We start from the raw sequence: 288,358 nt of genomic DNA on the forward strand, positions 1-288,358 counted from the left end.
GTGCCCAGACATATGAGGGGTGGGTGCCCAACACTCCCAGCAGTGCCCAGACACAGGAGGGGTGGGTGCAGAGTCCTCCCACCAGTGCCCAGACACAGGAGGGGTGGGTGCAGAGTCCTCCCAGCAGTGCCCAGACACAGGAGGGGTGGATGCAAAGTCCTCCAAGCAGTGCCCAGACATATGAGGGGTGGGTGCCTAACACTCCCAGCAGTGCCCAGACACAGTAGGGGTGGGTGCAGAGTCCTCCCAGCAGCGCCCAGACACAGGAGGGGTGGCTGCAGAGTCCTCCCAGCAGTGCCCAGACACAGGAGGGGTGGGTGCAGAGTCCTCCCAGCAGTGCCCAGACATATGAGGGGTGGGTGCCTATCACTCCCAGCAGTGCCCAGACACAGGAGGGGTGGGTGCAGAAACCTCCCAGCAGTGCCCAGACACAGGAGGGGTGGATGCAGAGCCCTCCCAGCAGTGCCCAGACACAGGAGGGGTGGATGCAGAGTCCTCCCAGCAGTGCCCAGACATATGAGGGGTGGGTGCCTAACACTCCCAGCAGTGCCCAGACAAAGTAGGGGTGGGTGCAGAGTCCTCCCAGCAGTGCCAATCAACAGGAGGGGTGAATGCAGAGTCCTCCCAGCAGTGCCCAGACACAGGAGGGGTGGGTGCAGAGTCCTCCCAGCAGTGCCCAGACATAGGAGGGGTGGGTGCAGAGTCCTCCCAGCAGTGCCCAGACATATGAGGGGTGGGTGCCTAACACTCCCAGCAGTGCCCAGACACAGTAGGGGTGGGTGCAGAGTCCTCCCAGCAGTGCCCAGACACAGGAGGGGTGGATGCAGAGTCCTCCCAGCAGTGCCCAGACACAGGAGGAGTGGCTGCAGAGTCCTCCCAGCAGTTTCCAGACATATGAGGGGTGGGTGCCTATCACTCCCAGCAGTGCCCAGACACAGTAGGGGTGGGTGCAGAATCCTCCCAGCAGTGCCCAGACACAGGAGGGGTGGGTGCAGAGTCTTCCCAGCAGTGCCCAGACACAGTAGGGGTGGGTGCAGAGTCCTCCCAGCAGTGCCTGTTGGACAGGCCTCACAAACGGCTCGCTCCCTCCCCGCTCGACGGGGCCCGAACCCAGGCCCACCGGCTTCCCGGCAGGGTCAAGCCGCCATCTTGGGCCCTGCACCACGCGGCCGCACGGCCTCCCCTCGACCCTAACCCCGGGCCTGGCCGGCCCCGACATCCCGGCACCACCATCCACCCAGGAGGTGAGCGGACCACTTGGCAGGTCAATGGGAGAACGAAGTGTCAAGGGCTCTCCCCCGCCAGGTGCCGATCGCCCCCAGCTCCCCCAGGCACTGGCTCCACCCCCTGCTGGGTGTCTGGACACCTTCATCCCGGACCCTCCGACCTCCAAGTGCGAGGGTCCGGACATCAAAGGGCACCAGCCCTATAACTGGGGCAGCTCCGGAGCAGGAAGGCAGTTGTATCCTGGAGTCGAGAGACACCGAGTGAACTCAACCCTGACGGTCTACTGGCGCTGCCGTAGCCCGCTCTTGTGAACCATCGTCCTGCCTGCTGGCGCTGCCGCGGCCTTCTGCAACCTTCACCTTCCTGGGACCTGCTGGCGCTGCCGCGGCCCGTTGTAACGACCATCCTCACCGGGACCTGCTGGCGCTGCCGCGGCCTTCTGCAACAGTCATCTTCCTGGGACCTGCTGGCGCTGCCGCGGCCCGTTGTAACGACCATCCACACTGGGACCTGCTGGCGCTGCCGCGGCCCATACCACCTAATCACCAAGCTCGAGGATTGTGAGCTCATCATCATCTCATCCGAACTACCTGATTGGTAAATAGACTGTCCCGCTACCCCCTTCCCTACCTTGCGAGACTCTAATCGAGGGGACCCCTGAGTCCAGACCTCCTTGTACCATTTAACCGTACCTTAAATAAGTGCTTATAAAGAACACTGAACCTTATCCGTGTGTGATATCTGTCTGTGGGGGGGAAGTTACTTGTCTGTACGATCGCTGGAGACGGCTCTCCCCGGAGACCTCTCCTCCTGACCCCGGCCGACCCTCCCGGTCCATCTACCTTTTCTAACATTGGTGGCCAGCGGCGCGATCCGAATCAACGCGTAATCGTACAGAGAGTAGCTCACCCCACGACAAAGCACGATGTCGACCAAAGATAGCAGCTCCACCGAGAAGTTCCAAATGGAGAAATTAGAAGAATACAACCACCGCGAACTGAGACAATTTTGCATAGAACTTGGCATTGCTACCACCGGCCTGAGTACCAAGGATGATCTAAAGCGCGCTCTTGAGTCATGGACAGAAACTGGGGTCGCAGGACCCTCCAACCAAAACAGCGTCACAACAGACCAAACCAGCATCACACCAGAGGGGAACGCCACGGCTCCCGAGGAGCGGGGAACGGGCCTCTCACAGGAGGAGATACGAGAAAGAGACAGAGTCAGATTACACGAATTAGAGATGGCACGACTCAAGATGGATGGGGAACTTAAGTTGGCTGAACAGAAAATCAACCTCGAGCATATGCGGCTTCGAGAGGAACGAGAAGAAAAGCAGAGACAAAGAGAGCTGGAAGAGAAAAAAATAACGCTCGAGCACGAGCGCCGACTGGCGGAAATAGAACTGCGCAAACAGAATAAGGAACTGGGGGTGCCTGAGCGACCACACACCCCGGGGCCTATTGAGAAAAAAGTTCACATCCCCAAGGATGTGGTCCGCGAGTATGTCCGAGAAGACGACATACAACAGTGGTTTAAAGCCTATGAGATCGCAATGACCTCCCACCGGATCGACCGGAGTGATTGGGGAGCCGGACTTTGGGGGAGATTCATCAACGAGGGTCGCGATGCCCTGCTGCAGCTCCCCGATCACCAAATGTCGTCCTACGACCACATGAAGGCTGCCCTCCTCACCCGCTACGGCCTCACGCCCGAGATGTACCGCCAGAGGTTCAGAGATTGCACCCGGATCCCAGGTACAACTTGGGTGGAATACGTGAACTATTTCAGCCGGGCCTTCGAGGGTTGGATCAAGGGAAATCAGGTCACCACCTACGAACAACTCTTCAACCTTATGGTATGGGAGCACCTATCAAACAACTGTTTCGTCGAGCTCAGGCAGCACCTACTCGACAGTAAGCTGACTGACCCACGGCAGCTCGCCGCCGAAGCTGACCGGTGGGAAAGCACCCGAGTGGGCCGGAGAGGGCCCCACGACCAGAACAGAAGCAACCAAGGCCAGCACCGTCCTCGGGGAGGAGGAGGGGGCCAGGGGCGAGGGAGAGACACCTTACCAGCAACACCCGTGGCCAGCACCCCACCTCCGGCCGGCCGGGGCAACCCCCCATTGCGGCCTGGGTACCGAGCCCACGTCACGTGCCACCGGTGCCAGCGACTAGGCCACTACGCCAACGATCCGAACTGCCCGCTAAACCAACCACCCAAGCCCCGCCAGGTAGCTGCCGCTGCCCTGGGGGAAGAGCAATCATCGGAGGGACCCGAGGAGTATGAGCCGGACCAGCAAGGGTGGGAACCGGCCGCCATGGTCCTGGCATGCTTAGGGGGAAGGGACATGGTTCCGCGGGCTCCCCTACCCGCCAACACCAGAAAATATGGTCAGTGGGTGACCATTAATGGACAGAGAGCCGAGGCCTTGCGTGACACCGGCGCCAGCGTGACGGCCGTCCGCTGTCACCTGGTGAAGCCCGAGCAGATCCTGCCGAACATTCTCTGCCCCGTCCGCTCGGCAGATAACTCTGAGAGCATGTGTAAGATGGCCTGCGTCCCGTTTGAATGGGGAGGGGTCTCCGGCCTACTGAAGGTGACGGTCCGGGACGATGCCCCCGTGGACTGCCTCCTGGGGAATGACCTCGAGAGTTCCCCGTGGGCCACCGTCGAGAGAAGAGAGCACTTGGGGATGCTGGGCCTCCCGGACTGGGCCTGCATAACCACCCGATCCATGGCCGCCCGTGCCGCCCCCCGATCAGAAGAAACCGAATGGCCAGCACCTCCGCCCCCGGTTGCCCTCGCAGAGGACAACGGCGAGACCGACCTCCCGGACCCGACTACCGAGGAAGACGCGCAACACCAGGACCTCCCGGATCTGGCTCAGTGGCGGCAAGAAGGGGGGCCCACCCAAGAACAGTTCCGCCAGGAACAAAAGACCTGTCCCTCCCTCGAGGGACTCCGCCAACAAGCCAGCACCCAAACCGCCGGGGACACCACAGGAACCCACTGGGTCTACTGGGATAACGACCTGCTCTACAGCGAGCAAAGAATCGCCGAACTGGGGGCCGGTCGAGTTCTGGTGGTACCGCTCCGCTTCCGAGACTTTCTGCTCAACCTAGCCCACGATGTCCCCCTGGCTGGACACCTGGGCCAGGACAAAACGTACAGTCGCCTGGTGACCCACTTTTTTTGGCCGAAAATGAGGAATGACGTCCTGAACCACTGCCGATCGTGCCCCACATGCCAAGCCAGCGGGAAGAGTGGCCGGAAGCTGAAGGCCCCCCTACAACCCTTCCCGGTGGTCACCACCCCGTTCGAGAGGGTGGGGATAGACATTGTGGGACCTCTGGACCCCCGCACGGCACAAGGACACAGGTTCATCTTGGTACTAGTGGACCATGCCACCCGCTACCCCGAGGCGGTGCCTCTACGGACAGTGACCGCTCCAGTGGTTGGCCGGGCCCTGATGGGGATCTTCTCCCGGGTAGGCTTCCCCCGAGAAGTCGTCAGCGACCGAGGCACGAATTTCATATCAAAGTACATGAAGTCCCTCTGGCAACAATGCGGGGTCACCTACAGATTCACGACCCCCTATCACCCCCAAGGGAACGGACTAGTGGAGCGTTTTAACCGCACTCTCAAAGGGATGATTGGGGGATTGGAAGAACCTCTCCGTCGCCAGTGGGATGTACTGCTCCCGTGCCTCCTCTTCGCCTACCGGGAAGTGCCCCAGAAGTCCCTCGGTTTTAGCCCCTTTGAACTCCTATACGGACACCCTGTGCGAGGGCCCCTCAGCCTAGTCAAGGAAGGTTGGGAGATGGCCCCCCTAACGACCCCTCCAGACGTCTTCAAATACATCCTGGCCTTACGAAACCAGACCCGGCGCTTCAGGGAGATGGCCAAGGCGAACCTCGAGGCCAGCCAGGAGGACATGAAGAGGTGGTATGATCACAATGCCTCCTCCGTTGAATTCGAGCCGGGGCAGCAAGTATGGGTGATGTCCCCCACCGAACCATGCGCCCTGCAAGATAAGTGGACGGGGCCCTTCAAAGTGGTCGAGCGCAAAAGCCCCGTCACTTACCTCATCGACATGGGGTCCTCCCGGAACCCCCTTCGGGTCCTCCACACCAACCGGCTCAAACCGCACTTTGTGCGCTCCGAACTAAGCCTCTTGATGGCTACAGACAGTGGCACAGAAGAAGACTCCGAGCCCCTCCCGGACCTCCTGAGGACTCAGGAGAAGGACGGCTCCGTGGACGGGGTCCGGCTCTCGGACGCCCTCACTTCAGAGCAACGCCAGGACTGCCGGAACCTCCTGCTGCAGTTCGCTGCCCTGTTCTCCCTCACCCCCGGGGTCACCCCCTGGTGTTTGCACGACGTAGACACCGGGGACAGTCCCCCTGTCCGGCACCGGGCCTACCGCGTACCAGATCGGGTACGGGCCTGCATCCAGGAGGAAGTGGCCAAGATGCTCACGATCGGGGTCATCGAGCCCTCGGACAGTCCCTGGGCCAGTCCGGTCGTATTAGTTCCCAAGGCCGCTGCCCCCGGCTCCGCCCCTGAACTAAGATTCTGCGTCGACTACCGGGGCTTGAACGCTGTCACCCGGACCGACGCTCATCCCATCCCCCGAGCAGACGAGCTGATCGACCGGCTGGGGGCCGCCCGCTACCTTAGTATCTTCGACCTAACGGCGGGCTACTGGCAGATCGGCCTCACACCCAGGGCTCAGGAACGGTCAGCCTTCTCTACCCCCGATGGCCACTATCAATTTAAGGTCATGCCCTTTGGCATGAAGAATGCCCCCGCCACGTTCCAACGCCTTGTGAACCAGGTCTTGGCAGGGCTTGAAGAATTCAGCGCTGCCTACCTGGACGATATCGCTGTATACAGCCGCCACTGGTCCGACCACCTCCGCCACCTCCAAGAGGTCCTGCAAGCCCTCCAGCGGGCCGGCCTCACCATTAAGGCCGGCAAGTGCCAGATTGGCCAAGGGTCTGTGACCTACCTTGGGCACCAAGTGGGGAGCGGGCTGGTGGCCCCACTACAACTTAAGATTGCTGCCATCCAGTCCTGGCAGCCCCCCGTCACCCAGACCGAGGTCCGAGCCTTCTTGGGGCTCACCGGCTACTACCGGCGGTTCGTGAAGGACTACGGCAGCATCGTGGGGCCCCTCACGGGTCTCACATCCAAGAACCAGCCGAAGCGGGTCAACTGGACTCCTGATTGTCAAGCGGCCTTCGAGGAACTGAAGGCCGCCCTGTGCACCGCCCCGGTGCTCCAGGCCCCCGATTACAGTCGGGAATTTGTGGTGCAGACCGACGCCTCCGACCACGGCATCGGGGCCGTCCTCTCTCAGCTGAACCCCGAAGGTCATGACCAGCCGGTGGCCTTCATCAGCCGACGTCTCCTGGCCCGAGAACAGCGTTGGAGCACCATCGAGAGGGAGGCATTTGCAGTAGTGTGGGCCCTCAAAAAGCTCCGACCCTATCTCTTCGGTACCCACTTCCGGGTACAAACCGACCATCGACCCCTGCAATGGCTGATGCAGATGCGGGGGGAGAACCCAAAACTCTTGCGCTGGTCCATTTCCCTGCAGGGAATGGACTTCACCGTGGAGCACCGACCAGGCCAAGATCACGCCAACGCAGATGGCCTGTCCCGCTTTTTCCACCTCGACGAAGAGAGTCCCCAAGGAGATGGGTGACTCTCCCCGCCTTCAGCTGGGGGGGACGCATGTTGGACAGGCCTCACAAACGGCTCGCTCCCTCCCCGCTCGACGGGGCCCGAACCCAGGCCCACCGGCTTCCCGGCAGGGTCAAGCCGCCATCTTGGGCCCTGCACCACGCGGCCGCACGGCCTCCCCTCGACCCTAACCCCGGGCCTGGCCGGCCCCGACATCCCGGCACCACCATCCACCCAGGAGGTGAGCGGACCACTTGGCAGGTCAATGGGAGAACGAAGTGTCAAGGGCTCTCCCCCGCCAGGTGCCGATCGCCCCCAGCTCCCCCAGGCACTGGCTCCACCCCCTGCTGGGTGTCTGGACACCTTCATCCCGGACCCTCCGACCTCCAAGTGCGAGGGTCCGGACATCAAAGGGCACCAGCCCTATAACTGGGGCAGCTCCGGAGCAGGAAGGCAGTTGTATCCTGGAGTCGAGAGACACCGAGTGAACTCAACCCTGACGGTCTACTGGCGCTGCCGTAGCCCGCTCTTGTGAACCATCGTCCTGCCTGCTGGCGCTGCCGCGGCCTTCTGCAACCTTCACCTTCCTGGGACCTGCTGGCGCTGCCGCGGCCCGTTGTAACGACCATCCTCACCGGGACCTGCTGGCGCTGCCGCGGCCTTCTGCAACAGTCATCTTCCTGGGACCTGCTGGCGCTGCCGCGGCCCGTTGTAACGACCATCCACACCGGGTCCTGCTGGCGCTGCCGCGGCCCATACCACCTAATCACCAAGCTCGAGGATTGTGAGCTCATCATCATCTCATCCGAACTACCTGATTGGTAAATAGACTGTCCCGCTACCCCCTTCCCTACCTTGCGAGACTCTAATCGAGGGGACCCCTGAGTCCAGACCTCCTTGTACCATTTAACCGTACCTTAAATAAGTGCTTATAAAGAACACTGAACCTTATCCGTGTGTGATATCTGTCTGTGGGGGGGAAGTTACTTGTCTGTACGATCGCTGGAGACGGCTCTCCCCGGAGACCTCTCCTCCTGACCCCGGCCGACCCTCCCGGTCCATCTACCTTTTCTAACAGTGCCCAGACACAGGAGGGGTGGATGCAGAGTCCTCCCAGCAGTGCCCAGACATAGGAGGGGTGGGTGCAGAGTCCTCCCAGCAGTGGACAGAGACATGGTGGTGTGTACACCATCCCACAAGTAGCAAGACTCCATGGGTGCATGAAGGCATACACCAAGTGCGACTATATTGAGAGTGGCATGCCAACACATCACTGACAGCAGTCTCCTACTCCCATGAGGGTGGATGTCCATCCCCCACTGCATGACACACCACATGTGGGTGTGATGACATATGACACATGCTTACCCACCCCTGGCACTGGCAGCACAATACACACACTGAGAGCATGCAACAAGACTGTATATTCATGTGCCACCCTACTAAACTAAGAGACCCAAAGGGAACACACACTGTCACGCACATTCCAGGACTGATAGGAATGTACAGGTGCTGGGGCAGCCAACAAGTTGGTGCCTCTCATGGAAGGAAAAGGGTGGAGTACCCACAGATACAAAGCCCACAATTGTCAGACAGGTGCCCAAAGACCCTGCAGAACACGTAACACATGTGTGCGAGGCTTGGAGTACACACATGCATAGTGCGTAAAGGGAACATGTCCACATGAAGTCATGTCAACATACTCCATACACAGGTACAGTGACCACCAAGGATGCCACAAATGATGCAGGTGGAGACATTGCCGAGCATGCATGTCCAAAGTTGAAGGGATCCGTCACACACCCAGGCAATGTAGACAGAGCTCAGCACAACAATTGGGAAACACCCTGCAGGGAAGATTTCAGGGTCCACACAGAAAGGAACACACCTTGGGACAATGTCACCATACAGTAAGAGCTTACATGACCAAAGATTTTTTGCAGATACCTTGTGATGGCACACAGATACCAGGGTACACCCCATGAGCAGCACACTACAACATTTCCCAGACACCTAACACATTATCACCACCCCAAATCAAGGAGCAGCACCACCAACAGCAAGACCAGAAAAGCATTCGTGTGCAAATGAAAAACAAAATGCTTTATTCAGCATGAAAAATCATAGCTAAAGAAATGTCAACTATATACAGGGCCCATAGGCCAGGCCATGTTTGAAGTCCTGGTGGGGGACACTTGGGGACACGTCTCCCCTAGCTTGCCTGCACAGTTCACACTTCCTTACCATCCACAGAAGGGGGGCATCATGTGGGGGGGAAGGACCAGGCACCGCAGGGACAGGAGGGGCAAGGGTAGGTGTCGTGGGTGCAGGGACGGACGACTCCACCACAGGGGGTGGGGCAGCGCCAAAGGTGGTGGTTAGGATGGCGCTGCACACGGTCGCAAGGTCTTCCAGCGTCTCCCCTGCACCCGAATGAACCACAGGCCCCAAGGAGGGGGGAGGGGTCGGAGGGATGGGTTGCAGCGCTACTGGGGGATGGTGTGGACAGGGGGGGACTCAACTACCCTGGCCGGGCACTGCCTCCACCGCTTGCGGGGTGATGCCACACTGGGACTGAGGGACACACTGGCCATGAAGGACTCCTTATCTGACAGTTGGCCAGGAGAGCTAAGGGGAGTGGTTTTGGAGGAAGTGGGTTGTGAGGACTGCGCACTCCCACTGTGGCTGCGTGGCTGCCGTTTGCCCCCCGACCCAGTGGCTGTGCCTACTTCCCCCTGTGTGTGCGTGACAGGAGGTGTGCGCTTGGCCTTCCCTGGTGGTGTGCTGCCTGTGTCTGGTGGGGTGCGTGCATGGGGACGTCTGGGTGTGCGTGGGACAGGCATGGGAGTGGGAAGTGTGGATGGTGCAGGGGTGGGGGGGACAGAGCGCTGCTGGAGATCCACTGCTGCAGCCAGTGACGAGTCTATGGACCTCAGCAACATCCGTTGGTCTGACATCGCTGCTGACATGCCCTCCATGTACGACACCATCTGTGTCAGCAGTGTGGTGTGGCCATGGAGGACATTAAGCAGCGATGTCTGACCAACCTGCAACTGCCGCAGAATGTCCACAGACTCGGCATTGACGGCAGCAGGGGAGACAGGGGCAGGGGGTGCGGTGCCTGGCACGAAGGAGACATGTTGTCGCCTAGCACGGAGGGAAGGGACCCGAGCAAGTGGGAGGCCGGTGATGGGAATGGAGGGGACGGCGAGAGATGGAGTGCTGCCTTCAGCTCTGGGAGCAGCCTCCGCCCCCTCTGGGAGCTCAGCGTCGGACCCGTCAGCGTCATAGTCGGTGGTGGGACTGGACAGGTCCTCCGCCTCACTCCCCTCGGCCTCCGTGCCACTTGCTGCGCCAGACTCGCCAGCACTGGTGGCACCGGTGCTGGATCCCTCCTCAAGGTCCGTGCCAGTGTCTCCCTCGGTTTCCCCCGACGATGCTGTGGGCAAGGTGAAGAGACAGGAATAATCAGACACCTGTATAGATATGACACATGATTCAAAACTACATAGCTCACAGTGCATAGCATGAAAAACAACATGAGTAACATCTACAATACTACGCACATATGTAGGCTCTGCACCACACAGTTGGTTGACCCACCATGCCACTGGGAAACAATGGAGAGCATGACACAACAGCAAATGACTTGATATCAAATTAGACAGAGGAGCCAGTCTCTGGGGACAGTCCAGCACAGCATCTGGACCACACACCGTTGCCAAAAAAAGGATGAGCAGGAACCATGTCTCCTAACTTTTGGCACATGCTGCTTAGCAAATACATTAAACCATGCCCAACATGACTGGGTCACTGCATGTTGAGTGTATGTTCAGACAATCATCACACACAGGCCAGACCTGGCAAGGAGACATAAGGTTTGGACATGTAGGCCTTCCCTGCACAAACCCCACCCTACCTGAGACAATGTGATTGAGACAGTGGAAGTACTTACACCTCCTACTCGGGGATTACAAACATGCCCTTCAATAAATCCTGAGTGTACACAAAGTATCCCCCGTGCGCCTGTCCACACATATAACTGACAAACAACCATCATCAGATAGTTGTACCAAGACACACAAGCACTGGCCACTGTGAGTATGCACAAGCCAAATTGGGTCACCCTGTACAGTGGACACATGTAGCACACTTTACGTAAATACAAATTAGGCCAGGGTACAATGCCATAGAGCCCAACCTATGCTGAAGACACAGAGAATGTCCACAGTGTTGGATGACACACATGATACCTAGGAAAAGGTGCCCCAGGCGACTGTAGTGGCCACACTCCTCCATGGTACTGTATGGATATGACTGCAACAGAAGCGACCGTCCCTGCACTATGCATATCTCACACTCATGCACATCATGTCTGAGGGCACAACATTGGTCATGCATGCTGTAAGGCAGTACACTTAAAAGACACACTCCTATGTCGGGACTCAGCAGCAGTGCCAACTAACATGGACCCCACAATGACTGAACTGGCCAGGGCACAGGCAAGCTCACAACACATGTAACACACCACCCCCACACATGATGTAGCAAGCATTGGGCACTTGGATTAACTGCCAGCCTAGATAACCTTGTGCAAGAGTGACTACCCACTGCCCCGGGAACACATGTCAAGGAGGGGAAGGGAGGAAGAACAGCACGGGTTGACTTTGTGGAACAGGATATGCACTGCACATTTAAACCCTGGCAGTGTATCCATGCGACTGCGCACTTCCAAAAGCTGGTGACACACAACAAACACACATGTACCTACCCCCTTCCTGCTGCTGCTTCTCCAGTAGGCGCCTATCCATCTCTGGGAAGACCACCGCCAGGACACGCTTCATTAGGTGGGTCAGTCAGCGATGCCCGCCGTGGGGGCATGGTGGTGAGTCCCCCAGCAGGACCCGGGCGATCCTCCTGGCCCAGCACCGGATATCCTGCCAGCGTTTCCTCACCTGGGCCAGGTGCCGCTTCTGACCCTCCACCGACCTCACGGCCCTGACGGCCGCCTTCCAGATCTCCCCCTTGGCATGGGTGCCTACCTGTGAGGATGACAAAGTGAGACAACATCAATACACCTGCTACATGTCACAAAGACACACATTTTAACAATTTGGCAGGTGTGAACTGGGCATAGTATGCAGCCAACTCATTGCACCTTTGTCATAGGGACATTATCCTCTGGGGAAGGCAAAATGCACTACGTGGCTTTTAAAGTACACAGGTGGCATGAGGGGTGCGACAGAATCAATGATCATGGCTCACACTGTGCATCACAAGCTACACCAGGATTATGTGCAGCACCTCAAAGCAGTCACATGCCCCAGGCCACTGACGCAACCTCAGCAGAGTACACAGACACACACGCCATTGGCAACTGAGGGTACAAACCTCACTCTGCACATGTGCCACTTGACTGGGGGGTGTCACAGGTGTTGGGCTAGCCCAGCAGGTCAGACACACAGCACTGCTCCCTGCGCACATCACATGGGTAGTGTATGCATCCCTCATGCATCTGGGCGGTAACACTCCACATGGACACTCACCCACATGACGTAAGCCTACGGCAACACAAACATAGCGATGCAGACCCTACACACGCGTGTATGGACCGTATCCCTATGGCGTATGCCTACGGCTACACAACCATGGTGATACGGACCCTACACACGCCTGTACGGACCGTATCCCTATGGCGTACGCCTACGGCTACACAACCATGGTGATACAGACCCTACACACGCCTGTACGGACCGTATCCCTATGGCGTAAGCCTACGGCTACACAACCATGGTGATACGGACCCTACACACGCCTGTACGGACCGTATCCCTATGGCGTACACCTACGGAAACACAACCATAGTGGTGCGGACCCTACACACGCGTGTACAGACCGTATCCCTATGGCGTACGCCTACGGCTACACAACCATGGTGATACGGACCCTACACACGCCTGTACGGACGGTATCCCTATGGCGTACGCCTACGGCAACACAACCATAGTGATGCGGACCCTACACACGCGTGTACGGACCGTATCCCTATGGCGTACGCCTACGGCTACACAACCATGGTGATACTGACCCTACACACGCCTGTACGGACCGTATCCCTATGGCGTACGCCTACGGCTACACAACCATGGTGATACGGACCCTACACAAGCGTGTACGGACCGTATCCCTATGGCGTAGGCCTACGGCAACACAACCATAGTGATGCGGACCCTACACATGCGTGTACGGACCGTATCCCTACGGCATACGCCTACGGCAACACAACCATAGTGATGCGGACCCTACACACGCGTGTACAGACCGTATCCCTATGGCGTACGCCTACGGCTACACAACCATGGTGATACTGACCCTACACACGCCTGTACGGACCGTATCCCTATGGCGTACGCCTACGGCTACACAACCATGGTGATACGGACCCTACACACGCGTGTACGGACCGTATCCCTATGGCGTAGGCCTACGGCAACACAACCATAGTGATGTGGACCCTACACACGCGTGTACGGACCGTATCCCTACGGCGTACGCCTACGGCTGCACAACCATGGTGATACGGACCCTACACATGCCTCTACGGACCGTATCCCTACGGCGTACGCCTACGGCTACACAACAATGGTGATACGGACCCTACACACGCCTGTACGGACCGTATCCCTATGGCATACACCTGCGGCAACACAACCATAGTGATGCAGACCCTACACACGCATGAATGGACTGTATCCCTATGGCGTACGTCTACGGCTACACAACCATGGTGATACGGACCCTACACACGCGTGTACGGACCGTATCCCTATGGCGTACGCCTACGGCTACACAACCATGGTGATACGGACCCTACACACGCCTGTACGGACCGTATCCCTATGGCGTACGCCTACGACAACACAACCATAGTGATGCGGACCCTACACACGCGTGTACAGACCGTATCCCTATGGCGTACGCCTACGGCTACACAACCATGGTGATACGGACCCTACACACGCCTGTACGAACCATATCCCTATGGCGTACGCCTACGGCAACACAACCATAGTGATGCGGACCCTACACATGGGTGTACAGACCGTATCCCTATGGCGTACGCCTACGGCTACACAACCATGGTGATACGGACCCTACACACGCCCTCAGAGCGTGTTTACGGTGCGTTTCACACCTTACACTGGTGACAGGCGGCACACAGAAAGGAATTGAGCTGTCATATTTGGCCAAGGCTGGACATCAAGTCATTGTCAGTGCAGTCCTACATGTCTCGGGCCTAGGTGTGTCAGGCTGTGATGTGGCACAAATCTCCTCATGTTTGAACCCAATAGATGTGTGATGAGCTGTGTACACATGTCATGTGTCAAGGTGCACTATGTGCCACACATCCCCTTCACACCTTTGACATGAGTGCATAGAGTACAGACTTGTTGAGCACTGCGTCACTGGCATGGCACAGTCACCAACACCTGCAACTGTCCCCTGATGCCAGGTACACGGATAATAACACCTGACATGTGATTACCGGCGTTGCACGATGTGAGTATGTCATGTGTGTGTCATGTGTTCCCATAAGCTTGCTGTTGGTGTTCCGTCAAATGCATCTGCAGTTGCTGCATCCAACATGTGCATGTGTGTGGATGGGCATGGCACACTATTATGCACACCAGGACACATGTGGAATCAGACGTAACTTGTGTATGTATGCATCGAACATGGACTTGCGAGACAAGGACATATCTGCGTAGTATCAATGTATGTGTGATCAGTTTTGACATGTACCCCTTCATGGCAAGGTGTGTGGTCTGTCCTTTTTTCAGGGACATGTGACCTGTGCCTCTAGTGTTCCGCAACCTGTCTGTATGATAAACATCCTTCTTCTGCACACATGTGGATGTCTGTCACTCCTGTAATGCGTCTGCCTGTTCACTTACACTGGCCCACAGCTAGTTTCATGCCATGTCATGTTGAGCTTGTGAATCTACGTTTGTAGCTGGCTCTTGGTAGGAGTGTCACCTGCCTGGCATACGTGTCCAGGATGTATTGCACAGACCTGACTCTGCATGTAGCATATGTGTATTGGCTGTTCAACATGTGCTCAGTACATTGACAGTGTTGTTGTACTGTACTCACTCTTCGTTGTCCCTTCCAATTTACTGCAGGGCTCCGCCTCTCCCCTGACCAATCCCAGACTTGGCTGCCCTGAGGGAACGTGACTGTATACGCCGCTACCGCTTCACCCAACGGTTGATTCTGAACTTGACAGCAAGGCTGGCACCACACCTCCAACCGCTACACAGGTATCCTACTGCACTGACACCCAAGATGAAGGTGATGGCAGCCCTACATTTCTTTGCCACGGGTACGTTTCAAGAGACCATAGCTCATGTTGATGGCATGTCCCAGACCATGTTCAGCCGTGTCCTGCATGATTTTTTAGAGGCCATGTTGGTTCACCTGGATGAGTTTATTCATTTCCCAACTCCTGAGCAGTTGACAGGTGTCAAGGGTGAATTCTATGCCCTGGGAGGGATGCCCCATGTCATTGAGTCTATTGATGGGACACATGTGGCTTTGGTACCAACACAGGCACAGGAGGTAGCCTATAGAAACAGGAAACATTACCACTCCATTAATGCCCTTGTGGTGTGTCTTGCTAACATGGTGATTTCCCATGTCTGTGCTCGTTTTCCAGGATCAGCACACGATGCCTACATCATGAGGCGTAGCAGGGTGCCTGAAATGATGCTGCAGCTGCGCAACGAACTAGCATGTCTTGTTGGTGGGTATACTCTGTTACTCCTGTATTTAGCGTCATCTTTCTGTCTTACTGCTTCTCCTGACCCACTTCTGTCCATGATGTTTCCATGTAGGGGACTCTGGCTATCCCAACATGCCATGGCTGATCACGCCTCTCCGCAACCCCAGAACGGCTGCCGATCACCGGTACAACAACGCTCATGGGCAGACCAGGCGAGTGATAGAGAGGACCTTTGGCCTCCTGAAGAGCCGATTCCGGTGCCTCCACAAGACCGGCGGCGCACTCCCATATGCACCGGTGAAGGTCTGCAAAATCTTCCTCGTGTGCTGCATGCTGCACAACATGGCAGTGGAGAAAGCTGTGCCACTCATCCTGGATCCGGATGAGCAGGAACATCCACCCGTGGAGGACGAAGGGCTTGGTGACGAGGCAAGTGATGTTGAGGAGAAGGAGGAAGAGGACATCCGGAGTCGGCTCATACGCAACTTCTTTGCTTAGTGGTGAGTTGCAGTGTCTGAGTGTGCACGCATTGAGCCTTGTGTGGCATGTGGTGCAATGTGTGGGTCCATCTGCATGTATGGCAAGTGAGTCAGAGGTGTGTTTGGATGTGTCACTCGAGTGATGGTGTAATAAAAGTATGTCTTACCTGAGACACTATTTTCACCTAGCATGTTGACAACCTTATACGTGTCGAGTACATGCCCATGCATGCGGATGTGCTTCTTTTGGCTCACTTCTTGTGTGTCTCTCATCCCCAGGTATTTGCGCATGCTGTCTTCTGGTGGCATTGTAGTGCTCCTGCTATTCCTCATGAATACAGCAACGTGTGCTGAATCAGCGTAACATGCACGGACATGTTGAAAATTCACCTTAGGGTAAGGGATGCACCACGGCTTTTTGGGTGTGCTATTTGTTTGGAATGTGTGTGCACTGCTCCTGTTCATGTTTGGTTACTTAGCATACATGTAGAATCACCATGGGGCACATGACATGGAGCTGGATTCACCTGAATTGATAGTCACACTTGGTGACAGTCATCTGTAATGTGATGGTGGATTGGGATGAAGGCATCAATGTGTGTAACACTGCCCTTGGAAACATACGGGATGCACCGGGTTGACATAGTGTGGGACATCCCCATTAGTGGCTCAATGGTGAATTGCAGCCTCTCCGTGAGCAGCACGGGGTGTTTGCCTCAAACCCATCACTTGTGTGCCAGTTCTATGGGTTTCCTGCATCTGTGGTGCAAAGGGGGGTGCCAGTGTAGGTTCCACATGTTCATCCACATGACCTGTGCATCTGTTAATATAGATGCATTTGCCTTCCGGCAAACATGACTAATAAAGGTGTCCCTCAGCCTCCAAGGTGGCTCATCTCTGTCAATGCAGGTCTCTTGCCACTGTGCATGCGGCATGTCTGGCATAGTTGTCACAGATTGTGCATATGAGTCTATGTGTAGAGTAGCAAGATGCAAGCTGTTTGTCAGGGATTATGATATGTATTGTGCATGATGTACATTGCTGTGTAGGTATTTTGGCATCTCAGTCCCCACAACGGCCACTTTGCTGCATGTGTATCCATTGTCTGTGTGTGTGCCATGTTGAACCAGACACTCCTCCCTTCTCATACACCTTTCGCAGTAGTCCTTTCTGACATGCTTTTGTTAGTGTGCAACTTGTGGCATGGTTTTCAGGACATGGCGCCTGCTGCTGCAGGCCCTGCAGCAAGGGCACACAGAGTTTCGATATTTGCCCTCACACACACGCCTCTAAGACGCACCCCCCTTCCTCCCTCCACCCATTCATTTTGGTGTAATCTGCTTGTGTGTGACACAGTTGCGGTGGGAAAGGCTGGACCGTGTGCACATGCTATGTGCACATTGCACGTGCCTCATGTCCTTGCATGTGCCACATCACGCTACACCATGATGTTGAGGCCACCCACCAAGCAATGTCCATCCAATACATCTGTTGCATGCACTCAGGCATGCACTCATCGCCCACACAACACCTTTGCATAATGAGTGTGCAACTCCAACTGCCTACACAGCGCTTGCACGCCTTCCAGGCCCTGTCACACCGACCAGGTCATGTCCCTCCTTCTCCCCACCGGCTCTGTACCCCAACATGGCCATGTGAGTGGTACTCCAGGCCTCTGCATGTAGTATGGTGTCGTTGTGGGACACATGGCACAGGTATCATGTCTCAGCGTGTCAGTCTACAATGTGTCCAGGATCCCCCTCAACACCATGACATGTGCACTGCATCTCATCATCATCTGGTGTCCCATTGACAGGCAGGTGCTCCTCACCCTCCCCAAAGATGCAGTCCTTGCCAGTTCTCATATTGAATAATGCATGGTATGCATTGGCAGATGGCTGCACGTTGGCCACCTGATGCTGGACTTGTACACGCCTGAGGTGTTCATCTGCGGATTGTCCCCTTACAGCTGGGTCAACTGCTTGTGTCCCACCCGCAAGGGCCCTGCACAGGCACACAGTGTCCACGCACGCGAGCTGGTGTGCATCATGGATTGCTTGCTCACATGTGCTATGCTGATCACCAGCATCTGTACCTCAGGCTTCAGCACACTCTGCATTATGCACAAGATCCACAGTTCGATCCACCTCAAGGCAAGACAGACCATCCCCCAGGTCAACTACAACATCCGTGTCTAATCCTACCCTGCACTCTAGGGAGAAGTACGTTACAACTCCCATGAGACTTGTCCACATCCAGGGTGCATCTGCACAGCTCTGCTTCAACATCCGGCGACCCAGCCACATCACCGTCCAACAGAGATAGCTGCAATGGATCACTGTCAGCTGCAGGATGACCTTTACAATCCACGCCCACACTCAGGATGCAGCCCACGATCACGCCCCCAACACAACCTTGTGGCACTGTCATCCAAGACCCCATTGTGCCATCTCCATGCATCCAACCTTGGCCTGGCCACCATTCTCCACATCCACCTGACTCCTGCTTGCAGGACATAGTTCTCCCACCTGGCTACACATTCCTGGGACTCCCACCACAGGACACTCCACATGATCCCTGACCTCTGCGCATGACTGTTGCTCTTCGAAATAGGTCTGTCCGCATAGTTGTGCAGGCACCCCCTCAGCTGGTTGGGCCCATCACGGGTGAGTATGGTGCTCCATGTCTGTATTGGATGATACATTGTGACCCATGTGTGTCCTGTGCCAGACTCGGACCCCAGGGTATGCATGGTTGGAGTTACTTCAAAACTCAGGCATGGTTTGACTTTCCAACACACACATGTAATGGAATAATGCTAAATGACGGCATCATCTCGTGATTTCTAAGATTTTTATTAGTGGTGGGGTACGTGTTTGGGGGGATGTAAAGTGGTGCTCGCCGGGTGTCTGTAATCCAAAGTTCACAGGGGGAGTTGGGATCCTTGCCATTGGAAGTCATCAGAGTCCATGCCACAGTCTTTGTCAACATTGGTCAGACAGTGACCAGCAAGTCCATGTGGCAGAGAATGTCATTGGATGAGGTGCTGCTGTTGCGCCAGAGGGCCAGGTGCCAGGCCAGGTGACCTGGGAGATGGTGATGGTCCGCTGACTCTCACGGTCTTTTGCGTGGACGACGCACCTTCCTCCGGGGACCCTCAGAAGCAGGCCGTGACGATGTCTGTGATGCTCCGTCGGACGAATCCTCCTCCTCCTGACCCCTCCCTGTGGCTGGTGGTGATCTACGCCTGGTGGCCCAGGGAGGGTTGCCCATGTTTTGGGCAATCCGACGGAGTACACGGGTCATGTCCGTTTGCACCGCCATGTGCTCAGCCAGTCTTGCCTCCATCCGTCCTTGGTGTTGCTGTTGACTGGCATATTGCTCGGCCTGCAGGTTCTTTATCTCATTGAGGGCCTCCACGGCCTGGCTGATGCCCCTGGTGTCACGCCGGTATGTGTCCAGGATGTTGCGGACGTGTGACATAACCGGTTCCTCAGCTGTCTGGTCAGGTTCGCGCCTCCGCCGTCCTCCACTCCCACCACCCCTGCCCACTTGAGCCTGGCCTGCTGTTGTGGGCACATCGGGTCTCCGGGACCCCTGAGGGATGGCATTTGCGGGGTCGCCTGCCTCCTCCTGGGTGCCCGGGGTACCTTGTCCCTCCTGGTCAGACTGGCTGCATTGTGTGCGAGCAGGGCTCCTGTGTGTATCCTGGGATGTGGCAGGAATGGGGGTGGTGGTTGGCACAGTTGTACCTGACGCAGGTGCTGCAGGTGCTTGGGCACCAGAGGGGCCAGGTTGGTCGGGGTCATCCACGGTGTGGTGAGAGTCGTCGCTGCCGGTGGGATCATCGTCACGCCAAGCCTGGTCCTGTGATTCTTCCCCCCCAGTGTTGGGGGGAGATCGACAACGTTGCCCTGTGTGTGAGAGAGAGACGATGTTAATGGTGTTACATGCATCATCCATGTTTCATACATATTCAAGTTGGCACAGTTCCTCTGGGTAGTTGGATATGTCTAACATTCCTCTCACAGTGCACTTGTGGATGGGTATGTTGCGGGGGACAGATTGATATGTACTCCCGGTTATTTGGCCTGTCTAATGAGTGTTGGGATGCTTATTTGGCTATGGATTGGTCTTGTTGTGTCACATGTCCATTGTGGGAGTGCCAATTTGCGTTGCCTGCGTGTGTGCTTGTGTAAGGGGGGGTGTGTGTGACCGGGCATGCGGTTGGGTGTGGTGTGATTTGTCATTGGGTCTACCAGGTGATGTGTTTATCCCCTCATGGTGCCTGCTGGCATGACAGTGAATGTGAGTTCCTGTGGTAGGTAGGTGGCATGTGGAGTTGGTGTTTGAGTGTACAGTGGTCACAGGTTTGCCTTGTGCTGTCTACAGCAGGGCCAAGTGTCATCTACCTTGTCTGTACTTGGCAAGTCCCTGTGCATTGTGCATGGTGCATGGGCATGTCCCTTGGCCACAGCTGTCAACACTTTTCCTATGTGTGACACACTCTTTGTTGTTGCATCAGTTTTGAACGCAGTGAGCAGTGTAGCAAGCGTGCGTAGCGAGCGCTGCAGAACTGACTTACGTGTTGCACTGTACGTGGCCAAATGTTGCTTTGTCATGTCTATTGGAGAATGCAGGTAGGTAACTTATGCATTTGTGACTGGGTTCTAACAAACACAGTGAGTGGGTTCGCACTGCCAGACCTTGTCAACATGCACACAGTCCACCTGCTGATGAGCGGACATGCCCACACCACCCAAGGGTGATTTTGTCTCCCTCTGTCTCCCTCTCTCCCTCCCTCTGTCACCCTCCTCCCTCTGTCTGTCTCCCTCTGTTGCCCTCTGTCTCCCTCCCTCTCTCTCCCTCTCCCTCCCTCTGTCTTTCTCCCTCTGTCGCCCTCTGTCTCCCTCCCTCTCTCTCCCTCCTGCTCCGTCTGTCTGTCTCCCTCTGTCGCCCTCTGTCTCCCTCCCTCTCTCTCCCTCTCCCTCCCTCCGTCTGTCTGTCTCCCTCTGTCGTCCTCTGTCTCCCTCCCTCTCTCTCCCTCTCCCTCCCTCTGTCTGTCTCCCTCTGTCGCCCTCTGTCTCCCTCCCTCTCTCTCCCTCTCCCTCCCTCTGTCTGTCTCCCTCTGTCGTCCTCTGTCTCCCTCCCTCTCTCTCCCTCTCCCTCCCTCTGTCTGTCTCCCTCTGTCGCCCTCTGTCTGTCTCCCTCTGTCACCCTCTGTCTCCCTCCCTCTCTCTCCCTCTCCCTCCCTCCGTCTGTCTGTCTCCCTCTGTCGCCCTCTGTCGCCCTCTGTCTCCCTCCCTCTCTCTCCCTCTCCCTCCCTCTGTCTGTCTCCCTCTGACGCCCTCTGTCTCCCTCCCTCTCTCCCCCTCTCCCTCCCTCCGACTGTCTGTCTCCCTCTGTCGCCCTCTGTCTCCCTCCCTCTCTCTCTCTCTCCCTCCCTCTGTCTGTCTCCCTCTGTCTCCCTCCCTCTCTCTCCCTCCGTCTGTCTGTCTCCCTCTGTCGCCCTCTGTTGCCCTCTGTCTCCCTCCCTCTCTCTCTCCCTCTCCCTCCCTCTGTCTCCCTCCCTCTCTCTCCCTCTCCCTCCCTCTGTCTGCCTCTCTCTCCCTCTCCCTCCATCTGTCTGTCTCCCTCTGTCGCCCTCTGTCTCCCTCCCTCTCTCTCCCTCTCCCTCCCTCCGTCTGTCTGTCTCCCTCTGTCACCCTCTGTCTCCCTCCCTCTCTCTCCCTCTCCCTCCCTCTGTCTCCCTCCCTCTGTCGCCCTCTGTCTCCCTCCCTCTCTCTCCCTCTCCCTCCCTCTGTCTGTCTCCCTCTGTCGCCCTCTGTCTCCCTCCCTCTCTCTCCCTCTCCCTCCCTCTGTCTGTCTCCCTCTGTCGCCCTCTGTCTGTCTCCCTCTGTCGCCCTCTCTCTCCCTCCCTCTCTCTCCCTCTCCCTCCCTCCATCTGTCTGTCTCCCTCTGTCGCCCTCTGTTGCCCTCTGTCTCCCTCCCTCTCTCTCCCTCTCCCTCCCTCTGTCTGTTTCCCTCTGTCGCCCTCTGTCTCCCTCCCTCTCTCTCCCTCTGCCTCCCTCTGTCTGTCTCCCTCTGTCGCCCTCTGTCTCCCTCCCTCTCTCTCCCTCTCCCTCCCTCCGTCTGTCTGTCTCCTTCTGTCTCCCTCTGTCGCCCTCTGTCTCCCTCCCTCTCTCTCCCTCCCTCTGTCTGTCTCCCTCTGTCGCCCTCTGTCTCCCTCCCTATCTCTCCCTCTCCCTCCCTCTGTCTCCCTCCCTCTGTCGCCCTCTGTCTCCCTCCCTCTCTCTCCCTCTCCCTCCCTCTGTCTCCCTCCCTCTGTCGCCCTCTGTCTCCCTCCCTCTCTCTCCCGCTCCCTCCCTCTGTCTGTCTCCCTCTGTCGCCCTCTGTCTCCCTCCCTCTCTCTCCCTCTCCCTCCCTCTGTCTGTCTCCCTCTGTCGCCCTCTGTCTGTCTCCCTCTGTCGCCCTCTGTCTCCCTCCCTCTCTCTCCCTCTCCCTCCCTCCATCTGTCTGTCTCCCTCTGTCGCCCTCTGTCGCCCTCTGTCTCCCTCCCTCTCTCTCCCTCTCCCTCCCTCTGTCTGTCTCCCTCTGTCGCCCTCTGTCTCCCTCCCTCTCTCTCCCTCTGCCTCCCTCTGTCTGTCTCCCTCTGTTGCCCTCTGTCTCCCTCCCTCTCTCTCCCTCTCCCTCCCTCTGTCTGTCTCCCTCTGTCACCCTCTGTCTCCCTCCCTCTCTCTCCCTCTCCCTTCCTCCATCTGTCTGTCTCCCTCTGTCTCCCTCTGTCGCCCCCTGTCTCCCTCCCTCTCTCTCCCTCTCCCTCCCTCTGTCTGTCTCCCTCTGTCGCCCTCTGTCTCCCTCACCTCTCTCCCTCTCCCTCCCTCTGTCTGTCTCCCTCTGTCGCCCTCTGTCTCCCTCCCTCTCTCTCCCTCTCCCTCCCTCTGTCTGTCTCGCTCTGTCGCCCTCTGTCTCCCTCCCTCTCTCCCACTCTCCCTCCCTCCGTCGGTCTGTCTCCCTCTGTTGCCCTCTGTCGCCCTCTGTCTCCCTCCCTCTCTCTCTCTCTCCCTCCCTCTGTCTGTCTCCCTCTGTCGCCCTCTGTCTCCCTCCCTCTCTCTCCCTCTCCCTCCATCTGTCTGTCTCCCTCTGTCGCCCTCTGTCGCCCTCTGTCTCCCTCCCTCTCTCTCTCCCTCTACCTCCCTCTGTCTGCCTCTCTCTCCCTCTCCCTCCATCTGTCTGTCTCCCTCTGTCGCCCTCTGTCTCCCTCCCTCTCTCTCCCTCTCCCTCCCTCCGTTTGTCTGTCTCCCTCTGTCACCCTCTGTCTCCCTCCCTCTCTCTCCCTCTCCCTCCCTCTGTCTCCCTCCCTCTGTCGCCCTCTGTCTCCCTCCCTCTCTCTCCCTCTCCCTCCCTCTGTCTGTCTCCCTCTGTCGCCCTCTGTCTCCCTCCCTCTCTCTCCGTCTCCCTCCCTCTGTCTGTCTCCCTCTGTCGCCCTCTGTCTGTCTCCCTCTGTCGCCCTCTCTCTCCCTCCCTCTCTCTCCCTCCCTCCATCTGTCTGTCTCCCTCTGTCGCCCTCTGTTGCCCTCTGTCTCCCTCCCTCTCTCTCCCTCTCCCTCCCTCTGTCTGTCTCCCTCTGTCGCCCTCTGTCTCCCTCCCTCTCTCTCCCTCTCCCTCCCTCCGTCTGTCTGTCTCCTTCTGTCTCCCTCTGTCGCCCTCTGTCTCCCTCCCTCTCTCTCCCTCCCTCTGTCTGTCTCCCTCTGTCGCCCTCTGTCTCCCTCCCTATCTCTCCCTCTCCCTCCCTCTGTCTCCCTCCCTCTGTCGCCCTCTGTCTCCCTCCCTCTCTCTCCCTCTCCCTCCCTCTGTCTCCCTCCCTCTGTCGCCCTCTGTCTCCCTCCCTCTCTCTCCCGCTCCCTCCCTCTGTCTGTCTCCCTCTGTCGCCCTCTGTCTCCCTCCCTCTCTCTCCCTCTCCCTCCCTCTGTCTGTCTCCCTCTGTTGCCCTCTGTCTGTCTCCCTCTGTCGCCCTCTGTCTCCCTCCCTCTCTCTCCCTCTCCCTCCCTCCATCTGTCTGTCTCCCTCTGTCGCCCTCTGTTGCCCTCTGTCTCCCTCCCTCTCTCTCCCTCTCCCTCCCTCTGTCTGTCTCCCTCTGTCGCCCTCTGTCTCCCTCCCTCTCTCTCCCTCTGCCTCCCTCTGTCTGTCTCCCTCTGTTGCCCTCTGTCTCCCTCCCTCTCTCTCCCTCTCCCTCCCTCTGTCTGTCTCCCTCTGTCACCCTCTGTCTCCCTCCCTCTCTCTCCCTCTCCCTTCCTCCATCTGTCTGTCTCCCTCTGTCTCCCTCTGTTGCCCCCTGTCTCCCTCCCTCTCTCTCCCTATCCCTCCCTCTGTCTGTCTCCCTCTGTCGCCCTCTGTCTCCCTCACCTCTCTCCCTCTCCCTCCCTCTGTCTGTCTCCCTCTGTCGCCCTCTGTCTCCCTCCCTCTCTCTCCCTCTCCCTCCCTCTGTCTGTCTCGCTCTGTCGCCCTCTGTCTCCCTCCCTCTCTCCCACTCTCCCTCCCTCCGTCGGTCTGTCTCCCTCTGTTGCCCTCTGTCGCCCTCTGTCTCCCTCCCTCTCTCTCCCTCTCCCTCCCTCTGTCTGTCTCCCTCTGTCGCCCTCTGTCTCCCTCCCTCTCTCTCCCTCTCCCTCCATCTGTCTGTCTCCCTCTGTCGCCCTCTGTCGCCCTCTGTCTCCCTCCCTCTCTCTCTCCCTCTCCCTCCCTCTGTCTGTCTCCCTCTATCGCCCTCTGTCTCCCTCCCTCTCTCTCCCTCTCCCTCCCTCTGAATGTCTCCCTCTGTCGCCCTCTGTCTCCCTCCCTCTCTCTCCCTCCATCTGTCTGTCTCCCTCTGTCGCCCTCTGTCGCCCTCTGTCTCCCTCCCTCTCTCTCTCCCTCTCCCTCCCTCTGTCTGTCTCCCTCTGTCGCCCTCTGTCTCCCTCCCTCTCTCTCCCTCTCCCTCCCTCTGTCTGTCTCCCTCTGTCGCCCTCTGTCTCCCTCCCTCTCTCTCCCTCTCCCTCCCTCTGTCTGTCTCCCTCTGTCGCCCTCTGTCTCCCTCCCTCTCTCTCCCTCTCCCTCACTCTGTCTGTCTCCCTCTGTCGCCCTCTGTCGCCCTCTGTCTCCCTCCCTCTCTCTCCCTCCGTCTGTCTGTCACCCTCTGTCACCTCAGCCCAGCTTCCTGGGCACACACACTTTGCAGGTCTTTCAATGGCCATTGGCTTGTTCATGTGGCTTTGTTTAGAATCTCCCGGCCCCCATTGGGCAGAGTGTCTCTGAGTCTGCACTGCAGCGGCGGTGTGTGCTGACACTCTTTCACAGTGATGCCTCTTCATTAGCTGCTGTTATGTGCAAAATGGGCCTTCATACCCATGTCATCCTGCGACGCGGCCGCCATTTGCAGGCGACACAGTACAGTGTCGGGACACACTGTTTGTATAGCTCTGCCCTAGGTCATATGGGCTGAGGGAATTAGTGTCAGCTTCTGAATTGCACAATGTGATTTTGGAGGCCCCCCTACCGGCATCACGGACATCCTGTCTTGTGTTGGTGTTTTGTGTGACCTGTGACTTGGCATGGCCTTGCTTGGTGCATGGGGCATGGAGCCGCTAGTGGCATGTGTGTGTTTTTGGAGTGTGGTTGTGTCCGGTGATGGCTTTGGGGTAGTTGCGTGCATTATTGTGAGTTGGGTTGTTGATGCGGTTCCCCCCATGTGGGGTGAGTTGCTTGTGTACTCACCAGGCCTCGGCGACTCCTCCTACTCCGTGTACTCCCACCGGCGGCAGCGTGCGCATCACCTTCTCCTCCCACGGATGGTAGTGTACCGGTCTGCAGTGCGGGCCACCTCCAGTGATGTTCTCCTGGTTGTATTCGTCTGTCATTTTGCGGCGGACCGTCCTCCGCAGATCTTACCACCTGGCTTGGCATTCATGCCTGGTCCTTCTGATGGGTGCAACAGCATTCACCCTCTCGATGATCCTCTACCACATGGCTGATTTAGCTGCTACGCTGGTCTGTCTGACCAATGTTCCAAAGAGCTGTGGCTCGACTCTGATGATTTCGTTGACAAGGATCTCCAGCTCTGCTGTTGTGAACTTTGGATTCCTGTCTGTGGGCATGGTGTGGGGTGTGGGTGTGGATGGTTGTGGGTGTGTGTGTGTGGTTGTGAAGGTGTGTGTGTGAATGTGATGAGGGGGTGTTTGTGAAGGTGGTTGTGTGAAGGTGTGCAAGTGTAATGTGTAGTAAAGGTTGAAGTATGATGCTGTGGGTTGTCTGTGGGGTCTGGCAGCAGTGGGTCTGTTGCAAAGGCTCATGGTTTGTGTGTGTGGGCCCTTTTTATTGGTCCATTTGTGGGTGTGGCTGTGTTTGAACTTTGGGTGGGTGTGTTATAAGGAGTGGTTGTGTTTTGGGCCTCTGTTTACCTGTTTGGCTGTTGCAGGTCAGTGTATTGGATGTATTTGGGCTTGTTGGACGTGTTTTTTGGTGTTGTGCGATTCCAATTGACTCTCCTTGTGGTGTTTTGCAGTGTCCTGGTTCAGTACGTGTGTTTTTCGCGTCTGTGAGGTGCGTACATCGGCCATGTTGTTGTACAGTGCTCACATTTGCTATGGCTTGGTACGACTCGTACATGTGCAAGGCTGGGTGAGGGTGCTGGTGTAGGGGCCTCGGGTAGGGTGCGTACAGGCACGGGCAGGGAGTAGGGGCCTGGGGGTACATGCCGTACATACGTGAACCGAGGGTACGGCGCATACATGGGGGCTGGGGGTACGGCGCGTACATGCAGGGTGCTGGGGGAACCGTGTGTGCCCCCACCCCTGTATAGACGGTGCGTACCCCCACCTCCGTATGGACGGTGCGTACCCCCACCTCCGTATGGACGTTGCGTACCCCCAGCCCCCATATGTAAGCACCGTCCCCCAGCACATACCCCCAGCCCCCGTATGTACGCGCAGTACCCCCAGCCCCCGTATGTACACGCCGTACACCCGCCCCCCGTATGTACACACCATACCCCCAGCCCCCCCATGGACGGTGAATACCCCCACCCCGTGGGTACGGAGCGTACCACCACCCCACCCCGTAGGTACGGAGCATACCCCCACCCCCCCTAGGTACGGAGCGCTGGGGGTCCGCACCATACATACGGGGGGTGTGGGTACGCTCCGTACCTACGGGGTGGGGGTACGCTCCGTACCTACGGGGGTGGTGGTACGCTCCGTACCTGGGGGGGGTACGCTCCGTACCTACGGGGTGGGGTGGGGGTACGGCGCGGGCATGGGGGGGTGTTGGGGTACGGCGCGTACGTGGGGGGGTGTGCTTGGGGGGTGTTCGGCGCGTATGCAGGCACATATTTGGACTTCTCTATAGTTGCAATGGGAGTTCGCACCGTACGGTGTTTTTTCCATACGGTTGTGCATTCGGACGGACGGGACGGATCGTACTTGCGCGCTCGGACTTCAGTTTCCCGATTCGTAGGTAAAACTGTCCGGGGACGTGTCGGACACTTTTTCCGACCCGAGGACGTGTGGGGGAATTCTCCAAATGCGATTCGTATGGATTTTTTCACATACGAATCGTACTTGCCAGTTTGTACGGGACATGTACGATTCGTACGGAAAAAAATCCGGATACGAATTGTATGGGGAATATTTTTACCGGATCGGAATCGGCACCATAATGTTATATTCCAACTCCAAACAACATTAACCGATGGAAAGTGGAGAACAGTGAACTCATAAAATGTAATATTCCCAATAAAAACTACATAACCACATACAAATATAATACACACTATACATATATATTAACATATTCCCACTTCAAAAACATATCCAGGAGAAAGTTATGAAAACTTGTATACATTTTTTATATTTAAGTTTTTTATTTATAAATTATATTATAATAAAAATGTAAATAAAATAACCTTAATTACACATTTTTTAAAAGAAATAATAAACATAACAAAAGAACTAAACCCAAACATTAAACATCCTCAAAATGTTGCAAAAATATTTTTTAAATAAACATTTTAACTTTTTAAACTATTATTACACATTTTTACAAATAAAAAAGCACACTAATCCCATCTCAAAACAACACAACTCTACCTAAAATATATATATTTTTCATTATTTTATTTCTTCACTATTGTTATCCCATATACAAACAACAAATAATAATATATTTTCTTTAATTTTAATTCAACTTTTAACTTGTTAATTTTAAACATTACTCCACAAAAATATCTGCAATAACCACAAAATCACACTATTAATATAATTTGCTAATTAATATTTCTAAAAAACAGAATGTAATTTTTTTTAATTTTCTTTTTTTTTAAACACTCCCCATCCCCTATAAACCCAACATCCCACTCCTAAAAAACATCTTTACATTTATTTTTTATGATTTAAAGATTTTTCAACTATTTTTAAAAATATTTAAATTACATTTTTTTTAAATACTTCCCACCCTTATCCCCTATGAACCCAACGTTGTGCACTTAAAAAACATTTTTAGAATTGTTTATTATTATTTAACTTTTTTTAAATAATTAAAAAAAAATCAAAACACTTCCCACCCTTATCCCCTATAATCCCAACATCCTGCTCCTAAAAAACAATTTTAAATTTCTTTAATATTACTTAAAAAATGTACATTTAAAACTTTTTCTAAAAAATCCTCCCCACCCTTATCCCCTATAAACCCAACATCCCGCTCCTAAAACTATTTTTCAATAAAACATATCCAATGTATTAAAAATTATTATCATATTTACAATTATGTACTATAAAAAGTAAACTACATTTACAAATCAATATTTTATTATAACGATATTTTCAAAATCAATATTTTTAACAACAATATTTTATACAACACACTAAATCGATAATCTTGCCATCGATATAATAAACCACGATATTTTTGACTATTGACATTAAAAACTTAATATTATGATACAACGATATTTTAAAATCACTATTATGTCTACTTACCATGGTGTATGCCACGTAGTGCGGGGATATGTGCGGAGTTCTGTTTTGGCTTGCAGTGGATGCTGCAGAGCACAGCACCCTCCACAATGCAAAACATGGGCAATACGACCACCACGGTGGCGGTCGCATTCTAATTTGCCCTCTGGGACCGCTGCCTCGTAGGTGGGTGGTCCCAAATACAATTGGATGGCGGACGGACAAAAGATTGTCCGCCAACCTAATGACCCCCATAATGTGGGGATTGGTTCAGGGACTTGAAGGGCAATCAGAGGTTACTGGGTACTCAGGGGCTCATTTATGAGCCCCTGCGTCACTTTTGCGCCGCCGGTTCGTCACTTTTTGAGACGCACCAGTGTCAGAAAACATGCGCCATGTTGCGCCATATTTACAAAGTGACGCATCTAGGTAGCTGCGTCACTTTGTAAACCCCTGCGCCACATTATACCTGCGCCAGGTATAATGTATGCAAGGGGGGCGTTTTGACGCAACAAAGGGTCGTAGAAGTGACGCAGTGAAATCTACGAGATTTCACTGCGCCACTTCTAGTGTGCGAATGCGTCAATTTCTTGCGCCTGCCTCACAGCAGGCGTAAGACTGACGCAGGCCCTTTCACATGGGGCTTGCCCCATGTGAAAGGACACATTGCTGGACTTGCGTCACTTTTGTGACACACTCCAGCGATGCGTCACTTTTGCGCCTACAGATACGTCAGAAATACTGAGGTATCTGTGACTCCTTGCGACATGATGCGTCATACTGTAAATATGACGCATCACTGGAGTCGCAGGGAGGGCACAGTGAAAAGTGGCGCATCACTGTTTTCACGCAGTGATGCGTCACTTTTCATAAATGAGGCCCTAATTGTTTACTGAGGCAGCTTACTATTTGGCACTTAATTGTTTTAAAGAACCATAATTTACAAACAACCAAATGCATACTAAAACATAAATTTACTAATTACACAGTGCAAGCAAGGCCTCTATACCACATCTTGACGTAAAGTCCTAAAAACTGTGAAAGTGTGAAGTCATTCGGCTAAAGACATAGATATAACACCTGATGCATCATCTGTCTGGGACAAGTGTCTACTTATCACCATGTGAAGGTTAAATAAGAACAAATACAGACATATTGCCAAAATAGTGTAGTATGAATTGATGTCCTTTCATCTTTTACGTTCATATGGAAACATCTGGGACACACACTTTGAAGCACATAATCCACGTCAGACATTTCTAAACTTATGTCAGTGTTAGTTTCTAAGGATTGCTACTCGTCCACTTGTCAGGAGAGGTTGTTTGCCCGGATTATCTCACAAGATTCTGCTAGAAAAGGTTTCACCTACTTCCAGTGCACTTCCAAGATGCTGCATCTCACCTGCTGCAGATAAAGCTGAGTCCCAGAGAAAGGCTGCTACTGCAGCATGTGTTTGCCCTTAGCAGTGAGCAATGCCTTCACACCTTTGCTGATAATGACAGCTCTTGCTCTCAACAAGGTATGCAGTTCATCGCGTCTCCCTCTGAAATGCTACACAGCAAGTTACTCTACTTGTTATGCTCTTTTAGTGTAGCACATAGAAGCAGGTTTTCGGGTGTTAAGTTTTAGACGACATTTTATCCATGTTAGAAATGTTAATTTTATTCTCATTGTTCACAAAGTGCCTTCTTGCTGTTTTGATGATATCCTGTGTATTTATTTTAGATGTACTGAGAAACATATTCAACCTGTTGTAATAAATGCTTTTTAATAAAAGTGTATATTATTCTTAGTGCAAGGTGTGAGTGATATTGTGAATAATGAAATAGGTTTGTTTCTGTTACCAAGGTGCCCCTGATCCCATTGCTGGGATTGTTAATAAGCCAAAAGCAATAACTCTACTTCAACAACGAATTGGGTAGGGTTCCATGGAGGTACAATCAGCATAGGTGCATTGAACCAAGTTCACATGTGTCACATAGGGGTGGGAAAACAAAGCTTGACAACTACGCCAAAGTCGTAGTATATGAAATATCCTAAAGTAGATATCTGTGCAAACGATATCTCATTGTTAATGTAAAGCCCTTTTCTGTGGTATTTTTTACAGGATTCACAATGTAAATCTCATTTCTATAACGTAAAACTCCTTACTGCATTTGCCATAGAGTTCACATTGTAACATCATTTCCAATGTAAGGGGCCGATTCCGATTCGGGTCGGAAGGGCACCGAACGCGATCCAGCCGGAAAAACTACAAGCCGTACGCGTGTTTTCCGGCCGACTCGCACAGCTGTACGAGTGAGTAAGTACGAGGCGAGCTACGTGAGATTCACCGACCGAGTCGTTTCCGGGTCCGAACCGCTCCGTACGTCTCAGTCGGAAGCTAACCGTGGCATGCAATGGATGCGATTTACAACCGAGCCAGTACGATGCACGCGTCAGGCAGCCTGTGTGAGCTGGAGTGTCCGGCTTGCAAAAGCTCCCGGAGTCGGACTTCAGGGGTCCGCGTCAGACCCCCTAACACCCGCAGCCATACGACTCGGACACAGGGGGAGACCTATGGGTCTCCCCAACACAGGCATGTACGGTGCAGATGGCCCCGACGCGTACCCGCTGTAGGGGGCGCACTTGTTCGAGACGTACCCATTCAGTCAATGGGAGCGCATGTACGCGTCGTACAACTGGCTCCCATTGACTTCTATGGGAGTCCGGCCGAACCGAGTTTGACAGCATACGCTGCGCATCGTACTCGCTCGGTCGGACTGTAGAGGTCCGGCTCGGTCGGAAAACACTCCGGATCCGACTCGGTTGGAGTGCTTTCCGACCTGGATCGGAATCGGCCCCTAAATGTTAAAGAGTTGACAATGTAAACTCCTTCCTAGTGTATTTGTCACAGAGCTACAGATTGCATTGCCCTTTGCTGCTGTATTTGACACATATCAGTACTGAGCAATGGAATCTCTTATATGGGCTAACAAGTCTTCTGCACAATCAAAAACTAGTGGATATATGAAGGAACTTGCATCCATTTACCACGCATGCCTTCACAACGCAGTCTCTACTCTGACCGCGACATTACTACATGTTCCTTTACCATGCAAGTCGTTACAACGACTTACTTTAGGGAGGGTCTGGGCTCTGGTATAGTATAACGTACTATTCCAACTCCAGTCTATGCAAAAGTAGGGTAGATTTTCACTTAAAAACCAACACCGGTCCAACAATGCACCCCCTAAAGCAAATCATTTAACCAACTTGGGTGCTAAAGGAACGCACGGTAACGTCACAGTTGGGGTAGTGACTGCCTTGTAAAGGCAGATCATGGTAATGACTGCATGATAAAAGATGTTTCTCAAAACGAGTATAGAAAATTAAAAAAAAATATGATTACACAAGCAATGTCAGGCAAGAACACTGGATCAGGTTGCTATGCGAACACTGTTAGCACTTATATTCCTATTGTGCACAGTACTGGTTATCAACATTGAGTTACCTGTACTACAGGACAATGTAGCTTTAGTGCAACTATATATATTACATTATTTCCCAGAATTGATGAAAAAGGGTCCAAAAATAATAAATAACTTGCTGAATAGCAGGAAGGCTAACAGTGATATATTGTGCAGGTGAGCTCCTTTTCCAGCATTGCTCTAGCTGTATGCAAGTCCTTATGTAATGACAAAACATGAATTCAAAAGCAGTATATAAAGAGGAGCTTTGGCAACGCCTCTTGGTTCATCTTCTTTAGGGTATTTCATTGGACAGCACTTGTGTTAAGGTGCCCCTAACTTATCTAATTGTGACCTAAAATGGCACATCTCTTAGTTTGCCTATGAGACATGATGACACTGGGAGCTACATTACATTAACAGCATTCCAAGGAAGCTCGAATGGATGCAGTCTTTAAAAGCACCTTCTTCCACCCATTCCGTTAAAGTAAAGTCATTCCAGCCCCACATAAATCCTTGTGTTGTGGGTACGCGAATACGTTTCAAGTTGGACTATGTGAATGTGATGTAGGAACTTGATCAATAAGCATTAGCTCACTCAGAATGCTGAGATTAAGATAATGAGTGGTCCTGGGAAATGAGACCAGACATCCAATATTGAAAGTGGAGAGCAGGATTGAGTGTAGAATATGTTGGCTGTTATATAGGCATGTTTACAAATGAGCCCATCCTATTTAAGAGTTTAGATGCAAGAATTGATGAAAAAAGGTTTCAATCATGGCAGCCCCTTTCTGATATTCAAGCACCATGTTTGTTCTGAGAATTTTATGTTAGATATCCTCACAAATCAGGAACTCCACCGCAAAGACAGTGGCCTCTGAGTCGGGGATTTGTGGTCAGTGTTTGGGAGCATGTCAGGAGATATAGCTTATTGCTTAGGACTCAGCAGACGCAGGGGTGGGAGACCCCAAACTCAGTCACACTGAGAGAAGCAAAAGTAAAGGGGTCCTTGCAGAGTGTTGGTGCAGTATGGTTCAATGCTTTACTGGTGTGGAAAACACACTACATTACGATGATACGGCGATTAACTGCATTTCCCAGCATAACTTCAACTCTCACTTAAAGCCTGATTTAGATCTTGGGGGATAGGCTACTCCATCACATAAGTGACGATATCTCATCCACCATATTACAAATGCATTATATCCTATGGAACTTGTAATACAGCGGACGGGATATCTGTCACATTTGTGACGGAATATCCTATTCGTCAAGATCTAAATCAGGCCCTTAGGGAACGATTACGGTGGCAGACGCATCGTGGTGGTGACTGGGACTGCCCACAATACATGCTGCAGTTCCGCACACCAAATTAGGATGCGACCGCCACCATGGTGGTCCCATCTTGCATTTTAACATTGCAGCGGGTGCTGCAGACAGCAGCACCCGCCGCCATGTTAAAAGTGCATGTTGTGCATTTCACTGCACTACATGGCAGGCACCACACAGTGCCCGCCACTTGGTGCAGTGAAATGTAGGGGGGCTACCATTGGTACCCCCAGTGCACCCACACCTCTCCCGGACACCTGGGGGGCCCGCAACAGGCCCCCAAAACCAATCTTTGATAGCCTTTCCTTTCAATGGCGGTTTACCCACCACGGAAAGGCTGGCTGAAGCCCCCATTGTAACTTGGCGGACAGAGCCTGCTAGGCACCGCCACCATTTTACCAAATGTGGACCATCTGCCAGGCAATCAGATCGATTGCCCCCGCAATCCTAATTAGGCGGGGGAGAAATTGCAGTCCGATGGCATAAGGACCGCCACCGCATGGCTGGCGGTGGCGGTCCTTCCGCCATCGTAATTGGCTCCTTAGTTTGCAGATGTTGCAGCAATCTTAGATATCTGAATTTAACTTTCCCTGTGGTTTGTGACATAGTTGATAGGCAATTGTGATACAATATTGCTCATCTATGGTTCACTGCTAGAATATCGGTAACAAAAACATCGATGTTAAAAATATGGAAAAACAATTATAGACTACAAAAATATCGACTCCCATACCTACACATGTAAGGAAAAAATATTGAATCAAAAATATTGTTACAAAAAATGTAGACTGCAAAAATATTGATTTAAATATATATAAATAAAAGAATATATATTAAATATATTACATATTAATATTAATTCTAACAAAATACATTATATTTAATATACATTTTAACAAAATATAACAAACTTAATTAAAAAAAGATAAACACACAAACATAATTTATACACATATATATTTAGTTTAAAATAATAAACTATTATCTTTCATTAATTTTAAAACTTTAAAATTATGTGAATGAACAAATATGTATCAATAATTTAAAATATAAAATAAACATTATATAATAAATTAAAGCATTAAACTATTAAAAAATATTTAAACTTATATTTCCCAATATTGGATAGCAAAATAATTAAGTGTACTATTCCAACTCCAGTGAGTGCAACAGTAGGGAAAGTGTTGGATAGCGGAGGGGTAAAAATTGCTATTCCCACTGCAGTGAGAGCAACAGTAGGGAAAGTGTTGGATAGCGGAGGGGAAAGAATTACTATTCCCACTGCAAAGATTGCAAAAGTAGGGATAGTGTTGGATAGCGGAGGAGTAAAAATTACTATTCCCACTCCTAAGAGTGCAACAGTAGGGAAAGTGTTGGATAGCGGAGGGGTAAGAATTACTACTCCAAACAGTGCAACAGAAGTGAAAGTGTTGGATAGCGGGGCGGTAAAAATTACTATTCCCACTCCAGTGAGAGCAACGGGGGGGGGGGAATATATCTATTTCCACTCCACAGAGTGCAACAGTATAGGGAAAGTGTTGGATAGTGGAGTGGTAAAAATTACTATTCCCACTCCAGTGAGAGGAACAGGAGGGGAAAAAATAACTATTCCCACTCCAAAGAGTGCAACAGTAGAATACCTGTTGGATAGCGGAGGGGTAAAAAAATTACTATTCCAACTCCAGTGAGTGCAACAGTAGGGAAAGAATTGGATAGCGAAGGGGCAAAAATTATTATTCCCACTACAATCAGTACAACAGTAGGGAAAGTGTTGGATAGCAGAGGGTAAAACTTACAATTCCCACTCCACAGAATGCAACAGTAGAATAACTGTTGGATAGTGGAGGGTTAAAAAATGTATCCCCACTGCAATCAGTGCAACAGTAGGCAAAGTGTAGGATAGCAGAGGGGTAAAAATGTACTATACCCACTCCAGTGAGTGCAACAGTAGAGCAAGTGTTGGATACTGGAGGTGTAAAAATTACTATTCCAACTCCAGTGAGTTCAACAGGAGACTTGGGTGCCGATCACGATCCGGTAAAAACAGGGTACGAACCGTCGGACGGAGCATAATCTCCGTCCGTCGCGTACCCGGTCGTCAATTTTTACAAACAAGGAATCACGATTCGCACGGGTACACCATTACCGTACGAATCGTAAAAAAGCCCGACCGAACAAAAAAACACCTACCAATGCGATCCGGGAAAGCGCCGACCTGACGTCGGGACGCTCGCAGCCAGCCATTCACGACCCAGGAATCACGATTCGCACCGACGTCACCCCGCGCGGTGAATATTTTGCGGCAGCCAAAAACTGCCGGGAAATCAGGACGACGCGAACAAGGACCACCAGTACGCGACGGACAGACGACGACGCGAACAAGGAGGACCAGTACGTGACGGACACACAGGACGACGCCACCAAGGAGGACCCGTACGCGACAGGACGACGCGATCAAGGAGGACCCGTACGCGACAGGACGACGCGAGCAAGGAGTACCAGTACGCGACGGACAGACATGGACCCGAACCTACGAGTCATCCCTGCCCTCATAGCAGTCCACCTCCTCTACAGGTTACGACGCAGACGCCGCAGAAGGTCAGAATAACTACGGGAGGGGGGAAAGTGGGGTGGGGTGGGGGTGGCAGGACCAGGGCAGGCCACAAAACAACCACATAAGTCACACACCACACATGGCCTGGACATACCTGACTCCCATGCCCTGGTCACCACGAGGGGGTGGGGGCGTGTCCTGATAAGCCAGCGACCGCCACAACGGAAGTCCGTCACCACGCGAACCGGCAACACAACCAGACAGGTACGTCCCGTACCCACGCCTGAAGAGCGTGGGTACGAGTCGGACCACGCCCACACACGTCACCCCAACAATGGCGGGACGGATCGCACCCACGTGGCAAAGGCCTGGGTACGGGCCGCACAAACATCACATAGCGTGGGGACGGATATGTACGGACCCTACCCCCACCCCGTATGCAAGGAGCGTACCCCCCACCCCAACAGTGAAAGTACGACCCGTACCCCCACCCGCGTATGCATGGAGCGTACCCCCCACCCCAACAGTGTAAGTACGACTCGAACCCTCACCCGCGTATGCAAGGAGCGTACCCCCCAGCCCAACAGTGTAAGTACGACCCGTACCCCCACCCGCGTATGCATGGAGCGCACCCCCCATGCCAACAGTGTAAGTACGACTCGAACCCTCACCCGCGTATGCAAGGAGCGTACCCCCAGCCCAACAGTGTAAGTACGACCCGTACCCCCACCCGCGTATGCATGGAGCGTACCCCCCAGCCCAACAGTGTAAGTACGACCCGTACCCCCACCCGCGTATGCATGGAGCGTACCCCCCACCCCAACAGTGTAAGTACGACCCGTACCCCCACCCGCGTATGCAAGGAGCGTACCCCCCAGCCCAACAGTGTAAGTACGACCCGTACCCCCACCCGCGTATGCAAGTAGCGTACCCCCCAGCCCAACAGTGAAAGTACGACCCGTACCCCCACCCGCGTATGCAGGGAGCGTACCCCCCAGCCCAACAGTGTAAGTACGACCCGTACCTCCACCCGCGTATGCAAGGAGCGTACCCCCCAGCCCAACAGTGTAAGTACGACCCGTACCCCCACCCGCGTATGCATGGAGCGTACCCCCCAGCCCAACAGTGTAAGTACGACTCGAACCCTCACCCGCGTATGCAAGGAGCGTACCCCCCACCCCAACAGTGTAAGTACGACCCGTACCCCCACCCTCGTATGCAAGGAGCGTACCCCCCAGCCCAACAGTGTAAGTACGACCCGTACCCCCACCCGCATATGCAAGGAGCGTACCCCCCGGACCAACAGTGTAAGTTCGACCCGTACCCTCACCCGCGTATGCATGGAGCGTACCCCCACCACACCAGTGTAAGTAGACTCGTACCCTCACCTCGAATGCATTGAGCGTACCCCCACCGTGTATGTTCCAAGCGTACATATCCTGAAATCGGAGGTGTGTGTGCAGAGTCCACCCAGCAGTGCCCTGAGACAGGAGGGGTGGGTGCCTATCACTCCCAGCATTGCCCTGAGACAGGAGGGGTGTGTGCAGAGTCCTCCCAGCAGTGCCCTGAGACAGGAGGGGTGGGTGCCTACCACTCCCAGCAGTGCCCTGAGACAGGAGGGGTGTGTGCAGAGTCCTCCCAGCAGTGCCCTGAGACAGGAGGGGTGGGTGCAGAGTCCTCCCAGCAGTGCCCTGAGACAGGAGGGGTGGGTGCCTATCACTCACAGCAGTGCCCTGAGACAGGAGGGGTGGGTGCCTATCACTCACAGCAGTGCCCTGCGACAGGAGGGGTGGGTGTGGAGTCCTCCCAGCAGTGCCCTGAGACAGGAGGGGTGGGTGCCTACCACTCCCAGCAGTGCCCTGAGACAGGAGGGGTGTGTGCAGAGTCCTCCCAGCAGTGCCCTGAGACAGGAGGGGTGGGTGCAGAGTCCTCCCAGCAGTGCCCTGAGACAGGAGGGGTGGGTGCAGAGTCCTCCCAGCAGTGCCCTGAGACAGGAGGGGTGGGTGCCTATCACTCACAGCAGTGCCCTGAGACAGGAGGGGTGGGTGCCTATCACTCACAGCAGTGCCCTGCGACAGGAGGGGTGGGTGTGGAGTCCTCCCAGCAGTGCCCTGAGATAGGAGGGGTGGGTGCAGAGTCCTCCCAGCAGTGCCCTGAGACAGGAGGGGTGGGTGCAGAGTCCTCCCAGCAGTGCCCTGAGACAGGAGGGGTGGGTGCAGAGTCCTCCCAGCAGTGCCCTGAGACAGGAGGGGTGGGTGCAGAGTCCTCCCAGCAGTGCCCTGAGACAGGAGGGGTGGGTGCCTATCACTAACAGCAGTGCCCTGAGACAGGAGGGGTGTAACACATGTGTGTGAGGCCAGAATTATCCACATGCATACTGGCTACAAGGGAACATGTCCCCATGAACTCATGTCAACAGACTCCACACACAAGTACAGTGATCACCAAGGATGCCACGATTGTTGCAGGTGGAGACATGGCCCTGCATGCATGGCCAAAGTAGAAGGGCTCCGTCACACACACAGCTCATGTAGACACAGCTCTGCGCTAAACATTGGGAACACCCTGCAGGGAAGAAAGCTGGGTACACAGAGGAAGGAATACACCCTGGGACAAGTGCACCATGCAGTAACTGCTTACATGAACAAAGAAAGTTAGCCAACACCTTGTGATGGCACACAGATCACAGGGTCCCACCAATGAGCAGTACACTACTACATATCCCACACACCCAAACCCTTACACACCACCCAAAACCATGTAGCAGCCCCACCAACACCAATACCAGCATAGCAGTAGTGTGATAATGAAACCACAATTAAGCTTTATTCAGCATGAGCACAATGTCCGTGGATCGCAGGCAGTTCAATCTTCACAAAGCCCATAGGGCAGTCAATGATTCTCAGCTGGATGGGGGACACAGTGGGATGCGTGTCCCCTACCTTGCCTGCACAGTCAAATGGCATCGTCTTCCACACTGGTGAGGGCATCAGGGGGGGGGGAAGCAACAGGCACCGCAGGGACATCAGGGCAAAGGGGTGGCGTTGTGGGTGCAGGGATGGAGGACTCTACCACAGGGGGTGGGTCAGTGCCAAAGGCGGAGGCCAGGATGGCACTACACACCTTTGCACGGTCCTCCAGGGAGTCCCCTGCACCCGAAGGGACCTCAGGCCCCAAGGAGGGGGGGGGGGTCAGAGGGATGGGTCGCAGCGCCACCGGGGGAGGGTGGAGACAGGGGGGGAGACTCAACCACCCTGACCGGGGACCTCCTTGACTGCTTGCGTGATGGTGTAACTCTGGGGCTCAGGGACAGAGCGGCCATGAAGGAGTCCTTGGGGGAGATGTGGCCAGGAGAGCTGAGGGGAGGGGATTTGGAGGGAGTGGACTGGGTGGAATGCGGACTCCCACTATGGCTGCGTGTCACACGTTTGCCCCCCGACCCAGTGGGTGTGCCTACCTCACCCTGTGTGTGCGTGTCAGGAGGAGTGCGGTGGACCTTCCCTGCTGGTGTGGTGCCCGTGTCCGTTGATGTGGGTGCATGCCGACGTCTGGGTGTACGTGGGACAGGCATGGGAGTGGGAAGTGTGGATGGGGCAGGGGTAGGTGGGGGGAGGTCGCGCTGCAGGAGACCCACTGCTGCAGTCAGTGTGGAGTCTATGGACCTCAGCAAGTTGCGTTGGTCAGCCTGCGATGAATGAATGCCCTCCAAGAAAGCCTCGATGTTGGTGAGGGTTTTGCCGTGGGCATGGAGGACATTAAGGATCGCAGCCTGACCAACCTGCAGTTGCCGCTGGATGTCCACAGACTCTGCATTGGCGGCAGCAGTGGAGACAGGGGCAGGGGGTGCGGTGCCTGGCAGGAACGAATGAATGAAACATTATTTATATTGCGCAGCTATGCCCAATGGGCGTCAAGGCGCCTAATCCAAATAAAGACTGTGAGCGAAAAGAAACAGAGCCTACTGGTAAGCATTGATAAAGAGCCAAGTTTTCAATGACTTCCTAAAGAGGTCAAGGGAGGGCAGTGTTTTGATTTCCAGGGGGAGTGAATTCCACATCAGAGGAGCCAGTATGGAAAAAGCTTTGCTCCCCCATCTAGCCTTCTTGGCTCTGGGAATTACCAGTTGATTAAGCTCACTGGATCGGAGACATCTACTCGGAACGTATCTAGAGAGAAGTGATCCAAGGGCATCAGCCGGGCCTGCAGTTAAAGCCTTATATGTAAGGCAGAGGAGTTTAAAAGTGATCCTTGAGGGGATGGGGAGCCAGTGGAGGTTCTTCCTCGCTAAGATCATCGAGGCCAGCCAGGGCAAAGCGAGAGCAAACCGTGCTGCCGCGTTTTGTATGACCTGCAAACGCTGAAGCAGGCCCTTGTTGGCCCCGGCGTACACTGAGTTGCAGTAATCAAGCCTTGAGCCAACAAGGGCGATCACCACCTGTTTCCGTGCCTGAGGGGACAAGTAGTGTACGATTCTTTTCAAGGTCTTGATGACTCCCCAACAGGTAGCCACCGTTCTGTTGACCTGAAGCTCCATGGAGAGCTGGGTGTCGAAGATGACGCCTAGGTTCCTGGCAGATTGTGTTGGTGTTGGGCAGCTACCTAAAGAAGGAGGCCACCAATCATCTGACCATATGCCCTGGTCCTTGCCAAAGACCAGGACCTCTGTCTTGTCCCCGTTCAACTTTAGGGAGTTGGCAATCATCCACTCTGCAACAAGTTGCATGCAGGCCCTAAAGTTAGAAGCGGTTTCACCCACAGAGTGAGTCAGGGATACCATAATCTGCGTGTCGTCGGCATACGACACTACCTCCATCCCCTGAGATCTTACTAGTCTTGCAAGTGGGGCCACGTAGATGTTAAACAGGGTCGGACTCAATGCCGACCCCTGTGGCACCCCACATTGCAAAGACTTAGCGGGGGAGAGGTATTCACCTAGCATGATGTGACCGGGCACGCTGGGAAGGGACACAAGCAAGTGGGAGGCGGCTGGTGGAAACTGAGGGGGCGGTGCGAGGTGTTGTTCCGCTGTCAGCTGCTGGTGCAGCCTCCGCCCACTCGGAGACATCCTCCTCGGACCTGTCAGCTTCGTAGTCTGATGTGCCAGTCGACAGGTCCTCGGCCACACTCTCCTCCGCCTCTGTCCCACTCGATGTGCCAGACCCGATGTCACGGCTGGCACTGGTGCTCGGTCCCTCCGCCTGGTCTGTGTCCATGTCTCCCTCTGTGTCCCCCGACGATGCTGTGGGCAGGGTGGAGAGACAGAAATTAATCAGACAGCTGTACACATCTGTCACATGAGTCCAATCTACATAGGTAACATTGCATGGCCTGAAAAGGAAGATCCCTAACATCTACTGAACAGGGTACCGATGTAGGGCATGAAACACACAGTTGGTTGAGCCACCATGCCACTGAAATACCATGGAGAGCATGAGACAATAGCTAAACACAGGAAACGGAGTCTGACATAGCACCCAGGCCCTGGGGACAATCCAGCACTGCATCTGCACCACACAGCGTTGGGGAAAATACCGATGACCAGGGACCATATCCATGAACTTGAGACACATGCTGCATCGGTAATGCTGAAAACATGCACAACATGACTCGGTCACTGCACATTGCGTGTGTGTCCAGACACATCACACACTGCCCAGACCCAGCAAGTGGAAATCAGGAGTTAACACATAGGCATTGCCCGCCCCAACAAGACCCTACACGAGGCAAATTGTTGAGACACAGGTGGCACCAACATCTCATAGTCTGGGTGATACACACAGGGGCAGGCAAAAAGCAAGATTGGACGCCAAACAGCCAAGGTGCGCCTGTACAAATAATGAGGTATCAGTGCCCATCCTCAGATGAGTATAAAAAGACACACAGGCACTGGCAACTGTGAGTATGAAGAAGGACAATCAGGTCAGGCTGCACAGTGGACACCTGTACAAAATAGCACGTCTATATACATGGTGACAGGGGACAATGGCACAGAGCACAACCTACGCTGTAGACACTGAGATTGGCCACGTTTATGATGACATACACCACTGAGGAAAAGGTGCCCCAGGGGACAGTAGTGGGCACGCAACTACATGCTACTGAATGGTAATGACTGCAACACACGTCACCATCCCTGCACTATGTGTATCGCACACTCATGCACATCATGTCACAGGCCACTACATAGGACATGCGCGCTGTAAGGCATGACACATGAGAGACCAACTCCCATGTCTGGAGTCAGCATCAGTGCCAACTGACATGGAACCCACATGCAGTGAACTTGACAGTGCACAGGCAAGGTCCCACAACCTGTTACACACCACCCCCACACATGATGCTACAGTCATTGTTCTCGTGGACAAAGCGCCAGCCTACATTACCTTGTGAAGGAGTGACTACACACAGACCAGGGAACACATTGCAAGGAGGGGAAGGGTAGCAGGGGCACAGCGCTATACTGGGGCAAACAGGATCTGCACAGCACCTTTAAACCCTGCCAGTGAATTCATGCTACTGTGCCCTTACAAATGCCGGTGACACACAACAAACACACATGTACCTACCCCCTTCCGGCTGCTGCATCGCCTGTAAGCGCCTCTCCAGGTCTGGAAAGACCACCGGCAGCACACGCCTGTGGAGGTGGCTCAGACGGCGGCGGCCGCGGTTCTTGTGGCTCTCAGGTGAGTCCCCCAGCAGGAGCCGTGCAATCCTCCGCGTCCAGCACCGGATATCCTGCCAGCGTTTCCTCACCTGGGGCAGGCTCCGCCTCCGACCATCCACACCCCTCACGGCACTGACGGCGGTCAGCCAGATCTGCTCCTTGGCAGTGGCGCCTACCTGTGAGGAGGAACAAGTGACACCACATCAATACACCAGCCACATGTCACAGAGAGACATATGGGTACAAATTAGCTGGTTACAACAAGGCATGTCATGCAGCCAACGCATTGCACCTTTGTCATAGGGACATCATCCCCTGGTGAGGGAAAAAGCAGTACGTGCCACAGTGGGTACACAGGTGGAATGATGGCAATGTCACAATCAATGATCAAGGCTCACACTGTGCATCACACCCACCCCTCCTGTCTCAGGGCACTGCTGTGAGTGATAGGCCCCCACCCCTCCTGTCTCAGGGCACTGCTGTGAGTGATAGGCCCCCACCCCTCCTGTCTCAGGGCACTGCTGTGAGTGATAGGCCCCCACCCCTCCTGTCTCAGGGCACTGCTGTGAGTGATAGGCCCCCACCCCTCCTGTCTCAGGGCACTGCTGTGAGTGATAGGCCCCCACCCCTCCTGTCTCAGGGCACTGCTGGGAGGACTCTGCACACACCCCTCCTGTCTCAGGGCACTGCTGGGAGACATCAGGCACCCCCCCCTGGGACCCCCCCGACAGTACATGGCATGTGTGTTACACCTGGACGCAATGGCAGAAGTCACAGTCACAACATAGGGACAGTCTGTGGCAGTGGCCTATGCACTCACCTGATACCCTGGTCGCCCATACAGCATGGAGTACTGTGGGAGGATCACATCCAGCAGAGCCATGTTCTCCTCCAGGGTGAATGGCTGTGTCCTCTCCACAGCCCTTGACATGGTTCCAGGGAATCAGTAGCAGCAGCTGGGTCGACGAATGCAAAGATGTGCAGGCAAGTGCTCCCTCATGGGACCTGGCTGCCTTATATGGGCCCTTCTGCCCAGTCTCATGCACAGGAGTACAGAGTGATTGGTCACTCACATTTGCATCCTATGTTTCCACCAATCCCTTCAAACCTAGCAGTCTGTGGGTTCTCTATCGGTTTCATTCTCCTGCATGATGTCAGCCCCACAAACACATTGCAACAAAGTAGAAGAATTCCAACTGACTTCTGCTGTGCACCTTCCAGAACAATTTTGAAATTTGAACTTGGTCTCCATGACAACCAGCATGCATGTAGGCCTTAATACTTGTCCCCTATGTAATTTGGAGCATCACACACAGGTACGGTGCGTTTCGTGGCCCTAGGGCACCCCAAATGCATGGCAACGGCCCGTACATGCATGCCTACGTTCACTATCACTATGGGTCTGCACGCGTATGCGTACTCGTAGTGGTACGGACCGTACACACGCATCTACGCTCACTATCACTATGGGTCTGCACGCGTATGCGTACCCGTAGTGGTACGGACCGTACACTCGCATCTACGCTCACTATCACTACGAGTACGCATACGCGTGCCGACCCATAGTGATAGTGAGCGTACATGCGAGTGTACGGTCCGTACCACTACGGGTACGCATACGCGTGCAGACCCATAGTGATAGTGAGCGTACATGCGAGTGTACGGTCCGTAGCACTACGGGTACGCATACGCGTGCAGACCCATAGTGATAGTGAGCGTAGATGCGTGTGTACGGTCCGTACCACTACGGGTACGCATACGCGTGCAGACCCATAGTGATAGTGAGCGTACATGCGTGTGTACGGCCCTATCACTATGGGTCTGCACGCGTATGCGTACTCGTAGTGCTACGGACCGTACAAATGCCTGTACGCTCGCCATCACGATGGGTACACATACGGCAGCACTCCCACAGTGATTTGGGAACATGCACAGGCCCTCTCAGCAGCAGTACGGCGGTTTTTACACATCACTGTGGTGATAGGCGACACACAGGTAGGAATAGGGCGGACATACTTGTCCATGGATGGACATACTTGTCCAGGAATGGACATCAAGGCATCGTCTGTGCATTACTACATGTGTGGGGCACAGGTGTCACAGGCTGTGATGTGGAACATGCCTCCTGAGTGGAGAAGGCACCAGATGTATGATGAGATGTGTACAGGTGTACTGTGTGAGGGTGCAATGTGTGCCAGGCATGCCCTTGACTCCTTTGACATGTGTGCATGTGGGACTGCGCACTTGGGGTGAGCGTCACTGGCATGGCACGGACACCAACACACGGAAGTGTCCCATGATGCCCGGTACAGGGGTCATGACACATGACTTGTCACTACCCACAGTGCACAATGTGACTATGTCATATATGTGTCCGGGATTTACATCAGGTTGATGTTGTAGCACCCTCAAAAGCTGCAGCCGTTGCAGCAACCAACATGTGGCTGTGTGTAGATTGTCATTGCACACTGTTCCGCACACCATGCCACATGTGTTATCGGATGTGAGGTGCACATGTATGCATGGGACACGGAGTAGCGTGACAAGGCCATGTCAGCATCCTCACAAGGAATGTGTGGTGAGTCATGACATGTGCACCTTCATGGCAAGGTGTGTGGGCTGGACTAGTGTAATGTCATGTGACCTGTGGCTCCAGTGTTCCGCTACCAGTCTCTGCAATCGGCATCCCACTTCTGCTGATGTGTGGGTGTATGTCACTCCTGTCTTGCGTCGGGCTGTGCACTTGCACTGGGACACAGCTATTTCCATGGCGTGGCATGGGGAGGTTCTCAATCACCGTGTGTAGCTGGGTCTTGGAAGGAGTGTCACCTTGCATCCATACGTGTCCTGGGCATGTAGCACATACCTGACTCCCTATGTAGCATGTGTGTATTGCCAGATTTACATGTGCTCAGTAGACATGAGTTGTTCTCGTAGTGCACTCACTCTTCCTTGTCACTTCCAAATTACTGCAGAGCGCCGCCTCTTGCCCGAAGAATTCCAGACTTGGCTACCATGCAGGAGAATGACAGGATCCGGCTCTACCGCTTCACCCAACCGTTGATTCTGGAGCTGACGGCGAGACTGGCACCACACCTGCAACCGCAGCACAGGTATCCTACGGCACTGACACCCCAGCTGAAGGTAATGGCTGCCCTACATTTTCTTGCCACGGGTACCTTCCAAAATACCATAGCTCATGTTGGTGGCATGTCCCAGAGCATGTTCAGCGGTGTGCTGCATGATTTCTTGGAGGCCATGTTGATTCACCTGGATGACTTCATCAAGTTCCCAACCCCTGAACAGATGACTGAGGTCAAGCGTGGATTCTATGCCCTGGGAGGGATGCCCCATGTCATTGGGTCCATAGATGGGACACATGTAGGTTTGGTACCACCACACGCACGGGAGGTGGCGTACCGCAATCGGAAGCACTACCACTCCATCAATGCCCTTGTGGTGTGTCTGTCCAATATGGTGATTTCACATGTCTGTGCTCGTTTCCCAGGGTCAGCACACGATGCCTACATCATGAGGCGTAGCGGGATGCCTGATATGATGATGCAGCTGCGCAACGAACGGGCATGTGTTGTTGGTGGGTACAGTCTGTCTGGCCTGTATTCTGTATAGCCGACCAGCACGACCGCTTCACCAGTTCTAACGATGTCCATGTGCTTCCCATGTAGGGGACGCTGGCTATCCGAACATGCCTTGGCTGCTGACACCTCTCCGCAACCCCATCACGCCGGCCCAGCTCCGCTATAACACCGCCCATGGCCGGACAAGGCGAGTGATAGAGAGGACGTTTGGCATGCTGAAGAGCCGATTCCGGTGCCTCCACAAGACCGGCGGTGCACTCCCTTATGCCCCGGCGAAGGTCTGCAAGATCTTCATGGTCTGCTGCATGCTGCACAACATGGCAGATGAAAGAGCTGTGCCACTCATCCTGAATCAACATGACGAGGACCATCCACCCGTGGAGGACGAAGGGCTTGGCAATGGGGCTAGTGATGTGGAGGATGTGGAGCCGCAAGAGGACATCCGGACTCGGCTCATACGCGACTTCTTTGCTTAGTGGTGAGTACCAGGGTCTGAGTGTGCACGCATTGGTCCCCGTGTGGCATGCGTTGTGATGTGTGTCTCCACCTGCATGTATGGCACGTGGGTCAGAGGTGTGTGTGGGTGTGTCACTGGAGTGATGGTGGCAGTGATGGTAGTATTTCCCCAGTCATAATTGTGACCTAGCATGTTGTCATCCATACATGTGTCGAGTAAATGCACATGCAAGTGGCTGTGCTTTTCGTGGCTGACTTCTCGTGTGTCTCTCTTCCCCAGGTACCTGCGCATGCCGTTTGCTGGTTGCATTGTTGTGGCACTGCTATTCCTCATGGACATGACATCGTGGGCTGACTCAGCGTTACAGGCACGGACACGTTTGGAAGTCTCCATGGGGTAAGGGATGCATCTGGGGTGTATTGGGTGTGGCAGTTGTTCACGATGTGTGCACACTGCCCCGGTCGGGGTTTGGTTCCTCTGCAGTCATGTGGCATCCCCATGCGACACGACATGCAGCTGGGTACCCCTGAATAGATGGGCTGCCTGGTTGTCAGTCATCAGTGATGGGATAGTGGATTGTGATGATGGCATCAATGTGTGTGACACTGCCCTCGGACACATACGGTTGACATTGTCTTGACATGGCGTGGGACTTCCACATCAGCGGATCTATGGTGTATGTCAGGCTCTCCGTGTGCAGCTGTGGGTTTTAGCTGTTAGCCGACACTTGTGTGCCAGTTTCATGGCTATCACGCATTTGTGCTGCAGAAGGGGGGTGCCAGTGTTGGACCCACATGTTACTCCACATGATGTGTTCATGTGTACTTCAAGTTGCCTCTGCAATCCCAAAAACATGACTAATAAAGGTGTCCCTATGCCTCCAAGGTGCCTCTTCTCAGTCAATGCTGGTGTGTTGGCACGGTGCATCCTGCATGTCTGGCATGGTATTCCCTGATTGTGGCTATGTGTCAATGTGTCGAGTGGCAAGATGCAAGCTGTGTGTGTGTGCTGAGACTGTGTATTGGGCATGATGTCCATGACTGTGTGGGTATTGTGACATGTGCCATCCCCATGCATCCAACGTTGTCCATGACCCCATTCTCTGCATCCACCGGACTCAAGCTTGCAGGACATGGTTCTGCCACCTGTCTACACATACCTGGGTGCCCCCCAGGACACTGGCCAGGATCCCTGACCTCTGCGCATGACTGTTGCTGTACTCAATGTGTCTGTCAGCACGGTTGTTCGGCCACCCCCTCAGCTGGTTCTGCCCATCACGGGTGTGTATGGTGCTCCATGTCTGTCTTGCCTAAGAAACTGTGACCCATGTGTCCTGTGCCAGACTCAGGCCCCAGGGTGTGGATGGTTGAAGTGAACAGATGACTCAGGCATGTTTAGACTGTACAAGACACATGTTAGGTAATAATGCTACCAGCAGGCATCTACTCTTAATAGTGTGATTTATTATTGGGGGGGGGGGGACAAAGTGAGGGGCTTTCCGGGATTAGGGAATCCAAAGTTCAGTAGGGGAGTTGGTGTCCTTGCCATTGGAAATCCTCAGAGTCCATGCCACAGTCTTTGTCAACATTGGTCAGCCAGTGACCAGCAGGGCCATGTGGCAGAGAATGTCTCTTGATGCTGTGATGCTGTTGCTCCAGTGGGCCAGGTGCCAGGCCAGGTGTCCTGGGAGATGGTGATGTAGCAGCCACCCTCACGGTCCTTTACGTGGACGACCCGGCTTCCTGCGGGGAACCTCAGCAGCAGGCCGTGACGACGTCTGGGATGCTCCGTCGGATGTTTCCTCCTCCTCCTCCTGATCCCTCCCTGTGGGTGGTGATGTTCTCCGCCTTCTGGCACAGGGAGGGTCGGCCATGGTGTCGGCCATCCGACGGAGTGTAGCGTGAATCCCCTGGAACGCCGTCACTTGCTCAGCCTGTCTGTCCTCCATCCTCCGTTGGTGTACCAGTAGACAGGCTATTAGCTCCGCATGTTGCTGGGCCTGCTGGACCTTGATCCCCTCGAGGACGGACACAACCTGGGCCATGCCCGTGGTGTCCTGCCGGTATGAGTCCAGGATGTTACGGACATGGGAAAATACCGGATCCCCAGCCAACTGGTCAGGCTCGCGCCTCCGCCGTCCTCCACTCCCACCACCCCTGCCCACTTGCGTCTGGCCTGCACTTGTGGGCACATCGGGTCTCTGGGACCCCTGAGGGGTGGCATTGGCGTTGTCGCCTGCCTCCTCCTGGGTGCCCGGGACACCGTGTCCCTCCTGGCGAGCCTGGCTGCATTGTGGTGTTGGGGCAGGGATCCTGGGTGTCTCCTGGGATGTGGCAGGAGTGGGGGTGGTGGTTGGCACGGTTGTACCTGACGCAGGTGCTGCAGGTGGTTGGACACCAGAGGGGCCAGGTCGGTCGGGGTCGTCCGCAGAGTGGTGAGAGTGGTCGCTGCCGGAGGGATCGGTCTCCTGCAGATCCGGGTCCTGTGAGTGTTCCCCCCCAGTGTTGGGGGGTGCAGCACGACGTTGACCTGTGTGTGAGAGAGAAAATGTTAATTTTGGTCCATGCAACATCCATGTTTCATCCGTTTCAAAGTTGGCACATTTCCTCTTGGAATTTGGATCTGTCTTGCCTTCCACTCACAGTGCACTTGTGCATGGGTGTGTCCCTTGGGCACCAATTTGGCCCCTTTAACTATGTGTGGCACAGTCTTACTTGCTGCGTCAAGTGTGACTGCAGTCAGCAGTGGAGTGTGCAGGTGTGGCGAGCCATGCATTTGCGCCTTCCTTGTAGCACTGTACATGTGCACATGGAGTGGATCCACACACTTATATGATGCAGGTGGCTGTCCTTGTGCTCGTGTACAGGTTGTGACATGGCCCTGCGTTTTGCCATGATGAAGAGGGGGGGTTCTGGCACTGGCCACCCTTGTCTACATGCACGCAGTCCACCTGCTGACGAGCAGACATTCCCACACACCAAAGGACTGATTTGCTATCCCTGTGTCTCCCTCCTTCTCTGTCCCCCTCTCCCTCCCTCTCTGTCCCCCTCTCCCTCCCTCTCTGTCCCCCTCTCCCTCCCTCTGTGTGTCAGCCTCCTCCCTCTGTCCGTCTTCCTGTGTCTCCCTCCCTCTCTGTCCCCCTCTCCCTCCCTCTCTGTCCCCCTCTCCCTCCCTCTGTGTGTCAGCCTCCTCCCTCCCTCCGTGTGTCAGCCTCCTCCCTCTGTCCGTCTCCCTCCCTCTCAGTCCCCCTCTCCCTCCCTCTGTGTCCCCCTCTCCCTCCCTCCGTGTGTCACCCTCTGTCACCTTGGCCCAGCTTCCTGGGCACACACTGTCAGCAGATCTTTGAGTGGCCCTTGGCCTGTTGATGTGAGTTTGTTTCTGATCTCCAGGCACCCATTTTGTCTGCTGTGTGTCTGTGCGCTGCTGCTGTGGTGGTGTGTGCTGCCACTCTTTCACAATGTTGGCTGTTCATTAGCTGCTGTCATGTGCAAAACAGTGCCTTCACCCCCATGTGTTGATGCAAGGCGTCCGCCATTTGCTGGCAAGTCATTCCTGTGTTGGGACACAGTGTTTGTCTGGCTGTGACCTAGGCCATATGGGCAGAGGGCATTGTTGTCTGCTTTGGAGTCGCACTATGTGATTTTTGGTGCCCAGCCTCCTGCCATCCGGGTTACCGTGTCATGTGTTGTTGTCTTCTGTGGCCTGTGACTTGACATTGTCCAGCTGGGTGCATGGGGCATGGTGGCAGCAGTGGCATGTGCCTGCTCATGGAGTGTGGTTGAGTCATGCGATGGCTTGTGGTGGTTGCGTGCCTGTTAGTAATTTTGGTTGTGGTTGCAGTTCCCCCCATGTGAGGTGCGTTGTTTGTGTACTCACCCGGGTCTCGGAGTCCTTCTACTCCTTCAACTGCCTCCACCGGCAGTATGGCCATCACCCTCTCCTCCCAGGGATGGTACTGTACGGCTCTGCGGGAGGGCCCTCCTCTGGTGGCGTTGGCCTGGTCGTGTTCCTCCTGCCTCTTGGCTCTGACCCTCCTCCGCAGATCGTACCACCTGTTCTGGCAATCCTGCTTGGTCCTCCTGGTGTCCGCAACGGCATTCACAGCATCGACGATGGTCTGCCACATGGCTGTTTTGGCTGCCTGGCTGGTGCTTCTGACCAATGTTCCAAAGATCTGTGGCTCGACTCTGAGGATTTGATCAACAAGGACCTCCAACTCTCGGTGACTGAACTTTGGATTCTTGGTAGTGGGCATGGTGAGGGGTGTGGGTGGGGATGGTGTGGGTGTGGGGGGTGTGTGGATGTTGGGGGGGGTGTGGATGGTTGTGTGTGTGTGTGTGAATGTGATGAGAGGGTGTTTGTGAGGGTGGTCGTGTGAAGGTGTGCAAGTGTAAGGTGTGGTGTAGCTTGTAGTCTGGTTCTGTGGTGTCTGGCAGCAGTGAGTCTGTTGCAAAGGCTCATGGTTTGTGTGTGTGGGCCCTTTTTATTGGTCCATGGGTGGGTGTGGCAGTTTTTGAATTTTGGGTGGGTGTGTTATAAGGAGTGGTGGTGTATTGGGCCTCTGTTTGTTTTTGGCAGTTGCAGGTCAGTGATTGTGGTATTTTAGTGGTTGTTGGCCATGTTTAGTGGCTGTGTGCCTTTCGAATGGTGTATTCTTGTGTTGTTTTATTTTGTCCTGGTTGTGTACGTGCGTTTTGAGCGTGTGTACGGTGTGTACATGGGCCATTTGGTTGTACGAATATGTCCTTGTGTGTGGCTTTGTACGACTCGTACATGCGGTTGTGATGTTGGGGCATGGGGTGCGCTCCGTACTTAGGAGGTTGTGTTGGGGGTGCGCCAGGAACTACTGGGGTGTAGGTTCACGGTGGTACGACACGTACTGGGGTGGGGGTATGACTGGAACGTACTGGGGTGTAGGTACACGGGGGGTATGACACGTACTGTGGTGGGGGTGGGGCTCGAACGTACTGGGGTGTACATAGACGGTGGTACGACATGTACAGGGGTGGGGGGGTGTACATTGACGGTGGTACGACACGTACAGGGGTGGGGGGGTGTACATTGACGTTGGTACGATACGTACTGGGGTGGGGGTACGACTGGAACGTACTGGGGTGTAGGTACACGGGGGGTATGACACGTACTGGGGTGGGGGTGGGGCTCGAACGTACTGGGGTGTACATAGACGGTGGTACGACACGTACAGGGGTGGGGGGTGTACATTGACGGTGGTACGACACGTACAGGGGTGGGGGGGTGTACATTGACGTTGGTACGACACGTACTGGGGTGGGGGTACGACTGGAACGTACTGGGGTGTAGGTACACGGGGGGTATGACACGTACTGGGGTGGGGGTGGGGCTCGAACGTACTGGGGTGTACATAGACGGTGGTACGACACGTACAGGGGTGGGGGGGGTGTACATTGACGGTGGTACGACACGTACAGGGGTGGGGGGGTGTACATTGATGGTGGTACGACAGGTACAGGGGGGTGTACATTGACGGTGGTACGACACGTACTGGGGTGGGGGTACGACTGGAACGTACTGGGGTGTAGGTACACGGGGGTATGACACGTACTGGGGTGGGGGTACGACTGGAACGTACTGGGGTGTACATAGACGGTGGTACGACACGTACTGGGGTGGGGGTACGACTGGAACGTACTGGGGTGTAGGTACACGGGGGGGTATGACATGTACTGGGGTGGGGGTGGGGCTCGAACGTACTGGGGTGTAGGTACACGGGGGGTACGACACGTACTGGGGTGGTGGTGCGACTGGAACATACTGGGGTGTTCATTGACGTTGGTACGACACGTACTGGGGTGGGGGTACGACTGGAACGTACTGGGGTGTAGGTTCACGGTGGTACGACACGTACTGGGGTGGGGGTACGACTGGAACGTACTGGGGTGTACATAGACGGTGGTACGACATGTACAGGGGTGGGGGGGTGTACATTGACGGTGGTACGACACGTACTGGGGTGGGGGTACGACTGGAACGTACTGGGGTGTACCTAGACGGGTGGGGGTATACATATACGGGGGGTACGTGTCGGACGTACGGGGGCTGGGGGGAGTGTTGGGCGCGTATGCGGGCACATGTCTCCATGGTTGCTGTAGGTGTTCGGTGCGGACGGTGTTTTTTCCATACGGTTGTAGGCTCGGACGCACGGGATGGATCGTGATTCCTCGGTCGGACTTGGATTTTTACGTTTGTAAGGTAAATCGGCCGAGGACGTGTCGGACACATTTTCCGACCCGAGGACGTGTGGGGAATGATTCCCAGTGCGGTTCGTATGGACTTTTTACCATGCGAATCGTGATTGCCAGTTCGTACGGCACTTGTACGATTCGTACGGTAAAAAGACCCGATACGAGTCGTACGGGGACATTTTTTACCGGATCGTGATCGGCACCAAAGTGTTGGATAGCGAAGGGGTAAAAATGTACTACTTCCACTCCAGTGAGTGCAACAGTAGAGAAAGTGTTGGATAGTGGAGGGGTAAAAATTACTATTCCAACTACAGTGAGTGCAACAGTAGGCAAAGTGTTGGATAGCGAAGGGGTAAAAATGTACTACTCCCACTCCAGTGAGTGCAACAGTACAGAAAGTGGTGGACAGCAGAGGGGTAAAAATTACTACTCCCACTCCAGTGAGTGCAACGGTAGGGAAAGTGTTGGATAGCGGAGAGGTAAAAATAACTATGCACACACAAATGGATAAAGCAAAAATAAAAAACATTAAAATTATTAAAAAATCATAAAAATAAATATTTAGAAATGAAAAATCTAATATATTAGAAATATAAAAAGAAAAAATATTATAATATTAATTACATATAAGAAACCTACAAATAATGTATAATATAAAATACTAAATAAATGTACAAAATAAAATTCTTTTAAACTAGAAGATATTTACAAACAAATAAATTAATTAATACATAAATGTATTTATTGTATTTCCTACCCTATAACACTGCACCAATAACAAAACACTTCAACATTTAAAATAAATTCTTCAAAATTAACATCATTAATAATCAATTTAAAAAATATTATTAATAAAAAACTAATAAACATTATTTGACTACACACACTTTAACACTATGATATCCACAACACACACCTAAATTAAACTCTAAAATAATAAAACACAATTAGAACTTATTTATTATTTAAAAACTATTACTATTAACAACTAATAATAAAGTAATTAAGATGTATTTAATACCCATCCTTTACCCCTTTAAAAGTAAAAACAACAGACAAAAGATTAAACAATTACCCAAACTACATATCAAATAATTAACATTACTTAACAACTATATATTAATTAATTAAATACAAAATACTGCCCACCGTTCACTCCCATAAACACCAAAACACACACTTAAAATTAATTGCACAGTTACCATAATTAATTACCAATTAATTAATTAAAATTAATTAACATCCAATTATTAATTCATCAATTAAAAATAAATTACTTCGCACCCTTAACACCTATAAACACCACAACACACACCTAAAATTAATTACACAATACCATAATTAATTACCAATTCATTAATTTAAATTTGCAAACCAATTATTAATTAATTAATAATAAATTACTTTACACATTTACCACTATGACATCTCAATTAAACAAATATTAATGAATAAAAAATAATCAATAAATTTAATATAATTGAATTACTTCCCACCTCATACCCCTATAAACCCACAACGGAACTAAAACCGCAAAATTCAAACAAAAAAAAAATTGATAACTACTGAAAATGTAACACATATATTAAAAATACAAACAATTCTTATACAATAAAACATACGACACATACATATAAAATATATACTAAAATACATAACATTAATAAACAAACAATATTTTTAACAACTATATTTTTGCACACGATATTAAACACTTTGATATTTTTAACATCGATATTACCTATCTAAAATCGATATTCTTGACCATGAGAATCTAACTGACGATATTTCTGACCCACGATGTGTGCAACTTGATATTTGTGCAATTTGTTATTTTAGATTCGATATTCTGTCTCTGCACCATCATATAGTGGGCAACCACAGTGTTGCCACCCTGTATTTGTTGCCCCTATATTTAATGTTTTAAAAAATATATATATTTTTCCGGCCATGCAGCAGCTGTTATTTCAGTTGGTGCTTTCGCCTGTGCAAGGAGTCGGGGAGAGCGGGGCTGGGGCTTGTCAGCAGGCAGACTTGGGCTCACCCAGGTCACTCACCCTTAAAGTGAAGTGTGCATGTCAAGTTGGCTGAGTGCCTTTCTCTGACCAACCTGACATGCGTACTTGAGGTCTCTCCCTACTTGCGCAATTTGTGAGCCCTGGGACCTCAGCTTCTTCCCACCGGTCTCCTATGGAGCACTGTGTTCACCTGCCAGAGCCATTCCTGGTGCTACTCTCATCCTGTTTTCTGACTTAAATTGCGAGGGATGAGCATCTGGATGGGCTTAGGAGATATGAGTAGGCCTCCACTATTCACACCTCCTTACCTTGCACGCATTCCTTCTGCAGTGGATATTACCTGGCAGTCCCGAAAGTACTCGTGGAGTTGTGGAAAATAAGAGGGAAAAATCATGACCTCCGGCTGCTCAAGGGAACACAGATTTCATTCCAAACATGTGTTTTTCCTTAGAAAAACTTTCTGGATGTTGATTATCTCTTGATTTCAGATGTTGTCTCAATTGTTTTTCTCATATTGCAAGCTCCTACACAAGTTTCTGATTTCATCTTTCCATGTGTACCTGTCTATTATGCTTGCCTGCTCTGCATACGTTTGCATGCTGTTTGCTTTTATGGGGCGTTAGTATGGCATATATGTTATTGCACAATACATGCATTTGTGCCTGACGGTTTGTCGTTTTCTGAATGTATATTTGCATGTGGCTTTGTGTATCTTTGCACTTTGTATGTGGGATTTAACTGATTTCCTATTTGGGGGTCCAAGGACCCAGGTGGCCTATCACTCGAGTGAATGCAACAGCCAGTTTGCTGTGTGGTGCCTGCAAACGCCAACAAGACATAAGAAGTCCACTAAAGTCTCCCCACAAATTGGACCAGCTGTACTCTCCAATGCCTGGCAAGTACCGCCTGGGGAAGATATCCAGGGTGCAAATTTTACCCAACCTGCACTAATCAAGTTCTTGATAAGGAGAGAAAAAGAGAGAGAGAGAGAGAGAGAGAGAGAGAGAGAGAGAGAGAGAGAGAGAGAGAGAGAGTGTGTGTCAGCAGGCAAACTTAGGGGTCCATTACGATACCATAACGGTAAACTGGACAGCCCGCCAGAGGTGCGGCGGTCCCGCTGTGCCCATTAGGATGCGACTGCCACCCTGGCGGTCGCATCCTTCATATTTAACATTGTGGTGGGCGGTGCTTTGTGCAGCACCCGCCACAATGTCAAATTTGCATGTTGTGCATTGGCCTGCCACCTTGTGCATGCCAATGAAGGGGGGTACCATAGTTACCCCCCAAGTGCAGCCCCTCACCCCCTCGGGCCTGTAACAGGCCCCAACAGTGAATTCCCGCATGCCTTTCCACCATGGAAAGCCATCCATCCACAGCCATAGTAATATGGATGGCGGTGACTGCAAGGCACCATATTGGGGCTGATTCCGATCCGGGTCGGAAAGCACTCCGACCGAGTCGGATCCGGAGTGTTTTCCGACCAAGCCGGACCCCTACAGTCCGACCGAGAGACTACGATGCGCACGTATGCTGTCGGACTCGGTTCAGTCGGACTCCCATAGAAGTCAATGGAAGCCGGTCGTACGACGTGTACATGGGCTCCCATTGACTAAATGGGTACATCTCGAACAAGTGTGCCCCCTACAGTGGGTATGCATCGGTGCCATCCGCACCGTGCATGCCTGTGTTGGGGAGACCCATAGGTCTCCCCCTGTGTCCGAGTCGTAGGACTGCAGGTATTAGGGGGTCTGACGCGGACCCCCGAATTCCGACTCCGGGAGCGTTTGCGAGCGGGACACTCCGGCTCGCACAGGCTGTCTGACGCGTGCATCGTACTGGCTCGGTCGTGAATCGCATCCATTGCACGCCACGATTAGCTTACGACGAGACGTACGGAGCGGTTCAGACCCGGAAACGAGTCGGTCGGTGAATTTCATATAGCTCGCATCGTACTTGCTCGCTCGTACAGCTGTACGAGTCAGACGGAAAACATGCGTACGGTTCATAGTTTTTACAACCGGATCGCGTTCGGTGCCCTTCCAACCCGGATCGGAATCGGCCCCTTAGTGTCTCTTTTCCGCCCGGCCGGGAATCCGACCGGCAGAAAAGCAGCGGACAGTGTTTCCGTGCACCGCGGTGCCCCCGTCATACTAATATGGCGGGGGTGAACCAGGGACATTTGGCGGGCGGATCGCCACCGCCGTGCCAGCGGTGGCCACAGCCAGCCCGGCGGCAGTGATCCGCCCAATTTACTAATGACAGTGTATGTGTGTGTGTGTGTGTGTGTGTGTGCGTGCGCGTGCGTGCATGCATGTGTGTGTGTGTGTGTGTGTGTGTGCGTGTGTGTGTGTGTGTGTGTGTGTGTGTGTGTGAATCACAACAACGAACAACAGATTTTAAATGCTTGGGCTGTTAACGTGCCTGATTTAAAGAATTGAAAAGACACATACTGGGTGTGGGTGTTTAAAAGGAGGCCACAGTTACTGTGCTTCCTATGATTTATGTTAGTCAAACTAAAGAAAAATCATGATTTCAAAATGTAACTGAAATTTCCTCTCAGATGTTAAAATAAACATATTCACATGTGATAACTGGTAAGCAGACATTGGGTCTGAGTCAGGTATAGAAATGTGAGGGAGAATCCTTTTAATTCCTTTTATTATGTAGTTTTCTTGGACCTTTCAACATGTGCAGATAAGAAAACTGAGGTACAGGATCACATGACGTGCCCACATGACTGAGCCGGGATTCCATGCAAAAAGATAGCTATATATGATGTTTACAGGGTCCATAAATTACAGGGTCTTGTATGGATGTATTTATATACCTGCTTTTAGTTAAAAGCTGCCCCAACTGTTGATATGTTGTCTTCTTTATAGAAAACACACGCCCAGAGCTTTGTCCAGTAATAGAGTCCCTCCCTGATGAGATGAATCTGCAGACTAATCCTTTACATTGGGAGATTTAATTACAAAAGAAATGTTTAGGGGAGTGGATTCCACTCTTGAAAAGTCGATTTTTCATCACAATTGCAGAAGTCTACTGTCACGTGGAACACCTCCAGGAACACCTGGCTTTTAAGTCAGTGACATTTTGCATCCTCGGAATTTCAAGTCAATGTTTGGACAAAGTCCAAGTGGCAACGTGCTGCGGGTGGGAAAGTCAGGACTTGCTGAAGGTGTCACACCTAACATGTGGCCACTTTGCACCTGTGCATGATGAGCTTACACAGTGACACCAGTAACTGGATCACCATGGTTTGCATTTTGACAAGTGGCTCTGGGACGAATGATAGGAACTTGTGATCTAATATCAATGAATCAATATATAACTTTATTTGGTGGCAGTTAGCCATCCATAAAAAGCAATATATAAAACAGTACAATTTTAAAAAGTATAAAAAAATGCAATTCAGAGCAACAAGTCAAAGTATGTTCCCAATTGGACAGGAGAAACACATAAATAAAAGAAATTTAAAATCAAATAACAATATCACAATATTGAGCCATCTGGAATCCGGCCTAGTGCCTCCCGCAGGACTAAGATAGCAATGGAGGCAGCACCCGCGAGAGGCTGGCAGAGAGAGTGAGCTCAGGGGCTGGCCGCGACGCCCAGAGGGAAAGTGGAGTACCAGCAAACACTTGGCAGGCATGGACCAGCAGAAGAGGTGAGCCTGGTGGGGTTTCCTTCCCGGCGGCGCCGCTCTCAATCTGCTGCGGGGTCTCCTGGCTCTGGAGCGAGGACCTGGCGCTGAAGGAGTGCCTGTCCAGCTCCTTGAGGCAGCAGAGGAAGGCAGGGCCCATGAGACTGGCAGTACAGGATGCAGGGGCAAACCGGGAGGGGGCCCCCCAATGGACTATCACATAGCGGGGCGCAGACTTCCGGAAGCCTCGATGGAGCGGAGGGGGCCTTTCTGACTCTAAGATGGAGCCTGAAAGTGACTGAATGGCAGTAGTAGGGGCAGTGAGCTGTTTGAAAGAAACACAGCAACTTGACCAGGGGACTAGTGGAGGTGCGCTGACTTCCTACCCTCAACAATAAAAGCGATGACCGAGGCAAAATGAATACAGAGCCACTTCATTTGCTTGACACAAGGATGGCGCCTGCACAATAAATGTTTGTAAACAACGGAGGCCATGGTATAAAGGTTGGAGTCACAGAACCATGCTGCAGGAATTAGTGGTGACACCCTGACTCCCTACTTTGCTGAGCAAAAGCGTTGTCTATGAAGAAGTGATCGAAGTGCCACTTCATATGCCTGATATTAAGATGGCTGCCACAGACTACAGTTAATGCAAGATCCTATCGATCTGGCTCCCACACAAGAGTAGTTCAGTAATACAGATTGCCTCCCTACAAAGAAGCCATGTACCGAAGGGGATCAATCCGCTTTAGCAAGGAGGGCTCTCTGAGCTGCCCACATGCCACCAAAAAAAGCAGCAAACAAGGTCTCCACATATTTTGCTGTAACAGAATAGAGACAAGAACAAGACGAAAGTGGACAGACAAGCACGATGGCACTCACCAGAGAGGACCTGCTGGCCTCTCTCAGACATTTCAAGTCCGAATTGTGCACAGAAATCAAACAAGATCTGAGGACCTCAACGGAGCAGCTGAAGACGGACCTCTCCGATCGCATGTCAACCCTTCAGCAAGATATGGATGCTGTGGGGGCCCGAGACCTTAATATGGAGGAACACATGCAAGTCCTGGACACTCGCACCAGCAGGGTGCAGGAAAAACAAAAAGAGCTCCAGATGCAATTTCAACAGGCCATCCTGAAGGCGGAAGACCTAGAAAACAGGCCTCGGAGAGAGAACATTCATATAAGAACCTGGAGGAGGGTACAGAGGGGCCGGACTTGAAGGCCTTTGTGGAGGAGCTCTTTGCAGAAATCGTAAGTCCGCACCAGTTGAAGATTAAAATAGATAGGGTACACCACGTTGGAAACCATCAGATGCGCCCGCCGTCGCACAAGGGATGTCCTCCTCAAGCTACATTTGTTTAAAACAAAAGAAACGATACTGGAAGCCACAAGGAAAAAAGAGGAGACCTTGTTCTAGGGGTACAAATGTCTACTGTTTCAAGACCTGGTGCCCTCCACACTGACACGTAGGCAACAACTAAGGCCGATCACAACCAAACTTAGAGAGGACAATATACACTGCAAATGGACATTTCCATTTGGCCTCGCCTTTGAATTCAACTGTAGGAAAGTAGTATCTGCTTCTTATGGTTACCCCCACTTTTTGCTGATGTCACACTGTTTTTGGTCTAGTATGACTGGGATCCTGCTATCCAAGACCCCAGTCTATCTGCTTTCTCCTGTAAATTGTTATGCATGTACTTTAGGTACACTCCAGATTGGATTCTAGGGTCCCCTTATCAGTCCCTAGTGTATGGTACACCATGTACCCAGGGCATAGGTACCCCAGAGGCCTCCCATGGGCTGAAGCATGTTGTGTGCCACCCCTGAGAGGCCATCCAAATTGACACAACCAGCCTGATACAGCAGACTGTGTTAGTTTGTGCTTGCACCACTTACTTAACATATAGGTTCACTATATCTATCTAAATCACTACACTTAAAAACCTATCAGTCACCCCTATAGCATGCCTTCACAATCCTGAAGGCAGGGTGCTGGGTTTTACGTGAGAGGGTGCCCCTGCATGAGCAGAGCCCCTCTGCAGCAGTCGGAGACCATTTTCCGGGGTTGTCTGTGATACAGCCAGACATATATGTTTAAGTGCATTATAACCTCGCTGTAAATGCTAACTTTAAAACGGCTGTTTAGAAACATGTCGTGTTTGGTGTCAAACACCTTGGAATCATACCTCCCTGCCAGCAACTGGCATGGGAGGTATGATTCCACCCTTCTGAAGGGACATATGTGGGTCACCGGTATACCCGGTACCAGCTTTCTCGACCTGGGCAGCACAAAATGGATGCTGCCAGCTACAGACATGATTCTGCTCTCCTGCTGCTGAGCCACGCTCGAGCAGAGGAAGGCATGACAATAGGCATCCTGTCACAGGGAGGTGTAGCCACCTCCCATACAGAATTTAGTGTATTGGGTATGGGTGGGTGCGCTCTTAGAGTGCCAGAAAGTCTGCACTGGGGCACATTTGGTGTCCCCATGCATAGTCCTGCTCAAACCAGTTCCTGGAACCATTTGCTCTTGCTCCGGTGCGTAACTGGACAAAGGACATGGGTGTAGCCACCCCTCTGTCCTGTCCCTCCCCTAGGAGGGTCCACGGAATCTTTCCAACCACTTCCCATGGGTATAAAGTGGGTTACCTGATCACAGGACTTTAGATTTTACCTGGATAAGATTCTGCTAAGAAGAAACCAAGTACTTCGACTGCCTGCACGATGCTGGATGACTGAAGAATCTCCCTTGGAGTAAAGGAGTTACTCCCCTGCAAAAGCGGGCACCTAAACAAATCTGACCGGTTTGCTTCTCCCAAGCTCCTGAGGACTCCGAAGATTTCAGCAACACAGGAGGTGGGTTCCCGAAAGTCCATGAGGTCGATCAGCCCTCTCAGCGATTCTGAGAGCAGTATCATTTGTGGGGACCGTGCAACCCAAACCCCTGTGCACCGCATATTTTTGCAAGTGCATGTGCTTAGTGACGATTCCTGAGCCTGTACTTTAGACTCCATATAGTCCCGACCCCGAGCAGTACTTGCACCAAAGATTTCTGGCCTCCACTCCATGAGTGTCCTGTGGGCTTGTGCTTTGCAGACTTGCTTGAGGTCTCGCGATCCCTGGTCCTTTGGCTTGTGGGTCCTGGCGAGGGTCACCTTGTTAATTCTTGGGCTTACCTGGTTGCTCCAGATGTTCCCTGACTCTCCATTGCTTGGAGAGTCCCCTGGACCTTGCTGGTCCACACCATAACCTGTTTCCTCTGACCTTGTGGGTCGTAGTTGCCAAGGCTTGTTGGTGCTCCAGCCGGACATCGACCCCTCAGCTCTTGATATCCTTTGTGGAACAGCTCACCTCCAGACTTTAGTCATCCACGATGTCTCCTGGTCCCCGTGGCTGCAGAGTCAAGCAACCCTTCTTCATGCCTGAAGCACTTGACATGGGTGGGCATTCGACTACCGAGCCCCTGGTCACCTGAAGTGACCCATACTCTGTCCCCTTTGCTTTCAGGTTCTTCTCACCTTGAATCCAGGCTTGGATTCAACCGAACACTCTTCGCCCTCCAGGCAGCAGGACTTCTTTGCAGCTCTCCATTGAAAACGACAAAGGTTTCCGACACCACTTGACCCCTATGCACCCAGCATCTCTGGGATAGGTAGCATGGGTACTTTGGTACTCACTGGTGTGTTGGCCTTAGAACCTTCTAAGTTCCAAAGGGTTTGCTCGAAGTCCTCTTAGAAGTGTCCTTAACTAGTCATTTTCCAACCGTGACTTTCCCATAGAGTTGTACGGAGCACGCTTCTGTGTTTCCTCACTGCACCCGTCCTCCGTGGGCTCTCTGTGTCACTCCTCTGGGTGGTTCCTTGGGGTCCCAGGGATTTTACGTGCTCTAGGCACTGTGTCTATTGAAGTCGTTGTTGTTATACCATTTTTTTAGTATATGGTTCGGTCTCCCCCTGGAGCCCGCTGTGTATTTCGCTATTTATGAATGTTCTATTGATTTAGTATTGTGTGCTTTGTGCCCTAGTCTTGTGTAGAGACTAGTAGAGAGTGTTATATTAATAAATAGATATTTTTATATAAACACTGTGTGGTTCTCCTTTCATTTAATCATTTAGGAGGTGATATTCTGGTAAAACAAGCTGCTTTACATTCCTTCTACATTAAGCCTGACAGCTGCTCTCCACAGCTACCACTAGGATAGCTTTCAATAAGGCTATGGGTCGTGTGGCCTGGTACAAGGTGCCTACTTTAACTAGTGGACAGCATATACCAACCCACATTCTCACATCAACAACAAACCTCACCATGTCTCAGGTCTAGAAGAGGGCCTTCGCATTTTGGGAAGCCCTGTCTCCATAGATGAAAACATCCAAGGCCCTTGGAAAAGAATAGGATGCGACGACAAGACCAAGACAACAATGGCGCACAATCCAAAAAAGGGAAACCCAGTGTAAAATGAGGACTAAGAACTGTCACACAACGGATGGAAGAAATTTCGCGCCCCGCTCTAGGGGACGGAGCTACAAAGAGAGGAAAGCTGGAACCAGGCTTAATCCTGCCGAATAGAACCTGCGCACTGTCGTCATAAATGATTGATTGTACTGGACCTGAATACTAAGGATTTCTCGACAAATGGAACTCTATGCAGAAATCATATGGCGGTTGGGGCTCTGGGCGCTGTCCATGTTCCGGTTACCATACCATTTCCTATCAATACTGAACTGGCTGGAAGCCCGTTGGCTGTCCAGCGTAGGGTTTGTGGGCCGTCTAGTTTTCTTTTTCTGAATTGGGGGGGGGGAATACCTGATGGTGGGATCGAGGGACAGTTGGACAATCTCTACAAGCGGGGAGTGCAGGATCACTCTGCACTGTAGGAAGGGGTGAATGTAAACAACAATCAGACGAGGACTGTTAGAACTGAGGGTCTCTAGTTGGCAGAGGTAGGTACCTTTGGCCAAATAGGGACCCTTGCTTCTAAGTCAGGGAAAGGGGATTACACTACTGGATAACCCCTGCTCATCCCCTTGGTAGCTTGGCACGAGCAGACAGGCTTATCTCAGAGGCAGCGTGTTAAGCATTTGTGAACACATACAGTAATACAGTGAAAACACACAGGTTTTATAAAAATAAGTATTCTTTATATAGACTTAACACAAGACCACAAACGACAAAACTTCACAATAGTGTACTCAAAATTGACTTAAAGATGGTAGAAGTAACTTAGTTCAAGTTGATGGTAAATGCGACACAGTTCTCACAAAAGTACCTGGATGTGTAACGCAAAATAAACAACAGGCTCGCAGAGTTGGAGATGCGTTGGTTCCTTGCTTCGGGGGAGATGATGCGTCGCGCCTCAATGCTTGCTCAGAGTAGGGGATGCGTCTTGATCCTTACCGGAGAGGTGGTGATGCGTAGATTCTCGTACTGCGGCCTGGTTGCGATGTGGTAAGATGGCGCCTTGATGCGATGCGACAATCCGGTGCGATGCAATAAGATGGCGCCCTTGATGCAATGTGTAGACGATGCATGCACGCCCTGGCAGCCTTGCGGCGACTCTGTACATTGGAGCTGCGACAGGCCCTGCTACACGCTTCTCTGGTGATGCGACGTGACCCTCACAGTGGCATCATGCTTCTCCGGCGATGCGACAGCAGACAGCTGCGACGAAGACATGCTTCTGGGGAGATGCGGCAGCGGCACGCTTCTCAGGCGATGCGACGACTACAACTGCGGCAGCGACACGCTTCTTCTCGTTGCATCGTGCTTCCATCTCCCAGCGACACGCAGGCTTCTGCAGATAAAATTCCCAGCAAGGAAATTCAGAGGGGAACTGGTGGTGAAGTCTTTTCTCCCTGACACTTCAGCAGGAGGCAAGCACAAGTTCAAGCCCTTGGAGTAATATTCTGCAAGATGATGAAAGTCCTTTGATAGTTCCTTCTCCTCTCCTTGGCACTGAAGACATCACTGTAGACCAACCCAGCAACACAGCACACTGGCAGGGGGGCAGTCCAACTCCTACCGCTTCCTTTGGTTCTTCTCCTTGGCAGAGGTTTGTCTTGTTGCTCCAGAAGTGATCTAAAGTCTTGGGGTCTGGGTCCCCATATTTATACTACTTTTCTCTTTGTTCTGTGAAGGCAGAGAGGCCTCTGCCTAGTCCAAACCAGTTTTGGTCAGTCCTGGAGCGCTTTGTTGACAAGACTCTTTCTTTCCTTTCTCAGTGTAGGCCAGGGACATCAGGCACACCACAGGTGGTGGAGCCAGCATTGTGGTGGAAAGGCACATCCCTATTCAGGTCCCAGGTGCAACTACTCCAACCCATCTACATGCAGATCTCTCCAATCAGCCTTGTGCTGACTCACACTATCTCCTGGAATCCCCCAGCCCCTGTCACTCAAACTCCAGACAAGGAATACATAACCTAGCAGAGGCAGGCTTGGATAGTTAGGCAAGAAAATACCTACCTTCTAAAAGTGGTATTTTCAAACACAGAGGTGCCGATTCCGATCCGTTAAAAAAATTTACCGTCCGACTCGTATCCGTATTTTTTTACGTACGAATCGTACAAGTACCGTACAAACTGCGAAGTACGATTCGTATGTGAAAAATACATCCGAATTGCGTCGGGAAAATGGTCCGAGAGGGAGCCGTAAAAGTTTACGTCCGAATAGCGTCGGGAAAAGTGTCCGATAGGGAGTCGGACATTTTTAAGTGCAAATCGTAAAACAGAAGTCCGAGTGCGCTAGTACGATCCGTACCGCCCGTCCGAATACACAACCGCATGTAAAAGGCCCCGTGCGGAGCAAACGCTGTAGCCTACATGTACACGGGTAAACTTGTGCCCGAATACGAGTCGTACAGCCCCCCTCACCCCGCACATGTAGGGCACCGTACGCGCCGCACCCCAACACTGTAGCACAGCCCCACACCTGTACGCACCGTACCCCAACACCGTAGCACTGCCCGCACCTGTACGCGCCGCACCCCAACACCGTAGCACAGCCCTGCACCTGTACGTGCCGCACCCCAATACCATAGCACAGCCCGCACCTGTACGCACCGCACCCCAACACCCTAGCACAGCCCGCACCTGTACGCGCCGTACCCCAACACCGTACCCCAGCACCCTCACCCAGCATCGCATATGTACGGACCGTACCTACGCAAAAAAGACTCGTACAGAACCAGGACACAGTAAAACAGCACAAGGAGGGTCAATTCGACTCGCACAACACCACAAAACACGTCAACATGACAAAATACATCTCTATGACTGACCTGCCACATCCAAACTGCCAAACAGAGGACCAAATCACAACCACCTCTTATAACACACCCACCACAAATTCAAACACTGCCACACCCAAAAATTGGACCAATAAAAAGGGCCCAAACACACAACCCATGAGCCATTGCAACAGACCCACTGCTCACAGACACCACAGACAAACAACTGCACCTTACTCGCATCTTACTCACACCTAAACTACACCTTCAGTTACACACCTTCACACAACCTCCTTCACAAACACCCCCTCTTCACCTTCACACACACACCCTCACATTCACACCCACAACCATCCACACCCACACCATGCCCAGTGACAAGAATCCAAAGTTCACTACGGCGGAGCTGGAGCTCCTTGTCAACGAAGTCATCAGAGTCGAGCCACAGCTGTTTGGAACATTGGTCAGACAGACCAGCATAGCCCAAAAAACAAGCCTGTGGCAGAGGATCGTCGATAAGGTGAATGCTGTTGCGCCCATCCGAAGGACCAGGCATGAATGCCAAGCCAGGTGGTACGATCTGCGCAGGGCAGTCAAGAGGAAGATGAATGAGGAATACGCCCAGAGTAACATCACTGGAGGCGGGCTGCCCCGCAGACCCGTACATTACCATCCCTGGGAGGAGAAGGTGATGGCCACGCTTCCGCCGGTGGGAGTACACGGAGTCGAAGGAGTCGCAGAGCCTGGTGAGTACACAAACAACTCACGTAACATGGGGGGAATGGCATCCACACCCCAACTACAACTAATGCACGCACCTACCCCAAAGCCCTCACCGCACACAACCATACCCTAAAAACCATGCTCATGCCACTAACGTCTCCATGCCCCATTCACAAATAAAGGCAATGCCATGTCCCAGGCCACACCAACCACAAACCCAAAACTGGATGTCCGGGATGCTGGGAGGGTGGGGCTCACACAACACATTGTGCAACTCAGAACCAGACACCAATGGCCCTCCTGTGACCACTGTACACTCAAACAACAACTCCACTAGCTCACATACCCAGCACAGGAACTCACACACACTGTCATGCCAGCATGCACCATGAGGGGACAGACACATCACCTGGGAGACCCAATGACAAATCACACTACACAAAACAACAGGCCTGGTCACACACCCCCCTCACACAAGCACACACCCCCGGGGCAGCCAACGGATTTACCCACTCTCACAATTGACATGTGACACAACAAGACCAATCCATAGCCAAATAAGCATCCCAGCAAAAAAACTACTGGCAAACACTCAGGAGCACATACCAATCTGTCCCCCGCAACATACCCATCCCCAAGTGTACATTGAGAGGAATGCTAGGCACATCTAACCACCTGGAGGAACTGTGACTACTTGAATATGTATGAAACATGGATGTGGCATGAAACAGCATTAACATTGTCTCTCTCTCACACACAGGGCAACGTCATCGACCTCCCCCCAACAATGGGGGGGAACAATCACAGTCCCAGGCTCAGCGTGAAGATGACCCCACCGGCAGCGACGACTCTCACCACTCCGAGGATGACCCCGACCAACCTGGCCCCTTTGGTGCCCAAGCCCCTGCAGCACCTGCGTCAGGTACATCTGTGCCAACCACCACCCCCATTCATGCCACATCCCAGGAGACACACAGGAGCCCTGCTCGCACCGAACACAGCCAGTCTGACCAGGAGGGACAAGGTTCTCCGGGCACCCAGGAGGAGGCAGAGGACCACGCTAATGCCATCCCTCAGGGGTCCCGTAGACCCGATGTGCCCACAACGGCAGGCCCGGCTCGTGTGGGCAGGGGTGGTGAGAGTGGAGGCAGGCGGAGGCGAGAACCTGACCAGCCAGCTGAGGGAACCGGTATAGCACACATGCGCCACATCCTGGACACATACCGGCGTGACACCAGTGGCATCAGCCAGATAGTAGGGCCGAGCCTCAACGAGATTAAGAACCTGCAGGCCGAGCAACATGCCAGTCAACAACAACACCAAGGACGGATGGAGGCAAGACTGGCTGAGCTCCTGGCGGTGCAAACGGACATGAGCCGTTCACTCCGTCGGATTGCCGACAACATGGGCAACCCTCCCTGTGACACCAGGCGAAGACCAGCACCAGCCACAGGGAGGGAGGAGGAGGAGGAGGATTCCTCCGACGGAGCATCACAGACATCGTCAAGGCCTGCATCTGAGGGTCCCCGGAGGAAGGTGGGTCGTCCACGGAAAAGACCGTGAGAGTCAGCGGACCATCCACATCTCCCAGGTCACCTGGCCTGACACCTGGCCCTCTGGCGCAACAGCACCACCTCACCCAATGACATTCTCTGCCACATGTACTGGCTGATCACAGTCTGACCAATGATGACCAACACTGTGGTCTGGACTCTGATGACTCCAACTGACAAGGATGCCATCTCCCCCTGTGAACTTTGGATTCTATGCACCCGGTAGAGCACCTTACTTCATACACCAAAAGACTTACCCCACCAAAAATAAATACTTAAGTTTGTCATGAGATGTTGCTGTCATTTGGCATTATTCACCAACATATGTGTGTGTAAATGTCTAACTATGCCTGAGTGTTGAACTAACTCCACACATCCATACCCTGGGAACGGAGTCTGGTACAGGACACACATGGGTCACAATGTATCATTCAATGCAGACATGGAGCACAATACTCACCTGTGATGGCCTCAAGCTGCTGAGGGGGTGCTAGGGAAACTGTGAGGACACACCTATTTGGAAGAGTAACATTAAGGCGTAGAGGTCATGCCTCATTTGGTGGTTCCCGGGGAGGGAGTCCCAGGTATGTGTACCCAGGTGGGAGAACTATGTCCTGCATGCAGGAGTGCGGTGGATCAGAAGAATGGTGGCCAGGTCAAGGTTGGATGCACGGAGATGGCACTACGGGGTCTCGGATGACAGTGGTACAAGGTTGGTTTTGGGTCAGGGTTGTGGCCTGCCTCCTGAGTGTGGGTGAGGAGTCTGAAGGTCATCCTACAGCACACAGTGATCCATTGTAGCTATCTCTGCTGGACGGTGATGTGGCTGGGGCACGGGATGTTGACGCTGAGGTGTGCAGATGCAGCCTGGATGTGGACAAGTGTCCCTGGATTTTGGATGTGGCTGCTCCGTAGAGGGCAGGGCAGTATTTGACACAGATGTTGTCATGGACCTGGGGGATGGTCCGTCTTACCTTGGAGTGGATCTATCTGGGGATTATGTGCATAATGCTGAGGGTGTTGCAGTGTGAGGTACAGATGCTGGTGATTACCATGGCAAATTAGAGCAAGCAATCCATGATGCACAACATCTTGTGTGCGTGGACACTGGGTGCCTGTGCGGGGCCTCTGTGGGTGGGACACAAGCAGTTGAGCCAGCTGTAAGGGGACAATCCTCAGATGTTGACCTCAGTCCTGTACAAGTCCAGCCTCAGGTGGCTGCTGTTCTGCCATTCATCTATGGATCCCATGCAATCTTGAATATTGGAACTGGCAATGTCTGCGTCCATGGTGAGGGTGAGGAGCGCCTGGCTGTCAATGGCCTACGAGTTGATGATGAGGGCGTGTGCGCATGTGATGGTGGATAGGGGGGTCCTGGACACATTGTAGATTGACACGCTGAAAGATGATACCTGTGCCATGTGCCTCACGACGAAAGCATACTACATGCAGAAGCCTTGAGTCCCACTCCCATGGCCTTGCAGGGGTACAGATCCGGTGGGGAGTAGGAGGGACATGACCTGGTGGGTGTGACAGGTCCTGGAAGGCGTGGCAGCGCTGTGTAGGCAGTCGGAGTTGCACACTCATCATGCAAAGGTGTTGTGTGTGCGCTCAGCGCATGCCTGAGAGCAGGCGGGAGATGTGTGGATGGACCTTGCTTGGAGGGTGGCTGCAACATCACACTGTAGTGTGATGTGGGTCATGAAAGGACATGAGGGTCGTGCAATGTGCACGTTGCATGGGCAGACGGTCCAGCCTTTGGTACTGCATGGCCGCAACTGTGGCACAGACAAGCTGAAGACAGCCAAATGAATGTGTTGAGGGAGGAAGGGAGGAGCACCTTCGATGTGTGTGTGTTGCTAAATCTGGAAACTACGTGTGCCCTTGCTGCAGTGGCTATAACAGCAGGCGGCATGTCCTGGGAATTATGCCACAATATCCACACAAAGACTAGGATGTCAGAAAGGACTACTGCAACAGGTGTATGTCAAGGAAGGAGTTATCGGTTTGCAATGGCACACACAGAGACAAAGGATGCACAATCACCAAAGATGACTGACACCGGATCATGAAACTGAAGGCCGAGCTGCGCACAGGAAACACACCCCAGAAGGTGTTGACGGCCTGTGGGGGGGACTAACATGCCAAAACACATACACAGGCATGGACATCATGCACAATAGAGAATCAAATACATGAAGAACAGCATGCAGGTTGCTAATCTACACATAGACTCATATGCACAATCCTTGACAACCATGCCAGAGATGCCGCATGCACAGTGGCAAGAGACCTGCATTGACAGAGATGAGGCACCTTGGAGGCTGAGGAACACCTTTATTACTCATGCTCACACCTATACAAAAGCATCAACATTAACAGACTCACAGGTCTATTGGATTAACATGTGGGACCTACACCGGACACCCCCTTTGCACCACAGATGCTGTAAATCCATTGTACTGGCACACAAGTGAAGGGGTTAAGCCAAACATCCCCTGCTGCACACGGAGAGGCTGCAATTCCCCATTGAGCATCATATGGGCATGTCCCGCAATATGTCCACCCGTAGCCTCCCGTATGTTTCAGAGGGAAGTTGTACACACATTGATGCCTTCATCACAAACCACAATCCCATAACAGATGACTGTCACGAAGTGTGACTATCAATTCATGTGAGTCATGCCACATGTAATGTCCCCATGGTGAGTCGACATGTATGCATAGTAAAATAACCTGCACAGGAGCAGTGCCCACACATTACAAACAACTACCACACCCAAAAAGCCTTGCTGCAATCCTTACCCAAAGGAGAATTTTCAACATGTCCGTGCATGTAACGCTGATTCAGCACACGTTGCATTACTCAGGAGGAATAGCAGGAGCACAAAGATGCCACGAGCAGACAGCATGCGCAACTACCTGGGGATGAGAGACACACAAGAAGTCAGGAAAAACATAGTCATCCGCATGCATGGTCATGTACTCTACATGAATAAGGTTGACACCATGCCAGTTGTCAATTGAGTGTGTCCGCTAAAATGTGTGGAATGACATCAGCACTCGAGTGACACATCAGCACACACCTCAAAGTCACTTAGCATACAGTCAGCTGGACACACACATTGCAACACATGCCACACAAGGCTCAAAGCGTGCACACTCAGACCCAGGGACTCACCATTATGAGAAGAAGTTGTGTATGAGCTGACTCCGGATGTCCTCCTCCTCCTCCTCCTCCTCCTCACTTGCCTCATGACCAAGGCCGTCATCCTCCACGGGTGGATGTTCCTGCTCATCGGGATCCAGGATGAGTGGCACAGCTTTCTCCACTGCCATGTTGTGCAGCATACAGCACACGAGGAAGATTTTGCAGACCTTCACCAGTGCATATGGGAGGGACCTGCCGGTCTTGTTGAGGCACCGGAATCGGCTCTTCAGGAGGCCAAACGTCCTCTCAATCACTCGCCTGGTCTGCCCATAGGCGTTGTTGAAACGGTGATCTGCAGCTGTTCTCGGGTTGCGGAGAGGCGTCACCAGCCATGGCATGTTGGGATAGCCAGAGTCCCCTACATGGAAACATCATGTAAAGAAGTGGATCAGGAGATGCCGTCACATACTAAGATAACGCTGAATACTGGACAAACAGAGTCTACTCACCAACAAGACATGCTCGTTCGTTGTGCAGCTGCAGCATCATTTCTGGCACCCTGCTACGCCTCATGATGTAGGTATCGTGTGCTGACCCTGGGAAACGTGCACAGACATGGGAAATCACCATGTTAGCAAGACACACCACAAGGGCATTAATGGAGTGGTAATGTTTACGGTTACGGAAGGCTACCTCCTGTGCCTGTGGTAGTACCAAAGCCACATGTGTCCCATCAATGGACCCAATTACATGGGGCATCCCTCCCAGGGCATAGAACTCACCCTTGATACCGGTCGACTGTTCACGAGTTGGAAAATGGATGAATTCATCCAGGTGCTCCAACATGGCTTCCAAAACATCATGCAGGACACGGCTGAACATGGTCTGAGACATGCCACCCACATCAGCAATGGTCAATTGAAATGTACCGGTGGCAAAGAAATGTAGGGCTGCCATCACCTTCATCTTGGGGGTCAGCGCAGTCGGATAACTGTGTCGCGGTTGGAGGTGTGGTGCCAGCCTGTTTGTCAGGTCCACAATTAACCTTTGGGGGAATCGGTAGCGGCGTATGCAGTCACGTTCCCTCATGGCAGCCAAGTCTGGCATTGGTCGGGGGAGAGGCAGTGCCCTGCAGAAAATAGGAAGGAATAACGAGGATCGAGTACATTACTACACCAATGTCAATGAACTGAGCACATGTTCAACAGCTAATACACATATGCCACATACAGAGTCTGGTCTGTGCAATACATCCTGCACACGTATGCCAGCCAGGTGCTACTCCTACCAAGAGCCAGCTACAAACATGGATTGTCAAGGTCTACCTGACATGCCATGAAAGTAGCTGTGGGCCAGTGTGAGTGAACAGCCAGACACTTTACAGGAGTGACATATTCCACATATGTGCATTTGAAGGATGTCATCTCATACAGACAGCTGCCGGCAAGCTAGATGCACAGGTCACATGTAATGGAAAAAGGACAGACCACACACCTTGCCATGAAGGGGTACATGTCAAATATGATCACACGGACATTGAGACTACACAGATATGTCCTAAGCTCGCAAGTCCCTGTTAGATGCATACAGACACACGTCACGTGTTATTCCACATGTGTCCTGGTGTGCGTAATAGTGTGACATGGGCATCTACACACAGACACATGTTGGATGCAGCTACAGCAGATGCCGTTGACGGAACACCAACAACAAGATCATGGGAACACATGACACACACATGACATAGTCACATCGTGGCACGCTGGTAGTGAGATGTCAGGTGTCATCATCCGTGTACCTGGCATCAGGGGACATTTGCGGGTGTTGGGGACTGTGCCATCCAAGTGATGCAGTGCTTGACAGGTTGAAAAACATGCACACATGTAAAAGGTGTGATGGGGAAGTGTGCCACATGGTGCCCCATCACACATGACTTGTGTACACAGGTCATCACACAACTATTGGGTTAAAACATGAGGAGACATGTGCCAGCTCACTGCCTGACACACCTAGGCCCTACACATGATGCACTGCACTGACAATGACTTGATGTCCATCCTTGTGTGAGTCATACACCTCCATTCCTTTCCTGTGCGCCTCCTATCACCAGTGTAAGCTGTGAAACGCACCGTACACACGCTCTGAGGGCGTGTGTACGGTCGTATCACAATATGGGGTTTGGGTAGGAGTACGCGTGTGTGCAAGGACCGTACACACGTATGTGTACACACTGGTCCTATCCCCATGGTAGTGTTGGCGTAGGCGTATGCCATAGAGATACGGGCCATACCCGCGTATGTACGTCCCGTAGCACTATGGCGTAAGCCTACGGCAACACTACCCTAGTGCTACGGGCCCTACACACGCGGGTACGGCCCGTAACACTAGGGTAGTGTTGCCGTAGGCGTACACCATAGAGATACGGCTCGTACCCGTGTATGTACGGCCCGTAGCACTATGGTGTATGCCTACGGCAAACCTACCCTAGTGCTACGGGCCGTATCCGCATGTGTAGGGCCCGTAGCACTAGGGTAGAGTTGCCGTAGGCATACGCCATAGAGATACGGGCCATACCCGCGTATGTACGTCCCTTAGCACTATGGCGTACGCCTATGGCAACACTACCATAGTGCTACGGGCCCTACTCACACGGGTACGGGCCGTAGCACTAGGGTAGTGTTGCCGTAGGCGTACGCCATAGAGATACGGCTCGTACCCGCGTATGTACGGCCCGTAGCACTATGGCGTACGCCTACGGCAACACCACCCTAGTGCTACGGGCCCTACACATGCGGGTACGGCCCGTAGCACTAGGGTAGTGTTGCCGTAGGCGTACGCCATAGTGCTACGGGCCGTACATATGTGGGTACGAGCCGTATCTCTATGGCGTACGCCTACGGCAACACTACCCTAGTGCTACGGGCGGTACCCGCGTGTGTAGGGCCCATAGCACTAGGGTAGTGTTGCCGTAGGCGTACGCCATAGAGATACGGGCCGTACCTGCGTATCTACGTCCCGTAGCACTATGGCGTACGCCTACGGCAACACTACCATAGTGCTACGGGCCCTACACACGCGGGTACGGCCCGTAGCACTAGGGTAGTGTTGCCGTAGGCGTACGCCATAGAGATATGGCTCGTACCCACGTATGTACGGCCCGTAGCACTATGGCGTACGCCTACGGCAACACTACCCTAGTGCTACGGGCTGTACCCGCGTGTGTAGGGCCCGTAGCACTAGGGTAGTGTTGCCGTAGGCATACGCCACAGAGATACGGGCCGTACATACGGGGGTATGAGCCCTATCTCCATGGCGTACGCCTACGGCAACACTACCGAAGTGATACGGACCCTACACACGCGGGTACGGACCGTATCACTGGAGTAGTGGTGCCCTAGGGGTACGTGTGGAACGCACCGTACCTGTGTGTGGATAGTGAAATTACATAGGGGACACATGAGGGACAAGTATAAGGGCCTAAATGCATGCTGGTTGTCATGGAGACCGAGTTTCCAGTTCAAATTTTTGCATCAGGTGGCCAGCAAAAGTCGGTTGGAGACAATATACTATGTTGCAAAGTGGTTGTTGACTTGACATCATGCTCAAATTTTGAACCATGCAAAGGCCCTCACACTGGTCCTATCCCCATGGTAGTGTTGGCGTAGGCGTATGCCATAGAGATACGGGCCATACCCGCGTATGTACGTCCCGTAGCACTATGGCGTAAGCCTACGGCAACACTACCCTAGTGCTACGGGCCCTACACACGCGGGTACGGCCCGTAACACTAGGGTAGTGTTGCCGTAGGCGTACACCATAGAGATACGGCTCATACCCGTGTATGTACGGCCCGTAGCACTATGGTGTATGCCTACGGCAAACCTACCCTAGTGCTACGGGCCGTATCCGCATGTGTAGGGCCCGTAGCACTAGGGTAGAGTTGCCGTAGGCATACGCCATAGAGATACGGGCCATACCCGCGTATGTACGTCCCTTAGCACTATGGCGTACGCCTATGGCAACACTACCATAGTGCTACGGGCCCTACTCACACGGGTACGGGCCGTAGCACTAGGGTAGTGTTGCCGTAGGCGTACGCCATAGAGATACGGCTCGTACCCGCGTATGTACGGCCCGTAGCACTATGGCGTACGCCTACGGCAACACCACCCTAGTGCTACGGGCCCTACACATGCGGGTACGGCCCGTAGCACTAGGGTAGTGTTGCCGTAGGCGTACGCCATAGTGCTACGGGCCGTACATATGTGGGTACGAGCCGTATCTCTATGGCGTACGCCTACGGCAACACTACCCTAGTGCTACGGGCGGTACCCGCGTGTGTAGGGCCCATAGCACTAGGGTAGTGTTGCCGTAGGCGTACGCCATAGAGATACGGGCCGTACCTGCGTATCTACGTCCCGTAGCACTATGGCGTACGCCTACGGCAACACTACCATAGTGCTACGGGCCCTACACACGCGGGTACGGCCCGTAGCACTAGGGTAGTGTTGCCGTAGGCGTACGCCATAGAGATATGGCTCGTACCCACGTATGTACGGCCCGTAGCACTATGGCGTACGCCTACGGCAACACTACCCTAGTGCTACGGGCTGTACCCGCGTGTGTAGGGCCCGTAGCACTAGGGTAGTGTTGCCGTAGGCATACGCCACAGAGATACGGGCCGTACATACGGGGGTATGAGCCCTATCTCCATGGCGTACGCCTACGGCAACACTACCGAAGTGATACGGACCCTACACACGCGGGTACGGACCGTATCACTGGAGTAGTGGTGCCCTAGGGGTACGTGTGGAACGCACCGTACCTGTGTGTGGATAGTGAAATTACATAGGGGACACATGAGGGACAAGTATAAGGGCCTAAATGCATGCTGGTTGTCATGGAGACCGAGTTTCCAGTTCAAATTTTTGCATCAGGTGGCCAGCAAAAGTCGGTTGGAGACAATATACTATGTTGCAAAGTGGTTGTTGACTTGACATCATGCTCAAATTTTGAACCATGCAAAGGCCCTCACTGGGGTAGGTTTAAAGGGATTGGAGTAAACGTAGGATGCAAATGAGATTGACCAATCACTCTGTACTCCTGTAAATGAAACAGCCCAGCAAGGGAGATATAAGGCAGCCAGGACCCATGAGAGAGCACTTGCCTGCACAACCTTTCATTCCACACCACTGCTGCTGCTCGTGATTCCTCTGGCACCATGTCCAGGTCTGTGGAGAGGGCCCAGCCATTCACCCAAGAGGAGAATGAGTCGTTGCTGGACGTCATCCTCCCACAGTACCCCTGCCTATATGGGAGACAAGGGGAGCAGGTGAGGGCTGACTCCACTAGCTGTGACTGTGCCCCTTTTTGTGTCTGTCACTTCTGGCATTGTGTCCAGGTGTGACAGACATGCAATGTTGTTCATGGTGGGTCCCAGGGGGGGAATGCCTTATGTCTCCCATGCAGAGCCTGATGTAGTTCATATCTGCACTCCTCACTTGCATTGTGCTTACTGTGACAATCACTGCATGGTGCATGCCACATTCTGCTTGGCTAATCCCCTTGGGAATGTTGTTTCCATAGTCCTGATGTGATTATGTGGTCCCCCCAGTGTGACAGGTGATTAAAACTACAGATGTGTGTGAGTTGAGTGTACCTGTGTTGATAGTGTCCAAATGATGTGTACGGCCCCTGGACATTGGTGTGTGTATGTAAGTCCCCTGTCATGTGGGTGAGTGTCTATGTGGAGTGTTGCACCCCAGCTGCATGGAGGATGCATATGCCCTACCCATCTGATGTGAGCAGGGAGCCGTGCTGTGTGTCTGACGTGCTGAGCTAGGGCCACACCTGTGACTCCCCCAGTCAAGTGGCACATGTGCAGAGTGATGTTTGTACCCGCAGTTGCCAATGGCAGGTGATTGTCCTGTGCCTGTGAGTGTCTGTGTACTCCGCTGAGGTTGCGTCAGTGGCCTGGGGCATGTGACTGCTTTGAGGTGCTGTCCATTATCCTGGTGTTGCTTGTGATGCACAGTGTGAGCCATGATCATTGATTCTCTCTCACCCCTCATGCCACCTGTGTACTTTAAATGCCACATAGTGCATTTGGCCTTCCCCAGAGGATAATGTCCCTATGACAAAGGTGCAATGAGTTTGCTGCATACTATGCCCTGTTCAAACAAGCCCAATTGTTCTAATGTGTGTCTCTGTGACATGGAGCAGGTGTATTGATGTTGTCTCACTTTGTCATCCTCACAGGTAGCCACCTACGCCAAGGGGGAGATTTGGAAGCGGGCCGTCAGGGCCGTGAGGTCGGTGGAGGGTCGCAGTCGGCGCCTGGCCCAGGTGAGGAAACGCTGGCAGGATATCCAGTGCTGGACCAGGAGGATCGCCCGGGTCCTGCTGGGGGACTCACCAGAGGGCAAGAACCGCGGGCGCCTGAGCCACCAAATGAAGCGTGTCCTGGCGGTGGTCTTCCCTGACATGGATAGGCGGCTACAGGAGAAGCAGCAGCAGGAAGGGGGTAGGTACATGTGTGTTTGTTGTGTGTCACCAGCATTTGGAAGTGCTCAGTCGCCTGGATACACTGCCAGGGTGTATATGTGCAGTGCATATCCTGTTCCCCAAAGTCAACCGGTCCTGTTCTTCCTCCCTTCCCCTCCTTGACATGTGTTCCCTGGTCTGTGTGTAGTCACTCTTGCACAAGGTAATCTAGGCTGGCAGTTAATCCAAGTGCCCAATGCCTGCAGCATCATGTGTGGGGGTGGTCTGTGACATGTGTTGGGACCTTGCCTGTGCCCTGTCCAGTTCAGTCATTTGGGGGTCCATGATTGTTGGCACTGATGCAGAGTCTCAACATAGGAGTGTGAGGCTTAAAATGAACTGCCTTGCAGCATGCATGACCGATGTTGTGGCCTCAGACATGATGTGCATGAGGGGGAGATATGCATAGTGCGGGGACGGTTGCTCCTCTTGCAGTCAGATCTATCCAGGACCATGGAGCAGTGTGGCCACTACAGTCCCCTGAGACACCTTTTCCTAGGAATCATGTGTGTCATCCAACACTGTGGACATTCTCAGTGTCTTCAGCATAGGTTGGCCTCTGTGGCATTGTACCCTGGCCTCATTTGTATTTACGTAAAGTGTGCTACATGTGTACACTGTACAGAGTGACCCAATGTGGCTTGTGCATCCTCACACTGGCCAGTGCCTGTGTGTCTGTGTACAACTATCTGATGATGGTTGTTTGTCAATAATATGTGTGGTCAGCCCCACGAGGGGTAGCTAGAGTGCAATTAAGCTTTAATGGAGCCCATTAATGTGATCCCTGATTAAGAGGTGTAAGTCCTTCCTCTGTCTCAATCACATTGTCTCAGGTAGGGGGGGGTTTGTGCGGGCAAGGCCTACATGTCCAAAGCATATGTCTCCTTGCCAGGTCTGGCCTGTGTGTGATGATAGTCGGAACAGACACTCAACAAGTGTTGACCCAGTCAGTGCAGGGTTTAATGTTTGTGCTTTGCAGCATGTGTCAAAAGTTAAAAGACATGGTTCCTGCTCATCCATTTTTGCCAACGGTGTGTGGTCCAGATGCTGTGCTCGACTGTCCACAGACACTAGCTTCTCTGTATAATTCGATATCAAGTTCTTTGCTTTTGTGTCATGCTCGCCATTGTTTCAAAGTGGCATGGTGGCTCAACCAACTGTGTAGTGCATGGCCTACATATGGGCGTAGTATTGTAGATGTTACTCATGATGCTTTTCATGCTATGCACTGTGACCTATGTAGTTTGGACTCATGTGTCATATGTATACAGGTGTCTGATTATTTCCTGTCTCTTCACCTTGCCCACAGCATCTTTGGGGGACACCGAGGGAGACACCGGCACGGACGTGGAGGAGGGATCCAGCACCGGTGCCACCAGTGCTGGGGAGTCTGGCGCAGCAAGTGGCACGGAGGGCGAGGGGAGTCTGGCGGAGGACCTGTCCAGTCCCAACACCGACTATGACGCTGACGGGTCCGAGGCTGAGCTCCCAGAGGGGGCGAAGGCTGCTCCCACAGCTGAAAGCAGCAGTACATCTCTCGCCGCCCCCTCCATTCCCATCACAGCCCTCCCAGGGGAGACAGGGGCAGGGGGTGCGGTGCCTGGCACGAAGGAGACATGTGGTCGCCTAGCACGGACAGAAGGGACCTGAGCAAGTGGGAGGGCTGTGATGGGAATGGAGGGGGCGACGACAGATGTACTGCTGCTTTCAGCTGTGGGAGCAGCCTCCGCCCCCTCTGGGAGCTCAGCCTCGGACCCGTCAGCGTCATAGTCGCTGCTGCCGTCAATGCCGAGTCTGTGGACATCCTGCGGCAGTTGCAGGTTGGTCAGACATCGCTGCTTAATGTCCTCCATGGCCACACCAGACTGCTGACACAGATGGTGTCGTACATGGAGGGCATGTCATCAGCGATGTCTGACCAACGGATGTTGCTGAGGTCCATGGACTCGTCACTGACGGCAGCAGTGGGTCTCCTGCAGCACTCTATCCCCCCCTACCCCTGCCCCTTCCACACTTCCCACTCCTATGCCTGTCCCAAGCACACCCAGACATCCCCATGCACGCACCCCACCAGACACAGGCAGCACACCAACAGGGAAGGCCAAGCGCACTCCTCCAGTCACGCACACACAGGGGCAAGTAGGCACACCCACTGGGTCGGGGGGCAAACGGCAGCCACGCAGCCACAGTGGGAGTCCGCAGTCCTCACGACCCACTTCCTCCAAAACCACTCCCCTTGGCTCCCCTGCCCAACAGTCGGACAAAGAGTCCTTCATGGCCAGTCTGTCCCTCAGCCCCAGTGTGACACCACCCCGCAAGCGGTCGAGGAAGTCCCCAGGCAGGGGAGTTGAGTCCCCCCCCTGTCCACACCCTCCCCCAGTAGCGCTGCAACCCATCCCTCCGATCCCCCCCTACTTGGGGCCTGTGGTTCCTTCGGGTGCAGGGGAGATGCTGGTAGACCTTGCGACCGTGTGCAGCGCCATCCTAACCGCCACCTTTGGCGCTGCCCACCCCCTGTGGTGGAGTCGTCCGTCCCTGCACCCACAACACCTACCCTTGCCCCTCCTGTCCCTGCGGTGCCTGGTCCTTCCCCCCACATGATGCCCCCCCCTGTGGATGGAAAGGAACTGTGAACTGTGCAGGCAAGCTAGGGGAGACGCGTCCCAATGTGTCCCCCCCGGAATTCGCATATGGACTGGCCTATGGGCCTTGTATATAGTGTACATTTCAAATCCAATTTTTTTATGCTGAATAAAGCATTTTGTTTTTCATTTGCACACAAATGCTTTTCTGGTATTGCTGTTGGTGCTGCTGCTCCCTGAGTTGGGGTGGTGATAATGTGTTAGGTGTCTGGGAAATGTTGTAGTGTGCTGCTCATGGGGAGCACCCTGGTATCTGCGTGCCATCACAAGGTCTCTGCAAATATTCTTTAGTCATGTAAGCTCTTACTGTATGGTGACATTGTCCCAAGGAGTGTTCCTTCCTCTGTGGCACCTGACTTCTTCCCTGCAGGGTGTTTCCCAATTGTTGTGCTGACCTGTGTCTACAGTTCCTTGCTGTGTGAGGGATCCCTTCAACTTTACCCATGCCTGCTCAGCAATGTCTACGCCTGCATCGTCTGTGCCATCCTTGGTAGTCACTGTACTTGTGTATGGAGTATGTTGACATGGCTTAATGTGGACATGGTCTCTTTTCCGCACTATGCATGTGTGTACTCCCAGCCTAGCACACATGTGTTACTTGTTCTGCAGGGTATTTGGGCACCTGACTGACAATTGTGGGCATTGTATCTGTGGGTACTCCACCCTTTTCCTTCCATGGGAGGCAACAACTTGCTGGCTGCCCCAGCACCTGTACATTCCTATCAGTCCTGGAATGTGGGTGAAAGTGTGTGTTCCCTTAGGCTCTCTTAGTTTAGTGGGGTTTCACATGAGTATACAGTCTTGTTGCATGATCTCAGTGTGTGTATTGTGCTGCCACCGCCAGGGGTGGGTACGTGTCGCACCACGCGTACCCCTACGTCACCCCAACAATGGTGGTACGGCCCATACCCACGCTCTTCAGGCCTGGGTACGGGACGTACCACCATTGTTGGGGTGATGTAGGGGTATGCGTGGTGCGACCCGTACCCACGCTCTTCAGGCCTGGGTACGGGCCGTACCACCATTGTTGGGGTGCGGTAGGGGTACGGCCCGTACCCAGGCCTACAGAGCGTGGGTACGGGTCGTACCATGCCTACCCCTACGTCACCCCAACAATGGTGGTACGGCCCGTACCCAGGCCTGAACAGCGTGGGTACGGGTCGCACCACCATTGTTGGGGTGACATAGGGGTACGTGTGGTGCGACCCGTACCCACGCTCTTCAGGCCTGGGTACGGGCCGTACCACCATTGTTGGGGTGACATAGGGGTACGCGTGGTGCGACCCGTACCCACGCTCTTCAGGCCTGGGTACGGGCCGTACCACCATTGTTGGTGTGACGTAGGGGTACGCGTGGTGCGACCCGTACCCACGCTCTTCAGGCCTGGGTAAGGGCCGTACCACCATTGTAGGGGTAGGCGTGGTATGACCCGTACCCACGCTGTTCAGGCCTGGGTACGGGCCGTACCCCCAATGTTGGGGTGATGTAGGGGTAGGCATGGTATGACCCGTACCCACGCTCTTAAGGCCTGAGTACGGTGCGTACCACAATTGTTGTGGTGACGGGACGCGTCCACGTCCACTTCCGATGTGGTGGGACGCAGGCCTTGGTGGACACGCCCCCCCCCCGAGTGACCAGTCCCTGGAGGTACGGTATGTACAGGGCATGTATACATTTTGCCTTGGGTGGGGGTTATGTTTCCTGCCCCTGCCCCCCACCTTTGCCCCTGGGTGTTGTTCTGACCTTCTGCGACATCTGCGTCGGTTCCTGTGCACCAGGTCGTAGGCTACGAAGGCCGAGATGACAGGTAGGATGGGGTCCATGGCTGTCCGTCGTGTACAGGTGCAGTTTTTGGCTCCCGTAAAAAATGCTACGTGCGGAGTGACGTAGGCACGAATCGTACTTGCTGGTTCGTAAAACGCTGCCTGACTCCATCCGGACGTCATGTACGCGGTATCCCGGATCGGAATTGTGGGTATACTATAGCTGGTCGGTGTTTTGTACGAATCGTACGGAAATGGTATTTCTGTACGAATCGTACTTGCGGGTTTGTAAGGTGGTTTTCCCGGGTACAAGTCGGACGGAGAAAACGCTCCGTACGACGGTTCGTACCCGGGTTTTACAGGATCGGAATCGGCACCAGAATGTTAAAACCAAGTTTACTAAAAGATGTATTTTATCATCCTGAGTTCAGGCATACTAAATTCAAATTTCTACCATGTTACCTGAGTCAGTTAGGATTATAAGATGTAATAATCAAACTGCCCATTCTGAGCTATGGCGAACAGGTAGCCTTGCATTAGAGAAAAACGAAAATGGCTGTAATTCACTATTAGGACATGCCACCCACACCAGGGCATGTCCTACCTTATACTTACAATGCACCCTGCCCTTAGGCCTACCATAGGGGTGTCTGATATGAAGAAAAGGGAAGGTTTAGTGAGTGGCAAGTGGGTGCACTTGCCCAGTCAGCATGGCAGTACCAGACTGCACATAGGCTCTGCAAAAGCAGGCCTGCGACACACTTTACAAGCTGCTTCTGTGGGTGGCACAACCAGTGCTGCAAGCCCACCAGCAGCATTTGATTTACAATCCCTGGGCACACATGGTGCGCTCTAATAGGGTCTGACAGGTAAATCAAATAACCCAATCATGAAGTCACTAATCAATACATCAATTTAACATAGGGAGCACTTGCACTGTGGCACTGAATAACAGTGGCACAGTGCCTAAAGCATCTAAACCAGCAAAACATATACAAAACAGAGGAGACACTGAGAAAAAAATGGAAGGGAGACTCACGCCAATGGTACCAGGTCTAACACGAGTCCCCTCCAGCTGAAATGTGGGGAGAACTACCCTTCCCCATGGGAGTTCTCATGACTAAGGCAGAAAACTCTGGACAGACCATCAGCATTGGTGTGTTCTGTACCAGGGCGGTGCTCCATCATAAAGTCCATCCCCTGTAGGGAAATGGACCACATCAACAACTTTGGGTTCTCACCCATCATCTGCATCAACTATCTGAGGGGACTGTGGTCTGTCAGAACCCGGATGTGAGTCTCAAACAGGTATAGTCTCAACTTATTCAGTGCCCAGACCACAGCAAATGCCTCACGCTCAATTGCACTCCACCTCTGTTCCCGTGGAAGTAACTTCGTACTGATGAAGGATACGGGTTGGTCTAGGCCCTCTTCATTAATCTGTGATAGAACAGCCCCCACACCATGCTCTGAAGCGTCTGTTTGAACAATGAATTCTTTTGAGAAGTTGGGCGCCTGAAGCACGGGTGCTGTGCACATGGCAGTCTTCAGGGCGTCAAAAGCCTTCTGACAGATGTCAGTCCAGTTCACTTTCTTGGGCTACTTCCTGGAAGTCAGCTCAGTCAAGGGTACAAAAATGTTGCCATATCCCTTGACAAACCTCCTGTAGTACCCCGTGAGTCCTAAAAAAGGCTCTCACCTGTGTCTGAGTCTTTGGGGGTTCCCATGCCAGGATAGTATCAATCTTGGGTTGCAGGGGCGCCACCTGGCCGCTCCCTACCTGGTGCCCCAAGTACACCACGGAACCCTGCCCTATCTGGAACTTACTCACCTTGATCGTGAGGCCTGCCTTGTGCAGTGCCATCAACACTTCCCAGAGGTGGCGCAGATGTTCTTCCCAACTGGCACTGAACACTGAACTGTCATCCAGGTAGGCGGCACTGAAATCTTCCAGTTCAGCCAACACCTGGTTGACCAACCTCTGAAAGGTGGCAGGGGCATTCTTCATCCCAAAAGGCATAACCCGGAATTGGTAGTGCCCATCTGGTGTAGAGAATGCTGACCTCTCTTTGGCCTCATCAGTTAAGGCGATCTGCCAGCACCCAGACGTCAAATCAAACGTGCTGAGGTACCATGCAGCCCCTAACCGATCAATGAGCTCATCAGCTCTGGGGATGGGGTGCACGTCAGTCCTGGTGACTGAATTGAGTCCTCGGTTGTCCACACAGAACCGGAGTTCGGGTGTGGCACCAGGCATGGCAGCCTTTGGGGCTAAGACCACTGGGCTGGCCCAAGGACTGTTGGAGGACTCAATCACCCCTAAGGCAAACATTTTGGAGACTTCCTCCTTGTCAGTCACTCTGTAAGCCTTGTGCTTCACAGGAGGACTGTCCCCAGTGTCCACATCAAGGACGCACCACTCAGTGACACCAGGAATCAAGGAAAGCAAATCAGAGAATTATCCCAACAGTTGGCGACAATCTTGCTGCTGATCAGGGGTCAGTGTGGCAGAGAGGCTGACACCATCCACTGACCCATCTTGCTCTGTTTCAGACAGGAGGTCAGGAAGAGGCTCTGTCTCCTCCTACATTCCATCATCTGTCGCTAGGAGCATGCCCACTTCGGACCTTTCTAAGTGGGGCTTCAGGCGGTTAACATGTAGGACCCGCAAAGGGTTCCTTGGAGACCGCAAGTTCACCAGGTAGGTGACATCACTCTTGGGCTCCACCACCTCAAATGGACCAGTCCACCTTTCCTGGAGCGCACAAGGCTCTACAGGGGCCATGACCCAAACTTTCTGTCCAGGTTGAAGCTCAATCAGAGTGGCATTCTGATCGTACCACGGCTTCATTTCTTCCTGGCTGGCTTCCAGATTCGCCTGAGCGAGCGCTCTGACTCGCCGAGTCTGGTTCCTGAAGACCAGCATGTACCTGTATACATCCTGGGGAGGTTTCCTGGGAGATTGCTCCCAGCCTTCCTTGACCAGACTCAAAGGTCCTCTTACCGGGTGTCCATACAACAGTTCAATGGGGCTGAACCCTAGGTACTTTTGTGGCACCTCACGGTAAGCAAAAAAAAGGCATGGCAAGAGAACGTCCCACTTATGCCTCATAGGTTCCTCAAGACCCATAATCATGCCTTTAAGGGACTGGTTGAATCTTTCAACCAGCCCATTACCTTGAGGGTGGTAAGGAGTGGTGAACTTGTAGGTAACACCACACTCCTTCCACAGGGACTTCATATAACTGTAAATGAAGTTGGTATCTCTGTCAGACACCACCTTTTCTGGGGAACCCCACACGGGAGAAAATCCCCATCAGTGCACGTCCCACCACGGGGGCCGTCACTGTCCTGAGCGGGATGGCTTCCGAGTACCGGGTAGCATGGTCAGCCAAGACCAGGATAAACCTGTTGCCCATGGCTGTCTTGGGGTCCAGTGGCCCCACAATGTCAATGCCCACCTATTCAAAGAGGGTACTGACTACCGGGAAAGGTTGGAGGGGAGCCTTTTGCTTCCTTCCACTTTTCCCACTTGCCTGGCAAGTTTGACAGGTCCTACAAAGAGTGTCTGAAATCTTCCGCATCTGGGGCCAATAAAAGTGGGTGACAAGCCTCTCAAAGGTCTTGTCCTGCCCCAGATGTCCAGCTAAAGGTACAGCATGAGCCAACCCCAGTAGGAAGGCTCTGAAGCGCTGGGGTACCACCAGCACACGGGCTGACCCAGGCTCAGCAACCTTAGGCTCTGTATACAGGAGGTTGTTCTCCCAGTATATCCAATGGGATCTAGACTGATCACCTGCTGCCTGGTTTGTGGCCTGTTGCCGCAAACCCACAAGTTCAGGGCACTTCTTCTGTTCTGCACAAAATTTCTCCCAGGAGGGTCCTCCTTCTTGCTGCCAATGGGTCAGCTCAGGCAAGTCCCCGAGTTCAGCAACTTGCACCCCTGTAGGTTCCAGGGATCCCCCTCATGGTCTGCCTCCTCCTGGACCATGGGAACACTGGGGGCTGATTACCCGCGCTCCCTACCTCTTCTCTTTAAGGCAGGTCCCTGGGCCATTCTTTCAGGCTCTAGGACCTCTTCAACACCCTTACTGGCTGCCATAGACCAAGTGGTCACACACACCCACTCAGGCCGACCCAACACCTCCAAATGAGCCTTCTTCTCCACCTTAGCCCAAGGGGAGCTTTCCAAATCATTGCCCAACAGACAATCCACAGGCATGGCTGGCCTCACAGCTACTTGAAGAGTACCAGAGACCCCACCTCCACTCAAAGGGAACCTAAACCACCTTGCAGTGGCTCTCTGTGTTGTCAGCAGCAACAACTGGGTGAAAGCCATTGGGGACAACCTGCTCTTGAGACACCAGGTGACACTTGACAGCAGTCACACTGGCTCCTGTGTCACTAAGAGCCTCCACTCTATGGCCATTGATGGTCACCCACTGCCTGTATTTTTTAGTGTTATCAGGCAGCTGAGTATTAGGGACCATCTCAAAGTCTCCTAAGGAGACAAGGGACATTTCTGTGGAACCCCACCCACCTTGGGCACCCTTCTCCTCCCCTCCCAGGGCTACACTCGCCATCTGACGGGGTGGTGCACGTGGTTGCACTCTGGAATCCTTCATGGGACACTGTGCATTAAACCAACGGTGGCCCACTTGACCACACGTAAAGCACTTGTAGAGGCCCCTCTGAACAGGTTTACCTGTCTGGGCCTCTTGTTTCTTTTTAGGGGAAGGCTGGGAACCCTCCCCTTGGGTCCCTTGGGAATTACTTTGGGGTCCTTTCTGGAACTCCCTCTGTTTACCCTTGTCCCCCCCCCCCAACTCTTCTGCTGGGGACCCTGCCCACCTTTGGTGGAATTTCCCACATGACCCTTGTGGACCCTGGTACTGAGCCAGCGGTCCACCTCCTTAGCAAGCTTCCTAGGGTTAGTTAACTTGCTATCAATAAGGTGCTGGCGTAGCTCTGGAAAACAGTTAGCAGACAAGTGCTCCCATGCAAACAAATCATAGAGCTCTTCAAACGTATCCACAGTGCTACCCTTTACCCAACCATCCATAGCTCTGCAACAGAAAGACACATATAACACCCAAGTGGTTCCCTCCAGCTTCTTGCAACTCCTAAACCTTTGTCTATAGAGTTCTGGAGTCAAACCATACCTTGTTGTCAGGGCTTCCTTCATGTGAGCATAAGACATCCTATTCTCACTGGGCAGGTCTAACAAAGTATCCCTCCCCTCACTCACAAAGCGGCCCCACAACCCAGCTCCCTAATCCTTCTCAGGGACCCAGTGGGCCAACATTGCTATCTCATAGGCTGCAAACCACTGCCCAATATCCTCATGCTTGTGGAAATCTTTGATGACATCCTTGGGAATATACACTCTGCTTTCTGAAGGCACAGATGGTGCGCTGCCACCAGAGGGACCGATCTCTAAGTCCTTTGCATTGATCTCTAACTCCCTCAACATCCTCTCATGGTCCATTCTCATTCTCTCTCTCTCTCTCCAAGGACAACTTGTTATTCTCTATTTCCCTCTGACCCTCCATCTTAAGCTTAGCCATCTCCAGCTTGTGTGCCCTATTTCTCTCCCTGTCTTCTAACTCTCTGGGGGACAGGTCTTTGGAAGAGACACTACTGCCAGGTGGGGACGCCATCCCTTCCCTGCCTGGAAATACTGGCCTATCCAGTTGCCCATCTGAATCCCCAGCTGCATCCCCAGCTGGCTCCACCACTGACTCAGGGGCATTTCTTGCTTCTACCCAGGCCCTCAGAGCCTTTTGGTAGTTATCCTTTTTAGAAATGCCTGGTGTAGCAACTTTCAATTTCTTGCAGAGATGCTTGAGCTGTTTCAAAGTGTAGGTTTCCAACCTCTCTTCCTCAAAATCTAGATCCATAGATGCAACAGATGGTGGTCTACTCATGGCAGTAAGAACTGGCAGTTCTCAGGAAAAAATAGCAGTCCAAGGAAAAAAACATTCTACCAAAATGTATGTGGTTGTGTTTGGTCTGCACTCACTAGTAGTGTACACCAATTACTGCATATGAGTCACAAATGCAGGTCCAAATCCTCGCTGTTCGCACTGATTGCACAGTGCTGGATGCTTGTCCGCACTGTGCATTCATTGCAAACGGCATCTTGCACAGTGCAAGCGGTCATTTTCTGCCGCTCAAGTAGATTTGTACTCGAGCTGCAGCTTTCTCGATGCGGACTGGTAGCTTCTCTTCACGAGCGGTCGCGAGCATACGCAACCACTCGCAATGAGAAACCTGACCTCCCCGTGTTGAGAATCTCGCCGGGAGGTGTATTTGCCACGCTCGCGATCAGCAACTTGAAGTTGCTGATCGCGAACGAGGAAAAAGTCTTGCCGGGATGTTGATTTTGCTCGCTCGCTGTAGCCACCTTGACGTTGAGGACCTCAAGCAAGCAAAAAATGCCCGCTACGCTATGCGTTTTTGCACTGTGCTACGTGCAATTTGCGTAGTGCATAGTAGCGCAAACTACACAAGCTCCGTGAGCGTAGCTTGGTACTATGCCCAGGTTTAGTAGCTTGGCACGGGAAGACAGGCTTATCTCAGAGGCAGTGTGTTAAGCATTTGTGAACACATACAGTAATACAGTGAAAACACTACAGATGGACACCACACAGGTTTTACAAAAACAAGTATTCTTTATATAGACTTAACACAAGACCACAAACGACAAAAATCCACAATACTGTACTTAAAATTGACTTAAAGATGGTAGAAGTAACTTAGTTCTAGCTCATGGTAAATGCAACAAAGTTCTCACAAAAGTACCTGGATGCGTAACGCAAAATAAACAAAATGCTCACAGCGTTGGAGGTGCGTCGGTTTCTTGCTTCGGGGAGACGATTCGTTGCGCCTCAATGCTTGCGCAGAGTAGGGGATGCGTCTTGATCCTTACCGGAGAGGAGGTGATGCATAGATTCTTGTACTGTGGCTCAGTTGCGATGCGGAAAGATGGCGCCGCGATGCGACAATCCGGTGCGATGCGATAAGATGGTGCCCTTGATGCGACTATGTGAAGACGATGCGTGCATGCCCTGGCAGCCTTGCGGCGACTCTGTACTTTGGAGCCGCGACAGGCTCTGCAACAAGCTTCTCCGGTGATGCGATGGCGTCCCTCACGGTGGCGTCACGCTCCTCCGGGGATGCGACTGCAGACAGTTGCGACGATGACACGCTTCTTGGAAGATGCGGCGGCATCACGCTTCTCTGGCGATGCGACGACTACAGCTGCAGCGGCGACACACTTCTTCTCGTTGCGTCGCACTTCCAGCTCCCAGCGACAAGCAGGCTTCTGAAGATAGAATTCCCAGCAAGGAAATTCAGAGGGGAGCTGGTGGTGAAGTCTTTTGTCCCTGAGACTTCAGCAGGAGGCAAGCACAAGTTCGAGCCCTTGGAATAATATTCTGCAAGATGATGAAAGTCCTTTGAAAGTTCCTTCTCCTCTCCTTGGCACTGAAGACACCACTGTAGGCCAACCCAGCAACACAGCACACTGGCAGGGGGGCAGTCCAACTCCTACAGCTTCCTTAGGTTCTTCTCCTTTGCAGAGGTTTGTCTTGTTGTCCCAGAAGTGATCTAAAGTCTTGGGGTCTGGGTCCCCATATTTATACTACTTTTGTCTTTGTTCTCTGAAGGCAGAGAGTCCAAACCAGTTCTGGTCAGTCCTGGAGCACTTTGTTGACAAGACTGCTTATTTCCTTTCACAGTGTAGGCCAAGGACATCAGACACACCACAGGAGGTGGAGCCAGCATTGTGGAGGGAAGGCACAGCCCTATTCAGGTCCCAGGTGCAACTCCTCCCACCCATCTACATGCAGATCTCTCTATTCAGCCTTGTGCTGACTCACCCTGTCTCCTGGAATCCCCCAGCCACTGTCACTCAAACTCCAGACAAGGAATACACAACCTAGCAGAGGCAGGCTTGGATAGTTAGGCAAGAAAATACCTACCTTCTAAAAGTGGTATTTTCAAACACAGAATGTTAAAACCAACTTCACTAAAAGATGTAATTTATCATTCTGAGTTCAGGCACACTAAATTCGAATTTCTACCATGTTCCCTGAGTCAGTTAGGATTATAAAATGTAATAATCAAACTGCCCATTCTGGCATTCTGGCCTATAGGGAGCAGGTAGCCTTGCAATAGTGAAAAACGAAAATGGCTGTAATTCACTATTAGGACATGCCACCCACACCAAGGCATGTCATACCTTAAACTTACAATGCACCTTGCCCTTGGGCCTACCATAGGGTTGTCTGATATGAAGAAAAGGGAATGTTTAGGGACTGGCAAGTGGGTGCACTTGCCCAGTCAGCATGGCAGTACCACACTGCACATAGGCTCTGCAATGGCAGGCCTGTGACACACTTTACAAGCTGCTTCTGTGGGTGACACAACCAGTGCTGCAAGCCCACCAGTAGCATTTGATTTACAAGCCCTGGGCACACATGGTGCACTCTACTAGGGTCTCACAGGTAAATCAAATAATCCAATCATGGAGTCCCTAATCAATACATCAATTTAACATAGGGAGCACTTGCACTGTGGCACTGAATAGCAGTGGCACAGTGCATCTAAACCAGAAAAGCATATCAAAAACAGAGGAGGCAAACAGAAAAAAATGGAAGGGAGACTCACACCAATGGTACCAGGTCTAACAAGGACAATGGGAGTTCGGTGGTCTGCAGGGGAGGACATGGGAGGGACAGTGCTCGGAGGTTTATAAAATGGTCTCAATAGCCTCATGGAACATAAAAGGCATGAATTCGCCCCTTAAAAGGCAAAAAATCTGGAAATACCTTACAGGCCACCAGTTCGAGGTGGTCGCGTTGCAGGAAACGCACCTTGAAAAAACCGAAGAGATGCGACTCTGCTATAAAAACTGTCCCCTAATCTATAGATTGCCTGCTAATTCCAAACAAAAGGGAGTTGCCCTGGTGTTTCACAGCTCGACAAAATACAAAACTGAAGCTATTAAGACAGATCAGGAGGGCAGAATAATCATGGTAAAGGGGAAACTAAGAGGCAGACTTTGCACATTTATCTCCGTATACGTTCCCTATATGGGGCAAACTGTATTCTTGGCCTCACTCCTAGACCAGATAGGCGAGTTTGTGGAGGGTTCAACAATCCTCATCGGCAACTTTAATTTGACATAGCAAGCCAAAATGGATAGTACACACCCTCAGAGGGCGGTCACAAACATCTTTTCCAAGGGAACCAAGCAGAAAATACAGGCCTTGGGCTTACGGGACGCATAACGAACTCTCTATCCAACCACCAAAGATTATACCTTCTTTTCACATGTACACTCGACATACTCTAGGCTAGATCACATTTTTATAAGCCAATCCCATCTAAGTCTTAGAAGCAACAAAGACACTCCCAATCACGATCTCAGATCACAGCTTAGTAACTATCAGTCTGTCTTGGAGGGCACAACGTGGCAAACACGCGCAGATGCTACTTCCCTGTTCCAAAGACCAGGGACAGACATATGAGAGACAAGCTGAAGAAATCCATTTCAGAATTCTTTGAGCTCAATCACCCTCAGGCCACTTCATCCCAGATTAACTGGGATGCATTCAATGCAGTCCTCAGAGGTAAATGAATAGACCTGAAGTCCATTCTAAACAAGCGGAGGGCTAAGGAACGATTAGCACTGAAGGAGGAATTGGAGAAAGTAGAAAGGGACCATAAGAAAATACCATCACAAAAACTGAACGACAACTCATCGCTTTGAAGGGGAAAATCAAAGTGATTTACACAAACAGGGCGGAATACGCGCTGTTAAGGCTCCGGCAAATATCCTATGTGCAGGGACGCAAAGTATGGACTCATCTAGCTAGACAGCTACACGAGAAAAGGGAGCATGAATCCATAGGGGGCATACAGGATAGGGGCGCACCCTAGCTCATAAAGACGACGTCAAAGCCCGCATTTTCGGTGGGTTCTATAGAGATCTCTACACAGGTACACAGCCAGATACTATCCTGCAACAACAATACTTAGATTCACTAGAGCTCCCCCAGATACCACCAGCAGAGAATGATCGGTTATATGGGGCTTTCACTGAAGATGAAGTGAGGAAAGCTATTTCAAAACTCAAACTGCACAAATCACTAGGGCCTGATGGGCTTACGGCTCAATTTTATAAACTATTTGCGTTGGAACTTACACCACACCTCGCCTCGTTCTTTAATACAATAGTGGAAGACTCTATAGGCTCAAACTCTATGGCTGAGGCTGTGGTCACTGTGATTCACAAACCAGGGAAAAATCCACATAAATGTGTGTCTTATCGACCCATTGCACTGTTAAACCTAGATGCCAAACTCTTCTCTGCCATATTAGCCGGAGACTAGACACCTTAATGCCCTTCCTAATCCACCCTGATCAATCGGGCTTCATAAAAGGTAGACAAACACTCGATAACATTTAAAGGACTATTCATTTGATAGAAAAAGTCACTAAATTCAATATTCCGGCGCTATTGGTGGGCGTAGACGCTGAGAAGGCCTTTGACAGGGTGGATTGGTGTTTCCTATTTCTGACCATGCAAAAATTTGGATTCAGTCAAAGCTTCATTAATATGGTCCGGGCTAACTATGAACATCCACAATCAAGAGTACAGGTCAATGGGTCACAGTCGCCCCCATTCACCCTGAGAAGGGGTACAAGGCAGAGGGTGCCTGCTGTCCCCTCTGATGTTCACTCTTAGCATTGAGCCCCTGGTAGTTCAGTTCAGAGCAAACCCAGAGAACAGAGGCATACAATTCAGGGGTACGGAATACAAGGCCTTGCTGATGATATTTTAATGACGCTTACAGACCCAGGCCCCTCACTGCAAGCATTGCAGATAGACTTAGATAAATTTGGAGCAGTAGTGGGCTTCAAGGTAAATAATTCGAAATACTGAACCTTATTATCCCGGAGTGAGAAACCCTGCATCTTTAGGGCCAGTCCACCTTTCCGTGGGCCAAACGCTCCATCCAGTACTTAGGTATTCAACTCACTCCGAGGGTAGCAGATCTTTACAAGGCCAACTATCCCCCAATGTTGACCCAAATGCAACAGGATCTCAAACGTTGGAAGCCACTATAAAGCTCCTGGTTAGGGCGAATAAACGCAGTAAAAATGACATTGCTCCCAAAACTGCTTTATTTGTTCCAGGCACTCCCGGTTGACTAAGACCCTGCTACGTTCTCTAATCACCAAATTCATATGGCAAGGGGGAAGAGCACGTTTACAGTTCCATGTTTTTAGACGCCCGAAGAAGGAGGGGAGAGTGGCGTTACCAGACTTCTCACTATATTTCAAAGCAGCCCAATTGAGGGTGTTGGGGGAGTGGTCCATGAGAGAATCCGATAAGCATTGGCTACACATGGATAGGGCTAAAATGGGTAGGACGATTTGGGATATTCCCTGGAGATCAAAAACAGAGAGACCAGCCAATGCATACATTAGCAACCCGACACAAACCACAATCAGGGTCTGGGATGAAGTCATGAGGGAGGGGGGGGTTGACATCCTGTCCTTCACTGTATACCCCAATCCATTTCAGCCCCTACTTCCCACCAGCTATGCGAGAAGGTCCATTCGATGTGTGGCTGGAGGGGGGATGCCTGATGGTTTCAGAAATGTTCCACAACTTCAATGTGCTTAGATTGGAAAGTTGTCAAAGAAAATTCCAGGTCCCAAGCAGTCAGCATTTTCATTACCTCCAATTCAAACATTGGGTATCCCAACCCCAGGTGAAGGAAGCCGCCACAAGAGAAGGCACCCTGATAGAATGATGGGTTCAGAAGACGAGCACCATAAAGGGAGCGATCTCCTTTCTCTATGGTCTATTGCTGTCAGCAGTATATGTACCAAGGGCTCGCTTCATGTCTTTCTGGGAACAAATAATTGGGAGAGACATCTCAGAAGAGGAGAGGAAGCATCTGTGATCGGATATAACCAAGAGCAATCACTCAGTGAGTCTAAGAGAGGCCCACTACAAGACCCTTTTTGATTGGTACCTCTACCCCACTAAACTCAAAAAGATGTTTCCTAGCTCTTCCGATCTCTGCTGGCGCGGATGTGGCCTTCTTGGGGACTCTCGCCATATATGGTTGGACGACCCGACTATTCGCCCTTTCTGGGAGCCGATTCTCACTCATATTAAGGAAATGCTAGGCTATCTCATACCAACCTCTATCGAGGAAGTTCTTCTAGGCATCAGGGACCCGGGGTTAGTGCATCAGACAATACAGATAGAGCAATTCTGGGGGCCTGTCTAGGGGCAGCCAAAACAACGATAACGGCAGCTTGGAAAAAGAGAGAGGCTCCAGCTTTGTCATTATGGCACTCACAGCTCTGGAGAATACTCACGATGGAAAGACTAGCAGACATTTTTAGAGATGATTATAAAAACTTTGAGTATCGATGGGGCCCGCTGGTTTCCTTTCTCTCAAGCGGCCTCCCATCAGCGGTATGCCCACCCTCCATAAGAGCCTTACACCTTTTCCAGCTTTAAGATGGTTTCTCACCCTTGTTCGAACACCTCCAGTTACTTGTCTAGTCCCTCTTGACCCTGCAAGGCTAAAATAGGGCACGGTCCTCTGTTCTGACGCAAATCCGACTACCCAATGGCATTCCGAAAGATGATTTACCACCACCAGGGGAGGGGGTTCTGTTTTCAACAATGTTGAGGCAGTTTTCTTTCTTTTCTCTTCAGGGTTGCTTTGTTAAAAACGGTCATGACTCGAAGCGAGAGAGGGAGACAGAAGGGCCTCGCATAAAGAGAAAATGAACACTGGTTAGATGTAATTGAGTAACAGATGTCCTATATTTGTTTCATGCTCTCACCAAAATGTAATTTGTTGATTTTAAGTCATGCTGAATAAATAAAGCTTTGAAAGAAAAAGACAGGTTTACGACAGTAAAAAGGACAAAATATAAAAAACATTCACATCTAAATGGATTGTTTCCCCGCATTCAAACAGAGTTCCCACAGCACAGTCGGCTAAAATTCAGCAAAACTAGGGTGGAGAAGGACAAAAACCTCATAATGCGTCCGGCATGCAATCCCCATCTGCCCCAGCAAACGGACTTAAATATTTTCAATTGTAGGAGCATAGAATAACAGTGGATAAACGATAGATAGAAATACACTTGGCGCACACAACACCATCCAGGGTAACTGCATAAAAATACACCCTATATCTTGTTACTGTGAAAGAGGTAAAGAAATTGTCTTTCTGGCATAAAAGACAGCCCACAGAAAAGACGCCATACTACAAAAAACCTCAAGAGTGGGCAGAGATTGTAGGTATCAATACGCAGGTCGACATTGCGTAAAATGTGCCCATCTTATAATATGCATAATGTTCTAATATTTATTACTACAATAATTCATCTTGGGGAAATAAATCCCAGCCTTGCCTTTGATGTGCACGCTGCTCTTGTGACCACGGAATTAGCAGATGTGCAGCTTCCATTCTGGGGTTATGGGTGCTGTTGGAAACTGCAGCACTTACGACCAGCGCTCTGAGGCCCAGAATGGAGGTGCGTGGTGTCTATCCAGGGCCTAGTTTGGCCGGTAAAAATGGGGGAAGGGGGTGAGCTTCAGATTTTACAACAATCACGCTGGCATATCATGTTAAAATAATTTATATGAGAAGTGGGGCATGAGGGTGGCATGAGGGGCAATGGAAAGGGAAAGGAGTGGGTATTGTTAGGGGTACTTAAAGCTTACTATTCTGTGAAATAGCCAACATGTTTTAAGATCTGCGAAACAGAGATGAGATTGTGTGTTCTTTTGTCTGTGTGTGTATGTAAAAATCCCAGGTGAAATCCGGCAGACACCTCACCATACCCGACTAAAAGCCCCTGTACCCAACTACTTATTAGAGAATACATTTAATAGGGGTAGTAACACCTCAAGCACCCCCCTTGGGCTACTACGTCCCCAGGTCTATTAATCTGGCATGAAATGGAGACTGCAGTTGTACTGGAACATTTTTCGAGGTCGGGGTGTTGACATCAATGTTTGTTTGAAAGCAAAGGGTTTGTGAAACATCCAAAGGTAGCACAAAGAACATGTGTTGCAAGTGAGCTATAGTACACTCAATTGATCCATAGATAATGGATCATGAGAAACTAGCCTAAGTCAACAGACAGTGGGTTCACCAAATTGGTGAGCCTCACCAATTTAGAAAAGAAAAATGCTTTTCTAGAGTCCCCTATCTCACCCAGGGTTGCCCCTAGGTGACATGCTTCATCATTGGGGCCATCCCAAGCATCTACTGCTTGGGGCGTGCTACGACTTGCGAGATTTACGTAGGAGCACTTTTTTGTGTGAAACTATGTGTTGTGCACTGTTGGGGGAGTGGTGTTTGTGTTAGTTAAAAATACCTAACTAGTGAGTTAACAATTTATTCCTACTCCTAGCTGGTAAGATAAAAAAGGGGTTAATAACAGGAAAAATATAGCTGTTATGTGGTTATATTGCCAATTATTTTGTCAACATGTTTCGAGGTATCCCCTAACCTCTTCTTCAGGTCAGCATGGGATCCAGCCCCACGTGTACCACTCCGTGCAGAAACCTAAATTAAGGTGAAAAATTAGACTAATAACGTGCGCCTATTGAGCGCACTTGGTTATATACATACGGTTATTGAACACGTAGTATCAGTATTAGAGAAAAAGAAATGCAGGTTAGAAAAATACATCCTGCCTCAATGGGCAGGTGCTGGTATTCGCGTTTTGGCACACTCATCTTGTTAGTGCCTTTCAAAATAAAATAAGAAAGTGATCTAATGTTATTAAAAAGGAACAGTTAGTAGTGCTTGTTTTCATGTTGTTATCACACAATTCTCCAGTCTAGAGAAAACGGAACTGGTTACAAAACACCACCTTTGAATGATATAGGAGGACGAACCAAGCCTGAACCTCCTTCTCCCTCTTATTCTGGCAAGTGAGCTATACCCATTCATCAGGAAAGTGGTACATTTGTAATGTCATATGTAGTTGGTGAAAAACACATTGGGCCACACTGTCACAAATATATTACTAAAGTGTGGTGCCAAAACGATTGTTATTTACAGATATGTTGTTGTTTATAATGTGTGCAAATATTCCAAGACTACACGTTCACAATTGCTATTAAACCTTCTTGCTTTCTTAATCTTGCTTTAAAATGAACCCTTTAACCTCTCTTTTTCTGAAAACTGAACCCCCATCCCAAACCCCTTTTACATTGCTCAGGGTCGCTCACTTCACTTGCTTGCAAAGTAACACTGATCCCCAACTTCTACGCCCCTCCACTTTGAAATGTCACCAGCCGCCATTTGAACATGGCTTGGGGAAGAACTTCAAAAATGTCTGGACTCACACTGAAATCGGCAGGCTTTTCCCACATTGCAGGTTCTTTTTTCAGTCTCACTTCGATAGTTTATGCACTGGGAAAAAAAATCCAGAGAAAACCCCAAAAGTGAAAGTTGCAATCCAGATTCAACTAGAAACTTGTAATATGTGGCTAGGATTTTTTGACCGATCTCACAAAAACCCTTATGAGTACTGGAAGTCATATTATAGGAGTACTCTTTTACATGTCTTTGTGAATCGACTGGACAAGTCCAATTCCCAATTAATAAAAGCGCCACGTGGGCACAGTCCTTTCTATTTGTATTTTATTTTGCATGTATATGACCCAATAATTCCTTTTTTTATTCCCGTTATAGACGTTTTGGAGCCGAGCCAAAAAGCAGCATACTGCTGGGGGCTGGGGCGTTCTTTTACATACCCTTCCAGGCCTCTGTGTGTCTGCCCTCTGTGTGTTGATGGTCAGTTGATAGCAGTGACCGGCGAGTCTCTTGAAGCTGACGAATGCACAAATCAGTGACCACCGGTAAACACCAGTCTCTAATCATTTACACTAAAAGTTGCAGAGGGTCAGGCGTTATAAAAACCGAAGGGGTGAGCTGGGCTTTACCTTTCTTCGTCGCTTTGTTTTCAAGTCTGCTGCCTGCTCTAGCGCTGAGCGGCTCCCGGGGGTCCAGCCCTGTCGAGGGCGCTACGAACATGAAGCAGGTTACCGCAGCGCTGTGCTTCACGCTGCTGCTGTCCCTCGGCAGCGCCCTCAGCCCTCAGCCTCTGGTGCCGGAAGACTGCAACGCCACAGACGTCCAGGCGGGCCTGGTCCTTGACGAGATAAACAAAGACCGAGACGAGGGTTACATCCTCAGCCTGTACCGCGTGGCCGACGCTCACAGCCAACCTGTGGTAAGAGAGTGAGGGTCGCTCCATGCCCTGTCTGGAAGCGTGGAGTTGGGGGAAATGGGTACGTGCCCTAAACTTGGAGAGGAGGTGGCGTAATGGCCAGAGCTGCCGATGTTGGAATTGGAGAACAACCAGGTTCGAGTCTCGGGGTCGGCTCAAAGCCCTGTGATTCTGGGTAAATCACTTAATCTCCCACGTGCCTACCAAAAATGAATGTGGCCTTGTTTAATGTAACTGGTACTCATGTAAAGCGCTTCAATAACTTCGGGTCGAGTTCCCTCAGTACAAAAAAAATTCCTCTTCATTCCTACACATAGAAAATACTCATCCATATGAAGAATTATCTCCCCACAGACTCCCCAAGAAACCCTTGGTGGCGGTAAGGACACACTGCACCAACTTCTTGCAATGTATTTAGCTGCCCGTCTAGAAGGGCAGGATGGACGTGCAAATAAGTGTAAAGGCTTAGAATGTTGCGACATTGTGGGTGTTCACTAGATATCTTGCACATCCTATTTAGGCCCTGCTGGCTCCAATATATGGCGGATTTTCTGCGGCCTTCAGTGCACTCGGCACAAGTAGAGATCCGCATTGGTATTTTGTGAATCGGGATCTGGGATTTGTGAGCAGGAGAATCACTTTTTGTGCACACTGGGTACACTTAGGTGTGCACAAGTTTTATGACTAAAGTATATAATCACTTTGATTTATGTCACGAATCTCTCTACTGGTTTGAATCCGGATCTTCAAGGCATTGCTCCTTTGACAAATGCTGCTAATTCTGTAATTGAAAGGATCTCTGTAGATAGATGGACGAGCAGTGCAGCAATCATCCTTCAGCGGTTCCAATCCTTCTGGGCCGGCCTTTCATCCTCACCAGGTTGGTAAAATGTGCATTACACAGCTCAGACTACCTAGCTATGCAGTGAGAAGAGTTGTGTCATCTACAGAGTTCTCAAGAATGTGAAACTTTGGGGCATATTATCAAGAAACTGCGTTAAAATTATCGCCGCTTTAGCGGCGGAAAACTGCTGCTAAAGCGGTGATAATGGGCTTGATAATATGCCCTTGAGAATTCCAATAGAAGCCCATGTTGACACCAGAACATGGGCTTCTATGGGAATTCTCAAGGACATATTATCAAGCCCATTATCGCCGCTTTAGCGGCAGTTGTCTGTCGCTAAAGCGGCGATAATTTTAACGCAGTTTCTTGATAATATGCCCCATAGATAGCAATTTTGCAGATATTGATAAAAAACGTCGTAAGCTGATATTTCGTTCTGGCCTCGTTAGCAACATATATTTCAGGAGGTGCGATGCTTAGTGGTGCGTCTGCTGCCTTACAGGGAATTAATACTTAGTTATATGAACAGTTCGTAGAAAAATATGCTGACAATTCCGATTCAGAACTGAGTCAGGGAGAATAAAAAAATTCGTACCGGCCCCACCCCGCAAAAAACACAAAGCGCCTGAGCCCCAAGCTGCCCTTTGTAGTATGTTCTGCAGTACTACAGCAACACTACAACACTTACTACCACGTGCTATTCTCAAACTGCACTTTTGTAAGTGTACTACATTTCAGGACTTATAAACTGCGCTTATTTATTTACGTACACTTTTGTAGTAACTTACCCTTTTATAGTAAGTCTTTAACTCCATTATTTTTTATGGGAAGGTGTTGCAGTACAAGAGGTTGGCCATGTGTAGTGCTGAGCTAACTCAAAAGCGTAAATTACCTTTGTGATTTAGGACCCAAGGGATTAAATATTTATTTGCACATCCATGTGTGAGCTAGGCTAAATAAGGTTGTCCAGGCCCACAGTGGGCAGAAGGATTTTGTCTGTCTCAGTGGCCTCAGTGTAGAGTCACTTGTTACTTGTAGAGTCAATGCAGGTTTCACTTCTCAAGGGCCTTCAGTGCCCCTGAGTCTGAAGTGTTGCTGATCTGCCCAACCAGGCACTGGAGAAGGAAATCTAGTACATAAACTTGTTCCTCCAGGGAAGGTCTCAAGAGGTAGGTGAATAGGTTAAGGGCCCTTCTGCCTTCGGATACCTTTGATGCCTCAAACCCAAAATAGCCCATGTTCAGTTGATCAAACAGTTACTGTGTTTCCGCTAATTTAAGAAAGTTAACAAAAACCCATGGTCCTGATTCACAAAGGTAAACTTACACTTTTGTGTAAAGTCACTGGTTTTTTTGGTATTTACAAACTAGGGGGTAGATTTACAAGAAACTGGCGCATCTCTGGAGATGTGTCAGTTTCCCTGTGCCTCCATGCGAAACCTTTACAGTACGGCGCATCATTGCGCAAGGATTGACTGATGCATCACCTGTTGGCGCAAAAGTCACGCATTGCTGGAGTCGTGTCGCAAGCACGACTCAACTCCAGCAATGCATGGGGAGGCCTATATTTATTGTGCTGGGTCACTTCTTACGCCTGCTCCAAGCAGGCGTAAGGTTTTGAAGCAGTGGCGTCCTAGAAATGGCACAGTGAAATCTTGCAAATTTCACTGCGTCACTTCTACAAGGCTTTAGTGCGTGGGGACACCCACCCTGCATACATTATACCTGATGCAGGTATAATGTGGTGCCGGGCTTTACAAGGTGATGCATCTCCCTAGACGCATCACATAAATGGGGCGCAACGAGGCACATTGTTTACGCCGCTGCCGCGTCACAAAAAGTGACGCAAGGGGCTTGTAAATCTGCCGCTATGAGTTTAATTTTACCAATAGCAATTTTTGACTGCTGAGACTTCGCATTTGGGGCGGGGAACTCAGTCCACAAAAAGATAGGACCGGACTATCTTTTCATGCCGGGAGTCTATGCAACTAGAGTGGAGTCTCTGCAGTCGTAAAATTACAATTAGTAAAATTAAACTTGTAGTTTGTGAATACCAAAAATATAGTAAACTTAAACACATGTGTCAGTTTACCTTTGTGAATCAGCCCTCTATGTAAGCAACAGTAAATGCCTTTCCCATAATTCATCCGGGCATCACAATGTGTATGATTGAAATCAAAGAGGAGGCTCAGAGCAATTTTCTCATTTAAGACAGGTGTCATGTAAAGGAAGTCATTTCTCATAAATGTATAAGGCCAAAGACAGCCCAACCAGTATTTTTCTGACGTAAAATGGGTAATTCATCAATTAGCAGGTAGAAGGTTCGAAACATGACAATTGTTTTGTGCAGCACCTTTGCCTATAGAGTTTACTAAGGGGCCTATTTACAAACTTGTCACGCAGTGCAGCGCAGTAAGTCACCTTGCTGCGCTGCATTGTGCAGCAGAAAAAGGGCAGGAATGTGCTGTATTTAAGCGACACATAGACAGAGGAAGTAACGATGAGAAATAAAGATATGTATCCTTGTTACACTTCTCCTGTGAAGGCGTATCTTTTTTGTGCATTTCCAGGTTTACCAGTTCTGGTAAATCTGGGAATGAATCAAAAACTGTGGGAGTTGCGTGAGAACACCCACACAACGCCCATGGAATGCCGTCCCAGGGCAGAGTAAGGCAATGCAGCGATTTCCACTGTGTTGCCTTACTCCAGATCTATGAAGCCACTCGGGCCATGCAAAGTGGTCTTGCGTGGCTTCATAAATCTCAGTTGGGACTTACGTCACTCTTGCACCACCGTGTAACTTTGCTCATAAATAGGTCCCTTAGAGTTTGCATCGGTTAAAACTGTTCAGATCCATAGAGCAAAGCAGTGAAGAGTGGAAAAAGGAATAGTACAAAACATTAGATGGCCAAAAGAATGATCGGGTACCCACATTTGCATAAATATACATAATTCAGCCTCTAAAGCACAAAATAAGTGTCCAGAAAACAGAGGAGAATTGGCATGGTTTTTATCAGAAAAAAAACTGAGGAGTGGTGTAAGCTTGAGTGAGACACTCATTAACCAAAAACAGTATAAAGAACGTGAATCAGCACAATTCAGTGGGTAACAATTCATGTCAATAGGAGATGATTTTTCCAAGTAGTACAAACTTGAATGGTTCAGTTCTCAAAGCTTATGAGAAATGGAATACTGTATGCTGCATATCACAAGGATTAAAAAAAATGATCACCACCTATTCTTAATTGTGACTGATACTATGCACACATTTATAGAACATTTTTAGTCAAAAGTATTCTCTTGAAGGCAAAGAAGTGACTATTGTCTAGTTCATACCAGTGACTTTAAGGCAAAATGTTAAAACTCTTGAAAATGTAGTTGAAGGGTTCCAAGAATGTCACTCCAGTTGGCCACATTGCGGATGTACTAATTCCAGATTTGTACAAGAACACTGATGCCACACCTTCTTATAAGTCTACCACTGATGATAAACAGGGGAAGAAGTTACCTTTATTGTAATGTCAAGTCTCATAAGCCATCTAGAGTCCCTGGACCTAATGGACTACCAATGAATGTCTTCAAACAAGAACTAGTACGATGGGCAAAGTTACAAATTTCACTGTTCAACAACATAATGGACCACTGCCTTTTCCGTCTTCATGGAAGGGGCACCCTTGCAGTTCGTGTTTAAAAATGGCTCAATTGGTGATCCAAAAGATTTGATTTCATATCCAAGCTACAACCAAAGTGAAAGAGTTGTCCGGCAAAAACTTGTGTCTTTGCCAGAGGTTAATAACTGTTTGCGTTTTACCTAAAATTTGGGTTGAAAGAGGAAACTTAACATTATACGTTATAATCCCTTCAGTGTTAGCAAATAAGGGCCTTCGGGGCAACTCAACTGGTCTTCTTATATGCTATGCTACTTACAGTGTAACTTGTGATGAAGGTGACTTCCCACATCTATGGAATAAACCTGGTGCAGGGGGGATAGAGGCTACGTTTTAAAGTCAAACTCCAACTCCTGGGCAAAGGTCTAATAATCAAGTAGAGGAGGACTTGTATTTCCGTTGTATATATCCGATCTTCTGGCCAAGTTTAATTTGCATTAGTTGTTTCTCAAAAGGTGGGTGGTGTGAAAATCAGTAGTCTTTCATATTCTGACAATCTACTGTTAATTGCCTCTGTTCCAGGTAGGTTGCTAAGATTACTGACGCATCTGCAAGAAATTAAGCCTTAACCATCTTGCAATAAATATAAAGAAAACTACAATTATTGTTTTCTTGAGAAACAAGTCTGGCCTTACTTGGTCCGTAAATAATACTATGATAAGTCAAGCTTCTATATAGCCACACCAATGTATTACTTTTTTCCTACTCTGAAATGTGCAGGAAATTTAGGTAATTTGAGAAACCGTGCTACATTGTGATATTTGGCTTAAAGAAATGTTTAATATATTATACAGGTTGATCTACTGGGGCTCCTAATATCAGTATTTGAGACTAAACTTGAACTTGATATACTGTATGGTTCACCTGCCTTTATGGGAAAGGTAAATGGAGCTATGAATACAATAACAATAAACTGTATTAGACACTCTTGAATCTTCGTCAGTCAAGGCCAAAATGCTAGATATGTCTAGAGATTGTGTTCTTGCCTATCTATATATGAGCATTTGGATAGTTTTCAAAGTACACAGCAGATTGAAACAGGGCCAACATTAGGGCCTTAAAACACGCTTTAGTGTTAGACTTACAGTCATTTATTTGCGAGTTTATACCGCGCTGGAATCGACTCCCGAAGGAGTATCTCCGCGCCTTTGGCCAACCATAATACAAGAAAAGAGTCCAAGCAGTATATCATGTTAATTTTGAAATAGGTAAGTTTTTAATTGTTTCCTGAAAGGGAGGTGATCATCACAGAGTCTCAAAGATATTGGGAGGCTATTCCATAGAATTGGGCCAGCAACTGAAAGGGCTCTAGCTCCCTGTCTTGCTTTTTTTGCTCTGGGTACACACAGCAAGGCCTGTTCACTGGATCTCAGAGAGCGCGTGGGTACATAGGGGGAGAATTTGTTGGACAGGTAAGCAGGGCCTCTCCCATGTAAACATTTGTGTATAATACAACAGGTTTTAAACTTCACCCTCTGTTTGATGGATAGCCAATGAAGCTTGGTCAGCAGAGGTTTGGAGGGAGTGCGAGGGGGCCGGTTTAAGACAAGACGAGCAGCGGTATTCTGGACCACCTGGAGTCTGGAAATTACTCCTTCATTTGCCGACAGTAATAGTCCATTACAGTAATCCAATCGACTCAATACTAGAGCCTGCACCAAGGTTTTTCTAGTAGGGTCTGGCAGCAAAGGAAACACTTTCTGCAACAAACCGATGATGTGGAAACAAGAGCCCACCACTTGGTTTCCATGATGTTTTAGGGAAAGCTCCTGGTCCAGTCGGACCCCTAGATTTTTCACTACCTGCTTGGGCTCAGGGACTGGGCCAAGATCTTGAGGCCACCAGTCAGGAGTCCACAGGAGTTTGGCCTCACCGAACAGCATCACTTCCGTCTTGGCAACATTACATTGCAGGAAGTTAGATGCCATCCAGTGAGCCACTGCTTTCATCCCCTGGGCACAGGAGTTCCTAACCTCAGCAGTGAGGATTTTAAAAGGAAAGAGGAGTTAGGTGTCATCCGCATATGACACTGGGATGAAACCATGGGACCTCATGATGTTAGCTAGGGGGGCCACATAGATGTTGAAAAGAGTAGGGCTCAAACAGGAGCCCTGTGGCACCCCCTTAGAGATCCCCAACTCCTCTGACCGATATGCACCCAAGGTGACCCTTTGGGTGCGGTCTGTTAGGAAGCTCCTCAACCAAGCCAAAGCCTTGTCTTCCAGGCCGATGTTAACTAGCCTGGTGGTCATGATGTTGTGTGACACGGTGTCAAACGCCGCAGACAGATCCAACAAAACCAGGATAACAGAGTGACCTTTATCCTGGAACATGTGTAGATCGTCTGCGACTGACAACAAGGTGGTCTCGGTACTGTGTCTTGGCCTAAAACCTGACTGGGAAGAATCCAGCCCACCTGCCTTTTCGATGTGATTCGACAGGTGCCGATTTACAAATTTCTCAGTTATTTTACCCAAAAAGGGGAGAAGCGAGATGGGTCTTAGGTTAGACAATTCCGTCCAGGGGATAGCAGTATTTTTCCTCAGTGGTCTTACCAGCGCCCTTTTCCAGTCTAGAGGAACCTCTCCTGTGCTAAGGGAGAGGTTGACTAAATTCTGAATTCCTGGCCCCAGAACATCTGCCAACATAGGCATGATACGTGCAGGGATGGTGTCCAAAGGGCTACCACTCTTGATTTGAGTGATTAATGAGGTTACCTCCTCTAAGGAAATGGGGGGAAAGCTTGTAAGGCACTGAGTATATTGCACTTGCTGTGCAGTATTCTGAGAAGTGTTATTTTCTCCTGCAGCAGTTGCGTTTGAGACCATAATCTTGTCATAGATCCCATCTATCTTCTTCATGAAGAATAGGGAGATCTCATCAAAAAGATCCTGGGATGCAACCTCTGCAGTCTCACAAGCTACTGGCTTGGTAAAAGTTTGTAAGATTTTATACAGTACTTTTGAATCTTTCCCAGCCGCTGTTAATTGTGCTGCAATATGATTTTTTCGTGCCGCCCTAATGGCCTTATAATACATCTTAAGGGACGTTCTATGATGTTCTTTATCTTCAGGCCTCTGAGACTGTCTCCATAACTTTTCCAGTTTTCTGGTTATTTGTTTCAGAGATCTTAGATCCTCAGAGAACCAGACTTCTTGCCTATTTGCCGAGCGAGGTTTATATACTTTCTGCGGGATAATGGTGTTTATTGCTTCTCTAACCTTCTCTTCAAACCTATTAAGAGCAGTTATTACATCATCTGTAGAGTTCTTAGACAGGGGAGCTTTATACTTCTCTCTGAAGGCTTCCGTGGTAAGTTTATGCCAAGGTCTCCTTTTACTAGCCAAGGCGATCTGTATTCGTGGCTTATCAATGGCAGCAGTATGGAATTTTAGGATAAAATGATCTGTCCATTCTACCTGAGTAGGTGCCATGCATTTGATTGAGGATGAGTTGGACAGAACTAGATCCAAGGTATGGCCTGCCTCATGAGTGGGTCCATAATTGATCTTTTTGAGTCCCAGAGAGTCCAGATCCATTAGGAGAGTTCTTACCTCCATGCACTTCTCTGACTCACTATGGACATTAAAATCCCCCACCAAGAGGAAGTCCCGATTTTCTTGCACATACGGTGCTAAGGCCTCTATGAGTACAACAGAGAAATTCCCACTCGGGCCCGGTGGACGATACACCAATGCTCCCTTCCTTTGTTCCCTAGATGTTGAGTTGATTTTAAAAATTAATAATTCCATCTGGGGTGTACATATTTCCTCGAGAATGATGATATTCAATTCCTCCTTATAGACGATTGCCACCCCCCCCCCCTCCTATTTTATTGGGACGGTCCAGCCTGACTATTTTGTATCCCAACGGAATACCCAATGTAATGGCTGGGACTGAGTGAGGCTTAAGCCATGTTTCTGTTAAGAAACAAAGGTCGGGTTCCTCAGTTGATATAGGATCCCAAACCTGGGTGGCATGCTTCGCTAGTGAGCGAGTATTACAAAGCAGGTTTTTGCTCCCCAGGGGGAGACTATCCATTGTATTATTTGTCGGGACAGTATCTTGCGCTTTAAGTTGCAGGGCAACTGGATCCCTCAATTGGTTTCTTTCCTCCGTAGAGAGGTGGAACTGTGTATGGCATGCCTGACAAGTAAACGGGCCTTCTAAGGTAGTTCCTATATTTTTATCGCATACAATCGGGAGGTGATTGCGTAACTCTAACAATACCTGTGAGGTGTATGTTCTCCGGTTGCTGGAAGGGGTCTCTGGGGTATTTGTGAGAATCGCCATAGCCCCCTGCCCCTAGCCCCGTCCTGTCGCGGACGGGCGCAGACGGGCTGGTCTTCGGCTCGTCTTAGGCGCAGGAGTAGGCGCCACACTGCGCGCCAACGCTGCGCGCTGGAGCCGACGAGGGGCTAAATAGCCCTGAAATGAAGAAGGGCTAGAGTGCTAACCACTCGTCTTCCTGTGTGGCCTGTCTCTGCCCCGCCCTCCGCACACCGGGATTGGCTGCCGAGCGTGCAGGCACGGTTCAGGGCTCAGGAGACAGTGAGTCTAATACAACACCTAGCAACCTCAGTGTTTGCGAGTATGTGGTAAAATTCACAGCGTGCCACTAAATTTAGAACAACATATAATGAGCTGCAATTAAAATAGAAAGCAAGATGGTGACAGTTTCAATTTTAAAATTCTATCTCGAAGCTGCCTTCAATATTAAAATGAACACAGCGTAGCCGCGTTAGTTGCAATAATGGGAGCCAAGCGGGGTCAGGAGAAGCTGCCACCGTCTCCCTACCGCAAAAGTCGGTGCCTCCTCGTCGCCTAAATAGCCCTGAAATGAAGAAGGGCTAGAGCGCTAACCGCTCGTCTTCCTGTGTGGCCTGTCTCTGCCCCGCCCTCCGCACACCGGGATTGGCTGCCGAACGTGCAGGCACGGTTCAGGGCTCAGGGGACAGTGAGTCTAATACAACACCTAGCAACCTCAGTGTTTGCGAGTATGTGGTAAAATTCACAGCGTGCCACTAAATTTAGAACAACATATAATGAGCTGCAATTAAAATAGAAAACAAAATGGTGACAGTTTCAATTTTAAAATTCTATCTCGAAGCTGCCTTCAATATTAAAATGAACACAGCGTAGCCGCGTTAGTTGCAATAATGGGCGCCAAGCGGGGACAGGAGAAGCTGCCACCGTCTCCCTACCGCAAAAGTCGGTGCCTCCTCGTCGCCTAAATAGCCCTGAAATGAAGAAGGGCTAGAGCGCTAACCGCTCGTCTTCCTGTGTGGCCTGTCTCTGCCCCGCCCTCCGCACACCGGGATTGGCTGCCGAGCGTGCAGGCACGGTTCAGGGCTCAGGAGACAGTGAGTCTAATACAACACCTAGCAATCTCAGTGTTTGCGAGTATGTGGTAAAATTCACAGCGTGCCACAAAATTTAGAACAACATATAATGAGCTGCAATTAAAATAGAAAGCAAAATGGTGACAGTTTCAATTTTAAAATTCTATCTCGAAGCTGCCTTCAATATTAAAATGAACACAGCGTAGCCGCGTTAGTTGCAATAATGGGCGCCAAGCGGGGTCAGGAGAAGCTGCCACCGTCTCCCTCATTGTCAAAAGAAAGAAAATTAGTGATCCCATTCCTTAGCCTTATTTGTTGGAACTCTATATAAACTTGACTCTTAGGAAACATTATGTGCTGAGGGTATATATTGTATGAAATTCTGATTGGGTAAAAAAATATAAACTCATGAATTTATTTGGGATTGGTATTTACTTAACTGGAAACAGCATTCACATTAAGGCTCTTATTACGAGTTCGGCTCTCCATTGGATCGCAGAACCTGTGGTTGCACGGACCGCCAGACTAGCGGTCCGCCCCCGCATTAGGACTGTGGCAGTTGGACCACCACGGGACCGCTGCTGTCACCAGAGATCCACAATCCCTGGCGGAGGTGCAGCGGTCTCTGAGGCCCCTAATATGCTGGCTGTGCTGCTGTGGCACCACCAAGCATATTAGGAGAAAAATCTGCGCAATGGGGTGCATGTACAGGGGCACATGTTGTGCCCTGCTGTGTGCATGCACCCTTTGTTCCTGCAGGGCATGGACTTGACTGTCCATGCCTTGCAGGAACTGCCTTTGACGCTCAAATTTTCAGAGGCACCTCAGTGGCACCACTAAAGAACCGCCCACCAGAGTACTCTGGTGGGCGGTCTCTAATGGCTTTGGCAGTCTCGAAGTGAGACCGCCAAAGTCATAATAAGGCCCTATGTAGGCTTACCTCCAAACAACAAGCCTACATAGACTCTGGTGTTAAAATCAAATTACTCTATCTTAGAATGTTTTATTTATCATTATGACACTATAAGAATCCTTGGAAGTCATCTGGGCACGGTCATTTAAATTTGTTTTTCATTATTTTAGTAAGGGAGGACTATTAACCACATTTTATGTATCTATCCAGCAGTCCGTGGTTTACAAATTAAGGGCCTGATTTAGAATTTGTTGGGCAGATAGTCAGTAAAAAATGTGACCAAATAACTTGTCCGCACAATTAAAAGTGCCATAGGAAATAATACACTTGTAATAAAGTGAATGCCAAATCCATCATGTTCTTGACAAGAGTAACCCATGGGCCAAACTCTAAATCAGGACCTACGCATTCAAAATCAACCATTACAAATAGTATTAGTGGGTGTTCGAAACGTTTGATTAGTAGGGTCACTAATGTCATGTGCTCAGTCAAACACAGGTTCCTAGTCATTGCAAACAGTGTACTAATCCTTGATCTGTTTCAATTCATGTGGGGTAGACTGTGATTGATTCTTTTAACTTTTTGTATTGAAAAGGGCTAGCCATTTTTAATTATATAATAAATTGTTTATTAATATTACTTATTATTATCATTTATTGCTAGAGGCACAGAGATTGGCATTAGGCTCCTGGTTCAAATGGTTTCTTCTTGTTTGAAAAATATGCATTTGTTGTTCTTCTAGGGTCCGGGTAGAATATTTTACTTAACTATTGATGTGGTGGAAACAACATGTTCTGTCCTCAGTGGGAAGAGCTGGAAAGACTGTGAAATCAACCCCTCCCATCAAACGGCAAGTACTATGATAACAAGTAGATTGACATTAAATATTACTTGTTTTTCCTAATGTTAATTTAACTAAAAAAGGGTGCACTTTTTAGTTCTGGCAGTAGCCGAGACCTTTTGATTTTATTCAAAATATCTATATAATAAACTTAATTACAATGCCTTTCAGCCAGCCCTGTTCATCCATTGAATAAGAAACAAACAATGGTTCCCTCACAAGTAGTAGAAAGCCTTTACTTCTAAGATAAAGAAAAAGTGTGAAAAAAAAATAGAACTCAAAAACCTTTCAGTGGTTAAAACAAGCACCTGTATATTTAGATGCACAAGCCTGTGCAAGATTCAGTTACATGCATTGCATAAACATAACAATACAGAACTTGTACATCCAAGCTTCAACAAAATAACAGTAGGGGCTCCTAGCGAACGGCGCAGTGTTTAAGTGAGTGGTGCAGGACAGTGAGCAATAGTACGCAGTGTTTTTGTAAAAACATCAAGTTGACTTTAAAAATGCTTGTGTTTTACATCAGAAAACCCTGGTCCCCAATGACCCAATGGGTTCTTCTTCTAGCAAGTGTTCATTTAAAGCCAACACATTTACGTCAACGTATTGACCCCTAAGCATCAATTTGTTGTGGAGTCATCGTCAGGACCCCAAAAAGGTAGACACCTCATAGGTAATCACAATCATGTAAGCGTCACTCATGTATGGGAAGTAAAATCGAATCCGTCATCACCTATGCAATAAATCCAAAATTGTTTACTCAAGATATAGGATGCACCACAGCTGTCAGTCGCTCCTCATCTAGAAAGCATCCATTGTGCTGTTGTCTGTTGTTGTATCATACACTTTTATTTTACAGGTATAATATAAGGATATTGCAAGTCACCAAGGGGTTATGTAGAGGAAGGAGGCTGAATTGGTGCTATAGTGACTAGTCTTCCAAGCAAAGCAACATAGTGTGGATTGGGACTTGGAACTCTTCAGATGCCTGTATAGCTCGTGCATGATGGGGTGATATGGTCATTGATCACGGATACAGATTAGCATGTGTCATGGCTGATAAGCTGTAGTGCCACTTAAAGTCTCAGCATTTTATTTTGTACTTTACCATGCTCTTATTAAAAGGAATTTTAAACTGAATATTTCTTACTCATGTGAAGTAAAGATAGGACATGGCAAAGCATTCTGTTGTATGAAGAATGCCAAGGCATTGTACCATGCTTAAATTCGGATTGAAAAGGGGGAAGAGTGAGGATGGAAGGTCCTGTAGAGCAGGTTGTAAGGGCAGAGGAATTTGGAATTAACAAATGTGTGTTGCCATAAAAGCACAGATGAAAGCATCATGAATCTTACATGGGTCTTGCCAATGATCACTCAATCTTTCAAGTGGTTATCACTAATATATGACACATGCTGGTATGATGTGAGACTTGTGGCAGGCAATGGGGGAAAGAAATGTTCAGTAGGATTTATTAAGAAATATACAAGTTGAGTATTGAGGAAAAGATTGGAAGTACTGTATGCACTCACATCCAATGGAGTTCTCGGTTCAGTTTAGCGGCAGAACAGCATCAGTTAACATGAATATCATGTCAAAAATATAATTTGCAAACATTTTGTGTTTTTGGGACTCACAGTGTAAAGTAGACAATTATTGTGTCAAAAATATTGTGGAAGAGAATATCACCTAAAAAGGTAAAATATTGTATTTGATAAAAACCAATGTGTATTTCATGCATTTACATATTAAGTAGGTAAAAAACGAATATCATGTACAATAATGGTTTTAATAGGTTACGATAAAATGTTCATCATATACATATATATATATATATATATATATATATATATATATATATATATATATATATATATATATATATATATAAAGACATTAATTTGTCGAAACGCGTAGCGAGTAATAAAGAGTTTTCTTTGGAGCACCATATACTTTGAGAGTGCGTTTATCTGGAGAAAAGTGTTGCAATTTAATAGCTGGGTTGGGCATACCGGCTCCACGCACCACCTGACCACGGGCTCAATCCTGGAATGACCCTGTTTGTGGATGTAATATATGTTCAAAATATTATAAGTTATGCAAAATGGAAATTTACAAATATATATATCTATAGCAAATGAAAATAGAAAATATATAACCTAAAGTAAATATTAAAATGGACATATTAAATAGTTTTATTTAATAACTTAAATTGAATATACAAATCTATAAATAGTTCATCAAAATATTTAAACAATTAAAAATTACAAAAATAAATGTAACAATCAAAAATAACATTTAAAAAACATAAAATATAGTTAACATATCGTAAAAATATGTAGCAAATAATTAAACTAATGAAATTAATATATAAAATAATTTCAAATGAAGAATATTTTTTAAAATAATATAACCATTCAAAAAACAAAGTATTGAAAAATTGAAACAAGTCAAATTAAACAATAGAGAACATAATTAATATGATTCAATTTTTAAAAACTTGAAAAAGTGTTACATCTTGCATGCACCTCAGTCTAAACAACATTTGGCAAGGAGTTAGACTTTGGGCGCATTAGGGGGCATATTCTCAAGGACTAATCGCAAGAGTTAGCGGCACTTTATCGCAGCCAAAGTGGCGATAAATGTAATGCCCTATTCACAAGCTGGTGCTAACAGCCGATTTCACCAGTTTTCCTGTGATAGCAGCTGCAAAATACATCACCACGGATGACACCAGCAACTAACGCTAATGATAAGCAGAGAAGGTGTTCCCGTGCAAAAAGCCGCGACAACACCACTTCGCAACATTCTCAACGACCAGCCAGATCGCCAATAAGATCATAAAACATGCAATAAGGCACGTTAGCAGCAGGGATTTAACCCCAGCTCCTACCTGGTATTAAGTCGGACGACTACCTGCAGCATGAAAGGGAGCCCAGCCCAGAGCCACACCTGAAGAAAAACAGATGCCATGGTGCTACTGATCATGCAGCTCGGACACCCAAGAGGGCCACAACACCTACCGCCACCACCCCCAGGACCCCCACCCTGGGCCGTACCCCACTCCCCCCGGACAACGATATTTTACATCAACTTTACGAAATCATGAACAAAACAATTAACCTAATGTCACACAATTATAATTAACATTCTTGTGTGGTCAAAAAAAGGAGAATCATTCATTCATTCATCTTTGAATTTCCAAACAAATGTTTATTAAAATTAAACTCAAAACAACTATTCGGTAGAGTCATGGCGGGTCTTTTCTGGACAATCTGTAAGTCACAGCCTGCAAGACAAAATTCAAGATAAGAAGGTGTGTCATGTGTTCATCGAAGGACAGAGAGAGAAAGAGAGAGAGCAAGAAAGGGGGAGATAGAGAAAAAGATAGAAAAAGAGAGATAGAGAGATAAAGAGAGGGAGAGAGAGAGAGATAGAGAGAGAAAGATCGAGAGAGAGAGGAAGAGAGAGAAAGAGAAAGAGAGAGAAAGAGAGGGAGACAGTGAAAGGAAGAGAGGGAGGGAGAGTGCCAACACTGTGCACCCAGGCCTCACTGCTCACCTGCTGTCACCGGTGTGTCTCCAACCAAGTGCCGGTATACACTGCAGTCCACCAGGTCCCTTATCTGAAAAAGAGTTCAGATTTATGAATGGCAGAGTTCATATTATTGCACACTCCATCATCGCTTGCCTGCCCCTGCGCACACAAGCTGCTTCACCCCAGCCCACCCGCCGCCCAGCGATGATTGCCCGCCCCTGCGCACCCAGGCCTCACTGCTCACCTTCAGCCACTGGCGTGTCTCCAAGAGGGTCCACCATGTGCCGGTGCAAGCTCCAAGCCCGGGGCCTGCGACCTTGGCAGCCTCCACATCATGCAGCCCCGCACCACGGGCCACAAGGTCACACACATGATTCTGGGTCCTGATTTCGCAATGGCAGAGATCATATCAGTGCACACAACATCATCGCAGGCTGCACACCCACCCAGCTCTGTAGGTGCCACTAACTCTGTAAACCGCGAGGCAACGCCACATGGCGGTAGGCCCGCGCTGCCCGCTGGCTCAGGCCTACACTGCGGTCCAGCAGGGCTCACATAAATCCTTACCAGTCCGGCCCGCCAGGACGGTGCATCATTCCAGGCTGCACACCCGCTCAGCACTTAAGGTGCCCCTACCTCAGTGCAACGAAAGTCACTGTCCCGTGGCGGTAGGCCTGTGCCAGCCGTAGTGTATCCGATGCCACCAAGTCTGTGCAAAGCAAGTCATGGACCCTCTATGATTGAGTCTCGTGATATGCCAGGCGGACACAGCCATATCACCTTCGGCAGTGGGGAAGAACTGGGACATGTATTGTCGTCGTCCCCCTTTATACGTAAGCCGAGTGGGCTGGGTCGGCGTACGCCAGGCCAGCGTAGAGGTGTGAATAATTATCCCTGGGCTCTGGGCGTCGTGGTTCATTTCTGGGTTCAACAGGAAACCAACTGATGCGTGTGTCCCTGTCACAGTGTCGGTGCCACGCAGCCCACAATCGACAATGTTGCAATGTCGCATGCACCCGGAGGGCGGCCGCGCACGAAGGGACTGTACAAGGAGCGCAAGACCTCTCAGGCTCTTGGCTCAAACATGCCAACTGTGGCGTGTGTATCGTTATTGTGGCACCATAAGCCTAAGACCTAGCCTCAATTGCAGCATGAAAGCCACATCACATTTCCAGAATGCAAGCAGTAGTCAGACTAACATTAGGGATGAAAGCACCTTTGTCTCAATACACAAAGTGGAAGGACATCTGCAGCTCCAACCTTGGTCTTGCATGCGGCAGGCACTCCCTGAGAGAGATACCATGGCAGATGATGATGAATCCCACACTTCGCACAGCGCTAATGAAAGACCAATGTATCCACACCCCACACACCGAAGTCCTTGCTCGAGGTACTCTTGCATGGAATGCCCTTGACACTTATGTACACAACAACCCATATGTACAAACGTTGCACACACATACGACACATTGGTCCGAGCTGTGGCATATCATCCACATAACTGCCGCAGGTCAGAAGAGTGCCGGTCCTATGTGAGCCACCAACGCAAGGACAGAACATCCTGGGCACATGCACAGCGCCTGTCACGTGGAACTCTACCGTGTCCGAATGCTGCCAGTTAGTGTCTGATGCATTGGTTTGCATGTTATGGCCCTTGTCTTGCCCGTACTGACACACACATGCTAATTAAGTCTACGCAACTTCACTAGTGTTCAACTGTGATGAGTGTTGATTAGAATTACAAATTGTCCGTACACAGTGAGGGACTGACTGATGCATGTCACTTAGGGGAGAGTCCCTATTGCCAGCTCCACCTCTGTGAGCCAGACATTGTGGTTGGGATAGTTGCTGATAGACCTGTGCTCTTACGTATCTTCAGCAATGTGAGTATGGTGTCCAACTTCTTGCCATGTGGATCAATGTGGTCCCTCACTACAGGCTGTGTCCACCAAGTTGAGTGTAAGTAGGTATGCGAAGAGATGTTCTGTTGTCAAATGTGATGGGGGACACAACTTTAGGCCTGCCAACTACTTTGACATTTCACACACAGCCCTATTTCTAACATTGCGTGGGGCAAAGTTGTGAAATTGCGCGATTGTTGTTTCAGAGCAATGAGGCCACAGCTAGTGCACACATTCCCAGTCATCTCACTGCCTCTGTGTGTCACAGTCACACATGCGCACTGCTTTCATTTTCCAGGGTGTACCTTTTTTTTGCAACCAATGTCCTTACATTCAGCCGTACTTTCATACTTGATCAATTATGGACATGACACATCTGGGTGATTATGAATGATTTATTCACATTCGGTGGAGTGTCGGAGCTGGAGCAGTACATGTGTATGCAAAACCCACTTTACATTGTAGCCCAGTGGAAGGCCAGCCAGAGTCATTTAGGGAATGACAAGTACATCGGAAGAGGAAGAGTACAGTCCACAATCTGACTGCTGTGTCATTGTTAAGCAGACAAAATATGGCAGTCCATGTCGAGGTCCAAGGTGAGTGTCGCAGAGTGTTTTGGGTGACAGTGGGAGGTGTTGTTACAGGGCATGATGCAGAGGGCAGAACCAAGCTGAAACAGGGCATTTGACGGAGAAAATTGCTACTGGGTCCTTCTTAATACACAGGTGGAATCACCCGCATCTCCGTCCTCTATGTCATCTGTCTGACATGTGGGTGCTGATGTTTGGTCTGCAGCAGTGTGTGCCACTGACACATCAGGGGCCGGAGATGTGTGTGTGGAAGTACCAGCAGCATTCATCAGCGACTGCCTTAGTGGCAGCAATGAGATGATGAGGATTTGCAGGGTATGGAAGATACCAACAACTTTTTGGTGGTGTGCATCCGTGGCAGCCATTCTTTCTGCATGCATCCACTCCTTGTTCTCCATTATCCTCATCATCTGTTCCAACTCTTAGCTGACATCGCTGAGGCCACTCTGACTAGACAGTTGTTCTCCACTCAGAGGCATGACTCCAGAGGTGCCGGGCATGGATTGTTGGACATCATGGAGCGAACTGTGGGTGTCCTTTAGGGAGTGTAAGTGGACCCTGATGTGACTTAGACACCCATGTATGTCATCTAGTTTGGCTGCCATGTGGTCGAAGCCCACCCGCACATGTTCAGCCACCTCCTTCTGGCAGTCTAACACCTGGCCTTGGAATGCGATGTGTTCTTCGGTGAGGTGCTGGGAGCCAGCCGTGGAGGTGGGTGCTTCCTGCTGTGTGGTCTGTGCAGGGAGTGGGGCCTCCTCGATGCAGCTGGGCTGCCCTGCTTCTGGAGGTGGTTTGCCATAGCTGTCTATGAGCTGTTGGAGGGCGTCGGTGTCGAAGGTGGGGAGGTCCTCTTTGTCATCAATGAAGAGTTGTTGGGTCTGCTCTGCAGGAGGTGTTGATTATCCCTCTGCAATGTGAATGGGAGATGTAGTTTAACATTGTGTTGACATGTATGTTGACGCATTGTTCAAGTTTACATACAGACTGCATGACAATGTGCATTGTGACTGTTTGGGAGGAGCTGACAATTTGATGTGGGACAGTGGACATTTGAACTACATAACGGATGTGAGGTTGTACACGTACATTATCATCTCACAGTTTCTTGCTATGCCAGATGTGATTGGCCAGTTTCTACGCACAAGCGGAACCAGTTGTGTACTCTGTTCTGTGGTGAGAGTGCTACACTTTGTACCACATTGTCGTCAATGTTGATGTGCTGTTATTGCTATGTGTGTGTGCTGCATTATGGGAGAGTCGCCCCTGCAGCTGAGATTTTGCTGCCCCTTATCCCTTTCATGCGGTGTGCCTTTGACTTCTGTGCTTCTACAGTGCGGAGATGTTGCAGACTTGGCTAATTTTGACTCTTTTTTGGATCTTGGACTCTTGGGCATGGTTTATCCACAGATGTGTTGTTGACGTCAGGGGTTGTTTGTGCACGTGGATGTGTCAGAGTGTGACCTGCTCCTTTCCGGATGTGTTCCACACTCAGCCACCTCAGTGTTGTGGCGTGCACCATGTCATGATAATTGGACTGCAGCCATGCTATTCGTCATGCAGTGTCACTTGCATTGTCAGTGTGGCTCACAGACACGCAGCTTTGCTGGTTTTAACACGTGTGCATGGGTTGGTTGTGAGATTGGTGCTGTGTGGGGAGGGACCCCTTTGTGCCCATAGTGGACGTGGGCCTACTTGCTGTTTGTATGTGTGCTGCAGTGTGCCAAGTGGATCAGGGACATGATCCAGAGTCATTGTGGGTGTGCAGTGTGCTCTACTTAATTGTGCATGTGTGCCATTGTTCCCATCTCCCCCTGTCCCCCCAGGCCCTGTTTGGTACTCACCCTGGAGCTGTTGTGTCAGGTCATGTCCAGCAGTGCCCGGACACCCAACTCCTGCCACCGTCTCCCCACTGATGCCTGTGGACACCATTTCCTTCATCTCATCCAGCTCCTGGTGTTCTGCTGGACTGACACATCCAGTCTGCATTGCTGCCTGATGGTTCTCAGCGAGTTTCTTCTTGGTTTTGCGCTTCGCGTCATTCCAGCGCCTCCTGACCTCTCCAATTGTCCTCCTCGTCACTCCAACTGCATTCACCTTGTCCAGGATGGCCTGCCATATTGTATTTTTATTTGCCAATGACACGTTGGAGGTGACGAACAGTTGTTGGTGGTTTTCTATCACCTCCGTGATGATGATTCTGTTTTCGTGTGGACTGAACCTCGTCTTCCTCATCTTCTTCTCCTTGCCCTTCCGTGACCCCGAGGTCGCAGGCTGGTCCTCCTGGAGGCTTGTGGGTTCTGGTTGTCCTCTGTACTTGCTCCGGCTTCCTCCATGGTGCTATGCAGTTGAAATATATATATATTTTTTTCGGTGCTTTTATAGTGCATTTTCCCGCATGATGTGTGGGAATTGCAGGTCTGTCGCTGGTTATCGCTGATTTTTATAGCGTGATTGGCCACATCGGAACTTTTTTCACGTTCGTGTTTTACATTTTTTCGGCCTCGCGTTAATTTTAACACTGTCATTTGACGCGTTGTCGTGAGGCTACCGCATGGTACCGCCGTGTTGAGAATACAACGTTAACACAGCGTTATTTTCCCGAGATAGACTGCGATATGCAAAGTTGCGTTCAGCTAATTTTGCGATAATTATCACACGTTCTTGAGAATATTGCCCTAGATGTACTAGTCCCACTACAGTCTAAATAACAGTAGGGAAGGTTTTGGATTTCGGAGTGGTTAGATTTAGTATTCTCACTCCAGTCTAAGCAATAGTAGGGAAAGTGTTGGAATTTGGAGAGGTTAGATTTACTATTCCAACTTCCATCTAAGTAACAGCAGGGAAAGCTTTAGACTTTGGTGAGGTAAGATGTACTATTCCCTCCCCAGTCTAAGCAACAGCGGTTACATATACCATTCTGATCTATAATTGCTTTATAAAACATTTCAAGACCTAACAACAGAACATTATTAAAACAAATTGTTTTAAAAAACAAGATATATGAAAAACAATTTTAATTTAGGAATAACAAAAAATGATCATATTAAAAAACAAAAATTCATTTTACAAATATTATTAAATACACTTAAAAATATTTGATGTAAAATAAAAAACGCACATAATGCAAACCAATTAAGATTTGCCTAATTAATTGTCAATTAAATATTAAAATATTAAAAAAATAATGAAATAAGCAATTTCAATTTAAATAACTTCCCACCATATTCAACTACAAACCCAACATCCCACTTCTAAAATGTAAAATACTAATTCAATTATAATACATAGAAAATATAATAATATTAACAAAATAAACGTAAATTAAATAACAATTAAGCAATAAACGGTTAACATAATTAATAACCAATTGAATATTTAATGTACAATTTAAAGTTAACTGACGTTCAACATCAATAAACTATAATTTAACTAACTTACCACCCTATTCCCCTAGAAATCCAACAACCCACTACTGCATTATAAATGACTAATTAAATGAAAAACATAAATTACACATTCAAAATTACTATTTATATTTAAAGAACTATAGCAATCACACTAAAAACTAACACCTAAAATAAATTAGCAACTAATATATAGTACATTAATTAAAACAATATTTATTACAACTATATTAAAGTAAACAATGTTAAATAGAACAACATTAAAAAAAATATTGTGTACAAAAAAACACAATATTCTTACCATTGCTATTCTGTTCCACAATAGTTTTGTTGTGACAATATTTTTGGCATGATATTAATTCCACGTGATATTCTGGAATCAATATTTGTGACAGTCACCTTCTGTTCAGTGCTGAACTAAAAAAACATAACCAAAAAAACTAGTTAGCTTTCATCCACACCAATGAGCCGCCGCCTCTTTGTAGAGGTACTGTTTTTTCCACTAAGACAGCTTATTAACCCATTCATCAAACTCCCCTCTCTTATTGATGTCAGGCAACATAACCTGAATATCTCATTTCTCTCTAAAGTAAAGCAACACGTGCTGTTTATTTTTATTATTAAAAGCCTAATTCACGAATTATGCTGGCTTGCAAGGTTTGTTAAAGGTTTCTAGAACTACCTTTTCAGAGTGCTCACCACTCATTTTTTTACTGAAGGTACTTTGTCACTGACCCACATGTTGGCAATGGGCTTCCTTTGCACTGTGTTCCATTCTAGAGTTCTAATGGCAAGAGGTTTGTCTGTTAACAACATTAAATGGAGTACATCAAACACAAGGCACACATGCTGCAATGCCGGATATATAGATTACAACATTAAAAAAATGGAATGATAAATCAATGACAGATGAATATAGGGCATTTTGACCACACAGAATTATGTAACATAGCAAATGAATGCTATTCCATGCATAATGTGACCTGTTTCTGCACCTAGGTGTTTGGACAATGCAAAGCTGTGCTATATCTCAATTTGCCCTGGAGGAAAGTGAAACTTTACAGTTACAATTGTACCCTAAGCACAGGTAAAGTATCACTTCAATAAATCAAAATAATGCATGAGTAACGTATTAACACACAAAGGCTAGGTGGGGAGTAGAGTGAGTAAAAATGTAAAAGAAATAGCAAAATAGCATTACATAATAAACAAGTGAACTACAAAGTTAATGTTCCTTATGTACGCTAGAGTCTTAGCCATATTGATTGCCTGGTCATCTTTGAGTACAGTCTGATTTTTATAAAACAAATATGTATACATAATTTTCTGCATCTCAGTACAACATAACATAAAAATATCAGTGTATTGAAGAATGTAATAATTTTTTTACATTCACAGTTCCACCACGAATGATTGCTGATATGTGCCCAGATTGCCCACTTTTAGCTCGAATCACACCTAAATATGTAGAGAAAGCAGAAGCACTTGTTGAAAAATACAACGAGGAAAGTAACAACACCAACTACTTCATGCTTGATAAGGTCGAAAAGGCATCGATGCAGGTAACTACCAACTTCCCACTAGCAAGACTCAAAAAGTAGCTTCTGAAGTTGTCTGAAGAAATTGTTGAACTTCTGAGGTTGTCTTGTTTTTGACAGATATTCCATAAAATTTGTACATGTACTTTAGAAAATGGGGATGGGTAAATGTTTAAAGGTTATTACATATTAAGGACATATAAAATTGGTTTTATTAGAATATGTCAGAAGGTGTATCAATGTTGAGCAAACAATCATGTTCCATGCAAATTGAGAAGTGTTGGAGTCGGCGTTCATTAGCAAAAAATCATCAATTATGCATGAAACTACAATCAATCCTCAGCTATCGCCCCAATAGCATAAATTCCCGTGGTTAGTATGTTGCTTGTAATCACAAATTTAAAGTGATATATATGGCATCTTTTAGTTCCAGTTATCATGCACGGTAATATCTAAAGCATTAAACATGCATTACAGTTATGCAGAATATCTGATGTTAAGACTGGTCTTAATAATATCTTGTATGTCCATGTATTATAAATATTAACATTTACTGGCATATTTTTCATAATGGTATCTTTCATCTTTCAGTGGATGGATGGAGCATCATATTTTGTCGAATTCAGTATTAGAGAGACCAATTGTTCCAGATTAGTAGAAAATACTTCTGATTGCGAGGTTCTAGAAGATGATAAAGCAGTAAGTACATCGCTAAAAACATACTTCATCATAACCTGCACAAACGCTGTTCAGAGGCAGCAGTGCATCATGTTCTGATATTAAATGCGGTATAATTAAAAACATTGTAGAAAGTTTAAAGATTCACTTCAATTAACATTTTAAAATTTTATGGAAGATGGCCCTATTTCATGGCATTTTGTAAAATGTGTATTCATTTTAATTGCAGGAGAGGGGGTCAGAATAAGTAGCGATTGTAGGTGAGAAAAACAATCAAACTGACTTATTGCAATTTCTTTTAGAACACGTTCAAATGAAAAACAAACTGTGCAAATTCTCCAAAAGCATAATGGAAAGAAATGCAAACTTTAACAATGTAATGAAATTGCAAAACAGTTGATGCTAAACAATTTATCTGGCAGTATTACAATTTTACATTCATCTACTTTGAACGCCTTTGCATCCATATTTTATTACTAAGGAATTGAGCACTTTATATCTTATCATAGTCCTCACTGCAAGTCTAGGGCCCAAAGTAGTAATTATTGGTTGCAAAAACCGAGTTGCCATTTGTGACCAGTACTGTTGGACCAGTAAATAATTTAATGAACTGACATGTGTACTAAGTGGTCAGTTATGTAAATTTTAATTCGGAGTTAGTCGCAATATGACCTATGTCATGATTATTAATGAGGTATATTGCAAATTGAGATTTACTTAAGTCGGTGGCCATCACAGAGCTGGTTGCCAGCTAGGGTCAGCAGGCCACCATATCTGTGAATATCTTTCAATAAAGCAAACTTAAAGAAAACAAAGCTACGCCTAAAAATATATATTTGCATTTTTTTTTTACATTTGTCTGACAGTCGGGAGTGGTGGCCTACTTCCTCAACAAACTTTTTTCCATTCACAAAGGGGAAGTGTTTGCAAAGGAATATATTTCCACCCAGCTGCAAAAGTTGGTGATTTTACAATGTTTTGTGACATTATTTCAATCGCAAAACATTGACACATTGCATACTGCTTCAGAGTTTGAAAAGAATGCCTACAGCATCTCCAAATCAGAGTGGGTAGTACTTCCACCCACCTCATTATAATGAGGTAGGTCGCAAATTGCTAAATACTCTAATTAATGGCTGTCACTTTGATGGTGGCCCGCTAGGGTCAGACGCCAACCATGTCTGGGATCGGTTTCAACAAAGTACATTTTTGTAAAAATTATTCTCAGAGAAGCAATAATTCAATTAAACCAGAAGAGACAAAACATAGTATTACATAGTAAAACGCCCGTAGCACAAGCTCCCAGAGAGAAATGGGAGTGTCTGGTAATCTCTACACCATGTGTGCCGCACGGTGCAGTGATTAACAGGGGGGCACTATAGGTCCCCCCTCGGCCCCCAAGCAGAGGCCGCAGAGAGAAGGGGGCCCTCCTAGGGGCCCCCAAAGTTGCTTTCTGACATGGTTTTCATTTCAGAAGGCCCGACATGGAAAGTCTGTTGGAAACCGACATCGTAATCCCAACGGCAAAAACGGCGGTTATAGGGATTACAGTGGGGCCTCCGACTGGCCACTGGGCTCCTTGAGCCCTTCGGAATCCAGACGGAATGACCGGCCGGTTTAACTTTCGACCTCCTGCATTGTCAGAATTGAAACCTGCGATGTGACTCCGAAATCACATTGTAATGAGGCCCTTAATGTCTGGAGACCAGTCTTGAAAAAAGGCATCCACAGTAGATGAAAGGAGATCTGCCCTTCACATTTAAAAGGGAAGACAACAGGCAAAGAAATCTATGTGAGGAGACCTCACTTCAAACAGGTGTTCCTGAACAGGAAAAGATGCAGGTGCTAATGATTGAGTTCTTGAAGATGTCTTGAATAACAGCCTGCTAAGATATTTACATTTCCCAAAGTGTACTCTTCCTCAACTGAGATTTCATTGGAGAGAAGACTCCCTAAATCCTTTTTCCAACTCTGCAAGGGGCTTGAATTCCACCTAAATGATTGTGTTTTTACTGCCATTAGATTGTCCATTCTCAATTTGCCTGTAAAAACTACTTTGGGGCTGTCAGTGGCGGTTGCTCTGCCGTCGTAATGCGGGTTACCGCTTGCCCTATTACAATGGCGGGCGAGAGTGTAGCGGTCGGAAAGATCGACTGCCACGGTACAGGTGGGCGGATTCAATCCGACAGCCCATCGGAACAACCACTAGTCCCTGCATTGCAGGCACCTCTGTAGGAGTTATGATATCCGTTTCCATCTGTCGTTTTGCAGCAGTCAACCTGCCGTGAAACAGCAGGTGGAAACAGATTTGGGTCCTCCGTTATCCCTGGGGCTGGGATATGTGGTGCCCCCCTACATATCCTAGCACCATGTGTCAGGCACCACAAGATGCCTGAACGTAGTGCAGGGATATGTAACCTGTCTTTGTTTTGTACTGCGGCAATGCGACCGCATTGGTGGCGGTTGCATCGTAATGCGTACTGTGGGACTGCCGCCTCGTAGGCGGTACCAAATACGAAACAATGGCAGATGGACTGAAGTCCATCCGCCATCGTAATCATCCCCTTTGGTTTTTCAATATATCGGATGGCAAAGGAACCAGCAATCATCTCTGAAAAATCTATGTTCAGAGAAGACTCTTGATTGGACCATGGGCCTCCAGTAGAGAACTGACCAAATCTTGGCCCAGCCTATTAGTGTTGAATCTGATTCTAATACTAGATCTGAAATGGTAGCGTACACATCCTTTTTTTTCAAGCCATAGAGCAGTGCTTCCTAAGCTTTTTAGAACCTCGTCCCACATATTTCAATTTGTTTTTCTATTTCTGACTGCAAAGTGAGAGAAGTTAGCAAACACAGATCCCCATATTAAAAAAAAAGCAGTAATTTTTCAGAAGACATAGCCTGACATTTGACCTCTGTCTTTGAAGGGCAGCAAATGTGACAAGATAAATGTAGAATTTAAAGGCATCTTTATTTATTACTTAGACTTTCGCAAACCACCAAAGTTTGGATCGCGACCGCTAGAATAATTGTATCTGTTTCGCAAATGTCAAGTTGTTAGGTTTTGCAATGCTTGATAATGAAGAGGTCCTGGAAAACTGAGTGAATGGAGGAGGCCAAAATACAAGATATCCGAGGAGCCAAAGATATGAGGAAAATCAGTGTTATGCACATAATTGGCTTCATTTCATTCAGATTTGTTCATAATATGATTTGTGATAACTGAAGAATAGACTTTTGCAAGTCTATTATAATTCTCAAAAACTCAGGGTTTTTTTGAGGAAATAGATTGGACTTCTCATAGTTAAATTACAAAGCCAAAACTTTGTAATAAATGAGTGGTAATTGAAAGAGCTTGGTGAAGAGAGAACTGGTTTTGTGATATGAACATAATGTTGTCTAGGTAAACTATTAGTCTTATCTCTTCAGCTCTAAAAAAAAAAACTACTAGTTTCATTAGTTTTGTAAAGCAGTAAGGTGTCGATCCCAGGCCAAAAGAGAAACAACTGATGTAATAAACCTGATTGTCCCATTGAAACTGCAGGTACTTTTTTTCAAATCTTTGTAAATAGGAACCATCTGAAATGCATCTTGGAGATCTAAACAATCCATCTAATCTACCTGTAAAAGAGAATCTCTGAAAAGGAGAATAGTTTCCATCTAGAAATGATGGTACACTACATAGCATCGGAATTGTTTCAGGTTTATCACGTTTGATTTTTTTCTGAACTAGAAAGATATTGCTGAGGAAACCCAAAAGGAAAAGAAAAGTTGGCTGAATCTCATCTTCCAGGATTTGAGAATCTACTTCTCATGATACCTAATTAATGAGATCATCCGAAACATGGAGAGTTTCAGGAGGGACATTTTGCAAAGGCTGTGAATGAAGTTCTATAATATAAAACTGAACTGTGGCTAAAACCCAATGATCTAAATGTAGTTATTGTCAGCCTGAAAAACAACTTTCCAAACATATCCTATTATCAGAGGGTCAGAATGTCCTCTTTGCACTCTGCAACCTCTGCGTCTAAAGCACTGTTCCCTCTTTGTGGGAAGAATTGAGGTCTAAGGGGCTCCTTATGATGGCGGCGGACTTGGTCCCCCCGCCCCAAAAATGGTGTTTGGGACCGCCCGCCAGACATGCGGCAGTCCCACCACTGGTATTAGGATACGCCCGCCAGTATGGGCCTTTATCATTGCGAGCGGTGCTGCTGGCTGCAGCACCGTCCGCAATAATAAAGATGCATGCACAGCATTGCCCTGCACTACGTGGCAGGCACCACACGGTGCCTGCCACTTGGTGCATGGAACTGCAGCAGTGCACCCCCCCACACACAGAGGGGGCCCGCAATAGACCCCAAAGCCAGTCTGCGCCTGTCTTCTTGTAGCAGGATATCCACCACAAAAAGACAGGCAGAAAGGGATACCCTAATCCCTATGGCGGTGCCTGCACGGCACCGCTGCAATGTTGCCCTGGTTCCCGGTTCCGTAAGGCGGGTGGAAGAGGACCCACTTGTGGAACTATGGCGGACGGAACCATTGTGATTCCCACCGCCATCCTAATTTGGTGGCGGGAATTTTCAGTATGATGGTGGAAGGACCGGCGGTGGCGGTCCTTCCGCCATCATAATGAGCCCCTAAATTCCTGGTTTGAAAAAGCAGAACCTCTGTAGTTCGCATTAGAGTTGATACAAAGTAACAAATGCCTCTGTCGGCCCTACCAAAAATAAGGTGGCTGAAAACTATCTTGAGCAAAAACTGAGCTTGAGCCTAAAGGTAAATGTTGTCACATACTTGGTTTAATATTTAATATAAGAGTAGACAAAAAACATTTTTCCTGAGGACTTTCCTTGGTGGCCGCCATCGCTCTTTTTATATAGCCACTTTTTAAGAGAAGACCTTTCCAATGTGCATATGCAATTGCAACTTTGGTGTTGCCTAAAAGGTATCTTGCCCTTTAAATCCATTTGACGATTCAACAGAATATATTGAATTCTAACCGTGCCTCTTCAGAATGTCCAAAATCATTGGTAGAGGACCTGTTGCATTTAACAGCTTATCTTGACAATCAGACCAAGCGAAATCAGTCAATTTTTAGAGTCTTTCAAACCGAAAAAAAAAAACAATATACTGGTATAGCTGTGATATTACCTAGAGCTAGTTTGGCAATCCAATGCCACTCTAAGACTATTTGATATATACTGACCCACAGGATCATCAGGGACCAGTTCTATTGAATGTGGATGATGGATAGGTGTGGGGTTAAACGTGGGAGAATTCTTTTTTTTCTGCATTAACCAAAAGATCAGGGTCTATTGTAAATGATTTATTAATGTCATTACTATCATCAGTATCTTAGTTACCAAAATCTTTTAACACATCAATTACAATTGATGACTGGATGTTCTGCAATTGATCAATTCCCCTTACAATTGAAGGGATTATACCTTCAGTCACATACGAACAGCTGTTGCCATCTACATTCCTAGAAAACTGAGAAAACATTTAATTTTGTCTGCTAAGAGACACCCCAGCCATATTATTAGAAAACTCTTGAATAGATCTCTTGGAGTCCGAAGATGAGAGAATGACCTAGTTTTGTGCAATAGTCGTAGATTTGATTTTTCTGTTTTACCCCACAAGAGGGGCAAAAGCAGAAGGGTTTTCAAACATTTGAGACACTTTTCAAATTTTTGGCCAGTCTCCTCGAGGCTATAAAGATTGAGGATTCTTCTACATTCGTATAAGAGTGAAGCAATAAAATACTCAATATAAATAAAGATATATATATTGAATGTATTTTTAAACAAATACGAAGAGGGTGAAGGCTATATTACTGCACCTGACAAATGAATAGTGTCCTTAGCATATATTTCAATAGTGCAACGAACCGAGGAACACTTCCCTCTGAGCTCCTCAATCAGGAAAAATTCCCGTTAAGAACATACATGCAAATGGGTTCAGCACTATTTAGAAAGAGTCTGTTGTATTTAAGGAATGTCCAAGACGTCAAATTGATTTTCAAACGAATTATTTTCTTTATTGGATTTTTTCACAGGCATAGAATATCACAGCCTTAACAGCATAAGAAAGCCATAGCCGACGCGTTTCGTCTCCTGCAAGGAGACTTCTTCAGGGCTATAGAAAAATATATACAAAGTATAATTTAATACCCAAAACACCAACATATATATACATCCAAATAGAAACATTCTACAAAATCGAATTTATACAAAGAACTTTTTTTAACTATACGACATATCTGATAATAAAATGTCAATGATAAGTTAACGCTAAAAGAAGAGGGGCCTATATAACAGAAAACAATATATAGTAATATATAATCGCTGTTATATGAAGTTTAAATACATATCACTCTAGGATTTCCTTACCATGTATATAGAAAATGCAATGTTCAGAATAAGCTCATAATATGGACATATTATCTCATTGATAATTCATGTCATGTCAGAAGTAATAAAGGAACCCAAGCTGATGTCAGTTTGCACAAATGTGGTCCTAGCCACTTAAATCACAATACCAAAAAAGTATAAAGACATTTTTTTGTGTATATAAGGTAAAGAGAGCAAAACCTATAGACCAACATATTAGAAGATACAAGTTTCAGGCAATACCGCTCCTGTCAATTTTTGCCTGATTAATTGCTACTACATTTATACACCAAATTGGATTGAAACGTTTTAGCTGATCCCTGAGATCATGTTCACGAACCATATTGCTCATAATAGACAGATGCTTTTAGTATCACAAGCACCAAATATTCTGAAGCAAGTGAGATGTGCAAAAAACCTAGTTTATAATAGATGCATGTTACTAACTTCAATGTGCGTTGAAAGGGAATATTGTTCGCCATATACCACTTACCAAACAAATGACCTATTTCGTGAAGTTTCTTCAATAAAGGTGCAAAATCCTTTGTATAGATAAGGGCATGTGTAGACCTTCAATCAGTAATGATCAATACCTATCGAAACTTTTTAATATAAAAGCCAATATTTTAATATCAGAGATGAATATTCAGTTAAAAAAACACACAATGGATGTTCTCAAGTGTATTTGTTTCATCAAATAGGAAAGGCTGCCCTGCAGAGATGAGATATGAACAAAATATTGGAGTTTCAAGAATAATAAATTAATCAGACAGCCAAAATAATCAAAAGTTATTAAAACAGACCAAAGTAACACTCATAGAGTCAAGTACTATAGATCAATGCTCTTAAAAGTTTATGTCAAGGGGGAGTAGAGCACCAAATCATTCTCTACAAAATCAAGAAGAAACAGCATGTCAATTTGAAGAGATGAAGATTAATGTATCCAAAATGGACTCACCCAAATAAAATATTATCTCTAGCTCTTTCCTGGTCGCAATTGTAGATAAGTCAAATACTCGAGCAAAAACTCCTTTAAATCTCCCGCTCCATGGTATTCAATACCTGGCGAAGGATATGAGTAAAAATCAGCGAAGCAATGTATCGGGCGGCCATCTTGAGATGACAGAATATTAGCCAATATTGAGTAGGTGACTATAGTGATGCCATTACATGGTGAAGTATATCACTATTATCTAAGCAAAAAAAACAAGGTAAAAATACTAATAGCGTGTAGGCTTCAGAATTCAAGAATCTAGCGATAAAATTGCGTGTCAACATTAGCGCGTTGCATATAGAACATCCCCTGCATAATAAACACCCTATTTTCGGCAAAAACATCAAATCTACATGTCCTTACCTAGCTCTTTCCTGGTTGCAATTGTAGTTAAGTCAAATACTCGAGCGAAAACTCCTTTAAATCTCCCGCTCCATGGTATTCAATACCTGACGAGGGATATGAGTAAAAATCAACGAAGCAAAGAATCGGGCGGCCATCTTGAGATGACAGAATATTAGCCAATATTGAGTAGGTGACTATAGTGATGCCATTACATGGTAAAGTATATCACTATTATCTAAGCAAAAAAACAAGGTAAAAATACTAATAGCGTGTAGGCTTCAGAATTCAAGAATCTGGGGATAAAATTGCGTGTCAACATTAGCGCATTGCATATAGAACATCCCCTGCATAATAAACACCCTATTTTCGGCAAAACCGTTAAATCTACATATCCTTACCTAGACGGCATGGTAACCCGTATCCCCGTCTCTGCAGTCTCGAGTAATCAACAGAACACCAAAACTTGAGCGTTTTTAAACCGTCCCAGTTCCGTAATGACCAACACCTGACAAATATTGGAAATGGATGACGTCCATAAACCCAAAGAGCGCTAGTTAGCGCGGCGGCCATCTTAAAACAACAGGGTATATATTTATCTCCACGTTGTTGTGCACACTAATAATACGAAACAAAGCGCCTTAGGCAAATACAATTTAAGAATATATGGATTCTATATGGAATTAAAAATATTATATTTACGGAAGAAAAAAGAGAAGAAAAATCTAAGTCGTGAAGTTTCACGAGTTCAATGTAAAAGTGCCAGTAAACGTTCTAATGAAAAACAAGCACCAGACCGTTTACATATATAGAACCACAATGATCAGCAGTAGGCGGCACTTAATGATCGAAATGAAGACCACCGAGTGCACGGAAGACACAGAAAAACAGCGGCCATTTTAAGACTACGTGCATGTTGAAAAGCCTGCTGATAAATCAAAGAAATAATCAAATGATACTCAATGTGGATTCAATATGAACAAAGAAGTTCTCATCTAGAAAGATGTACATGGCCACTATGTGATAAAGGTTTACAAAATGGTTCGTGAGTCCATGAACAACTAGGACATTAAAAAGCCTATTAATATATTGTGTGAAAAAAATATAATAATTCACAACGTGGATCAAAAGGCATTTTGAATTCCACCTCATAATTAGCTTCAGTGTAGTGTAATCCAAAAGAAGTGGCTCATAAACATTCAGCCTAATATGACAAGGCAACAAGACGTTAGACACCCTTATTGGTCTCAAACTTCTTATGTATAAATGTATCAATAATACCTGCAAACATAAATTTTAGTGCGACCAATCATGTTGTCAACCAAATACGATGTTCCTTAATTTTGGTTAGATTTATAAAAAATATGACCTCTCATAATAAATAAGGTGTGCAAAGATTGTTTCTAAAGCACAGATTATATGAAGAAGAGGGACATAAGAGTAACCAAAGTCCCACTAATCATCCAGGGGGAACAGTGTAAATAATATGTCAAGATGGTAATACCAAAGTTATAAATAAACCATATTTTTTTATGTTCACGAACAGCATTGAATATATCCAATAAAAAATATCCAAACAATCTCACAAAATGTGGTACAGTCTATATGTTATTCCTCAATCGTGTGACATCAACACCATATTGATGGCTTAATTTCATCACAGAAAATGGTGTAATTCATCATTAACATTGAGACCAAACTTATTTGACCTGAGACGGCAAATCCAGGATGCCTCACGCTGCCTGAGTAGCAACTTTCTATTGCCTCCTCTCTCTGGCATTTTAACATGATCAATGCCACAGAAGGTAATATTCTTGTCGTTAGGATGGTCATGATATATGTGTAAGGCAATAGGATATTTGGAGTCACAGTTTCTTATTGCTAGTACGTGTTCCTGAATTCGCAGTTTCAAACTACGAATACTGCTACCAACGTATACCTTGTCACAGGAGCATGTTATCATATATACCGTGAACGTCATATTACAGCTGATAAAGCAGTTTATTGTAAACTCCCTCGATTGTCCACTCCTAAATTTTTTACATTTGTTTAGACCATGTTTGCATATAGAGCAACTTTCACATGTATAAAAACCTAATGGTTTTTCTGGTAACCATGCGAGATTAATGTTTTGTACACCTTTGATATAACTAGGGCTGAGTATATCTTTGAAAGTTCTATTTTTGCGATACACTACTCTGGGTTTATTTGATACTATATTAGCTGGAAAATTTTCCAATTTTTGCAAATTCATTGTACCATGTAACATGGTCTAAACAAATGTAAAATATTTAGGAGTGGACAATCGAGGGAGTTTACAATAAACTGCTTTATCAACTGTAATACGACGTTCACGGTATATATGATAACATGCTCCTGTGACAAGGTATACATTGGTAGCAGTATTCGTAGTTTGAAACTGCGAATTCAGGAACACGTACGAGCAATAAGAAACTTTGACTCCAAATATCCTATTGCCTTACACATATATCATGACCATCCTAACGACAAGAATATTACCTTCTGTGGCATTGATCATGTTAAAATGCCAGAGAGAGGAGGAAATAGAGAACTGCTACTCAGGCAGCGTGAGGCATCCTGGATTTGCCGTCTGAGGTCAAATAAGTTTGGTCTCAATGTTAATGATGAATTATACCATTTTCTGTGATGAAATTAAGCCATCAATATGGTGTTGATGTCACACCATTGAGGAATAACATATAGACTGTACCACACTTTGTGAGATTGTTTGGATATTTTTTATTGGATATATTCAATGCTGTTCGTGAACATAAAAAAATATGGTTTTTTTATAACTTTGGTATTACCATCTTGACATATTATTTACACTGTTCCCCCTGGATGATTAGTGGGACTTTGGTTACTCTTATGTCCCTCTTCTTCATATAATCTGTGCTTTAAAAACAATCTTTGCACACCTTATTTATTATGAGAGGTCATATTTTTTATAAATCTAACCAAAATTAAGGAACATCGTATTTGGTTGACAACATGATTGGTCGCACTAAAATGTATGTTTGCAGGTATTATTGATACATTTATACATAAGAAGTTTGAGACCAATAAGGGTGTCTATCGTCTTGTTGCCTTGTCATATTAGGCTGAATGTTTATGAGCCACTTCTTTTGAATTACACTACACTTATACTAATTATGAGGTGGAATTCTAAATGCCTTTTGATCCACATTGTGAATTATTATATTTTTTTCACACAATATATTAATAGGCTTTTTAATGTCCTAGTTGTTCATGGACTCAGGAACCATTTTGTAAACCTTTATCACATAGTGGCCATGTACATCTTTCTAGATGAGAACTTCTTTGTTCATATTGAATCCACATTGAGTATCATTTGATTATTTCTTTGATTTATCAGCAGGCTTTTCAACATGCACGTGGTCTTAAGATGGCCGCCGTTTTTCTGTGTCTTCCGTGCACTCGGTGGTCTTCATTTCGCTCATTAAGCGCCGCCTACTGCTGATCATTGTGGTTCTATATATGTAAACGGTCTGGTGCTTTTTTTCATTAGAACGTTTACTGGCACTTTTACATTGAACTCGTGAAACTTCACGACTTAGATTTTTCTTCTCTTTTTTCTTCCGTAAATATAATATTTTTAATTCCATATAGAATCCATATATTCTTAAATTGTATTTGCCTAAGGCGCTTTGTTTCGTATTATTAGTGTGCACAACAACGTGGAGATAAATATATACCCTGTTGTTTTAAGATGGCCGCCGCGCTAACTAGCGCTCTTTGGGTTTATGGACGTCATCCATTTCCAATATTTGTCAGGTGTTGGTCATTACGGAACTGGGAAGGTTTAAAAACGCTCAAGTTTTGGTGTTCTGTTGATTACTCGAGACTGCAGAGACGGGGATACGGGTTACCATGCCGTCTAGGTAAGGATATGTAGATTTAACGGTTTTGCCGAAAATAGGGTGTTTATTATGCAGGGGATGTTCTATATGCAATGCACTAATGTTGACACGCAATTTTATCGCCAGATTCTTGAATTCTGAAGCCTACACGCTATTAGTATTTTTACCTTGTTTTTTTGCTTAGATAATAGTGATATACTTTACCATGTAATGGCATCACTATAGTCACCTACTCAATATTGGCTAATATTCTGTCATCTCAAGATGGCCGCCCGATTCTTTGCTTCGTTGATTTTTACTCATATCCCTCGTCAGGTATTGAATACCATGGAGCGGGAGATTTAATGGAGTTCTCGCTCGAGTATTTGACTTAACTACAATTGCGACCAGGAAAGAGCTAGGTAAGGACATGTAGATTTAACGTTTTTGCCGAAAATAGGGTGTTTATTATGCAGGGGATGTTCTATATGCAACGCGCTAATGTTGACACGCAATTTTATCGCTAGATTCTTGAATTCTGAAGCCTACACGCCATTAGTATTTTTACCTTGTTTTTTTGCTTAGATAATAGTGATATACTTCACCATGTAATGGCATCACTATAGTCACCTACTCAATATTGGCTAATATTCTGTCATCTCAAGATGGCCGCCCGATTCATTGCTTCGCTGATTTTTACTCATATCCTTCGCCAGGTATTGAATACCATGGACCGGGAGATTTAAAGGAGTTTTCGCTTGAGTATTTGACTTATCTACAATTGCGACCAGGAAAGAGCTAGAGATATTATTTTATTTGGGTGAGTCCATTGTGGATACATTAATCTTCATCTCTTCAAATTGACATGCTGTTTCTTCTTGATTTTGTAGAGAATGATTTGGTGCTCTACTCCCCCTGGACATAAACTTTTAAGAGCATTGATCTATAGTACTTGACTCTATGAGTGTTACTTTGGTCTGTTTTAATAACTTTTGATTATTGTGGCTGTCTGATTAATTTATTATTCTTGAAACTCCAATATTTTGTTCATATCTCATCTCTGCAGGGCAGCCTTTCCTATTTGATGAAACAAATACACTTGAGAACATCCGTTGTGTGTTTTTTTAACTGAATATTCATCTGTGATATTAAAATATTGGCTTTTATATAAAAAAATTTGGATAGGTATTGATCATTACTGATTGAAGGTCTACACATGCCCTTATCTATACAAAGGATTTTGCACCTTTATTGAAGAAACTTCACGAAATAGGTCATTTGTTTGGTAAGTGGTATATGGCGAACAATATTCCCTTTCAACGCACATTGAAGTTAGTAACATGCATCTATTATAAACTAGGTTTTTTGCACATCTCACTTGCTTCAGAATATTTGGTGCTTGTGATACTGAAAGCATCTGTCTATTATGTGCAATATGGTTCATGAACATGATCTCAGGGATCAGCTAAAATGTTTCAATCCAATTTGGTGTATAAATGTAGTAGCAATTAATCAGGCAAAAATTGACAGGAGCGGTATTGCCTGAAACTTGTATCTTCTAATATGTTGGTCTATAGGTTTTGCTCTCTTTACCTTATATACACAAAAAAAATTCTTTATACTTTTTTGGTATTGTGATTTAAGTGGCTAGGAACACATTTGTGCAAACTGACATCAGCTTGGGTTCCTTTATTACTTCTGACATGACATGAATTATCAATGAGATAATATGTCCATATTATGAGCTTATTCTGAACATTGCATTTTCCATATACATGGTAATGAAATCCTAGAGTGATATGTATTTAAACTTCATATAACAGCGATTATATATTACTATATATTGTTTTCTGTTATATAGGCCCCTCTTCTTTTAGCGTTAACTTATCATTGCCATTTTATTATCAGATATCTCGTATAGTTAAAAAAAGTTCTTTGTATAAATTCGATTTTGTAGAATGTTTCTATTTGGATGTATATATATGGTGGTGTTTTGGGTATTAAATTATACTTTGTATATATTTTTCTATAGCCCTGAAGAAGTCTCCTTGCAGGAGACGAAACGCGTCGGCTATGGCTTTCTTATGCTGTTAAGGCTGTGATATTCTATGCCTGTGAAAAGATCCAATAAAGAAAATAATTCGTTTGAAAATCAATTTGACGTCTTGGACATTCCTTAAACACAACGGACTCTTTCTAAATAGTGCTGAACCCATTTGCATGTATATATTGAATGTATGTAATTGCACTGGTTTCAAATCACCAACAAGCAGACACAATCAATGAAGAAGCAGGCCAATTTGGGACAATTGTTTCAAAGAATAGTTTGAAAATTCAAACTGGAAAGGATTAACTGTGGAAAGCTGTGACGAAAGATGTGAAAAGCAGGGAGGAAAACTGAGAGTAAAGGAAAGAAAGTACAAACTAGACCCTTCCAGAGCCATGATTGGAAGATGAGCTATGTGCCAGTTACAGAAATGAACTAACTTCTGTAGAAGCAAGTTTGCTGGTTGAATACCTACTTTAAAGAGAGGAGAAACAGAGGCAGGAAGCAAAATGGGGAGCTAGGCTCTTGAGATGGCAGACCGGATGAAATGGCATTGCCAACCCAAACAAAGATGTTGGGCACGCAGAGCAGCGGCGTGGGGACTACACAGATAACACAGGAGGAGATAAACAACACTGTGCGCAATTTCTTATATACCACAATTGACATATACTATTATAATCAGGCAAAATATGCTCAAGAGAAATGTTAAATACGAAGGAGCATAAAAAGAGCAGCAGGAAAAGAAGACATGTTGGTCATAGCCAATGATAGGCTAGGCTCAGTTGGGTGTTGATTTGTTTCTCAAACCTGATGGGAACTGTAGATTTGTTTCTTTTTTATCTTGGCTGCTATTAAATAAAGCAAGAAAGGATCGCGGAAAAAATAAGCATTTATTCTTGCCCTGAAATCCAGAGCCACATTTTCACCAGTAGGACTTTGCAAGCTGTCAGTGCACTGGCTTTGTTGACCTTGTCAGCCCCATTCTACAGTGTTAAGGTAAATTTGAGAGGCACAGCACCCTTATCCACATTTTCAGAAGGACAGCAACAGGATCAGTCTGTTAATCAATAGAATCATTAGTTTACAACTTGACGGAATATGCTTTCTTTCTTTTTCAGCATGTTGGGTTTTGCGATGGTAGCTCACTTACCCCTTCATCACCCTTTGAGTCTGGCCTGTTTGTCTCCTGTAAGATCTATGATCCCAAGGTAAGTTGTGTATGTTAAGACACTTGAGCAGTAGCCGGGTAAGAATGCATGGTGCTGAATTCTGTAGGTAAAATCAGTTCTTGTTTGCCTTTGCATGGCTTTCAAGCTGCATCGTGCTATGTACTTAGCACACTGGATGAAATGGGAATTTGAGAGGGAGGCGAACAAAGTGCAGCATGATGTTGTAGGGCCTGTCCCTATCAATCACCATTTCTTAGGGCCCTAATTTTAAGGTGGTCATAGTGATGCCTGTTTCATAAACCATTGCGTTTGTGGTGTGACCCATAATTACAATGACAGAGATTTTAGTGATCTGTAGGGGAATTAAATAAAATTAATGAAACAAGAATTTATAGAGTGCAATACCAAAGTAGTAAGGTAAACCAATGTAAGGTATATCCAAATTCACACTCATTTTGCAACACACCTGTGTATCGTCTTAATGTAATGGTTCACTGACTTAATGCTAACCCTCATTAAACTGAAGCATAATCTTCTTCATCATATTCAATACAGGACACGTCTGAGCCACATTTACAACCAGAAAAACACACTATCCCTTTCAATTTAACTGAAATTCAACAGCTTCACTTTTCATTGGAGACATAATAACTGCCTTTTCACCAAAGAGTCTTTTTTGTAATAACCATGCACTACACAATTGTCAAAAGCAGAGACCGCTCCAGCGGCGGCTCTTCCGCTAAGGTGGAGGAGCGTCGCCTCACTGCTCAAAAGGAAAAATTATCATTTCATTTTTCCTATTGAAGTCAGAGGCTCTCAGGGTGGGGTGGGGTTGGCCAGAGCATGGAGAGGAGTGGTTTGCACTCCTTAAGTGCACATGACTGCTTGGCCGGCCCTCTAAGGCCGGCCAAACAGTCCTGCACACTTTGCATCTTTCCCACTAGGCTTGTTTTACACAGCCTGATGAGTAACATATAAAGCCTCCCAGTTCCCCTCTCAATCACAACGCTGTATTGCAGCATTGTGATTGGCAATAGAGGACCCTGGGAACCCAGGTGCTTCCTGCTGTCTCCTGCTGTCGGCAGAGACCGTAAAAAGAAGATGGAGGAGAGGCTGCGGCCAGCCAGCCCAGGTAAGCATTTTCTTTATATTTCCTTGGGGTTTTATTTTACACAATGCTGTCTAACAGAAAGGCTTCCCCAGATGCCAATAGCACAACATTCAAATACACAAAGATATATATATATGTTTATATGCATGCAATAATAATGCACTTGGTAAATGCAACAGTTAAATGCATGAATAATACCATGAATAAGCAAGCAGCAAATAATATGAGGTAAGACTCAAGCAAATGTAATATGGGACGTCCTGCAAGAGATCAGAAATATATATACACTGAATACATCAAATTATTACTTTGGGTGTGCACCTCACTCAGTCACACATCACAAAGAAAACACCTCAAATAGTCAATGGCCACACATCACAATGGCAATAATCAAAGCTCAAACACCTCTAAAGACCACAGCCACTGGAACCACACATCACAATGGCACTAGTCAGAAACAAATCACCTTACCTGATCGTTCACTCAACTTCTTTGCCAATTCTCGCTGAGAGGCCAGTTCACAGCTGGCTTGGATTCTTGACCGGAACTCAAGTTCTGTTTGTCTTACAGCAGTACGTCTTCTCTGTAAGTGAGCACCCAACCCAACTGTCAACAAACACCGGCTTTATAGCCTCAAAACACACTAGAAGGTTCGAGAAACCTCTCCCCCGCACCAGAGGAATCTTACCAGGACTAGCCAGCTTCCAAGCAGGCATGCCATGGCAGGAAGGAGTTCCCACGTTCCCTCTACAGTCTCGAATCTTCCGCCTTTGTCTTGTCGAAGCTAATGAAAGCCTTCCAGGGTACATTAAACAATCTCTCACAAAAACAATCCTTGACCGTCATTAACCCAAACAACTTGCATGCGTGGCTGTGCACGCAGATAAACCTCAAGCGAGGCAGAGTCAGAAAACAGGATGAGGCCATGTCAAAGCCAATAGTAAGAACTTCATAATACTTTTCAATGTACGACACAATGCACATTTGTGCACCACTGCTTATAGCATCACATGCTTCATCTCTCAATGTAAAACACAGAGCACATTTGTGCACCACAGCTTATAGCATCCATACTTCATCTCTCAATGTACAACACAGTGCACATGTGTGCACCACTGCTCACAACACTGCGCTTCAAGACCAAAAAGTACATTCCACACCTCACTCACTCTCTCATTCTTTCGAATGCACATCCCACAGTTCTGTTGTGGGCATGGCTGTTCTACTCTGTGACAGCTCCCACTGAAAGACTGCAAGTTTACAAGAAATAAACCTTTAAGAGAAGCAAGGCATGTGCAGGACATTGTACATTCAGTCTACGGATAAAATAACACACCAAAGTCAATTAAAATAATGGTAGTCACAGGGTGTCAGACCACAAGAGTGCCTCTAGTACTACATTCCATCCCATGACCGTTGACTATCATTACATTCATATATAAACAAACTGAACTTCTTAACTGAAAGCACAACTATGATTGAAGCACATGTCAAAACAGTAACATTATAGACTCATGTGCTGAACTGAAAGCACAAGTATAATTGAAACACACATTAAAACAGTGAAATCATAAAAGCATGTAATAATCATTTCAAAGCATGTAAAAATAGCTCATGCAAATCTGGATACTCAGCAAGAATAAATGTTTGATGGATACACAAAATGAATGCACAAAGAAGAATCAAGCATATGACCTCAGTAATTATCCTAATGTCACAAATGGCTAATTCTGGAACTTCTACTGCTGAAGCAGCCAAACTTATGTATTTTGTGCTTGAAAATAAAGGCGACATCAACACCTTTAAACCGAAAAACCATCTTCTTCAATTTCACAACATTTTTTATTGTTCTTTTTTTCTTCAAATGAACAAATAATGTCCTTCTGTGTGAAAGGATAACATAACACACCAAAGTCAACTAAAATATTGGTAGTCAAAGGTCATCACAGGGTGTCGGACCACAAGAGTGCCTCTAGCACTACACACTCTCACAATTTTTTTACTTTGACATAGTACAAGTACTTATCCTTAAACATCAAAGTTGGGGGCATTTTCTGCAGATAGCAGACAGAGACAGTAGGTAAGTAGCATGGTCAGTAAGATTGGGGATGGGGGTGAGCTCAAGATTTCCAAACACTCACGCTGGCATGTAATGGTAAAATACATTATTTGAGAAGCAGAGCATGAGGGTCTTTTGAGACAATCGGAAGGGATAGCAGTGCGGATTGTTAGGGTTACTTAAAAAACAATATGTTGTTAAATAACCAACAGTTTTAAGAACTGCAAAAGAGAGAGGAGAAAAAAAGAGAGAGATTGTGTGTATGCTTTTGTGTGTGTGTGCATGTAAAAATCCCAGGTGAAATCAGACAGTGACCTCACCATACCCGACTGGAAGCATCTGTACCCAACAATTTTCTAAAGAATTAATTTATTAGAGTGGGTGTAACACCGAAGCATCCCCTTCCGCCGCCCCCAAAGCTACGCCTCTGATCACAAGCGGAGAACTATACAACCTGACAGCACATCGGACATCTGTCTAATGAGAACCATAGACATTTATCACACTGGTCCAGAAATGTGTTCCAAAAATATCTAGAATGAGTGATGCTAGCAAATGAAGCCACACAGACTCCAACTCGCAGGGCAGTCTCATCACATAAAACCACCACCCACACCACAAAAGAAGTTGTATTCTCAATAAAACAAGGTCTCAGCTCTCTTTCTGTTAAAGCACAGCACACAGTCTTGCAGGTTTATATATTATACAGTGGATTTGTCGCTTAGCTTCCCATAAGCTACATCTCTCATTGGCCCGAAAAAGGGACATTTTTAATAAATGAGACTGTGGAGGAGAAGGGAAAGGCAGGCAAATTATATTGCAGAACCGCTGATGTTCTGTACAGAAATTCTATATCTGTAAGGTGTTCTGGAGAGACCCAATGACAAGTTGGTAAAACATCTAGCATTAAATGGGGCATGAAATAACTAAACATGCCTCAGGAGGGGATATTTACCTATCCACTATTAGCTCCAGCAGGATCACACATCATGAGTTCTTTACAAAGCACACCTCAAAATAGTACGAAAAAATGCAAAAGCACAAGCATTAGGGCAATAAATGTTGTAGGCAATGGATAAACAAGTGTACACCTATTTCTTGCATAGGTAATATTCATATACTGGAACCTCCAATCATAGGTAGTCCACCATAAACAATGCCATAAATCTAAGCATGGAAAAACACTGAGAGATCAATTCAACATCCACCTTCATTTGAACCCTGACAGAGGCTTATCATGGCAATGTCAAACAGCCCAATACCATGATTTAAGACAAGACTGTGTCATGGTGATAGTGGCATCCTCTGATGTGCATGAAGCACACTGAACCAAATGTAGAAAACAAAAAAATGATAAATGTATGCCTGATACATGAGAATACATTCATATTATTTATTTGATTTTTAAGGTGATTGTCAAACTAAAAATGTAATTCCACTAAGAACTGCACAGATTCATAGAAGCACCATGCAATAAAATCTATATTTTGTATAACATGCTTTTTATGTGTTTTTTCGTAGCCTGATCCTCATCATCGGCACCGTGGATGTGGGCGTAGATCTCATAGGCATGGTCACAGACATGGCCATAAACATGGACCAGGCCATAAGCATGATCATCATCATCATCACCACCATCATCATCATCATCCTCATGGGCACAACCATACCCATTCAGAAGACAGAAACCATCAGGAGGAACGCCCAGCTCACAGCCATGGGCGCAAAAATGGGAAAAGGCATAGTGAACCTCACGGGCATGGGCATGGGCATAGACATGGAGAAAGACACAGCGAAAAGCATGGAAGAGGGCATGGAAAAGGGCATGGGCAAGAGCATGGGCGTGGGCGTGGTCCACCCAATGGTGGACACAAACATCACGGCAGCTCATCAGAAGAACATACTGGATCAAAGCCAATGCCTCCCCCACCTGCAGGGCCTGTTGGGTCAGTGCAGCTCATTTATATGGAGAATGAGTCTGATGTTTTTCCTGTTCCAACTATTCCTGACCCCTCTCCCAGTGCTACCACTGGTTTTCCTGCAGTTCCAGGTCGATTTAAGGATCCAGAGCCTCAGCCTTTCCCTTTGGTCCCTTCAAATTCACCAGGATGCCCAGCAGAGCCCAAGCATCAGATACCCTACATTGCATCCTTATTGCCACTGCCTAAGTAAAAGTTAAATGAAATAATGCAACATGAATAAATGCACTTCTAATTAACAACACTGGACCACAATATCTAACTTTTTGATATATAGAGTGTGGATGTTTTAATTAGCAGCGTGTGTTTTATGAGCTCTTTCTATTTCCTCTTGAATGCAAATTTCCAGGCCTACAATGCTGCTGCAAAACCTTGCAAGAGGCAGTATTGAGTAGATAAACCATCACTGGTATATATATATATAATGGTTAGAGGAGTACTTTCTATGATTTTTTCTAACCTACTTTATCTGGAATATCACTCATTCATTTACTTCCTCCCTATTTCACTAAAATAACATTAAAATGATTAGTTAATGCATGTTTCGTGTATGAACCTCAACTTTTCAAAACTGTAGTTGAGACCATTTAAAGGGCGCCCAACTTTTACGCCCCTCGTTTTACAATATTTCTTCAAAGGAATGAAACAGCGCCATTCACCACTTGTCTAATTCCTCTTGACTGGAACTTCCCCAATACATACTATTGATATTTTACCCAAACTAACTCAGACAGTTCATTAGGGATGCTTCTTCCCACATGTTCACATTTATGCCTTTGCTTGAGCGGGTGGGAGCATGTACTATCTAAAATGCTCCTGCCAAACTACTATTAGAAAATATGCAGGCATATTTTAGGCGTATGTCACCCAAATGTAGCTCTATATGGTGTATATGTAGACCTTTACCTACACTATGTAGAACTGCGGATAGAAGAGAGTAGAGAAAAAAGTACTACCTAACGAACATAACACAAATACTACTCCTGGAAGCATGAAAATAGAGACCTTTTCTCTTTGCATTGGAATATGTTTTGGAACCTAACATTACCTACATTTGTGTTGTTTGTCGTTGTGTGAAGTGCATTTAGGAGATGCAATTCTTACGATGTGTCTTTCATTGTGGGAAGATTTGTTTTAAAAGTGGGATGGGCCATCTGTTTTTGAAATTCACTTTTTATAATGTGATTTGTATGGGTGTCTACAATATTTACATTTGAATGATCAATTTTTACATTATTGTTTATGTTTTTTACATACACATGTATGTCTGTAATTATTTATTGTTTTATTGTTTTAAAACCTAATAATAAAAACTTAAACATTTAAACTAGGGGTGGGTGGACCTCACGGAGTTTCACTCTGTGAAACTCTGCTGAGTTACATAAAAACACCTGAAAATTCCACAGAGTTCCGCGAGTGGGCAGAATTCGAAATGTTGCACTGCTCGCACAGATTTGTAGCACTGGGAGCATGTTCCACGCTGTAAAATCAGCACAAACTGCACCATACGGCACGCCAGAGGTCGCTGCTTCTTTCTGCAGCTAGAGTAGACATTTTACCTGAGCCGCACCTTTCTCAACACTAACGGTAGCTATCTGCGGCAACTGCGCACGTTGAGAAATCTTGCTGGGAGCTGTTCTAGTGCTCAAAATTCATGCTAGCGCCGCAAATTCTCGCTTGCCAACTTAAGGTTGCTGAGCCACATGCAAGAAAAAACTCTGCCGCAAGGCGTTTGCCAGAATTTTGACGGAACTCTGCACATAGGCAAACCTCTGCGAACTCCGCTGGCGGAGTGGAATCTTTCACCCATCCCTAATTTGAAACTGTTATTTAAAAATGAAAAAGAGTTAAATCAATTTGACAAATAACCTTTATCAAACTTTACTACATATAAAATACAAATGTTAGTGAGGGTAGCATTTTTTTTCAATGTTTAAAATATTATTTACAAGTACCTTGAATATACTGAAATTAATACATTTTTTAATACGCATTTCATTTATTTGCACCTAAGTCTGAAAATTGACCAGTAGATTTGTATCTTTACAGCCATAAACCTGTGAGAAGCTCCACCCCCTGAGTTTAGGGGGTGAAGACATGTAAGTCTACACGTACATGGAAATCAACACTCGGAAATGAAGGTCTGTTGCATGTCTTCACAGAGAATGTTATCCTAACCAAACCATAGAGAACAAGAGCATTTCAGCATTCATATGATTTACTGTCATAATGAGGTCAAACAAATGCCATGACACTCATTAAAAATAAACTAATTGAATTAATCACACATATCTAACATACACTTGCCTTCCTGGTGTAGAGGTGATTTTGGGAGAAGGGTGCATAAGGTTGGTAAAAGGCATCAGAAGAACAAAGTCATGCAATTGGAGAAGCAAGAAACAAGTGCCAAGGTGGAGTTAGATAAGAAGAGAAAAGAGATACAAGGAATCATTGGATCTTTGCACAGCTCTCCACTGTGACCTCACCAGTTCTTTGAGTCCATGCGCAATCAACCGCAGATAAGCCACCATCTTAATGTTCAAGAGGTGGAACTCAGATACTAAATAGACATGTGAAGAATAGCAAACCTCGTCTCACTATTTACTTCTTCCTAGATTTAACCACATCATTGCTGGTCATCTTCTTCCCCAACTTAATTTCTTGCTTCTTAGCTTTGCTCTTTTCTACTAGTCACTTCTCATGTAGCTTAGCTCCACTCTGTCTTCCCTCGTCTTCTACAGCTCTATCTCTAACTCGCACCTACAAAACACCAGCGCAGCACTATCTAAGGGATAATGTTTAACCACAGCATCAGGAATGTGGCTAGTAGACAAAATAAAATAGATTTAAAAACTTAACAGCAGGGAACTCATGGGATAATCTTCTGATGGATTTATTTCCATAGAAGTCTCTGGCATGGTCTCATGATAGGTGTGTTTGATCTCATTTGTACAGCCACTAATTATCGCTAATGCAAATCAGAACACTTGACCCTTGTGACGTATACTCAACTCGTCTGTGGTCATACTCTCCAACTTAACTTCGATAAAGGTTTGCTTTGCATGATCTAGGGTGCAGAGCACTGTATTTACTCCATCAGAGTGATGCATTTAGAGACCCTTTGGACATCTCTAATCATTTGCAAAAACGCTGTCATGGTTCCTGTGAATGTATTAAAAGTTTGATCCACATCTCCATCAAAGAAGATGCCCTCCCATCAAACTTTTAACAAGTTTTGGCTTTTTTTTAAACAAAATTTCAAAGCCAAAAAATAAATGACCCCTACACCTTGGAAGATGTCACCTATGGTGTGGGCGGGTCATTATTATAATCGTTTTTGACTGACCCTCACCTGGAGGTGACAGTCCGTACTCCATCAGGCCACTGGAAGAGTATGTCAGCAATGGAGGCAGAGTATGCTTCTTCGATGTCATACGTAAGGGTTTATTGTAGCGGGTACTGCGCTGCCATTGCGAAGGAATACCTTCTCCACCAAACTCTAAATCAGGCCCTAAGTACTTAAAAACAATTAATTTAACTGCCGCGCTGCCTCCACCGAACGGCCCAGCGCAGTGAAGCCACCTGAGTCCTTTGCCTTACACTCGAAACAACGCTCGGCTCTGGGACGGGGGGACCGCCCTCAGCTCGCCACTACAAATTGCTTGGCCCTAGAGATTCCGGATGAGCCCGATTCATCAGAGCTGCCACGTCGTCCCGCTAGAAGAACGTGGGAACATCCAGAGGCCAACGCCTCATCTACTGAGAGGTTAAACAGAGTCAGGGTGCTGGTCCAAGAAAAGGGGCTACATGCTGGAAATGTGGCTTCACAGCAGAGGACCTGAGAGGGACTTTTAGGTAAGTCTTTTAGAAGAGGTTTTTCGAGGCTGTCATAGCTAGTGGTATGGCAAAATTGTTACACCAGCCATTTTGAAAGCAGTGTTTCTCCTCTGTAATGAGCACATTGCATCTCTCCCTCTCACTACAAAATGGCAGCCATATGATCACCTGTTAACAAATGTCAAGGGAAAGAGGACTAAACAATGGAAACTAACAAAGGACTACATCTGCTAGATGAGCTAGCCCAGACCAAATGATGGCCACCTTGGAATGGCTTTGACCAACTTTAGTTCTCACTGAAGGATTTGTGGGCTGGGAACAAATACAGGAAACCTACTATTTACCTAAATATATTTATATTATATATATTATTTATATTACCAATAATATACCAAAGACTAGGCTACTTTCCCACCAAAACTATATTAAGACCCAACCTTCTCTAAAGCCCTTTCAGGGACAGCCATCCTGAACTGGTCTATGTGACTACACTCCTACACTTTCAACCCCCCCAATGAGCTCAGACCCAGACCTGAAAACGCCCTCTGTCACTCACCCTACCTAAACCTAGGAGCCACCTGACCCCCTCACCTCTCCTCCCTCCCGAACAACCCTCAACCCTAGGTTTATCCCATACCCAACCTCGCTTGTGTCCCCCTTCCCCTCAGTTACCCATCAACCTAGAATTCCCACCACCCTTAAACCCCACGGCCCCCACTCTTTCTCCATCATCTTCCCACCCAACCTCTTAGCTAACGCTGCCAAAATCTTGTAACACAGACTACTCAAACAACACCCTGACACACGCATAGCTGACCTCATAACTCCTCCAAAGGTAAGACAAAAACAGATCTCATCTTCTACACCACCCACCAGGCCAAATGGAGAAATAACCTAGCCAACCACCTGTGAGTTACCAAAACCACCAACATCCGCCACGGCCAAATACTGATTATCTCCAAGTCTTCTCCCTTCAGAATCAACGCCACCACAACAGTATACAGAAATGGCAAAGTCATGGTCCAAGTCAACAACTTCAACCTGCGCCAATTTGATCTTGCCTTCCCCAAGCTGCAAAACTCCATCTCTACCTCGTCCAACTACCCCACCCCTTCCCAACACACCCCTAAGATCCCGACCCAAGAAAGAACGGCCATGAAACATAACGCAAGCCCTCAACTACTGAACTCCTCAGACCTACACCCCACCCCCACGCCAGATCCCTCGGTAACCCTCCACTCCCATCCCCCCAACCCCACCTCCCACCTCGAGACATCACGCCCTGTCCCACCCCCTCACCCCACCCAATGCATCTACCCCAATATCCCTCCCCGCGTTAACTCGAACACCCGCCTAACCAACGCTCAACCCTCAGACAAAACAACACCAATACACTTGTGATGCACCCTCCACAATCCCCCCACCATCGCCAATCGGAAGACGCATGTCTCTCCATTTCCCCTAATCCTACCAACCCTCGACCCTCCTGTCCCATCCCACACCCTCAGCCGAATCTGCCCCCAACCCGTCCCCTCCCCTAATCCTACCTTCCCTCGACCCTCCTGTTCCAACATACACCCTCAGCCTAATCTGCCCCCAACCCCTCCACTCCCCCTAATCCTACCATCCCTCGACCCTCCTGTCCCAACCTTCACCCTCAGCCAAATCTGCCCCAACCCCTCCCCTCCCCCTTATCCTACCATCCCTCGACCCTCCTGTCCCAACCTACACCCTCAGTCGGATCTGCCCCAACCCCTCCCCTCCCCCTAATCCTACCATCCCTCGACCCTCCTGTCCCAACATACACCCTCAGTCTAATCTGCCCCCAACCCCTCCGCTCACCCTTATCCTACCATCCCTCGACCCTCCTGTCCCAACCTACAATCTCAGTTGGATCTGCCCCAACCCCTCCCCTCCCCCTACCCCTAAGCTAGAGCTAGAGTCTATGGCAGAACTAACTGAACACCTCACACGTATAGAAAAAAACTCAACACCCTCTCACCAATGACCCCTACACACCTCATAACCATAACTGAAAACCTATCCCTTCTCCATAGCCAAATCAACAAAATCACACAGGGCATAAACAGATCCTTCTCAACACCAAAGCCCCCCCTTCCCCGCCCAGCACTCAACACTCCCCTCCCCCCTAAACATCAGTGAGCCACCTCAACTGCCCAATCACCAGACGACCAGCTGGCGCTCCACCTCTAGCAGCACCCAATCTCTCAGACCAAGAAGAGCGAATCCTGAGATGTCTCTGAGAGAGGCAACCACTCTCGCTAAAACCTACGACCCCAGAACAACCCCCCCCAAACCCCACCTCCAACATACAAGTAATCACCGGAATAGGTAGAGCCAACAACCAACCTAGATCTACAAGACTTCCCTCCCAACGCACAACCATTCCCCAAGCTCCCCACTCCTTCCAAAACCATTCCAACAGCGACATGGTAAACTGCATTCTTATAAACTGCAGATCCGCAGTCAAGCACACAATAGAGCTGGCTGATGCCATACTGAATCACGACATTGACATCGCGTTTCTACCGAAACTTGGTTCAATGAAACATCCTATCTGCTCCTTGACCTTCTAGTCCCCCTTTATTTCTCCATCATTAAAAAAGACAGAATACACCAACGTGGTGGCGGCATTGCCATCTATCATAAGAACAAGATCAATACAGTTGAAATCAAAACCCACTCCTTCCCTACCTTCGGATACCTCAGCACCAACATAACATGTCAAAACAACAAAGTAACAAAATGCCATCTCATCTACCAGCCCAAGGAAATTCTCCTGCATTCGGAGAACAAATATCAGACCTACTTACACATTGCTCCCTAGCCAACACCGACAACATCATCCTGGCTGACTTCAACCTCCCCTGGAATAACAAAAAGGACACTGTTATACAGTCACTAAATGAACTCCTTCTCACAATTGAGCTCACCCAACACTGCAAGGGTCAAACCCACAACAAAGGCTCTACCCTACATGCAATCATAGCCAAAAATGAAACAATAATTGTTAGCACTGGGGGTCTCTAGTTGGCAATGGTATACACCTTTGTCCAAATAGGGACCCTTGCTTCTAAGTCAGGGAAAGGGGATTACACTCCTGGATAACCCCTGCTCACCCCCTTGGTAGCTTGGCACGAGCAGACAGGCTTATCTCAGAAGCAGTGTGTTAAGCATTTGTGAACACATTCAGTAATACAGTGAAAACAGATGGACACCACACAGGTTTTATAAAAATAAGTATTCTTTACATAGACTTAACACAAGACCACAAATGACAATAATCTACAATACTGTACTCAAAATAGACTTAAAGATGGTAGAAGTAACTTAGTTCAAGTTGATGTTAAATGCGACACATTTCTCACAAATGTACCTTGGATGCCTAACGCAAAATAAAAAAAGGGTCGCAGAGAGGGGAGGCGATGCATCACGCCTCAATGCTTGCGCAGAGTAGGGGATGTGTATGTTCCTTACCGGAGAGGAGGTGATGCGTTGATTCTTGTACTGGTTACAATGCGCTTTGGTTGAGATGCGATGGCGCCCTATATGCGATGCGACAACGTGAAGACGATGCGTGCACAACCGATGGCCGTGTGGCGACTCGACAACTTCTGAGCCGGGACAGGCCCTGCGACACGCTTCTCTGGTGATGCAGCGGCGACCCTTGCAGTGGCGACATGCTTCTCCGGTGATGCGACGGCAAACAACTGCGACAAAGACACGCTTCTCTGGTGATGCAGCGGCGGCCTCTGCAGCAGCGACATGCTTCTCCGGCAATGGGACGGCAACAGCTGCGACATGCTTCTTCTCGTTGAGTCGCGCTTCCAGCTCCCAGCGACACGCAGGCTTCTGCAGACAGAATTCCCATCAAGAAAATTCAGGGGGGAGCTGGTGGTGAAGTCTTGTAGCCCTGAGACTTCAGCAGGAGGCAAGCACAAATTCAAGCCCTTGGAGAAAAATTCTGCAAGATGATGAAAGTTCCTTAAAAGTTCCTTCTCCTTTCCTCGGCAATAAAGAAACCACTGCAGGCCAACCCAGCAAACAGCCCACTGGCAGAAGGGCTGTCCAAATTCCTGCAGCTTCCTTGGTTCTTCTCCTTGGCAAAGGTTCATCTTAATTTCCCAGAAGTGATCTAAAGTTCTACTGTCTGGGCCCCACTATTTATACAAGTAAATCCTTTGTCCTCTGAAGGCAGAGGGTCCTGTACCTAGTCCAAACCAGTTATGGGTGCATTCTGCCAGTGCACACCTTCCTTCTTTGTCAGTGTGGGCCAGGGACATCAGACGCACCACAGGAGGAGGAGCCAGCATTGTGGAAGGCAGGCACAGCTCTATTCAGGCCCAGGTGCTACTCCTCCCACCACTTCCAATGCAAATACGTCTATTCAGCCTAGGCTGAATCACCCTGTCTCCTTGAGCCACCCCCAGCCCCTGTCACTCACAAACCAGACATGCAATTCACAACCTAGCAGAGGCAGGCTGGATGGTTGGGTAAGAAAATACCTAATTTCTAAAAGTGGTATTTTCAAACAGAGAATGTTAAAATCAACTTCACTAAAAGATGTATTTTATCATTCTGAGTTCGGGCATACTAAACTAAAATTTCTACCATGTTCCCTGGGTCAATTAGAATTATAAGATGTTATAATCAAATTGCCCATTCTGGCCTATGGGGACAGATAGCCTTGCAATAGTGAAAAACGGAAATGGCTGTAATTCACTATCAGGACATGCCACACACATCAGGGCATGTCCTACCTTTCACATAAAATGCACCCTGCCCTTCGGGGTACCTTGGGCCTACCTTAGGGGTGACTAACATGTAGAAAAGGGAATGTTTAGGGACTGGCAAGTGGGTGCACTTGCCAAGTCAACATGGCAGTCCCAGACTGCAGACAGGCTCTGCAATGGCAGGCCTGAGCCATGTTTTACAAGCTGCTTCTGTGGGTTGCACAATAAAGGCTGCAAGCCTACCAAGCAGTATTTGATTTACAGGCCCTGGGCACATATGGTACTAGGGTCTGACAAGTAAATTAAATAAGCCACTCATGGAGTCACATTACAACAATTTACAATAGGGAGAGCATATGCACTTTAGCACTGATCAGCAATGGTAAAGTGCCCAGTCATAAAACCAACAAAAACAGGTCAGAGGGAAAACAGGAGGAAAGAAAGCAAAAGGTTCAGGGATGACCCTGCAAAAAGGGTCAAGTCCAACAATAACCATAAATAACATCCTCCTAATCGACTGGTCAGACCACAACATCATATTCAACATCAATCAAACCACAGCTCCACCAGTCAAAACACAAATTACCCATCAAAGGAGCAGAAACCTCAATGCCATCCTCCTCCCTGTCCTCAAAGAAACCATACATCACTTCTCCCACCCTCCATAGACAACCTCAACATAGTTGAGCTCACTATACTGTACAAAAGGACCATGACAACTGCTCTTGACCAACTAGCCCACTGAAACTGAAAAGAGTCAGAGACGTCCCCTCCATAGCCTGGTTCAACAAAGACCTCAACTCCGAAAGCAGCAAAGTAAGAGCTGCTGAGAGACTCTGGAGAAGAAACCAATCCACAACCAACCTCTTCCAGCTCAGAAAAGAACACAGCAATTACAAAAAACATATAATCAAGGAAAAAGCCTCCTTCTTCTGGAGTGCACTAGACAAAGCCAAAAACCACCCCAAAGAACTTTTCAACATCATCCAGAAACAGACCTCCAAGCCAACAAAAAGAAAACCCCCTGCCTCCAAACTTCAGTGTAACAACCTGGCCCAATTCTTCAATTATAAAATCCCCAATATTGAGCTCTCCCTAGACCAGCACCCTCAAGCCCAACACAGCAAATCCTCACCCATAACGATACCTAACCCAACCCCAGGTCACGACATGCTCCCCGAAGCCGAGACCCCTCTTCTGTCAACCACTAAAATAAGCCTACACCCTAGACCCCCATCTTCCCCCAATGTTGGAAGAACTTCAAACCTCTCTCTGAAGAGGACATTTCCAATGTGATTACCAACTCCAAACCCTCCAACCACTATGCAGACCCGCTACCCGCCTCCCTGGCTAAGAACCTCAACCTCACCCTAACCCCACTGTGGAAAAAGATCATCAACAGCTCCCTAAACAACGGACTGATGCCTGACTGCCTCAAACAAGGCCAAGTCACCCCCATTCTAAAAAAAAACAGATGCTGACCCGAATGACCTCAAAAACTTCAGGCCCATCACCAACCTTCCTTTCCTAGATAAAATCCTGGAGAAATGTGTTCTCGCCCAAATGAACCAACACCTGGAATCTACAACCTACTTGACTCACACCAATCTGGGTTCAGGAACGGATGCAGCACAGAAACCGCTATACTGAGCATAACCAATGATATTCACAACTCCCTTGACTCTAACAGATGCTGCCTACTTGTCCTCCTCGACCTATCAGCTGCTTTTGACACAGTAGATCACAAGCTACTCTTAGACGCCCTACAAAAGCGTATTGGAGCAGATGGCAATGTCTTAAAAAGGTTCTCCTAATTTCTACATAACCGCTCTCAATTCATAAAAATCAATAACTCGATGTCCGACACCTCCCCCTCAACTCGAAGTGTCCCCCAAGGCTCAGTCCTCTCCCCCACACTCTTCAACATTTACATGGAACCGCTCACTACCATTCTAAAACAAGCAAACATCGCCTACCACCTCTATGCTGACGTCACCCAGCTGTACCTCGAGATATCCTCCCTCAATGGCATCCTGCAACTCAACTCCACATTTTCAAAAGTAGAAAATTGGCTAACACTCAACCACCTCAAACTCAACCAAGAAAAAAATGAAATCCATGTTTTCTCCAATCACGAAAAACCCCCCTCAAATCCAAGAATGGATAAACAACCTTGACCCTCTAAACGGCAAACTTACTCAAGCAATCTCAGCTAACTCACTAGGGATCTCTCTAGACTCAAGTCTCAACATGCACTCCCACATAAACTCCACAGCAAAAGGCGCCATCTACAACCTAAAACTCCTCAACAAAATCAAACATTTCAAACCCCCCAATGACCGAAAAATCGCAACCTAATTTCTAGTTCTGTCCAGACATGACTATGGAAACGCCACTCTAACTGGGGCAGCTAAAACACACATATCCCCCATGAAAACGACCCTAAATGCAGCAGCACGAATGGTCACAGGTACCAAAAAATACGACCTCATCACCCCTGCATTACAGGACCTAAAATGGCTACCCATCAAAGCACGCTGAGCTTTCAAAACTGCCTGTCTCACCCATAAAGTCTGACACACAGGCAAACCGGACTACCTCGCAGCCAAACTCACAAAAGCTGGACAATCAAGAAACCTAAAAAGCTCCAACTCGCTCCTCTTAATCCCCGCAAAAAGACATAAACAAAAAGCCATCTCCCGCTCTTTCTCAGGGAATGCCCCAAAAATCTGGAACTCTTTCCCCACCCACATCAGGACTAATCCCTCCTTCATGAACTTCAAGAGACAACTAAAAGAATTTCTCCTCAAGCGTCATCTCTATGCATCTGGTCAATGACCTCGATCTATGTGACCTCCAATACTCTAGCTGCTAGTTCACTGTATTCTAATGTTTCTATACATGTATGCTGCTGTGAAGCGCTCTGATACACCTCGGGCCATGTAAGCGCTATATAAAACTCCAAAAATAAAAATACATAAATAAATGGTTTATATGTTATGCAGAGCTATTAGATCTTGTTTGAGGTTCTTCACTGCCTTCCAAAAGTGTTGCCAGTTCATCAGGGCCTACTTACCTCAAGAGCAGTTAGGCAATGCTTGTAAACATTATTACTACAGTCCTTCAAACCACAGGAACCAGGTGCAACTGCAAGCTCACTGAAATTACAAGTACTATCTTTAGGCTTGGACTTTCAGATGGTATCACTGTTTAACTGTGAATGCTTGCTCTTGGATTGTGCTTTGGTGCAGAACACCTAGCCTACAGAACATGTGTAGTTCATAATAAGTATAATGCCCAAACCTTGATATTCGTTTGTAGAATATATGACTTTTAATATTATTATTAAGTTGACTTGCTCAGTAGCCTTCAGATGTTTCCTTCCAGAAGCATTTGTTTCTGAAAGCTTATCAACAGTTCTCTTGTACTTGCTGTTCAGATCTAGGTTTATTATAAAGGGTCTGCTCTATGCTTTATAGCCAAGCAAAGCGTATTCTGGAAAAGTTAACATGGGTACAGTTTGATACCTGATTCAGTTCTTTAAAGTCTTTTTGGGCACCTTCAAGTAGCCTCACTTGAGTGCGGACCTTGCGCATTGCCAGCAGTTGCACAGTCCCAGGACCACGGATGATGGGCCATGTGAGGATCATAGTCCAGGCCAGATGTGAGAACAAACAGCAGGAAAGGTGATTAAACTGGCCCACTCCTCAGAGCTGGCTAATAGGGGGAGAATGGGAGCATGGTTCTGCAGAAGCAGGTCTGAAGAGCAGTTCACAGGCTAGCTTGTATCTAGGTTGTGGACGGGCAATTGGAGGCTTTAGCACACAGCTCACATGATGGTCCGTTGCAGAGGGAGGTGTGCCATAACACACAGTGAATAATATAGGCTATACTTATTACTGGGGCACCAGCAGAGGAGCAGGAAAAGAGTTGAAGAAATGTAAGGTGTAACAAAGTCTCATATGGACATTGACTACTGATAACCGAATGACAAATGTAAGACACAGTGCACAGGCTGACAAAATGGTTAGTCACAATAGTGGGAATTTGCTGAATGAAGGTTGCAGGCATTCCAGAATCACCTTCTCATCAAGCAAGGAAGAAGTGCCATGAATGCAGGCAGCACAGCCCCACATGATCACCCTGCTCAAAAGGCTGCTCCAGTAGCCTTTGCCAGATGAAGCTCACCGGTTTCTGGAACCGGTTGTATGAGGAATGTAAGTTAAGCTGGGTGCCAATATAGGTCTTGACAAGCTTGCCACATTTGACCATCTCACAGTAACTTGCTGGCTGCTTAACTTAGGCTCTGGCTGAAAATGGAAGCTTCTATGCATGTTCACTGGTACCTTCAGCAGCAGAGCTTCTTCCTAAGTTGCCGGGGAATAGTCCTTCTCATTGCAGGGGAGGCAGGCTATATTTTTGTCTCTGCGACCCATCTTTCTCTACACAATTGTTTGGATCTTTTGAAGTAAAAAAGTCACCAAAGGAGAATATGCAGATGTAGGGTTGGGAATCCTTCTTCGCTTTAATATGTCTGCAGCAGTGGTGTAACGAAACTTGAGGTGGCCCCCCTGCAAAGTACATGGACGGGCCCCACATGCTCCGGACCCAGTCAGGAGCTCTCATGCCAAGGGCCCGCTACCTGTGCACAGTGCCCAAGGGGGCCCCCTGTAGCTCAGACACCCATTGCACCATGGGGTCTGGGGGGGCTATTCTTAAGCCACTGGTCTGCAGATTGGCTTTTTCTTTGTGTTGGTGCTACCCATGGGAGTTCACACACGGTAGGAGCCTGTTTGAACTGGTCTACATAGGTATTTCCTTCTCCTTCTTCCAACCAGATGGCTGTACTTGGCGTTACAAAGGGTTCTGGAGAGAGGCGGAATGATAGCAGCAGGGCGAGCATGCAAGGAGATGGGAGAGGGCAAGCACTGACTGCCACCAACCCCTGAAGCATCCTACAACCTTCGGTGTTTCCTAAGCACTCTCATACATGCTACATATAACAATCTGGACGAATGAGGGGGGTAAAACCATGATAAATATATAATGTTGGACCTGGCCCTCTCTGCAGGATCATCCCCAAACTTTGTCATTTTTTTCTCCACTTTTTGCTGGATTTGTTTTTGTTGGCCATAGGACTTTAGGCACTTTACCACTGCTAAACAGTGCTAAAGTGTTTAAGCTCACTTCCCTAAAATATGGCTAAATAAGCTTATACACAATTGGCATATTTCATTTACTTATAAGTCTCTTACAAGTGGTATACCATATAAACAGGGCCTGTAAATTAAATGGTACTAGTGGACCTTCAGCACTTATTGTGCTACCCATTTAAGTAGCCCTTTAAAGCTTGTCCAAGGCCTGCCATTGAAGCTGTTTTAAACTGTCATTTCACCTTGGCATTAAAACTTTCTTCCCAAGCCCTAAACTCCCTTTTTATTACATATAAATCACTGTAAGATAGGCCCTAGGTAGGCCATAGGGCAAGGTACGGTGTAAATAAAAGGTTGGACCTGTACTCTTAAGTTTTACACGTCCTAGTAGGGAAAAACTCCTAAATCCATTTTGTCAACACAGTGATATCTACCCCTCCTGTAGGATAACATTGGTAATTTCTGATTACATTTAATAAGCTGTAATTTCCAATTGGGAGCAGGTAGCCATTCATGTTTGAAGTCTTTTGAATTGTAATGAAAAACCCTTTTTAATAATAAAGTTGTTTTATTATTGCAATTGTAGGGATGTCACTTTTAGAAAGTTGGCATTTTTCCGCTTTAACCCTTTTGTGCGTGTAGCCTGGCCAGGGTCACATGTCCTGGGTGTAACTGACAGTTATACATTGTGAACTCCTCCCAGACATTCACACAATAGAGGAATTAGGTGTGCCTGAATGGGCCATCTGCTGGCAGGATGGGGGCGGAGCTGAGCACAGCCTAACTTGCAACTGAATAGCCTATGCTCTGCTTAATGACCTCACATTGACACTGAAGCCAGCTTGGAGCCACAGCAGGAGAATCAGGAAGTTCCATGCACTTCAAAGCCACTGTCTAGAACCTTCCCCCACCTTCCAGAAGGAAGGAAGGCACCAGGGCATAAAAAGGGGACCTCAGACACCAACTCTTAAGTACACTTCTGGATCAGTGGATACTCTGTCAGGAAGAAGGATTGCAGTGCTGCTGGAAGAACTGCCACTCTGCTGGACTGCTCCTCAGAAGAACTGGTGCACTGCTGGATTGCTGCCCTGCTGTACTGCTGCTCTGCTACCTTCTGCCTGGGTACAAGGACTGAATCTGTATCTGTCCCAGGACCTCCAGAGTGACTCACAAGGGCTAATTTGCTGGCCTGCTGTTCAGAGCCACAGGGACGCAAAAGGCTTCCTTCATCTTGCACCTGCACCTGGACCCAACCTGAGTGAGTCCTGACCCTCCAAGTGGTGCCGCTTCAGTCCTAGTCTCTTGCTTAAGGTACCCAGATAGCCAAAATCCAAAAGTGGGGACTTAAGTTTTGACTAAAAACTGCTCTGAGAAACAGGAGACTGGGACCAACCTGCTTGCATATCCGCCTGAGATGCATTCCCAGTCAGCTTCTCCCACTAAGGGTTTCTCTGCAGCAGCAAATCCATTTCAGTGGTCCTTCGCCAAAGCGGTATTCAGCCTCGTGGAACTGTCTTCCATATTTTCGACATCCATTTCAGAGTCTAAGCCTGAACATAGTACTCTTTACCGCGGCTTCGACCCAAAGGTATCTGACGATGACAGTTCCTCTTTGGACACCTCCTGCAGCCTTGTCCCGCTGTTTACTATCTCAGAACATTTTCTCAGAAATTCTTCAAAGACCAAAGGTAACCTCAGACTGCCCCCAATCCACTTGTTGTATCTGAACCGCACTCCATTATCGTAGGCCATATTTTTCGACTTTGACCTGGCCTTTCAAGACATTTATACAGTCATAACTCTGGTCTAATGATTTGATTTTTGTCATTTTGGAGTCACATCATTTATTAAAATGTATTCTATGTTTCTAGATTGGTTTGGGTTTCTTCTTGTATTGGGTTTTCACTTTATTACTGTTTGTGTGCTGCATAAATTCTTTACACATTGCTTCAAAGTTAAGTCTTACTGCTTTTTTGTGCCAAATTACCCAGGGTTAAGCACAGGTTAACTGGTGACTTTTGTGGTTCACTGTGCGGATTGTGGCTGTTGCTTAAACAAGGTTTAGACCCAAGTCAACCATCAACCCAATTTCTCACCTATAGATTTAACATAAATTTAAAAGGGAAACTCAACACACAGATTCCCTACAGTGGTTCAGGTAAGAAAGCTGTCTCCCACTACTGTAAGAGAACTACATTGGGTCGACTCCAACCACCCAATAGGGTTCAGCTCTCTTTTGGTGAGCAACATGCCATAATCATGAAGCACGCTTGTCAGGAGACTTGTGGCATAAGTCTTCCACACAAGAAAATATATGGGGTCTGTGAGAATGTGATAGGTTGTCACATTGGCACTGAGCCAGGGTCTTTTGAATCTACACATTTCTGTAATACATCTCTCTTGTAAACCCTTGAAGAGCCTTTGATTTTGATGCCTGAAACCCCAACTCTGATTCTTGATGTAAGGGGAGTCTGGTGTGTGCCTATGTCTGTGTATGCACCCGCTGCTTCATCTTGTGTACAAAGCATGCACATTTGAGTAGGATCCCGCTTATCAATAAAATGTTACATTTCTGCAACCATAGTTCTCAAAAATTGATGTAATGTGCAGTTTCCTATTAACCCACCAGTCATCACTTGTTGTTCAAGATAGGGGACAAAGTGAGTTGGGCAAATGCTCATGCATATTTCACAATATAAACCAAAAATATACTCTTGTAACAGAACGGCCCAATATCCCATGGCCCAGGCCCTCACTATAATCGCTTGCCCAATACCCTGGAGCAGGAATGTAGTAATGTGTGAATGACATTATGATGTCATTAGTTCCAAAAGAATGTTAAGGCTTAAGAAATGCACAAGGGGCATTCAACTGATTGATTGATTGATTGATGTACTTATAGAGCGCAGCTATCACCCTACGGGCATCTTGGTGCTTGCATTGGGAACCCGTCCTGGTTTTTCCCTGTAAGATAACCCGTACTGGGCATCCCCAAGGTGAAAGCCAGGCATCCCGCCGCGGGGGGCCGTTGTGGAGATTAAGCATGTACTAGGATGGGCATGGAAGCTGATTTACAAGCTCCATTAAAATATACCTTTAAACTATATTTATTGTGTCTGGAGGACTCTTTTACAATGGCGACGAGCGGGATGAAGACACATATGAAGAGTGAAGGTTCCTCTGCTAAAAGAAATGCAATATAGGAATTTTCTTTTTACAATTGACTGTGCCTAAGCGTTGGCAGTTTGGAGATTCAAGAGTCCTGCAAGATGAATTATATGATTTGAAGAATTACTTGGACTGCACAGGACCTGCGCAAGAGGCAGATTACTGAGTGACCTCCATTTTTTTTATGAACTGTAAGTAATTTACAAACTAGCTTTAATAAGGCTTATTTAAATTACAAGAGGCAAGTGAGATTTTTCTTTGAAAAGAAAAAGAGAGAAGTCAGTTTGCTGTCGTTTAAATAAATACAAAGTTAGAAGTTATTTGAAATTACAGACTGGCCATGCACGTGTGAGGCTCTATGTTAGTTAACTTTGAAAGCAAAATTAGTGCATGTGGATTCAAGGGTAGACAACATAGAGTTAAATGCCTTAGAAATATACGAAAATGTCCAATTGTCTTTCAAAAATAAACAAAACCTACAGCGCATGTAAATAAGCGTATGTTAGTTAGAAACGGAGGCTAAACAAAAGTTCAAATCAAAAATAAACATTGCTGTGCAGCCAAGTGTGAAGAAACCGAGCTACAGCGCGTGCAGCTCAATGTGAGTCGATTGAAAGCGAAGGCTAAGTGCAGCTGTTAATTAAAAAAAACAATTATCCTTGACGCGTGAAGGGAACCAAGCTCACAATTGAAAAGTAAACACTTAGCGCGTATACTTCAAACGTGCTGGAAACTAAGCTCATAATTGAAAAGTAAACACTTTTAAGATTATCCATAAACAAGGAAAAGAACATAATCCTGCAGATTATTTATCTATCCAGGCATCCATCTAAAGCAATAGATAAGCATCAGCTAGAAGTGGAAGAATACATACATTTTATAGTAAGAACAGCAGTTCCAGGAGTTGTTAAGGAAAATGAACTAATTGAAGAAACAGAAAAAGACAGTACTCTCCAAGAAGTAAAAAAAAATCTTGCATGAAAACAAATGGAGATTGATAACTAATGGAAGTCAATTTCAAAGAAATGTGAAAAAAAATGATATACTAGCATTCAAAAATATAAATTCGGAGCTATCTGTAACTTCATCTAGAATACTACTCAGAGGAACCAAAATAATAATACCAGAAAGTCTTCAACGTCGTGTGATTGATTTAGCTCACGAAAGCCATCGAGGTGTCTCAGCAACGAAAACATTTCTAAGAGAGAAACTATGGTTTCCAAGGCTAGACAAACAGGTAGAAGAACTTATTCAATCTTGTCATGTCTGTCAGTGCACAGTAAAAGAAAAAGGAGTTGAAGAATTACATATGTCAGATCTACCAGATGCTGTGTGGTCAAATTTAGCAGCAGATTTTTATGGGCTATTAGACTCTGGACATTATTTGCTAGCAATAGTAGATGAATATTCTCGTTTTCCAATTGTAAAATTAATATCTTCCACTTCCACTTCAACGGTACTTCTAGTACTAGATTAAATATTCTCAACATGGAGAATACCTAATATATTGAAGTCAGACAATGGGCCACCGTTTAGCGGAGAAGAATTTGGAAAATGTATGAATTATTTAGGAATAATACACAGAAAAGTAACTCCAATGTGGCCTAGAGCAAATGGAATGGTAGAAAGATTGATGGCAACTATTAAAAAAGCGGTTCAAAGAACAAAACGTTCACAAATTTCTATAAATCAAGCATTATGCCAAATCTTAAGAGATTATAGGAATACTCCGCATCCATCAACTGGAAAATGCCCGTCAGATTTAATGTTTGGGCAAACAAGACGAACACGTTTACCACAGTTACCCTCAATTCCTCCAAACGTACACAATGAAGTCCTGGAAAAGGACAAAGAAGCAAAACAAAAAAGAAATACTATGCAGAAAAAGGGAAAAAATGTCAAAGTCAGGATTATCAAGTTGGTGACCTGGTATTAGTTCGACAACAACAAGTTAAAAAATCACAAACCAGATTTCACCCTACGCCTTTGGAAATTACAAGAATACATGGTACAGCAATGACTGCAGAAAATGATAATAGAACAATAACAAGAAATAAATCTTTCTTTAGAAAAACTACACCAAATGTTGAACAAGAAATTACACACCAAAATGACCAACAAGATGAATGGATAAAGAGAAAATCAGAAAGAATTTCAAAAAGACCGAAAAGACTAATTGAACAATGCTGATCTATTTACTTTATCTATGTTGTTTATTTTTCTTTCTTTCTTTTTTTTTTGTTTTAGGGGGAGGGGGGGAGAATGTAGTAATGTGTGAATGACATTATGATGTCATTAGTTCCAAAATAATGTTAAGGCTTAAGAAATGCACAAGGGGCATTCAACTGATGTACTAGGATGGGCATGGAAGCTGATTTAAAAGCTCCATTAAAATATACCTTTAAACTATATTTATTGTGTCTGGAGGACTCTTTTACAATGGCAATGAGCGGGATGAAGACACATATGAAGAGTGAAGATTCCTCTGCTAAAAGAAATGCAATATAGGATTATTTTTTTTACAATTGACTGTGCCTAAGCATTGGCAGTTTGGAGATTCCAGAGTCCTGCAAGATGAATTATATGATGATATACTAGGATGGGCATGGACGCTGATTTACAAGCTCCATTAAAAGATACCTTTAAACTATATTTATTGTGTCTGGAGGACTCTTTTACAAGGACCACAATAGACCCTGAAGCCCTTGTGTTATGTTGTGTAATGCTACCTTTTAGTGGGTATATAGTTCCAAGATTTTAAATCTGGGCATCTGGAGATCTTTGTTTCAAGATTTTGTGCATTCTTCACAATTCTCCGCATGTCAACATATTTATCCAGTCATTTTCAAAAGAAAACCTTTCATGAATTGTCAATTTTGCAGTAGAAACATAGGAGAGAATGTTAAGTACAGGACTTGTTCTTTTCAGGGTTTTAAAACAAACATGAGCCTCAGAGGGATTACCTAGAAAATCTTATATGACAAACAAAATTTGGCAAGCTTTACACTAGATTCAACCATTTACTTTAAGACTTTTGGTAAGGAATGCGCACATAGCTTGGACCAGGTTAAGCGCAGATGAAGGTCGTTAAGGTAAGTCAATCCTAGGATGTGCTCTTAACTGAAATTAGAATTAGGGCCTCATTTAGGGGATATCATATGTCGTGAACCCTTTATAGGTACTTTCAGTCAAGCAAGCTTTGCCAAGCTCAAGAAAACTGCAAAACTCTTCTGAGCACCCATTCATTCACATAAGAAACTATAAAAGTCTTTATTTGGATCTATCTTGCAGGTATGTTGGTCTGTGTTTGCATTTGTACAGAGTGAAACCAGTACAAGAGCAAAGGAGAGATAAACAGGGGGCATGCCTCTCTGGAAGATACAACTACTGGGGAAAGGTAAAGGGTAGACTGTCAGCTCAGAGGTAGTGCTCTTTGAAGAGGTGTCTCTTTAGCATGATTATATTTGTAGGAGAATTGGTGCTTATCTGATGTTGTAGCGTCAGTGTTCTAAATCCTGTGAGAGAAGACTCAATTTCTTATTTTTGTTCCTTCCTGCCATTTATCTGTCTCAAGTCTGGTGATATCCAGGCTCCTCATCTGCCAGTGTCTCCCAAATGTGGCTAGTTTATTTGCCGGGTAAGCTGTGGTTTTCTTCTTGAGGGCTTTATAAGTGTTGCAGCTCATCTTGAGGATGATCCCGGCAGAAAGGAAAAGTAAGTGTAGATCTTTTAATGTGAAGTTTATGCGGTTGAATTTCTTCAAGCTTTTGATGGGCTGTATGTATGTAGGACTCATTTTAGGGGTGCTAGGGTGGTATCGGGGAAACATCTGCGCAGTGCGGTGCATCCCTCCAAATAGGAGAGGACTAATGCTTATACAGTTGCACTGAAATAATCTCCCAGGAGAAACAATTTCAGGTGCTCTTTAAGTGCACCTCATAGGTGTGGTGTGGATGTGCCGGAAAGCAAGTAATAGGGAACATACCAAACACAGCCATTCTCACGCACTAGATAAATGAATGATAGTGCAACAGACACCTTCCACTACTGTTATTGCCCTTTGGGAAAGAGAAGTAGATGTTCTGGGGTAAACCTGGCAGTAGACATGATAAATAACACAACAGAGATGGGGAAAAGGAAGGAAAGACACCACACTGACTCAGCCTGTTCTTTAATTACTACAACATGCACCACCCACCAGCTTACTCAAAAACCTGTTCTTTATTATGTTTGGGCATGGCATCTATCTTAGGAGTAGGCAATCTACAGTGTAAATGAATAGACTGTTTAGCTTTATAATCATGTCTTTGTAACAGATAAGCAGATAAAAGCCTCGATTGAAAATGTTTTGCAAATTATAATATTGGATATGTAATAATAATACAATATGGTAATACAATATGGTTGTGATACTTTTTCCCAGTTAGTATTGTTTATGGCATTTTGGATTTTTAGGCCAATGAATTTAGGTTTATTTAAGAAATGAAGATGTTTAATCACCATGTTTTTAAACTGTAATTTTGAATTTTTCAGGTAAACAATCCTGAAGAAGTTCTGAGTAGAGGAACAAAATACGTTGACTGCCCTTGTCTGTCTTTTTATGCATAGATCATTTGGAAAAAATAAATAAAACATTTTTTAAACAAACCTGCATGTGTTCCAAGAAACTGAACAAACAACTTCAAATTTGAAGAAATCACCAAAGGGTGGGCATCAAATAATTACTGACTATATTCACCTGATTACATTGTTTGCTTGTTCCTCTCCCATGAAAGGCGTAATCACAGTGTGTCATGTCATATTGTACAAGCTTTACAGCTGCTTGCATGTTTGGAATAGTGTGCTATTGCTGCTTTTTCAGTAGCATCCAGCTCTGCCGTTGTTGAAGCTTGTGCTGGGACAGGAAGGGGTCATGGGGAGATGGTCACTAGTAGAGCTGGTTCCTTCTGGAGCAGAGGGCAATAACGATGCACCTCCACTGTAATTCATATCATTGGGCTTCATTACGATGGCCGAAGGCCCGCCGTCGACAGGTCAGTGGCGGTCTTTCGACCAGCTTACCAGGGATCTCCGTCCGCCATATAACAATGTCATTTGGACTGGTGGCGGTCAGAAACACCGACTGCCACGGTCCCGACAGGTGGTCTGTATCCAACCGCCTGTAGATCATCCCTGTAATCCCAGATTTGCGGCATTACAATATCCCTTTACGCTGTTCATTCTGCGACAGTCAACTCCCAGCAAAACAACAGGCAGAAATGTATTTGGAGGCCTGTAGTGGGCCTCACCAAACCCCCTGGACCAGGAACATAGGGCTTTGGGGGCATCTATGGTGTGTGGGGTTTCTGTTTTGGTTTGCAGTGGGTGCTGCAGAGCGCATCACTCGCCACAATGCAAAACATGGGAAATGCTACCACCACGGTGGCGGTTGCATCCTAGTTTGCCCTGTGGGTCCGCCGCCTAGTAGGTTGGTGGTCCCAAATACAATTGGATGACGGACGGATGAAAGATTGTCCGCCATCCTAATGACCCCCATAATGTGAGGATTGGTTCAGGGATTTCAAGGACAATCAGAAGTTACTGGGTTCTAATTGTTTACTGAGGCCGCCTACTATAGGGTCCAAACTGAGCTTCAAGTACACCACTTTAGCACATGGCCATCAGGATGTGAGACGCATAGAAATCCAAGTCTTACTCAGGGAGGTGGTGTGGATTAAAACCAAAGAACCCTGCTCAGCACACATAACCCCTTAAATAAACTAATGTTCAGCCACTGATTGTTTTTTAAAGAACCATAATTTACAAACAACTAAATGCATACTAAAACATAAATTCACTAATTAAACAGTGCAAGCAAGGCCTCTATAGCCACTTCTTGACGTAAAGTCCTAAAAACTGTGAAAGTGTGAAGTCATTCGGCTAAAGACATAGATATAACACCTGATGCAACATCTGTCAGGGACATGTGTCTACTTATCACCATGTGAAGGTTAAATAAGAACAAATACAGACATATTGCCAAAATAGTGTAGTATGAATTGATGTCCTTTCACCTTATACCTTCATATGGAAACATCTCGGACACACACTTTGAAGCACATAATCTATGTCAGAGATTTCTAAACTTAGGTCAGAAAATTGAATCTCTGATAAATTTTTAGTGTACAAGGATTGCCACTTGTCCACTTGTCAGGAGAGGTCCTTTGCCCAGATTATCACATAAGATTCTGCTAGAAAAAGTTTCACCTACTGCCAGTGCACTTCCAAGAAGCGACATCTCACCTGCTGCAGATAAAGCTGAGTCCCAGACGAAGGCCACAACTGCAGCATATGTTTGCCCTAAGCAGTGAGCAATGCCTTCACAACTTTACTGATGACAGTTCTTGCTGTCAACAACGTATGCAGTTTTTTTCTTCTCCCTATGAAATGCTACACCGCAAGTTACTCTGCTTTCCGTGCTCTTTTAGTATAGCACATAAAAGTAGGGTTTTTAGTGTTAGATTTTAGAGGACATTTTATCCATGTTAGAAATGTTCAATTTATTTTCATTGTTCACAAAGTGCCTTCTTGCTGTTTTTATGATATCCTGTGTATTTATTTTAGATGTACTGAGAAACATATTCATCCCATTGTAATAAATGTTTTTTAATAAAGGTGTATATTATTCTTAGTCCAAGATGTGTGTGATATTGTGAATAACGAAATAGGTTTGTTTCTGTTGTTTCTGTTACCAAGGTGCTCCTGATCTCATTGCTGGGATAGTTAGTAACCCAAAAGCAATAACTCTACTTCAACAACGAATTGGGTAGGGTTCCGTGGAGCTACAAAAACCTATCTTTCACAATCAGCATTGGTGCATAGAACCGAGTTCACCTGTGTCACATATGGGTGGGAAAACAAAACTTGTACAACTACGCCAAAGTCGTAGTATATGAAATATCCTGAAGTAGATATTTGTGCAAAAAGATATCTCATTGTTAACGTAAAGCCTTTTTCTGTGGCATTTTTCACAGGATTCACAATGTGAAACTAATTCCCATAATATTTGTCATAGATTTCACAATATAAAATCCCTTCCTACTGTATTTGTCCTTGTCGGTACGTAAACCTCCTTCTTATTGCATTTGTCATAAAGTTCACTTGGTAACATCCTTTCCAGTGTAAATGTCAAAGAGTTCACAATGTAAACTCCTTCCTAGTGTATTTGTCACAGAGCTAAACAATGCAATGCCCTTTGCTCCTGTATTTGACACATATCAGTAATGAGCAATGCAATCTCTTATACGGGCTAACACAACTGCAGCACAATAAAAAACTAGTGAATATATTAAGGAACTCACATGCATTTACCACACATGCCTTAACAACGCAGTCGCGACCCTAACTGCGATGTTACCACGTGTTCCTTTACCACACAAGTCATTACAATGACTTACCTTAGGGGGCGTGGACTCTGGTATTGTATAACTTACTATTTCAACTCCAGTCTTTGCAACAGTAGGGAAGAATTGGACTAAAAATCCAGCACCAGTCCAACAATGCACCCCCTAAAGTAAGTCACTGTACCGACTTGTGTGGTAAAGGAACGCATGGTTACGTCACAGTCGGAGTAGTGACTGCATTGTAAAGGCAGATCGTGGTAATGGATGTATGACGTTACAACGCATACTTTTACAACGCATGCACTTACAACGCAATTTTTACAACGCAACATCCACTACAACGCATTCCATTACATCGCATGACACTACAACGCATTTTTAAAAACTACCTTTACAACGCATTCCATTACATCGCATACCACCTTTACAACGCATACAATTACAACGCATAATATTACATTGCATTTAAGGTAAGTATTGGATAGTATAGGGGTAAAAATTACTATTGTAACTCCAGGGGGTGCAACAGTAGAGTAAGTGTTGGATAGTATAGGGGTAAAAATTACTATTCTTACTCCAGGGGGTACAACAGTAGGGTAAGTGTTGGATAGTATAGGGGTAAAAATTACTATTCTAACTCCAGGGGGTGCAATAGTAGGGTAAGTGTTGGATAGTATAGGGGTAAAAATTACTATTCTAACTCCAGGGGGTGCAACAGTAGGGTAAGTGTTAGATAGTATAGGGGTAAAAATTACTATTCTAACTCCAGGGGGTGCAACAGTAGGGTAAATGTTGGATAGTATAGGGGTAAAAATGACTATTCTAACTCCAGGGGGTGCAACAGTAGGGTAAATGTTGGATAGTATAGCGGTAAAAATTACTATTCTAACTCCAGGGGGTGCAACAGTAGGGTAAGTGTTGGATAGTATAGGGGTAAAAATTAATATTCTAACTCCAGGGGGTGCAACAGTAGGGTAAATGTTGGATAGTATAGGAGTAAAAATGACTATTCTAACTCCAGGGGGTGCAACAGTAGGGTAAATGTTGGATAGTATAGGGGTAAAAATTACTATTCTAACTCCAGGGGGTGCAACAGTAGGGTAAGTGTTGGATAGTATAGGGGTAAAAATTACTATTCTAATTCCAGGGGGTGCAACAGTAGGGTAAGTGTTGGATAGTATAGGGGTAAAAATTACTATTCTAACTCCAGGGGGTGCAACAGTAGGGTAAGTGTTGGATAGTATAGGGGTAAAAATTACTATTCTAACTCCAGGGGGTGCAACAGTAGGGTAAGTGTTGGATAGTGTAGTGAAATATTATGCGTTGTAATGGTATGCGTTGTAAAGGTAGTATGCGATGTAATGGAATGCGTTGTAAAGGTAGTTTTTAAACATGCGTTGTAGTGTCATGCGATGTAATGGAATGCGTTGTAGTGGATGCTGCGTTGTAAAAATTGCATTGTAAGTGTAGTGCGTTGTAAAAGTTGCGTTGTAAAGGTTGTTCCCCTGTGGTAATGATTGCGTGATAAAGGATATTTCCCAAAACGAGTTTAGAAAATCAACATTTTTTTTATGATTACACAAGCAATGTCAGGCAAAAGTACTGGATCAGGTGCTATGCGAACACTGTTAGCACTTATATTCCTAATGTGCACAGTACTGGTTATCAACACTAAGTTACCTGTACTATAAGACAATGCAGCTTTATTGCAACTAAATACATTAAATTCTTTCCCAGATTTGATGAAGAAGGGTCTAAAAATAATAAATACCTTGCTAATAGCAGGAAGGCTAACAGTACAGGTGATCTCCTTTTCCAGCACAGCTCTAGGTGTATGCAAGTCCTTATGTTATGACAAAACATGAATTCAAAAGCAGTATTGGTTCATCTTCTTTAGGGTATGTAATTGTGTTAAGATGCCTATGGTGGCCCTAACTTACCTAATTGTGGCCTAGAATGAAATATCTCTTAGACTGCTAATGAGAAATGATGCCCCCAGGAGCTATATTACATTAACAGCATTCCATGGAAGCTCAAATGGATGCTGTCTTTAAAAGCATTTTCCTCCACCCATCATGTTAAAGGAAAGTCATTCCAGCCCCATATAAATCCTTGTGTTGTGGGTACGCCAACACGTTTCAAGTTGGACTATGTGAATGTGCTGTAGGAACTTGATCAATAAGGTTCAGCTCACTCACAATGCTGAGGTTCAGATAATGAGTGGTCCTGGGAAATGAGACCAGACATCTAAGGTTGAAAGTGGAGAGCAGGATTCGGTTAAAAATCCGTTGCCTGGTATATAGGCATGTTTATAAATGAGCCCATACTGTTTAAAATTTTAAACACATGAATTGCCGAAAAAGGTTTCAATCACGGCATCCCTTTTTCTGATATTCAAGCGCCATGTTTGTTCTGAGAATTTTATGTTAGATATCCTCACAAATCAGGAGCTCCACAGCAAAGACAGTGGACTCTGAGTCGGGGATTAGTGGTCAGTGTTTGGGAGCATGTTAAGCGCAACTACTGACCCGTAAGGGTCTCAAGGCGCTGGGGGGGGGGGGGGGGTGCAGGTTCCAGTCCATCAAGGAGGGGGGCTGTCAAAGAGCCAGGTTTTTAGGTTTCTCACGAAGATGGAGAGCGATGTTGTCTGTCCGAGGTGGAGCGATAGGACGTTCCAGGCTCTGGCCACGAGGAAGGAGAAGGAGCGGCCTCCCGATCTGGTCTTTCTGGTGCAGGGGACCACGGCATAGGAGAGCTGGGCTGATCGTAGGGTCCTTTGAGATGCGTGGAATTTGAGTCCGCTGTTCAGGTATGCTGGTCCGGTGTTGTGGAGGGCCTTGTGGGTGTGGGTGAGACTCTTGAAGGTGATTCTAGCCTCGGTGGCGAGCCAGTGGAGTGTGCGCAGGTGCTGGGAGATGTGGCAGTATCTTGGCAACTTGAGGACCAGTCTTACGGTGGCGTTCTGGATGTTTTGTAGCTTGCAGGTGAGGTTTTTGTTTATTCCAGAGACGCCAAACTCACTCACACTAAGAGAAGCAAAATTTAGGGTTTCTTTCAGAGTGTTGGGGCTGTCTGGTTCGATGCTTTACTGGTGTGGAAAACACACTACATTCCGATGATCTGGCGATTAACTGCATTTCCCAGCAAAACATCAACTTTCACTTAGGGCCTGATTTAGATCTTGGCAGATAGGCTACTCTGTCACAAAAATGACGCTATCTCATCTGCCATAATACAAATGTATCATATCCTCTGGCACTTCTAATACACCGGACGGGATATCCATCAGGTTTGTGGCAGAGTATCCTATCCGCCAAGATATAAATAAGGCCCTTAGTTTGAAGATGTTGCAGCAATCTTAGATATCTGAATTTAAGTTTCCCTGTGGTTTGTGACATAAGTGATAGGCAATTGTGATACAATATTGCTCCTCTGCTGGGCAGCCAGGGCATTGCCCCTCCTGTATTTGTTGCCCTTGTATTAAATGTTTAAAAATATATATATTTTCCCAGCCATGCAGAAGCTGTTATTTCAGTTGGTGCTTTCTCCTGTGCAAAAAGTAGGGGATGACGGAGTTGTGGCTTGTCAGCAAGCAGACTTAGCCTCACCCAGGTCACTCTTAAAGTGAAGTGCGCATGCCGAGTTGGTCGAGTGCCTTTCTCTGACCAGTCTGACATGCTCGCTTGAGGTCTCTCCCTGATTGCACAATTAGAGAGCCCGGGGAGCTTCTTCCCACTGGTCTCCTATGGAGCGCTATGTTTGCCTGCCAGAGCCAATCCTGGTGCTCCCCTCATGCTGTTGTCTGACTTAAATAGCAAGGGAGGAGCATCTGGATGGGCTCAGGAGATGTGCGTAGGACTCCACTAGTCTCACCTCCTGACCTTGTATGCATTCCTCCTCTAGTGGCTATTACCTGGCTGTCCCAAAGGCACTTGTGGAGTTGTGGAAATTAAGAGGGGAAAATCTTGACCTCTGGCTGTTCAGGGGAAAACAGATTCCATTGCAAAAATGTGTCAAAGATTTCCTTACAAAAACTTTCTAGATGTTAAAAGAGGGGCTAAAATAACTCAGAGATACATATCTCTTGATTTCAGATGTTATCTCAATTGTTTTTCTAATGTCGCAAGCTCCAATATGCAGTGTCTGATTTAATCTGTCCATGTGCACCTGTCTATTATGCTTGCCTACTCTGCATACGTTTGCTTGCTGTGTGCTTTTATGGGGTGTTAGTATGGCGTGTATGTTATTGCACAATACCTGCATTTGTGCCTGACGGTTAGCCATTTTTTGAATGTATATTTGCAAGTGACTTTGAGTATCTTTGCATTTTAAATGTGTGATTTAAATGATTTCAAATTTGTGGGTCCACGGACCCAGGAGGTCTATCACTCAAGTGAATGCAACAGCCAGTTTGCTGTGTGGACAAAGCAAACACAAGGAGATGATGAATGGAGCGTTGAAACTTTTCAGACACTCACCCAGAGTCACAGGCCTATGTTGAATCCATCATCATTCTTTAGCTCATTTCGCCACCCCAGTTCAGACCCAGCTATATGCAAATCAGTCTTGACCCTGCTCCTTATGGGAACAGTCCAGCCCTAACTGCCAAGCCTGGTCTCCCTGGACCGGAAACAAGCATCCAGGTACTGGTTTCTGGCTAACACCCCTCATCAGCCACGCTGGCTTGAATCCAGTGGCAATGTGAGGAAACGACCCATGTCTGGGCATACCCTACCCACTAAGGGTGAACAAAGCAAAGACAAGGAGATGATGAACAGAGCGCTGAAACTTTGCAGACACTCACCCCCAGTGACAGATCTGGGTTGAATCCATCATCATTCTTTAGCTCAATTTGCCAACCCAGTTCAGACCCAGCTATATTCAAACCAGTCTTGGCTCTGTTCCTTATGGGAACAGTCCAACCCGAACTGCCAAGCCAGGTCTTTCCTGGACCAGAACCAAGCATCCTGGGACTAATTTTGGGGGTAACAGGCTAGCTTGATTCCAGTGCAAAGTGAGGAAGGGACCCACGTTTGGGCATACGCTGCCAACTTAGGACGTACAAAGCATCAAAAGGAGATGATGAACAGAGCGCTGATAATTTTCAGACACTCACCCTCAGTCACAGATCTGGGTTGAATCCATCATCATTCTTTAGCTCACCTCACCACCCCAGTTCAGACCAAGCTATATGCTAATCAGTCTTGACCCTGTTCCTTATGGGAAGATACCAGCCCAAACTTCCAAGCCAGCTCTTACCTGGACCAGAACCAAGCATCCTGGGACCCATTTTGGGGTAGCACCCCCCCATCAGCCAGGCTAGATTGATTCCAGTGCAAAGTAAGGAAGGGTCCCACGTCTAGGCATACCCTGCCAACTTAGGGCGCAAAAAGCAAACACAAGGAGATGATGACCGGAGCGCTGACATTTTTCAGACACTCACCCCCAGTCACCCCCATCATCAATCTTTAGCTCACTTCGCCACCCCAGTTCAGACCCAGCTATATGCAAATCAGACTTGACCCTGTTCCTTATGGGAACAGTCCAGCCCAAACTGCCAAGCAAGGTCTTCCATGACTTGAAACAAGCATACTGGGAACCTGTTACGGGGTAACCCCTTAGTAAGCCAGGCTAGTTTGAATCTAGTAGCAAAGTGAGCAAGAAACCCTTGTCTGGGCATACCCTGCCAACTTAGGGCGAACAAAGCAAACACAGGGAGATGATGAACTGAGCGCTGAAACTTTGAAGACACTCAACCCAGTCTCAGAACTGGATTGAATCCATCATTATTCTTTAGCTCACTGCGCCACCCCATTTCAGACCCAGCTATTTGCACAACAGTCTTGACCCTGCTCCTTATGGGAACAGTCCAGCGGAACAGCCAAGCCAGGTCTTCCCTGGACCAGAAACAAGCATCCTGGGACCGGTTTCGGGGTAAAACCCCTCATCAGCCACGGGACTCACGTCTTGGCATACCCTGCCAACTTAGGGTGAACAAAGCATCAAAAGGAGATGATGAATGGGGCACTGACATTTTCAGAAACTCACCCTCAGTCACAGATCTGGGTTGAATCCATCATTATTCTTTAGCTCACTTCCCCACCTCAGTTCAGACCCAGCTATATGCAAATCAGTCTTGACCCTGTTCCTTATGGGAACATTCCAGCTCGAACTGCCCAGCCAGGTTTTCCCTAGACCGGAAAATGCATCCTGGGACTGGTTTTGGGGTAACACCCCTCATGAGCCAGGTTAGTTTGACTCCAGTGGCAAAGTCACCAAGGGACCCACGTCTTGGCATACCCTGCCAACTTATGGCGAACAAAGCATCAAAAGGAGATGATGAACGGAGCGCTGAAAATATTCAGACACTCACCCTGTCAGAATCGGTGTACTCCTCGGGGTCCGGGTGACGCAATAAGGGATCCACCCTTTGACATCCCCAAACTCCAACTGAAAAGTTACGGAGCAGTAGGGCGATCAAGTGAGGGCAAGGAAAGGATGGGAACAGCAGGGAGGAGAACCTGTAATACAAAGGCAACACAAAGTAAATACACATATATTATGCTACTCTCAAAAAGTCCTGCTAGGAAAGTACATAGATACCTTATCCACCATCGTATTTAGCAAGCAGATATAGCCAAGTGAGAACAACCAGTCTCCAGTGGTGGATAAGTCTACAAAACAGAACACAAGTACATGAGACCACACACATATCAGTTTCATTCTCCTTTTGGAACTTTACACCCAAACCCGGGATCCCTCATGCTCACCTAAACTAAGAAAAAATGCAAAAAGAAATACAAGTCTTGTACTCATGGAAGTCCACTTGATCACTCTATCTCCAGATGCAAGAATGAGAAATTTGTGAGCGCTCTGTACATTCACCAGAAAAGGACTCAAATAAACTGCACATGAACTGCTCCACACACGAAGAACACTACAAAGTTTTTAGTCTGTAAATGAAGCCTTTCCTCAAATTCCTGATATGCAATAGCTTCAAACCAGCAATGCACTGTTCTACTTCAGAAAAGAAACCTCACGGGTAACTCACCGCGGTCTCAAGCCACAATACAAGTTCCATAGCACTTCGCGGTTAACTCACTGCCGCCGAACCCAAATCCTCAGTGTTGAGCTGCGCGTTGCCAAAAATGTTGCGGTACCTCACCGCTCTTTATGAGGGATCCTGTCAGCCTTCAAACGACGATTTCCTGATGCCGTTTTAATGCCTTTTCCCGCGAACCTTCAAGAACGCGGTCTGACATCCTGTTGAGCCGAGAACTAATCCGGAACCAAAAACAGTATTACGCACGTTAGCTGAACGTGCGCCGCGTCTTCTTGTAGACGCTGGTTCTGCCCCTCCTGCCTCTGGGAAATGTTTTTTATGGAGGCTAGGTAGACGCAGACCCCGAAATTCCTGACACACCCTCAGTCACAGATCGGGGTTGAATCCATCATCATTCTTTAGCTCACCTCACCACCCCACTTCAGACCCAGCTATATGCTAATCAGTCTTGACCCTGTTCCTTATGGGAAGAGTCCAGCTCGAACTGCCAAGCCAGGTCTTACCGGGACCAGAACCTAGCATCGTGGGACCCATCCCCTTCACATCAAGACCATTCCCACTCTGTGTTCCTTCCGGAAGCAACTAAAAGCCTGGCTTTTCAACCGATAAATCACCCGCTCCCAGTCCTTCCTCTGCTCAGCAGTCCATAGCGCCAAGACACCCAAGGGTATTTGCGCGCTCTACAAATTGCTTAAATAAATAAATCAGCCAGGCTAGCTTGATTCCAGTGCAAAGTGAGGAAGGGACCCACATCTGGGCATACCCTGACAACTTAGGGCGAAAAAAGCAAACACAAGGAGATGATGACCTGAGCGCTAAAACTTTTCAGACACTCACCCCCAGTCACCCCATCATCATTCTTTAGCTCACTTCGCCACCCCAGTTCAGACCCAGCTATATGCAAATCAGTCTTGACCCTGTTCCTTATGGGAACAGTCCAGCCCAAACTGCCAAGCTAGATCTTCCCTGACCAGAAACAAGCATCCTGGGACCGGTTTCAGGTAACACCCCTCATCAGCCAGGCTAGTTGGACTCCAGTGGCAAAGTGAGCAAGGGTCCCATGTCTAAGCATACCCTGCCAACTTAGGGCGAACAAAGCATCAAAAGGAGATGATGAACAGAGCGCTGAAAATTTTCAGACACTCACCCTCAGTCACAAATCTGGGTTGAATCCATCATCATTCTTTAGCTCACCTCGCCACCCCAGTTCAGACCCAGCCGTCCATAGCGCCGAGACACCCAAGGGTATTTGCGCGCTCTACAAATTGCTTAAATAAATAAATCAGCCAGGCTAGCTTGATTCCAGTGTAAAGTGAGAAAGGGACCCTTGTCTGGGCATACCCTGACAACTTAGGGTGAACAGAGCAAACACAAGGAAATAATGAACAGAGCACTGAAACTTTTCAGACTCTAACCCCAGTCAGAGATCTGGATTGAATCCATCATCATTCTTTAGCTCACTTCGCCACCCCATTTCAGACCCAGCTGTATGCAAATCAGTCTTGACCCTGTTCCTTATGGGAATAGTCCAGCTGAACTGCCAAGCCAGGTCTTCCCTGGACCAGAAACAAACATCCTGGGACCAGTTTCGGGGTAACACCCATCATCAGCCAGGATACCTTGAATCCAGAGGCATAGTGAGAAAGGGACTCACGTCTGGGCATACCCTTGCCAACTTAAGGCGAACAAAGTAAACACAAGGAGATGATGAACGGAGAGCTGAAAATTTTCAGACACTCACTCCACTCACAGATCTGGGTTGAATCCATCATTATTCTTTAGCTCACTTCGCCACCTCAGTTCAGACCCAGCTATATGCATATCAGTCTTGACCCTTTTCCTTATGGGAACAGTCTAGCTCAAACTGCACAGCCCGGTTTTCCCTGGACCGGAAACATGCACCCTGGGAGTGGTTTCGGGGTAACACCCCTCATGAGCCAGACTAGTTTGACTCCAGTGGCAAAGTGAGCAAGGGACCCACATCTGGGCACACCCTGCCAACTTACGGCGAACAAAGCAAACACAAGGAGATGATGAACCGAGCACTGAAACTCTTCACACACTCACCCTCAGTCACAGATCTGGGTTGAATCCATCATCATTCTTTAGCTCACCTCGCCACCCCAGTTCAGACCCAGCTATATACTAATCAGTCTTGACCCTGTTCCTTATGGGAAGAGTCCAGCCCGAACTGCCAAGCCAGGTCTTCCCTGGCCGGAAATAAGCATCCTGGGAATCGGTTACAGGGTAACACCCCTAATAAGCCAGGCTAGTTTGAATCCAGTAACAAAGTGAGCAAGGAACCCTTGTCTGGGCATACCCTGCCAACTTAGGGCAGACAAAGCAAACACGAGGAGATGATAAACGGCGCGCTGAAACTTTTCAGTCACTCACCCCAGTCACAGATCTGGATTGAATCCATCATCATTCTTTAGCTCACCTCGCCACCCCAGTTCAGACCAAGCTATCTGCAAATCAGTCTTGATCCTGTTCCTTTTGGGAACAGTCCAGCCAGAACTGCCAAGCCAGGTCTTCCCTGGACCGGAAGCGAGCATCCTGGGACTGGTTTCGGGGTAACACCCCTCATGAGCCAGGCTAGTTTGACTCCAGTTTCAAAGTGAGCAAGGAACCCACGTCTGGGCATACCTTGCCAACTTAGGGCAAACAAAGCATCAAAAGGAGATGATAAACAGGGCGCAGACAATTTTCAGACAATTACCTTCAGTCACAGATCTGGGTTGAATCCATCATTATTCTTTAGCTCACCTCGCCACCCCAGTTCAGACCCAGCTATATGCTAATCAGTCTTGACCCTCCAGCCCAAACTGCCAAGCCAGGTCTTCCCTGGACCAGAAACAAGCATCCTGGGACCGGTTTCGAGGTAACACCCCTCATCAGCCAGGCTAGCTTGAATCCAGTTTCAAAGTGAGCAAGGGACCCATGTCTGGGAATACCCTGACAACTTTGGGTGAACAGAGCAATCACATGGAGATAATGAAAGTAGCACTGAAACTTTGCAGACACTCACCCCAGTCACATATCTGGACTGAATCCATCATCATTCTTTAGCTCACTTCCCCACCCCAGTTCATACCCAGGTATATGCAAATCAGTCTTGGCCCTCTTCCTTATGGGAACAGTCTAGCCGAACTGCCATGCCAGGTCTGCCCTGGACCAGAAACAAGCATCCTGGGACCAGTTTCAGGGTAACACCCCTCAACAGCCAGGCTAGCGTGAATACAGAGGCAAAGTGAGAAAGGGAGTCAGGACCCACGTCTGGGCATACCCTTGCCAACTTAGGGCGGACAAAGCAAACACAAAGATATGATGAACGGAGAACTGAAACTTTTTAGACACTCACCCCCAGTCACAGATCTGGGTTGAATCCATAATCATTCTTAAGCTAACTTTGCCACCCCAGTTACAACCCAGCTATATGCAAATCAGTCAAACTGGTATGGCATAGGGAGAAAAAAAAGATGGATTTAGGCCCAGATCACTGTACTGGGGTGAATGTATAACAGTGTTCTTCATTCTGTCAAACAATTGTTCTTTTTGCATTTGTCAACCCGAGTGGGACGGGTATGACCAGAAGTGGGTCCCGTGCTCTCCATGCCACTGGAGTTAAGCTAGCCTGGCTGATGTGGGGTCAAACCGCGAAACTAGTTCTAAGATGCTTGTTTCCAGTCCAGGGAGGACCTGGCCTGGCAGTTCGGGATTAACTGTTCTCATAGGAATCAGGGTCGAGACTGATTTGCATATGGCTGGGTTCAAACTGGAATGGCATGGGGAGCAAAAAAACGATGGATTTAGGCCCAGATCTCTGTACTGGGGTGAATGTATGACATTGTTCTGCATTCTGTCCATCAATTGTTCTTTTTCCAGTTTGCTGTTTGGTGCCTACAAATGCCAACAAGACATAAGAACTCCACTAAAGTCTCCCCACTTCCCACACATTGGACAAGCTTTACTCTCCAATGCCTGGCAAGTACCGCATGGGGAAGAGGCCCAACTGAGATCCAGGGTGCAAAATTCCAGGGCCATTATTCACCCAACCTGCACTAATCAAGCAGTTGATAAGGTGCCAAATACTTGTGTGTGTGTGTGTGACAGCAACAACAAACAGATTGTAAATGCTTGGAGTGTTAACGAGCCTGATTTGAAGAATTTAAAAGACATATACAGGGTGTGGGTGTTTAAAAGGAGTCCACAGTTACTGTGCTCCTATGATTTATGTTAGTTAAATGAAAGAAAAATCATGATTTCAAAATGTTACCAAAATTTCTTCTCAGTTGCAAAAATAAACATATTCACATGTGGTAACTGCTAAGCGGCCATTGCGTCTGAGTCATGTATGGAAATGTGAGTGAGTGCCCTTTTCATTCATTTTATTATGTAGATTTCTTAGACCTTCCAATATGTGCAGATAAGGGAACTGAGGTACAGGATCACATGACGTGCCCAGGTGACGGACCCGGGATTCCATGCAAAAAGATAGATATATATGATATTTACAGGATCCATAAACTACCAAGTCTTGTATGGATTTATTTATATACCTGTTTTTAGTTAAATGCTGCCCACACTGTTAATATGTTGTCTTCTTTAAAGAAAACACATGACCAGAGCATTGTAGAGTAATAGTGTCCCTCCCTGACGAAATGAAGTCGTTTGATAACCCTTCTCACTCTGCAAACTAATCCTTTACATTGGGAGATTTAGGGCCTGATCACGAGTCTGGAGGTCTTCCGTCCACCAGACTCGCAGTGGCTCAGCAGTGGCAGTCCACCGTCCGCTGCATTATGACTTACAAAGTCGATGCGGTGGTGGACCGTCGACGGCACCATTCCCTGGCGGTGGCGCAGGTGCACCACAATGCAATATGCTGAGTGGGGACTGGCGCAGTCCCACTCAGCATAGTGTGAGTTTCCAAACCTCCAGCCTTTTCATGGTGGAGCCCCGCCATGAAACGGCTGGTGGTGCAGGAACAAAGAGGGTCCTACATGGCACCCATGCCATGGGAATACATTCCGGTCCCTGTCTCTACCCCTACAAATTTCTAGCACGGCATGGACATCCATGTCGTACTGGAACTTTTTTACTGTTCCCATTGTGGTGCCTGTTTTCAGGGCACCGCCATGGGAATTGCAAAGAAATGCTGACCGTATTACGAGTTGTGCATTTCCAACTCGTAATACGGTTGGCGGTCCTTGGGCGGTCCTGCACGGGTTTGGGAATTGTTAGGGGTACTTATAACTCATTATTCTGTCAAATAACCAACATGTTTTAAGACCTGCAAAACAAACACGAGTGTGTGTGTTTGTGTGTGTATGCGTGTGTGTGTGTGTGCATGTGTGTGTGTGTTTGTGTGTGTAAAATTCCCAGGTGAAATCTGGTAGACACCTCACCATACACGACTGATAGCACCTGCACCCAACTACTTATTAGAGAATACATTTAATAGGGGATGTAACACCTCAAACACCTCCTTGGGCTACTACGCCCCTGGGTACCGGAACAATTTTCAAGGTTGGGGTGTTGATATCAATGTTTAATGTGTGAAAGCAAAGGGATTGTGAAAAATCCAAAGGTAACACAAAGAACAAGCGTCGCAAGTGAGCTACACCCATTCATCAGGAAAGTGGTAAGTGTGTGACGTCACATGTAGCTGATGTAGTACATATAGGGGCACACTGTCACAAAGATACTACTAAAGTGTGGTGCCATAACGACTGGTATTTACAGATAGCATAACATATGGTGTTGTTTATAATGTGTGCAAATATTTCAAGACCCCACGTTCACAATTGCTTTTAAAACTTCTTGCTTTCTTAAACTTGCTTTTAAATAAACCCTTTAACCACTATTTTTCTGAAAACTTTCTCGGGGTAGAACCCCTATCCCAAACCCCTTTTACATTGGTCAGGGTTGCGCGCTTAACTTGCTTGCAAAGTAACACTAAACAAAACTTTTACGCCTCACCACTTTGAAATGTCACCAGCCGCCATTGACCATTTGGAACATGGATTGGGGAAGAACTTCAAAAATGTATGGACACACACTGAATTCGGCAGATTTTTCCCACATTGCAGGTTTTTTTTTAGGTCTCGCCTAGGCAGCGCATATGCGCCGTCTCTCCGGGACATCAAGCAATCTATATGAGGGGTGAAACTCCGCCTATTGCGGGGTAATTTGTCCTGCCGCTTGGCATTAGTTAACTCAGGTATTTCCTTTGTTATTGGGCTTATTATTGGCTGTTGATCCCATATGTAACTTCCGTTTGTTCTGGAAGCAGCACTGCCTAACTACAGTCTCCTTAAGCTTACACAACGTAATTGTTATTCGGAGAACTCTTTGTTGATTAATGCTTGTGTCAGTGCTCACTGTTCCATGCATGACTGTGTGGTCCCACCGCCACCCACCTTCGGTGTCGTCACACCCCATTTGCGCTAGGATGACAGAGTAAACCCATGAACAGAGTATGTAATGTACTCGTATGTTTTTTTATAAGAGTGGTGGTTATATCTTTTTTTTTTTAAATGTGAATTGAATATACAATATACATCCGCGTTAACAATTTCTTTGATGTATATATTCATAATGACTCTGGCCTACGTGCTCTCTGTGGCCGCCCGTATGTTTCCAAACAATCAAGCCTCGTTCTTTCACTAGAGGGCTAAACAGACTGCATGTTCACCGCAGAAAAAAAATTTCACCGCGTCACGAAGTTACCAAATGGGCCAAACGCACAGGCGGCTTCTCTCTGCATGGAATCCAGAGCGCTGCGAGTGTTTATTACAACAACACAGGAGGTTGTCACGATCAGAGATAAGGTGTGTGTGTGAGGGGGGTATAGCAAAGGGGCGTTAACATGAGATACACAGGTCCCGTACACGGTTTATATTTTTGTACGCATGTGAGGGGAGGTTTCCACAGTATGCCCGAATGAGAAGTGAGCATATTGTATGTGCACAGCTGTCCCCGCACTTCAAGACGGGAGGGGTCATTGTCCACACGAAGCCCGAGAAACACATGGACCGACCCAAGTATGTATGTTCATAGCGCAAAAAAGGCAATTTCTTCAGCCCGAAGCGATAGAGAAGTAAAGATTGCACGCTTTCTTTTTTTTTTATGCAAGAAAACATTTGCTACCATTGTTACAGAATTAGCATATGTTGAGTCAATTACAGTTTATACATCGGAGTTTTGTTTGTTTGTTTAGCTAACCCCACGTGGCATTATTTGTTGAAGAAGAGAGAAAGGCAGACAGAAAAGAGTAGGAAAGCAAGGGGTGAGAAAAAAAGAGGTAGGTGACAGGTACTGAGAGAGATACGTTCTTTATTAATAATAACATCTGACATTCTGTGGCGATGTTGGAGCATGCATATAGGCCCGACAGGGTTATATTGGTTGATACCCGTTGAAACCAGTTCGATTCAATTGTCCTGGTGGTACAACCCTAGGGTTCTCATGGAGGCTCGTAAGAGTCTAGGTAAGTGTCACGAGACTTCCACATCCCTCTGGAAGCCAGTTTCCAGGGTGAATTCTGTGGTACAATATTGTCCGCTCCTCTAAGATGCGTGATCCAGTTGACCCAGCCCTTGTAAGTTGTCCTACTTGTGTCTTTCCAGTTGGCTAGAACCAGTTTCCCTGCTGCTGTCAGTAACAGGTCTAGTAGGTCCTTGTCGTGTTCTGTCCTCAATTACGTGCTCATAAATGCCGTGGTGAGGGTGCAAAATTCTTTTATTAGCATACATTCAAACAAACCATTTATGAAACCAAAGATGTTTTCCCAGAATGCTTTGAGTATTGGGCATTGGAAGATAAGATGAACTAGATATAAATAAATACGAAAATAACAAAATCTTGAGTGAGCGAGCGGGACTGTGGTTTAATAAATACAAAGCCCTTAACCTATGCGGAGCCAATAAAGCGGGAAAACTTCTTGCTTCCTACCTAAAACATAAATGCAACCAGTTTGCCGTCCCAGCCATCACAGATTCAAACAACAAAACCCATACAAGGCACAAAGACATCCTCAAGACATTCCAAGAGTTCTATCGAACTTTACAAAAACGATCAGAGCCTTAACCTAGAGGAATGTACAAAATACCTTGACAGATTCGTGCTACCGACGTTAAGCACCGAGGATACAATTAGGCTAGGTCAAGAAATTAACTACACTGAAATTGTAATGGCGGTCAAATCACTGAAAGAAAATAAAGCCCCCGGGCCGGACGGGTATACAGCCGCTTTTTATAAGACCTTCTTAAAACAGCTCAAACCAACCATGAAAAAGCTATTTAACTACTCTGCATCTAGGGGGGCAGTGTCCCAATCCATGTCAGACGCTAACATAATAGTCATCCCAAAAGAGGGTAAAGACCATCTATCACCATAAAACTACAGACCCATATCCCTTATTAACGTGGACTGCAAAATATATGCTAAGATACTGGCAGTTAGACTCAACGCTGCTCTCCCCAAACTAATAAGCAACTCCCAAGTTGGCTTCCTATGCACTCATATGTCTAATGACAACACCCAACTTCTCTGCCATATATTGGAACATGCGACGACTAAAGCAGAACCGGCTGTAGCTATCGCATTAGATGCAGAGAAGGCCTTTGATAAAGTCTCCTTGGCCTTCCTGGAACGCTGCATGCAATCCTTCAACTTAGGGAAGGGATTTATACGGATGGTTATGGCCCTGTATGGAGATCCTTCAACACGTATCGTAGTCAATGGATCACTCTCTGAACCCTTTACATTGCAACAAGGTACTAGACAGGGATGTCCACTGTCCCCTCCGTTATTCTTATGGGCCTTAGAACCCCTTATCCAGGATATAAAGTTAAAACACTAACATAAAAGGGGCCGATATCAATGGTGTTGAAATAAAATTAGCCGCCTATGCAGACGACATACTAATAGTAAAGGAACAACCGAAGGCCTCAATCGAGGCCCTGATGACTACGATAGCAGAATATTCCGGGTTCTCAGGATATAAGCTAAACAAATACAAATCTGAATGCAAACCACTAAACATTCACTGCAGTAAAGACATCCTGAGGGGGTCGGGCTTGGCCTGGCAGACAGGGTATATCAAATACCTAGGGATACATTTTGGTAGCAACCTAATGGATATGCTATACCACAGTGAGAAACTACTACTAGAAAAGATTAAGAAACATCTGGAATCATGGTCCCCAAAATTCATAACGTGGTGTGGTAGAATCGAAACAATTAAAATGATGATCACCCCAATGGTTAACTATTTGATCAGTATGGTCCCGCTCCTCCTCACAGATGGTTTCTATCGCAAAGTGGATATCCTGATATCTAAATTCCTCTGGCGCAGGAAGAAAGCACGGATAAGTATTAAGAAACTAAGAATGGATAAATCCCAGGGAGGGGTAAACCTAGCAGACTACAGATTATTCCAGTTATCATTCCTAGCAAGACAAGGCTTGTGCTGATTATCACCGCCGTCCGAGTACATACCGGCATGGCTACAGGTAGAGAGGGCCATCCTGAACAATCTGAGCCCACTGGCCTACTAACAGCAAATAGATACCCCCACACCTCAAAGCCTATCTTTAAAAACACAAAAATCGCGCTACTAAAGGTAGATAAGAAGCTGGAGAACAGCATCAAAGGGTCTAAAATGGAATCACTTTGAGCCAATAGCAAGATCCTGTATAAAGGGAAAAGCCTAACCTTAGATACATGGATTGAAAAAGGTATCTACTGCCCTTACCAACTAGAAAACGAAGCATACCCCATTACATTCACAGACCTCAAAGCAAGACACGATCTAAAGGACATTGAATTCTATAACTTTTTGAAAATCAGAACGGCCCTGTCTAAAACTAAGCTATCCGCCCCACAACCTTCAATCTTCCAGTATGTGTCAAACATTAATAAATTAGGGCACCAAGTCTCGCAGCTCTACAAACTCCCCCGCCCAAAAACCTCGAAACTCAATGATAAGACAGTTGCCTACTGGGATAAACAAACTAAAACTTCACTTAACGAACAAGAATGGGCCACACTATGGGCCTCTACCTCACACAAAAAGATCTCTCCGGTGCTCGTAAAAACAAAATTTTGGCTACTTCTCAAGGTTTTTTGGACCCCTGCACGCTTGTTCTCATTAGGCCTCAGGCAGGACGCATTATGCTGAAGCTTGCACGCTTTCTTTATTGTTTGATTTTTTTTCACTGTAAGCCCGAAACCGCATAGTTTGTATTCTTCAATAAAACCAAACGAAAACGACTGGGAATGTTTGTCTTCGCTGCCCACTTCCGCCGTATTATTTGTTGCGACGCAATAACTCTTCGTGCCTGCACCGTAGGAAGAAAGGGATGGAAGAGACAAACCTGCAACGAAAATATGCTGTTGTGTTCGTTTGTTGTGTTGTTTGGGGGGATGGGATCTTAGTGGATAGAAGGGATGTCAAGTTTTCGCATCAAAGCAATGCGTACCACACTCCCTGGTGAACATTTCACCGGATCTATCACCATTGTATTTTGGTGAAGGCATATGGAGTACGAACTACTACGGAAACATTTCTAGTTGCTTTTGAAACTGGTAATTTGTTCTTTATGTAACTAATTGAACTTGCCTCATTATTTAGCATGGTTAATTGTAAAATTCAGTTTCAATTTCTAAAAGCCTATTTTCTACAAATACATAAACCATTAGGGACTGGAACTCTTGGAGTACCGTCAGGGCTCGGAAAAGTCACTGCTGGGCGCTGTGTTGATTTTTCTCAAAGCTGGTTCGGGTAGCATAGAGACACGGCCTAATATACACCGGTATCACACCCAATGAGAAGCAAAGAAGAGAAAAAAATGTTTTCATCAACAGTGTTGAAAGGATACACTTTACATGACAGCCCTTCTGCTGTTTCAGTGACTAAAGTTAAGTCTGTTAAATGAAAAGGGAGGGCTGGTATGTACGCAGGGCTGGACTGGCCATAGCGGGCATCAGGCGTTTCTCCGGTAGGCCGCTAGGGTGGGGGCCGGTTTTGGGCCCCTGGGGGTCTGTTTTCGTTACGGGGTATCGGCAACATCGGCCCCGTAACAAAATCGGCCAAAACCAGCCCTCGCAAACTGCTCGGCTGCACTTCCCCCTCACCCCACGGGGGGGCCGGCTGAGCAGTTGGCCATGGCCAGTTTCTATTTCCAGTCCGGCACTGTATGTACGGTCGGTTCCGGTCGCTCTTACGTCACCAATAATGTCCCTGGCATTCTGTGTGGCGTCTTAAGTGAAGCCAATCCGAGGCAGTAGCAAAGCTTTTCCAAATATATAATTAGACGGTCTGATTATATTCTTGGAAAAGATTTGCTACCGCCTCGGATCGGCTTCACTGCGCTAATTCTATGTGAAGTGGGTGCCATCCTTCATCAAAGGGTTTTCGACAAATCAGCCAGTTTAACAAAGTAAAAACACAGTTTTCAAACTGTACCCCATACAAGGCAGCCATTAAATAATGAATTGCTTAATAGATCTTATACTAGAAGGTGCATGGCTATCGACCCCGTTCCTGCACCCTTATCGTCAGACAGCCCTCCTCAGCACCGCCACAGCCTGCTGCAGCCACAGCCTGCTGCAGCCCCTGCCCGCTGAACTTTGGCCCACGTGGATACTTTTTTCCATGTGCAACTCATACAACCTCCACCGTGTTTTCTGGAAAACGCCTGGCGGGCAAGCAAATGCACCAGCGGTTCTCTAGGTACAAAAGGTTCATGTTGGACATTTGAAACTTTGCACACAACTGATGTAATATACCATAAAGGGCACCTGGATCACACACTCTGCAGCAAATAATACAGACAGGGAAGGCTGCAAGTGCTTCACGTTTACAGTTTCGAGTTAAAGGCATAGCAATAGCCCCATATATGTACGCATATCTATAAACATGTAAATAGATTTGTATGTACTCACATTTCACAAGCGAATATTGACTACTTTTCCAAACAACAAAAAAACCAACAAAAAAACTAAGGTAGGTAAAAGACATTGACATTTACAATGCTAATAGCTGATAATCTTGCCAATGCGAGACCTATTGCAATGCAAATGCTTGTTTCCAATCTCACTCCAATAGTTTTTGCACTGGGAAAAAATATACTGAGAAAAACTCAAAGGTGAAAGTTGCAATCCAGATTAAACTAGATTTGTGAATCGACTGGACAAGTCCAATTCCCAATTAATAAAAGCGCCACGTGGGCACAGTCCTTTCTATTTGTATTTTATTTTGCATGTATATGACCCAATAATTCCTTTTTCATTCCCGTTATAGACGTTTTGGAGCCGAGCCAAAAAGCAGCATACTGCTGGGGGCTCTTTCACATACCCTTCCAGGCCTCTGTGTGTCTGCCCTCTGTGTGTTGATGGTCAGTTGATAGCAGTGACCGGCGGGTCTCTTGAAGCTGACGAATGCACAAATCAGTGACCACCGGTAAACACCAGTCTCTAATCATTTACACTAAAAGTTGCAGAGGGTCAGGCGTTATAAAAACCTAAGGGGTGAGCTGGGCTTTACCTTTCTTCGTCGCTTTGTTTTCAAGTCTGCTGCCTGCTCTAGCGCTGAGCGGGGGTCCAGCCCTGTCGAGGGCGCTACGAACATGAAGCAGGTTACCGCAGCGCTGTGCTTCACGCTGCTGCTGTCCCTCGGCAGCGCCCTCAGCCCTCAGCCTCTGGTGCCAGAAGACTGCAACGCCACAGACGTCCAGGCGGGCCTGGTCCTTGACGAGATAAACAAAGACCGAGACGAGGGTTACATCCTCAGCCTGTACCGCGTGGCCGACGCTCACAGCCAACCTGTGGTAAGGGAGTGAGGGTGGTTCCATGACCTCTCTGGAAGCCTGGAGCTAGAGGTAAATGTGTGCGTGCCCTAAACTTGGAGAGGATGTGGCGTAACGGTCCAGGTTCGAGTCTCGGCGTGGGCTCAACAACCGGTGATTCTGGGCAAATCACTTAATGTACATACACCGTGCCTACCAAAAATGAATGTGCGTTATATAATAACTGCTGCTCATGTCTAGCGCTCCAATACCTTCGGGTCGAGTTCGCGCTAGATTAAAAAAAACTGCAGAAAAAAAATTCGTCTTCGTTCCTTCACATAGAAAAGTACCTCTTCCATATGAAGAAATATCTTCCCACAGATCTCAAGAAAAAAACTGGGGGGCGGTAAGGACACTGCACCAATTTCTTGCAATTTATTTAGCTGCCCGTCTAGAAGGGCAGGATGAACGTGCAAATAAGTGTAAAGGCTTAGAATGTTGCGACATTGTGGGTGTTCACTTGATTTCTATTGCACATCCTATTTAGGCCCCGCTGGCTCCAATATATGGCGGATTTTCTGCGCCTTAGTGCAATCGGCACTTGTAAATATCCGCATTGGGATTTTGTGAATCGGGATCTGGGATTTCTCAGTAGAAGAATCACTTTTTGTGCACACTGGGCACACTTAGGTGTGCACAAGTTTTATGACTAAAGTATATAATCACTTTGATTTATGTCACGAATCTCTCTACTGGTTTGAATCCGGGTCTTCAAGGCATTGCTCCTTTGACAAATGCTGCTAATTCTGTCATTAAAAGGATCTCTGTAGATAATGGACGAGCAGCGCAGCAATGATCCTTCACAGGTTCCAATCCTTCTGGGCCGGCCTTTCATCCTCATCAGGTTGGTAAAATGTGCATTACACGGCTCAGACTACCTAGCTATGCAGTGAGAAGAGTTGTTTCATCTACAGAGTTCTCAAGAATGTGAAACATAGATAGTAATTTTGCAGATATTGATAAAAAAATGGTGTACACTGATATTTTGTTCTGGCCTTGCTAGCAATATATTTTTCAGGAGGTGCGATGCTTAGTGGTACGTCTGCTGCCTTAAAGGGGATTAATACTAGGGGGTGATTACGATGGCGGTGAACCCACCACCGGCAGGCTGCCGGTGTCAGGTTCACCGCCATCGTAAGGCCTTTTTCTACCCACCATATCAGGATGGAGGGCGGTGTGCCTGGCGGACGGAAAGCCCGTCCTCCACGGGTTCGACAGAGGCAATCGTTACGATTGCCTGTCGGACCCACCCCGCATCCACAAAATAGTGTCGGTGCCTAGCAGGCACCGTGCGCCAGATTTGGATGCTGCATCCCCGCCAGTTTGTCAATGGCGGTTCAACCGCCATTGAAAGGCTGATGGGGATGTACTTTGGGGGCCCGTTGCGGGCCGACCTTGTGCAGGTGCCCCTGTACAGTTCCCTGCACCAGGTGACAGGCATCGCGTGGTGCCTGCCACGTAGTGCAGGGAAATGCACAACATGCATTATTAACATTGCGGCTGGTGCTGCAGCCAGCAGCATCCGCCGCAATGTTAATAATGCCTTTTGCGGCCACCATTGTAATATGTTGTGCGGGACTGCCGCCATATAGGCGGGCGGTCCCAAACCCTGGGACGATGGCGGACGGACTTAAGTCTGTCCGCCATCGTAATCCCCCCCTTAGTTATATTTGCAGTTCGTAGAAAAACATGCTGACAATTCAGATTCAGAATTGAGTCTGGGTGAATAAAAAATGGTGTACCAGCCTCACCCCCGCAAAAAAACAAAGCGCCTGATTCACAAGCTGCACTTTGTAGTATGTTTTGTAGTACTACCAGCGGCGGCCGGCACAGGTAAACTCGGTGGGGCAGGGAAGGGTGGGGGGGGCAAGTTGACTGACGACAGAGTTGGTATAATTAAATAATACCTATTCAGTCGTCTGTCGGCTTCCCCTGCCGCACCCTGCCCTGCCTCACTGCGCTTACCTGTGCTGGCCGCCACTTAGTACTACAGTAACACTACAACACTTACTACAACGTTCTATTCTCAAACTGCACTTTTGTAAGTGTACTACATTTCGGTATTCATGAGCTTATTTATTTACATACACTTTTGTAGTAACTTACACCTTTGTAGTAAGCTCCTACCTCTATTATTTTTTTATGGGAAGGTGTTGCAGTACAAGAGGTTGGCCATGTGTAGTGCTGAGCTAACTCAAAAGCGTAAATTACCTTTGTGATTTAGGACCCAAGGGATTAAATATTTCTTTGCACATCCAAGTGTGAGCTAGGCTAAATAAGGTTGTCCAGGCCCACAGTGGGCAGAAGGGTTTTGGCTGTCTCAGGGGCTTCAGTGTAGAGTCACTTGTTACTAGTAGAGTTAATGCAGGTTTCACTTCTCACCAGCCTTCAGTGCCCCTGAGTCTGAAGTGTTGCTGATCCTCCCAACCAGGCACAGGAGAAGGAACTCCAATACATAAACGTGTTCCTCCAGTAAAGTTCTCAAGGAGTTTCTATGCAGTGCTCATGGCCTCATGGTTTTATTCCCAAATATTTTTTTTTTAATGTATATGTAAAGCCTTATTCGTTTTGGCATAGCTAAAAGAAACTTATGGCACAACTATCGTCCCATTTCAAGGCTTCCTTTGCCAGCTAAAATTGTGGAAAAAATAATTAATGTAGAGCTATCCAATTTTATTCTAGACAATCAACTTCTGGACCCCAGTCAGTTTGGGTTTAGAGCGAATCACAGTACGGAGACTGCACTCATAAAAACCACCGGCGAGATAAGAATGGCACTGGATGGCGGAGGGTCAGCAGCTCTAATCTTACTAGACCTATCTACAGCATTGGACACGGTGGACCATGGCTTATTGGTCCACCGTTTGGATGCCATAGGGGTTAAAGGTAAAGCTCTCACGCTATTAACCTCCTTTTTATCAGAGCGATCTCAAACTCTGAATCTTGGTCAGTTTAAATCCTCACCCTTTACTCTGCAATGTCGGGTCCCTCAGGGCTCTTCATTGAGCCCAACGCTTTTTAATATCTACATTTCAGAACTTGCCCCTCTAATTAAAAGTTTCAGTTTAAATCCAACATCTTATGCTGATGACACCCAACTGGTTGTATCAGCTGTACACAATGATATCAACTACCCTCTAAGATTACACAATTGCATGAGCGCCCTTAGCAACTGGATAAGTAGACACTGCTTAACACTGAACTCGAGTAAAATAGACGTTATTCTGTTTGGCAGTCTCTCTCCAGCATGGTCTCTTGCCTGGTAGCCGGACAGTTTGGGCTCACCTCCCATTATGGTGACTAAAGTCAAAAATCCTGGATTTATCATGGATGATAAGCTCAGATATGAGGCCCAGGTGTCAAAAGTAGTGTCCTCCTCATTCTACCCCATCAGAACCTTGAGGAAAATTCTTCCTTTTATCCCCAGAAATACCAGAAAGACTGTTGTTTCCTCACTATTTTTTATCAAAGCTGGACTATTGTAATGGCTTATTTATGAATCTCCAGGTTAAACTACCTGGTAAGCTCCAGGCAGTGCAGAATGCAGCAGCCAGATTGACTTTGGATATCCTCAAATACCAGTCGATAGCCGCAGGCATTCGGGAGCTTCACTGGCTCCCGGTGCGACAATGGATTAAATTTAAGGCACTCTGTGGCCCATAAAGCCCTGCACAGAGAAGGACCGAAATTTCTTTGGAAGGCTTTTAACTGGCATTCACCATGCAGATACTTACGATCAACCAATGCGAGATTGATTACCTCCACAAGAATCAGGAAAGTGAACTGGGGAGGAAGGAGTTTTATTAACAGCACAGCCAGGCTGTGGAACTCTATCCTACTGTATCTCAGGACCATACCAACCCTTCTTGCTTTCAGAAGGGAACTTAAGACTTGGATGTTTAGGAATCAGTAATACCCTGGCTCAGTAGCTCATGTCTCTGCAAGCGCCAAGACATCTATGGGTAGACACGTGCTATTAAAGTTTGAATAACATAACAGAACATGGCACAGTCTTCGCTCCCTCTGACCTATAGGATTCTATCTAAAACGCAGCTCCCCAAATAATTTCGGTCATTGGTAAGAAGGTAGGTGACTAGGTTAAGGGCCCTTTTGCCTTCAGATATCTTTGATGCTTGAAACCCCAAATATCCATTGTTCAGTTGATCAAACAGTCACAGTATTTCCGCAAATTTAAGAAAGTTAACAAAAACCCATGGTCCTGATTCACAAAGGTAAGCTTACACTTTTGTGTAAGTTCACAATTTTTTTGTATTCACAAACTACGAGCTTAATTTGACTAATAGCAATTTTTGACTGCCGATACTCCGCATTTAGGGAGGAGAACTCTGCCCACAAAAAGATAGGACTGGACGATCTTTTCAAGCCGGGACACTCTGCCACGCGTGTGGAGTCTCTGCAGTTGTAAAATTACTGTTAGTAAACTTAAACTTGTAGTTCGTGAATACAAAAAAATAGTAAACTTATACAAATGTGTAAATTTACCTTTGTAAATCAGCCTTCTAATGTTTTTAATAGTAAATGCCTTACCCATAATTCATCCGGGCATCACAACGCCTATGTGGAAATCAAAGAGGAGGCTCAGAACAATCTTCTCAATCAAGACAGGACCTCTTGAAATAGGTGTCATGTGATGGAAGTCATTTCTCATAAATGTATGAGGCCTAAGAAAGCCCAACCAGTATCTTTCTGACGTAAAATGGGTAATTCATCAATTAGCAGGTAAACGGTTCGAAGCATGAGAATTTTTTTGTGCAGCACCTTTGCCTACCGAGTTTACTTAGGGGCCTATTTACGAACTTGTCATGCAGTGCAGTGCAGTAAGTCACCTTGCTGTGCTGCATTGTGCAACAGGAAAAGGGCAGGAATGTGATGTATTTAAGGCAATATGGTGCATTCCTAGCACCAACTCAGGCACCCTTGCACCATGGTGCAAGAGTGCCCGCATAGCATGCAGGATTGTTTTTGTGCAGGAAGGGATACCGTCCTGCACAAAAACAATCCTGACAGGCATATTCCCCTTTTTATGTGTGCTTCTTAATGCCCCACACATAGACAGAGGAAGTAACAAAGAGAAATAGATATTTATTCTTGTTACGCCTCTCCTGGGAAGGCATATCTTTTTGTTGCATTCCCAGGTTTACCAGTTCTGTTAAATCTGGTAATGCATCAAAAACCATGGGAGTTGCATGAATACACACACAACACCAATGGAACACCTCCCAAGGGCAGAGTAAGGCAACGCAGCAATATGTGCTGTGTTGCCTTACCTCAGAAATATGGAGCCACTCAGGGCCATGCAAAGTGGCCTTGCGTGGCTTCATAAATCTCATTTAGGACTTACGTCACTCTTGCACCACCTTGCGTGGTGCAAGAGTGAGGCAATTTCACTCATAAATAGGTTCCTTAGAGTTTGCATCGGTTAAAACTGATCAGATCCATAGAGCCAAAGCAAAGCAGAGCAGAGTGGAAAAAGGAATAGTAGAAAACATTAGATGGCCAAAAGAATGATCAGGTACCCACATTTGCATGAATATACATAATTCGGCCTCTAAAGCACAAAATAAGTGTCCAGAAGCAGAGGAGAATTGGCATGGTTTTTACCAGAAAAAAAACTGAGGAGTGGTGTAAGCTTGAGTGAGACACTCATTAACCAAAAACAGTATAAAGAATGTGAATCAGCACAATTCAGTGGGTAACAATTCATGTCAATAGGAGATGATTTTTCCAAGTAGTACAAACTTGAATGGTTCAGTTCTCAAAGCTTACGAGAAATGGAATACTGTATACTGCATATCACAAGGATAAAAAAAAATGATTACCACCTATTCTTAATTGTGACTGATGCTATGCACACATTTATAGAACATTTTTAGTCAAAAGTATTCTCTTGAAGGCAAAGAAGTGACTATTGTCTGGTTCATACCAATGACTTTAAGGCAAAATGTTAAAACTCTTGAAAACTTAGTTGAAGGGTTTTAAGAATGTCACTCCAGTTGGGCGCATTGCGGTTGTCCAAATTACAGAATTGTACAAGAGCACTGATGCCACACCTTCTTATAAGTCTACCACTGATGATAAACAGGGGAAGAAGTTACCTTTCCTGTAAAGTCAAGTTTCATAAGTCATCTAGAGTCCCTAGTCCGAATGGACTACCAATGAATGTCTTCAAACAAGAACTAGTACGATAGGCAAAGTTACAAATGTCACTGTTCAACAACATAATGGACCACTGCCTTTTCCGTCTTCATGGAAGGGGCACCCTTGCAGTTCGTGTATAAAAATGGCTTAATTGGTTTCATATCCAAGCTACACTCAATGTGGAAAAGTTGTCCTGCAAAAACGTGTCTGGGTCAGAGGTTAATAACCTTTTGCGTTTTACCTAAATTTAGGTTTGAAAGAGGAACCTCATCGTTAGACATTATAATCCCTTCAGCTTTAGCCTATAAGGGCCTTTGGGGCAACTCAACTGGCCTTCTTGCATGTAATGTTGACTATAGTGTATATATAGTGGATCAAGCTGACTTATCACATCTATGGAATAAACCTGGTGCATGGGGGCTAGAGAATACTTCACTGAATGTTATAGTCAAAGTCCAACTCCTGGGCAAAGGTCTAACTAATTATCAAGTGGAGGTGGACTCACCTTCCAAATGAAGACAGAAAATTGACTCACACTGAGTTGTGTCCTGGCTCCACTTGTGTTTCCATTGTATATTTCTAACATTCTGGCCAAGTTAGATTCACTTTAAGTTGTTTCTTAAAAGGTGGGTGGTGTGACAATCAGTAGTCTATCATATTCTGGCAATCTACTGTTGATTGCCTCTAATCCAATCAGGTTGCTAAGATTACTAAAACATCTGGAAGAAATTAAGCATTAACCATCTCTCAATATATATAAAGGAAACTAAAAGTAAGGTTTTCTCAAGAAAGAAGTCTAAGCTTGCGTGGCCTGTAAATAATACTATGATGCGTCAAGCTTCTATATAGCCATACCAATGTATTACTTTTTTCCTACTATGAAATGTGAAGCAAACTTACGTAACTTGGGAAACTTCTACATTGTGATATTTGGCATAAAGAAATGTTTAATACATTATACAGGCTGATCTCCTGGGGCTCCTAATATCAGTATTTGAGACTTAACTTGAACTGGGTATACTGTATGGTTCACCTGCCTTTATGGGAAAGTTAGATGAAGCGATGTATTCAATAACAATAAACTGTATTAGGAAACTTTTGAGCCTTCGTTAGTCAAGGCCAAAATGCTGGATATGCATAGAGTTTGGGTTCTCGCCTATCTATTTATTAGAATAAGAATAAGAATTTCTATTTATTAGCATCTGGATAATTATTAAAGTACATTGCAGAATGAAACACGGCCAACATTGGGGCCTTAAAAAATGCTTCAGTGTTAGACTTACAGTCATCGTCAACAGAAAAAATTAGTAATCCCATTCCTTAGACTTATTTGTTGGAACTCTATAAACTTGACTCTTAGGAAACATTATGTACTGAGGGTATATATTGTATGACTTTCTTATTGGGTAAAATAATATAAACTCCTGAAATTATCTGGGATTGGTATTTACTTATTTGGAAACAGCATTCACATTAAGGCCCTTATTACCAATTTGGTGGGCCAATGGACCGCAGAATCTGTAGTGGCAGTCCACGGACTGCCAGACTAGCGGTCCGCCGGCCACATTAGAACTGTGGTGTGTTGACCCACATGGAACCACTGCTGCTGCAAGAGATCCACAATCCCTGGCGGAGGCGCAGCGGTCTTAGGCCCCTAATATGCTGGCTGTGCTGCTGAGTAAACCGCCAAGCATTTTAGGAGAAAACTCTGCGCAATGGGGTGCATGTAGAGGGGCACATGTTGTGCCCCGCTCTGTGCATGCACCCTTAGTTCCTGCAGGGCATGAACTTTAATGTCCATGCCTTGCATGAACTGCCCTTGACGCTCCCATTTCTTTAATGGCTTTGGCGGTTGCGGAGCGGGGCGGCAGAGTGGCAACCCCACTTTGACGCCGCCAAAGTTATAATAAGGACCTATGCAAGCTTAACTCCAAAGAAACAAGCTTACATAGACTTTAGTGTTAAAATCACATTTTTAAATTCGATGTTGATTTTGTCAGCAAGAGAGGACTATTAGCCACATTTTATGTATCCATCCAGCAGTCTGTGGTTTGCAAATTGAGGCCCTGATTTAGAATTTGGCAGGCAGGTAATCAGTAAAAAATGTGATAGATAACTCATCCGCCCTATTAAAAGTGCCATAGGAAATAATGCACTTGTAGTAAAGTGGATGGCAAATCCATCATGTGCTTGACAAGAGTAACCCATGGGCCAAACTCTAAATCAAGACCTAAGCATTTAAAATCAACCATTACAAATAGTATTACTGGGTGTTCGAAACGTTTGATTAGTAGGGTCACTAATGTGATGTGCTCAGTCAAACAGAGGTTCATAGTTATTGCAAACAGTGTACTAATCCTTGATCTGTTTCAATTTATGTGGGATAGACTGTGATTGATTCTTTTAACTTTTTCTATTGAAAAGGGCCAACCATTTTCAATCATACAATAAAACGTTTATTAATATTACTCATTACTATCATTATTATTAATATTCTGTATTGCTAGAGGCACAGATATTGGCATTTGGCTCCTGGTTCAAATGGTTTCTTCTTGTTTCAAAAATATGCTTTTTTTTTTTTGTTCTTTTAGGGTCCGGGTAGAATATTTTACCTAACTATCGATGTGGTGGAAACAACATGTTCTGTCCTCAGTGGGAAGAGCTGGAAAGACTGTGGAATTTACCCCTTCCATCAAACGGTAAGTAGTATTATGACAAATAGATTTACATTAAATAATACCTGTTTTTCCTAACATTTATTGAGATAAAAAAGGGGGCACTTTTTAGTTCTGGCAGTAGCCAAGAACTTTTTATTTTATTAATAATAAATATCTATATAATATACTTACTTACAATGCCTTTCAAGTCAAAAATAACTTTATTTCGATTGAATTTACAATCATAAAAAGTACATTTAAAACATTACAACATTATAAAAATTCAGTTTGCTCATTGACTGCTAAGGAAGGCAGGCATTTTACATGTAAACACTAACACTCTAAATACAAGAATAATAACACAGTAGTCAGTAAAAATTCGGTTTGCTCATTGGCTGCTAAGGAAGGCAGGCATTTTACAAGTAAACACTAACACTCTATATACAAGAATAATAGCACAGTAGTCAGTAAAATCTTAGGAAACAGTTGCCAATAGTTGGGAATGAGTTTTCAAGCAGGCTTTGAGAAAGCAGGCTACGGTTTTGGCAACGTACGGGGTGTCTAGGTATTGAAGTGCCAAAAGGGCCGGTCTGCATCTTCTCAGTCCTAAGTGTCGGAGCAATGGAACCAGCCATCGTTTCCGCGGGGATTTATAGAAACCGCAGAAAAAGGTTACATGCAGAGTTGACTGGCGAGTAAGACCGTCACAGGGACAGTTTGTTAGTTCCCGTGTCCAGTCTAGGGGCACAGGCAGTGAGACAAGGCGATAAAATACATCAAACCGAAATCTGGTTAAAACATACCTCTCATAATTTGACAGAAAAAATGACAAATAAGGTTGAATGCCATAAGAAGATTGGACCATCGTTAAATGAACATTTGGCTTTTTGACAAGTTCAGAACACAAACGAAGATCGCTTAAGTGGTCAGCACATAGCTTTTTCAAAGATTTTCTGGATATGTCCAATAGAGATTCAGGGTCAGTGAAATATGCAGGGTGGTTCAAATCTGTCAAAAATTTTGAAACATATAACAGCCAAGGAATCTTTTTCCAATGGGACAAAGTGAGACAGTCAGATATTAGTGACCTAGTTAGATGACATTGCTCCTGAGTCCACATACGATGCCATAGTAGAATCGGCTGGTATCTAATGATGTCAGTCAGATACTCCCAACCGAGTTCCACATGGGTGCCGTAAGTAGGAGCACTACGGGGGAGGGCTAATATGTATTTCAGAAAGTAGTTTTCTATAATTTGTAGCTCGTCTGCAGACACATAGCCCCAGACTCCGGCGCCGTATGTAGCCACACTCATGCATTTAGCTTGGTAGATCTTCAAAAGCACAGTAGGAGCGGGCTTACCCAGTTTCCTAGAGAACGAAGTCAGTGCAGATGTTGTGCGTTGAAACTGCAATTTTTTGCTGGATATGGCAGATTTCCAGGACAGGTGGTTATCAATAAGGATACCTAGATAGGGGTAGGTAGTGGCAGTTTCTAATCTGGTCTTCTCAATAAAGAGAGATTTACATTTTTGGGCTCTCTTCCCGATATTCATAACGAAAGTCTTGGACTTATTGACTTTGAGACCAAGAGAAGACATAAATTCGCAGTATTTTTCTAGTTGGGTCTGAAGTTGATTAGGTGTCCTTGCTAGGATGACTGAATCGTCTGCATACAGTAATGCAGGGATAGGGCGGGAGCTTATGCAGGGGAGATCTTTGCTATCAGCTAGCATCGCTTGCTCCAGTCCATTAGTATAGATGTTAAATAGGAATGGAGCAAGGACGCATCCCTGCCTTACGCCTTTTTCGATGTTAAAGGATTCAGTAAGCTCCCCTTTGATACCGTATCTCACACAAGCTTTTGCGTCCGAGTATAACTCTCGGAGAAAATTCAGCAGTGCAAGATCTATGCCCAGATTTTTCAGGATCGCCCATAGCTTGGAATGAATTACGCAATCAAATGCGGAACTCAAGTCCACATAGACTAGATGAAGTTTACCGCCTTTGGCCCCAGCGTATTTGCCTATGAGTAAAGTCAGGTTTAAGGCCTGTTCCACAGTGCCCAGGCCCTCCTAGAACCCAAACTGTAAGTCAGTTAAGATCTTATTCTCTGTGGCCCAGTCCCTTAATCGCTCCAGGATTAGTCTGCCGGCAACCTTGCCTAGGGAATCCAAAAGGGAGATGGGCCTGTAGCAGGCTGGGTTGTCCCGATCTCCCTTTTTGAAAATGGGCAGGAGCACAGAAGTAGACCAAGAATCAATTAGGCCGATCTGGGTAACTGCAGACATGACCTGTGTGACAATTGGAGACCAAAGATCTATATTGCTCACAAATATGTCTAAGGGGACCCCGTCTGGACCGGGCGCCTTACCGGTCTTTGAGGCAGTCAGTGCTGTGATTATCTCCTCTAGATCGAAGTGGAGGTCAATAGGGAAGATGTTATTGCTAGTGGGAGCTTCCGCATCTGGTCTAGGAGCCTCGGTTGTCAAGGGGTTGTCCCCGAAGATCTGCGAGTAGTATGCTACCCATTTATCAGCGGGTACTGCCACATCTAGATGCTGTATCGCGGTTTCATCAGCTAGGAAAGGGGCCTTAACTGTTCTCCAAAACATGGTGGAGTCCTTGGTTAGAGTGCTCTGGTGTAGTTGGGCCCAGAGATTATTTTTTATTTCCCGTTTACGGGATTGCTGTGCCATCTTATAGTTTTTCCTTAAGGAGGCGATTTGGGGCTGGTCCCTGGTCTGATTGTGTAGAGCATTTTTCAGTGCACGCTGCGCTTTACGGCAACGGGAATCAAACCACCCTCTTGAGTCCTTATCATTGTCGTGAGTCCTATGGGGACGGGTAAGCTCTTGTCTGATGACTTCTAATATCTTGACAAAGCTGGAGAGGATCAGCTGGGGGGAAGATGACGTCTCCAGACAGTGGTGGATTAAAGGAAGGGTTTTTTGGATGATCTTACTGGTGATCTCTGTGGGGTTGGTCATCGTCCACTTAACAGTATAACCGTTAATTTTATTCATCTCCAGAGATTGCTGCGCTAAGAGGCTTGTTTTTGGGCAGGCTGAGGATGGAGTATTTAATACTATGGTTATGCTATTTGAGTAGTGGTCGCTTGAGGGGTCGGTGCCAGTTGTAAATTGCTTCAGTCGGTTGTTTAGGGATTGAGAGCATAAAATAAAATCGATGATTGTGGTAGCACCTCTACCATGAAAAGTCGTCTTGAACTCTACAGCAGGACACACTAAAATGTTCGCGAATTCAAGTTCTAGTGCAAAAATACAGGCGTTTAGTGCGTGACCCACTGTACTGTGGGTGAAGTGGGCCAGGGGGACATCATGCTCGTCTAAAAGCCCACAAATACCTTTGCTATGATTGTTACACAAATACACATTGAAATCCCCACCCCACACAATATGACAATTTAACTCTTGATTCATAGCTTTTTGGTCTTGTAAATACAAAGTAATTTCCGACAGAGATTTTACACAGTCGCTGGGTGAAGAGTTATTATACATATTGATGAGATAATAACAGGAGTTATTGTCTGGAACTATTTTGAGGATTTGAGAAATTGACGAGACTAACGGAACTTCCGTGATCGTAAAGGGAATTAAGTTGGAAACATAGATGGCTAAGCCGCCCTTGGATCTACCATGAGTGGACGGTAAGGAAGGGAGGTGAAATGTTTTAAAACCCTGAATATGAATAGGGTCAATTGCCCAAGTTTCTTCTAGGCAGATTAACTTAAATTTGTTGGTTACTTCCACCCAAGACTGAAGATGGATTTTCGATCTTAAGCCAGCTACGTTCCAGAATAAAATTGGAAGGTCCTGGGTTGATGAAAAAGTAGAATTTGGAGGCTGAGGTTCAGCAGAGGAATGTGGGAGTTGGGACGGGGACTGAGTGGTTATAGCAGAAAGAGGAGGGTTGGGTTTAGGCTCACTGGGTTGAGGAGTAGTAGATTGTAGATTTGGGAGCGGGTCTGCGGGGGTAGCTGACATGGTGTGACACGCGACCTGGTGGGGAGAAAATGACTGCTGTTGGGTCAGGGTGTACTGGGGAGGGGAAGACTCAAGCTGGGTACCATACAGAGATGGCGAGAAGGAGCCAGCCGCCCGAATGCTCTTACAGGGGTCTTTTGGGTTAGGAAAGACGCTGTTGTAACTGCTGTCTGTCATGGGTAGAGATGGTAGTCAGTCCACCATATCCAGGCAATCGTATCGATTGGATAGTAGTGGACCTCTCCAATTGCTAAAGTGGCCTGGTGGTGGGTTGCTAAAGCCATACCCCGACCACTGGTTTCGGTCTCTGATTCCGCCCCAGTTTCCTACCCTCGTCCAGGACCACGGAGGACCTGCGTTACGTCGTGTATTAGGGGGATAGAAATACGACAAATTATGGGTAGCTATCCCTTCAGTAGAGATTTGATCACCCCAGGAGCAAATATGCTCGACTGTATTTGGATCTTCAAAATTTACTATAATACAGTCGCCCTGTGTGTTTTTTGGTAGGTTGCCTAACCAAGGCACTCTACGCACTGTAATAACTCTGTTGTCCATAAAGATTGGGAGCGGTCTATTGTTGGACAACCAGAATATTACTTTATTTTTTAGGGACCAAACCGGTTCATCTTGGTTTGGGGGGAGTTCCGGAACCCCAGTCATTATTACTACATATGGAGAGGCCTCAGGTGGGAGATGGATAGGGGGAATCCTTCTCTTACGATTATTAGGAATGGTGTTGAATCCAGTAGCATTATTGGATTGGACAGGAGCGGGAGTGGGGGCTGTAGAGGTGGGAAGGGAAGAAGGAGGGTTTGGTAGGGAAGGTGCTGTTGGTTTAGGATTGGTTACGGGGCGGGGTGGTAAAGGGTTAGAGGATTTAGGAGGTGGTTGCGACTTGTTTGTAGATGCTAGGGAATAATTTTGAGTAGGCTTCTCAGGGACTTTTTGTTTGTTAGAATTGGGGTTCTGCGCGGAGGTTCCAGGTTTTAACGCTTTGGCGTTTGGAGTGTTTGAAGTAGTGGGCCTGCCTTTCGCCAAATTGGAATCCTTCTTGTTTCCTGTACTTTGGGATAGTGCAAGGGACAGTTGGGTAAGTTGAGACTGAACCATGTGTAGGGCCTTTTCTATGGGTTCCAAGTGAGATTTAAATAGATCACCAATTCTGGTGAGCAATAGGCTGTCGTTGCTACATGCATTGATTGTAAGATTACCATTTACCATATCTCCTCCGCTGTAATTGCTACTTGAGCTGGTGCAGCTGATGTTCAGATTAGCAGGAATAGAATCCACTATTTGAACATTTGACAGTGAAGGAGAATGATGGAGGGATGAAGGGTTAGGATTTTGCGGGGGAAAATTAGAGGCAAGAGGAGTTACAGGGATGGTTGTAACAGGAGGAATGGTGGAATGGGGGAGCTTAGTGGTTGTCTTCTTCTTTGATTTTTTAGGGATTGCTCCTTCTCGTATACCCCTAGCCATTGAGGAAGAGGGGGTGTTATCTAGTTGAGTAACAAAAATAGCAGGAGATTTTTCCAGGGAGAGATGGGAATCAGACAAGTCTAAAGATGCAGAAAGGTCCACTGTACAGGGAACAGTGTGCGTTTCTGCATGCACTGTCACTGGAGGAGGTAGATCAACAGGACGTAAGGGGTTTTTTGCAGTGGCCAGTAGGCCCATCGAAGAGCGTCTGGCAATCATCAAGTCCTGTGAGATCCTCCGATCCAGTAGGATAATGCCCTGCTCAATAGCATCGTTGGCTTTAGTTATAAATTGGTCAATTGGGCCAATGACCTCACCAGCGGATTGAGCCTGCTTTTTAACTGTGTTCCTAGTGGTTCTCGGGGACATTGTACCGTGAGAATTATTACGATAGTGAGGAACAATGAATAATCTCAAGCCAATAGTAAAAAGTTAATGTGAAATGACAGTGGCAGTATATTAAAGCACGAACTGCAAATGGGGTGGCCCAGTCCAGTCCTGCCCGGTCTTGAACAGGCTTAAACGGGCCCGCCCTTGGCCCGGGCTTCGCCCGCGCTTCTCCCCGCGCGCGTCCCGCGTTGCGTTTGGGGCTGGTCAGTTTATAGTAAGACAGTTAGGGGGCGTGGCCTCCGGGGGAAGAGGCACCAGCTGTTGGATGTAGGGGCTGCTGGTCCTCGCAGTCCCCCGGTGAAGCCAACAGGTAGCCCTGGAGTCTGGTGCACGCTGGGAGCGTGCAGGCTGTCCGCCGATTGCGGAGAAGCTCCCACCAGCGGCACGACCCTTCGTGATCAAGACAAGTGGCAATGCGCCCTCCGTGAGCAGCGTTCCGTGATCCTTCCTTGTGGCAGGTAGAGTGATTAACCCAATGCCTTTCAGACAGCCCTGTTCCCCATTGAATAAGAAACAAACAATGGTTCCCTCACAAGTAGTAGAAAGCCTTTACTTCTAAGATAAAGAAAAAGTGTGAACAAAAATGAAACTGAAAAACCTTTCAGTGGTTTAAACAAGTACCTGTATATTTAGATGCACAAGCCTGTGCAAGATTCAGGTAAATGCATTACATAAACATACCAATAGAGATCTTGACCATCCAAACTTCAACAAAATAACAGAAAGGGACTCCTTGTGAACATCGCAGTGTTTAAGTGAGTGGGCAAGACAGTGAGCAATCGTGTGCAGTGTTTTTGTAAAAATATTAGGTTGACTTTAAAAATGCTTAAGTTTTACATTAGGAAACCCTGGTCCCCAATGACCCAATGGGTTCTTCTTCTAGCAAGTGTTCATTTAAAGCCAACACATGTACGTCGATGTTTCGACCCCTGAGCATCAATTCTTTGTAAAATCATCCTCAGGACCCAAAAAGGTAGACATCACATAGGTAATTACAATCATGTAAGTGTCACTCATGTATGGGAAGTAAAATTGGATCCATCTTCAGCTATACAATAAATCCAATATTGTTCACTCAGGATATAGAATGTGCCACAGCATTCAGTTGCTCGCAATCGAGAACGCGGCTATTCATCCATTGGTCTGTTGATGTATCATCCACATTTCTTTTGAGAGTTACAATATAAGGATATTGCAAGTCACCAAGGGGTTCTGTGACTATGTAGAGGAAGGAGGCTGAAATGGTGCTATGGTGACTAGTCTTCCCAGCAAAGCAACATTGGGGGCCTCATTACAATGTCGGGCTGAAAGTTTCCGACAAGCAGTAAGAGACTTTCGCCCGAAATGGTAGGTTTAAAGCAGGGGTACTCACAAACTTTCTCTTGGGGGCCAAATTTACAGTGTGGTTTGTGGCCGAGGGCTGCACCTTGGGGGCGGGGTCATTGGGGGAGGGGGCGTGGCTAGAGCAACAAAAAAATCTGTGACCATGAGGTGGAACACAGGTCCCTGCAGCGGACGCCTTCGTCCACTGAGCCACCGGACCCTGCATATACATATCTCTCTCTCTCCCTCTCTCTATCTCCCTCCCTCCCTCCTCCGTCTCCCTCCCTCTCCCTCCGTCTCCCTCCCTCTCCCTCCGTCTCCCTCCCTCTCCCTCCGTCTCCCTCCCTCCTCCATCTCCCTCCCTCCTCCATCTCCCTCCCTCCTCCGTCTCCCTCCCTCTCTCCTTCTATCCGTCTCTCTCCATCTCCCCCCCTCTGTCTCCCTCCCCCCTCTGTCTCCCTCCCCCCTCTGTCTCCCTCCCTGTCTCCCTCCCTCTCTCTCCCCCTCTCTCTCTCTCTCTCCCTCTCCGTCTCCCTCTGTCTCCCCCCTCTCTGTCTCCCCCTCTCTGTCTCCCCCTCTCTGTCTCCCTCCCTCCCTCAATCCCTCCCTCTCTCTCTCCCTCTCTCCCCCTCTCTCTCCCTCCCTCTCCGTCTCCCTCCCTCCCTCCCCCTACCCCCTCTTCCCCTCTCTCCCTCCCTCTCCGTCTCCCTCCCTCTCCCCGTCTCCCTCCCTCTCAGTCATGGTTACCTTTTTCATTTTACACTCATTATTCTGAAATTAGTGAGTGCTTTTGCATGAAAAGGTAAGGCCATGACTACAGGGCCCGGAAGGGACCCGTTTCAGTGCCCATTGCTTATATTCTTTCAAAACATAGGCAGTATGGTATAAAAAGACCACATTCGAAAACACAGTCGCTGTACACATTTTGCTTTCCAATTCACCCATCAAGCAGGTATTTCAGTACCTCCAGGCAAGGTGCACTTTCCCACACAGGGAAAACTATGTTGTTCAAAGAGAGAGGTGTAAACAAAAGTATCACTTCACTGGCAAACACTGTAAAGTGGCACTAATGTGTTTAGGTGTAAATAAATCAATCTGGACATCTTGCAACCACTCTGTCTTGCTTTAATTAGTTATTTATTTTTCACATTTGGAATGTTTTATTTCTCTCCACCCGGAGGCTGCACTTGTGTCAGAGAAAGACGTTTCCAGCAAAAATGTTATTCTTTTTTGGATCCATTTCATAGGGGAGCAAATAAACGAAAGGAGGAAAGAGAGGGTAATACCCGTTTCTTGAAGTATCGGTTTTCATTAAGGAGCGAGATAGAATGAGAGGGACGACTCGGAGGCTTATATGCCGTTACCGTGGCGTGCGCGCACAGCTTAATTTATGGGGACTTGGGGAGGCTGAAGACGATTGCTTCCAGGCGCAGCCGTCTCCCTGGCTTAGCGTGAGGGGGCCCCTGGAGCGTGGGGGCCCCCCCACCACGGGGGCTGCGTTATGCCCCTGGCAGCTGAGGCAGCTTCCCTTCCAGGGCACACACACAGCCCCACCCGAGTACTTCACAGGTCTTTAAGAGACCATTTGCATGATAACGAGGCTTTGTTGTATTTCAGCTCTTAGCGCCCCAGCAGCTCCACTCTGACTATCGCTTGAATCCCCGGGCCCCCACAGAGCAGAGTCTGTGTTTGCTGACACTGTTAAACAAACACCGTTACGATGTCTGGCGGCCCGCGGGCCGTACTATGAGTACCCCTGGTTTAGAGTGACCACCGTATTAGGATGATGGCGGTCAGAATTAAACCTGAGGGGGGATTCTGGCTTCTTGAGCCCGTCGGAAAAACAGCATAATCCCAAAATGACGGCAGTTTCTCCACAGGATTACGATGTCAGTTTCCGACATGGAAAGGCTGTTGGAAAGCGACATTGGAGGCCCCTAGCAGGGCCCCCTTCCCCACTAGCCCTCCGCAATGGGGCCTGGAGGCATGGTGCCTGCCACATAGTGCAGGGATGTGGCGGTGCCTGCCACACGGTGCAGGGATGTTCACAAACATCCAGTTTTCAATGGAAGCTTGTGCTGCGGGCTTTTTCCGCCCACTGCACAAGCTTCCATTGGAAAATGGATGTTTGCGACCGGCCTATGGGTGGTCACATCGTAATCATGTGGTCGGAACCGCCGACCTAAGGTCGGGCGGTTCCAAACCACAACAGTCTTGTCCGCCCGACATCGTAATCAGGCCCATAGTTTGGATTGGGGCTTTGTACTTGTCAGCAGCCTGTATATCTTGTTCATGATAGGGTTGATAGGGTCATTGATCAAGGATACAGATAAACATGTGTCATGGCTAATGAGCTCCGGCACCACATAAAGCCTCAGCTTTTTTATTTTGTACTATACCATTCTCTTCTTATAAGGAATCTATATCTGAATATCTCTTACTCATGTGAAGCAAAGATAGGACCCAGCGATGATTGCTGTTGTACCAAGAATGCCAAGGCATTGTACCCCGCATTGTACTCCGCTCAAATTCTGATGAGAAAAGGGAGTGAGGGGAAGGGTGGAGTGTGCTGTAGAGCAGGTTGCAAGGGCAAAGGAATTTGGAGTTAACAAATGTGTGTTGCCATAAAAGCACAGATAAAAACATCCTAAACATCCTAAATTCTCACATGGGTCTTGCCAAGGATCACTTAATCTTTCAAAAAGTTATCACTAATATATGACTTATGCTGGTAAGATGTGAGATTTGTGGCCGACAATGGGTGAAAGAAATACAGTACGCATTCACATCCTATGGAGCTCTCTGTGCAGTTTAGTGGCAGAATATCAAGAACAACAATATCATTTGACATGAATATAAAGTCGAAAATATAATATGTAAAGATTTTGTGTTTATGGACAGTGTGAAGTAGACAATTATTTTGTAGAAAAGAGTGTGGAAGAGAATATCACAAAAAAATGTAAAATATTGTATTTGATAAACATCAATTTATAATTCATTTATTTTAAACATTAATCTAGTAAAGAACTAATGTCATGTAAAATAATGGTTTTAATAAGTTATGATAAAACGTACATATATATATATAGATATAGATATATATTCACATAGAGCGAGAGAGAGAGATTATTTAACAATATAGCTCTACTAAATAAACAATTCTTTAAATACATTGAATTTAAAATATTAAAAGTATTGCAAAATGAAAATTAACAAACATATATAACAAAGAAAAATAGACAATATCTAACCTAATTGAAATATTAAATGATAATTTTCAATAGTTGTATTTAATACCTTAAATTGAATATACAAATCTTTATATATTTAATCAAAAATATTAAAATAATTAAAAATCACAAAGATAAACTTAGCAGTAAAAAAATCACATTTAAAAAATAACGTAGTAACATATAGTAAAAATATATAACAAATCATTAAACTCATGAAATTAATATATAAAATCATTTCAAATGAAGAATATTTTTGAAAATAATATGAATATTTAAAAAACAGAATATTGAAAAAATGGAACATGTAAAATCAAACAATAGAAAACATAATTAATATAATTCCAAAATTAAAAAAATTTGAAAAATCTTTACACCTTGCATGCATTACATTTACTGATAGCACTCCAAAGTACACAAACCCAGGAAAATGTTGAATTTTGAAGTACTTATATATTTTTTTGATAACCAAATTTATTGATTTTATAAGAGCCAACAAGAAAACAGTACCAGCTTCTCGCACATATGGCCGCACAGGGCAAATATGAGAAGACATTACGCCTACATAGAGGAACTGATAGGCAATGCAGAAATAATGACCGTGGTGCACCCACTCCAAACTTTGAGCGTACATTGAAGGAATTAGTCTTCCACCACCCCAACCCATTTGCCCCACATTCTACAGAATTTCTTCGGGCAGCCTCTTGCCTCATACAGGGGGCACTCCTGGGCAGCGCACCAGTCCACCCTTCTACGCCAGCGTGCCATGGTGGGGGCAGCTGAGTTCATCCAATTGGCCGCAATGTCCCTTTTGGTCACCATCAATGCAGTGTTGAGAGAGTTTTTCAGCTCTGGATCCATCCAGCCCCTCAGTGATACCCATCAGGACATTTAATGGATTAAGAGGAACCTCCCAAGTACTTATATTTAATATTTCCATTCCAGTGTAAGCATCATTAAGGCAAGTGATGATCTTCAGAAGGCTTATATTTACTATATCTACTCCAAACTAAGCAACTGTAGGGAAGGTGTTGGACTTTGAAGGGGTTAGATTTACTATTGTCACTCAAATATAAGCAACAGTAGGGAAGGTGTTGGACTTCGGAGGGGTTAGATTTACTATTCCTACTCCAATGTAAGCAATAGTAAGTAAAGTGTTGGACTTCGGAGGGGTTAGATTTAATCTTCCCACCTCAGTCTAAACAACATCAGGCCAGGAGTTAGACTTTGGATGAATTATATTTACTAGTCCCAGTAACAGTAGGTAAGGTTTTGGAATTCGGAGTGGATAGATTTAGTATTACCAGTCTAGTGCAAGCAACAGTAGGAAAAGTGTTGGAATTGGGGAGGTTAGATTTACTATTCCGACTCCTGTCTAAGCAGCAGGAGTAAAAGTGTTTGACTTTTGTGAGGTTAGAGGTATTATTCCCACTCCAGTCAAAGGAACAGCAGTTACATATACCATTCTGATTCGCAATTCTTTTGTTAAAACATTTCAACACCTGACAACATAAAATTATTAAAACAAATTATTTTAAGAGAAACAAGATATTATATGAAAAACAATAATTTCAAACATTAACAAATATTTGGCATAAAATTAAAAACTTACATAATGCAAATCAATTATGCATTACCTAATTAATTGTCAATTAAATATCAAAATAATCTAACCAATAATTAAATAAATGATTTCAATTTAAATATCTTCCCATCCTATTTGACTACAATGTCAACAACCCACTTCTAAAATATAAATTACTAATTAAATTATAACACATAAAATATATAATAAAATTAACAAAATAAATGTAAATAAATAATATAACAATAAACAGTTAACATAATTAAGAACCAATTAAATATTTTATGTACCGGTTAAAGTTAAGTGATATTCAACATCAATAAATTATAGTTTAATTAACTTCCCACTCTATTCCCCTAGAAATCCAACAACCTTTTACTACATTATAAATGACTAACTAAATTAAAAACAAAAATTACACGTTGAAAATTACAAATGATATTTAAAAAATTAAATATCATACTAAAAACTAACACCTAAAATAAATAAGCAAGTAACATACATTACATTCATTTAAACAATATTTATTATAATTATATTAAAGTAAACAATGTTGAATAGAACAATATTAAAAAAAATATTTTATACAAAAAACCCGATATTCTTACCATTGATATTCTGTTCCACAATATTTTTGTAGGGACAATATTTTTGCCATGATATTCATTCAATGATATTCTGGACTTAATATTTGTGACATTTGCCCTCTGTGCAGTGCTTAAAAGAAAAACATACCCAAAAATACAAATTAGCTTTGATCTACACCAATGAGCTATCGCCTCTTTGTAAAGGGGCTGGTTTTTTTCCACTAGGATAGCTTATTAATCCGTTCATCAAACTCCCCATGATTATTAATGTCAGACAACATAATCTGAATATCCCATTTCATTCTGAAGTAAAGCAACATATGGGGCCTGATTACGATGTTGGGCGGATTTTCATCCACCCAACATCGCTATTACAATGCGACCTCACATGGTGCGGTCACATACTCCCATTTCTCTATGGGAGCTTGTGCTGTGGCCGTAAACCGGCCATAGCACAAGCTCGCATTGAGAAATAGGAGTTTCCTGTTAATCCCTGCACGGTGCCTGCCACACTGTGAAGGGATTAAAAGGGGGGCATCATAGATGCTCCCTCAGTCCACAACCGGAGGCTGCAGGGAGAAGGGGAATCTGCTAGTGGCGCCAAAGTCGCTTCCCGACAGGCTTTCCATGTCGGAAAGCCCGACATGGAAAGCCTGTCGGAAACTGACATTGTAATCCTGACGACAGTAACACCGTCCTTAGGGATCACAGTGAGGCCTCTGACTGGCTGACGGGCTCCTTGAGCCTGTCAGAATCCAGCCGGAATGGCTTGCCGGTGCCACATCGTAGTGAGGCAAGTGGTGTTTATTTTTATTAATAGCCTAATTCACAAATTATGATGTTTTTGCAAGGTCTTTAAAAGGTTTCTAGAACTACATTTTCAGAGTGCTCACCACTCATTTTATACTGAAGTTATTCTGTCACTGACCCACATGTTGGCAATGGGCTTACTTTGCACTGTGTTCCAGACTAGAGTCCCAATGGCAAATGGAGTACTTCAAATACAAGATACACAGGGTTCATTGCTGAATATATAGATTGTAACATTCTAAAAATGGCATGATAAAACAATGTCAGGTGAAAATAGGGCATTTTGGCCATAGAGAAAAATGTAATATAGCAAATTAATGATATTCCATGCATAATGTGACCTATTTCTGCCCTAGGTGTTTGGACAGTGCAAAGCTGTGCTATATCTCAATTTACCCTGGAGGAAAGTGAAACTTTACAATTACAATTGTACCCTCAGCACAGGTAAAGTATCACTTCAATAAATCATAATCATGCATGAGTAAGGCTTTAACGCACAAAGACCAGGTGGGGAATAGAGTGACTAAAAATATTAAATGAAATAGCATTATATGCTAAATAAATGAATTACAAGGTTAATGTTCCTTTTGTACATTAGATTCTTAGCCACGCGATTGCCTTGTCATCTTTGAGTACACTCTGATTTTTATAGAAAATATGCATACATAATTTCGTGCATCTCACTATAACATAGCATAACAATATCAGTGTGTGGGAGCAAGTAATATTTTTTTTTTACATTCACAGTTCCACCACGATTGATTGGTGATGTGTGCCCAGATTGTCCACGTTTAGATCAAATCACACCAGAATATGTACAGAAAGCAGAAGAGTTTGTTGAAAAATACAACGAGGAAAGTAACAATACCAACTACTTCATGCTTGATAAGGTCGAAAGGGCATCGATGCAGGTAACTATCAACTGTCCACTAGCAAGACTCGAAAAGTAACTTGTGAAGTTGTCTGATGTAGTTGTTGAACTTCTGAGATTGTATTGTTATTGATAGAAGTTCCATTAAATTGTATACATCATACACGTACCAACGAAAATTGGCATGGGCAAATGTTTAAAGGTTTTTACATATTAAGGACATTTAAAATTGTTTGTATTAGACTATGATAGAAGGTGTATCAATGGTAAGCAAACAATCATGTTCCATGTAAATTGGGTAGTGTTGGAGTCGGCATTCATCACCAAAAAATAATCAATTATGCATGAAACTACAATCAATCCTTAGCAATCACTGCAATAGCATCTATTACAATGGTTAGGATTTGCTTGTAATCATGAATTTAAAGTAATATATATGACACCTCTTATTTCAACTGCTCACGCTTTGTAAAATGCAAAGCATTATTTTATGCATTACAGTTCCGGAGAATATCTGATGTTAAGACTAGTGTTAATAATAACTGTTATGTGCATGTATAATAAATATTCACATTTGCTTGCATATTTTTCATAATGGCATATTTAATCTTTCAGTGGGTCATTGGACCATCATATTTTGTGGAATTCAGTATTAGAGAGACCAATTGCTCCAGATTAGCAGAAAATACTTCTGATTGTGAGGTCCTAGAAGATGACAAAGCAGTAAGTACACACTTAAAAACATATTTGTGTATAACCTGCACAAACGCTGTTCAGAAGCAGCAATGTTTCATGTTCTGATATTAAATGTGATAGAATGAAAAATGTTTTAGGAACTTTTAAGGATTCACTTCAATAAACGTTTTAAAATTATTTGGAAGACAGCCCTGTTTCATGGCATTTTGTAAAATGTGCATTTATTTTTATTGCAGGAGGAAGAGTCAGAATACGTAGGGATTGCACGAGAGGAAAACAATCAAACTGACTCATTGCAATTTCTTTTCAGAACACATTTAACTGAAAAAACAAATACTGAAAATTCACCACAGGCATAATGGAAAGAAATGCAAACTTTAACAATGTATTGAACTTGCAAAATAGTTGATGTTACACAATTTATCTGGCAGTATTACAATTTGACATTCACCTACTTTGAACACCCTTGCATCAAACTAAGTAATTGACCACTTCACATACCTTCATAATCATCACTGCAAATCTAAGGCCCAATGTACTAATTGCAAAAATATAGTTGCAATTTGTGACCGGTAATGTTGGACCAGTAAATAATTTAATGAACTGGCATGGGCTCTAATAGGTCAGTTTGCTATATTTCGATTGGGAGTGATTCACAGTATGACCTAAGTCATGATTATTAATGAGGTGTGTTGCAAACTGAGATTCACGTCAGTTGGTGGCCATCACAGAGATAGCTTCCTGCTAGAGTCAGCAGGCCACCATATCTGTGATTACCTTCCAATAAAGTAAACATTTCTTTTAAAAATGCAGTCCATTTTACTGAAAGGACACCGAGCTATGCCTAAAAGCAAATGTTTGCTTTACAAAAAAAAAATTCTAACAATTGAAAGTGGTGGCCTACTTCCACAACATACTTTATTTTCCATTCACAAAGGGGGAGGATTTTCAAGGTAATGCATTCCCACCCAGATGCACAAATTGGTGATTTTTAAATGTTTTGTGACTTGATTTCAATTGCAAAACTTTGACACATTGCATACGGCTTCAGTATTTGGAAAGGATGCCTACAGCATCTCTGAATCGGAGTGGGTCGTACTTCCACCCACCACATATTTCTGAGGTAGGTCTTAAATAGCGAAATACTCTAATTAATAGCTGTCACATGGATAGTCAGCTAGGGTCAACCTACAACCATGTCTGGAATCGCTTTCAACAAAATAAACTTTTTTTAATGCGTTTTTTCTTAATTGAAATGTGACTGCATTTTAAACAGAAAATTTACTTTTCTTTTCAAAGATTCTTTGAAAGTTGGAAGTGTTGCCCTGGACCAATGACTGGTCTCCAGCAAACTTTTTTTAGCATTCATAAAAGGGAAGGTGTCTCTATCCTTTTGCGAATTGCTACTGCCTTTACTTTAACACTTCCTCTACCCCGGCGAAAACTGTCACATTATTCACTTTATTTGTCTATTTTCTTTGAAGGGCAGCAAATGTGACAAGATAAATACAAAATTTAAAGGCATCTTTATTTATTGCTTAGACTTTCATGACCCACCAAAATTCGAATCGCAACCAGTAGGGTTTCGTGATCTAGGGGAATAGTATCTGTTTCGAAAATGTTAAATTGTTAGGCATTGCATTGCTTGATAATGGAGAGGTCCTGGAAAACTGGGTGAATGGAGGAGTCAAAAATACCTGCTATCCGAGGAGCCAAACATATGAGGGAATTCAGTGTTTTGTAGATAATTGACTTTATTTCATGCGGAATTGTTCATATTATGAACTGTGGTAACTGAAGAATAGACTTTTGCAAGTCTATTAGAATACCCCAAAAATATTTTTTTTGTTGAGGAAATGAGATTGAACTTTTCGCAGGTTTTTACAAAGCCTAAACTTTGTAATACATGGGTGGTTATTAAGTGGTCTTGGTGAATAGAGAACTGTTTTCTCAAATGAACATAATGTTGTCTAGGTAAACTATTAGTCTTATACCTTGGGCTCTAAAAACCAAATACTGGTTTCATTAGTTTTGTAAAGCAGTAAAGTGCTGACCACAGGCCAAAAGGGAAACAACTGAAGTAATAAACCTGATTATCCCATTGAAACTGCAGGTACTTTCTAAAATCTTTGTGAATAGGAACCATCAGAAATACATCTTGGAGGTCTCTAGACAATCCATCCAATCTCCTTTTAAAAGAGAATCTCTGAGAAGGAAAATGGATTCCATCTAGAAATGATGGTTCACTACAAAGCTTTTGAATTGTTCAGGTTTATCATAGGTGACATATTTTTGTTATTTTTCAGAACTAGAAAGATATTGCTGAGAAAACCTCAGCAATGAAGGAGAGTTTGCTGAATCTCATCTTTAATGATTAGATAATCTATTTCTCAGGAGACCTAATTGCTGAGATCCTTTGAAAAATGGAGAGCTTCAGGAAGGAAATTTTGAAAAGGCTCTGAATGAAGTTCTATAATATAAAATTGAACTGTGGCTAAAACCCAATGAGCTAAGTTTACTTATTGCTAGCCTGAAAAACAAGTTGCCAAACAAACCCTTTTATCAGAGTGCCAGAAGTTCCTCTTTGTGCACTGGAACCTATGTGCCTAGAGCCTCTGTTTCCGGTTTGCGGAAAGAATTGAGTTTTAAATTCCTGGTTTGAAAAAGCAGAACCTATGGAGTCAGCATTCAAGTTGACACAAAGTGACTAATGTATCTGTCGGTCCTCCCAATAACACAGTGGCTGAACACTATCTTGAGCAAAAACCAAGCTTTAGCCAGATGGGTAAATATTGTCAAATACTTGCTTTAATATTTAATATAAGAGTCACCAGATAACATTCTTTGGAGTTATGAGTTTCCTTGTTGTCCCCCATAGCTTGTTATATATAGTAAATTTTTAAACTTTTCAGCTTTCATAATCAATTAAAACTTTGGTTTTGTCAGAAAGGCAAATTACCCTTTGAGTTCAATTTTATAATTCATCAGGATATAATGTGCCACCTAGCCATGCCTCTTCAGCAATATCCAAAATCCTTGATAGAGGGCCCGTTACATCTAACAGCTTATCTTTACAATTAGACCAAGCCAAATCAGTCCATTTTTAGTGTCTGCACCAAACATAAAAAAAAATAAACATTCTGGTGTAGCCATGATATTACCTGGAGCGAGTTTGGTTAGCCAAAGGCGTGCTAAGACTACTTGATATACACTGACCCATTCTATAATATGTGGTGGATGGATAGCTGTGGGGTTAGACATGGGAGATTTCAGTTTTTCACTGGAATACCAAACCAATCAGGGTCTAAGGTGAATCATTTATTAATGTCATTACCATCGTCGGCAACATAGTTACCATCATCAAAATCATTTACCACATCAATTGCAATTGGTGACTGGATATTCGTCAACTGGTCAATTCACCTGACAGTTAAAGGTTTTAAAGGGATTATACCTTCAGTCACATACGAACAGCCTTCGCCAACCACATTCTTAACAAACTGAGAAATCTTTTAATTTTCTCTTCTAAGAGACACCTAAGCCATATTAATAGAAAACTCCTGAATAGATCTCTTGGAGTCCAAAGATGAAACAATGAGCTAGTTTTGTGCAATGAAGGTAGATTAGAGCTTCCTGTTTTACCCTATAGGAAGGGCAAAAGAAGAAGGTTTTTTCCAACATTTGAGACATGTTTGACATTTTGGGCTATTGACTGAGGATTATTCTACATTCATATAACATTAAAACAATACAATACTGAACATATATAAAGTGATATATCTATATATATATATATATATATATATATATATATATATATATATATACATGCATGTATATAGATAGGTAGATATAGATATAATATATGTAAAGGCACTAGTTCAAAGGCAGGCACAATCAATGAAAGACAATTGTCCCAAAGAATAGTTTAAAATGAAACTGGAAATGGTTAACTGTGGAAAGCAGGGAGGAAAGATGTGGACAGCAGGGAGGAAAACTGAGAGGAAGGTGAAGAAAATTCAAACTGTGCCCTTCCAGAGGCATGATTGGAAGAGGAGTGTTGTACCAGATACAGAAATGCACTAACTTGTTTGTGTAGAAACAAGTATGTTGGTTAAATACTTTATTTAAACGGAAGAGGCAGGAAGACAAATGGAGGCAGGAAGCAACATGGAGCGATATTCTCTTGAGACAGCAGACCGTATGAAATCGCATTGCCAACCCAAACAAGAATCTTCGGTATGCAGGGTAGCGGTGTGGGGACCACACAGAGAACACAGGAGAAGAGAAATAACACAATGCCTTATATACCTTATATACCACAACTGAAACAAACAATAGTCAATCACAATATACTCAAGATAATTTTTTTAATATGAAGGAGCATAAAAATAGCAGGAAGAAAAGAAGACATGTCGCTCCTAGCCAATGATAGGCTATGCTCAGCTGGGTGTTGATTTGTTTCTCAAGGCTGATAGAACTGTAGATTCGCTTCTTTTCAATCTTGGCTGCTACTAAATAAAGCAAGAAAGGCTTGGGTAATATATCACCATTCATTCTTGCCATGAAATCCAGAGCCACAATTTTCACCAGTAGGACTTTGCAATCTGACCCTGTACTGGCTTTGTTGACCTTGGTCAGCCCATTCTAGAGTGTTAAGCTTAATTTGAGAGGCACAGCAAGCTTATCCAATGATATTTACATTTCAGAAGCACAGTAACAAGATTACTTTTTCTGTTAATCAAGCGAATCATTAGTTTACAACTTGGGACAATCTGTTTTCTTTCTTTTTCAGCATGTCGGGTTTTGCGATGGTAGCTCATATACCCCTGGGTCTGGTCTGTTTGTCTCCTGTGAGATCTATGATCCCAAGGTAAGTTGCGTATGTTGAGACATTTGATATCAGTAGCCGGGTAAGAATGCATGGTGCTGAATTCTGTAAGTAAAATCAATTCTTGTTTGCCTTAGCATGGCTTTCAAGCTCACCGAGCTGTGTACTTAGCACACTGGATGAAATGAGAATTTGAGAGGGAGGCAAACAAAGTGCATCATGATGTTGTAGGGCCTGTCCCTTGCAATTACTGTTTCTTAGGGCCCTAATATGAAGGTCGTCATTGTGATGCATGCTTCATAAACCATTACGTTTGTGGTGTGACCCATGATTACAATTACATAGATTTTTGTGATCTGTAAGGAATTTAAATTAAATTAATGAAACGAGGATTTATAGAGTGCAATAGCAATGTAGCAAGGTAAACAAATGTAAGGTATCCCCAAATTCCCATTTTGCAACACATCAACGACACGCTCATTGCAGTGTATCATTTGGATGGAATGGTTACCTAACGCAAAGCTAATCCTCATTAAACTGAACCATACTGTTCTTTGTCACATTCTTTACAGGATGAGCCTGAGTCACATTCACAACCAGGAAAGCACACTATCCCTTTCTATATAACTGAAATCGAACCCCTGCACTTTTCACTGGGGACATAATAACTGCCTTTGTACCTGAGAATCTTTTTTTGAAATAACTGTGTACTATCACAATGGTCGAAATCAGAGACCGCTCAGGAGGTGGCCAGGGAGGGAACTAAGTACTGTGTGGAAGAAGAGTGGGGATCAATGTAAATAGGATTATGGATAAGTAATGAACACATCTTTTGATCATCCCAGTTGGTAAGTAATAAACACTCTCACAAGTTTTTAACTTCGACATAGTACAACCACTTATCATTAAACATCAAAGTTGAGAGCGTTTCCTGCAGATAGCACACTGAGGAAGCAGGGGCGTAGCTTGGTCAGTAAGATTGGGGAGGGGATGAGCTTCATATTGCCCAACAATCACGCTGGCATATCATGGTAAAACACATTATCTGTGAAGCAGAGCATGAGGGTCTTTTGGGGCAGTGGGAAGGGATAGCAGTGCGGATTGTTAGGGTTACTTAAAAGACAATATGTTGTTAAATAACCAACAGTTTTAAGAACTGCAAAAGAGAGAGGAGAAAGAGATAGTGTGTATGTTTTTGTGTGTGTGTGTGTGTGCATGTGAAAATCCTAGTTGAAATAAGACAATGACCTCACCATACCCGACTGGAAGCATCTGTACCCAAAGATTTACTAGAGAATTCATTTATCAGGGTGGGTGTAACACCCCAAGCACCCCCACCCTCCGCCCCTAAGCTACGCCCCTGATCACAAGTGGAGAACCATACAACCTGGCAGCACATCGGACATCTGTTTAATGAGAATCATTGACATTTAGCCCACTGGTCCAGAAATGGTAATCCAAAAACATCTGGAATGTGTGATGTAAGCAACTGAAGCCACACATACTCCAACTCGTAGGGCGGTCCCATCAAATAAAACCACCACCCACACCACAAAAGAAGTTGTATTCTCAATAAAACAAGGTCTCAGCTCTCTCTCTGTTAAAGCGCAGCACACAATCTTGCAGACTTGAATATTATACCGTGGATTTGTCGTTTAGCTTCTCATAAGCTACATCTCTCCTTGGCCCAGAAGAAGGGAAAGTTTTAATAAATGAGACTGTGATGGAGGAAGGAGAGGCAAGCAAATATATTGCAGAACCACTGATGTTCTGTACATAAATTCTATATATGTAAGGTGTTCTGGAGAGACTCAATGAGTGACAAGTTGGTAAAACGTCTAGCATTAAATGGGGCATGAAATAACAAAACATGCCACAGGAGGGGATATTTACCTATCCACTATTAGCTCTTGCAGGATCACACACCATGAGTTCTTTATAAAGCACACCACAAAATAGTATGACAAAATGCAAAAGCAAAAGCATTAGGGCAAAAAATGTTGTAGGCAATGGATAAACAAGTGTACAACTATTTCTTGCATAGGTAATATTCGTATACTGGAACCTCCAATCATAGGTAGTCCACCATAAACAATGCCATAAATCTAAGCATGGAAAAGTACTGAGAGATCAATTCAACATCCACCTTCATTTGAACCCTGACAAAGGCTTATCATGGCAATGTCACACAGCCCAATACCATGATTGTGTCATGGTGCTAATGACATCTTTTGATGTGAATTAAGCACACTGAACCCGATGCAGAACATCAAAAAATGATAAATGTATGCCTAATACCTGAGAAGACATTCATATTATTTATTTGATTTTTAAGGTGATTTTTAAACGAAAAATGTAATTCCACTAAGAACTGAACAGATTCCTCATACAATAAAATCTATATTTTGTATAACATGCTTTTTACCTGTTTTTTCGTAGCCTGATCCTCATCATCGGCATCATGGATGTGGGCGTAGATCTCATAGGCATGGTCACAGACATGGCCATAAGCATGGACCAGGCCATAAGCATGATCATTATCATCATCATCATCATCAACATCATCCTCATGGGCACAACCATACCCATTCAGAAGACAGAAACCATCAGGAGGAACATCCAGCTCACAGCCATGGGTGCAAAGAAGGGAAAAGTCATAGTGAACCTCATGGGCATGGGCATAGCCATGGAGAAAGGCATAGCGAAAAGCATAGAAGAGGGCATGGGAAAGGGCACGGAAAAGGGCGTGGGCAAGAGCATGGCCGTGGTCCTCCCAATGGTGGAAACAAACATCACGGCAGCTCATCAGAAGAACATACTGGATCAAAGCCAACGCCTCCCCCACCTGCAGGGCCTGTTGGGTCAGTGCAGCTCATTTATATGGAGAATGAGTCTGATGTTTTTCCTGTTCCAACTATTCCTGACCCCTCTCCCAGTGCTCCCACTGGTTCTCCTGCAGTTCCAGATCCATTTAAGGATCCAGAGCCTCAGCCTTTCCCTGTGGTCCATTCAAATTCACCAGGATGCCCATCAGAGCCCAAGCATCAGTTAGCCCACATTGCATCTTTATTGCCACTGCCTAAGTAAAAGTCAAATGGAATAATGCAACATGAATAAATGCAGTTCAAACTAACAAGACGGGACCACAGTGTCTTACTTTTTGATATATAAAGTGTGGATGTTTTAATTAGCCTGCGTGTGTTTTATGAGCCCTTTCTCCCATTCGACCTCCTTTCTAATGCAATTATCCAGGACAGCAATGTTGCTGCAAAAGCTTGCAAGAGGCAGTAGGGACTAGATAACCAATCACTGGTATTTATATAATGATTATGAGAGTACTTTGTAGGAGTTTTTTCTAACCTACTTTATGTGGAATATCACTAAAGTAACATTAAAATGATTAGTCAATGCATGATTCGTCTACGAACCTCAACTTTTCCAAACTATGCTTGACATCATATGGGGCGCCCAACTTTTACGCCCATCAATTTACAATATTACTTCAAAGGAATGAAACAACGCCATTCCCAACTTGTCTAATTCCTTTTGACTAAAACTTTCCCAATACATGCTATTGATATTTTACCCAAACTGTCTCAGGCAGTTCATTAGGGGTGCTTCTTCCCACGTGTTTGCATTTATGCCTTTGCTTGAGCGGGTGGAAGCATGTACAATGCAAAATGCTCCTGTCAAGCCACTATTAGAAAATTGGCAGGCATATTTTAGGTGTATGTCACCCAAATGTAGCGCTATATGGTGTATATGTAGATCATTGCCTACACTATGTGGCACTACGAATAGAAGAGACCAGGGAAACCAGCACTACCTAAAGAACATAACATAAATATTACTCCTGGAAGCATGAAAATAGAGACCACACGTTGAGCTGTCACCATTTCTTCTTGTGCTGGGAGATGTTTCTGAGCCTAACATATATATATGTGTATGTGCCTGTGTGTGTGTGTGTATATATATATTCACAGAAAAAAACCATAGGTTTCAGGCCTGATATAGTTAGGAATTAGCATTTAAAAAACCTTAGCAATTCACTGAAAAACAATAGGTTTTAGGGGTGTTATAGTTAGCTGGACATTTCACTCGAACAAAACCATTGAAATTCCTCCGATATAGTTAGTTGTACTAACTACATCTCACGCGCCCGCAATCCACTGCTGATGATGTCACATATTACATCATTCATGACATGGTCAGTAGTAGCAGTGTGATTGACTGTCTTACTAAATATATTGCATAGTGACTAAACTGTGTGAATATCTGTATCACTTTGTCAGTTGTTGTGTAAACTGCTGCACCAGTTGGTTACTAGCTACGTGAAAATCTATATTAGTTATAGATTAGTTAACTGAGTATTTGTATGGGAGAGTGAATGTGTGTGTGGTTCGGTGGGGGTGTGTGACAGCCCAAATATGTGTGAATAGTTGATTCAGTTAGGTATATGAAGTTAAAACTACATGTTATAACAGTTGTTTGGGTGAGTGAATATCTTTATGGGTGTAGTGATGAGCCAATATATGTCTAAATGGTACTTGTCCAACAAACTAGAAAAGTAAAAGCCAGTGTATGTGTCAGTTGTTGTATATAAATAAGTATACATAAGACTCAGTGATTGTATGAGTGACTGTATGGATAACTGTATACTTGTAATAGTGTTTTTATAACACACTAAGTATGAGTTATTATCTATATGAATAGATGAAGTGGTGTTTTTATAAGTGTATAGCTAAGTAAAAGTAAGTATGATCCATTGTTTGCATAAGTGAGTAGGATGACTTCATAAGTGATTAGGATGTGTGCTGGTGTGTAATGTCGATATAGGTGTACAAGTATATTTGATAGTGTTCTATTGATCATTGACAGCATGTATGAGTGAATCTATAGGTAAGTGATTAGATGTGTGTATAGATCTACGAATCACTGAGTGGGTGTTTAAAAACTTGTATTGGCGTGTCAATGGTTTTAAATGTGGCACTCTGTATTTTGCAGTGAGTTATGAAAGGTTATACTAGTGTATGATGAGGTGTATCTGATTGTCACATGGATGATGTCATCAGTGATGTCATCAGTGATGTCATTTGAGATGTCATCAGTGATGTCACTGACCATGTCATGAATGATGTAATATGTGACATCATCAGCAGTGGATTGCGGGCGCGCGAGATGCAGTTAGTACAACTAACTATATCGGAGGAATTTCAATGGGTTTTTTCGAGCGAAATGTCCAGCTAACTATAACACCCATAAAACCTATTGTTTTTCAGTGAATTTCTAAGGTTTTTTAAATGCTAATTCCTAACTATATCAGGCCTGAAACCTATGGTTATTTCTGTGAATTTCAAAGGTTTTTTAAATGCTAATTCCTATCTATATCAGGCCTGAAACCTATGGTTTTTTGCTGTGAATTTCAAAGGTTTTTTAAATGCTAATTCCTAACTATATCAGGCCTGAAACCTATGTTTTTTTCAGTGAATTTCAAAGGTTTTTTAAATGCTAATTCCTAACTATATCAGGCCTGAAACCTATGTTTTTTTCAGTAAATTTCAAAGGTTTTTTAAATGCTAATTCCTAACTATATCGGGCCTGAAACCTACGGTTTTTTCAGTGAATTTCAAAGGTTTTGTAAATGACAATTTTTAATCTATTAATTGTTATACTGATTTTTTTTATACTGATTTACTACATTTTTTAAACTATTTATTTTTAGATATTTTTTTAATTACATTATACATTACATTGCAAAATATACTTTCTCAGAATGAATTACTTTAGTTTAAATACGTTGCAAATAGGCAATAGACTTTTAAGTACAGTAGTTACAGTTGTTGCAATGGACAACACAATTTCAAACACAATGCAACATTGAGCTCAATGCGAATTTCTAGTCAAATGCAATTAGTTACTTTATGGATTACTTTTCTAACCACAGGACTGGATCCTAGATTCAGTCCTTGGACATCTCCTGTAAACAGTTGAGTAAAAGCGTTTTGGTTACAGTAGTGATTTTTAAGAAATATTATTGTATTTTAAAAGGTGACACAGAAATTTTTCCCCTAGAATCACCAATGTTACCCTATGGCAGAAAATTCACTTAGCAGGTAAGTAGTGTTATGGTTACTTTTTCTTACTCAGTGATGGATCCTGGATCCAGCACTGGTGAATCTCCTGTAAACAGTTGCAAGAATGTGTTTAAGTCATACAGACGATTTTTTAGGAATATTTTTAGTTTGTGAAAATAGACACTTAGAAACTTTTCTGGTGAAAACCACACAGTGGATTCCTAAGAAGGAAATACAAGTTACTGGTAAGTACGCATAGAATTACTTTTCAGGGTCAGTGCTGGGCTAAAAGATGCAGCCCTGGGTTCTCTCCTGATAACAGGTGAGTAAATTGGAATTCGTTCTTTGGCTGATTTTAGAGGAATATTTGCATGTTTCAAAAATGGACACTGAAACTTTTTGGGTGAAAACCACACAATGGATTCCTATGGCAGGAAAATAAGTTACTGGTAAGAACGCTAAGAATTACTTTCCAGGGTCAGTGCTGGGCTAAAAGATGCAGCACTGGGTTCTCTCCTGATAACAGGTGAGTAAATCGGAATTCGTAGTGCGGCTGATTTTTGAGGAATATTTGTACAATGGTGAAGGGAGGGGGCGGGGCCTGAGGTGACGTGTGCAAACACGCCCTGTGGCGTGTTTTAAGTTGGGGAATTAATTCCTCTTCAATGCTACGGTCCCCTGGGGGCCAACTAACCCACCAGGTACCTCCAGTATGCACCAGGGAGCTGCGTTGCAGAGAGGTGTTCAGAGGTCACGCCCCTTTTTACAACACTCTGCAACGCAGCTCCGTGACGCTTACTGGAGGTACTTGGTGGGCTAGTTGGCCCCTAGGGGACCTCTGGATTGAAGAGGAATTAATTCCCCAACTTAAAACGCGCCACAGGGAGTGTTTGCACACATATCACCTCAGGCTTCGCCCCCTACCTTCACCACTGTGCAAACGCACTCCGTGGTGTGTTTTTCAGTTGGGGGATTAAGTCCCCTTGAATCCTGAGGTCCCCTGGCGGCCAACTAGCCCACCAGGTACCTCCAGTATGCGCCAGGGAGCTGCTTTGCAGAGAGGTGTTCAGAGGCCATCCCCCTTTTTACACCTCTCTGCAACGCAGCTCCGTGGTGCTTAGTGGAGGTACCTGGTGGGCTAGTTGGCCCCTAGGGGACCTCTGGATTGAAGAGGAATGAATTCCCCAATTTAAAACGCGCCACAGGGCGTGTTTGCACACATATCACCGCAGGCCCCGCCCCCTACCTTCACCACTGCGCAAACGCACCCCTTGGCGCATTTTAAGTTGGGGGATTAAGTCCCCTTGAATCCTGAGGTCCCCTGGCAGCCAACTAGGCCACCAGGTAACTCCAGTAAGCGCCACGGAGCTGCGTTGCAGAGAGGTGTAAAAAGGGGCGTGGCCTCATTACACCTCTCTGCAACGCAGCCCCCTGGCGCTTACTGGAGGTTCCTGGTGGGCTAGTTGGCCCCCAGGGACCCCCAGTATTCAAGGGGAATTAGTTCCCCCTCTGCAAACGCACCAGGGGGTGCGTTTGCAGAGTGGTGTAAGGAGGGGGCGTGGCCTCCGACCGATCCCGTCTTTTATCTAATTTAACGTAGCCCCTTTTTCTAATTTATTGGCCCTGGGGACCCCATCCCCCAGGGCCTGCCCCCAATTGTTTTTTGTTGTTTTTTTTAAATCGGGAAGGGGGCCGCGTGGCTCCCCTCCCGAGGCCATATTTTGCCCCGGGGACCCCATCCCCGGGGCATGGCCAACTTTTTTATAGCTTTTTATGGAGGGGGGCTGCGTATTTCCCCTCCTCTGGCCACTTTAAGGCCCCGGGGACCCCATCCCTCAGGGCCAGCCATTGATTTTTTTTATTTTGTTTAATAAATGGGGAGGGGCCCACGTGGCCCCCCTCCCTGGCCACTTATGGCCCCAGGGACCCCATCCCCCGGGGCCTGGCCACCTCGTTGGGGACTGTGGGGGGGTCCCAATCCCCCCACGGTCCCAGCCGGCTCCCCGCTTCCTGGGGGAGCCGGCATTGCTTTTCCAAATGAGGAGCAGCTAACATGCTGCTCCCCATGTGGAAAAGCAAGCAAAGCAGTTTGCAACGGCAGGGTGGGAGCCGCGAGGCTACCGCCCTGCCATTGCAAACAGCAGTGTCCCGGGGTGGGCACCCCGGGACACTGCAGGAGCCGGCCCTGGGGGTGGCGGTCCCCAGGACCTGTACCAGGCTCCATGAGGGGGGACGCGTGGCCCCCCTCACACATGTTAAAGTTGCCCCGGGGGTGGCGGTCCCTGGGGCTGCCGGGAGGCCATGAGCCCCCGTGGGTGGCAGTCCCCGGGGCTGAGGGGGCTGGGGGGGCTGCGAGCCCCCCACCCATTTTCAAACAGCCCCGGGGGGTGGCACTCCCCGGGGCAGTGTGGGGGGGATTGGGACCCCCCACACTTTTTTTTTTTAATTCTGCCCCCGGGATTTGGCCCCCTGGGGGCAAATTACCATATTACCATTTTCTATCGGGAGGATCCGCGCATCCTCCCGTTTTGTAAAAAAAAAAAAAAATTGGGGTGGCCTTGGGGTCCTTGTGGGACCCCCTGAGCAGGCCTAGGGGGTCAGGGTGTTTCCACCCTGCCCCCTTGTCGCGTTTTACGCCTTTTTTTTGGCTTTCTTGTGCCTCGGTTGTACCGAGGCACAAGATGGCTGCCAACACTTCCTGATTCAGACTGTTGGCAGCCAATTAGCATACAGCTCGTGCTCGGGAGGGTGCGGGGAGGGTGCGCGGATCCTCCGAGGCCATAGATTTATATGTACTTTTACCTCTAATTTTCTCAGGAACTTCTGAACGGATTTACACCATTTCAGCAAAAAGCACGAGTCTGAACTGAGGACTACCTCTTTGCCACATTTGGTGTAATTCCGTTCAGCAGTTCGGGCTGTAGCTGCGTCAAAAGGTCCTATGGGAAAATGCATGGGGAAAACGCATTTTGGGACCCCCCTTTTTTCTCGGCCCCCGCTTGACGAATCACCGTGAAATTTTCAGGATAGGAGCGGACCGGAGCTGGCCAAAATTTTGGAAAATTCGCGAAGATTCGTCAATCGGCATCAAGGTTATTCCAAATAGAATGTTGCGGATTTCCTATGGAGAATAGGTCCTAACTATATCTACCTACTGGCGACCGCCAGTAGGTAATATGTATATATATGTACAGATATATGTAATTATTAAATATTTTATTGTTTTAAAAAGGCATAATAAAAATGAATTAAACTAGGGGTGGACGGAACCCGTGGAGTTTCAATCCGTGGAATTCTTCTGAGTTAAATTAAAAACTCTGCAAGATTCCGTGGAGTTCTGAGCTGACAGAATTCGACACGTCGCACTGCTCTCGCTGATTTGTAATGCCGGGAGCTTGTTCCGTGCTGTAAAATCAGTGTGAACACACCACACAGTGAGCCAGAGGGCACTGCTTCTTTCTACTGCTCAAGTAGACCTTCTACCTCAACAGCAGCTTTCTCAAAGTGAACGGTATTGACCTGCCACAACCATCCACATTGAGCAATCTTGCCAGGAGCAATTCTAGAACTCACAATTGCTCTAGGGGATGAAAATTCTTGGTCACTCTCGCCAAATTAGCATTGGCGAGCAATGTATAAGAAAAAACTCCGCCAAGCAGCGGTTGCTGAGTTTTGGTGGAACTCCGCATGTGGGCAAACCTCTGCGAACTCCACAGGCGGAGCGGAATTTTTCGTCCACCCCTAATTTAAACTGTTATTTAAAAATTTTAAAAGGTTAAGTGAATTTAACAAATAGCCTTTAACAAATTTCACTACATATAAAATAAAAAATGTGTGAGGGTGGCATTTCTTTAAAATTGGTGTTTAAAAATATTATTTATAAATACCTTAAATATATTTAAATGAATACATTTAATTAATAAACATTTCCTTTATTTGCACCTAATTCTGAAATTTGACCAGTCGTTTAGTAACTTTACAGTCATAAACCTGTGGGAAGCTCCACCCCCTGAGTTTAGGGGGTAAAGACATGTAAGTCTACACATACATGAAAATCCACACTCTATTGCATGGCTTCAAAGAGAATGTTATTCTAACCAAACCATAGAGAACAAGAGCATTTCAGCATTCATATGATTCACTGTCATAATGAGGTAAAACAATTGCCATGAAACTCATTAAAAATAAACTCAATGTATCAATTACACATATTTAACATACGCTTGCCTTCCTGGTGTAGAAGTGATTTGGGAGGAAGGGTGCAGGAGGTTGATAAAAAAAGGCATGGTCTCATGATGGGTGGGTTTTGATCTCATTAGTACACTAATTATGCCTTATGCAAATCAGAACACCTGACCCTTGTGACTCTATATACTCAACTCGTCTGTGGTCATACTCTCCAACTTAACTACAAAAAAGGTTTGCTTTGGATGAGCTAGGGTGCAGAGTACTGTATTTACTCAATCAGAGCGATGCATTTAGAGCCCCTGTGGACATCTCTAATCATTGACAAACCACTGTCATGGTTCCTGTGAATGTGTTAAAAGGTTGATGCACAGCTCCATCAAGGAAGATGCCCTCCCGTCAAACTTTTAACAAGTTTTTGCTTTTTGTTAAACAAAATTTCACAGCCAAAAAACAAATGACCCCCACAATATAAGCGATGTCGCCTATGGTGTGGGGGTCATTATTATATTTGTTTTTGACTGACCCTCACCTGGAGGTGACAAGCCACAAATAAACCAAATAACATGGTCTTTTCTAAATAGGGTGGACGATGTTATAAGTAAGCTTCCGACAGTCCTTACTCGATAGGGCCATTGAAAGAGTATGTCAGCAATGGAGCCAGAGTAGGCTTCTTCGATGACATACGTAAGGGTTTATTTTAGAGGGTACTCCGTTGCAGTTGTGAAGGAATACCTTCTCCACCAATCTCTATATCAGGCCCTAAGTACTTAAGAACAATTAATTTGGTTTATATGTTATGCAGAGCTTTTAGATCTTGTTTGAGGTTCTTCACTGCCTTCCAAAAGTGTTGCCAGTTCACCAGGGCCTGCTTACCTCAAGAGCAGTTAGGTAATGCTTGTAAACCTTATTACTACAGTCCTTAAAACCACAGGAACCAGATGCAACTGCAAGCTCTATGAAATGCCAAGGACTCACTTTAGGCTTGGACTTTCAGGTGGTATCACTGTTTAACAGTGAATGCTTGCTCTGGAGGGTGGTGTGGTGCAGAATATCTAGCCAGCAGCACATGTGCAGTTCATAATAAGTATAATGCCCGAGCCTAGATATTCTTTTGTATAATATATGACTTTTATTATTATTATGAACTAGACCTGCTCAGAAACCTGCAGATGTTTTCTTTCTGGAGCATTTTTGTTTCTGAAAGTATATCAACAGTTCTCTTGTACTTACTGTTCTGATCTAGATTTATTATAAAGGGACTGCGCTCCACTTTATAGCCAAGCACAGTGTATGCTGGAAGAGTTAACATGAGCACAGTTTGATACCTGATTCAGTTCTTCAAAGTCTTGCTGGGCGCCTTCAATTACCCACACTTGAGTGTGGACCTTGTGCCTTGCCAACAGTTGCACAGTTGAAGGACCACTGAAGATGGGCCATGTGGGACTCATAGTCCAGGCCAGATGTGAGAACAAACAGCAGGAAGGGTGATTACACTGGCCCGCTCCTTAGATCTGGATATTCGGGGGAAAATAGGAGCATGGTTCTGCAGAAGCAGGCCTGAAGTGCGGTTCACGGGCTAGCATATATCTCAGTTGTGGAGGATACGTGTAGGCTATAGCATACAGGCTCACATGGCAGTCGGTTGCAGAAGAAGGCGTGCCGTAACACACGGTGCATAAAATAGGCTATAGTTACCCCTGACGCACCAGCAGAGGTGCAGGAAAAGGGTTGAAGAAATGTGAGGTGTAGCAAAGTCTCATATGGACATTGACCACTGATAAATAAATGACAAATGGAAGATGCAGCGCACAAGCTGACAAAATTGTTAGTGGCAACAGCAGGAATTTGCTAAATGTAGGGTGTAGGCATTCTGGATTCACCTTGTCATCAAGCAGGTAGAAGTCTGACTGTCAGGGAGGAAGAAGTGCCATGAACGCAGGCAACACTAGCCCTATATGATCACCCTGCTCAAAAGGCTGCTCGAGTAGCCTTTGCCAGATGAAGCCCACTGGTTTCTGGAACCGGTTGTATGAGGAATGTAAGTTAAGCTGGGTTTCAATACAGGTCTTGACAAACTTGGCACATTTGACCATCGCACAGTAAGTTGCTGACTGCTTAACTTAGGTTCTGGCTGAAAATGGAAGATTCTATGCATATTCACTGTGACCTTTAGCAGCAGAGCTTCTTCTTCAGTCCTAGGGGGTAAAGTCCCTCTCATTGGAAGGGAGACGGACAACATTTTTGTCTCTGGGACCCATCTTTCGCCACACAATTGTTTGGAGCTGTTGAAGTCAAAAAGTCACCCAAGCAGAATATGCAGATGTAAGGTTGGGAATTCCCTCTTCGCTGTAACATGTCTGCAGCAGTGGAGTAATGAAACTTAAGGTGGCCCCCCTGAAGAGTACATGGAGAAGGCCCCCAACGCTCCAGACCCAGTCAGGAGCTTTTAGGCCAGAGGACTGCTGCCCATGCACAGTGCCGGCGGGGGCCTGGAGTTCAGGGGCCCGCTGCACTGCGGGGCTATTGTTGCGGTACTGGTCAGCAGATTGGCCCTGTCTTTGTGTTGGTGCTTTCCATGGTCAGTCATACAGAGTAGGAGACTGCTTGAACTGGTCTACATAGGAATTGCCTTCTCTTCCTTTCAGCCAGATGGCTGCACTGGGCTTTACAAAGAGTTCTACAGCGAGGTGGAATGATAGCAGCAGGGCAAGCATGCAAGTAGATAGGAGAGAGCAAACACTGACTGTCACCAACCCTCTGAAGCAAGCTACAACCTTCGGGGTTCCATTAATTCATTTTCCTAGGCACTCTCATACATGCTACATATAACAATCTGGAAGAATGAGGTGGTCAAACCATGATATATATATATATATAGTGTTGGACCTGCCCTCTCTGCAGAGTCACCCCAAACCTGTAGTCGTTTTCCCTACATTTTGCCGAATTTGTTTTTGTTGGCCTTAGGACTATGTGCACTTTACCACTGCTAAACAGTGCTAAAGTGCTTATGCTTACTTCCCTAAAACATGGTTAAATAGGAGTATACTCGTTCAGCATATTTAATTTACTTATAAGACCCTTGTAGAGTGGTATACCATATACCGAGAGCCTGTAAATTAAAAGCTACTAGTGGCGTGCAGCATGGATTGTGCCACCCACTTAAGTAGACCCTTACAACATGTTGAAGGCCGGCCATTGCAGCTGTTTTAAACTGTCTTGTCGCCTTCGCATTAAGACACCCTTGCCAAGCCTTAAACTTCTCTTTTATTACATGCACATCACCCCTAAGTTAGGCCGTAGGTAGCCCATAGGGCAGGCTACTGTATAATTAAAAGGTTGGACATGTACTCAAGTTTTACACATTGTAGTAGAGAAAATCTCCTAAACTCTTTTTTAACCACAGTGAGGCATACTCCTCCTGTAGAATAACATTGGGGATTCCTTATTACATTTAATAAGCTGTGATTTCCAATTGGGAACAGGTAGCCATGCCATGCTTGGTGTCTTTGGAATTGTAATGAAAAACCATGTTTAATGGTAAAGTCAGTTTTTGACTACAATTGAAAAAATTATAATTTTAGAAAGTTGGCATTTTTCTGCCCTTACCCTGGGCTGGGTCACATGACCTGGGTGTAACTGACAGTTAGACATTGTGAACTCTTCCCAGACAGTCATACAATAGAGGAATTAGGTGTGCCTAAATGGGCCATCTGCTGGTAGGATGGATGGGTGGAGCTGAGCACAGCCTCACTTGTAACTGAATAGCCTGTGCTCTGCCTTATTACAAATGACCTAACAACCCCACATTGACACTGTAGCCAGCTTGGAGCCAGGGCAGGGGAATCAGGAAATTCCATGTACTTCAAAACTACTGTCTAGAAGCGTCTCCCACCTTCCAGAAGGAAGGCACCAGGGTATAAAAAGGGGACCTCAGACACCAACACTTCAGTACATTTTGGACCTGTGGATAATCTGCCAGGAAGCAGAACTGCTGTGCTGCTAGAAGAACTGCCACTCTGCTGCTCAGAACGACTGCTGCCCTGCTGGATTGCTATCCTGCTGTACTGTTTCTCTGCTGCCTTCTGTCTGGGTACAAGGATTGAATCTTTAACTGTCTCAGGACCTCACAAGGGCTAGTTTTCTGGCCTCCTGTTCAGAGCCCCAGGGACACAACAGGCTTCCTTCATCTTACACCCACACCTGGACCCAGCCCGAGTGAGCCCTGACCCTCCAAGTGGTGCCCCTTCAGTCCTGGCCTCTTTGGAGTGATGGTTAAGGTAACCAGATAGCCATATCCAAAAGTGGGGACTTAAAAACGTTTTGACAAAAAACTGCTCTGAGAAACAGAAGGAGACTGGGACCAACCTACACGCCTATTTACCAGAGGTGCATCGCCGGTCAGCTTCTCCCGCTATGTTCTTCTCTGACAGCAAATCCATTTCAGCGGTCCTTCACCAAATGGGTAGCCAGCCTCATGGAACTGTCTTTGGCTGCAGCCCTCTGCCTCGTCCCACTGGAGATTTTCAACTTTCATTTCAGAGACTAAATCTAAATGTAGAAATCTTCACCGTGGCTTCAACCTAAGGCTATCTGATGATGAAGGCCCCTCTTTTGACACTTCCTACAGCCTTACCCTGCTGAATTTTACTGTCTCATAACATTTTTCCCAGCAATTCTTATAAGTCCGAAAGTAAGGGCAGACCGGTCCCAATTCACTTCTTGTATCCAAACTGCACTCTATTGTGGTCAGCCATATTTTTCAACTTTGACCCGGTCTGTCATGACTAGATGACCGCAGTTGGCGCTTTGATCTTTTAGGTACTAGTTTTTACCTTAAACCTTTATAAAGTCATAACTCTGGTTCCAATGATTGGATTTTCGTCATTTTGGTGTCAAATAATTTATTAAAATTTACTCCATGTTTCTAAATTGGTTTGGGATTCTTCTTTTATTGGGTTTTGACTTTATTACTGTTGGTGTGCTGCATAAATATTTTACACATTGCTTCCAAGTTAAGTCTGACTGCTTTTGTGCCAAACTACCCAGCTTTAAGCACAGGTTAATTTGGTGGCTTTTTGTGGTTCACTCTGCAGATTGTGGCTGTTTCTTAACCAGGGCTCACAACCCAGTCAGCCATCAACCCAATTTCATACATAGATATAACAGGGATTTAATTGGGAAACTCAACATATAGAATCCCCACTGTGGTTCAGGTAAGAAGGCCTGTAACCCACTACTGTAAGAGTACTACTATGGGCCAACCCCAGCCACCCTACAGGGTTCAGTGCTCTGCTGGTGAGCAACATTCCATATTCATGAAGCACGCTTGTCAGGAGATTTGTGGCATGAGTCTTCCACATAATAAAACATATAGGGTCTGTGAGAATGTGAAAATGTGAAAGGTTGTCACTTTGGCACTGAGCCAGGGTCTTTTGAATCTACACATTTCTTTAATACATCTTACTTGTAAACCCTTGAAGAGCCTTTGCTCTTGAAGTCTGAAACCCTAACTAGGGTCATTGATGTAAGGGGAGTCTGGTTTGTGCCTGTGTCTGTGTATGCACCCACTGCTTCATCTTGTGTACAGAGCAGATACATTTGAAGAGGATCCCACTTACCAATAATCTGCAATCATAGTTCTCAAAAATTGGTGTAATGCACAGTCTCCTATTAACCGACCAGTCATCACTTGTTGTTCAAGATAGGGGGCAAAGAGAGTTGGGCAAATGCCCATTCAGGTTTCACAACATATACCAAAAATATACTCTCATAGCAGATCTGCCCAATATTCAGTGGCCCAAGCCCTCAATATTATCAATGCCCAATACACTGGAGCAGGACCACAATGGACTCTGAAGCCCTTGTGTTTTGTCCTGTAATGTTGCCTTTCAGTGGTTATATAATTCCAAGATTTTGAATCTGGGCAGCTGGAGATCTTTTGTTTCAGGAATCCCTCACAATTCTCCATGTGTCAAGATATTTATTGAATCATTTTCAAAAGAAAACCTTCAGGACAGCTGACAGGAAGCTGACAGGAAGAGGCGTTCTGGACAGCGGAGCGCGGGTAGCGAGCAGCCGAGCTCTGTTACCGCAAAGCTAGCACCACCTCGAACACCTCGAAGACCCCCTTGACAGCAGGGAGGGGGGGCTTAGCGGAGTTAGGGGAGTTTGCTGAATCCGCCGGAACCTGGTACCGGAGCTCCCGTGGCAAGCGCGGCCGCCATTAGTCGGCGGCTGCAGCGAGTGTGTGCCCTCGGCAGATCACGTAGGTGGCCCGATTAGATCAGGTGCAGCCTGCGATCCTGCCTTGTGTGCCCCGCTTGCCTTTCACCTGCTTGCCTGCTTTTCCTGCCTTTTCCCAGCGCTCGCACGCCTGCCCTCGCCACCATCATCAGCTGCAGCTGCAGTTCATTTCTGCGTCACCGCTGCCTCACCCCAGCCACCGCAGCTACTATCACCACCACCGTCACTGCTGCCATTGCAATCACCACCAAGGAGTTCAAGGAGCTGTCCGAGGGGGGGCAAGCCAAGCCACCTTCTCAAGCCCGCCCTGCCCTGCGCTGCGGAGCTACAATCCCTGGGTGAGCTTTTCTGAGCTGCTCGGCCAGTTGGGGGCTCTGTGAGGGAGGTCTGTGGGTCTCAGGCTATTCCCCATCCCCGACCGATAACGTCTTCCAGCGATGAGATCAGGGAGAACCAGGAAAGCCCCACCTAACTCTTCTAAAAAAAATCTCAAGAAGAGGGCTTCCAACGCTGCACCAATGGCCCCATCCTCAACAGCAAAACCAGTAAAACCACTGAAATCACAACCGGGCACTGTCTCTCACTCAGCTCTTCTCTTCATTTCAAGTAGTTCAGCTCCCCCATGGCACCCTCGCCCAACAAACAACTCGGGGTGCAGGTACGCTTCAGGAATGCTCAATCCTCGAAGATCCAACATCGAAACCTTCAGCAATTGCAGCTTCCTCATTGAAAAAAGTGTCATTGGGCGACTATTTTAGAAGCTCCGCACCCGCTTCAAAGTCCAGAACAAGCTCACTCGACATCCCCTCGACCTCTGCTTCAATTACCTCAGCCCCAGCCTTGCACCAAATATTGGTTCAGCCCATGATCCATGTGACGGCTGGCGAGACAGGCCTCAGCTCACCGTTACTAGGCTTCCCAATCACGGCCGACCTCCAAACAAAAGAAGCTTCTGAGGCCCCTCCATTGCCTCAGGCTCTTGACCAGTTCTCCTTTGACTTGCAAGACGCTAACTCTCCTGTCGCGCTGGCCTCCCCCCCAACTCGCCAACCTCTCAGCCTGCCCAAACTCCTAGCCAGTTTTCTCCTTTAGCAACTAAGTCCCCAACTCTCAAGGACCATCCAGTAGCGACTATTAAAATCCTTACCCCACAAGTTGTGACCCAGACAAACGCTCATCCAAGCACCCTCACAAAGTCATCTCCAATCTCTTCATCATCAACTGTCAACTGTTGCCAACAAAAGATCAACTTAGGGGGTGGCCACAACATCATGCCCAATACCCTGCTCGACCTGTCTTTTTTCACTAATGAATTCAAAAGGTCTACGGTTAGCCCTTCATCACCTGATCTAAACGATCTCTGGTCACAACTTCTTCAAACCCTCCAATCTACGGTGTCAGCACTCAGACAAAATGGACCATCAGGTGGACCTCTTAAACGCCCTTGCTGTGTAATCCGCCGGGATTGATCGAAAATTGGAGACGCTCAATTCACTTATAACAAAAGCCCAATCTCAAGTGCAACTAGTTCAATCAGTATGCTGTTGCTCCCACATCATTGACTCTCTATCCTCTTTGCCCCAATTCCTTTCATCAGTACTAACAGAAATCCAGAAGATTCTAGCACCCAGGCACTCCGACCCTTTGCCCCTGGCTCCCCCTCAGGGCGAGGCCTCGGAGCTTGACCAAACGACCAATAAATTACCAGCCCCTTTTTCACCATCAACTAAGGCGACAGCTGACTCCAACGCAACTACTGACGTAACCACTGACACTCCAGCTCATCTGCAATCTACCCATCGGCTATCGAAACGGGAAAAAAAAGACTCTCGAAATCCCGTAATAGGCATGCAGACAGGCCCACAAAAGCAATCTGCAATTATTTCGCAAATAATAAACTGTGGCAGCACAGGGCTCGAGCATTGCGCTCAGCGTCCCTTCCAGCTAGTTGCAAGCAGCTCAGTCTCTACTGCCCCAAAAAGCACCCTTCAAAGTGAAAAGTTCATCTGAAACAGAGTCGCTTCAAGCTTCAAGGCACTCTCTGCATCTTATTACCCAGAGAAAAATTGGAAACAGTCAACCACAAGCCTATGAGGAGCCAACAATTGTCAACACATCAGCCACGACTACGCCTCTGCAAAAGCTTTCCCTCGCCACTAGTGCTTTTTCCCCACCTCAAGTGAGGATCCACAGTATAGGCTGACATCGTGCAGTAAACCTCAGCAAAGGCTTGGATACACAGCACTCTACAATTTCACCCTCATGCGCAAAACAGTTCTTACTTCAGCATTAACAAATCAAGTTAGCAAGCAAGCACCTCTCTTGCCCGTCACATCCATCCCCCAACGAACATCAGATGCAAATTTTAAGCCAACTGAGTCCTTAACTGCTGAAATCCGTAACTTAACCACCGACAGCAACGGGACCAAATTGCTGTTAACGCCTGAGTACTTCTCCCAAGGCCCACATGACATCTTAAACCGTGGGAACATAATCAGGCTCTTCAAATCGAATCCGGATCTATGTATTCTGGAATCAAAAGACATAATCGCCATTGAATTCAAACCTAGTAATGACATTCAAGCAGAAGAATTGACTCTAATTACATTAGAATCCACTGCCATAAGGGAGCTGGTCCAATTAAAAGCCGACCAATTAAAAAATTGGGGAATAATTATAGCAACGTCTCTTGTTCCCTGTTACCCCTCAATACTTGCACCCATCCAGGCTCCAGTTTCTAGTATAAGTCCTGTCCCTTTCTCTGTATTAAAGACAGCTAGAAGCCGCTCTCCAGTCGGCAACGTTGAGCACAACGATGAACAGCAAACCACCTGAAGCGCAGACTGGTCATGGCTGCCAGCAGCCCTATCCCGGAATCGGTCCGATTGAAACAATACCGAACATGGATTAACAATATGCTCCTGGAATATTAACAGTCTTCTGATAAAATCCCAATCTCCAGATACACTTGGATTTTTAAAAAACATGACATTATTCTTCTTCAGGAAACTTGGGTAGCAACCAGCATCCCAATTGAAGGGTACCTAGAATTCACTTCGCCCGCCACAAGACAGCGCAAGTACGGCAGATTGCGTGGCGGACTCTCGATCTATGTATCCACTAAACTGTCTGCACGCATCAAACAGCTAAAATGTGAAGTCGACTGGGTTGCTGGCATTCTAAAATGGCTTAGAAGATCCTTTGGATGCTACCTAACGCCACCCAGAAAACAGTAGTCCACGCCCTTATCACCTCACGGCTGGACTACGGGAATGTCCTCTTTCTGGGTGCCAACAAGGCTGTGACCCGTAGACTGCAAATGGTACAGAACTCTGCAGCAAGACTTCTTTGCAGTGTCTCCAAATCTGCTCCCATCTCTGGCTACCTTCGAGATCTACACTGGCTCAGAGTGGAAAATCGTATAAAATTCAAAGCGCTGAGCTACATGTTTAAGATTAAGTGGGGCTCAGCACCTCAATATTTTCACTCTCTCGTCTGCCCACATGTCCCCACTCGCCAACTCCGCTCTGCCACTCTTGAAAAATTATCAGTGCCCAGGTTCAGACTTGCCAGAATGGGTGGCAGATCTTTTTCGGCAGATCGTTTTCGTTTCTTGGTCCTACCCTTTGGAATACCCTCCCTCTTGCTATTCGCAAGGAAACCATCTACACCCGTTTTCGTAGATCTTTAAAAACTTGGTTATTTAACCAGTAATCCTTTTCTTGCACTGTTCGCTGCATCTAGATCCTTCCAGGCGCCGGGAAACCCTTTTTGGGTAGCTGTTGCGCCCTACAAATTGAATAAATAAATAAATAAATAAAATTGTGGTTGAAAGTCCTACTTCAGATAGCCAGTTACTTCTGCTCAATGTTTACATTCATCTGTGCACCACTGAGAAAAAATTCAAATTGGATCGTCCGACTGAAATTCTATGTAACATCTTAAGTGAATGCGGCAGTACACCCTGTTTAATTTCTGGAGATTTTAATACAAACCTTTTCCACAACCCATTCGAGGACCTTGGGATCATCTTTTCAGTGGTTCCCCAAATCTTGCCACACAAACACTACCTTTAGGACTCAGACCTTCTAAATTGGACGAATACGCTGTCCTCCAATTCAGCAAAATAGGCTACATTGTATTTAACGGTTCCTCACCCACAGACACTCCCCCTGCCTGGACCAGAATTAATGGCCGAACCCACTCATTCCTGGACTTTACATTAGGAAACAGTGAAATTCTCCCCTTAATCGAGTGCCATTACATCGCAGCACAAGGGGAGAGCGACCATCGACCCCAAATAATAACTTTATCATCCAACATTCCCCACCATCAGACAATTGCACACACGCTATCAGGCTGCCCCTCAGAGTACTTAAGGAGAATGAAATGGGCGTCCAGCGCCGCCTCCTCCGTCATGGAGAAATGTAGTGTTTTTCTATGCTCATGGAGTGAAAAAGATGTACCCATCATCGACAGCTGGGAAGCTCTTGTAAACAGATTAATCAACGAATTTCCGTCCAAAACTTGCACCTGGCAAGATACACCACAACTTCGCATTTCACCTGCGACAAAACAGCTAAAATTCCAAAGAAATTCGGCCTTACGTCGGGCTAGGAAAAGCCCAGGAAATGCAATTTTATTCAATGATTATCAGCAAGCTCAAAAAGCTTTCAAGTCATCCATACACAGGGACAAACAAACAGCGTCCGACCAGTTCTGGCTGAAGTTAGTCTAAGCTAGCAAGAAGTCCAAAACAAAGTTATTCTGGTCCCTTGTGAATAGAGGCCCATCAGGAGGCACAGGACACGGCATGGCTAACATAAGTGCGGGAAAATGGACTCCGTTTTTATCTAATCACTTCAGCAAACATCTAAACAGGATGGACCATCCTAGCCCCATCCATCATCTAAATCTGAGTCAGTACCCACTGAAGCCTGCTGTATAGGTAACACCGGGCCCATCATCTCAGTCGTAGACCTTCTGGATAAATCAATAATTGAGAGAATGGAGGTGCAAAATGACCCACCAATGGAGATGCTGACAACACCAGGAGTGTTGAGAGATACCATCGCTTGGATAATCAGGAAAGGTAGGTCAGATGGAGCTCCTGGTCCCAATGGACTTCCCCAGGCCGTGTTCAAGTCAGAAGTAACCTCGTGGTCGCGCCACCTCGCACCCCTGTTCATATTGCAGGCTCAATCAAAACATCCCGGATTCCTGGAAAGGCGCCATTATCCATCCCATCTGTAAAAGTGGTAAAAGAAATGACCCGAAAAACTACAGCATGATAGCTCTCCTCGATATCGAATCCAAATACTATGCCAGCATTTTACTGGAAGAGCTGTCAGCCTGGGCAGAAACAACACAGCGCCTCCCCTTCAACCAGACGGGCTTCGTGGCCAATTCAGGCACAGCTAGCAATCTACTGGCACTAACCGTTTTGATGGAGGAAGCAGCAGTCCAACGTACCCAACTTTACTGCTGCTTCTTTGACTTCAAGGCGGCTTTTGACTGGGTGCCAAGGGGCCGCCTATGGCAAAAAGTAGAGCGCTGGGGTATACCCCCCGCTCTCTTAAAAGCCATAATCCAACTCCACTCACGAACCTGGATTAGAATAAAGTTGGGAGAAGGCTCTCATGTCTCACAAAAGATTCAAACAGCAAGCGGTGTTAAACAAGGCTGCGTGTTGGCGCCCCTCCTTTTTAACCTGGTCATCTCGGACCTATCTTCCATACTTGACAAGGTTAATTCCCATCCGTCTCAACTAGATGGAACCCGCATCAGCAACCTTTTATACGCCGACGACCTCGCATTACTTAGCCACACAAAGGTAGGCCTGCAGAGGCTACTCAATGAACTTCTTCCCTATACAATAAACAACTCCCTTGAACTGAATCTGTCAAAAGCAAAAATAATTAATTTTGGCAAACGGAAGCAGCAGAAAAGTGGGTGGTTGTTCAACAGTAAAAGCATCGACACAGTGCCCCACTATAAATACTTGGGAATTTTCCTGGACACCAGAGGCTCCTTCACAAAGCAAAAAGACGCTGTAAAGGCTAAAGCACTGTCGCTTGAGGTTGCCTCTGCAAAACTTTCAAAACAGCTACTTGGTCCAACCCTAACTCCACTGGTTAAGGTGATGAAGGCTAAGATCACCAATTCCCTATCATATGGGCATGAGATTATGATGGGCGTAACAAGCATCTTATTAAATAAACTAACCACTAGAATTTTTAAACGAGCATGGCATTCGCCAAGTTCTTCATCCCCAGCACAAGTTAGGCTAGAACTCGGCCTATTAGATCATCATGGCGTCGAGGTAGGCGCGTTTATCATTCTCGGCAACAGACTGCGCAACTTCCGGGAAGGTAGTTTGGAGGCCAAACTTTGGAACGAAATATCAACCAGCAAATCTAGTCAAAAACATCAGCGCCATCTGGCCCACTCCCTACAGTTACTCAGAGTCATGGGATATTGGGGAACAAACCCATCTCAACAGGCATTAAAGATCGTAATCAAGCGCAGTGTCCGGCTTTGGTCTTTTCATTCCAATAGGGCAAAACTATCTAGAAGGAAACATGCCTGGGCCGTTATTTCTGATCTCAATCCGGGGGTTAAGTCATCTTATTTATCAAGCACGTTTTCACTTTTCTGGAAGCTAAAGTTTATGGCCCTAAGGTTGGGCGAATGGCCTTTTTTAAAGCATCTGCCAGAATGGCGGCGCCCCTGAGTCAGTACCAAATGCAGGGAGTGCGGCTACCACTCTGAAAGACTGCACATGCACCACTTTGCTCAACGACAGAAGGATTCTATTGCGGGAGGAGTGGAATAAACTTGGACCTCACACATGTCATCAGGCCATAATAGCTGCTATGAACTCAGAAAATACAAAGTTGAACATCCGGTTCACTAAATTTGTCAGCAGAGCAGCTAAATCGCTGGGGAAAGACAGGGCAGCAAATCTCCCGCTGGCTGGTTGTGTCGCTTCATCGCCTTAAAACCACTTAACGAACTCTGGGTCATCCAGCGTGGCCCAACTGAACATTGTTTTCAACTGTCAATTAATTTTCCATACCTTCTTATGTTTTGTAGCCTCCTCTTAGATTTTTAAAGTGACGCTATGAATGTAAAGTTACCCAACCAAAGTTAACTATAACCCATTTCAAAGTAAGATTATTGCACTGCTTCTGTATTAACTTGGATTTTTTAAACGTTGTTCTTTGTATTTATGAATTACATGGTTTTTAACATTTTGTTATGGTTTTTAGTAATCAAACAATAAACTTTGAATTGACAGAAAAGAAAACCTTTAATTAGGTTGGCAATTTTTCAGCAGAAACATAGGGGAGAATGTTACGTACAGGACATTTTCTTGGCAGGGTTTTAAAACAAACATGTGCCTTGTAGGGATTACCCAGAAAATCTTATATTACAAATAAAAATTGACAAGCCTTACAGTGGATTCAGCCATTTATTCTAAGATGTTTGGTGAGGAATTCACACATAGCTTAGACAAGGTTAAGCACAGAAGATGGCCGCTAAGGTAACCCGATCCAAGGATGTGCTCTTAACTGAAATTAGAATTAGGACTCATTTAGAGGTTATCATATGCCATGACCCCTTTATAGGCACTTTCAGTCTACCAAGCATCTCCCACCTCAAGCAAACTGTTATTTTATTTCCAGTGTGTTTATAGAAGGTCTTCTTCATACATTTTGTGTTGGAGTTGCCAGGGAGATTGAAGTTTTCGAGTAATGTGGAGTGGCCCTCTTGGATGGAGGTAGAGATGATGAGAGCTGAGATGTCTTCTAGGAATTGCTTGGTTGGTTTGGATGGTCTGTAGATCAGATGAAAAGTTACTGATTTGGCGGCTGAAGGATAAAAATGGCAGAAGTGGAGCACTAAAGACTTAGGTGTGGTAGAGTTGCTAAGGGTGCAGAGCCAGGATGTCCTGTGTAGGAATGCAAGTCCCCCTCCCGTTTTCAGTGTGCAGTCTATGTGTTGGATGCTATAACCATTAGGGATGAGTATGTCCAGGATGTGTATGCAGGATGGTGTTAACCAGATGTTAATGATGAACAGTGCAACACTGTTGTGTTGGGTGATGATATCAGCGATGTTTGTAACATGTATGACTGCAGATTGTGCATTGATGAGCATCAATTTAGTAAGCCATGTTGTGGGATGGTGGTGTGTTATAGTGAGTGCAATGTGGATGAGGCTAGAGGCGTTAGATGTGCAAATGGAGTGAACGTGTTTGTGTGAGATGGGTGTGAATGTGGGAATGGTGTTCGCAACACACATTATAATGCTAGTTTACCTGGAACTGGGATTCTGATCCTAGGTCCTTCCAGGTCCAAATGGTGATGTCTTTGTCTGTGGTTCCCTTACCTGGGGTCGCCCGGAAGACTTGACTAAAATAGCGGAGGAGGGCAGAAAAATATGGAAATCAATTATGTCAGATGCAGTAAAAATGGATGCAGGATGTAGTGATCTCTAAAGTGAACAAACGTACAGGATTGTCATAAGAAGCTAAGTCCTCTTCTTTTAAATTAAACTATGTATATGAAAGGTTATCTTTTGAAGGTGATAACCCACCACTGTTGGTTCTGTATCAAGTTTTTTCATTGTATACAGCTTATTGACTGACTTTAGAAATGTAAAGTATGGAATTTTGTGTATACAGTGTGTTTTAATACAGTTTTAGTCTTGGCCCTTTCTGCAGGGTCATTCCCAAACTTTTTGCCTTCACCCTCTTGTTTTCTGAACCTGTTTTTGTTGACCAGTGCTAAACTGCGTGTGCTCTCTCCTTTAAACATGGTGAAATTGGCTTACACCAATTGGCACATTGAATTTACTTGTAAGAACCTACCTAGTAAAGTATTAAAGTAGTACTACATGTACCCATGGCCAAATAATTAAATACTTCTAGTGGGCCTGATGCACATATTGTGCCACCGACTTAAGTGCCTGTGTATGCAGTTGTAAATTGTCATTCCAACCTGGCAAAATATACCTTTCGCCAGGCCTCACCCTTCCTTTTTAATACATATAAGTCACCCCTAAACTAGACCTTAACCAGACCATTGAGGAGGATGCATTGTATTTATACATGTACTTTTAACTTTTACATTTCCTGGTAGTGAAAAACTCTTACATTTGTTTTTCACTATTAGGATAGGATAGGATAGGATAGGATAGGATAGGATAGGATACGTATTTGTAGAGCGCAGCGAATGCCAAAGCGTCTTGGCGCTAGTACCACACACAGGGAAGAAGAAATCCTCAGATACCAACCTCTTGAAAGAGCCGTGTCTTTAACATTTTTCTGAAGGTCTGATGGTTATATATAGATTTGAGAGAGTGAGGGAGCTTATTCCAGAGTCCGGCGGCACGAAATGAGAAGGCTCTGCCGCCCCATCTGGTTTTCCTGATCCGATTGATCTTGATGAGACCCTGAGTGCTGGATCTTAACACTCGGCCGGCGGTATAAGGAGTGAACAGCCTCTGAACATCACTAGCCCCGCCTCCGAAGACAGCTTTGTGTACGAGGCAAATAGCTTTGAAATCTATACGCAGACGGACCGGAAGCCAGTGTAGTGCCATGATACCCTCTGAGATTGATCGATCTCTTGGGACATCCAGCAATAGCCTTGCTGCTGCGTTTTGGAGAGTCTGTAGCCTTCCTATCTGCGCTTTGTTTGGCCCTAGTAGCAAAGCGTTGCAGTAGTCCAGCCTAGAAAGGACAAGACCCACTACAACCGCTTTGCGCATTTCTGCGCAGATGTAAGGAAAAATCTTACGCAGCGTCCTTATAAGGAAGGAACAGGACGATGCAAGGCTGTTGACATGAGCCGAAAAATTCAGCTGATTGTCAAATATCATGCCCAAGTTTCTTACTTTGGGCACGGGGCAGGGACACTCCCCAGCCTCTGCCGGCCACCAGGATCTATTCCACAAGGGACTGCCATGGCCAAACTCGATAATCTCGGTTTTCTCTGTATTAATCTTCAAGAAGCTTTCCTGCATCCAGCCCATAATTTCTGATAGACACCCATGAAATTTAAGGGCTAGGTCAGTAGAATGTTTCGCCGCAGAAACTATGAGCTGAGAATCATCAGCATAGGAAACTAACTGGAATCCGTGCTTCCTGACAAGTTTCGCCAAGGGAGTCACATAGATGTTGAACAGCGTGGGCGACAGTGCTGAACCCTGAGGAACACCACACGGCAGCTGAAAACTATCCGACTGTATCCCATCCCAAAGTAAGCATTGCTCTCTTCCCTCCAAAAAGGAGGAAAGGAGGGACAGTGCCGTCCCTTGAATGCCAGCCTCCTGAAGCCTCTGGATTAGCACCGTATGATTTACGGTGTCGAAGGCAGCAGATAGATCTAGCATTACCAAAACTGCCTTACCTCCCTTATCCACAATACTGCGGATCTCCTCCGCCGCCACCAGAAGGGCTGACTCAGTGGAATGCTGTGCCCGAAAACCGTGTTGGCTTGAATCAAGAATATTGTGGGTAGCCAGATATTCTGTCAAGGTTCTATTTAGCTCCCTTTCCATAATTTTAGCTGCAAAAAGGACTGCGGATCTCCTCCGCCGCCACCAGAAGGGCTGACTCAGTGGAATGCTGTGCCCGAAAACCGTGTTGGCTTGAATCAAGAATATTGTGGGTAGCTAGATATTCTGTCAAGGTTCTATTTAGCTCCCTTTCCATAATTTTAGCTGCAAAAGGGAGAGCGGCGATTGGGCGATAATTCTTGAGTATGAGAGGGTCTAAAGAAGGTTTCTTTAATAACGATCTGACAATTGCACTCTTCCAGCTTCTCGGGTATATACCAGACTCCATGACCTGATTTATCAGGACACATAGTTCTTCAGCAATCAGGTCCGGCGCAAGGTGCAAGACAAGGGGGGGGGGGGCAAGGATCTTTAGGTGAGCCTGATTTCATCAGAGTGATCAGACTGCGAATTTCCTCTTTTGTGATAGGAGCGAAAGTGCTGAGGCCAGGGCTGTCCGCCCCAGTAGATGTCAATATCTGACTGTGACTATCTGGACTGGGATGCAGATTTAAGAAGTCCCTATATATTACCTGCACCTTCTCTTGAAAAAACTGGGCAAGTTTCTGGCACATTTCCAGGTTTGGCCGATAGATGCTATCTGACAGCGGTTTGGAAAGAGCCGTAATAGTTTTGAAAAGCTCTTTGGCTGAGTTCCCTGCGTCCTTGATCTTGGTCTTAAAAAATGACCTTTCGGCGGATATAATTGCCTCTCTATAAACTGATAGAGAATGGTTATAACTGGCCTTTTTGTCAGTGCTATAGTCGACTCTCCAGAGGCGCTCAGCCCTTCTACAGGTGCTATTCAGGACCTTAAGCTTACTATTGTACCAGGGGGCAGATGGCTAAGGTTCTGCTTGAACCAAGCCGTTTGACAGGCACTACTTCCTCAGCCGCCTCCGCAAGCCATTTGTCAAAAAGCAGTGCTGCCTCAGAGTTATCTCTGCTAAGGAGGGGGCGTGAATGACCCAGAACAGCAATTAGATTGTCTGCCTTCGTCTGAGACCAAAGTCTAGCTGTTACCTTCGGTGCTCTAGAGCGGGAGGACGCTACTGCTGTTTCCGCTCTGATGGCAAAAACTACTACGCTGTGGTCAGACCAAGGAAGGGCTGAAATGTTCCTAATTTCCAGGTCAATATTGTTCGTGAAGATACCATCTAGGGTGTGACCCATTATATGGGTCGGACCAGTGACCACTTGGTTAAAGCCGAGGGCCGTTAGATTATCCAGCAGTAAGGCAACCTCTGGTTGATCACTAAGTTCTAGATGGTAGTTAAAGTCGCCCAGAAGAATAAAAGGGTGAGGATCCATTCGGGATTCCAGATGGCTCATAAGCTTTGAGGGGAAGGAGGATTTAGGCCCAGGTGCTCAATAGATTAAAAGACCTTGCAATTTGAAAACATTTCCCAAATATATATTAAAGTAGAGTGCCTCTGCTGGGAGATCAAGATATGTTTCCACTCGCAGATTAAGATGTACTTTATGGGCCACCGCTATATCCCCGCCCCTCTTGCCTATCCTATCTTGAGAGAAGGCCACATAGCCGCTGGGTAGAGCAGTATTCCAGTCTGGACCTGATGTATTATCGGTCCATGTTTCGTGAGAAAGATAATGTCAGCGATCTGATATTTATTCCTGTGCAGAGAGCGGACATTTAAAAGAATGCAGCTTAGGTTTTGAAACGGATTGGTTTTAATATGTTTATGCGGGGTATGCATCCCGCTACTCCCTGCATCGGCTCTATATCTGTGTGCACCCCCCTCCCCACTGACACCATTTAGCCGATAGTAGCAACTAGAGCACGTCCACTCCTCTAAATCTTCCTGTGTTGGTAGCGGATCATGACGTCTACAGGAATCCATATCTAGAGCCAGTAACTCCGCTCTATCATAGTAAAATACCTGACGTGCAGGGGTCCTGGCACTGGGCACGTCTCGAGCGTGGACGGGCGCAGACGGGCTTGCCTTTGGCGCGCCTTCGGCGCACCGCCGGCACGGCCGCTGCGCGCGGACGTCCCAGCGCCGGCTTTGTAAACATGTAACCACGCCCCCAGCTGACGTCTCAACCCAGGTGCAGTGCAGACCCGCCTAACAGCCGGGTCCGCTTGGGTCGAGCGTCGGGGCTGGCAGCAAGAAAGAGGACTGAACACGTGTATTTTTCCACCCACCAGAGCAGCAAACAAAGGTATGATCACTATTAGATAAGGTGCTTAATGAGGCAGAAAACGCAATGTGCAAAACCGCAATATATCAATGAGTTATTAAAACATCAGAGCATGCTGTAAGGGGAGAACGATAAAAATAGTAATGCAGACGATAGATAAAAAAATTCACAACACTTTAAAAATGGCAGCAAATTAAAATAATGTTTCGTGCTTTACTGGGAAGAGATCAGGCAGGCTGTGCAAGTTACGGAATGAGGATACAAGCCCCCTTTGCGTGTCCAACTACGCGGCCGTCCCAGCGCCGGCTTTGTAAACATGCAACCACGCCCCCAGCTGACGTCTCAACCCAGGTGCAGAGCGGACCCTCCTAACAGCCGGGTCCGCTTGGGTCGAGCGTCGGGGGCTGGCAGCAAGAAAGAGGACTGAACACATGTATTTTTTCACCCACCAGAGCAGCAAACAAAGGTATGATCACTATTAGATAAGGTGCTTAATGAGGCAGAAAACGCAATGTGCAAAACCGCAATATATCAATGAGTTATTAAAACATCAGAGCATGCTGTAAGGGGAGAACAATAAAAATAGTAATGCAGACGATAGATAAAAAAATTCACAACACTTTAAAAATGGCAAGGCTTTCGGCTCCCATTGGATAACATTGGGTTAACTTGTTAAATTTAATAAGTGATGACTTTCAACTGCAACAGGTAAGAATGAGTTTAGTGTCTACAGAATCGTAATTTGAAGCCCTCTTTAAATGTAAAGTAGGATTTTAAGTCACTATTCTGAAAATGACACTTTTAGAAATTTGGCATTTTCATGTCCCAACCATTTGGTGCTTTCTGCCTGTATCCTGGGTCACATGACTAGGTGTAACTGGCAGTTGGTATTTCATTATTCCTTCAAAACAGTGAGACAAAGGAGAATAGGTGTTGGTAGGATGGGCCATCTCTGACTTGATGAGGGGGATGAGCTGTCACCTAACACACTTGAACATCACAAAGGCACTGCCTGAGCACACTCAAAGGGTTTGACACTAGTCTTTTGTGACCCCAGACAAACTGGGGCCAGGGCAGGGAGGCAGGAAATTCAAAACACCTGGGGGTAGAAACCTCCAGAACCTTCTCCTACTTCAAAGTAGGCACCAGATATAAATAATGGATCCTCAGCCCCAACTATTCGGTGCACCTCTGGAAATGCGTAAAACTCAAAAGGGCTTCTGTGCTGCTCTGCAAGGTGGACTGCCCTATTGCCCTGCTGGCTGACTGAAAGTACTGGACCTGCATCTTGATTCCAGGACCACCAGAGTGACTACAAGGGCTAGTTGGCTGACCTCCTGATCAGAGTCTCAAAGACAGAAAAGGCTCCATCCATGTTGAACCCAGTACCTGGACTCATCTTGCTGTGATTCTTGCCCTCCAAGTGGTGCCACTCCAGTCCAGGGAAAAGCAATTGCTTTAGATTGCTTTAGATTTAAGAATTTCCTGCTGGTCAGCATGACAGGCAATTTCCCAAAAGCTGCTAAAAGCAGAAACATTTTAGGGCAATACATATAATGCACAAGCGATTGCCATTGTCGATTGTTACTGCACTAACATTATTCACGTAACAATGCACAGGTCCGGGGTCAAACGTGAAAACACAGTTGTGTGTCCAATACAACTCTGCCAAATGTTAAAACGAACACAACTTGTATGGGCAATGCTTGGGACGCCAGAATGGGCAGGGACAGGGTCGGACTGGTCTATATTGAAGTTAAGTGGGCTACTCTGACAGGCCAGTGTGTGGGCCTGTTTTTTGGTTTGGCTCTTTTAGGCCTTTTTATGGTTTGCTTCAAGTTTTTACTGTTGATTTCACTGACATTAAAAGAAAAAACATTCCTTGTACCTTGAAGAAAACTTAAATAGCTTGAACCCAATTCACAAAGGTAACCTTACACTTTTGTGTAAGTTTACGTTTTGTTTGCTATTCGCAAAGGTATTTTACTAGTAGCATCTTTACGACTGTAAGACTGTCCTATCTTTTTATGTGTGGAGACTCCGCCCTCCTAAAGACACTATTGGTAAAATGCCTTTGTGGATTGCAAACAGTTGTAAACGTACACAAAAGTGTAAGTTTATCTTTGTGACTCAGGCCCCAGGACTTTATAAGTACAAAACGTCCCCAAATTGCAGACATGGGCCACTTTTTTAGCTAATTCACTAATGGGGCCACTTTTATTTTGGTGCCCAGGCCTATCTCCTGTCCCATCCCTGCCTGGGTCTGGAATAAAGATGCTAATTCATGGCTCCTGGAGCAGTGCTGTGTGTCTCCTCTGCAGAAGAGGTTTGTGGGCGTCTGTGCTGGGACAGCAATGTTTACTTGGACTGATAGAGTCAAGGACTAACAAGGTGAACAACCAGTATTCTCTCGTCTGAAGAAGAGCTGTGTGGGCGTCCATGTTGTGAGGCCAATGTTTACTTGGACTGATAGAGTCAAGGACTAACAAGGTGAACAACCAGTATTCTCTCGTCTGAAAAAGAGCTGTGTGGGCGTCCATGTTGTGAGGCCAATGTTTACTTGGACTGATAGAGTCAAGGACTAACAAGGTGAACAACCAGTATTCTCTCTTCTGAAGAAGAGCTGTGTGGGCGTCCATGTTGTGAGGCCAATGTTTACTTGGACTGATAGAGTCAAGGACTAACAAGGTGAACAACCAGTATTCTCTCTTCTGAAGAAGAGCTGTGTGGGCGTCCATGTTGTGAAGCCAATGTTTACTTGGACTGATAGAGTTAAGGACTAACAAGGTGAACAAACCGTAGTCTATCTTTTATCTGGACTGCGATGCTGAAATGCACTGCCCTTTGCTTTGTTGACTACGCTGCGATTGCAGTCAATAAATACCTGTTGCACGTTGAGCAAGCCTTGTGGTTAGAAAGTGCTCTGGCACTCACGAATACACAAAATGCAAGAACTATACCTGAGAAATCAAAAACAAGCATCCTGGGCTTCTCGCATATAAGTACCCCACGTTTGTTGGCATCTAGATCATTTTTCAATGGGGAAACATAGGTGCTTATTTATAAGCACCTTGCGCCACCGGTGCGTCGCTTTTTAGATACTCTGGTGGCGCAGAAGCCTGCTCCATATTTACCAGGCAGCACTAAGCCACTGTTTTGGTTTGTGCTGTCTTGTAAATATTGTTCCCTTTAACACAGTCATCTGCGTTAACCCTTTGGGCGCGGCCGGAATATCCCCGCGGTGCGGGAAAATTCCACGCATGTGCAGTTTGGGCGGCTCCCGGCCATTCGACGCACACGCCCACCGAGGCTTCGGATGGCCGGGGGCCATCCAACGCATGCAAGGGGTTAAAGGGGTGTGTAATGTATGTGTTGCTGGGGGCGTTCTCAGCCACATCCATGGCTTTTTGATACTGCCCTAGATTTACGAGAAATTGTAACACCGAGGCAGTGCCAAAAACGTATGCCTCCCAGGGAAGGTATAAGGGAGGCGCAACGAGGATATCTTTACTTCTCCTCGTTTTCCCTTTTTCTATGTGTGCTGCATTCTGCAGCACACATAGAAAGAGGAAAAAGCCTCTTGTGATTGTTTTTGTGCAGGAAAGGTTGTCTTCCTGCATAAAAATAATCCTCCCCATTAAGCAGGCACTCTTGCACCATGCTGCAAAGGTGCTTGTGTTGGCACACGGCAGTCCATTGTGCGCCAGCGCAGGGAAAAAGAACAGGAATGCGCCGTATCTGATAGATACGGTGCATTCCTGCCCTTTTCTTTTGCCGTAGGGCAGCGCTGCAGGAAGGGTTGCGGTGCTGCTATGAGGCAAAAACTCATAAATGAGGCCCATAATGTCCAATTGCTTAATAGTAATTGCAGTACTCTGATTCTTCCAATCATTACAAAATGAGGCTATTCCACCTTACCAGACATCAACTACCACGGGATATCAAACATAAAAGACCGTCCCTCCTCTACTCCTCCTGTCAGTTACAAGGTACAACTTATTCAACTTCGGTAGTCCCGGAATGACTGGGAGGATGGGAAGGGATGTAATGATTGGAGGTGAGGGTACAGAGCTCAGAGTAATGCAATTACCGGTGAGTAATTGGAGCATTACCTCGTCGTTTTTAGCCGCGCTTCCCCTTATTACAGAATGAGATATATTAAGCTATACCAAGCTACCTAAAGGCTGCTGCAAGGACCAAACATCATTGATCCCATAAGAAATGATAGAGAGTACCATTAATAAACCATAGTGGCGAAAACTTTCAAATCAAAAACATCATTGAATTCTACCTCTTCCACAATTCTATAGTGAGAAGCAAAAGTCATCGGAGAAGCGCAAGTAGTCGCCTTACAGATTTCATCTGTGAAACCCCCTTGAAGTTCAGCACATGAAGTAGACATACTTCTTGTAGACCTGCCTGTACCCTTAAATGATACATTTGTCCTACAGGCTCATAAGCCAAGGAGACAAAAGACCTAACCCACCAACTCAAAGAAGAATTAGAAGGTTTAAACCAACTTTTTAACAGGCCCAAAGATGACAGACAATGACTCTGACAGCCAGAAAGAAGCTATTCTGCCCAAATAAATTAAAAGCACTCTCCGAACATCAAGATAGTGTAGCCTGATCTCCTCCTCTGTAGTAGGATAACCGACGAATTTATGAAAAAAAATAGCTCCTGTTCCTTATGAAAATTGGTATTCATTTTGGGAAGAAAAGAAGGAAAAGGTCGTACAATCTCTCTTTCCCCAAAAACTCTGCAAAAAGGATGCTTGAAAGACAAAGATACCCACTTACCCAAGCACTTAGCTGAAGTTATTGCCACCAAATAAATGACTTAAGAGTCAACATCTATACTTTCTAAGGGTCCAAAAGGAGGATACATGAGAACCTCTAAAACCAAAGAAAGATATCAGGGGTCGTATTATTAATGCAGTGCATTTCAAAAGGTGCGCTCGGAGCTAACAAGGAGAGTGTGCCGTATTGGACTGAAGGCGCTGTCCCCTGGGCAGCCGCAAACTCCTGCTTCCTTGGGGGTAGTGCAGTCAAGTGAAATATGGAGCGGCTTTGAAACAGCCACTCAATGTTCCACTGTGCAGGTGTCAACGTACCTGCACTTTTAAGAGGGGTGAAACATCACCTTGCAGGTGGGTGCAGTGAGTGTCTGCACTCGTCTGCAAGGGGATATCATGGGTGGGGGCCATAGGACCCCCTTTACCCTCTCCACAGGGCTGCCATCAGGGGGCACACTGACAGTGCGCCACCTTTTAGGTAGTGCACTGTTAGCGTGGATCCTGACAGCTTCTTTACCTTTGTACCCGCATCTATAATACAGTACGAAGCAGAGGCAAAGAGATTCTCTCATTTGCATGGGGCCATGCCTGCTGCAAATGAGGGAACACCCTCTGCTGATAGCGCTGGTGCTATATGTGCACCAGAGCTATGTGTATTGCAGAAGGCTGCACGAGTGTCTGTGGCCCCTTCTGTAATATCAAAGTGCCCAAGGGCGCATAAAGCGGGCACAAATGGCAGTTGCGCCCCCGGGGCACTTTGTATAATATGGCCCCAGGTAGCCTTCCACATTAGAGAGGTTCTTCCTTATAAAAGCTTCAATTGCTGCCCACTGCAGTTTCGAGGTATAGGCCTTCAACCCTAAAGAAATTCCATCCTGAAGGAAAGTCATCACTGAAAATAAGCACATATAAAGGGTGATAACAGTTTTTAGTTACAATATGCATAAGTTGCTGAAGGTACTATACTTATCTTAGGAATTGTGGTGTATTCTAAGGTGATTTTATCCTGTGTAAAATGATCATCAGCTGGGATTTGATTAACCATGTTCGAGAGAAAACTGTTTCCTCTCGTGATTTTCTCATAAAGATTAATGAAGCTGCTCCGGAAGCTAAAATGAGAGCATCTTTTTTGTAAATTCAAACAATCTTCCTCAGCTGTGTGAGAAACAAGTCTGACATTCTGATTAAAACGTGTGCCTTCAGCAGCAGCAGCCTGTCAGTTGATTCCCTTGTGTTCTAATGCAGCCTCCCTCAGTGTTCTAATGAACAACTAGAGCGCTAACATTCTCATTTATGAAAAACGTGTGGCACACCTGAAGCCATCCTGAATAAATCGAAGCTGTAAAACTTAAAACATTTCTTTTAGAAAGGACCAAAATGAGAGAATTTGTTTTGTCATAGAAAATATGGTTGGTGCAGTTGAAAGGAAAATTAGAGCACCTTTTTTTGAGTTCTCAAATATCTTCCTCGTCCATTTCAATGAAACATTCCGATATGCAAACTGAAATCCTCACTTTACACCAGCAGCTGCCTGCCATGTAACTCCCCGGTGATCACCTACACCTTTACCTCAGTGTTCTAATAAGCAACTAGAGTGCTAACATTCTGTATTTATGTCAAAAGTGCATTGAGGGGAGGCAGCAGGGGAGGCAGCAGGGGCAGAGACAGAAAGCTGACCACACAGGCAGGAGGTGCAGGAACAGCAAGCTTATTATGCCGACAGGCAAGAGAGGAAGTGGGCGTACTACACGCCATGGAGGGCAGGAGGGAGGAGATAGCGGGCCCCCACACGGACAAAGGAGAGATGGTGGAAGGGGGGCAGGGCCAGCACGCTGACCCCACATGGCAGGTGGAAGGGGCAGTAGCAGCACAATGGACGTCGCGTGATAGTGCGACAGGCAGGAGAGTTAGTGGAAGGGAAGTGCTGTGGTATGCACAAAGGACCATGGAGGGCAGATGGGCAGTGGTAGGGGTTGGACTCAGACAACAGAGGGCAGTGGGCAGAGGCAGGAAGCTGACCCTTCACAGCAGGCAGGAGGGGCTGAGGCAGAACAACAGACCACTCAGGTCAGGTAGGAGTGGGAGCACAACAGGCCATGCAGGGCAGGAAGGATGGGATAGAGGCATGGACCCGGACAATTTCACTACTCAATTATTAATGAATCATTTCATATTGAATTCCTTAGTGTTTAAAACTTAATTTGAACTGAGAGACAATTTTATCTTTTCCCTTGATGTTTTATTTGCACTAAATTAAAGTATATAAATAAATGCATCAGTGAATTAAAAAAACGTGTAGACTGGTGTCAGTTAGAGGGATCTGGTGCATTAATCCCCTATAAGGATCTATTTTATGCCAATATCAGAATTCATGCAGCACAACTTTCTGATTCACCAGAGTTACCGTCCCAGGGATGCAGTAATCGTTTGTGAGCGGTGGGCGCCCTCTTGTGCCACTATTGAATACATTTCGTCTAGTTTAACCATGAAATTATCAAAACGTTTTGATCGAATCGGTTTTAAAACACTATCGGTATGCTGGTAAATAAGAAGGCATTCTTATCGGTAATGAAAAAGAGTATATACACCAAATTAGTTATAAAATTCACAATACGCTCAAATTACATTAAGAGACATCACAAAACACGTTTACCTATTGGGCTGCACACAACGATGTAAATCACCAAGGTTATAAATATTTTTCTCTCCAGTTTCATTTTTCGAAAAACTTTTATGAGGTTTTGAAAGTTTTCCTAAATAATACCATAAACTTCTTCTCGAAAGTCCAGAAATATCCCTGAGCCAGTGTTCTATTTTTTACCTGTAAACGTGCCCAAGGCTTGTGGGCGATCAATGGGTCGCCCCTGGCCTACCACGTACTAAAAGAAACAGCAACAAACCGTTAGCTCAAGAGCTTCCTCCTGTACCTTTTGAAGAGTAGTGTCGCTCCCAACTCACAGCCTTAGAAAATGTTCTGCCCAATGTCCATTTAGTTGCAAAGCAAGTGATCAGAATCCACCATCTGCTGGAAGAAAAAAACATGCAGTGCCAGTTCAACAAGCTTCTCATGAAGAGACAATTAACTAAAGAGACAAGGAAATGGCGATTGGCAATGGAGTTGCAGCATCCTATTATGGAAAGCACAACATTTGTTGAATTTACAAACGTGTTTTACATCCATTTTGAATGATAGATTATACTATGTTCACCAGACACTCATTTTATATAATTCTAGGTCCTTTAACCACAGGACATTCACCAACTCCAATCCACTGAAATTGTGCGATTTTGGTCCACTGAATTTTACGTATAACTATGGATTTGCCGCATTTACCACATAATCCAACATCTTCTAGATAATCTGCTGGGTTCATCAATTAAGATTGTTTCTAGCTCAAGCAGATCAAAAGTTACTAAAAACGCAGGAGCACATGTTACCGCGCAGTGGAAGACTCTTTGCAAAGGTTTACCAGTCAGTTTTCTGTTGCTTATCCCTGTAGTTGTCTGCTAAATTTGTTTTAATGAGGTGAAATCATTGCCCAGACACTGTTAACGTGTAAAAATGGCAAAACAGTGAAGGGATATTATCACATGCCGCAATACGTCATCTAATTTTCCTTTTTTTTTTTGCCACATCCTTTAGTTAATTTTGACACATCATTTTTGTCCTCCCCTGCCGCATAATTCAGATGGCCCTGACCAACGCATATTTTTCCTCGCATGTGCGCTTCCCCCGCTCCGAACCCTCTTACATTTTGTTTTGTTTGTCACTGCTTCTCCAATACTTTCCCTGCTGTTTTGAGTGAAGAGTTGCATGACACCTTGATTCGATTTTAGTGGGCGGGCGGCACTCGTGAGGGTTTTTGCTTTCTTTTCGGGGGTGCTGCAGACCTATACCCTCTTTTTATAGATTTTCTTATGGGGGTTCTTCCGCCTTTAACCTCGCCTCTCTTGTACATTTTCCACCGCCAGTGCCTGCCGCTTCATGCAGTGCAGGCGGTGAATCGACCGGAAGTGTGGTGTGTGGAAAAAGGACTGCATACCCATTTTTCCCAGCCCTTATCTGCATGGACGTCATTTAAGGGACGCCAGGGGTTGCAGCTGTGACCCCTGCCCCTTGCGACGCCTGCCACTGCCTTTGTGACCCCTGGTTCAGAGGTGGGAAGATCGATGCCAGAAATGCAGGGGCAGCTTGTCCTTATGGATGTCGGTTGGGGCTTAACTCACCTCGTTTTCGCTCCGTTTTTTGCTCCCGCCTGCTGCCCTGTTCTTGCCCTGATTGCTGCTCCCTTTCCCTGACTACTTCCTTGCTGCCTGGTTCCCGCTCCCGCCTCCCGCTCGCCCACCTCAGTTTCCTGCCGCTGCTCCCCTGCGGCCCCGCCCCCCGTACATCCCATTGGTCACCCCACTCCTGCCTCCCAGCTGCTCCTCCCTCCCTCTACCCCTCTTATGGAGGCCGCGCAGCGGGCGCGCCAAAGGCGCGCCAAATGCAAGCCCGTCTGCGCCCGTCCGCGCCCGGTCCACGCCCAGCGCCAGAACCCCTGGACCCCACGCTCACCATGACGCCAGACTCCGGTATGATGCCGACCCCCTCCACGCACTCAACGCCGGCCGAAACAACACCTGCTTCCAGGCCGCCCCGAAACGGACCCACGGTTCCTTCGCCTGCCGCACCTGCAGCTTCACCTGCGACAGAGCCACCAAACCTTCAAGGACGAGACCCAACAGCCTCCGCTGCATCCTGCTCAACACCCGCTCCGCACGCAAACACGCCGTCGAGCTCTGGGACCTGCTCGACACCTCCGACCCAGACGTGGCCTTCCTCACCGAGACCTGGTGGAACGACTCCTCGGCACCCGACATCGCCATAGCCATCCCGGACGGCTACAAGATCACCCGCAGGGGCCGCGCCAACGGAATCGGAGGAGGAATAGCCATCGTCTACAAGTCCACCCTCAAGGTCACCACCCACGCAGACGACACCCTCAACACCGCCGAACACCTGCACTTCCAGCTCCACACCCACCCCAACACCACCCTCAGGGGAGCACTCATCTACAGGCCCCCCGGACCCCGGGCTCAGTTCAGCGACTCCATCGCCGACCTCGCCAGCACCCACGCACTCGCCTCCATGGACTACATCCTCCTCGGGGACCTGAATTTCCACCTCGAGAACAACAACGACGCCAACTCCGCCACTCTGATCGAAAACCTCGCCAACCTCGGCCTCAGACAACTCGTCACCGCACCCACCCACGCCGCAGGCAACACGCTGGACGCCGTCTTCTCCACAAGCACCTGCGTCGCCTTCGACCACACCTCCGAACCCCACTGGACCGATCACTGCTGCATCCACTTCACCTTCAAAAAACCAACCACGCACCATCGAACCCAACAGCTGCCTCGCCGATGCTGGAACAAAGTCACCGAAGACCAGCTGACCACCACCCTCGCCCAGAACCCACCCATCAACCCCACATGCCCTGATGCCGCAGCCCGCAACCTCAGACAGTGGATCGACGACTGTGCCAACACCCTTGCCCCACTCAAGAGACCATCCAACAGCCACGTCAGCAAGAGAGCCAGCTGGTTCACCGATGAGCTCCTGACCTCCAAACGCGCCTGCCGTAAGCTGGAGAAGAAATGGCTCCACAAACGAACGCCAGAAAACCACGCAGCCCACAAGGACGCCACCCGCAGACATCACCACCTCATCAGACTAGCCAAGAAATCCTCCTTCAAAGACTGCCTGGATAACAACGCACACGGCAGCAAAGAGCTCTTCCGCATCGTAAAAGAACTCTCCAGTCCCAACGCCAGCACCAACGACATCCCGCCCTCACAAGAACTGTGCGACTCACTGGCCATCTTCTTCCACCGCAAGATCGCTGACATCCACGACAGCTTCAACACCACAACCGCACCAACGATGCACGACTCCACCCCTCCCACGATCACCAACAGCGCCAACCGCCTGACCTCCTGGGCCAACACCAACGACGACGAGACACGCAAGATCATGAACTCCATCCACTCAGGATCTCCGTCAGACCATGCCCACACCACGTATTCAACAAAGCAGACGCGGCCATCGCACCCCAACTACGGAAGGTCATCAACATCTCCTTCGAAAAAGCGACATTTCCGGAAAGCTGGAAGCACGCCGATATCAACGCCCTCCTCAAAAAGCCCAAGGCGGACCCCAAGGACCTCAGGAACTTACGACCCATCTCCCTGCTCCCGTTCCCGGCGAAGGTCATCGAGAAAATCATCAACATTCAACTGACCCGCCACCTCGAAGACAACAACATCCTGGACCCGTCCCAATCCGGATTCATCGCCGCCACAGACGACATCAGACGCCAACTGGACAATGGCGAAACATCAGCCCTCATCCTCCTGGACCTGTCAGCAGCATTCGACACGGTCTGCCACCGCACCCTAAAGACACGCCTCCAAGAAGCCGGAATCCAAGAGAAGGCCCTTGATTGGACCACGTCCTTCCTCTCCGGCAGAACCCAGAGCGTCCGCCTCCCACCTTTCCGGTCAGAAGCCACTGACATCATCTGCGGCGTCCCCCAGGGCTCATCCCCCAGCCCGACGCTGTTCAACATCTACATGGCACCCCTCGCACAAGTGGCCCGCCACCACAACCTCAACATCATCTCCTACGCCGACGACACCCAGCTCATCCTCTCCCTCACCAAGGACCTTCACACTGCCAAAACCAACATCCACGAGGGTATGAAGGCCATCGCCGACTGGATGAGGAGCAGACGTCTGAAACTGAACTCGGACAAGACGGAGGTCCTCATCCTCGGACCCAAACCCTCAGCCTGGGATGACTCCTGGTGGCTGACCGCTCTGGGGATAGCACCGACACCCACCGACCACGCACGCAACCTAGGATTCATCCTAGACTCCTCCCTCTCCATGTCCAAGCAGGTCAACGCCGTCTCCTCCTCCTGCTACAACACCCTACGCACGCTGCGCCGGATCTACAAGTGGATTCCGACCGAAACAAGAAGAACAGTGACACAGGCCCTCGTTAGCAGCAGACTGGACTACGGCAACGCACTCTATGCAGGAATCCCAGCCAAACACCAACGGCGGCTAAAACGCATCCAAAACGCCTCCGCCCGACTGATCCTCAACGCCCCCCGCCGCAGCCACTTCACCCCCCTCCTGAGAGACCTGCACTGGCTCCCCATCAACAAGAGGATCACTTTCAAGCTCCTCACCCACGTACACAAAGCACTCCACAACGCCGGACCAGCCTACCTGAACAGCAGTCTCAGCTTCTACGCCCCCACCCGCCAGCTCCGCTCCGGCAGCCTCGCCCTCGCAGCGGTCCCCGGCATCCAACGTACGACCGCCGGCGGCAGATCCTTCTCCTACCTCGCCGCCAAGACATGGAACACCCTCCAAACCCACCTACGACAGACCCAAGACCTACTCGCCTTCAGAAGACTCCTCAAGACCTGGCTCTTTGAGCAGTAGCAGCACCCCCCCCCCCCGCTGTGCGCCTTGAGACCCTCACGGGTAAGTAGCGCGCTTTACAAATACCCTGATTGATTGATTGATTGTTTTCTGTCAATTTATTTATTACACTAATTATTAATAATATTGCATTATTCATTATTAGTGTACTAAAAATGGAGTACAATCAGCTGGGATGTGGCATTCCTATGCAGCTGAAGTAAGTACAAAATAGTGCTTTTAAATGTATGTTGGGTGCTTGCTTGTGGGTGAGTGTGTTTATGTGAGAGAGAGTGTTTGTAAGTATGAATGTGTGAGTGTGTGTATATGTGTGAGTGAAAGTCAAAGGACATGGGATGTCACTTCCGCTGGAATTTTGGTGCATTGAAGTTAACGCTTATCTGACACAAATCATTCATGTTACAATCTTGGTTTGGCGGCAAACCAGACAATAAACATGAAGTAAACATAACTTACATCCACTATGTTCTTCCAAATTGGTGCATTACCCTATTTATAGATAAGAGCACACCTTAGACCTGATCAATACCTACAGCGTAGAGTCAAGAGAATTGACAAGTCGTCCACAAATATGGTCTTTAAATTTCTTTAACTGACCATCAATAAAGACCCCAACAAAACCTCCCCATACTTAGACCAGTAAGGCTGGTCCCATGCAGGGCCCTGAGACAAGTTTACAAAACCACATTCCAAAAAGCCTTCAACAATATTGGAGACACTACCAAAAGATGCACACAATTGGAAAGGAATAGGCACATGTAATGCTTTAACATCATGAGAGCCATAGATCGGATTTCTCCTCAAGAACCAAATAACACCTAATTAACAAACATGGCAGTCAACAAATGGTTCAATCTGGAATTGGTGATTCTGAAATTAAAGAGCCAAAAGTTGGACCTGTGGTGGAAAAGCCAGAGGGCCTTATTTATGAGAAATGTTGCATCGCTGCGTGAAAGCAGCGATGCAACACTTCTCAGTGCGCCCTCCTTGCGACATGAAGGATGCGATATCTTTACTGTATGACGAATCATGTTGCAAGGATTGACAGAAACGTCAGTATTACAGACATATGTGTTGGCGCAAAAGTGGCGCATCGCTGGGGTGTGTCTGAAAACAGACGCAACTCCAGCAACGTGTCCTTTCACATGGACAAGCCCCATGTGAAAGGTTCTGCATCACCCTTACGCCTGCCGTGAGGCAGGCGTAAGGTTTTGACGCATTGACGTCCTAGAAGTGGCGCAGTGAAATCTTATAGTTCAATTCAATTAAAAATAAGCTTTATTCGGTTGGGACGTACAACCATAAAAGCACAATATATAGCACATGACATACTAAAATACCATGATACAGATCTACATACAATATTAAAACACTTACAGTTATCATTTTACAGTAACCGACTGACTATAGTTATCTTCTCTTGAAACAGTAAGCACAGAATAGCATTGCATATTTACATTAGGGGGAACCATCGGGGCTTTTCAATGTCCGGTATATAGTGCGTAAGTTAAAACAAAACTCTAGATGTAAACAATGGACTCATAGCAGCGTAACCTAATATTAATAGCGATAGGGAAGGATCAACTCGCAAAGACTTAACAAGTACAAAGGCTAAAGTGCAAAGTGCATAGCTAAAATGTAAAGTACAGGAGCAATAAGACTGTCCCTAACTTAATGAAGGATAAAGGTTCGCGTTAGAACAGCATACTCTTTATCTTGATTGCACTTAAAATAAAAGTAGCAGTATAAAAACATACGTCAAGGTCATTAAGTGCAAAAAGTAGGGTCATAGCAGCTTTGATGATATTGGTTTCATACCTTTAAACAAGGGCTTGAGATAGACGATCCTTAAAGGCAGAAAAAGATCACATAAAAACAGAAAGTGCATAATGCTTTGTTTTGTGGACCCGTCACAAGGACAAGGGGTAACTGGGTGCTGGTTCATCAAAGGAAACGCAACCAGATGGTGCACGAGGCCTAATCTCAATCTGGTTCATACATAACGATGAGAAGATCTTGTGACAAAAGAGAGATAGGATTGGAAACTCAGCGTATCCATATATTGGTGGTAAAACTGGTATGTGGTTTGTTTCTTAATTAATTCCCTCCTACATGAGTTCTTATGTGACAAAAAGATGTTCTTTAACTCATAGATTTCACTGCACCACTCCTACGACCCTTTCTTGTGGGGGAACGTCCATCCTGCTTACATTATATCTGGTGCAGGTATAATGTAGCGCAAGGGTTTACGATGCATCACTTCGTAAATATGGTGCAACATGGCGCATTATTTACTCCGCCGCAGCATCACAAAAAGTGATGCAACGGCGGTGTAAATGTGACGCAGGCCTTCATAAATAAGGCCCTAAATGTACAAAAGTAGATGTAAAGTACAACAGCCAAAAAATATATTACATGGCAGGAACAATCAGAGTGAGCGATTAGGTTGGTAAACTATGATTTATCTTTAAGCCCAGAACATGGGCTCTTGACACCAGCACGACAAAGCATACGATCATACCAACCCTTTCCCAAAAAATTATGGTGGATCCTAACAACCTGGCAATCTGCTCGATCTCTAAACACTGATTTTCAAGCAAGAAAATGGAAGGCTAGGTCACAAGACACCATGGGGGATGTTTACAATAAAATGTTGGAGTACATGTTACTCCAAAATTGGTAACACCGTTAAGTGGCTTAAGGCTGCCTTGTGAATAAGGACAAGGGGATATCGCCAAAAGTCGCTAAAAGTGACATTCTGGTGGCAATATCCTCTTGTAAATATACCCCTATCTATCCTTTGTGTAGACTCACAACATTCTTCTTTGTCATCAGCCTGGATTCAGACTATTCAGATTCATGGAAGAGATGTTGGTAGTCTTTAAAGGTAAGTTCATTATGTCTCTCGAATCCAACTAACCCAAATTATTCTCGCCATGTTTGCAGAGGATAACATTGTGGACAACAGGATCCTTTTAGACCACCTGAAAAGGTTGGTGGTGGATTACCTCAAGAACTGGAAAGAACACCAACACTCACATGTAAAGGAAAAACATCTTGTTTTTTGTTTCTATTCAAGATGTCTTCTTCACCCAGCAGATCAGCACTTTCATAAAAAACATAAATCACCTGCATGTGATGCTCATCAGAGTATTCACTCACCTGTAACTGGATCAACAAGTCCAAATCATAGGCGTACTGATTGTGGAAGCACTTCTGCAGTAGTCTGCATCACCAGTCCAAAAGATCCAAAACCAATTTGAAAAATATCCAAAATTAGATTGCTAGACTTTTTTTAGAATGGGGAAAACAGACCACATTCCTGGTTGAAAGTAGCTCCATTTATTTCCAGTGCAACAAAGAATTGCCTTCAAATTGCCCCACACATGCCTAAAACCACCAGTATTTTATTCTTCAAGTAACTGAGGAAACTTGTCCTACAATACACATTGGGTCATAGGTTCAGTTGAGGTAACATCAGGTTTGCTGTAAACCTGGCCAACAGTAGGTCCTAGAAGAACAACGAGGTGGTGGATGGAATGCTCAAAGTAATCTCGCTCACTGGCAACTGCTCAGGGCCAGATTCATCACCATGTCATTCTAGACAAAGACCCGCCTTATGCAAATCATTACTGACCCTGATCCCCATGATAATAGACTGTCCTGAACTTCCAAGCGAAGCCCCCTCTAGAAGGAACCACAAGTAACCACAGACCAGTTTCAACCACTTACGTCTCCTCAGTGAGATACATCTTGAATGCTATAGCACAGTGCGCACGGTACTCATGTCTGGGCATATTTGTCATACCACCAGATGAGAGTCCCGTGCTCACTGTGCCGATGGACTCAAGCTACGCCTGATAACTGCCCCAATCAGTGCAAAGCCAGTCTTGAGTTGTTTGCCTTCCAGTTTAGGGAGACCTGGCCTGGCAGTTTGCGCTTGGCTGCTCTTATTGGAGCAGGGTCAAAACTGAGTTACATATGACTGGGTCTAAACTGAGGTGGCATGGAATGCAAAATAATGATGGATTTGGATGCAGTCCTCAGGAATTACCAGTGGCTGAGATTAATTCAAGCATTCCACCCAACACTCTCTATATAATTCAGTGTAATGCCCTAAGGGTGCTGGATATTACCAGACTTAGGTCACATGCTCACTGTTAGACCTGGCACCATTGGCGTGGGTCACCCTTCCATTTTTTGTCTGTGCCTCAATGTGTTTTTGTGTTGGTGTTAGCTGCTCAGGGCACTGTGCCACTGCCATCCAGTGCCACAGTGCAAGTGCTCCCTATGGTAAAATGTATTATGTGAATTGACTTCCACGTTTGGTTTATTTGGTTTACTATCAGTCCCTAGTAGAGTGCACCAGGGGTGCCAAGGGCTTGTATATCCAAATGCTGCTAGTGGGCTTGCAGCACTGGTTGTGCCACCCACCGAAGCAGCAGGGTAAAATGTGTCTAGGGTCTGCCACTGCAGAACCTGCGCGCGGTCTGGTACCGTCGCGCTGACTGAGCAAGTGTCCCCACTTGCCAGTCCCTAAACCTTCCCTTAACTACATGTTAGTCACCCCTCTGGTAGGCCCAAGCGCAGGGTGCATTGTAGGTCTAAGGTAGGACATGCCCTGATGTGTGTGGCATGTCTTAATAGTGAATTACAGCCCTTTTCGTTTTTCACTATTGAAGGCTACCTGCTCTCCATAGGCCAGAATGGGCTGCTGGGATCGCTACACGCTGTGACCCCAGTGGACTCAGAGAGCATGGTAGAAAGTCGTGTTTAGTATGCCTGAACTCGGGGTAATAAAGTACATCTTTTTGTAAAGGTTATTTTAATATCCTGGGTTTGCAAATGCTACTTTTAGAAAGTTAGCCTTTGCGTGCCTAACCATCTCAGTCCGCCTCTGCTGTGTGTGTGTGTTCTGCCTAGCAACAGTACAGGAGCAGGGCTGGGGGGTTCCAGGAGACAGGTTGGCTGCCAGGTGGTGGGTAGAGAGATTACACCAGGATGGGTGGGAGGAGTGCACCCTGACTCTTGAATAGACCTGTGCTCTGCCACCACAAAGCCGGCGCCGCCCCCTGTGGAGCGGCTGATGTCTCTGCCCTGCTGCTGAAAGGAACAAACCGAGTCACCACAACAGAGTGCTCCAAAACTGGACTGAGCCAGGCCCAGGCCCCCTGGCGCTAAAGAACAAAAGAATCCCTGTATAAAGGTAGGAGCCTGGCTCCTAAGAAATCAGATCCAGATTGAACCACGAAGGAACTCTGCCCGACTAGAAGGACCTGGAAGAAGCTGAAGGAGGAGTAACTTTCCCTGACCTGAGGGACTGGCCTGCAGTAGGTGCCTTGCTGAGGAAGGAGAGGAAAAAGACTGAAAGAGACTTTTGCACTTTGTTCTTCAACTAACTCCAAGGGCTTGGAAGAAGAGCTTGCCCCCTGAACTGAACCCCAGGACCAGTGGGTTCACCGTGTCTCCGCTCGTCTGAGAATTCGAGCCGTGTGCTTTCTCCCGCCGGAGTGCCCTGCGCACCTTCGCATCCCTCCTAGGGCCGTGACACCCAGAAGCCTGGCCGCCTCCACTCGCCGAGAGCCCCGCTCTACCTGAGTCGCTCTGGACCCATCGAGTCTGGCCGTCCCGCTTCCCTGTCACCTGCCTGCTACTGGAGCGCGCTTGGTGCCCTCTCGCCCTCCCGCCGGATTTCTAGTGGGGAAGTGAAATCCAGCCTCGGACGGCCGCCCGTACGTCGTAACGTATCCGGCCGCCCCGCTTCACCTCCCAGCCTGAGTCTGACCGTGCCGCCCTCCGCAGTGACCTCCCGCACAGTCCGTGTCGGAGGCCCTGGGCCGCACCTGTCTACCGAGAGCCGCCCGCTGAAGTCTTGATCCGGAAGACCCACGAGGTGCAGAACCTGCATCTCCCCTGAAGACTCGTCCAAGCACATCGCACGTTCCCAGGTACAGTGAACTCTCTATCGGACTCGGGGTCCGCAACGTTCTGATTTCCCCGTATCACTGTGTCCCGGGTACGCTGCGCATCACCGTGACTGGACCGACTCAACCGAGCCCTGTGAAGCGCTCGTGATCGACTAAGTTACCAAAGACAAGAACAGTGCCTAATTATCATCTTGTGGCTTCCATTTCGCAACCGTTATTGATGGTCTTGTACATGCCTGCGTAACAAAGAATCTTTTATATAAAGCATCCGTATTTTTGATACAACTTAAGCCTGGTGTCCGTTTGTAGGGGATCGTTGTGATTTACTGTGTGCTATCATAAATGCTTAACTGACTAGCGCCCTGAAGTTTAGCCCTGACTGCTCGCGCCACACTACCTATAGGGTGAGCAGGGGTTGTTCTGAAGGGGTAATCCCCTCGCCCTGAATAGAAGAAGGGACCGCTGCTTGTCACAAGTACCTACCTGTGCCAACCAGAGGTTCCCCATTCTAACATTGGTGGCAGCGGTGGGATTTCGAATTTGCATTTATGATTTACATACAGTGAATTATTGATCACCACGTAGAGCAGACCGATAACGCAGCCACAGATTGATTGACAGTTGTTGCTCAAGAAGAATCTCCCCCTTAAGAAACCATGCCTAGCTCAGTCAACGGAGGCGGAGCGTCCTCTGTATTCTCTGGAGTGGATGACATCGATTGGGAGCCCGAGGCACTGAGGAAGTGCACAAACGATGTCCTGAAGGGATATCTCTCCAAGTACAGAATCAAGCAAAGTGGACTAAGCAACAAGGATCAGTACGTGACAGCGCTGAGAGCCTGGCACGAATCCAAGTTCCCAGAGAATGCACGGGAGGTGATACCCCCCGAAGGTGTTTTTGAGCCTAGCAGAGGCCTGTCGCCAGAGGAGTTGGCCGACAGGAGTGCCGCCCGAGCACACGAGGTGGAGATGGCAAAACTGCAAATGGAGAGAGAAAGGCAGAAACTGGCCATGGAGCATGAGGTAAAAATGAGGGAGTTGGATCTCAAGGCCAGGAGTTTAGACAACTCACCCTCTGGTGGCAGCAATTCAACAGAGTCAAGGGTGCACATTCCTAAAGATGTAGTCAAAGAATATTATAAGCAGGATGATATTGGGCAGTGGTTTAGGGCCTATGAAGTAGCCATGTCCTCCCACCGGGTCCCTGAGAAGGATTGGGGAGCGGGGTTGTGGGGAAGGTTCCTAAGTGAGGGGCGGGACACACTGCTGGATCTCCCCTCGGAGGTCAAGACATCCTATCCACACATGAAGGAGGCTCTTATGACAAGGTATGGGTTAACTCCTGAATTGTACAGACAGAGATTTAGGGATTGCACCAAGAAACCTGGTACCACTTATGTAGAATATGTGACTTTTTTTTGCAGAGCGCTGGATGGTTGGGTGAAGGGTAGCAAAGTGGATGATTACCAAGGGCTGTTTGATTTAATTGCATGGGAGCACTTGTCGGATAATTGTTTTCCTGAGCTACGCCAACACCTGATCGATAGCAAGCTGTCCAACCCGAGGAAGCTTGCTGAGGAGGCGGACCGCTGGGTCAGCACCAGGGTCCACAAGGGTCCCGTGGGAGGCCCCGCCAAAGGTGTTCAGGGTCCCCAGCAGAAGAGTGGGGGGGACAAGGGTAAACAGAGGGAGTTCTACAAAGGGCCCCAAAGTAATTCCCAAGGGAACCAAGGGAAAGGTTCTCAGCCACCCCCACCCCCGAAGCAGACCGGGGCCCCGACAGGTAACCCTGTTCAAAGAGGGCCCCTCAGATGTTACAGGTGTAACAACCTGGGGCACATTTCCGTGGATCCCAAGTGCCCCCTGTATGGTAAACCACCACCCTCTGGTGCTCCACCCCCCAAGCAGGTGAATAGTGTAGCCTTGGGGAGGGAGATAGATGTCCAAGGGGCGGGGGATCCCGTGCAGATGACCCTAGTCTCATTAGGAGACAGTGAGATGGTCGCTGAGGCCCAGCTGCCCCCCAATACTCAAAAGTATGGGCAGTGGGTGACCATAAATGGCAAGAGGGTGGGGGCTCTTAGAGATACAGGAGCCAGTGTGACTGCTGTCAAGCAACACCTGGTGTCTCAAGAGCAGGTTGTCCCGCACGCCTTCTGCCGTGTTGTCAACGCCGACAACACAGAGAGTCAGTGTCCAATGGCTCAGGTTCCCTTTGAGTGGGGGGGGGTCTCTGGTACTCTGCAAGTGGCTGTGAGAGAGGCCATGCCTGTTGATTGTCTCCTAGGTAACGATTTGGAGAGCTCCCCTTGGGAGAAGGTGGAGAAGACAACTCACCTGCGGATGGTGGGCTTGCCTGATTGGGCGTGCGTGACCACCCGGTCGATGGCAGCCAGTAGGGGTGTTGAAGGAACCCTGGAGCCTGAGGGAGAGGCCCAGGAACCGGCCTTAGAGAGAGGGCGAGGGAGGCACGGGAATCCGGCTCCTGAAGTTCCCACGGCCCAGGAGGAAGCAGACCTTGAGGGGGATGCCCTGGAGCCTACCGGGGAACAGATAGCCGAACTGGGGGACCTGCCTGAGCTGACCCATTGGCAGCAAGAAGGAGGACCCACCAGGGAGGAATTCTGCAGGGAGCAGAAGGAGTGCCCCTCTCTAGAGGGTATGCGGCAGCAGGCTGCAGCCCAGGCCAATGGTGATCAGTCCGGAACTCACTTGATCTACTGGGAGAACGACCTCCTATACTCCGAGCCTAAGGTTGCTGAACCTGGGTCAGCCCGTGCGCTGGTGGTACCCCAGAAGTTCAGAGCCTTCCTACTGGGGCTGGCTCACGACGTACCGTTAGCAGGACATTTGGGGCAGGACAAGACCTTTGAAAGGCTTGTCACCCACTTTTATTGGCCCCAAATGCGCAGGAGTTCTGACACTCACTGCAGGACATGCCAGACTTGCCAGGCAAGTGGCAAGAGTGGAAGGAAGCTGAAAGCTCCACTCCAACCTTTCCCTGTGGTCAGTACCCCATTCCAGCGGGTGGGGATTGACATTGTGGGGCCCCTGGACCCCAAGACAGCCATGGGCAACAGGTTTATCCTGGTCTTGGTGGACCATGCCACCCGGTACCCTGAAGCCATCCCTCTGAGGACAGTGACGGCCCCCGTGGTGGGACGGGCACTGATGGGAATTTTCTCACGAGTAGGATTCCCTCTAGAGGTGGTGTCTGACAGGGGGACCAACTTCATATCGAAATATATGAAGTCCCTTTGGCAAGAGTGTGGTGTAACCTACAAGTTCACCACACCTTACCATCCCCAAGGAAACGGGTTGGTTGAGCGCTTCAACCGAACCCTGAAGGGCATGATTATGGGTCTCGAGGAACCCATGAGGCGTAAGTGGGACGTCCTCTTACCATGCCTTCTCTTTGCGTACCGCGAGGTGCCACAAAAGTCTCTAGGGTTCAGTCCCTTTGAGCTGTTGTATGGCCACCCAGTACGAGGACCTCTTAGTCTGGTCAAGGAAGGCTGGGAGCAATCTCCCAGGAAACCTCCCCAGAATGTATACAGTTACATGCTGGCTTTCCGGAATCAGACTAGGCGTTTCAGGCAACTTGCTGAGGCAAACCTGGAAGCCAGCCAGGAGGAAATGAAGCGGTGGTACGACCAGAATGCCACTCTGGTTGAGCTTCAACCTGGCCAAAAAGTGTGGGTCCTGGCCCCTGTGGAGCCTTGTGCACTCCAGGACAAGTGGACAGGACCCTTTGAGATTGTGGAGCGCAAGAGTTCTGTCACCTACTTGGTGGACTTGCGGTCTCCTAGGAACCCCTTAAGGGTCCTACATGTCAATCGACTGAAGCCCCACTTGGAGAGGTCCGAAGTGGGCATGCTCTTGGCCACCGATGATGGGACGGAAGAGGAGTCCGAGCCTCTTCCTGACCTCTTGGTCGCCTCCGAGCGAGACGGGTCAGTGGATGGAGTAAACCTCTCACCCACCCTGACCCCCGAGCAACAGGGTGACTGCCGCCAGCTGCTGGGACAGTTCCCTGACCTGTTCTCCCTGGTTCCCGGTATCACAAATTGGTGCGTCCATGATGTGGATACGGGAGACAGCTTACCTGTGAAGCACAAGGCCTACCGGGTAACTGACAGGGTCAGAGCCTGCATCAAAGAGGAGGTCTCGAAGATGCTGGCTCTAGGGGTGGTTGAGTCCTCCAGCAGTCCTTGGGCCAGCCCAGTGGTCTTGGTCCCAAAGGCTGCAGCGCCGGGTGCCACGCCCGAACTCCGGTTCTGTGTGGACTACCGAGGACTCAACTCAGTCACGAAGACTGACGCGCACCCCATCCCCAGAGCTGATGAGCTCATCGATCGGTTAGGGGCTGCACGGTACCTCAGCACGTTTGACTTAACGTCTGGGTACTGGCAGATCGCCTTGACTGATGGGGCCAAAGAGAGGTCCGCATTCTCTACGCCAGATGGGCATTACCAGTTCCGGGTGATGCCCTTTGGGATGAAGAATGCCCCTGCCACCTTCCAGAGGTTGGTCAACCAGGTGTTGGCTGGGCTGACCGAGTTCAGCGCCGCCTACCTGGATGACATCGCAGTGTTCAGCGGCACATGGGAAGAACACCTGCAACATCTCTGGGAAGTGTTGATGGCGCTGCGCAAGGCAGGCCTCACGATCAAGGCAAGCAAGTGTCAGATCGGGCAGGGTTCAGTGGTGTACTTGGGACACCAAGTGGGGAGCGGCCAGGTGGCGCCCCTCCAACCCAAAGTTGAAACCATCCTGGCTTGGGAGCCCCCAAAGACCCAGACGGAGGTGAGGGCCTTTTTAGGACTCACCGGGTACTACAGGAGGTTTGTCAAGGGGTATGGCAGCATCGTTGCCCCCTTGACAGAGCTGACTTCGAAGAAGCAGCCCAGAAAAGTGATATGGACTGACACCTGTCAGAAAGCCTTCGACACCCTGAAAACCGCCATGTGCACGGCGCCCGTGCTCTTGGCTCCTGACTTCTCCAAAGAGTTCCTGGTGCAGACGGATGCATCAGAGCATGGTGTAGGGGCTGTTCTCTCGCAGATCACTGAGGAGGGCTTTGACCAACCCGTAGCCTTTATTAGCAGGAGGCTACTTCCCCGGGAACAAAGGTGGAGTGCGATAGAACGAGAAGCATTTGCTGTGGTCTGGGCGCTGAAGAAGCTAAGACCCTACCTGTTTGGGTCTCACTTCCGGGTTCAGACCGACCACAGGCCCCTCAGATGGTTGATGCAAATGAGGGGTGAGAACCCAAAACTGTTGAGGTGGTCCATCTCCCTACAGGGTATGGACTTTACGGTGGAGCATCGCCCTGGCACAGATCACGCCAATGCTGACGGTCTGTCCAGGTTTTTCCGCCTTAGTGATGCAGAACTCCCTGGGGTAGGGTAGTTCTCCCCACTTTTCAGCTGGAGGGGACACGTGTTAGACCTGGCACCATTGGCGTGGGTCACCCTTCCATTTTTTGTCTGTGCCTCAATGTGTTTTTGTGTTGGTGTTAGCTGCTCAGGGCACTGTGCCACTGCCATCCAGTGCCACAGTGCAAGTGCTCCCTATGGTAAAATGTATTATGTGAATTGACTTCCACGTTTGGTTTATTTGGTTTACTATCAGTCCCTAGTAGAGTGCACCAGGGGTGCCAAGGGCTTGTATATCCAAATGCTGCTAGTGGGCTTGCAGCACTGGTTGTGCCACCCACCGAAGCAGCAGGGTAAAATGTGTCTAGGGTCTGCCACTGCAGAACCTGCGCGCGGTCTGGTACCGTCGCGCTGACTGAGCAAGTGTCCCCACTTGCCAGTCCCTAAACCTTCCCTTAACTACATGTTAGTCACCCCTCTGGTATGCCCAAGCGCAGGGTGCATTGAAGGTCTAAGGTAGGACATGCCCTGATGTGTGTGGCATGTCTTAATAGTGAATTACAGCCCTTTTCGTTTTTCACTATTGAAGGCTACCTGCTCTCCATAGGCCAGAATGGGCTGCTGGGATCGCTACACGCTGTGACCCCAGTGGACTCAGAGAGCATGGTAGAAAGTCGTGTTTAGTATGCCTGAACTCGGGGTAATAAAGTACATCTTTTAGTAAAGGTTATTTTAATATCCTGGGTTTGCAAATGCTACTTTTAGAAAGTTAGCCTTTGCGTGCCTAACCATCTCAGTCCGCCTCTGCTGTGTGTGTGTGTTCTGCCTAGCAACAGTACAGGAGCAGGGCTGGGGGGTTCCAGGAGACAGGTTGGCTGCCAGGTGGTGGGTAGAGAGATTACACCAGGATGGGTGGGAGGAGTGCACCCTGACTCTTGAATAGACCTGTGCTCTGCCACCACAAAGCCGGCGCCGCCCCCTGTGGAGCGGCTGATGTCTCTGCCCTGCTGCTGAAAGGAACAAACCGAGTCACCACAACAGAGTGCTCCAAAACTGGACTGAGCCAGGCCCAGGCCCCCTGGCGCTAAAGAACAAAAGAATCCCTGTATAAAGGTAGGAGCCTGGCTCATAAGAAATCAGATCCAGATTGAACCACGAAGGAACTCTGCCCGACTAGAAGGACCTGGAAGAAGCTGAAGGAGGAGTAACTTTCCCTGACCTGAGGGACTGGCCTGCAGTAGGTGCCTTGCTGAGGAAGGAGAGGAAAAAGACTGAAAGAGACTTTTGCACTTTGTTCTTCAACTATCTCCAAGGGCTTGGAAGAAGAGCTTGCCCCCTGAACTGAACCCCAGGACCAGTGGGTTCACCGTGTCTCCGCTCGTCTGAGAATTCGAGCCGTGTGCTTTCTCCCGCCGGAGTGCCCTGCGCACCTTCGCATCCCTCCTAGGGCCGTGACACCCAGAAGCCTGGCCGCCTCCACTCGCCGAGAGCCCCGCTCTACCTGAGTCGCTCTGGACCCATCGAGTCTGGCCGTCCCGCTTCCCTGTCACCTGCCTGCTACTGGAGCGCGCTTGGTGCCCTCTCGCCCTCCCGCCGGATTTCTAGTGGGGAAGTGAAATCCAGCCTCGGACGGCCGCCCGTACGTCGTAACGTATCCGGCCGCCCCGCTTCACCTCCCAGCCTGAGTCTGACCGTGCCGCCCTCCGCAGTGACCTCCCGCACAGTCCGTGTCGGAGGCCCTGGGCCGCACCTGTCTACCGAGAGCCGCCCGCTGAAGTCTTGATCTGGAAGACCCACGAGGTGCAGAACCTGCATCTCCCCTGAAGACTCGTCCAAGCACATCGCACGTTCCCAGGTACAGTGAACTCTCTATCGGACTCGGGGTCCGCAACGTTCTGATTTCCCCGTATCACTGTGTCCCGGGTACGCTGCGCATCACCGTGACTGGACCGACTCAACCGAGCCCTGTGAAGCGCTCGTGATCGACTAAGTTACCAAAGACAAGAACAGTGCCTAATTATCATCTTGTGGCTTCCATTTCGCAACCGTTATTGATGGTCTTGTACATGCCTGCGTAACAAAGAATCTTTTATATAAAGCATCCGTATTTTTGATACAACTTACGCCTGGTGTCCGTTTGTAGGGGATCGTTGTGATTTACTGTGTGCTATCATAAATGCTTAACTGACTAGCGCCCTGAAGTTTAGCCCTGACTGCTCGCGCCACACTACCTATAGGGTGAGCAGGGGTTGTTCTGAAGGGGTAATCCCCTCGCCCTGAATAGAAGAAGGGACCGCTGCTTGTCACAAGTACCTACCTGTGCCAACCAGAGGTTCCCCATTCTAACACTCACTGTGCCACTGGAACCAAGCTACACTTGACTGAAGAGCCCCAATTAGGGCAAAACTAGTCTTGAGTTGCTTGTGTTCCGGTTCAGAGGGGACCCGGCCTGGGAGTTTGGACTGAAATGCTCATTTAGAAATAGGGTCAAAACTGATGTGCATGTGCTTGGGTCCAAGCTGAGGTGGCATGGTGTACAAATTAACAATGGACTGGGATGCAGTTCCGAGTAATTAACAGTGGCTGAGATTAATCCAAGCATTCCAACTATTACTTTTTGTATACTTTAATGCAAAGCCCAAAGTGTGCCACTGGAACAAAGCTACACTCGACTGAATAGCCGAATCAAGGTGAAACCACTCTTGAGTTAGTTGTGGTCTGATTTCAGGAGCACCAGGCCTGGCAGGTCATGCTGGACTGCTCTTATTTGAGCAGTGTCAAAACTGATTGTCAAATGGCTGTTTCTAATCTGAGGTCCTTCTCCACACCCTCTCACCAGATGTGGCGTTCTTTATTGAAACCTGGACCAATGCCTCCTCCGCCCCCGACATCACCACCGACATCCCTGATGGATACAAGATCCAGAGGAAGGACCGCCCCAACCACCCAGGAGGAGGACTCGCCATCACATATAAGAGCTCCCTCTGACTCACCACCTTCAGCATGAGTGACTCCTTCTCCACCAATGAACACCTTCCCTTCCAGGTCCAGATCAGCCCTACAACCACACACCACTGCACCCTCGCCTACAGACCCCCGGACCCGCGCTTTGTTCGCCACTACTATCTCCGACCTCGTTGCCCCCCACGCCATTGCCTCCATGGACTACATGCTCATCGGAGACCTGAACTTCCACTTTGACAACCCCAGCGACACCAACTCCTCGCCTACATCGGACTGAAAGAGCTTGTCACCGTGCCTACACACAAGGCAGGACACACCCTTAACCCCATCTTCGCAGGAGGTAACAACATCCACTTCAGCCACATCACGCAACCTCCATTGACGGGCCACCATTGCGTACACTTCCACATCGACAAACCCACGCCACCCAAACCTGCACCGGGCCCTCCACAAAGGAACTGGAGCAAAGTCACTGAGGAGCAGCTCAACTCCACCCTAAACTGCGACGCCCCCACCACCTCGACAGACGCCACCCTCGTAGCCAAAGAACACAGATGGATCTCCAACTGCGCAGATGAGCTCGCACCGCTATGGACCCCAGACAAACAGCGCCCCAGGAAGGCCATCTGGTTCATCGCTGACCACCAAGAAGCCAGACGCACCTGCAGACGTCTCGAGAAGAACTGGAGAAACAGAAAAACGTCAGAAGATCACACCACCTACAAGAACGCCATAACGGAATACCACCAACGCATCAGGTCCACCAAAAGGACCTTCATCCAAAACAAGATCCTCACCAACTGCAGCAACTCCAGGAACTCTTCAGCGTCATCCAGGAATACACCAAACCCCCCAGAGAATCCACGGACATCACCCCTTCCCAGGACCTCTGCAACTAGCTCGGATCCTACTTCCATCTGAAAATCAAGGGCTCTACGACAACTACAACAACCAGAAACCACTTCCTCCTCCAGCAACGCCAACCAGCCCACCATCTCCTCCTGGACCCCAGTAACCACCAAAGACACCACTTCGACCATGAAAGGCATCTACTCAGGAGCCCCCATGGACCCTGCCCTCCGCACATCTTCCACAGAGCTGCCACGGCCATCGCTCCAGAACTACGATGCACTATCAACGCCACCTTCAAGATCGGCATCTTTCCCGATTACTGGAAATGCACAGAAGTCAGACCCCTGCTCAAGAAGGCCTCAGCAGGCCCCATGGACCTCAAGAACTACCGACCCATCCCCCTCCTCCCCTTCGCAGCCAGTCACCGAGAAGACCATCAATGCAAAACTAACAAAATTCATCGAAAAAACTCCATCCTCAACCCCTCCCAATCTGGATTCCGCAGCAACCACAGCACAGAGACCGCTCTACTCGCCGCCACAGATGACATCCGCACCCTCCTCGACCAAGGACACACCGCAGCACTGATCCTACTCGACCTCTCTGCAGCGTTCGATACCTTCTCCCACCGCACACTTACCGCCAGACTCTACGACGCTGGCATACAAGGCACCACCCTCGACTGGATCCGCTCGTTTCTCACCGGCAGAACCCAAAGAATCCGACTGCCACCCTTCTTCTCCAAACCCACGGAACTCAACTGCAGAGTACCCCAAGGATCATCGCTCAGCCCCACACTCTTCAACATCTACATGACCCCCCTCGCCTCCATCATCAGACAGCACAGACTCAGCATAGTATCCTACACCGACGACACCCAGCTCAACCTCTCCCACACCAAGGACCCAATCACCACCAGACTCAACTTCCAGGAAGTAATGAAGGACGTCGTATCCTGGACAAGCAGCAGCTGCCTGAAGCTCAACTCAGAGAAGACAGAGGTCCTCGTCCTCAGACCCTCCCCCTCTGCATAGAACAACACCTGGTGGCCCACCGCCCTCGGCAGCCCTCCCACCCCAACAGACCACACCCAAAATCTCAGCATCGTACTCGACTTCTCCCTCTCCATGACCCAACAGGTCAACACTGTTGCCTCCAGCTGCATCAACACCCTCTGCATCCTCCAAAAGACCTTCAAATGGATCGCCCCGAATCAAGGAAGGCCGTCACCCACGCACTTATGACCAGCAGACTGGACTACGGAAACGCCCTCTATGCCAGAATCAACAAATCTCTGCTCCGCAAGCTCCAGACCATACAGAATGCCGCAGTCAGACTCGTCCTCGGCATCCCTCGACACAGACACATCACCCAACACCTGCAGAACCTCCACTGGCTCCCCGTCGAGAAGAGAGTTACTTTCAAGATACTCACCCACACCTACAAATGCCTTCACAACACCGAATCCCAATACCTCAACAAGGAAATCTCCTTCCACACACCCAAGGGAAACCTCCGATCCACCGACCTCACCCTTGCTGAAACCCTGCCCATCCGCAGAGCCAGAACAGGTGGAAGAGCCTTCTCCTACATTGCGGCCGAAACCTGGAACGAGCTCCTTATTGACATCAGGCGTGCCCCCTCCCTGAACATCTTCAGGAAGACACTCAAGACCTGGCTTTTCGACTGAACGGCGCTGCTACCCCTTCCCCCCCCAGCACCTTGAGACCCTCATGGGTGAGTAGCGTGCTTACAATTGCCCTGATTGATTGATTGAGGTGGAATGGGTTGTGCAAATTATCAATGGACTGGGATGTGCCCGAGTAATTACCAGTGAATGAGATTAATTCAAGCATTCCACCCATCACTTTTTGAATACTTCAACCTTGGACCCTGGCCTGCCCGTACTCTTTCCAGAAAGCCCTGAAAATAGTGCTTAACAAATTTTAGGACATCAACTGTGCTTTAAACTTGTGCTCCCTTTAAGAAAGGACTGTATCTGGACATCCCAACACTGCACTAATTAAGATCCCCTCATCTGAACTGCTTCCACTTATCAAATAGGAATATAGCCTTATGCAACTCACAACATTGCGTTGCTAACTTCTCACAAGATGACAAGTGGAATGGGTATCTTATAAAACATTAAAAATTACAAGTTTAAAAACTATCAAAGATGTACCAATGAAACAAATTAAATATTTTTTTATAGCTGGGGCAAGATGGCGGCCGAGCAGTCAGCTGTGTAAGCTCTTTCACTCCATCAACCTCTCCTGCCATGTCTCAAACTGTTGTTGGAGTTAGATGTTATGCTGTGCAGTTATAGAACTATTCGATATGATCTGGGCTGTCTATTGCACCTATTTCCATCAGCATTTGGTATCATTATCCCAGCTTACCTTGTGCCTCCCCATTAGTTTTCGGTCTTTGTTTAATACGTCCGGGTTCAGGGAAGCCTACTCCAAAATCCTAATGCCACTGAAGACGGGAAGAGGAGCCAAAGCTCACGGCTCAGCAGACGCTTCCGGGTCAGCGAAGGCTGATGGTGGAGTGCAGCGCGCTGGGTCAGCAGCTGCATGTAATGCTGAGCATGCCTTAGATAAAATGTGATGCACTAGGTACGGGAAGATATCCACCCCGGCGTTCTTTCTTCCCCTGAAAAAAGTAAGGTGTCATCCATTTATGATGAACAGTGCGGCTGCTGGTGATGTTGCTGAAAGTCGAGCTGCCAGTGTATGCGTCCAATAGAATCGGCGAGCGGAGATTGGTGTGAATGGCCAGGGCATTGAGGTGAGCCTAGTTAAGGGGGATAATGTGAACAAAGTCTCTGAAAATGAAACAGCGCTGGAGGGGGGTGTGGGGGCCTCTGGTGGTGCAGTCCTAGGGCCTACACTTGTATCCTCAATAAAGCTGGGCACAGATACAATTGACGAGCACTTAAAGGCAGCCCGATATAGGACATATCCTTAATAGCAACATCTACATAAAGGTTGAAGAAGCCTAAGACGGTGTACCGTAAGGGCCAGAGATGGGCGGACCAAGTTGACAGTCCTGACAGTCCTGATGTCTTGAAGGAGACAGACTCTGGTGAGAATTTGTTTTTCCTTTCGGATCCATCCATCTCCTCCGAGGATGAAATTTCTTATGCCTCAAAGCGGTGTTCAAGGGAGAGTCACCAGTTGGCGGAGGGAACAAATCGAGCAGCCTACACTTGGAGGAAGAGGACACTGGGAGTATAAATGCTGAATCAAGCACTGTACGTAAAAAGAAGGAATTACCTGATGCAGCTGAACAAAGAGAAGCTTCAGGAGCTCTATCATGGGACTATACATTTTCTTCTGCATTTGTTATTGATGGGGCTGGTGTGCCAAGACAGACCATTCCATGTGCGTATGAGAGCTCTGAGGAAGTTTCACTCTCTGTTATCTACCAAAGAACTATGGCACACAGGGAAAGAGCAGGATGGAGAGCCAAAGAACTCAAGGGGCTTGCCGCAAGTTGCAGGATTCTATTCCCTGAGTTGCCAAGTCGTGGTCAGAATTTCCTGAGGGGATCAGTGAGGGTAGAATCGAATTTCAACTTTAGATGATGAGCTTACAGCCCAGAGAACTCTAACTGATACGTTAAGGTCTCAGAAGACGACACACAATGGATATTGGCGGATTTGAAGAATCAACTTAGGCTAAACAACCTCAGAGTTCTTGGCATACCTGAGGGTGTGGAAGGATCGGATGTCCAGAAATTTATCGTTGAATTCTTTACAGAAGCATTCCCAAAGCTTATGCAATGGTCATGGGATCTGGAAGTCCAGAGAGCTCATTGGTTCCCATTTAAACAATATGATTGCTCAGGACAAACAATACCTAAACCAAGGGCAATTATTATCTGTTTGAAAAACGTTCAGGCTTTGCAAGCTCTCTATGACTTAGCACGACCAGATAGGAAAAGAATTGGGAAGGAGAATGAGTTCTTCGTCATGCCAGATTACTCTCATCTGAGGTGAAGGCAAAGTAATTCCTGCAGTCAATAAATGGTTAAAGCTAAGATTCTGGGGTGGGGGAAAGTCATAGGTTGGAAAGTAGCTGTTTGGTAGGGTGGGAGAAATGGATAAAAGTTTAAGGTTTGCGCCACGAGGTGGTCTTAAATGACTTGGTACGGCAGGACATGTTAGACGGGGTGACTGCGAGTCTTTCCATCGCATCAGACTGGGTTGGAAGGGAGGGCCACACAAAAGGGCAATGGGATTGGGTGGGTCGGGGGCACTTTGAGGGTGGTGTTGGGGTCGCAGGGGGAGGGGCAGGCTCCATTATCTTGGGATTCTGTGAATATTGTAATTGGAAAAAAAAAGAGATAAACCTACTACATTACCGGGGTCATATAGAACCCCTTTCCTTTTTAAATTGTTATGATAACATCTACACAAATATCCTGGCTATGCATCTATCTAGGGTTATCAACCCTTTGGTCTTGTCCAGGCAACACAGCTTCATCCCAGGCAGAGGCACGGTCAATCACATCAGCAGGGTGGTTACCTTACTCGATCTGGCTAACGTACATCAAGCTCCATTTGGATTGTTGATGCTCGATGCCGAAAAGGCATTTGATCATTTCTCCTGGGAGTTTTTGTGGGCAATTCTGTACCGACAAGGCTTTGGGCCAGGTTATATTAATTCAATAAGGGCCATGTATAGAACACCTTCTGCACAAATTTGTGCTATGGGTTTAGATTCAGAGCCAGGGGGACGAGACAAGGTTGCCCATCTCTCCTTTATTGTATGCTTTATATATTAACCCATTTTTGACCATGCTGGAATGTAGCCTGAATATTAAATTGGTTCAGTACAGACAGGAAGAGTTTCGGGTGTTTGCATATGCTGATAATATTGCTATTGTCATTTCAGAAACAGCAGCGGCAATGCCAGAAATTGAATGTCTGGCTCACCAATTCGGGTAGTTTTCCGGGTATAAATTAAATATAGCTAAAACCCAGATTATTTGCACTTACCAAGCTCTTTTTTAATGACCAAAGAATCACTGAGTAAGTAGTATACCTCTGTATTAAAATTAGAACTTGTTTGGATAAATTAGTTGGTGCCAAATGGGGTGCTCTACTGGTTAGAATTAAAAGTGAGCTTGACGGAGTTGATTGTTTACATATTACGTTGGTCGGGATGTGCAAGTCTTAAAAATGAATGTACTACCTAAAGTACTCTATTATTTTAGGTCTGTACCACTGGAGCTTAGTAGAATCCAGTTGCAAAAATTGCAGTCGATCTGTGGAAGTTTTATTTGGGGCCAGAAGAAACACTGTAGGGCGATGAAATATATGACTCTACCTAGAAAGCGTGGGGGGGGGTAGGGCAGCTCCCAATATCACATTTTACTATTGGACCTGTCTCTTACAGGTCATGCGGATCTTACTTGCAGGCGACGTGTCAGAAGCTCCATCTATATATCAAATGCTGCTGGGCAATAGTCAGTCAGAGAAGTATCTATTTAAGATTGTTGAACCAAGTTATTATAAGAAGACCCGATTTAAGTTTCTTTTGTCTGCTTATCTAAAGTCTGAAAGAAGGTCCGAAGATATCTTTAGCTCAACAGGATCTGCTACTACACACACACTTCTGCATCATTATTATTACCTTCTATCTTTTGGGATATCACTATGTCTAGATGGAGGCGAAAGAGGAGAATGATAGTAGAGGATTTATTTGTTAAGGATTATATTTTCCCATTCTCCACATTGGCAGAAAAATTTTCACTGTCAATAACTGATTTTTTTGAGTTCTTAAAAATCCAGGACTTCCTGCCGAGAAAGCTAAATCAGGCCACATTAGCTAAAAATAATTTGATCGAGGCAATTAGACGGAGAGATAGGATTGGTAGCCTTTATAACTGGCTTACTGAAACTCAGACTGATGACTTGGAGGCTCAAAGCCTTCAATTGAATATTAGATTGAGCCAAGGCGGCAACATTTTGCAGGAATCTATTGCTATGGCAGAGAAGATTTTGGCTTCTTCTAATTTGAAGGCACAACATTTTAAAACCATTTTTAATCTCTATTATACTCCAGCCAAAAAATCTAAATAGGGTGGGATAAATGATGGTAAATACACTCACTATGGGGACGATCAAGTTAACATTCTCCATATTTTTTTAGGTGTCCTAAGTTAAGTCAACTAATCCTGGGAATGGAGGATTTTATGACCGATATAATTGATGCACAAATTACCATTACACCCACAGCGATGCTTTTAGGTTTGTCTGATGAGTCTCTGACTTATCGGGCGCTGCAGTATGGCAAGCATCTGATCTTTATGGCAACTGCGGTGGCTTGGTTATGCATAGCCTCATTTTGGCTGCAGAAGGAACCCTCGTCCTCTGAAATGTGGAGAGCAAGATTCTATGCCATTTGTAATCCTGAGTATAGCTTATACTCTCTCAAAGGGCCAAGTAAACAAAAACTATGTGTAAGGATTTGGGGGTCAATGTTAGATCAAATGAATCTTTGAATGAGTGGCAAGTACAGAGGGATAGGGCAAAGTAGCAAAACCTATGGCTGGGAATGAAATCTAAGTCTTTTTTCCTTTATCTATTCTCTGGCTGCGGTGACTGTTTTAACTGTGGATTGTATGAATTCGTAAAAACTGCTGCCATAATGTAAAAACTGCTGCCAGAATGTTTTGCATAACTGTGTTATTTATTGGCTAAAAAAAAGATTCTACTGTAATTAGCTCTTCATCTGTCTAATTGGGTTCTACCCACTGTGTACACTATCACAGTGAACAGTCTTCTGAAAAGTCCCAAACCAAGCAATTTATCAATGAACTTGGTCCTGGGATTGCTATTTCAAAGCACATGCAGACACCTGTGCATTTAGGGCCCAATTACAAGTGTTCTAGCAAATATGGTGTGGTAATATAGCCCCCAGTAGGCTATCAAAAGTCAGACCATTTACACATTTTTTACTTACAACTAAAGTGCAGGAAATATTGTCATTTCAGAAAATGCACACTCATATTCCGGTCTTGCAAGTGGAATTCTACCCTAACCATTAGAAAGGCATTGTTTTAATAGAATCTTGGGTCAAGCTCCAGCAGACAGTGGAAAATGGGAGTAAAAATGGGAGTAGTCGTATCTTGGCCATCATACATTTTACTGCAGCTAATGAGACAGTGGACCATGGAGTTCTTTTAGGAAGGAGTGGGGGTGCAGTATATCATGTCCTCTACATCAACTACATCGTCATGGTGAGAAGATGTGGAGTTAAGAATATTAAACATATACAGACCTGATTTTCTCCTCTATGAGGAACATCACAGTCGTCAAGCCAGCAACTAGGATCTGGTCAGACCATGACCTTAGTTTTAACTTACCCGTCCCTCATCACCGCAAACCTACCACAACAGGATCCACTTACCACAGCTGGAAACACATCACATCAGAGGACTGGGTTTCCACCATCTCTTAGCACTAGCTTGAGCACACCAGCAAAACAGATCACTGCATGCACCAGCACCCTGGCTCCCTCTCCAGCACAATCTAATGGCAAGAACCCAACCACAGGCCAGCTGGTACACAGAGGAATGCAGACTGATGAAATGCCACTTTGAGTAACTAGACCACAAATGGAGAACAATCAAGACACCATGGATAAATACATCTATAAATCCACTCTAAGATGCTACCATAAATAGATATGAGACATCATGCACATAGCTCTCGCAGACTACATTGATGCAGGCACAAACAGCAGCAAGGAAATCTTCACCATCGTCAAGGATTTCACCATGCATTCTGTCGCCACCAGCAACATCACCCCCTTGTAATATATTTGCATTAAGCTCTCTGAATTCTACTATGACAAAATTACCCCTATATAAAGCAACTTCGACCCTCAACTTGACCCCATCACTGTCGCAACTCAACTTCCTACCACAGCCGAAGAAGGAATTGTGACCTTATGGCCTGCTGTCACCACTGTCAAAACAGTTGCTACCATGAAGACCATCCACTCAGGGGCCTCATTTACCCTTGCCCCCACCACGCCTTCACCAAAGGACTCCTACCTATAATCAAAGCACTAACACCCATCCTCAACCCCTCCAACAAATCTTCTACATTCTCAGACATCTGGGAACATGACACCGAAACACCCATGCTCAATAAACCTTCGGCTGACCCAGCTACGCTCTTCAACTACAGATTCATCTCCCACGTACCATACCCAACCAACATCTTACCAACAATTTCAGTGACCACCAGCTCCACAACATCATGCATTCCAGATTCAGGCCCAACCACAGAATAAAAATATCACTCATAACTGCCACAGATGACATCCGTATGATTCTTGACAGAGGTGACATGGAAGCCCTTATTCTGATTGATCTGTCTGCAGTATTTGACATGGTCTCATACCCCATCCTTATCCGGCACCTGCACGAGATTGGCATCCAAGGACATGCTCTCCACTGGATCTATTCCTTCTTAACAGACAGAACGACTACATGATCTCTCTTGCCAACGTCATCAATATCCTCTCTTACACAAATGTCACACTGCTCATACGCTTCCTCTTGGGCAAGACCCCAAACACAAGAAAAAAGTTCACTGCCTGCAGGACCAAAGCAGCTCACTGGGTGAAAGTCAACTGTCTCAAGGTCAATACCAACAAGACAGAAGTAGTGACCTTCGGCAAGAATACTTCACTATGGTAGCTGGATAGCCAAACTCGGACCTACACCCACACCCAGCACCCATGTCAAGCACCTTGGAATCATCATCGACATAAAATTGGACATGACTGCACAAGTCAATGCTATCATTGCATCCTGCTTCCACACTCTGAAGATGCTGAGAAAGATCTTCAAATGGCCTCCAGTAACACCAGAACAACCATCACCCACACCACCAGGTAACTCACCAGAAGACTACAAACCATACAGAACTTGGCAGCCAGACTCATCCTCAACCTCCCACATGGAACTCAGATCACACCACACTTCAAGGAGTTCTGATGGCTCAGATTACACAAACTCACTCCTTTCAAACTCTTCACACATACATTTAAGGTACTACACAACTTAGGCCCCACCTACCTGAACAGTTGCTTCTCTTTCCAGCAACTACCCATACACTCTTACTCGCACTCATATTTTTACATTGCTCTTAAACTTAAAGCATGGAATGACCTCCCACTCCATATGAGAACCTCATTCTCTTTCTTGCCTTCCACAAAATGCTGAAAACCTGGCTTTTCAAGTAACCAACCTACTCTATGAAAGGATAGGTGCACATACCTACCTGCTCGGCACCAGGATATCCTCATGATTGTTCATGCAATTTAAAAATACACCTAACATAATATAGAAAAGGGGAATTCCGTAAGGAATTTCTAGAAGATTTTAGTGAATAGTTTGGTTGCCCTAAAGGATACAGCCACAGGATTTAACTGAAGGAAGGTGGCATTCCCATTGTGGGAAACGTTAGAAATATACCCATAGAAGTAAGGGATGCAGTGGCATTGAAACTGAAGAAACTAGAAACTTTAGGTGTTATTGAAGGGGTCGAAGAGTCTGAGTAGTTGGCGCTATTTGTGATAGCTTGCAAGCTAAATGGCAATGTAAGTCTATGTGTTGATCTGAGGGGGTAAAATCAATGTGTGGTAGTTGACAGATTTCCCATTCCAGGGATCAATGGTTTGTTAAATATAATGGATAATGCCAAGTGGATTCCTCACTTGATTTAGCTTCGACATACCATCCGATCAGATTGCCCAAAGGTTTGATGGATTGGACAGTCTTTATGACTCCTTATGGAATCTTTAGGTTCAAAAGGATGTTGTTTGGATTAATATCTGTAACTTCAGTTTTTCAGAGAGCAATGAACCACATACAGGGTGATTTAAAAGCAGGTATAGTGTACCTACACTTGGTTCATGGCATTTCAACGGAGGAGCATTATATGAGAATGAGAGCTGCTTAGAGTGGGTTGATTGAGAGAGAATTAACTTTGAAAGTTGAAAAGCGTAAACTTTATAGAGAAGGACTTGAGTTCTTAGTCACACTTTGTCTAAGAATGGTATGCAACATAAGAGGGAAGTTATTAGACTTATTACTGGAATGCTGAGCCACAAAACAAGGATGAACTTGTCTCTTTTTTGAGTTTGGTGGACTTTTACAGTAGTTTGTGCCTAGGTTTTTGAAGGAGGCTGTCAGAATGAGGATTTTACTTAAAAAGGTGGATTTCATATGAGATGAGCAGTGTTAAAGTGAATTTGAGAAGTTGAAGAAAGAGCTGGAAGGGATACAGAGTATACCAAGGTGTTGTCCAGATCATGAGAACATAATATAGGTGGATGCCAGAACTTAGTTGCTGTCCTCATACAAATAAATGGAAATATGGAAAACACTATAACTTTTCCTTCATGGAATTTAAAAGATTTCGAAAAAATATATTGGCGACAGAAGCTTTAGCAGTGGTTTGTGCCATTAAGAAATTGAAGAATTTTGTTTGGGGTTAGAGAATTGCTGTTAAAATGGATCATAAGTTCCTAAAGAAGTTTTTTCTAATAAATGGATAAGATAATAAATCTAGCAGAGTGAGCATCTGAGTTGCTATACATGATATGAATTTGAGGGTATTTATGTTCCCGGCAGGTGTAATATTGTGTCTGATTGCTGTACAAGGCACAACAGGCAGAAGTGTTACTACTGTCATGATGCTCCACTTGCTTAACAGGAATGTGGCGTTTCTCGTGATGCCTCATTCCAAGCGTTTGGCTATCAGATGCTCATGGGCGCTTCACAAGTCCGGAGTGTTGGGCACAATTTTCTTTGTTGGATCTTGGATACTGGTAAGCACAATTGTGGCAGTTGTTGGGATCACATCAAATTTAACAGCAGGTTTTGTCACAACAGCAGATGAAATATACGTTGACTACAGCAGCGTATTAACTTTTTTTAATGTTAAATTAATTCTGAAGTACAGTCCACTGTCCACTCCACTCAGTGTAAATTAGTCAAAAACTGTATTCCAATTAGCACCCAAGGTTAATCCTGCTGACTCGAAGGAGAATAATGTAGTAGTTGTAGGGAGCTCATATACCTCACCGTAAAGAGTGTGAGGTGAAAAACGGGTTCCTGGGAGTTACAGTTACGTTTAGAAAATCCAGTGTTGTAGCATTGTACTTATCCAGGTTTACACTCATGGTGCAGTTCAATTTCGGCTACACCTTTACACGTCAAAATACATGACATGAGCGTGCACTTAGCACATGTTTCTTGTGTGGTCTAACAACATTAAATGTGTGTTGCACTCGACATTATTCATAAAGTGCATTTACTGTAGGATTAGTGAATTTACTCATACAGTGTGCCTTAACCATATTAAATTATACATTCTTTGAACTTATGATGAATAAACCATTTCAACCTAGTAGATATGTACTTACTATAAAACTAATTCGATATACCGAATGTGCACCTTAATAAATTAATTGACATTTACTCTTTACATGTTTGAGGAGAAACTAAACCATCCCCACGTTATGAAATCTCATTTTTATTAGGAACGATTTATGATTTATGTAATGTGCATACTAATGTTTCATATATTGCATTAGAATGTAGTTCTTAGACATACTTACACATATACATTTAAGATTGTACTGTATACCACATGTAATATGAGTCTAATGTACCTACAATTTCTATTAATTTGTGTTTCAATGTGCACACGCTTATTAAATATGCACCATTGAGTTCATACTTTAAGTGGTTTTTAGTAGGCCTGTTTACCAATCTTCTACTGCTTTCCATTTTCTAATAACATACCATTTCTTGCAGGTATTCACACACCTTGTTAGTAGCAGAACAGACACATTACAGTACCTAGTGATAGAAGGAGAGAGCCCAAGAAGACCTTGACAAAAGAACCTGGAGAGCTGGAGTGTTAATTGAAAGGCCTATTCAGCAATGTTACAACTTAAACTGAGTGTGAGAAGACAATGCCATTCCCATGTCCAGTGTTAAATCTTTTGCGGATGTTGCAGTCTGCAACGTGAGACTGGCAGAAAACAATAGTACCCCTGATGATGTGTACAGAGGGGCATTGCTCTCAGAATCCTGTGGGAAATAACTGTTGTTCACACAGTCTGAGGTTACCGTACTTTTCTTTGGACTTTTCTTTGGACTTTGAGAAGTTCAGACTTCTATGCTTTCTTTGATTCCTTGCTAAGGGGGTGTTAGACCTGGCACCATTGGCGTGGGTCACCCTTCCATTTTTGTCTGTGCCTCAATGTGTTTTTGTGTTGATGTTAGCTGCCCAGGGCACTGTGCCACTGCCATCCAGTGCCACAGTGCAAGTGCTCCCTATGGTAAAATATATTATGTGAATTGACTTCCACGTTTGGTTTATTTGGTTTACTATCAGTCCCTAGTAGAGTGCACCAGGGGTGCCAAGGGCTCGTATATCCAAATGCTGCTAGTGGGCTTGCAGCACTGGTTGTGCCACCCACCGAAGCAGCGGGGTAAAATGTGTCTAGGGTCTGCCACTGCAGAACCTGCGCGCGGTCTGGTACCGTCGCGCTGACTGAGCAAGTGTCCCCACTTACCAGTCCCTAAACCTTCCCTTAACTACATGTTAGTCACCCCTCTGGTAGGCCTGAGCGCAGGGTGCATTGTAGGTGTAAGGTAGGGCATGCCCTGATGTGGGTGGCATGTCTTAATAGTGAATTACAGCCATTTTCGTTTTTCACTATTGAAGGCTACCTGCTCTCCATAGGCCAGATTGGGCTGCTGGGATCGCTACACGCTGTGACCCCAGTGGACTCAGAGAGCATGGTAGAAAGTCATGTTTAGTATGCCTGAACTCAGGATAATAAAATACGTCTTTTAGTAAAGGTTATTTTAATATCCTGGGTTTGCAAATGCTACTTTTAGAAAGTTAGCCTTTGCGTGCCTAACCATCTCAGTCTGCCTCTGCTGTGTGTGTGTGTTCTGCCTAGCAACAGTACAGGAGCAGGGCGGGGGAATTCCAGGAGACAGTTTGGCTGCCAGGTGGTGGGTAGGGAGATTACCCCAGGATGGGTGGGAGGAGTGCACCCTGACTCTTGAATAGACCTGTGCTCTGCCACCACAAAGCCGGCGCCGCCCCCTGTGGAGCGGCTGATGTCTCTGCCCTGCTGCTGAAAGGAACAAGCCAAGTCACCACAACAGAGTGCTCCAAAACTGGACTGAGCCAGGCCCAGGCCCCCTGGCACTAAAGAACAAAAGAATCCCTGTATAAAAGTAGGAGCCTGGCTCCTAAGAAATCAGATCCAGATTGAACCACGAAGGAACTCTGCCTGACTAGAAGGACCTGGAAGAAGCTGAAGGAGGAGTAACTTTCCCTGACCTGAGGGACTGGCCTGCAGTAGGTGCCTTGCTAAGAAAGGAGAGGAAAAAGACTGAAAGAGACTTTTGCACTTTGTTCTTCAACTATCTCCAAGGGCTTGGAAGAAGAGCTTGCCCCCTGAACTGAACCCCAGGACCAGTGGGTTCACCGTGTCTCCGCTCGTCTGAGAATTCGAGCCGTGTGCTTTCTCCCGCCGGAGTGCCCTGCGCACCTTCGCATCCCTCCTAGGGCCGTGACACCCAGAAGCCTGGCCGCCCCCACTCGCCGAGAGCCCCGCTCTACCTGAGTCGCTCTGGACCCACGAGTCTGGCCGTCCCGCTTCCCTGTCACCTGCCTGCTACTGGAGCGCGCTTGGTGCCCTTTCGCCCTCCCGCCGGATTTCTAGTGGGGAAGTGAAATCCAGCCTCGGACGGCCGCCCGTACGTCGTAACGTATCCGGCCGCCCCGCTTCACCTCCCAGCCTGAGTCTGACCGTGCCGCCCTCCGCAGTGACCTCCCGCACAGTCCGTGTCGGAGGCCCTGGGCCGCACCTGTCTACCGAGAGCCGCCCGCTGAATTCTTGATCCGGAAGACCCACGAGGTGCAGAACCTGCATCTCTCCTGAAGACTCGTCCAAGCACATCGCACGTTCCCAGGTACAGTGAACTCTCTATCGGACTCGGGGTCCGCAACGTTCTGATTTCCCCGTATCACTGTACCCTGGGTGCCCTGCGCATCATCGTGACTGGGCCGACTCAACCGAGCCCTGTGAAGCGCTCGTGATCGAATAAGTTACCAAAGACAAGAACAGTGCCTAATTATCATCTTGTGGCTTCCATTTCGCAACCATTATTGATGGTCTTGTACATGCCTGCGTAACAAAGAATCTTTTATATAAAGCATCCGTATTTTTGATACAACTTACGCCTGGTGTCCGTTTGTGGGGGATCATTGTGGTTTACTGTGTGTGATCATAAATGCTTAACTGACTAGCGCCCTGAAGTTTAGCCCTGACTGCTCGCGCCACACTACCTATAGGGTGAGCAGGGGTTGTCCTGAAGGGGTAATTCCCTCGCCCTGAATAGAAGAAGGGACCGCTGCTTGTCACAAGTACCTACCTGTGCCAACCAGAGGTTCCCCATTCTAACATTGGTGGCAGCGGCGGGATCTCGAATTTGCATTTATGATTTACATACAGTGAATTATTGATCACCACGTAGAGCAGACCTATAACGCAGCCACAGATTGAGTGACAGTGGTTGCTAAAGAAAAATCTCCACCGTAAGAAACCATGCCTAGCTCAGTCAACGGAGGCGGAGCGCCCTCTGTATTCTCTGGAGTAGATGACATCGATTGGGAGCCCGAGGCACTGAGGAAGTGCACAAATGATGTCCTGAAGGGATATCTCTCCAAGTACAGAATCAAGCAAAGTGGACTGAGCAACAAGGATCAGTACGTGACAGCACTGAGAGCCTGGCACGAATCAAAGTTCCCAGAGAATGCCCGGGAGGTGATACCCCCCGAAGGTGTGTTTGAGCCTAGCAGAGGCCTGTCGCCAGAGGAGTTGGCCGACAGGAGTGCCGCCCGAGCACACGAGGTGGAGATGGCAAAACTGCAAATGGAGAGAGAAAGGCAGAAACTGGCCATGGAGCATGAGGTAAAAATGAGGGAGTTGGATCTCAAGGCCAGGAGTTTAGACAACTCACCCTCTGGTGGCAGCAATTCAACAGAGTCAAGGGTGCACATTCCTAAAGATGTAGTCAAAGAATATTATAAGCAGGATGATATTGGGCAGTGGTTTAGGGCCTATGAAGTAGCCATGTCCTCCCACCGGGTCCCTGAGAAGGATTGGGGAGCGGGGTTGTGGGGAAGGTTCCTGAGTGAGGGGCGGGACACACTGCTAGACCTCCCCTCTGATGTCCACACATCCTATCCACACATGAAGGAGGCTCTGATGACAAGGTATGGGTTGACTCCTGAATTGTACAGGCAGAGATTTAGGGATTGCACCAAGAAACCTGGTACCACTTATGTAGAATATGTGACCTTTTTTTGCAGAGCGCTGGATGGTTGGGTGAAGGGTAGCAAGGTGGATGATTACCAAGGGCTGTTTGATTTAATCGCATGGGAGCACTTGTCGGATAATTGTTTTCCTGAGCTACGCCAACACCTGATCGATAGCAAGCTGTCCAACCCGAGGAAGCTTGCTGAGGAGGCGGACCGCTGGATCAGCACCAGGGTCCACAAGGGTCCCGTGGGAGGCCCCGCCAAAGGTGTTCAGGGTCCCCAGCAGAAGAGTGGGGGGGACAAGGGTAAACAGAGGGAGTTCTACCAAGGGCCCCAACGTAATTCCCAAGGGAACCAAGGGAAAGGTTCTCAGCCACCCCCACCCCCGAAGCAGACCGGGGCCCCGACAGGTAACCCTGTTCAAAGAGGGCCCCTCAGATGTTACAAGTGTAACAACCTGGGGCACATTTCCGTGGATCCCAAGTGCCCCCTGTATGGTAAACCAGCACCCTCTGGTGCCCCACCCCCCAAGCAGGTGAATAGTGTAGCCTTGGGGAGGGAGATAGACATCCAAGGGGCGGGGGATCCCGTACAGATGACCCTAGTCTCATTAGGAGACAGTGAGATGGTCGCTGAGGCCCAGCTGCCCCCCAATACTCAAAAGTATGGGCAGTGGGTGACCATAAATGGCAAGAGGGTGGGGGCTCTTAGAGATACTGGAGCCAGTGTGACTGCTGTCAAGCAACACCTGGTGTCTCAAGAGCAGGTTGTCCCGCACGCATTCTGCCGTGTTGTCAACGCTGACAACACAGAGAGTCAGTGTCCAATGGCTCAGGTTCCCTTTGAGTGGGGGGGGGTCTCTGGTACTCTGCAAGTGGCTGTGAGAGAGGCCATGCCTGTTGATTGTCTCCTAGGTAACGATTTGGAGAGCTCCCCTTGGGAAAAGGTGGAGAAGACGACTCACCTGCGGATGGTGGGCTTGCCTGATTGGGCGTGTGTGACCACCCGGTCGATGGCAGCCGGTAGGGGTGTTGAAGGAACCCTGGAGCCTGAGGGAGAGGCCCAGGAACCGGCCTTAGAGAGAGGGCAAGGGAGGCACGGGAATCCGGCTCCTGACGTTCCCACGGCCCAGGAGGAAGCAGACCTTGAGGGGGATGCCCTGGAGCCTACCGGGGAACAGATAGCCGAACTGGGGGACCTGCCTGAGCTGACCCATTGGCAGCAAGAAGGAGGCCCCACCA

General features: G+C 46.9%; 2 protein-coding genes and 1 long non-coding RNA gene across 3 annotated transcripts; 2 read left to right on the forward strand and 1 right to left on the reverse strand.

Moving 5' to 3' along the window:
• Positions 1-10,036: 10,036 nt before the first annotated feature.
• Positions 10,037-98,842, reverse strand: LOC146785930 (uncharacterized). Its single transcript, XR_014970829.1, has 3 exons — positions 98,720-98,842; positions 11,693-11,963; positions 10,037-10,360 (listed from the first exon to the last, which is right to left on the reverse strand). It is a non-coding gene; the product is annotated as an uncharacterized LOC146785930 (long non-coding RNA).
• LOC146785931 (fetuin-B-like) lies at positions 98,705-142,489 on the forward strand. Its single transcript, XM_085635331.1, has 7 exons — positions 98,705-99,009; positions 110,515-110,622; positions 121,049-121,136; positions 121,448-121,611; positions 122,179-122,286; positions 137,046-137,135; positions 141,788-142,489. The coding sequence occupies exons 1-7, from the start codon at positions 98,809-98,811 to the stop codon at positions 142,436-142,438; spliced, it is 1,410 nt and encodes a 469-aa protein (XP_085491457.1). The 5' UTR covers positions 98,705-98,808; the 3' UTR covers positions 142,439-142,489.
• A 43,530-nt stretch (positions 142,490-186,019) lies between these two features.
• LOC146785932 (fetuin-B-like) lies at positions 186,020-218,219 on the forward strand. The gene is made up of 7 exons (XM_085635332.1): positions 186,020-186,438; positions 195,207-195,314; positions 209,042-209,129; positions 209,433-209,596; positions 210,172-210,279; positions 215,048-215,125; positions 217,523-218,219. Exons 1-7 carry the CDS (start codon positions 186,238-186,240, stop codon positions 218,168-218,170), a joined length of 1,395 nt encoding a protein of 464 aa, XP_085491458.1. The 5' UTR covers positions 186,020-186,237; the 3' UTR covers positions 218,171-218,219.
• The last annotated feature ends 70,139 nt before the right edge of the window (positions 218,220-288,358 follow it).

Source organism: Triturus cristatus, chromosome 11 (assembly GCF_964204655.1).
Source record: "Triturus cristatus chromosome 11, aTriCri1.1, whole genome shotgun sequence".
NCBI classification, from domain to species: domain Eukaryota; kingdom Metazoa; phylum Chordata; class Amphibia; order Caudata; family Salamandridae; genus Triturus; species Triturus cristatus.

Coding starts and splice junctions, on each gene's coding strand:
- LOC146785931 (XM_085635331.1), top strand. CDS start 98,809: ATGAAGCAGGTTACCGCAGCGCTGTGCTTCACGCTGCTGCTGTCCCTC. Junction 121,612..122,178: donor TCGAAAAGGCATCGATGCAG/GTAACTACCAAC, acceptor TTCATCTTTCAG/TGGATGGATGGAGCATCATA. Junction 122,287..137,045: donor TTCTAGAAGATGATAAAGCA/GTAAGTACATCG, acceptor TTTCTTTTTCAG/CATGTTGGGTTTTGCGATGG.
- LOC146785932 (XM_085635332.1), top strand. CDS start 186,238: ATGAAGCAGGTTACCGCAGCGCTGTGCTTCACGCTGCTGCTGTCCCTC. Junction 186,439..195,206: donor ACGCTCACAGCCAACCTGTG/GTAAGGGAGTGA, acceptor TTGTTCTTTTAG/GGTCCGGGTAGAATATTTTA. Junction 195,315..209,041: donor TTTACCCCTTCCATCAAACG/GTAAGTAGTATT, acceptor TTTCTGCCCTAG/GTGTTTGGACAGTGCAAAGC.